Below are 243,793 nucleotides of genomic sequence, written 5' to 3' on the forward strand. Positions count from 1 at the left end.
GCAGAAAGAGCAGAGAAAATGAGAAGGAGCGAGAACAGGAGTTATAGAAAGAAAAAGCAAAGGACAGGATCTAAGCACAGCCAAGACGACTGACAGGAAGTGCATGCAACAGGAAGGCCGGAGGCCGCCACTAACATGATCTCTCACAGCGCAGGAGCAGGTGAGTATTACAATGTGCAAATGTCTGCCTGTAACACTACAGAAAGAAAGTGTCCTGTCACATCACTGTGTGTTATCCCTGTACTGTGACATCACTGTGTGTTAACCTTGTACTTTGACATCTCTGTGTGTATTAGCCCTGTACTGTGACATCACTGTGTGTATTATCTCTTGTGACGACCTGGGCCCTGAACGTCTTGGGGCACACGTCTGGCAGCGGGATCAAAACACACACAAGCACTTTGTCACTTAAAGAATCTCGGTGATTTATTCACATCCTCATAAACCACGCAGTGTAATGGGCCACAGCCACTTTCCCGCAGGACAATGTCTCACTGTCTGTTTAAACTGCTGATTGTTCATACAGTTCATTCTCTGGCATCAGCCAGTAAAGTCCACCTTTGTGGGGTGTTACCTGCCAGTAGGTTTGCAGGCTGTCAGTCTGCCTCCATCCAATCCAGGGAGACTCTCACACTGGGCTCAACATCCCGGCCCTTGTACACGTTCCAATTCCTCAAAGCCTCAGTGGATTCTGCAGCTCCCTGACATTTCAGAGCCCTCACTAGCTCTGTATGCACAGGATCTCCTGCACATGTGCTCCAACCAAGATGGCTCCCACCAGCACACAGAGATCATGTGACAAACGACAGCTCCATTAAATCCCATGAGACACACCTACGTATGGGAGGTATGTGGATGGTCAGTCCCGCCCATCACTTCTGACCATCCCATGAACCCAGCCCTGAATGTGTACAACAATCCTCATGGAACTACAAGTCCCAGAGAAACATTCCAGGTTCAGATCATAGAGGATTTCCCCCTCTGTGACACATACCGGCCATCTACCACATTGCATCCTTACACTCTGTAATGTGACATTACTGTGTGTGTTATCCCTGTACAGTGACATCACTGTCTGTATTATCCCTGCACTAAGACATCACTGTGTGTATTATCCCTGTACTGTAATGTGACGCCCTGGCAAAACCAGGTAGTCACAAATAGGACCCTGCATAACACCTTCCCTCACTAGGAAAAATACAGCCAACCTAGAAACCCTAGTCACCCCCCCTTAGGTAAAGATAAACACACCAGTGGGCGTGACCAGGCAGTTGGGACACGCCCACCCAGGGGTCTAGACAGCCCAGGGTGGGAAAACAAGCAGTAAAGTTTGTAGTTCAGTTTGGAGAGGAGTGTTGGCTGGAGCTAAGTGTAGATCCAGCAGGAAAGTTCAAGTTGAACGGTACCAGGGTAGGAGCCCTGGTGCCACTGGCTAGGAGGCAGACAGTTGTCTCCGTCAGCAGAAGACGGGAAGACGACTCGACAGAACTGAGGTGGACTGGAACAGGGTTGTAGCCCACCGGTACCGACACGGGGAAGCGACCCGGAAACCGTAGCACAAAGGCGGTGCTCGGACCCTGAAGCCAGAACCGGAAACAAGCGGACTGGTTAATTCACCGATTGAGGCCAGAACTAGAGGTTCTGTCCCACCCAAAGTCCCTCATAAAAGACAACAGCCCACCAATAGGGATAAGAGGTCACCGCCAGGGCGCATAGATCCCATGGGCCAGCGTCTGCGGGTATGGCTCCTTAGGCCACATCCAGCTGGGAGGGGACTCCTGAGTTTCACGCTAGGAAGTCCACCTTACACAAAACAGTGCAGAGAAAAGGATAGAGACCACCAGCCGAGTGGGGGACCCGAATGCAATCGGCCGTGGCACCGGCCACCAGCACCTTGGTTTACTAGAGACTTGTGTGGTTTATGAACTGTGAGTACACAAACACTCCCTGTGGTCGCTATACCCTGCACAGAGACACCGGGTCCCGGGGCTACCATCTCTACCCACGGAGGGGTTAACAACTAGCTGCACAACATCTCCCCTGGGTGCCCTACAACAGCAGCGGTGGTGTCCCACTTCCCCACACACCGTGGGTGGCGTCACGAACTTACTACAGCCTAGCCCGTACATTTACATCCCCCCTTTTTATTTGGCGTGTCCGCGAGGCCCCCGGGTCCGGAGACCCTCGAGCCACCACCCCAGAAGGCCCGGACCTGAGCAGCGCCGGCTGCTGGCACGGGGGCGGCACAGTAACATCACTGTGTGTATTATCCCTGTACTGTGACATCACTGTGTGTATAATCCCTGTACTGTGGCATCACTGTGTGTATTATCGCTGTACTGTGACATCGCTGTGTGTATTATAGCTGTACTGTGCAGTGATTTCTTATGGTAGCTAAGGCTATAAAGAGGGTCATATTCGTTACTATTATATAGGAGAGACATCTGAAAATTTATATTGTGTGTGGTGAGGGGCACGAAGGAGGACATCACTACTTTAGGCCATGTTCACATACTGTAGATTTTTTGGGGGATTTGTAGTGTGAACCCACTGGTCTTTGTGCAGTGGCCTTTGCTCAGTAACAGGATGGTGGTTATATTCAGACTCCATGTGGTGATAATATTTGGTCATGGTGTGGCGGCATTATTTTGCAATGTATAGTAGTATTATTGGTCTTGGTATGGTGGGTGTTGTTCAGTAACACTATATAATGTAACTTTTATGCCCCCCCATTGGCTCCCCAGTAACTTGTATGGCCCCACACTAACATATATGCTATTTATTATGTAAATATTTTATTGTATTTTTTTTTTTATTTGCAGGGGGGAGGGGGGGCATTCAGACTTTTGCTATGGGGCTCCATGATTTCTATGTACGCCCCTGCCTGTATTTCAGACAACCAATTTGAATGAGCTTTGTATAAGGCTGGGTTCACACACAACGACAACGACGTCGCTGTTACGTCACCATTTCCTTGGACGTAACAGCGACCTTAGATGATCGCTAGTAAGCTGTCAAACATGTAATTTTAAGCAGCGACGGAGCAGCGATCATAGCGACCTCGATGGTCATTGGGACGTATCACACGTGTCGCTATGCGACGACTCAGACCTTGATAGAAGCGTGGTGTTTACCCCTAGACATGTTTTGCGTTGCCTCTTTTCACGCCCCTCTGTTCCGATTGGTGATCGCTACAGCGCCTTTGCCTTTTTCACGCCCCTCTATTCCGATTGGTGATGACTACAGCAGCACCTGATTGGGTGACCGTGCCAAACAAAGGAAGACGCAGTAGTGCTTTCATTCATTCTATTTCATTTCATTCAGATCCACAAAGAACGATACACTAGCGACACCAGACAGAGAATCTACTACGTGGAACAAAGAATGGAACTTAAAGAATGAAATCACTGTAACGCCTTTGGCAAGGTACCCAATCGGAACGCTGTTGTAACCAGCGCAGCGGGATAGCAGCGATCAAAAAATGACCTGGAATATTCAGGAGCATGCAGCGATTTCGCAGCAGGGGTCTGATCATTGTTATGTGTCAAACACAACAATGTCGCTGTTGAGGTCGTTGCTACGTCACAGAAAATGGCGACTTAGCAGCGATGTCGTTGTCGTCGTCGCTGTGTGTGACACCACCTTAAGTTCTTACTTCCCCTATAGTTATGGTGCAGAAAAATTAGAAGCTTACTGACAATTTTTTTCAAAGAATGCAACTGATTGCTGGGATTTTCAATAGGGGACACTGTGTGATCAGTCTATTGTCAAAGGACTGGTGATTGTCCAGAGTAGAGGAAAGTGTCAGAATATATTTACAAGGTTCTCCAGAAATACAAAAAGTACCGTAAATAACTAAAGAAATGTAATTATACATAGATTTCAAAGTACCTTTGATTAGCAAATTACACTCCTTTTGCCAATAGAATGTAATGTAAATGCTGCATTTCTGTGCTACTTTTTTTGTGTATATTTTTTGCAGGTTTCCATTCCTTAACAGTAACAATTTCCTTTAACAAATATGTTTTTGCTAGATATTTTTCCAGCATTATCCCCTTTATTTGATACCTTTTTGATGCTGATTTGAAGTAGTGTTTTTAATGTGTTTTGGTGCTTTGATTCTGCACTTAAAAACTCAACTGCATTTTTTTTTTATGCTTTTTTTATCAGGCTCCCCAAAAATGCCAATAAAGAATAAAACACACTTGAAAATCCCACAGTTAGGCTATGTGCGCACGCTGCATTTTTTTGACGCTGCGTTTCTGTGCGTTTTTGAAAACGCACAAAAACGCACCTGCGTCGAAAAACGCATCAAAAAACGCATGCGTTTTTACCGCGATTTGGTGCATTTTTGGCTGCGTTTTGCTGCGTTTTTGATCTCTGCGTTTTGCTGCGTTTTTCCAATGCATTGCATGGGCGGAAAACGCGAAAAACGCAGGAAAGAATTGACATGTCCACTTTTTCAAGCTCAAAAACGCAGCTTAAAAAAACAGTTGTATGCGGACAGCAAAAATGAAAACTCATAGACTTTGCTGGGGAAGCAAAGTCATGCAGTTTTGGGGCCAAAAACGCACCCGAAAAACGCGCAAAAACGCCGCGAAAAACGCACTGTGCGCACATAGCCTTAAATAGTGTCTTTAGATGCACAATAGGAATAAATTTTAATGATATCAGATCCACTTTGCTTGGACAGATAATTGCAGAAATTTTTCTGCAGAAAAAAAGCAGCATGTATGCTAAGTGGGAACATGGACTGACAAGGCAGCAAACATTTAAATTGTATAATGATTGCCTCCCTAGACAAAGAACAAATGGTTTCAGCACCAGTGTATTAAAACTTTCTTCATTCTATCCATGTTAAAAAAGTTTGTTGTAATATAAGAGCAAGGTCAAGATGCAGCACACAGAGAAGGAAGACACAGTGGTGACGCAACAAGATTTATTAATTTACAAGCAGAGGAATAGAAAATACAGCAGGGGTTGCTTATCACAAGGGAAAAATTACAGTTTTCTTAGTTCTCAACAACAGCAATCAATAAAGGTCTGGTCTACAAAACTTCAGGGAAGGGATATTCTTTCTATTAATTCGTGGCCCACGTTAACTACCAGGGGAAAGAATATGGACCCGTCAGAGTCTACGTCAGTAGTCCTAAGCTACTAATTTACGTCTCTATTGGATCCAGTCACCGACATGCACAGTTTACTAAGCTCAAACCACTATTATCACAATCCCTGCATTAAGTACCGCACGGCTGGGCAGGAGGTAACAGCCTGTCATATTTGGGTCACCCACGGCTGGCTGCCTTGTCTGGCGATGTCTGAGGCTTGACCGGCGTAGCGGGGGTCTCAGGGGTCTTTCTGGATGATGTGGGGGTCTTGCTGAATGGTGTGGGGATTTTGCTGAACAGTGCTGGGGTCTTGGGAGTCTTGCTGGATGGAGCAGGGGTCTTGAGGGTGCGGGACTTGCGGACTACCTCTTCCAGTATTCTCCGAAGTCGTCTCTCTGCCACTAAAATCTTCTGCAGGTGAGACCTCCTTCTGCCCTTCGGTCTGCATGTCCGCGCACCACTGCTTCTTCGTGCCAGAACTGCTTTTCCGGTTGGCTTCTGGGCTCTTCATACCTCTTCCCTTGTCTGCTGTTGAACTGGTCCTCTCTCTAAAACCTTTCCCTGCAAACCGATCCTACAGTTTTAGATTCCTAGGTTACTAATTATCTTGCACCTGTCTTCGGCAGCAGAGGGCCGTGTTGAACCATTAATCTCATAAGGCTGCATGGATTGCTGTGCCCATATTCCTAAATTCCCCCCCACTTTAGGATCGCCAGTCCTCTGGCGAGGAGGGTTCTTCTGGGATTGACAGTTCTTGAAGAGTGAACTCATGGCGGACATCATCTGGTCGCATTTCTGAACGTGTCGAATCAGCTGTTGCCAGATGAACTCGTCTTGGCCATATCTTGAAGGGGGACACACCAGAATTGTCTCCAGGGGTCGCGGTCTGAGACTCAGCCTTTGTTCCTCCATCTTCTGGTGTTGGGACTGGATGGACCACCCTGGGAAGTTCGACAGGAGGTTTCCACCACCCTTCTTCATTGCCCATGGCCCCTCCAGTCACCAGTGTTGACATTTCTGGTGAGCTATGAGGTCGGGGTTCCTCTGTTTTGGACATGCAGAGGCGGAGCATATTCCGGTGTAGGACGCGTCTGGGGCCTGCCTCTTTCCCTTCAGGTTGTACCTCATACACCGGATTGTCAGGGTGCACTCCCTTCACCACACCATAGGGCACAGCTTCCCAGAGATAGTCCAGTTTACTCTGCGGCCATTTGGCCTGCACTAGCACTCAATCTCCTGGGTGTAAGGGTGCCTCTTGCACCAGTGTCCCGTCAGGATGGCTCAGCTCCTGGAATCTCTGTTTGACAAGCCGCCAGAGAGCCCAGAGATGACATCAATGCTCCCGTACCCACGTGGATGTGTCTGACCAGGGCTAATCTTCCTCTGGGCTGAGTTCCATCTGGGTGATCTCGTGGTCCTCTCGGCCAAACATGAGGGTATACGGAGAATACCCGGTAGTGGCGTGCCCCAATTGTTGTACACCGACGCTAGTTCTGAAACAAACTCTGTCTATTTCCCTTTCTGATCCTCTTCAGAGTTCGTAACATTTGCAGCAGTGTTCTATTGAAGCATTTGCAGGCCTCACATTCTCTTGGGGGTGAAAAAACAATTGAGATAAAGAATCGGGTTTGATGCTGCGCTAAAAACCACAATATCCAAGGTTGTAAAAAAACTTTTTCTTTATTTCCAAAGGTCTACGCGTTTCAAAGGCATGTCCGCCTTCTTCATCAGGACAAGGAAAAATAAAAGAACAGCCCATTCTCTTGGGGGTGATAGGGAGTGGTGCAAGACTTCTCAATGTCGTACAGCCGGTGCAGTTCTTCCATCACCTTTCCCTGGAATCACGCTCCTTGATCAGCGTGGATTCTCTTTGGACATCCATACATGCGGATGAAGTCCCTGCAGATGGCCCAGGTGGCAGACTCGGCCGTCTGATCCCTTGTGGGTGTCATGACCACAAACTTCATGAAGTGGTCCGTCATCACCAAATAGCTGCTGCAGGATGGACCAATAATCAGGTAGTCGACCATTAGTGTCTCCAGGGATTCAGATGTTCTCAACACCTGTGTGGGGGCCTGTTGTTCAGGGGACTTGGCCAATTCACATTGTCAATATGTTCGGCAAACGTGCTCAACTGCCCGACGTAACTGAGGCCAATATACCAGCCGTTGTAGCCACTGGAAAATCTTCTCCACTTCGAAGTGTGCCCCCCTCTTCTGAGCTTCTTTGGCCAGGAACGACACTATTTCTTCTGGGATCCCCACTTGCCAGGTGGTCCCAAACTCCCACGGCAAATGGATCCACCGATAGAGTAGCCCTTTCTTCATAGCAAGACGCTCCCATTGACCAAGGATTGCAGAGCCATGACTGAAAGGCTCTCTTTCCTCCCGGCGGGGTCGTTGATTAAGAGTCACCCATGTATGTATCTTGGCCAGCTCAGAGTCAGCCTGCTGTAAACGCACCCACTCTTCTCTAGGGCGTCCCAAGACTCAGGTATGCTGAGATTCTTCCCCAGCTTCTTGGGCCTTCACCAGTGCCGCTGTGAAGCGCTTAAAGTCGGGTGTCTCCTCTCCCTCCAGCTCTTCATTAATATACCGCATCGATTGCCCCAGGGTCACTCGGGACAACGCATCAGCATGTGTGTTTTCGACTTTCGACCAGTAGGAGATTTTATACTGGAACTTAGATATTTTGGCAACCCAGTGTTGTTCCAGGGCGCCCAGTTTTGCATTTCTAGATGATCGAGGGGGTTGTTGTTAGTGCGCACTTGGACATCTGCTCCTGAAAGGTATTCGGCAAACTTTTCAGTCATCGTCCATACCAGGGGGCCCAATTAATCAGAAGAGAAGAACCAGGCTCTGAAGATTTAGTGGCTGATCGGCCAACCACCTGGGCTGAATTTGAAAGGCGGCGGGTCTATTGCTTGATGGATACCAGGTCCCAAATAACCACTGTCGCGGGCGGGGAGGAGGGTGTCAGCACACTACGCTCACCCCTTCTGCTCGGGTCCGGCGGCTGCTGCTCAGTGGTGGCTCGAGCTGTGGGCCGGATCCCGGGGGTTTCTCGAGCGGCACTCCTCGCCCGTGAGTGAAAGGGGGTTGTTGGGTGTGGGGATGTTTATTGTCCGTGACGCCACCCACGGTTGTGGTGATTTCACCACCGCTGCTCAGTATGGGGATCCCGGGGATGGTGATGCGGAGCAGCCAGGTGTTGTGTTGCCCCTCCGTGGGTAGGGGTTGGTGATCCCGGGGCCCAGAGATGGTGAGGGAGGTGCAGGGCCTGGTGGGCGCAGGGACGCGGGGGCAGCGCTGTGCCTTGCGGCACTGTGGTACTCACTCAGCCTGAGACGTTGACACAGTTTTACGGTAAACCACACGGCTGGAAAGACGGTTCTCACGGACGGCTGCACTTGCTCTCCCAGTAGGTGACGGTGATGTCCCTTTTCCTTGCACCTTTTTTCTGTGTTGGTAGCGATGGATTCCCACCGGTAACCCGCTCCCCGGCTTCAAGCTGGACCGGAGGAGCTCTACTCTTTGTCTGCAGGCGCTGGCCCTGAGAAACTGGTGCCTTGGCGGTGGCGGTGTCTCTCCAACTCTGGTTGGGCTGTTGCCTTCAATCGGGACTTAGTTGTTGGGGGATCTACGTCCCCTTCACTGACGGATTTGGAAAATTATGGCGACTCCTAGCTTTGCCGGGGTCCGAGAGGCCCCTGCCCTGGTGCTGACTGTCCTTCGGAACACTGCTCCAGACCGCCGGGCCACTACCCGTCCGCGGTCCTTCCAGGAACTTCCAAACGGTCCCCCTCCAGACAGTCACCGCCGTTGCTGACCTTGCTGACCCGTCCTGCACACAGCTGGACACTTCAGGCTTCCTCCTCTCTTTCCTTTCTGTCACCACTCTTGCTTTCCTCCTTTACCACTTTACTTCCTTCACTTCTACTTTCACTTCCTTAGCTCATCTTAGCTGTTTATTCAAGCCCTGCCTGGGCTAAAACTGCCTGGTTTCTCCCGCCTCCAGAGCTGTGAACTCCTCGGTGGGCGGAGCCAACCGCCTGGCCCACCCCCTGGTGTGAATCATCAGCCTCTGGAGGAAGGCAACAAGGATTTTTGGTTAGCTTTGGTGTTCCTAACTGGGATGTAGGGTGTGGTGGTGTGATGACCTGTGACCCCTGGCTTGCCCAGGGCGACACACCACCATGCCTGAAGAATTTTTCTGCCGGCACATCGCTCATGTTGCTCGCTCCAGCGCAGCACCCACTCTCCGATTGACCACTGCCAACCATCTCCCCATCTCCGTAGCTGGAGTAGTGTGGATGAAGATAAGGGTGGGTGGAAAAGACCTGGGAAGGAAAAGGATTGTGTTGGAGAAAGACACTTTTTATGTGTATATTTTTTTCAGGTTTCCGTTCCATAACAGTAAATTTCCATTGACAAATACTGTATGTTTTTGCTCGATTTTTTGCAACATTTTCCCCTTTATTTGATAGCTTTTTGATGCTGATTTGAAGTACTGTTTTTTTTAATGTGTTTTAGTGCTTTGATTCTGCACTTAATATCTTAACTGCATTTTTTTTACATGCTTTTTTTTATCAGGCTCCCTATAGATGCCAATAAAGAAAAAAAAAACGCACTAGAAAACCTCACAGTTAAACAGTGTTTTTAGATGCACAGTAGGAATACATTTTAATATCAGATCCACTTTGCTTGGACAGATAATTGCAGAAAATTGTCTGCAGAAAAAAAGCAGCATTTATGCTAAGTGGGAACAATGACTGACAAGGCATCAAGCATTTTAATTTTATAATGATTACCTCCCTAGACAAAAAGCAAATGGTTCCAGCACCAGTGTATTAAAACTTCTCTTTTTTCACTCCATGTTAAAAAAGTTTGTGGTAACAAAAAAAAGTTCATGATGACAATAAAGATGTCAGAAAATTCATATTGACAAAACCATGTCAAAAAGCCATGAATGCAAGCTTACGCGTTTCAGACTTATTTGTCCTCATTCATGCACATGACTTGGCGTTTTGACACTTTGTCACTAAGAATTTTCTAACATGTTTAGTTTCATCATGAACTTTTATTGTTACCACAAACTTTTTTAAAATGCTGGATTCATTTACTCTTTTCTTTTCCTTTCCTTTCTTTTACTTGTGACTGTGGACATCAGTCATAAGCATCAATACACCTGCGGTTAGTCTTGAGATCACTCCGATGATATACAGTATGTTTGGCATAAAGCAACACAGCTCATCACCCTGAACACACCATCCCCACTGTCAAACATGCTGATGGCAGCATCATGGTTTGGGTCTGCTTTTCTTCAGCAGGGACAGGGAAGATGGTTAAAATTGATGGGAAGATGGATGGAGCCAAATACAGGACCATTCTTGAAGAAAACCTGTTGCAGTCTGCAAAAGGAAAAAGAGAGGTATTCAACTCACCCAAATAGTGTCCTCCAGTCTGCGGTGAATGCACGTAGTCCCTCGGACAGGCAGGTCCGTGTTCCAGGAAGGTAGCAAAGAAAAGTAAGTGGGACTCAGCACCAATGCGAATAGATAAAAATCTTCATGCTTTATTTGAAAAAAGTTAAAATTAATAAAGGGTCACAGATCTTTCCAAAAACGCCATGCGGCTTGCCATGCGGCTTGACGCGTTTCGGACACAAAAAGGGGAATTTAAAAGCAGTCCTTAATCATAAGCCATGTAAGATAGAAGGCAAGAAGTATATATAGCACTTTAAAGGTAATGAGACACAAAGGCAAGATGGGAAACAGGAAGGGAGTTCACTCAGAAAATGCAAATTAGTGAGAGGGGTAGTATGTCATTAGACTCTATTAACCCCATACGTTGTATGCAGTAGAATAAGCGCGTGTTCATACATATATGTGCATGCATTTGAGAAACAGAAAAACAATTCATCAGAATGTGAAGAGGGCCCCACAAGAGCAAATTTTTTGTGCGTCCATGCATATATATGTATGTATCGATCCTTTCTTTTGTCTTATTAATTTATATGTGTCAATGTTGTAGTTTATAAAAAAAAACAAATATTAATATATATATATATATATATATATATATATATATATATATATATATATATATATTTCTGCAAGGAATATTGGTATCATAGTAAATGGATGTGCTTCATATGAATGGATTTTGAAGTATATATATGAAGATGTGTGCGCATATATATGTGCACACATGAGTATATATATATTATATGAATGTAGGGCAGGAATAGACTAGATATGTATGTATGCAGATAAGATATTATATAATTTCAGGGCAAATACATGTTTGTGTGTTAAAGATAAATCGACAAACCACGTTCTACCTATGGAGTATATATCGCATTAAATTATATGTACATATATGTACACTATCAGAAACACACAAAACATGTAGTACCCAGGAATCCAACAATAAAAATTGCATTATATATCGAAACATGAATAGTTCATTAATTTATTAAATTCTCCGCTCCTCTGCTACACTTGTTTATCCTTGTTTATTTATTATATGTATATAATTATTTACTTATTTATTTGTATATTTATCCATTTTTATTTTTTATTTTTTATATATTTCTTATCACCTCTACTTTATTTATTCATTCATTATTTCATTATACTGTTATAATGTGTTATTTATTGTTTATTATTTTACAATTATTCCTTTCCCTATACATTTATTCATACTAAATTGTATATATTTAATTTATTTATATGTATTTATTATTTCTTGTTTATTTTCCTATGTATATTTATTGCTCAAAATGTTTATATGGCCATTGGTGCTAAAAAAAAAAAAAAAGGTAGAAAGAAAAAAAAAAGGGGGGACAGAAGAAAAAAAAAAGGGGGGACAGAAGGGGGGACAGAAAAAACATCATATAACATAGCGTAAATCAGAACGATAATTGAGTCCTTTAGGGTGCCGGGTATCCAGCCGCAGTATCCACTTAGCTTCAGTATAGAGAAGTTCACGGAACCAATCACCTCCTCTCATAGGTTTTTTCACTTGCTCAATACCTACAACATTCATAGTAGAAAAGTCTCCATTATGAAGATCAAGAAAATGTCTGGTGAGGCCAGAAACAGATCTTTTATATTTCGGGGGATTCAAAGAGGAGGTTGGAAGGGGAATGTGGGTATGCTCAGATATTCTTTTCCTGAGAGGCCTGGAAGTGCAGCCTATGTAATCTTTCAGACATATAGTACAGGAAGCTTTGTATATGACATATGTGGTAGAGCAGTTTATAAAAGCAGAAATATTGTGGATGATGTCACCCACTGGAAAAGATAATGTTTTCTTCATGAATTTGCAAAGTCCACAACGGGGCAGGGCACACTTATAGGAGCCTTTTGTGCTGAGCCAGGTCTCAGTTCTATTTTGGGAGATAAATAGGCTTGGAGATATCATATTGCCTATGGTCTTAGCCTTTCTGGCCACCACATTGACACCATTGGATAGTATTTGAGCTAACTCCGGATCCTGATGAAGAAGAGGGATATAACGTAGAAAAACTTCTTTTATTCTAGAAAAATCAGCACTATGAGGGGTGGAGAAAACGATGGAACAATTCCGATTATCAGATGCGTTCTTATTAAAAAGTAGTTCACTGCGGGTTTTCTTACCAGCGTTTTTTTCAGCACGGAAAAGGATCTTATTCTTATAGCCTCTGCATCGTAGCCACTTATTGATGGTTTCCAATTCAGAGAAATAAGCAGTATCTGTGGAACAGAGGCGGCGTGCTCTGAGAAATTCACCAAGGGGTAGATTGTTTATAGTATGTTTGGTATGATTACTATTTGCATGCAGAATGGTATTCCCACTTAGCGGTTTCCTGTATAAGGAGGTATTGATGCAACCAGTTTCAGGGTCACCAGTGAGGTATACATCCAAAAATGGAGTAGAATTTTCAGAAAATACCACAGTAAAGCTTAAATTCATGTGGTTTGAATTCAAATAGGAGAGAAAGGTATCAGGTAGGTTGGTTAGGGGTGCGTTTTTCTTGTGTTTCCAGATCATTATGAGATCGTCTATGTATCTCGCATACCAAAAGATTTGGTCCATAAAAGGATTGTCAGGCGTATGTATGTACATGGCTTCCCAAGAAATCATGTATAAATTAGCTAAAACGCAAGAAAAACTAGCACCCATAGGGCAACCATTGACTTGTAAAAAGAATTTCTGATTAAAGCTGAAGAAAAAACCTTTGAGAGGAGGTGATTGGTTCCGTGAACTTCTCTATACTGAAGCTAAGTGGATACTGCGGCTGGATACCCGGCACCCTAAAGGACTCAATTATCGTTCTGATTTACGCTATGTTATATGATGTTTTTTCTGTCCCCCCTTTTTTTTTTTCTTTCTACCTTTTTTTTTTTTTTTTTCTTTCCTTTAGCACCAATGGCCATATAAACATTTTGAGCAATAAATATACATAGGAAAATAAACCAGAAATAATAAATACATATAAATAAATTAAATATATACAAACAATTTAGTATGAATAAATGTATAGGGAAAGGAATAATTGTAAAATAATAAATAACACATTTATAACAGTATAATGAAATAATGAATGAATAAATAAAGTAGAGGTGATAAGAAATATATAAAAAATAAAAAATAAAAATGGATAAATATACAAATAAATAAGTAAACAATTATATACATATAATAAATAAACAAGGATAAACAAGTGTAGCAGAGGAGCGGAGAATTTAATAAATTAATGAACTATTCATGTTTCAATATATAATGCAATTTTTATTGTTGGATTCCTGGGTACTACATGTTTTGTGTGTTCCTGATAGTGTACATATATGTACATTTAATTTAATGCGATATATACTCCATAGGTAGAACGTGGTTTGTCGATTTATCTTTAACACACAAACATGTAATTGCCCTGAAATTATATAATATCTTATTTGCATACATACATATCTAGTCTATTCCTGCCCTACATTCATATAATATATATATACTCATGTGTGCACATATATATGCGCACACATCTTCATATATATACTTCAAAATCCATTCATATGAAGCACATCCATTTACTATGATACCAATATTCCTTGCAGAAATATATATATATATATATATATATATATATATATATATATATATTAATAAAATAAAATAAAATAAAATAAAACATAAATAAAGAAAAACAAGTTGTTTTTTTTTTTTCTTTTTTTATAAACTAGAACATTGACACATATAAATTAATAAGACAAAAGAGAGGATCGATACATACATATATATGCATGGACGCACAAAAAATTTGCTCTTGTGGGGCCCTCTTTACATTCTGATGAATTGTTTTTCTGTTTCTCAAATGCATGCACATATATGTATGAACACGCGCTTATTCTACTGCATACAACGTATGGGGTTAATAGAGTCTAATGACATACTACCCCTCTCACTAATTTGCATTTTCTGAGTGAACTCCCTTCCTGTTTCCCATCTTGCCTTTGTGTCTCATTACCTTTAAAGTGCTATATATACTTCTTGCCTTCTATCTTACATGGCTTATGATTAAGGACTGCTTTTAAATTCCCCTTTTTGTGTCCGAAACGCGTCAAGCCGCATGGCGTTTTTGGAAAGATCTGTGACCCTTTATTAATTTTAACTTTTTTCAAATAAAGCATGAAGATTTTTATCTATTCGCATTGGTGCTGAGTCCCACTTACTTTTCTTTGCTACCAGTCTGCAAAAGACCTGAGACTGGGACGGAGATTTGTCTTTCAACAAGACAATGATCCAATACATAAAGCAAAATCTACATTGGAATGATTCACAAATAAACGTATCCAGATGTTAGAATGGCCAAGTCAAAGTCCAGATCTGAATCCAATCGAGAATCTGTGGAAAGAACTGAAAACTTCAGTTCACAAACGCTCGCCATCCAACCACCCTGAGCTCGAGCTATTTGTAAAGGAAGAATGGGCAAGAATTTCAGTCTCTCGATGTGCAAAACTGATAGAGACATACTCCAAGCGACTTGTGGCTGTAATCGCAGCAAAAGGTGGCTACAAAGTATTAACTTAAAGGGGCCGAATAATATTGCACGCCCCAATTTTCAGTTTATTACTTTTTATAAAAGTTTACAATAAGCAATACATTTTGTTCAACTTCATAATTGTGTCCCACTTCTTTTTAAAGAAATTTTTTTTATCTTTATGTTTGAAGCCTGAAATGTGGGAAAAGGTTTAAAAATTCAATGGGGCTGAATACTTTTGGAAGGCACTGTATCTACATGCTTCATATGGTGAGCTAATGCCCTGTACTTTTCCTTTTTTTACCTCACTAGACAAAACCTTTGGTAGATTAAAACTTTTTAGGAATTTATTTATAACTAGCTGTAGCACCCAGCGTTGCCTGGGATAGTAACGAAGTGTCTCTCTCACTCTCCCACTCTGTCTGTCTCCCTCTCTGTCTCCCTGCCTCTCTCTCTCTGTCTCTGTTTGTGTCTTTGTCTCTGTGTGTCTCTGTCTCTGTGTGTCTGTGTGTGTGTCTCTGTATGTCTGTCTCTCTGTGTCTATGTGTCTGTCTCCGCTCTGTGTGTGTCTCTGTCTGTCAGTCTCTAGCTCTGTGTGTCTCTGTCTCTGTGTGTGTCTCTATCTCTGTCTGTGCAATATTTCGTGATTAGAAATGTGACAGTGCGGATTCCTTTAGCGGACATACATACACACACACCCACACATACACTCAGCTTTATATACTGTATTAGATGACATTTCCTTTAGTTATTTTTTTTATCTATTCCCGAAGAACCAGTTTATGTAGAACATAGACTGGTTGTGCCTCCATAAGTGCTGAATGCGCTAGATTTTTCTTTGGTTCCAAAAAGAAACCAGTTTACAACCATACAGAAATTATTGTGGTCATAAATCAACATTAGAGAATAAACATCTGATCTCAGAATAAATCCATACTCCTTCAGGAAACCACCATGTTTTTTAAATCAGGTTTAAGAGTCTCAGACATACTGCTAATAAACAAAAGTAAGAATTGCAACATCTCAATATGATGTGGGTCCTCATTTATAGTTTAAAATTACTGCTCACATGTTTGCGGGCCATATCCAAGTATTTTCTCTTTGTTTGTTTTGAAAAATTCAATAAAATATTCAGTTATAAAAAAAAAAAGAATTGCAACATCTCAGATATTTTGGTTGGCCTCACACATTAGATGACTCTCGACCGAATGATGCTTTAGCTGACAGCCATCTCGACATACACTATCATATACAGCAGGGGTGGGGAACCTCCGGCCCGCTGGCCGTATGCGGCCTGCAATGACATTTAGGCTATGTGCGCACTAGGCCGTTTTTACCCGCGGATTTACCCGCGGTTTTACTGCGGAAATTTCTTGAGAAATGTTTGTAATCTTCCTGCAGACGTTTTCCAGCAAAACCTATGGGAAAAAAAATAGCTGTGCGCACACTGCGTTTTTTTTCTCAAGAAAATTCTTTGTGAAGATTTTCTTGAGAAAATTTCTTGAGAAAATGAGCATGTCACTTCTTTTCCGCAGGTACCTGCGGAATACCCCCAGTATTTCACTCCATTCACTGTAATGTAATCGCGAAATTCCGGGGGTATACCGCAGGTAGCAAATAATGTGCGGTATACCCCCGGTATAGCCGCGGTAATGCTCATTGCTGCCTGCGGTTTTGCAGGGAGTGATGTCATTATGACAGAAGAAGAAGCGGAGCAGAGTAAATACAGACGTCACACTCCCTGGACGCCGCACAGAAGCACTTCCGTGTGACCTCCAGGTGCCCGTGCAGTCTGTGTCCCGCTCCGGCCCCGCGGCTCCCTGCCCTGCAGTGTGTCAGTGTCTGCCCGAAGTATCAGCAGCTTGTCACGCTGAAGCGCAGGCAGACACTGACACACAGCAGTGCGTGCAGCCGCGGGGATGACGGGCGCTGCTGTCAGGAGGTGAGATGAGATCATTACCTGCTGTGACGATCTCCTGCCTCCTGACATCACCGCTGTCACTGCCGTCTATGCCCGCGGCCCGAGACTGTCACTGGCGGTGACGTCACGGGCTCTCGCGATACTGCTGACAACGCGGCGGGCATAGAAGTCAGTGACAGCGCTGATAGCAGGACTGCAGGAGATCATCACAGCAGGTAATGATCTCATCTAACCTCCTGATGGCAGCGCTCGTCATCCCCTGCAGTGACCTGGGCTGACCTATTGATGTTAGCTCAGGTCACTGCATTACTCTCCCAGCCAATGGGGAACATTCTGTTCTTCACTTACTGGGACAGTGACTATGGTATAGATCGTCATCGGAACCCCTTATTGGATTACGCCGGACCCAGATTTGATTGTTCTTGTCAATAAATTGGTGAAAGAGGGAATGTGGGGAGTGTTTTTTCAAATAAAACTTTTTTTGTTGTCTATTTTTTATTTCTTACTGACTGGGTTGGTGATGTCGGGTATCTGATAGACGCGTGACATCACGAACCCCAGGGCTTGATGCCAGGTGACATTACACATCTGGCATCAACCCCATATATTATCCCGTTTGCCACCGCACCAGGGCAACGGGATGAGTTGGGGCGAAGCGCCAGGATTGGCACATCTAATGGATGCGCCACTTCTGGGGCGGCTGCGGCCTGCTATTTTTAGGCTGGGGAGTGTCCAATAACAGTGGACCTCCCTAGTGTGAGAATATCAGACCCCAGCTGTTCGCTTTACCTTAGCTCGTGATCCAATATGGGGGGGGACCCCACATTTTTTGTTTTAAATTATTTATTTAATGTAAAATAACAGCGTGGGGTGCCCTCTGGTTTGGATTACCAGCCAAGGTGAAGCTGCCAGCTGTAGTCTGCAGGCTGCAGCCGTCTGCTTTACCCTAGCTGGCTACAAAAGATGGGGGGACCTCACGTCATTTTTTTTAAATTATTTATTTATTTTTTGGCTAAATACAAGGCTAGGCACCCTTTAGTGCCACATGAAAGTCACTAAAGGGTGCCAGCTTAGAATATGCAGGGGGGTGGGACATTATATACGGTAGGTCTTTCTCATCTATCTATCTATCTATCTATTCATCTATCCCTCTATCCATTATCTGTCTATCTATCGATTATCTATCTATTATCTATATTATTTATTGCAGTTCAGCATAAAAAAAACGCAGGGACCAACCTGCGGAAAAACCATGGCAAAACCGCGGCAAAAACGCATGCGTTTTTCCCGCGGTTTTGGTGCGGTAATCTTCAACTCCCAGAAGTTTCTCAAGAAATTTTCTTGAGAAAAATCACTTTTCTAGTGCGCACATAGCCTTAATGCGGCCCCCGGGCACATTCCAGGCTACCCCAGCACTCCAGCCGCTGGCCCTTTAAAATCCCAGTGCGTTCTGGGTAGATGCTAGAATGGGCTTTTTCCAGATCCTGATTGCAGCCCGCACTAGAATGTACGGGCTCTTTTCGGAACCTGACTACAGCCCGTACATTCTAGACTGAACCTGGGACTGTGCTTGAGTGCTCAGGGTTTACCTTGTGGGTGGGGTAAACGGTGTGCTGTGCTTCAGTCACAGCAGAGGAGGTGCAGCAGATGCCTCCCTGCTGTACATGCCTCCCTCACTTGTGCTGTGTGACTCACCTCCCCTTGTACTGTGAGTATGCAACCCATCGCTGCCCCCCATCCAGTGCTGTGTACCCCCTAGTACTGTGTGTAGCCCCAAGTGCTGTGTACCCCCTCAGTGCTGTGTACCCCCTAGTACTGTGTTGCCCCAAGTGCTGTGTACCCCCTAGTACTGTGTACCCCCTAGTACTGTGTGTAACCCCTCAGTGCTGTGTAATCTGTGCAGCCTCCTAGTGCTGTCAGTGCTACCACATAGTGCTCTCCTTGCTGCCTCCTAGTGCTGTCACCTAGTGCTCTCCGTGCTGCCTTCTAGTGCTGTCACTGTCAGTGCTCTTTGTGCTGTCACCTAGTGCTCTTTGTGCTGCCACCTAATGCTCTCTGTGCTGCCACCTAGTGCTCTCTGTGCTGCCACCTAGTGCTCTCTGCTGCCACCTAGTGCTCTCTGTGCTGTCACTGTCAGTGCTCTCTGTGCTGCCACCTAGAGCTCTTTGTGCTGCCACATAGAGCTCTTTGTGCTGCCACCTAGAGCTCTTTGTGCTGCCACCTAGAGCTCTTTGTGCTGCCACCTAGTGCTTTTTGTGCTGCCACCTAGTGCTCTTTGTGCTGCCACCTAGTGCTCTTTGTGCTGCCACCTAGAGCTCTTTGTGCTGCCACCTAGTGCTTTTTGTGCTGCCACCTAGTGCTCTTTGTGCTGCCACCTAGTGCTCTTTGTGCTGCCACCTAGTGCTCTTTGTGCTGCCACCTAGTGCTCTTTGTGCTGCCACCTAGTGCTCCCTATGCTGCTACCTAGTGCTCCCTGTGCTGCCACCTAGTGCTCTTTGTGCTGCCACCTAGTGCTCTTTGTGCTGCCACCTAGTGCTCTTTGTGCTGCCACCTAGTGCTCTTTGTGCTGCCACCTAGTGCTCCCTATGCTGCTACCTAGTGCTCCCTGTGCTGCCACTTAGTGCTCTTTGTGCTGCCACCTAGTGCTCTTTGTGCTGCCACCTAGTGCTCCCTTTGCTGCCACCTAGTGCTCCCTGTGCTGCCACCTAGTGCTCCCTGTGCTGCCACCTAGTGCTACCTAGTGCTCCCTGTGCTGCCGCATAGTGCTCCCTGTGCTGCCACCTAGTGCTCCCTGTGCTGCCACCTAGTGCTCTTTGTGCTGCCACCTAGTGCTCTTTGTGCTGCCACCTAGTGCTCTTTGTGCTGCCACCTAGTGCTCCCTGTGCTGCCACCTAGTGCTCCCTGTGCTGCCACCTAGTGCTCTTTGTCCTGCCACCTAGTGCTCTTTGTGCTGCCACCTAGTGCTCCCTGTGCTGCCACCTAGTGCTCCCTGTGCTGCCACCTAGTGCTCCCTGTGCTGCCGCATAGTGCTGTCCATTGTGCCGCATAGTGCTGTCCATTGTGCCGCATAGTGCTCCCTGTGCTGCCGTATAGTGCTCCCTGTGCTGCCGCATAGTGCTGTCTGTTATGCCGCATAGTGCTGTCTGTTGTGCCGCATAGTGCTGTCTGTTGTGCCGCATAGTGCTGTCTGTTGTGCCGCATAGTGTTGTCAGTTGTGCCGCATAGTGCTGTCAGTTGTGCCGCATAGTGCTGTCAGTTGTGCCGCATAGTGCTGTCTGTTGTGCCGCATAGTGCTGTCTGTTGTGCCGCATAGTGCTGTCTGTTGTGCCGCATAGTGCTGTCTGTTGTGCCGCATAGTGCTGTCCGTTGTGCCGCATAGTGCTGTTCGTGCTGCCACCTAGTGCGGTCTGAGCCCGCCACTAGTGCTGTCCATGCTCAGCTTCTCCTGTAATGTATACACCCCTCCTGTGATGTATACACCCCAGCCTCTCCTGTGATGTATATGCCCCAGCCTTTTCTGGGATGTATATGACGTAGCCTCTCTCCTGGGATGTATATCCCTCAGTGTCTCCTGGGATGTATATGCCTCAGTGTCTCCTGGGATGTATATGCCTCAGTGTCTCCTGGGATGTATATGCCTCAGTGTCTCCTGGGATGTATATTCCTCAGCGTCTCCTGGGATGTATAGGCCTCAGCGTCTACTGGGATGTATATGCCTCAGCCACTCCTGGGATGTATATGCCTCAGCGTCTCCTGGGATGTATATGCCTCAGTGTCTCCTGGGATGTATAGGCCTCAGCGTCTCCTGGGATGTATAGGCCTCAGCGTCTCCTGGGATGTATATGACGCAGCCTCTCCTGGGATGTATATGACGCAGCCTCTCCTGGGATGTATATGACGCAGCCTCTCCTGGGATGTATATGCCTCAGTGTCTCTTGGGATGTATATGCCCCAGCCTCTCCTGTAATGTATATGCCCCCAGCCTCTCCAGACCAAGACAAACCTGGAAAAGCAGCTGTGAGAAACAAAATGATCAATATCACCGAACACCACAGCAGCTCCAGCCACCACATTAGGGGTGAATTAATTCTTTGACCAAATATAGCCTGGTCGTTTTCAAGTTGATAATTTGGTGCGGCCCCCGAAGGTTGTTAGAAATTTCCAAATGGCCCCCAGCAGTAAAAAGGTTCCCCATCCCTGATATACAGGAAGGATCACATGGTCAATCGATCCTGTATTCTTTATGAGAAAGCTGCCTTCTGACATGTCAGCCAACAGCTTATCTCAGGAAGAACTAAGTGATTGACAGTCTGAAATCGGACATATGTGACACGCCGTCCAGGGCCGTGGAAGCACTTGGAACCGGGCCGGTTTCATTGCGGGGAGATCACGGCGGCAGGCCCCGACTCCGTGACACTGGCGGTGGTGTTGTACAAAAATGGGGGGTTATTTACAAGGGATAATGAGTTGTGATGCCACCTGTGGTATTCGGCAATGTATAGCTGACGCTGCTGGATGGGACTGCTGGGGCAGATGGTGACGCAGCTAAGATGGTACAGCTCCCCACAAGTGGAGCTGGGCCCCATAAGTGGTCTCTAGCAGATGAAGTGCTTGAGCAGCGTGGGGCTGGTGTTGCAGACAATGATTCAGGACACAGCAGGATGAAGTCATTAGTTCTTTCACTCACAATTGGCAGTTCCAGGTTATCACGACCGACCAGTCAAACACCACCCTTGATGCTATGTCCTGCGGTGACAGGATCCAGCCAATCCCCTTGCAATTCGGAGGCACAGAACCGGTGTCCCTTTCTGTATCCCTTTCCTGGTTGTCTTCCTGCGCTAACTTCGCCCTCCTGTCTTTCGCCTCACACACAGTGCCCCGAGCCGGTGTCCATGGGCTTTGCTCGGGAGGCTCTTCTGCCCTTGTTCCCTAGCCCTCTGTGGTCACCTTTTCGGCAGATTCTTGTATGTCTGCAGCTTCGGCACATAACGATACCTCAGCCTCCGGTTTGCTAGCTGAGTCTGGTTGTTCTCCACTAGTCTAGGGTCCGGTTCCCCTTTGCGGCCTAGTCCCTCCACACCGGTGCGTCGGATGTGGATGCAAGCCCATGGGTAGATCTCTTACTGCCCGTGACTCTGGGACCCCTTTTTCCTTTCTTTCTTCCTCCTTGTCCGGGGACGAGCTTCTCCAGCTCCAGTCCTCAGGACCTCTCTCCTCCTTCCATCCTTCGCCTTCTCTCTCCACGTTTCAACTCCTTCTCCACTCCGTTCTAAGTGTCCACCCACTAACTAACTCCACCTCCAGACTGGCTCCGGGACTGGGCTCTCCCTAAGGAGCAATCTCTCCCTAACCCTGCCCTGAAGTGGTGTAGCTATACTAAGAGAGTGTGTGAGCAATGGCCTGTGTCTTCCTCCTTACCAGGGAATGGGGTACCACACCTCTGGCTGAGGTGCAGTAACTCTGTGGCGACTGGACACTCAGGGGCGCCACATATGCAACCGACATGTCTCATGACCATCAGTCAGCCTGCACCGCTATACACGTTAGTCTGTCAGCTGAACCCAATTGATATCGGTGGGTTCTGCCTACTTTAATCGAATATGTATGGGGACCTTTAGTCATGACATTTTCCTACATTTCAAAGTGGATGATATCTAAATCCTCCATCTTCTGTTACTGTATTAAGTCTCTGTAGAATCCGAAAGAAAATATTGTAAATTTAAAACTTGCAAAGATTGCATTACTATTTTTTTAAGCTTCTGTACATGGACATCAAATAGATGAAGCAATCAGATATTCTAAAGAAGCCTCTACATGCGAATTGAGGGCAATCTGACACTTAAATCAACCTACTGTCAACAGATTTTCATGGCTATTCCATATTTCTTATAAAAATTATTTTTTATGTTTAATCTCTTTTTAATGAATAATTTTACCAACAAACAATATTTCAAAATGAGATCAGGTAAATAATGACAACAAAAAAGAAAACAAGAACAGGACCATTGGCAAGCAGACAGAGTCCACAGTTCAGTAAATGGTCCATCAGATAACATAACATAAGTTTTACAAATACAAAAAGAGATCATCCTATTTCGCAATAGGGAAACATAGCCTAATAATCTGTGCATTTGTGAACCCGAGAGGTTACTCCAAGGATACAGTGGGCCACGAACGAGTTCAGACTTGGTTTAAATGCAAACTCTTCATAACCCGAAAAGGGAAAACGGGAAGTGAAACTAGTGTAGAAAGCAAATATCAATACAAAGGAATGAACAAACACCCAGTGACTGAACCGGGATCAGGGTGCTGGACTAGGGACTGATTCCAATAGGACAGGAACCAACAGTATCAATTTACCTAACTGGGAACTTCTGGAAGCACTAGAAGGTGTAAATCATTGATTGTATTAAAGAGCTGTCCCTGGACACCAATTAATCTTAGCAGAACCTCTAATTCCCAGACATTTCCCCACACATATAAGCAACACAGGAAAGTACCCCGGGATTAAGCACCTGCTAGCAGAGATACACAAACAGTAAGATTCAGTACTGCAGCAGTGACTGCTACTTATTATATAGTAGACCTGGTTCAGCGCCAAAACCACTACTGAGTCAGTGTGCACCCTTGTCTGCAAAAACAAAAAGATATAGGCCAGGCCTGAGCTCAGGACTTACTGTTCCACCATATTTATACAGGAAGGTCTCTGTTACAAAGAGGTATCTGCTCCACTTTCGGCTCCGCAGAAGTTTTCTCAGGGCTCAACAATCACAGGGACAGATCACCTCAGGATTTGGCATCCACAGCAGCTCTCTCTCATTGGCAGCCGTTTATATCCACTCACACACAGTTGAGTGGACTCTGCTTGCACAGCAATCAGCAGGCTCTCCATTGCACCCAGATCTGCTCACACAGCCATTTGCAGGCTGTCTCCAGCACTCCAGGTATTCAGCTCCGACCAGGACACAGGCAGCCACTTCTCTCTACAGTCTCCTTGCTCTGAGTCCTTGTATCTCTCCTCCTCCCAGGCTGTGCAGATCTCCCACTGGTGGCTAGGAGGGGGCATCGCAGGAGGGAGCATTGCAGCTGGCTCACCAGTGGGCGGGACCAGGCGGATGGGAACGCCCATCTAGGGGTCTAGAGGTGGCAAGGAGTGGGAACCAGTTAGTCTAAGTGTAGACAGATTGGAGTTGAGAGTGGAGACTAGCAGACAGAGTCAAACAGTGAGGAGTCTGAAGTGGGGTCAGGGTTGGAGCCCTCGGACCACGGGAGAACCAACTAGGTGGCAGACAGCAGTGTAGGGCCACATGCGACGGAGATCCGGTCGCGAGAGACTTGAAGTGGACCGGGGCAGGGTTGTAGCCCGCCGGTACTGACAACGGGAATCCGGTCCGGAGGCCGTGCACAGGCGGGGTACCTGGACCCTAGGACGAGGCAAGCTTTAGGCCCCTTGTTAATTAACCAGCGGGACAAGGTACCAGGCCTTGTTTCTGAAGAGAGAAGCCCTGATAGAGCAAACCGACAGCCCAACGCGGGGGATAGGGTGTCCGCCAAGAACCCATTAAATTCCACGGGTCAGAGTTTTTGGGCAACGGCTCCCTCTGCGTACAAAGCTGTAGGGGAGCGGATTTCTCCCATTCCAAGCGGGTTTAATCAACACACAGCAAGACACAAGTGCAGAAGGCAGGGTTCCTACCTTGCTAACCCGTGTGCGGGACCAGCACACCTCTCCAACGGCAACCGGCATCCGGCCTTGGGTTACAGTAAAGACTCTGTGTGGATTATTCCTAATCGTGAGTACACCGGTGTCACCCAGTCCAACCTTCCGACAGCGCCCCAGCCCTGCTCCCTACCTACACCCGGGCCCCGGGACTACACCTCCCCCTAACCGTGGAGGGGATACCAACTTGCTGCCCCAACACCATCAGTCCCGAACACTAGCCCCAAGAGGCAGCGGCGGTGCCACCATCCCATCACCGCAACCCACGGGTGGCGTCACAGACAGAAACTAACTCCCCTGTAAATACCCCCCTTTTTCACTGTTACGAGGGCGGACGTTTGCACGAGCCCCGGGTCTGGTCACCACTCGAGCCCAAGACACGATCCCGGATCTGAGTGCCCTCGAGCAGCCCCTTTGCCGCAGCGGAGGTGGCACCTGTCCGCGACAATAGTCACTCATAAAAGATCAGCCTCCTGGTTGAACTGACCCCTAGATTCTGCTCTTATTCATGGGATATACCATAGGTGAACCCCAGACTCCAAAGCTAATCCACTGCTTCGAGGACCTATGATGCTACCAGTCCAACAGTCACATTAACAGAGTTGCTTTATGGTAAGCTATAAAATTTGGTAACCTAGCTCCCCCCGAATTATCGAGTCAGTGCAGAGTATTGAAGCTTATCCTCCGACATGGACCTGCCCAGGCAAAACTCATGACAGCTGAATGAAGACTAGAGAAAACGGCTGCAGGAGGAATTATAGGGACAGTTTGGAATAAGTAAAGAAAACTGGGTAAAACGTCGATTTAAATGGCGTTTATATGCCTGAACCAGGATAGTCTCTGATTGCTGTGCGATTTCAAGTCTTTTATTTTCCTAGTAAGAAGAGGTAGGTAGTTAAGCTGGTAAAATTTAGAAAATAGGTAATAGCAGAGTTCTGCCATTTAAAGGGGAAGTTTTCTTTGATATAAGCCACCTCTAAGTCAGGCAAGGAAATGTTAAGAACCTCTAATTTAGAATAGTTAACTTTAAAGTTACTAAGGTGGTTAAATTTCTTGAATTCTTCGATTAATGAGGGAAAGGAAATATGTGGTTGAGAGATGAACAGGAAGAAGTCATTCGCATAAAGAGCGGCCTTACAATGACCCCTCCTGCAATAATCCCGTGAATGTTAGTATTGTTTCTGATGGCAGAGGCCAGATGTTCCATGATAAGGACGTAGATTAGAGGGGAAAGGGGCATCCATTACATATTAGAAAAGGAGAGGAGAGAATCCCATTGACTCTCACCAAGGGGCCCCTGTAGAGGGAGGAAACTGTCAATAAAATTGATGCCCAGTCTCACTTGGCATAGCAAAGCCACTATAAAATCCCAATCGACTCGATCAAAGGCTTTCTTCACACCAAAGAGAGAAGGCACAAAGGGAGTGCTCTAGCCTTTGCCCAAGCCATAGGATGAATTTTATTTGTATTGTCCCTCGCCTCTCGACCGATGAGAAAGCCAACCTCATCAGTATGTATAATTCCCGGAAGCAGGAGAGCCAGCCTGTTGGCAACAGCTTTAGAAAAGATTTTGATATCTGGATTGATAAGTGAAATAGGTTGATAGTTAGAGACAATCATGTGAAATTTTTCAGGTGTGGGCAGGACGCTGATATGAGCCTCCATAGAGTCAAAAACCTTTGTAAGAAAAGGGACAACTCGATCTCCAAAAACTTTATAGGATTTTGAGGTGAAATCATCAGGGCCCGATCTTTTGCCATTCAGGGAGGCTTTGATAATGGTGGAGATCTCATCTTCAGAGAGAAATTCTCCTCTAAGGCCGCCGCATCCTCATCAGGAAGCCTAGGGGGGGGGGGTGGTCCGGTAAACATATTCATTAACTTTATGTTTAAAGGACTTCGGGGACATTTCATCAAATTGCCCCTTTAGATTATAAAGATCATTATGAAAGGAGCGGAACAAGTCCACAATTTGGATGGGGTCCTCGGCAAGGATACCTTTCTTGTTTTTAATTTTAGGGACGTGACCATTAGCATTTCTAGGGTGCAGAAAGCGGACCAAGGCTCTCCTGCATTTATCGGAGTGCTCTTAAAAGAAGCGGCTTAGTTTAATTTTTTTGCTTTTTGTACCTTTGGTCGAAGAGATCTCTAAGTTCTTTTCTGGCCTTCGTTAAGTCCACATATACAGAGAGAGAAAGGGATTGTTTGTGAGCCACTTCAAGGGTATTAATACGCTGTAAGAGCAAGACAGCATGGGAGGTCCTCTCTTTCTTTAGTCTAGTTTCGTGCTTGATTAGGAGGCCCCTTACTACGCACTTTAGTGCATTCCCATTGTGTCGGAAGAGGGGTCGAGTCATGATCGTGAATTTCAAAGAATTCAGAAATAGAGAACCGAATCTTGTTACATAGATGATCTTTAAGAAGGTTTTAATTAAGATGTCAAAACCAGAGAGCTGTTAGGAGGAGTAAAAATGTACAAATACAGGGGCGTGGTCTGACCAAGACGCATTCCCTATAGAGGCCTTAACCTGCCAAGTCAGAACATGCTGACTGAGGAGAATCATGTCAATACAGCTATAGGAGAAATGCGCAGGGAAGTAGTGGGAGGTATAGAGCATGCCAAACATCTACCAGTTGTAAGTTTGAATATCCCACTTAAGAGTTCTTATCCTCCTACCAGACAGGAAGGGGTGACCCGAAGACGTGTCAATGTCTGGGTCAAAAGTCAGATTAAAGTCCCCTCCAGCCACTAACACTGTAAAGTTGTCCAGGTGAGTCAGGAAAGCAGCACAAACCAGTGAAGGGTCCCTGTTGGGAAGGTACCAATTGGCAATGGTTCACACTGTGGAGTTGATGCATAATTTCAAAAAAAGGAATCCACCCCGGGATCTGTCACAAAGTCCATCACTGAGTGGCAGGGATTTGTGTAGGGCAGTGGAGACACCCCCAGACATGGATTCACGGTTGGGGCTATGGAATCAAGAGGTATACATCCTATCTTTCAGCACAGGGAGATATCCTAACCTCAAATGATTCTCTTGTAGCATAAGACTATGGATTTGTTTTTTGTGCACATCATATAAGACCTTTGATCGTTTTGGGGGTATATATAGTCCTCTTGTATTGTATGATCCAATATTGATCAGGAAGGACAAAAGGGAGAATATGACACTGGGGAAAAGGGGAAAAAAAGGAAGGGAAGAGAAATGGAGGAAGAGAAAGGGGAGTGGGAAGTGATAGGAAGCAAGAGATGAGAAGGAAAAGGAAGGAGGAGGCAAGAACAGGGAGGAAAGAAGAAGGAAGAGATAGGACAGAGTATATACGAAAAGAAGATTAAGATGCAGAAAAGAGAGAGCCAAAAAGCTTGGCCTGCTAAGTGGGGTAAATAAAACAAATGCCTAAAAGAGGCTCATGAACCCCTAAGGGAGTTTTCTATGAGGGAGCTCCTCTTACTGTCCCAGACTAACTTAGTCCTCTGAGTAGTGACAGCCCATATGTCAAGCCCTTGTAGTAAGGTTAGGTGGAAGTATGGGGAAAGAAGCAAACTTAGGGGGGAAGAGAAGATTTGTCTGAAACCAACCCTGGGACACCCAACCCTTGGGCCCATGGGCCATAGCGAACAAGAGAATGCACCTATCCAAGTCCAAGCAAAACAGCGACCAGACCCCACAGGGCAGACAGCCCCCCCCAACCGAGTGAGAACCAAGAAAAACCATGGGCCATCAAAACAATCGTATCCTTATAATAGCTTATAAACACATGGCATTAACGAGTGTACATAAGGCAATCCAGGAAATAGGTAATAGAAGGTCCCTGAAAAGAAAGAAGACAAGTTAAAAAACACAAGGCCAACTGGCAAGGCAAAAATCAGTCAATCACTGCTCAGGGAGGGGTGCTGAGGAAGGAAATGCATGCAGCTTTGAGACCAAAAAAGCAGCTGAAAAATGCAAAAAAAACCGCAGTGTGCGCACAAGGTTTTAGTCTGCTATGCACAGCTGTTGTTTTTGAGACATTTTTTTGAGCCAAATGCAGTAGTGAATCCCAAAGGAGCAAAGTAGAAGCACATTACCTTTACTCCAATAACTAGGATATCACTGGGCAATAAGTATATTTCAACTCCAAACATGACACAATGGCTTTTGCAATGCTAGTTTTTCTTAATTCTCTTAAATGGTTGTTCCACTATTTTCGTATTGATAACCTATCCTCAGGATTGGTCATCAATATCAAATTGGTGCGAGGCTGACATCCGTCATCTCCACCAAATTTTCTGTTCTCAGAGCAGTGAAAGTTTCAGAGCAAAACAACACAGCTCTGTTAGGTAACTGCTGCCAGGTACTTCAGATCCACCCGTATTCAATTGTTTTAAACCATGATAACCTTTTATCTCCTCTTCTTTGTGTGTTTGGCTTTAAAAAGTGCCACAAAAACTGCATTACAGCTTTCCTATATGGATACCTCTCCAATTTTCAAAGTCAGATTATCTCTTTCCTTTTCCAGATTTTATTTTAACTCTATAGGTGTTGGCTACTTTACGTTTACTATTATCAAATTTGTAGAGGACCTGATTTTGTAGCACAATTGTAAAAAGTATTACAGGTTCTCCTGCGCTTGTTAGTGCCGCCTTCCTCCCATACTGTCCAGAACATCTGTCCATAAAATGGCCACTGATGGAGGAGCATGTGACCAGACCAGACCTGTCCATCAGTCTCCACCAATTGAAAATCAGCTTTCCTAAAGTGAATTGATTTTGAAGGATTCTGATGGACAGGTTGGATCATTTGCTCCTTCCTCTGCTGCGGCCATTTGGAGAAACGGAGAGCTGTGCAGCCCTTGGGGGGAAAGAGGAAAACTTATAATACCTATATATTAATGATATCATGCCCCCAACTGATTTGTGTCCTGGAATAGAAAAATATGATTGCTTTGTTTTCAATTCAGCGGTTTCTTTTTTCCCCCACTAGTTTACTGGCTATGAAAACAGGAACTGTTTACGCAAAAATGTTGCAAATTTTTGAGTCAGTGCTGCCATTTTTCCTGAAAAAAGACAAAGATTATCAGAAGGGAAGTATGATGACGAGAATTCGGGTGTAATAAGACACCAAACCACTCGGTGTCGCCAGGCACACTAATAGAGTGGATCTGCTGAGTTAGTACACTAGGTGTCGCTAGAAACACCTAGTTAGGGGCAGTGAAACAAGCTAGGGGTCAAAAAGCCAGGAAATAATGTAAATGACAAAAAGGAGTGAGCAGAGCCGGAGTCAGGGAACAAGCTGAGGTCAGGGAGTCAGGGAATCAAGTCAGTAGGTAAGGAGATGGGAGGGGAACAGTGGAACTAGTAGGCAACGGGGTTAACAGTATTGTAAAGGTCTGCATATTAACAGTATAAGACATCCTCATATTTAGATATATATATATATATATATATTTGTAGAAAAACAGACTATAATCCGACCAGATCGCAAACACTACCACAAAAAGAGAGAAACAAATGCGATAAAAACTGGTCAATGATTCAAATGCAAAAATCTTTATTTAAATTAGGTGAAAGGGAAGTGAGCACAGAAATACATCACCATGGGCACATAACAGTACTCACAAAGGGTATCTAAAGAATAAGTATAGAAACCTGCATCAAGAATACATAAATAACCATGTAAAAATCAAAAGGATTGGGGTTTATCAAAAAAGATATAATAGCTTGATAAAAGATGACCAATAAGCTAGATCTATATAAATATGGCCAGACACCAGCTAGAAAGTAGTCATAGACACATAAGGGCTATCCATTATAAAGTGCATCAAATGTGGCTATATACAGTGCCTACAAGTAGTATTCAACCCCCTGCAGATTTAGCAGGTTTACACATTCGGAATTAACTTTGTATTGTGACATTTGGACTGTAGCTCAGCCTGGAAGTGTGACATGCACTGCAGCAAAAAAGAATGTTATTTCTTTTTTTTATTTTTTTTTTAAATTGTGATAAGTTTATTCAGAGGGTCATTTATTATTCAACCCCTCAAACCACAAGAATTCTGTTTGGTTCCCCTAAAGTATTAAGAAGTATTTCAGGCACAAAGAACAATGAGCTTCACATGTTTGGATTAATTATCTCTTTTTCCAGCCTTTTCTGACTAATTAAGACCCTCCCCAAACTTGTGAACAGCACTCATACTTGGTCAACATGGGAAAGACAAAGGAGCATTCCAGGGCCATCAGAGACAAGATCGTGGAGGGTCACAAGGCTGGCAAGGGGTACAAAACCCTTTCCAAGGAGTTGGGCCTACCTGTCTCCATTGTTGGGAGCATCATCCGGAAGTGGAAGGCTTATGGAACTACTGTTAGCCTTCCACGGCCTGGACAGCCTTTGAAAGTTTCCACCCGTGCCGAGGCTAGGCTTGGCCGAAGAGTCAAGGCTAACCCAAGGACAACAAGGAAGGAGCTCCGGGAAGATCTCATGGCAGTGGGGACATTGGTTTCAGTCAATACCATAAGTAACGTACTCCACTGCAATGGTCTCCGTTCCAGACGAGCCCGTAAGGTACCTTTACTTTCAAAGCGTCATGTTAAGGCTCGTCTACAGTTTGCTCATGATCACTTGGAGGACTCTGAGACAGACTGGTTCAAGGTTCTCTGGTCTGATGAGACCAAGATCGAGATCTTTGGTGCCAACCACACACGTGACGTTTGGAGACTGGATGGCACTGCATACGACCCCAAGAATACCATCCCTACAGTCAAGCATGGTGGTGGCAGCATCATGCTGTGGGGCTGTTTCTCAGCCATGGGGCCTGGCCATCTGGTCCGCATCCATGGGAAGATGGATAGCACGGCCTACCTGGAGATTTTGGCCAAGAACCTCCGCTCCTCCATCAAGGATCGTAAGATGGGTCGTCATTTCATCTTCCAACAAGACAACGACCCAAAGCACACAGCCAAGAAAACCAAGGCCTGGTTCAAGAGGGAAAAAATCAAGGTGTTGCAGTGGCATAGTCAGTCTCCTGACCTTAACCCAATTGAAAACTTGTGGAAGGAGCTCAAGATTAAAGTCCACATGAGACACCCAAAGAACCTAGATAACTTGGAGAAGATCTGCATGGAGGAGTGGGCCAAGATAACTCCAGAGACCTGTGCCGGCCTGATCAGGTCTTATAAAAGACGATTATTAGCTGTAATTGCAAACAAGGGTTATTCCACAAAATATTAAACCTAGGGGTTGAATAATAATTGACCCACACTTTTATGTTGAAAATTTATTAAAATTTAACTGAGCAACATAACTTGTTGGTTTGTAAGATTTATGCATCTGTTAATAAATCCTGCTCTTGTTTGAAGTTTGCAGGCTCTAACTTATTTGCATCTTATCAAACCTGCTAAATCTGCAGGGGGTTGAAGACTACTTGTAGGCACTGTATATGGATGAACTAACTAATAATAATTAGTATGCTGTCTAAGAGCAGTAATGAATATACAAATAACCTTATCACATAGAGGTAATAATTACAAAGATGTACAAATATACTGATTAAACCAATGACCCTATATATATAAGAGTGTGCATAGCTCAGATGTCAAAATAGATAAAACTGACTCTCAGACAGCAGTTGACATCTAAATAGCAAGATCTCCCATTGTCTAAATGTAATTCATGGCTGCATGGTAAAAAAAAAGGGAATAGGATCCAAATATGATATAACTAGTGATCTATACAGCTTAAAAACCCAAGTATAACATGACACAAGGAAAGATTACTTAGTCAATCTGTGACCGTGGAGGAAATGCGCCGGATGCGCATTTCGTCATGAAGCCTCCGTCATATACGGATAAAATGGTTTTCAAGGCAAATGCTTTCTGCTGATTGTAATTTTATAGATGTGAAAATGGGGAAACTACATATTTGGTGTTTATTCATGTATTTATATATTTTTATATTTATATTTTTATATCTATACTTTTATATTTTTATGTGTTAGATAATGACCAAGATGTGTATACACAACAGGTAAAATACAGACTAAAACAAAAAAAACACCCCCCCTTACAAAACCTATTAGCAATAGAGACCCTCCGGGCATGGGCTGTAGGAATTATATGAAACAAGGCGAGGAAAAAGGTGGGGTTACTCAAGTGTTTCTCCTGTTATTAATTAGATTCTAATAATGTCTCATTTAAAGTCGATCTCTGAGGGAGCAACTGTTATGTTATTTTACCTGAAGAAGGCTATCTTTTTTAAAGATTTTTAGCCGAAACGCGTTGTAATATATTTTTTAATAGCCAAATAAAACTTCTGTTATAATATATCTGGAGATCAGCGCCATCTTTTTGGATTTGAAGGATTTTGAAGCATTTTAATTTATTGGTTTCCTGTGATCCTTGGGTGGAGGTGTTTCACAGTGTATCAAATCCTGGTGAGCAGCAGATCAGGATGAGATTGTGGAGGTTGATCCTAAGGGATTTATGAGCTTGGTCCAACTGGCAATAAGGTGAGTGCAATTGATCCACATCTTATAATCAATATTTATGGATTTGAACTAGTACATGTAGAGTGGCACCGCATATGTCCCTTTTTATCTCAAACCCCTCAAGGTTTACCTTCGAAGCTGTCTATATGGGTATGTTGGTCATAGGAAGCTGAATAAAATGATACCTTGATATCTGCGATCCGATGTTTTATTCTAGAGAAATCCACATTTTAACTGTTCCAGGCTTATGAGTTGGACACTGATCTGCATGAGAATCTGTCTCCAAAGCTAATTATAAATAGAAGGAGGTGTTACCGATGTGAAACATGTAACAATTACCAGGAACAGTAGAACTGAACTTTGTCTTCTTACAAACACATTAGCAGCTGCAGCTCTCACAGCTATGCTGTATAAGCAACAATATTACAACACCGGCTGCCTGTGAGATGGAAGCTGAAGTCGAGAAGAACCTGCAGATGTGTCAGTTAGGCTACATGATCAGTACCCATTGAGTTTTTGGTACTTCAACATTTTGGCATGATCTCTGCACCCTAGCCTACTTGCATTTTTTTTCCTGGTGTTTTATATTGCGTTTTTATCTCTTTTTGTGTCTTTTTGGTGTGCCATTGTGACGCCCTGGCAAAGCCAGGTTGTCACAGAAAGAGTTAATCCTCCTTGGTAACCTGATCCCACACCGGTGCAGCAGGACAAACCACAGCCCCCAGTGTAAGAGAAAAACAGAGCAGAGGGGAGGGGCTGGAGCAGAGTGTTTGGAGGGACAGACAGAAGAGGAGTCTGGAGTTGTAGCTCCCAGGCTGATAGTGAAGTGTGCTCCGAAAGGGCCGGGACAGGCTGCAGTGAGGAAGGGGCCAGAGGTAGCCGGAGCAGGGTAGTGGCCCGACGGTACCTAGGGTGACCCGGATCACTGCAGGGGAGTGGATTCCCCGTTCCCGGCTGAGGAGAAAGAGGAAGAGAGTGGAGAGAGAGGCACCTGGCTGCAGGTAAAGAACAGGAGCTGCTGCACCGTGTGTGGGACACTAACAACCCCGTACCGAAGGCCGCGGACACCGGCAATTCCTAGTTTACCAGTGAGGGGAGAAATAACAACCAAGCTGCTCCCTGTCACCGCTCCCGGGATCCCCATAAAGAGCAGCGGTGGTGTTCACAATCACCACAACCGTGGGTGGCGTCACGGACAATCTCCCTTAACAAACCCCCTTTTACTGTGGAGCCTGGGATCACAGACCGGGTCACGCCACCGTGATACCCACAGAAGTGACCTCGTGGCCCGGATCTGAGTACCCCCTGGTCCCCGGGCGACACACCATCCTTTAAATAAAACTGTTTTGTAAATAACGCTGACTCTTGACTGTCATGACAACCCATCGGCACCTCGTCAGGTGGCTGCCGTTGGCGGAGGGGAATGACACGTTTCTGCCTTTATGTGTTAAATCCCACTGTAAGAGATTGACAGTGAGATTTAACTAGTTGACAGGCATGGGTGGATCTTTAATAGCTGTTAGTGACGCACCCCAGGGCTTTGGGGTACTCAGTTCCGGGCTGTATATTACTGTGATATTTCACTGGGTGACCGTTACCCGATTCCGTGACCCTGGGGGTCAATTGAAAGGGGATTTATTACAAGGGAAAAATAAAAATAAAGTGTTTTTTGTGACGCCACTTGTGGTATGTGTCAACATGGGGAAAGCTGTCGCTGCAAAGTCTCTCACTGCTGGGGCGGTTGGTATTAGGCAGCCTAGATGTGATGGCTCTCTGCAAGTAGAGGTAAGCCCCAGGGCAGGATGATTGTAGTAGTAGTATACTGATGCAGAGGTGCAGGAAGAATTCAGACAACACAGGGGCTGCGGTTTAACTTGTGCTTTACTCACTGGTTTGGAGATGCTGCAACCCGGCTGGTGCTGGTCTTTACCAATCCGGTATTCCCTTTGTTCCAGTGCCGGTGTAGTGACCTGTTGGGCTTTACTTCCTTGCACCCGTCTGTAGTTGGTGGGTGCCCATGGCCTGGAGTGTTTTGGGGGTCCTCTCCTGTTGTCACTGTCCTGGCCCGTATGGCAGGCAGCTTGAACCTCTCTTGGGTCGGACCTCTATCCCCGTTCCCAGGTTCCCTCTTTGCTGCTGTGCCACTAACGTCGGTAAAGGTCCTTGATGGTCCCCTCACCGGGCAGGTATTTATCAGGTGACCTTGTAGCATCCTACTGAACTAGGGCCCTGTGCCCCGCCGGTGCTCAGTCCCGTGAGTACTGACATGTACTCTCCCAGCAACTGTACTCCTTTTTCTCAGTTAGTCACTTTACACTTTCCATCTGTGTACTGACTTCTGACTGACTTTCTGTCTGACTTTTCCCTATGTGACAAGATGTCCGTCGTCCGTCCACTCCACTGACTAGCCCCTCCTGCTCTCAGGTTTCTAACTAGTGGATTGGATGAGTCCCAACCAATAGGTGGCCATCCATCAGTTCCATCTCTAGGTTGTCACCCAGTCTGGGAAAAGGGCGTGGATGTGTGTGTTTGTGGTGTTTTACCAGCACTGGTCTTCCAGGAATCCGGGGTTGATGTAGTACCCTGTGGCACCTGACACTCAGGGGTGCCACATTAGCTACATATTGGCTGATCAGATCAGCTGACATGTGCCTGCATTAAAGGGACAGACACAGCCTTGGACGTACTGGTAGGTCCAAGGTCGTGAAGGGGTTAAAATAAGCACTGAAGGCAGAGATGTGTTCTAGGAAATGTCCTCCCCATAGCCTATCATCATTTACATAAAGTGATAAAAGCTGATTTGTCTACCACAAGGCATCTGATATCAGGCAGAGAGGTATGACTTTTTTCGGTAGTCTATAACCTACATGCCCATATTAGTAATCTTGATAGGTCAAAAACAGTGACAGATTCCCTCTAATGAATTGGCCGACGTGAGTTCCTTTAAATGAGTGTGTCGCCCAGGGTTATGGGGTACTCGGTCCCGAGCGGTGTATAACTGGGGGATGTCACTTTGGTGGCTGTTGCCCGGTTCCGTGCCCTGGGTGCTTTTTTAAAAGGGGTATATTTACAAGGGAATTAAATGAAAGTTTATTACATGACGCCACTTGCAGTTTGCGGCTATGTGGATGAAGCCGCCGCTGTACAGTTTTCACTACTGGGGCTGGTGTTAGTGGCAGCCTGGATGTTAGGCCCTCCGCAAGCAGGGCCAGGCCCCAGAGGATAGGTGATGTAGATGGGTGTTAAAAGAAGGTTGGCCACACAAGGGGTTGCAGTGTAAGGCTAAGTTCACACACTGCGTTTTTTTGACACTGCGTTTTTGTGCGTTTTTGGCTATGAAGATTATGCAGGAGCCGTGTGCACGTGGCGTATTAGAGCGCAGCGCTTCGGCTGCTGCCCGAAGTGCGCGTTTTAAGAAGTGACATGTCACTTCTTCCGTGCGCTTTGCCTGCAGGTCCTGCTCTGTCTATGGGAGGAGCTGCAGGCAGAGCGCATGGAATCGGCTTTTTTTTTTTTCACTACGGACATTTTCTGCAGCGATTTGAATCACACGTGTGCTCTTCAGATCGCTGCAGAAATTTCTGCAGTGACTGTACGCAACGTGCGCACATAGCCTAAGGGGTAACGTAGCCGGGTGCTTTGGGACTCTGAAGCAAACCTCACCACGAATGGTCTTTTACATTTCCCATAGCCAGGATAATCTAGAAAACTTGTTTCAGATGCAATGACTGAAGACTCTATTTGAAACGCGCTTGCTAGTTTATCCTGGTTATGGGAGCTGCGATTTCATTATCTTCTTCTTTACTTTTCAATAAATACATGTTTTATAAAAAGATACTCACTGCATTTTTCACTTTCGATATTCCACTTTCGGCACTACAAGTTTTATCGGATCTCATGGATGAGCTGCCTTTCCTATTTTTTTTTTTAATTCCTTTAATTGTTCCAGGGCTTCTGAACTCTGGGTCTCTTTTGCAAATCTTTTTCTGACAGATTACTGAAAAAGATGACATGTGCACATACCCTAAAGGGGATATGTTTTGAAAAAAGATGATCAAAAAGATTCACAGGAACCTGGTTTAGTGGCCATGTTGATATTCCATGGCTGCTGACCAGAGACCTGCTATTCTGATCCTTTCTGTTGGCATCCTCGATGTCTCTTCTGAGTAGTATGCATCCATACATACTTAGAAGAGACCCTGGAGATTACAGCAGGTAGTAGGAGGTTTGCAGGTCTCAGGTCAGTAGTCACGAACTACAGAGTTTGATACATAGCCAAGAAAATGCATACAGCTGGGGACTGCAAAATGCATGGGGACCCCATGCCATTTTTCCAATTATTTATTTTTACACTCCACTTTCAGGACCCAGACAGCTACTGTGAGGGCAACCATTCACAGATGCTGGTAGTCTGGCTGCAACCATTCACAGATGCTGTCACAAAGGATGGATAGGGAGAGCAGTGAATATTCATGAGATTTAATGAGCGGACCTGGAAGCAGTGTGACAGCTGCGCTGAAACACTTTAGGTATAATTGTCCTGCTTTAATCCCCATTTTTCTTTTACAGCCCCCTAGCCCTTACTAACACCGTTTTATAATGCTTAAAAAAGTGGTTCACCCATATTTATTATTGGCCACAACAATATTATGCTGAGAAACAAGGTTTCTCTCAAATACCTTGTCTTACCAATAGTGCCTGTGAGTGGTGCTATTGCAGTCCACTCTTCCTCATTGTCTCACCCCCGTGCTCTGTGACCTCGGGGATCTGGTGATGTCAAATCAATTGCCTGATCACCTGAAATCCTTGAGTCACTGGGCTGTGGGCGGCATTTCACCGCTCATCACAGCCCAGCATCCCTCCTGCATGCATGCTCTGCAGCAGAGGAGTGAGCAGGGAGGTGCTGCGCTGTGATGCTGGGCTCACTCACAAAGACTGGAGCCGACCGCGGTGATGTCAGGTGAGCAGGAAATTGACGTGACTTCACTGGATCGCCGAGATCACGGAACCTGGGGTTCAGGCGGTGGGGAATAGCGGTCCAGGCAGTATTGGCAACATAAGGTAGTTGAGAGAAACCTTGTTTCTCAACATAATATTGTTGTGGCCAATAATGAATATGGGTGAACCACCCCTTTAAGTTTGGGTCCCTTAGACTTAAATGGGGTTCAGTGTCTGGTGTCAAGTTCTGGATCAAGTCCGGTCCAAAACCAGAGTTTTTTTGTTTTCAGGTCCGGGCAGACTTGCCGGACCGAAACATCTCTAGTCTCTAGTCTTGAGGGATCTCCAAAAAATATTTCTTCTTCCCTAACCAGTCATCTTTTTCTCATTAGAAGATGTACATATAAGTTTAATCAACAACATCCGTCATGCTTCCTCTACTTCTTCCTATTATCTCAAAAATAAACAAAGGCACAAGTATAAATTGGTGAAAAGTTAGGGATGTAATACTTTTGCACTATTCTACTACTGTCAAGCTGCCACCAGGGGGAGCCGGAGCTCTGCAGCAGAAGACACTAAACGGAGCAACGAGAGCCAGGAAGTAAATACACAGTGTTCTCGTACACTGCCTCACAGCACAGCTGGGGAGCAGAGCTGCAGGGAGTGTGAGGAATAGTCAAGCGAGCCGGGTCAAGCACAGTACGGGCAGAAGGAGGACCGGAGATAAGAGCAGAAGCAGAGTCAAGGTCAGGCCGAGGTCAGTACCAGAGGAATCAACCGAGTGGGGAGGTAGGAGAGGGGACAGAGGACTGGAGGGACGACCAGGGGACGGAACACAGACAAGGGCACAGGGGCACAGGAACAGACGGATCAGGATATCACTCACAGGACCAGCAATCACCGGCAAAGCAGAGCTAAGCTTATAGCCGGCGCTGGTTCACTGGAAATGTCAGCTTTTTTAGGCATCCAGGCTCCGAAAGTGAGGCCCGGGAGAAGGCTCCGCCCCCTAGCCATGTGGACAGGGGAGGCGAACCATGACAACTACACTAAAGAAGAAGAGAAATTGTCATGCTCACCCAACAATTGAATAAGAAAAGTAAATTATCTTCACACTTATGGAAAAAATTGCTACAATTTTGTAAAATGCCTAATTGGATCTAATAATGCACTGTCCACTACTACACACTACTACATTTGCTGAAATTTGCTGGAAAACTCCTCTTCTAGCTGGAACTATTTATTTTCTGCACTTTTCTATAAACCAAGCCCCTGCCTACAAGCTACCATATATGCTCTGCTGGGAATAAGACATAAGTATTGACTTGTCTTCACTTAGATTGCACAATTGTTGCACATTGCTGTAACACTAAGTTTTCTTAACTGAAACCTTAATCAAGACTTTGACAGGACTTATTTAGTCTCCGTCAGAGTCTGTCAATATGCCCATAACATCTTGTCTAAATAATTTGGAGGGAGTTTAGAAATAGTAACGAAAAGTAACGAAAGGCAAGTTTTTGACTCGTATCATAAGACTTCATTTAGCTTGATAAACATGCCCCATGGTTTTACATTCTCAGGCTATTGCACATTGACTGGGGAAGCCAAACTGTATGGTAAATATATCTTTTCATCAGGATGCGCCATTGTCTCGCCTTCAGCCAGTCTGTGACTATTGAGATAACCCAACGCCTGTAGGTTCCTTGGCTCACAGACTAAGGCTATGTGCGCACGTTGCTTTTTACCTGCTTTTTTGCTGCTTTTTCTTCTGCGCTGTTTAATGCCAAAATGGATGTGTTCTTTTATTCAAGCAAAGTCTATGGGAATTTGGGTTTCTTGTTCACACTATGTTGTTCAAAATGCTGCCTTTTTGTGGCAGAACTTTGGTCAAAAACTCAGCTTTGCAGTGCAAAACCCAAATGGCAAAAACAATTGACATGTTGCTTCTTTGAAAAGCTGAGTTTTTGACCAAAGTTCTGCCACAAAAAGGCAGCATTTTGAACAACATAGTGTGAACAAGAAACCCAAATTCCCATAGACTTTGCTTGAATAGAAGAACACATCCATTTTGGCATTAAACAGTGCAGAAGAAAAAGCAGCAAAAAAGCAGGTAAAAAGCAACGTGCGCACATACCCTAAAGGCCCCGTCACACTAAGCAACATCGCTAGCAAAATCGCTAGCAACATCGCTGCTAACGAACAACTTTTGTGACGTAGCAGCGATGTTGCTAGTGATGTCGCTGTGTGTGACATCTAGCAACAACCTGGCCCCTGCTGTGAGGTCGTTGGTTGTTGCTGAATGTCCTGGGCCATTTTTTAGTTGTTGCTGTCCCGCTGTGAAGCACACATCGCTGTGTGTGACAGCGAGACAGCAACAACTAAATGTGCAGGCAGCAGGAGCTGGCTTCTGCGGAGGCTGGTAACCAATGTAAACATCGGGTAACCAAGAAGCCCTGTCCTTGGTTACCCGATATTTACCTTTGTTACCAGCCTCCGCCGCTCTCACTGTCAGTGCCGGCTCCTGCTCTGTGCACATGTAGCTGCAGGACACATCGGGTTAATTAACCCGATGTGTGCTGTAGCTAGGAGAGCAGGGAGCCAGCGCTAAGCATTGTGCGCTGCTCCCTGCTCTGTGCACATTTAGCTGCAGCACACATCGGGTAATTAACCCGATGTGTGCTGTAACTAGGAGAGCAGGGAGCCAGCGCTCAGTGTGCGCTGCTCCCTGCTCTCTGCACGTGTAGCTGCGTGCGCTGGTAACCAAGGTAAATATCGGGTTGGTTGCCCGATATTTACCTTAGTTACCAAGCGCAGCATCTTCCACGCGGCGCTGGGGGCTGGTCACTGGTTGCTGGTGAGCTCACCAGCAACTTGTGTAGCGACGCTCCAGCGATCCCTGCCAGGTCAGGTTGCTGGTGGGATCGCTGGAGCGCCGCAGTGTGACATCTCACCAGCAACCTCCTAGCAACTTACCAGCGATCCCTATCGTTGTTGGGATCGCTGGTAAGTTGTTTAGTGTGACTGGACCTTTACTGCAAATTTCACACAAAAATTTTTGCAGTTTCAATGTTTTATTGTTTTTCCCTACATATATCTCTTTAGATAATGTTTATTGTAGATTGTCTACATTTTTACTCATTATATCTTTTAATATAGATGCCGTACCCCGGGGATCTGTGCTATTTACTGCGGAAGCCTTGTCTGGCCACATATTTGCACTAGAACATGTAATACGTTGACGAGACTGCTCCACCACAGGGGATGGTGTTCTTCAGAAGATATCTCTCCCTTCTCACCCTAGAAGGAGGACCTTAGAGGAGGACCTCAGCTCTCACACATCCATATTGTCACAGGGAATTATAGTTGTCGTCTTCCCTTACTGGGATCGAGATGGGAATCACTTTTTGAGACTTGAGATGAACAAGGGCTGAAACGTTTCCTAAAAGACCACATGTTGATAATAATGCATATGATTTACCATGTGCAGTACACTGGAGATCAAAATTAGAGAACAACACACAATTTCCTAAATCTTAAAGTCATTGTGTAGTCCTAGGTGATTATGTCCTAACGTGTAAACTAGCAGTATTTTAAGCTTATTTCATAATCTGAATTTTTTCAAAAGCACATAATAAAAATGTAAATGAATAAATGAAAAAGAACACTAAACAAAATTAGATAACACTTTCAAATACCTGCAAGTTATTGGTGTTAATCTGTTACCTGGTGCTAATTTCCTTAATTATCTGACAAACCCTATGTAACTAGCAGCCTAACTTGACAGTTTGCACTAACTTTGCAAACATGGTGTGCCATTCCAAAGTGACTGAAACCCTCTGGCAGCAGGTTGTCTAGATGAAGGCCAAAGGGGTGACCCTATCAGCTATAAGCAAGAGAGGTTAGTTGTTCCAAGTCTGTGATTTTGAGAATATTGCATCTTTACAACATCACAAACTCTTTCAAGTTCCCCAAGAAGGCTGAACGCCCTCGAAAGACAAATGCAAGAGAGGACAGGATAATGCGAAGAATCTCCATGGGTAATCATTTCAATACTGTAGCTGGAATTGCTTGCCAGTGCAGGACTGAACAGGGTAAGGATCTGTCTTGTCACACAGTGTCACAACGTTTAAGAGCATTTGGACTGAAAGAACACTCTGCAGTGACCAAACCTTTCATTAGCAGAAAGAATCAAAAGGCTAGGCTCTGCAGTGACCAAACCTCTCATTAGCAGAAAGAATCAAAAGGCTAGGCTCACCTTTGTTGAGGAGCATGTTGTGTGGACAGAGGAGAAGTGGTTCACAGTTCATTTTAGTGATGAAAGCAAGTTTAATTTATTTCGGTCTGATGGGAAACATTATGTTCGTTGACAAACTGGGGAAAGACTGAGCCCAAAGTGTGTTAAGAAGTGTGTGAAAGTTTGTAGAGGAAATGTCATGGTTTGGGCAATGATTTCTACAGCAGGAGTTGGACCTTGTCCGGCGTAATCCAGGATGCTCCAGTGTCGCTTCCAGCGCTGCTGCATGGAGGTGACCGGAGCTGCAGAATACACCGCCGCTCCTGACAGCTCCACACAGCAACTGAAGACAGCCGCGCGATCGGCTGAGCTGTCACTGAGGTTACCCGCTGTCACTGGATCCAGCGGTGGCCGCGGGTAACCTCAGTGACAGCTCAGCTGATCGCGCGGCTGTCTTCAGTTGCTGTGTGGAGGTGACCGGAGCGGCGGTGTATTCTGCAGCTCCGGTCACCTCCATGCAGCAGCGCTGGAAGCGACGCTGGAGCATCCTGGATTACGCCGGACATGGAGGGCTTTTTGGGGCTGATTAAAGTGGTTAACCAGGGTATATGTTTGTGTTTTTTATTTCTAATAAATGATTTTTTCGGGTGTGTGTGTTTATTTACTGTCACTTACAGATTAATCATGGAAGGTATCTCATAGACGCCTGACATGTTTAATCTAGGATTTATTGGCAGCTATGGGCTGCCAATAACTTCTTATTACCCCGATTTGCCAACGCACGAGGGCAAATCGGGAAGAGCCGGGTACAGCCCCAGAACTGTCGCATCTAATGTATGCGGCAATTCTGGGCGGCTGTTGGCTGATATTGTTAGGCTGGGGGGCTCCCCATAACGTGGAGCTCCCCATCCTGAGAATACCAGCCTTCAGCCGTATGGCTTTATCTGGCTGGTTTTAAAATTGGGGGGGACCGCACGCCGTTTTTTTTTAATTATTTAATTATTTATTTCACTACACAGTATAGACACGCCCACCGGCTGCTGTGATTGGGTGCAGTGTGACACCTGTCACTCAGCGTGGGGGCGTGTCTCACTGTAACCAATCATAGGCGCCGGTGGGCGGGGAAAGCAGGGAATACGAGATTGTTTAATGGGCGGCCGGCTTTTTCAAAATAGTAAAAGCCACCGGAGCAGCGTGAATGCTGTGCAGCGCCGCGCCGGGGATCGGGGATCGGTGAGTATATGAGAGAGGGCTGCTCACTTTAGTTACTCAGGAGTTTAGCGGTCACCTGTGAGTCCTTCACAGGTGACCGCTAATCAGGACGCGGCACAGACAGAGCCGCAGCATGACAATGAAGTCGGGTGAAGTTCACCCGAGTTCATTCTGACAGTGCGGCTCTGTCTGTGGCTGCTGTCATCTGCCATTCAGCTCTGCTACATGGCTGTCTGTGTCTGCTGTCAGCGGCCATGTAGCAGAGCTGAATGGCAGATGACAGTAAAAACGCATCCCTACACATTACACACGCTTGGCAAGTCAATAAATAAAAAAAAAAAAAAGGTGCCCAATGCATACGTCACAGAACACATGATCTAAAGTATCGCACATAAAATTGATCAATTTAACATAGACTACTAACGCTCGTGTGAGAGCAAATGAACGACCTACGTGCGATCTCATAAGATCCCGTATGCAACCTGGGCGTGTCACATCGCAAATGCGATTGTACAACTAATTGCAACGTGTAAAGCTGGCTGAAGTCATTCAAACCAAAGGCCTGTACACTTCCTACTGATTGTTGACTGTTTTACCTCCAGAAAATGTAGTTATAATCTTTCTCTTTGCTACAGTCATTGTTGTTCTCTAATTATGATCATCACGTTTTGGGTAAAATAAAGGTATTATGTTGATAAACTTTGGATCTTTTGTAAAACACTATTCTAGTGGCATGGTGGACTCTTTACAAAAAAACTTCAAATGTTCATCAATGTAGATTACATTATTTCTGAGAAAAGCCAGTGATCATGCATTGTTCTCTAATTTTAATCTCCAGTGTATATGATGCAGGTGTTCCTATATTTCATGACCAGTCCTGTTAATGTTTATTACCAGAGTCTTAAAATATGTTGTAATGACTCATGAACCTACCACAGTCTTTTCCATGCATCATTGCAATGTGTGCTATTACAGTCCTCGGCCACCACTCCCAAACTCTGCTACCGTATTTGTGTCCTTCGGCCACATCTGAGACATACGTCCTATAGACTATTATGACTTCTGCTCTAGGGAAAATGTGTCACCCACATACAACATATTTTAGTGTTGCTCTGTGTAGAAGATATTATTTAACACATTCCTTGTCTATACATAAAAAAATAAACCAATCACAGTTTTGCATGTTTCTTTCCGGAATAACTTACCGTATGTCCTGATGATTGATCAAAATAGGTGGTGTGGTGTGTTTTGGGGGGAGGTATGTTTTGTGCAATGTGTGTGTTGTGCGGTATGTGCGTATATTTATGTATGCCGTGGTGTTTGTGTGTTGGGTGTGTGCGGCGTTGTCTGTGTGTGTGGGTGTCTGTGTATGGCGGTGTTTGTGGTTCCCAGTGTGTGTGTGGTGTGTTGTGTGTGTGTGTTGGGGGGAGGTGTGCACCTCCCATCGTGCTCCATCCCCCATGCTGCGCACCCCCCATCGTGCCCCATCCCCCATGCTGCGCACCCCCCATCATGCTCCATCCCCCATGCTGCCCACCCCCCATCGTGCTCCATCCCCTATGCTGCGCATTCCCCATCGTGCTCCATCCCCGATGCCGCGCACCCTCCATCGTGCTCCATCCCCCATGCTGCGCACTCCCTATCGTGCTCCATCCCCCATGCTGCGCACTCCCCATCGTGCTCCATCCTCCATGCTGCGCACTCCCCATCGTGCTCCATCCTCCATGCTGCGCACTCCCCATCGTGCTCCATCCCCCATGCTGTGCACCCCCCATCGTGCTACATCCCCCATGCTGCGCACCCCATCGTGCTCCATCCCCCATGCTATAATAGTTCACCTATTATACTCAGAGAGGAGTATAATAGGAGGACTATAATAGGAGGAGTAGTCCTGGGGGGAGAGGAGTATAATGCCGTCTCCCTGCACATGTGTACCGGGAGCCGGTGTATGCTGGTAACTATGATACACATCGGGTAACTAAGGGACCTTAGTTACCCGATGTGTATAATGGTTACCAGCGTTCACCGGCTCCGTCAAGATCCCAGCATCGCAAGGTTATGTCTGGCGCTGCTGGGATCGTGACGGAGCCGGTGTACACTGGTAACTATGATACACATCGGGTAATTAAGGGACCTTAGTTACCCGATGTGTATAATGGTTACCAGCGTTCACCGGCTCCGTCACGATCCCAGCATCGCAAGGTTATGTCTGGCGCTGCTGGGATCGTGACGGAGCCGGTGTACACTGGTAACTATGATACACATCGGGTAATTAAGGGACCTTAGTTACCCGATGTGTATAATGGTTACCAGCGTTCACCGGCTCTGTCACGATCCCAGCAGCGCAAGGTTATGTCTGGCGATGTGTGCGGAGGGCCGGGCCGAGTGGCCAATCCATGCGGAGGGCGGGGCCAGGCCGAGGCGAGCGACCAATCCGTGGGGGGGCGGGGCCGAGGCGAGCAGCCAATCCGTGGGGGGGCGGGGCCATGGCGAGCCCAGCGGCCAATCAGCTTTGTGTCACCGTAAGGACACAATTTTGGAGCAAGACAGACAGACAGACAGACAGAATAAGGCAATTATATATATATAGATAATTTACAACTTTATGTGTCTTTGACATATATTGCTTTCTAATTTGGAGGTAGTAGTGGACCCCTTACCTCTCAGGCCCCTCTGTGACTGTACAGACTGCACAAATTGTAGGTCTGTCCCTACCTCATTTGATTGCTTTGCTTCTTGTCAACTGCGCTCTAGATCTACCACTGCTAAGGTAGCAGCACTACATGACTGTATACAGTTACAGATCTGAATGTTCTTTGTATAATGCAGATGCTGTTACATAAAGTGAAGCAGTGGCCACGCTACATAAACTGCACAGAAGTGCTACGTTGACATAGTAGGAAGTCGATTTTATTATGGTACAGTAGATACTATTATACTGTATTAGGCAGGTTATTAAACTTGGGGTTATTCAGTTTTGAAAAACAAAGACTTAAATCTTTTTACACCTAGGACTGTGATGGCAACAATGGGGCATCCATTACGTCTAGAGGAAAAAAGGTTTAATCATAATCACAGACAGATGCAGACTATTTTCTGTATAAGCAGTGAGACTATGGAACTCGTGGCCACATAATGTTGGAATGGTTGATTCACTGCTAAAATTTAAGAGAGGCCTGGATGTTTTTCTTGAAAAATATATTACTGGTTATGTGCACTAGATTCTGTGATGGGATGTTGATCCAGGGAACTAGTCTGATTGCCATATGTGGAGTCGGGAAGGATTTTTTCCCTTAATATGGACCTTACTGCCTGCCCCATAGGGTTTTGGCCTTCTTTTGGATCAACTTTTTAGGCTATAAATTGAACTCAATGGACTTAAGTCTACCTTCAACTTTAAAAACTGTGAAATTATATATATATACATTGCTTGATGATTTTGCATACGACAAGGGTGGAATAAATGCTTTTGGTGCCCAACTCTGGGATTTTAGAACATGTACCTCCTCAATGTCTTCAAGGTCATAAAGTATTTCGACATTAAACATAATTTTTATATACTGTATGTTAGTGTTTACATCATTTATATGCAGTTTGCAATCTGATCCAAGTTTCAGTTTTCTTGTAGTAGAGTCTCTACCAATGATACAGGCTGGATGTGAGGTCTTGGTGTATCTAAGGTGCTCCTGCATTCTTAATTCATCTAATGTGACTCCTATTCTGCATTTATTTCCTCTCCATGTGCTTTCCTCCTTAACGATTGCCTTCCCTCTCTCTGCTGCTATCTCTAACATTGAGAGACGAGATAGGGAGAATGGAAAGAGCCATCAGAACCTGGAGTAGGAATTAGAGTAGTTCACTGATTTGTAACATTGTTGGCAAAAGCCTTGAGCTACATGAATGGCTCAAACATTGCAGGTGCAAAATGCGGGGCACTCCGGGTTTGTCATCTGCATGCCCCCTGACTGCTGTGCCCTGTTAGCAGGGCCGGATTGGCCATAGGGCAAGTCTGGCAAATGCCAGATGTTCCGTTCCCTGTAGTGGACCGCTTGATCTGCGGCCACTCTCTCCTTTGCAGCATGAATGGCAGGCAGCATTTGCCTTGAGCTGCATGATCATGCTGCGCTCGCTGCACAGTTAAAATCAGCAGGAGCAGGAGGAGGGGGTGGTGTGCTCTGTGCCGCCCCCTGCTCCTGCTGATTAGACATTGACAGTAGATCGAGCCTCCATCCAGCCCGCGAGATGTGGGCGTCCTATGCCACTCCCTGCTTCCCTGATCAATGCAGCGCAGTGACCGGGCCTGAAGTACGGCAGCGTCATGATGACAGTGCATTGCTGACGTCATCACATGGAGCGCAGACACACGTCGGGTACCGGTAAGCGCTCCACGGAGCTGAAGATTAAAAGTTTTATCAATGTGGACGAGAGGGGAAGGGAGGGGATCAGGGCACAAGATGGGTGAAAGGGGGCACAGCTTTGCAAAAGAAAGTGGAGGGAGTACTTTATACAGATGGACAATGTGTGTCTGTAAGGGGGGATTTTGTACTACAGCAGTGTGGGGAGAAATATTTTGGAGAGGAACTGTGTGTGTGTGTCTGTGTATGAGGCCTGACTGTGTGTGTGTGTATGAGGCCTGGCTGTGTGTGTGTGTGTGTGTGTATGTATGAGGCCTGGCTGTGTGTGCGTGTGTGTATGTATGAGGCCTGGCTGTGTGTGTGTGTGTGTGTGTGTGTATGAGGCCTTTGTGTGTGTGTGTGTGTGTATGAGGCCTGGTTGTGTGTGTGTGTGTCTGTGTGTGTGAGGCCTGGGTGTGTGTGTGTGTGTGTGTGTGAGAGGCCTGTGTGTGTGTGTGAGAGAAGCAGGGATATTAAGGAGAGGGGCAGCCCGGGGGGTAATATGATGGAGAGGGGCAGCCTGGGGGGGGGAATATGATGGAGATGGGCAGCCTGGGGGGGAATATGATGGAGAGGGGCAGCCTGGGGGGAATATGGCTATGTTCACATTTCCATTGTTTATGATCAGTCACAATCCGCCATTCTGATAAACAACGCAATCCGTTTTGCAGATTCCGCTGTTTCCCATAGACTTATATGAGCGGCGGATTGCGACTCATGCCCTTGCGTTGCATCCGCCACCCGGCTGATCAGTCGTGGAATGACTGACCATCGGGCAGCAGGAATGCAGCATGTAACATTTTTTGAGCAGTGGAATCCTTATGTTTTCACTGCGCATGCTCAGATCTTGTGTTTAATCATTCAAATGACTGTCTCTCTCCCGGCGGCCGGCTTCTGTGAGCGATCAGCTGATCTCCCGGCCGCCGCCTTTTGAGAGCGATCAGCTGGTCTCCCAGCGGCCGGCCAATGAGAGTGATCAGCTGATCGTTCTCTCTCTTGTTTTACAACGAAATCCGCTCTCTCATGACAATGAATTCAATTTCTTGTCACCCGTTGTACAACGCATCAGTCACAAGCGTCAAGCAACACAGGTGACTGATGCAAAACAACGGAAATGTGAACATAGCCTATGATGGAGAGGGGCAGCAGCCTGGGGGGGATATGATGCATAAAGGCAGCGTGGGGGGAATATGATGGAGAGAGGCAGCCTGGCAGGGGGGAATATGATGAAGAGGGGCAGCCTGGGGGTTATATGATGGAGAAGGGCAGCCTGGGGGGGGATATGATGGAGAGGGGCAGCCTGAGGATAATATAATGGAGAGGGGCAGCCTGGGGGGAATATAATGGAGAGAGGCAGCTTGTGGAATATGATGGATAGGGGCCGCATGGGGGGAATATGATGGAGAGAGGCAGCCTGGCGGGGGGGAATATGATGAAGAGAGGCAGCCTGGGGGGAATATAATGGAGAGGGGCAGCCTGTGGGGGAATATGATGGAGAGGGACAGCCTGGGGGTAATATAATGGAGGGGGGCAGCCTGTGGGGGAATATGATGGAGAGGGTCAGCCTGCGGATAATATAATGGAGAGGGGCAGCCTGTGGGGGAATATGATGGAGAGGGACAGCCTAGGGGTAATATAATTGAGAGGGGCAGCCTGGGGGTAATATAATGGAGAAGGGCAGCGTGGGGGGAATATGATGGAGAGGGGCAGCATGGGGGAAATATGATGGAGAGGGGAAGCCTGAGGGGGAATATGATGGACAGGGGCACCCTGGGGGGAATATGATGGAGAGGGGCAGCATGGGGGGAATATGATGGAGAGGGGCAGCCTGTGGGGGAATATGATGGAGAGGGGCAGCATGGGGGAATATGATGGAGAGGGGCAGCCTGTGGGGGAATATGATAGAGAGGGACAGCCTGGGGGAAATATAACGGAGAGGGGCAGCCTGTGGGTAATATAATGGAGAGGGGCAGCATGGGGGGAATATTATGGAGAGGGGCAGCCTGTGGGGGAATATGATGGAGAGGTTCAGTTTGTGGAGGGGATATTTTGTGAAGGAAGCACTGCAATTATTTTTTCAGGAGTGCAGAATAGGAGACATTTATGGGGCAGTATAATGATACTTTTATTTTTAAGAGCGCCATGTTGGGAAGTGTTGCGGAAGGTGGAGAAGAGGGAAATCTGGACACATGAGCACTGTGTGCGACATCTCATCATGGCGTCTTTACTTCATGGAGACACAAGGCACGGGAACAACTCTGATTTGAGATTACATCACCTATAAGGTACCCGCATGTAAATCATTTTGATACTGCCTGAATCTCATCAGTACTGTGGTTCCTCTATGCTCTGCAGTCATATGATGCCTGATAACAACTCCCAACTCACAGCATCTCCTTACCATTTTTAGGACAACCTGGGAGTTGGTTTGTACAATACAATTGTAAATGGGGCTAAGGTTGGTTATTTATTCGTGTACTGATGGTAATTATGGCTCTGCATTCATGTGCTGCCGGTGGTTCTAGTGCTACATTTATGTGCTGACGGTGGTTCTGGCGCTGAATACATGTGCTGATATTGGTTCTGGCTTTGCATTCATGTGCTAACGGTGGTTGCGGCGTTGCATTCATGTGCTGACCTTGGTTCTAGCTTTGTATTCATGTGCTGAAGGTGGTTCTGGCTGTACATTCATGTGCTGAGCTTGGTTCTAATGTTGCATTCATGTGCTGATGGTTCTTGCACTGCATTTATGTACTGATGGTGGTTCTTGAGCTGCATTCATGTACTGACGCTGTTTCTGGTGCTGCATTTATGTACAGATGGTGATTCTGGTGCTGCACTTATGTAATGACAGTGGATCTGATCTTGTACACATTTAATAATCCAAAACAAGCTTCATGGCTTCAAGTTAAAATGTAAAAAAAAAATCTTCAAAACTTTGTTTTGAGATTATGAGGAGAATTTGGCGTGATACCTATCCAAAAACAGTGTAAATTAGCGTATGTTCATTTTGATTTTTTGAGCAGAAACTGAGAATAATCTCACCAAATCCTCATTAACTCCCTACAAACTTTATTCCAGGGATGCATTAATGAACTCATGGTGGTTCTAGTGATGTATTCATGTAAGTACCCCTAACATGATACTAACTGCTCACATCCTCTTGATGTCTGATGCTTCCTTTTTGTTATAAAAATTATAAACTGCTGTTGTGTCTGCTGTCTATAATTGATTGGTTGATTGGTTGCAGCGCCGTCATTTTGACGTGACATCAGTGTTGCAGTTTTCAAACAAACAATCCAGGGAATGGGTTTCCAAAACCAGAAAACCACTTTCAGGGCATTTTTTCAGTTCTTTGACCATCTGGTTTTTTTTTCAGTGTTTTCTATTGTTTTGTCACATTTTTTACTGCGCTTCTAAGAAAAAGCAATGGTAAAACGCAACAAAAAAGATGTCCGGGCATCTTCCGAGCCTTCCTATTGACCTGCATAGTAAAGCACAGAGCGTCTTCCAAGTGGCAAACACCAGAAGAATGGAGCAGTCACTGCTTTTAATCACTTGGTGGTTTTAGAAACCTGAACTGGTTAAAAGATGCTGGAAATCCTGAACCTGTGCACAGCAAGTAGATGCAGATGGTCATTCCAGGATTTTTCATAGTGGTTTCCATGGTGGGATCTGCCCCCCAAAAATGTCATTGCACCTTCCCTAAGTGGTATGTGTCCAAAATTATCACCAGTGAAAACTACAGCTTCCTTCCATTCCCCCTTTCCAAAACTTGCAAAGTTATGGGTCTCAGAAACTGGTGGAAAAAAATCTGATTTTGTATCCCTGCCCATCAGCAATATGAAGAAGCCACAGCACTATGGAGGGCAGCATTCTCTTCATTATCTATGAGCTCTGTAGGAAAAATAGCAGCAAATAAAGCAATAAATAGGACTGTAAGCTGGCCACAGCTGTGACTACATGTTATATGGTTACATGTTACATGTTACACAATCTACAAGTGCACAAAGATATCACACATTCCCCATGCGACAAGTGGACCTGTGTACCCCCAAATGCCAGGGTTGAATGTGAGTCCCAGTTCGGCCCTGCCTGTTAGAATATTAAGTGGTTAATATCCGTCCCATGTAATATCCCCATTTTCTTATTCCCTATGATGCTTTTTTCTCCTCCTACTTTGTACTCCTTAAATTTCTCTGTTTTTTTCCGGTTCTGGCTTCTCCTCCTTTGTGAGGCCTGGAGGTCATCTCCCACCCTCCCTCTCTTCTCTTCTTTAATTATTTATTTTTGTGCCTTACCAAGTCACAGCATTTTTTTAGGCAAAACACGACGTTCGGGCATCGGGAGTCCGGTCGGAGCACATTGCTTCATTGTCAATGGTTTTCCAGGACAGTTGCCTGATGTTGAGAGCTGTGACCTAACCTATCCACAAAAAATGATAGTGTTATTATTTCTACGTCTCCAGTAAAAGTTATAGTTAAAGTTACTTTGATTCGGGTTGTTGGGTTGCAGCAGTCTTGTAACCATCTATTAAAAAAGTTGCAACACGTGTTGATAAGTATAGGGGGCTTTACACGCAACGACATCGCTAATGAGATGTCATCGGGGTCACGGAATTCGTGACACAAACATCCGGCCTCGTTAGTGACATCGTTGTGTGTGAATCGTACGAACGACCGCTAACGATCAAAATCACTCACCTAATCGTTGATCGTTGACACGTCGTTCTAATCCCAAATATTGTAGCTGTTGCAGGACGCAGGTTGTTTGTCGTTCCTGAAGCAGCACACATCGCTGCGTGTGACACCCCAGGAACGAGGAGCAACACCTTACCTGCGTCCTCCGGCAACGAGGTGGGCGTTACTTTCTTTCGGCTGCTCTCCACCCCTCCGCTTCTATTGGACGGCTGCCGTGTGACGTCGCTGTGACTCCGCACGAATACCCCCTTAGAAAGGAGGGGGAAGCCGGCCACAGCGACGTCGCTAGGCAGGTAAGTCTGCGTGACGGGGCCTAGCAATATTATGCACCACGGGCAGCGATTTGCCCGTGACGCACAACTGACGGGGGCGCTGTCGCTGCGTGTAAAGCAGCCTTATGTGTAAGGCATTTTTCACACATCAATATTTTCGCATCAGTGTTTCATCGGTATATGAATGCCAAAACCAGGAGTGTCTCCAAAACACAAATCAGTCGTCAATCTTTTAATTATAGTTTCTTAAGATCCACTTCTGGTTTTGGTATTCAAACACTGAAGAAGCACTGATGGAAAAATACTGACATTTGAAGGCGGGCTAAAAAACGTACAAGTGGACTAATTGCAAATGGACACTGGAGAAAATTTGCAGCTGGATATTGGCGAGCACTGTAAAAGATCTGGATAGCAGAGTACAAGTGATGGGCGATCCCGCACTGTAAAGATCGGGGATCGTACCGATCACACAGTGATCGTGTACACGATCTCGATCAAGAGCTTTCCTGGAAAGCTCGTGTTACAGATCGGGTCATGTTCGGGTCAAGGGGCTGTAAGAAAAAAAGCACATTATTAAAAAACATTATGATTACTTACAGGTCCGGCGACGCGTCTTGCAGACTCTGTTTCCGGGCCACTTCTTTTTCCGCGCTCAATCACTGTGCCCCCGGTAAGCACCACTGCCTAAAGGACCTTGCATGATGTCTTAGCCATGTGACCAGTCTGGTGTGGATGTTGTACAGTCATTGGCTTACAGACTGGTCACATGACTATGACATCATCAAAGGTCCTGTTAATTGAACTTTGACTGCCACTGTGCAAGTGTCGCATTGCATTACGGCGCACAATCTCCAGACAGGAGTGGGTCAGCTGCATGTATTTCGATGCAGCTGAGGCGCTCCTGTAATGAAAGCATCAGGCTGTGTGGGGTGATGCAATGCGAGACGCAAGTGGAATCATACCCTCACTGTCAGCCTGCTTCTCCCTCTGTACAGAGCGATATAGCATAGCTGACAATGCTCTCTGCTTCTCTCTCTTAGAGCTGCTTGTGTAGCGCCCCTGAACCCATCAGGCCACTACAAGGTACTGCATCCTGTCAAAGATGCAAGGCCTATCTCCAGGGTCCTGGAAGACAAGTGCCGGTAACAACAAAACATATACATTTCCCCAGTTTCCCTCTCCCAATCATGGGTGACTTACTAGTTTGGGACCCAATGGATGGCCACCCAGGAGTGGAGCCGATCCAGTCCACTAGAAGACAACCAGGTGGGAGGGAGAAGACAAGTTGGAGAGTCCGTACTGACAACTGAAGGAGACGGATGGGTCGTGTAGCAGTGGCCTAGCTGTTGAAGGAGAGTGGTTGCCAGGGAGGGTACAACCAGGTACCCCTGGAACCATAGCACCGACGGGGCACAGGGCCCTAGGGCAGGCGAACACTTAAGGCTACCTAACAAATACCTGCACAGTGAGGGGATCATCGAGGACCTCACTGACCCAAGAATCCGGGGGCACCAGCAGTAACAAGAGAAACGGGGACCGGGACAGATCACCGACCCTACAGGGTTCACACTGCCCGCCGTACGGAACCGAGACTGAGCAACTCAGCAGGGTACCCCCAGATGCTCCAAGCCACGGGGTTCCACCAACTAGTGACAGGTGCAGGGGAGAGAAGCCACCAGGTCATCAATCCGGCACTGGGACTAAGGGGACCAAAGGTGAATACCAGCCATCCCCCGGGGACCAGTTACCCACTACCAGCTACTGTGAGTAAAGAAAACCAGTTATACAGCAACCCCTTGTGTGGCCTCCCTTACTTTCCATGCCTAACTCCATCATTCATCCCCCTGGGGCCTGACCCTACTTGCAGAGGGCCCAACATCTAGGCTGCACTCACCATCAGCCCTAGAGGCCAGAGACTGTGACGCCCCTGGGCTATCGGGTCGTCACAGGGTATTGCACAATCTCTCCTCCCGAGCAGTATCCACCTCCTTCTTGGTTTTGGGTCCCTAACCATATAGTGCTGCCTACATCAGCTAATCAAATCCTAGATACACCCTGCACCACACCCACAGAACACACCAGTGGACGCCTTGAGTGGAATAGAGTCGCCCACCTGGGGGGTTGGAGAAGGGGAGTTGAGGAGTGTCAAAAAGAGAGTAGTCTGAGTAGTGAAAGTGAGAAGAGGTCAGGAGCAGGGCTCCTGGGAAACGATCTAGGTGGCAGATAGTGGTCTGGGCCTAGAGGAGTCGGACCCCCCGGTCGCAGGGGATCGTGGCAAGGGGCACGGATCTGTCAAGGAGGACAGCCGGCGGCCTTGCACCATCACCGGTCCGGGACTGAGGCACGACGGGTTACGTGGACCCTAGGTCGGGGAGTAGCTTCCGGCAACCCGACAATTTACCCGAGGAGAACGGAGCCTTCAAGATTCGTTCCCCACCCACTCCAGAATTGGGGCATTAGCGCAATGAGGGGGATAGGACTTTCCAAATCCAAAATGGTCCAGAAAATTCCAAGCGTGAGCCCTGAGAGCAAGCTCCCACACTTAGCCATAGTGGGGAGTGGGACCTGGCAAGTTTCACACTACCGGGACCACCAAAGAAGTAAACTTAGTGCCAGGAGGCGGGTCACGGATCACCAGGCAGCACCATTGGGGACGTGAACCGAACTAGCTCCCCTCAGCGGCAGCGGTGTCCAGAGACTTGGTTAACCAGTTGTCGGTGTCTGCTTAATGGACTGAGTGAGTACCAAAGGGACCCCCTGCACCCAACGGCATTCCCCTACCATCACCGAGTCCCGGGGTATTCCCCCCTACCCGTGGAGGGGTCCAACACCTGGCTGCCCCATTCCATCACCCCCAGGTACTCGCAACTGCAGCGGTGGTACTCCTAATTACCACATACCATGGGTGAGGTCACGAACTCTATAAAATCCCTTGGAAATAACCCCCTTAATTTTGAGTGGCCGCACAACCCCCGGATCCGAAGACCCTTGAGCCACTAAGAACCCGGATCCGAGCAGCTCGGCTGCTGGCATGGGGGCCGCACAACTGTGCAGCGACGGTTCTATCTCCGTAAAGCAACCCACAAGTGGTGTCACGACATAAACTTTTATTACAATTACCCTGTAAATATTCCTCTTTTAAAGCGACCCCCAGGGTCACGGAACCGGGCATTGGCCAGTACACCCCCGTGACACAGCATCCCCATATATGTACGGCCCGGGACCGAGTACCCCATAGGCCTGGAGCGGGTCACATGTCTTTACAGAGTGATGATGCAGAGCTGACATGACTCTCCCTGTGGACTACGTCGGACTAAGGAGTTTTTTATAATAAGGATGCAGGACGCGTCACGGGACCTGTTAGTATAATGACAATGTTTATTATTAACTATATTCTTTATTTTACATCCCCCTGCCCCATCCCATAACTGTATAGCCTGAGTTTGGTGATCGGACGCAAGTTTACGTTATCTCGAACCCGATCCTTATCATTACAAAACGATCGGGTGAGGCTCCCGATCCTGACCATGGGGGGATCGCCTATTACTACAGAGTACGGGTCAAACTAATGAAGCTGAAAGGAAATCTAGCTGATACGCGTCAGAGAAAGATAAGTGGCAAATTTCTATTAATTGGGATGTGCGATGAGTCCTGATCAACTGACTGAATAGAACGGTTCAAATTACTAAATTAGAAAAAAATTTTATTTTTACCTATACTGAATTCCTTCACCTAACCCTCCAGAATAACTGAACAAATAGAAAATATAATGCTGAAATAAATGGACAACAAATAATAATAATAGGGTCCCTATTATCGGATTTTAACTATCCAGATATTTAAAGGGACATAGAGTCTTCTGGTTATTCTAAAAGCTGTAAGTTCCTATCCACAATTCAGGACAAGTGATGGGCGGATCTGAACTGTAAAAGTCCAGATCTGTGCGGTTTCAAAAGTATCCGGATGCTGGACCCGGACCTGGTGTTCTCAGGGAACTCCAGCTAATGATCTAGATCCGGCAACTCGAGAATTAAAAAAAAAATAAAAAATAAAAATAAAGCAAGCGCACTATAGTTACTGAGTCTACGGTGTGGCTGTAACTGCTTCCGAGCCGCTCAATGTTCTTCTGGGGCAGCTTATTAGCCTGATATTCACTGCTTCAACTGCCCACCAGCATTCCTGGCGTCTGTGATTTTTTGCAGTCAGACGCGCTCCCAGCATGTGTCTCAGCATCTGACTGCTTGCGATCATAGAATCTGTATGCAAGTCTATATCCTGGTATAAAAATAAATAAAATGACGTAGAGTTTCCCCATATTATGATGCCCAGCACAGATAAAGCATGTGGCTACAGGCTGCAGCCCACAGCCGTGAGCTTGTCTTGGCTGTGTATTAAACTAAGAGTAACGACATGCGGCTTTTTTAATTATTTAAATAAATAGTTTCAAAAAATGGAGTGCAGTCCCCCCCAATTTTGATATCCAGCCATGATAAAGCAAAACAGCTGGGGGCTGGTATTCTCAGGCTTGGGAGACCCATGGTTATTTGTCTCTCAGCCTAAAAATAGCAGCTTGCACAGCCGCCCAGGATTGTCGCATGCATTAGATGTGACAATCTCGGCGCTTTTCCAGCTCTTTCCGATGGCCCTGGGGCAGTTGCAATCGGTTTAATAAGGGGTTAATAACAGCCCACAGCTACCACTAAGCCCTAGATTTGTAATGGGAGGTGACTTTGAAACCCCCCATTACTAATCTGTAAGTTAAAATAAATAAACACAAACACCGAAAAATCCTTTTTTGAAATAAAATACAAAAAACCCTCTTTATTTATTTTTAAACTACATTATAGATTTGCAGACAGGGTCTCTGTTTGCAAACAGTCACATGCTATCACACAAGCTGGTGGCGCATCTCTGCAACCATTCACAGACGCCAGGACTGTCAGTGGGTGGGGAAAGCAATGAATTTGCATGAAGGTAAGAAGAGTGAGCTGCCCGGAAGCAGTTACAGCTGCACCGGAGACTCAGTAAGTATAGCGCGCTTTCGCTAATCCTACTATCCCTTCTACCACCAATTTTAAGTACTGGATTCTGGTTCCCATAGACTTATATGGGGACCGGTGTCTTGCTAGATATCAAGAATCAATTTCAGGCCGTAACTTTTTTTTTTAAGTCCGGTTAGTCTCGTCGATCCCGAATATCTGTTGATTTCGCTCATCACTACTCAGGACAAATTCTTCTCATGCAGCATCGCTCTGATCAGCAGAAGAGATCGACTTGTGCAGAAATAAAGTCTCCAAAGAGGACTAGTAAAATCAGTAAAAAAAAATGTAAAAAAAAATGTATTAAAAAATAAAAATAATAATAGTTCAAGTAGTTTTTTTTTCAAGGGACAAATTTTTTGCCCCCTTGAAAAAACAATTAAAAAGAAAAAAACATACTTGGCATCGTTCATAAATGCCCGATCTATCAAAATAAAAAAACAAATAATCTGATTGGTATACAGCATAGCATGACAAAAATGCCAAACGCCAAAATTACGTTTTTTTTTGCTTGCCGCAACATTGCATTAAAATGCAATAACAGGCAACCAAAACAGCGTCTAAACAAAAATGGTATAATTAAGAACACAAAAAATAACCCGTCACTAAGCCCCAGATCATGAAAAATGAAATTGCTACGGGTCTCAGAAAATGGCAACAATTTTTTGGTGGGACGAACTTCTGATTTTTTTCACCACTTAGATAAAAGTAAAAAGTATACATGTTTGGTATCTACGAACTTGTACTGATGTGAGATATCATACTGACATGTCAGATTTACAATATAATGAATAAAACAAAAACCATTGTGGAACTTCACTTTTTTCACACTTTCTCCACATTTTTAAAATGGTGTCATTCAAAAGTACAACTAGTCCCAAAAAGAAAAAAAAAGCCTTCATACGGCTATATTGATGGAAAACTAAAGTTATGCTCTTGGAAGAAGGGGAGGAAAAAACAAAAATGAAAACCAGAAAATCGCCCAGGGTGAAGGGCTTAATCGTCAAGGATTTGAGAAGAATCAAATGTGGAGCGAACAGAAACCCATTATCATACAGTGCTGTAATATTTTAGAACTGCAATCTCCCTGGAGAGCCCAGAAATTCAAGATGCTCAGTGCTCAGAGGCATGACCAAGGTAAGGAAGACTGAAACCGACCACCACTAAACAAGACACAGAAGGTGAAACATCAAGACTGGACAAAGAGTGAACACTGGGCCAGAGATGCAATTCAATAGAGATCTTTGGAATTGGACAGAGGACAGGGAGCAGTGGTGGTGGCCAGAGAGATGAGCAGTGAGGTAAATGTGATGCCCCAGGACTAGTCAGGGCATCACAGGGTACTGCACGCTCTTTATCCTTAGTGCAGGACTCAACCCCTCTTGGTTCTTGGTTCCTAACTTACAGTACTGCCTCCATCAGCAACCAAAAATCCCATTCACACCTCACACCACACCCTGTCAGACACACCAGTGGGCTGCTGAGCTGGAATAAGGCCGTCCACCTGGGGGTCAGGCAGACTGGTGGGAGGGGTTAGAGTAGTTGGCTCCAGGGGAGCACAGTGAGAGGAGGTAGAGAGTCGGCTCCAGGGGAGCAAAGGGAGAAGAAGGGTAGGAGAAGCTCTCCAAGGGAGAGGAAACTGGGAGATAGAGCTCCCAGGGTAGCTGAGCAAAAGGTTGGGTTACAGACGGTGGTCTGGGCCCGGAGGAGTCAGAGACCCAGTCGCGGGATATTGGGTCTGGGTGTCTGGACTTAGTCTTGGAGGACGGTCAGCAGCTCGAGTTTAATAGCCGGTCCAGGACCGACAACACGGCGGGGTACTGGACCCTAGGTCGGGGAGTAGCTTCAAGCAACCCGGCAATTAACCTGTGGAGGATAGTGACTTTATGGACTGTCCCCATGAAGCTCAGAGATCAGGGGCACTAGCACAACGAGGGGGATAGGGCTTTCCAACCCAAGCAGCCCACAGAAATCCCAAATGTGAGCCCTTGAGAGCACAGCTCCATTACCAAAAGTAGGGAGTGGGGCCCGGACAGCTTATGCTTACAGGCCACTTGGAAACTTCTAAACTTGTGCACGGAGGCAGGCTCTGGACCATCAGGCAGTACTGTAGGGGACGGATACCCTGACGGGCTCCCCCAAGAGGGCAGCGGCACCCAGAGACTTGGTTTACCTTGTTGTCAGAGTCTGCTTTTCATCACCGACGCTGTTTGAGTGAGTACTGGGTCATCCCCCTGTTTCCAGCAAGCCTGCGCTCCCCTGCACCCCACCATCGAGAGTCCCGGGGCCTTCCCTACCCGTGGAGGGAAACGTCATCTGGCTGCCCCCATCCCATCTCCCCCGGGTACTCCCATTGGCAGTGGCGGTAGTCCCCGTTACCGCACATCACGGGTGGCGTCACGTACTATATCTATTCCCCTGTAAATAATCCCCCCTTTTTACATTTGAGAGTGGCCCCTAGCCCCTGAGACCCTCGAACCATGAGTAATCACCTCTGGATCCGAGAGGTTCAACCGCTGCAGGGGCGGCACATATACATTTTTTTTCTTTTTAACCTTTTGCCGGCTCAATACTATTTAGCAACATGGCAGATTTGCACTTGGTTGCCATTTTGCTGAATTTGCAGTGTGAATTACAATAGATCCACTTTTTAAAGAATGCAGCTTTTTATAAAATTCTAGTGGATTTCACTTTGAATAAATTCGCCCATCTAAATTCTTTACAGTTAGAGCAGGCAGATTGTGGAATACCGGACCACAAGAAGTGGTAATGACAGGTACTATAATAGTATTCAAAAAGGACCAGTATGCTTTTCTTACAACAAATGGCATTGTGTGTTATTAATAACCTAATAACCTGGGGATAAAGAATGTATAACGGTGGAGAAAGGTTGAACTTGATGGACCTGTGTCTTTTTTCAACCTACCTAACTATGTAATCTGGACACAGAGATCAATATATCATGATGGGAGATCAAGGACACAATAAATCACTGAGGCACTTACGCTTTAAGGCCCCCTTCACACGTCCGTGATACACGTGCGTGTTTGGTCCGTTTCCGTATATACCGGAGACACGGCCAAACGTGAACCAATGTTAATCTATGATTGTGGTCACACGTGCGTTATTTCATTATGTCCGTGTGTGCGTGTCCGTGATCCGTATGTGTTTGCGTTTTGCACGGATGCATGTTCGTTATCTGCACGGAGCACGCACACGTGGACACAATGAAAGTCTATGGATATGTGCACACACGTTAGTAAACACGTATGGATCTACCTATAGTCCGTGTCCGTTTGGTGTTTTTATTTCTAGTGATGTCGGCTATTCTTTCTATTTCTGTGTATGTCGGTCAATCTCCCTGAGTCCGTCGGTTGGTCTCTCTGTCGGTCTCTCTGTCCCTCTCTCACAGTCTGTCGGTCAGTTTCCCCCCCTCTCTCATACTTACCGTTCCCCGATCCCCGGCGCGGCGCTGCACGGCATTCACACTGCTGCGGCGGCTTTTACTATTTTGAAAAAGCCGGCCGCTCATTAAACAATCTCCTATTCCCTGCTTTCCCCGCCCACAGGCGCCTATGATTGGTTACAGTGAGACACGCCCCCACACGGAGTGACAGGTGCCTCACTGCACCCAATCACAGCAGCTGGTGGGCGTGTCTATACTGTGCAGTAAAATAAATAAATAAATAATTAAAAAAAAACGGCGTGTGCGGTCCCCCCCAATTTTAATGCCAGCCAGATAAAGCCATACGGCTGAAGGCTGGTATTCTCAGGATGGGGAGCTCCACGTTATGGGGAGCCCCCCACCCTAACAATATCAGTCAGCAGCCGCCCAGAATTGCCGCATACATTATATGCGACAGTTCTGGGGCTGTACCCGGCTCTTCCCGATTTGCCCTGGTGCTTTGGCAAATCGGGGTAATAAGGAGTTAATGGCAGCCCATAGCTGCCACTAAATCCTAGATTAATCATGTCAGGCGTCTCACCGAGATTCCTTTCATGATTAATCTGTAAATTACAGTAAATAAACACACACACACACGAAAAAAATCCTTTATTAGAAATAAAAAACACACACATATACCCTGGTTCAACAATTTAATCAGCCCGAAAAAGCCCTCCATGTCCGGCGTCATCCAGGATGGTCCAGCGTCGCTTACAGCTCTGCTGCATGAAGGTGACCGGAGCTGCAGAAGACACCGCCGCTCCGGTCACCTCCACGCGGCAAATGAAGACAGCCGCGCGATCAGCTGAGCTGTCACTGAGGTTACCCGCTGTCACTGGATCCAGTGACAGCGGGTAACCTCAGTGACAGCTCAGCTGATCGCACGGCTGTCTTCATTTGCCGCGTGGAGGTGACTGGAGCGGCGGTGTCTTCTGCAGCTCCGGTCACCTCTATGCAGCAGAGCTGGATGCGACGCTGGACCATCCTGGATGACGCCGGACATGGAGGGCTTTTTCGGGCTGATTAAATTGTTGAACCGGGGTATATGTGTGTGTTTTTTATTTCTAATAAAGGATTTTTTCGGGTGTGTGTGTTTATTTACTGTAATTTACAGATTAATCATGAAAGGAATCTCGGGGAGACGCCTGACATGATTAATCTCGGACTTATTGGCAGCTATGGGCTGCCATTAACTCCTTATTACCCCGATTTGCCAAAGAATCAGGGCAAATCGGGAAGAGCCGGGTACAGCCCCAGAACTGTCGCATATAATGTATGCGGCAATTCTAGGCGGCTGCTGACTGATATTGTTAGGGTGGGGGGCTCCCCATAACGTGGAGCTCCCCATCCTGAGAATACCAGCCTTCAGCCGTATGGCTTTATCTGGCTGGCATTAAAATTGGGGGGGACCGCACGCCATTTTTTTTTAATTATTTATTTATTTATTTTACTGCACAGTATAGACACGCCCACCGGCTGCTGTGATTGGGTGCAGTGAGGCACCTGTCACTCAGCGTGGGGGCGTGTCTCACTGCAACCAATCATAGGCGCCTGTGGGCGGGGAAAGCAGGGAATAGGAGATTGTTTAATGAGCGGCCGGCTTTTTCAAAATAGTAAAAGCCGCCACAGCAGGGTGAATGCCGTGCAGTGCCGCGCCGGGGATTGGGGATCGGTGAGTATGAGAGAGGGGGGGAAACTTCAGTCACTCAGGGGATTAGCGGTCACCGGTGAATCCTTCATAGGTGACCGCTAATCAGTACTCTACACAGACAGAGCCGCGGTATGACAATGAAGTCGGGTGAAGTTCACCCGAGTTCATTCTCATCACGCAACTCTGTCTGCTGTCAGCCGACATTTATAAACGACATTGTGCATCACACACACGGACATTACACACGGACATTACACGTGTAATGGGGTGCCAGGGGCGCCTCTGGGCTTGTAGTCGTGGCCCCTTCTGTCAGGCTTACCCCTGGCTCCGCCGTGACTATCGGGACGGGAGATGTCTTGGTGGGGCAGAGTGTGGTGGTGCAGATGTCGTCCGACGTATAAACACTCTCCAGGCATGGTTCGATGCAAATAAAAGACATTCTTTATTTCACAACTCTTTCCAAAAACCGGTAGTTACAGATGACTTCACGTTCTTTTCTTAGCTGGGGAAAGCCTGCCCTGACGTCTCCTCCAGTGGGGATGTGCCCGGCTACTCTACTTCACCTGGCTCCCACTTATGGCTACCCACAGCCCGGACCCACACCGGGACTGCTTCGCACTATGAGGTTCCGCCCGCTCCTTTTCTCTCCGGCTTCCCTGTTCTTCCAGCTCCCTTCTTTCTTGCTTTCTTTCTGCCCACTCAGCTCCACACTCTGCCCCTGGCTGTTTCTTCTCTCCCGTCCCGGACACAACTGCCTTCAGCACACACTTCCTTTCCCCCTAAGCTGCCGGCTCCTCCTCCCTCCTGTACAGTTTCTATGGGGACAGCATTAACCACTTCAGAGAAAACCTGTGCTTCCTTGTAAGGGGTCTGCCCACCCCTTACATAACTCCCCTCTTTAAGCCTAAGCCTCCCGGCAAGGCACAAATCTAAAATCACATTTTAAAACTAAACAAAGTCATTTTAATGAAACTGCGAACATGTTCACCTGAGGGCACCCGCAAGGGCAGACCAGTCCAGCGCCCGGAGTTCCTCCTGGAAGCTCCCGGTCTTAGTCGTGCCCGGAGGCCATCGGCAGGCACTCCCGGTCTTAGTGGAGTTTCTGCCCGGAGGCTTTTGCAGCACTCCCGGTCTTAGACGTTAGCTGGCAGGAACACAACTCGGCAAAAATCTTCTTAACGACGCGGAGGGAGCCCCTGGCTCAGTCCAGCATCAGGCTCTCTTCCGGGCTCAGCAACTTGAACGGTTACAAACAACACACCTTCTTCCGGCTCAAAACAACGCCGGTGTTGAACAAAAACAGGCCCGCCATCTTCCGGTCTTGAAAAGTCACTCCGGATGATATGCACGTTGCCATTCGGCTCGTTGGGCCTGCACGTACTCCGACAGGGACTGTCCGGGCAACCGGCGCAGCCTCCGGAAGGGCTCGTAGTTGGCGGGTTGCTCCAATGTCTCGGGTGAGAGAGTTCAGCTAGCACCGGTCTTTGCTGCGACCGCCGCCGGTATTGGCATTCCTCCCACTCGATTTCCTGTTGCCATTGTGCGGCCTCTTGTGTAGTGGGCCGCTCCGGTCCTCCTGGCACAGCCGGTAGGTTAAGGGTGGGTCCTTCCGCAGCCGCAGTCTGCTTCGGGCGTCCTCTGCCCAGGCTAGTCGCTACTAGTGCGGCTACCGCAGCTTGCTGTCTTCCTGGAGTCTCCATCTTGCTCGGAGTCAGCGTTTCTGGTAATGGCGTCGGGGTCAGTGGAGATGCTGGAGGAAGTGGAGGCGGGCTTACTTTTCCCGCTCTTGGGTATACTCCACCCCCAGTCTCACACATCAGGTCGACCCCTACGCGGCGGTTCTTCTTTTTCTCTGGAACACCGCCCACTTCACATATCTTCCTTCGTGCCCTGGGACCGGCACCTCCCCTCTTTGGGCGGAGTACTCCGAACTTCTTTTTCGGCACCGGCCAGCCCCAGGCTCTTCTTTTGGCGCCAATTCTGCGCGCGCTTTCTGTGTCTTCACAGACAACGGCCATCTTGCCGCCATCTTGTGCCCGGTCCAACGCCTTAGGCACTTCTTCCTCTTCCCACCATGGGATCGGGACTCTTTTCCAATAATCTAGATCCAGTGTCCTCGGCATCACTTGATCTCCTTCTTCTTGGAGCGGGACCCCTTGCATATGATCCGGATCCTGCCGACTACGCCACATCTAACGGGGTGCCAGGGGCGCCTCTGGGCTTGTAGTCGTTGCCCCTTCTGTCAGGCTTACCCCTGGCTCCGCCGTGACTATCGGGACGGGAGATGTCTTGGTGGGGCAGAGTGTGGTGGTGCAGATGTTGTCCGACGTATAAACACTCTCCAGGCATGGTTCGATGCAAATAAAAGACATTCTTTATTTCACAACTCTTTCCAAAAACCGGCAGTTACAGATGACTTCACGTTCTTTTCTTAGCTGGGGAAAGCCTGCCCTGACGTCTCCTCCAGTGGGGATGTGCCCGGCTACTCTACTTCACCTGGCTCCCACTTATGGCTACCCACAGCCCGGACCCACACCGGGACTGCTTCGCACTATGAGGTTCCGCCCGCTCCTTTTCTCTCCGGCTTCCCTGTTCTTCCAGCTCCCTTCTTTCTTTCTTTCTTTCTGCCCACTCAGCTCCACACTCTGCCCCTGGCTGTTTCTTCTCTCCCGTCCCGGACACAACTGCCTTCAGCACACACTTCCTTTCCCCCTAAGCTGCCGGCTCCTCCTCCCTCCTGTACAGTTTCTATGGGGACAGCATTAACCACTTCAGAGAAAACCTGTGCTTCCTTGTAAGGGGTCTGCCCACCCCTTACACACGTACACATACACGTTAATTCCACACGCACACACGGACGTTCTACACACAAACACGGCTAGCATACGCAATTCACACAGGTGCCACACGGACCATAAAAAGGGACACAAAAACGGGACACGGACCCGAAAAACGGCCCGTAACACACGTGCGTGTTTTTCACGGACGTGTGAAGGGGGCCTCAGGCTGTGTTGGATTCTGTGGTTACTTTTTTACTACTTACTTTCTTATGGTACATGGTTCCCTTGTAATTGGTTACTACGATCCCATTGCCTGTTAGTATTTTCGGATATACTGATTAAAACCTAAAGAGGTTGTCCCCTACTTTTACATTGATGGGCTATGCTTAGGATAAGTCGTTAATGTTCAAATCGGCCAGGATCCGACACCCTGTAACCCCGCTGATCAACTGTTCTCCATGCCGGCAGCTCAGTTCCGGAGCTGCTCCATCTTCTGATAGTGGCCGTGGCCGGGTACTGCACATCTGGCTCCTATTGATCTGAATAGGATTCAGATGTGCAGTAGCCAGCTGCGGCCACTATCAGTTGACAGGGCAGCTCTGAAACTCAGCATTTCCATCTGCCTACTGCCACTGGCACATAGAACAGCTGATTGGCGGGGGTGCAGGGTGTCGGACCCAGCTGATCAGACATTGATGACCTATCTTAAGGATAGACCATCAATGTAAAAGTAGTGGACAACTCCTTTAAGTATTAATAGCTAATTTTTCACTTTGTGATAGTAGTTTGTATGATGGTCCCAGAGTTTGATATGCCCTGGTGTTTTGGGTACGGTGCAGTTAGCCGAGCCGCTGCGATGCAGAGAAGTTCTTTTTGGCTGCTCAGTTAAAAGCACAATCCACCCCCAGTCCATAATGATGGATTTGCTGAACATATAAGTCAGTTTGTTGGGTCATGAAAGTCAAACATAACTGGAAAGTTAAAAGGAAGTTATCTGCCATAGGTTATAGTATTGTTGACTTTAGCTCGCAGTACCTTTAGTCACTTTCATTTTGCAATCTCTAGATGTCAGGCAATCTTCACTTCACCTTCATCATCCAGGCCCAGCTCTAGCGTTCCCTACATTATATTCATTATACAATGTTACAGAATAGCATATCTTTCTTTTTATTTTACGACAGGTGCAATTAGAAGATAGTGTAGGTATGTGCACACCACCAATGTGTTTTCTTAGTGCCCTACAAGCACAGATGATGGAAGAGCGAAAAATATGAATGAGATAAGCAATTTGTTCCTCTTAAACTTCCTAATTATGAGACAATTTTTATCAAATATCGATTACATGTTCTATCTTCTCTCCGGAGTAAATACTTGTATTCTCCATGAAATAGTAATCCTGGAGCATTTTCTCTCACTTTTCTGTGTCTCTGTTAATAATATGATTATGTTATTATTTATTCTCTGTTAAAAGTCTATGAATAAATGTATATGGGACATCGATATGTTCCCGTGTCAGAAGGGTGTGTCCGTGTATATACTGACATTGCACCATTGCTAGCGTCAGCTGGGTAGAGATGCACTATATCAGGGGTGGGGAACCTCCGGCCCGCGGGCTGTATGCGGCCCGCGATGACATTTAATGCGGCCCCCCGGGTACATTCCAGGCTACCCCAGTGCTCGAGCGGCACTTGCGCTTTTGCCAGCCGCCGGCCCTTTAAAATCCCAGTGCGTTATGGGTAGATGCTAGAATGTACGGGCTATTTACAGATCCTTATTGCAGCCCGTACTAGAATGTACGGGCTCTTTTCGGGACCTGACTACAGCCCATACATTCTAGACTGAACCCGGGACTGTGCTCGCATGCTGAGGGTTTACCTTGAGGGCGGGGTAAACAGCGCGCTGTGCTCCAGTCACAGCAGAAGAGGTGCAGCAGATGCCTTCCTGCTGTACATGCCTCCCGGACTTGTGCTATGTGACTCCTCCTCCTCCCCTTGTACTGTGAGTATGCAACCATACCTCCCAACCGTCCCGGATTCTGCGGGACTTTCACGATTTCTCAGGGCTGTCCCGCACTCCCGCGGCACACAGCTGATGTCCTGGCTCCTCCCCTCAGTGAAGTGAATAAATTAAATTAAATTAGGCTCTGGATTTTCGGGGCAGCCGGGACTCGAACTCGTGGAACTGTGAGTTAATTGTTTCAAAGGCAGCAGCTCTAACCACTGAGCTACTGCCTGTAATGAAAGCAATAGGAAGATTTTGTTATCTTGACCTCTATACTGCAGACACCAGAAGCAGATTATTCAGCTGCAAAGATGGATGGAGGGATGGATGAATGGAGGGATACAGGGATGGATGGATGATAGAGGGATGAACGGAGGGATAGAGGGAGGGATGGATGGATGATAGAGGGATGAATGGAGGGATAGAGGGAGGGATAGAGGGAGGGATGGATGGATGGATGATAGAGGGATGAATGGAGGGATGAATGGAGGAATAGAGGGATGAAAGGAGGGATAGAGGGAGGGATGGATGGATGATAGAGGGATGAATGGAGGGATAGAGGGATGAAAGGAGGGATAGAGGGAGGGATGGATGGATGATAGAGGGATGAATAGAGGGATGAATGGAGGGATAGAAGGAGGGATGAATGGAGGGATAGAGGGATGAAAGGAGGGATAGAGGGATGGATGGATGGATGATAGAGGGATGAATGGAGGGAGGGATAGAGGGAGGGATGGATGCATGGATGATAGAGGGATGAATGGAGGGATAGAGGGATGGATGGATGATAGAGGGATGAATGGAGGGATAGAGGGAAGGATGGATGATAGAGGGATGAATGGAGGGATAGAGGGATGGATGATAGAGGGATGAATGGAGGGATAGAAGGAGGGATGAATGGAGGGATAGAGGGATGAAAGGAGGGATAGAGGGATGGATGGATGATAGAGGGATGAATGGAGGGATGAATGGAGGGATAGAGGGAGGGATGGATGCATGGATGATAGAGGGATGAATGGAGGGATAGAGGGATGGATGGATGATAGAGGAATGAATGGAGGTATAGAGGGAGGGATAGAGGGAGGGATGGATGGATGATAGAGGGATGAATGGAGGGATAGAGGGAGGGATGAATGGAGGGATAGAGGGATGGATGGATGATAGAGGGATGAATGGAGGGATGAATGGAGGGATAGAGGGAGGGATAGAGGGATGAATGGAGGGATGAATGGAGAGATAGAGGGAGGGATAGAGGGAGGGATGGATGATAGTGGGATGTATGGATGATAGAGGGATGGATGATAGAGGGATGGATGATAGAGGGATGGATGGATGATAGAGGGATGGATGATAGAGGGATATATAGATACACGACAGATAATAGATAGATAGAGATAGAATCATAGATAGATAGAATCATAGATAGATAGAATCATAGATAGATAGATAGAGAGATAGAATCATAGATAGATAGATAGAGGGATAGAGATAGATAGATAGAGGGATAGAGATAGATAGATAGATAGATAGATAGATAGATAGATAGATAGATAAATACTGTATCTCAATGTTGGTGAAAGAGTCAGATTCATTTGTTCCTATAAAACTACTATAAAGAAATGAGGAAAAAAATACAAATACAATTTTTTTTTTTATCTTCACCACCTTGGATTCAAACCAGCAACGTTCAAAACTAGTGTCCAGCAACCTCCTGGCTTTCCTAGCTGCTCTAGCTGTTGAGCCACTAGGATTGATGATGTCAGAGGGAGGATTTCACATAAATGAGCCTACAATGCAGCCTCTTACACAGCAGATTACACAGGACACAGCTACATTGTACAAAGCAGCAACTCTATGTCTTGTATTCTAGAGGGAGAGGAAAAGAGGATTTTTTTTCTTCTAATAAAGTTACTAAAAATAATTAAAAAAAATAGAATAATGTAATTTTATTGCACTTTTTTATAAAATAATAAACATCACAAATCAGCAAATAACATGGACATATTTAATGTCCCTGTAATCGTAATGACCTGAACAACACAGCGATCAGATTATTTATGGGGATTGGTAAATGGCGGGAAAAAAAGGTGCAATTTATTATTTTTCTTTATTAAAACTCATAAAAAATGTAATAAAAATGGATCACTGAGGCCGTGTTCACACATAGCGTAAATGCTGCATTTTTTCTGCAGGTATCCGCGCCACGAGTGCAATAACAATGTTCTCTGATTATAGCGTGTTTGCGGTACTTTTTATACATTGTCCCCCTTATTTGATACATGTTTGTTGCTGATGTGAATCCTGAAGCTTATAAAGAAAGAAACACCAAACCGCACAGTTCAGCGGCGTCTTTCCATGCACCAGGGGCGGAGATTTCAGGACGTCTCATCCACTTTGCTTGGACAATTAGTCCATATTCACATGTAGTGTAAATGCTGCATATTTTTCTGCTGTTTTTTTGCACATTTATTTTGCTGTGTTTAATTGTCCAAGTAAAGTGTATGTGGTTCCATGAAAAGACGCTCCTGAATTCTGCGGTTTTCGGGGGGGGGGGGGGGCGGGTTCTCTGGAGGTTTCTATGTGGAGCTTAAAAAATGCAGGAAAAAGCTTCTCTGTACAATAAAAACACTTAAAATCGCATTAAATAATGGCGAAAAGGCAGAAAAAATGCAGCAAAAATGGAAAAAACAGAGAAGATTGTTATTGTGTAGTTTGGTGCAGACAGAAACAAAAAGAAACAGAATTTATGCAACGTGTGAACACAGATTGATAGGCACAAATAAGCAACATGTCATATAGTGACACAGAAATATAAAAAAATTCTGACTGCTATGAATATGAATGAACAGTCCACGGCATCTGCTGAATGACCCTTACTGCCAAATGGGTGTGGCTAGGGGTGTGGCTAGGGGCGTGGTCAAAATTTGCCGCGGCGCGCTATGCGCGCCTCATACTTTATCCCTCTTCCTTTTCTTGAAAAGTTGGGAGGTATGATGCAACCCATCGCTGCCCCCCCATCCAGTGCTGTGTACCCCCTAGTACTGTGTGTAGCCCCAAGTGCTGTGTACCCCCCAGTACTGTGTGTAAACCCTCAGTGCTGTGTAATCTGTGCAGCCTCCTAGTGCTGTCAGTGCTGCCACATCGTGCTCTCCATGCTGCCTTTTAGTGCTGTCACTGTCAGTGTTCTTTGTGCTGCCACCTAGTGTTCTTTGTGCTGCCACCTAGTGTTCTTTGTGCTGCCACCTAGTGCTCTTTGTGCTGCCACCTAGTGCTCTCTGTGCTGCCACCTAGTGCTCTCTGTGCTGTCACCTAGTGCTCTCTGTGCTGTCACTGCTCTCTGTGCTGTCACCTAGTGCTCTTTGTGCTGCCACCTAGTGCTCTTTGTGCTGCCACCTAGTGCTCTTTGTGCTGCCACCTAGTGCTCTTTGTGCTGCCACCTAGTGCTCCCTGTGCTGCCACCTAGTGCTCCCTGTGCTGCCACCTAGTGCTCTCTGTGCTGCCACCTAGTGCTCTCTGTGCTGCCAACTAGCGCTCTCTGTGCTGCCGCCTAGCGCTTTCTGTGCTGCCACCTAGCGCTTTCTGTGCTGCCACCTAGCGCTTTCTGTGCTGCCGCCTAGCGCTTTCTGTGCTGCCGCCTAGTGCTGTCCGTTGTGCCGCCTAGTACTGTCCGTTGTGCCGCCTAGTGCTGTCCTTTATGCCGCCTAGTGCTGTTCGTGCTGCCACCTAGTTCTGTCCGTGCTGCCACCTAGTGCTCTCTGTGCTGCCACCTAGTGCTCTGTGCTGCCGCCTAGCGCTCTCTGTGCTGCCGCCTAGCGCTGTCCGTTGTGCCGCCTAGCGCTGTCCGTTGTGCCGCCTAGCGCTGTCCGTTGTGCCGCCTAGCGCTGTCCGTTGTGCCGCCTAGCGCTGTCCGTTGTGCCGCCGCCTAGTGCTGTCTGTGCCCGCCACTAGTGCTGTCCATGCTTAGCATCTCCTGTGATGTATACACCCCTCCTGTGATCTATACGCTCCTCCTGTGATGTATACGCCCCAGCCTGTCCTGGGATGTATATGCCTCAGTGTCTCCTGTGATGTATATGCGCCCCAGTGTCTTCTGTGATGTAAATGCGCCCCAGCTTCTCCTGGGATGTGTATGCCCCCAGCCTCTCCTGGGATGTGTATGCCCCCAGCCTCTCCTGGGATGTGTATGCCCCCAGCCTCTCCAGACCAAGACAAACCTGGAAAAGCAGTTGTGAGAAACAAAATGATCAATATCACCGAACATCACAGCCGCTCCAGCCACCACATTAGGAGTGAGTTAATTAATTGTTTGACCAAATATAGCCTGGTCGTTTTCAAGTTGATAATTTGGTGCGGCCCCGAAGGTTGGTAGAAAATTCCAAATGGCCCAGTAAAAAGGTTCCCCACCCCTGCACTATATGGACTGGTAGAGCCCAGGTATAAATCTTTTCATACATTTTCAGAATTGACTGTGGGACCTCAGAGTTATGCTACATGCAATTATTACATTAACCTCAGTCACAAATTTGCCTGTTTCTATATAATAATATATTGGGTAGCGAGTGTGCTGCCCTGGCAAAACCAGGGTGTCACAGAGGTCTGCATCCATCTTTCTGGTGCAGATCTCACTGTCCCTTGGGGAGTTTCCCACACCAATACACATCAGCCAATCAGGCCCCACTCGCCCCCTCCTCAAAAAAACGGGAGGGGGAGAGAGGAGCTTCGGGAGAGCAGAGTGTAGTTTCAGTCAGTCTGCAGGAGGAGAGAAGTCTGGATGCAGTTCCAGTGGGGAGCTAGGGAGAATGGCAGTAAGGGCCTCAGGAATAGGCCAGCCGCTTGTGGGGACCTGAAGTGGACCGGGAGAGGGTAGTTGCCCCCCCGGTGCCAGCTGTCGGGACCCTGTCCGGACCTGTGCACGGAGCAGACACAGACACAGACCTCAGGCAGGAGAACACCACCTGAATTACACACACGGGTGTGGGACCCATCCTCACAGCATCTGTGGGCACCAGTTACCAGCCATTTGGTTTACAAAAGACTCTGAGTATTTCTTCCATCTGCGTTCCTGACCCTCCACATCAATCCAGCTTCATCCAGCACCACGATAACTGAACTGTGAGTGTACTATTCCCTGCAATCCCTGCCACCACCACAACTCCCAATTGGGCCCCGGGACTACACCTCCCTTACCCGTGGAGGGGATTCCACCTTGCTGCCGCACACCACCTGTCCCGGGCACGGTCCCCAGAGGCAGCGGTGGTGCCACCATCTCATCACCACAACCCACGGACAATTCCCCTGTACATAATCCCCTTTTTGCTGTGGAGCCTGGGATCACAGACCGGGTCACGCCACCATACACCTACAAAAGTGACCCCTTGGCCCGGATCTGAGTACCCCCTATCCCTGGGCGACACACTTGTCATAAGAATGATGAGATCATTCCTTTATCTGTACATAGCAAATTAGGTCGTTATATAGGAGGGGGGGCTCCCACTCTTGCAGAGTAGCCCACCTGGGAAATAATCAGGTCCCCGGTGGACCAGTCCAAGCCTCCTTATATAGGGGGTGGGTAATCTACTCTTGCACAGTGGCCCACCTGGGAAATCACCAGTTCCCCTGTGGACCAGTCCAAGCCTCCTTATATAGGAGGGAAGTCGCCCACTTTTGCACAGTGGCTACCTGGGAAATCACCAGTTTCCCTCTAGACCAGTCCAAGCCTCCTTATATAGGAGGGGAGTTGCCCACTCTTGCACAGTGGCTTACCTGGGAAATCACCAGTTCACCTGTTGACCAGTCCAAGCCTCCTTATATAGGAGGGAAGTTGCCCACTCTTGCACTGTGGCCTACCTGGGAAATCACCAGTTCACCTATGGACCAGTTCAAACCTGGGAAATAGCATTCCTACGAATATTCACTCACTGATTTCTACTGGCGTAATTGCTTCTTTATATATAACTATTTTGCCAGCAGCAATGTTAGTGAGTATGTTGTTAGTATAACTAGCTATTTCTTATTTACTTAGGTAGAGAGTGTACACATTACAATGCAAATCAACAGAGAAACGGACAGGCTGCCGACAGACAAAGCAAACACTGCGGAGGAGGAAGCAACAATTCCACTGCTTGCTGAATACTTTTGTCAGCTCTAGTTCTACTTTCTTTTTTCTATTTTCTCCTATTATCTCTGTTATTGAGTGGGTTATTGTTATTAATTGTGCTGCTTGTTCTATCACATATGGATATTTTATCATTGGTAGATAGAATCAGTTTTGCAGAATTAAAGTGGTATTTTAGTATATTAAGAAGTGGTATTTGGAATTTATTAAAAAAATGGGCTAAAGACAGGAAATCGTGTAAAATAATATATAACTCACATATTCTCTAGCATCAGTGGTTCCGGCCAGTATTGCAGTGATCAGGACAGTGATTTATGTCCTGATCAGGTCATTAAGGGTAAAGACCAGGATGCTGGACTATCCTTGAGAAAAGAAGGCATCATTTTCTGAAACGTACGTCGGATTATTTCAGCCGAGCATGATCACTTATGTCCATGAAGGAGGACACTGTAGAGAAATCAGTGGATCTGTCACACATCCAGGACCATTGAACTACTTAGCGAACCACCTGCTGTTCAACAACTCAACTGACGGAACCATAAGTATACTGGTAGCCGTACAGTACAATGGGTCTATTGGCTGGAGCGTTGCCATGTGAAGTAGGATATCGGCGGACACAGGGATCCTGGATCATAAGTTAAGTGATTCCCTGTATGCCGATTTAAGCAATTCCTTAGAGTTTCTCCAGGCACGCAAGTACATTAGCCAGCTTGCCAAAAGCATGGCTACTAGGAACATCTAATATTAACACTAACTATTCAATAGAAGATTGCATCAAGGCAGTGGAGGGTGGTTTGCCCACAGTGAAGTGTACCAATAGTGGGGTGGACGCACTTTTGGTATCCTGTGTATCAGGACTAATTTTCACTCTCTAAAGAACAAAGCTGGATGTTATTGGATACGGACAGGGATATATTCCTGAAACCCTGTGGCTCACATCGAAGACTAACATACAAGTGATTGATTTAATAGCATTATAACCATAATACAATGAATGATACTGTATGTAAAATATGATTTTCAATATATGTAGTTGTTGGTTTAAAGGGAACCTGTCAGCAGAAATTTCGACTTAAACCTAACAGATTCCCCCTCTGCAGCTCCTGGGCTGCATTCTAGCAAGGTCCCTGTTAGTATTGTGGCCACTTTCTGACCCAAAAAAAGAGTTTATATCGAGGTACCTTTTTGGCTTCTGATTCTCTAAATGTGTCACGGGGGCGGGCAGCCTGATGGCCGTTATTCTGCCCCCTGTTCCTGTATGCCGCCCCCATCGCCGATTTCTATACTTCTGGACGCCGCCCACTGCTCCAGCCATCCCCGCGCATGCCCAGTGCTCATCTCTCGTGGATGAGCACTGTGCCCAGTGTCACCGGTGGTGACGTGCGCGCAGGGTTTAGATTATGGGCGGTGCTGTGATGTTAATTACCAAGCAACCGCCCATAATCGCGGGACCGCGCATTCCCCCTCGGCCTGCTTTCTGCGCAAGCGCGCTGCAGCTGAACTCACGTCACCTCCTTCCCATCTTGCCCTGAGGCAGGAAATAGATGGGAGGAGCGCGGAGCAGTGACTACACCGATCAGGAGGAGTTCAGCTGCAGCGCGCTTGCGCAGAAAGAAGCAGGCCGAGGGGGAATGCGCGGTCCCGCGATTATGGGCGGTTGCTTGGTAATTAACATCACAGCACCGCCCATAATCTAAACCCTGCGCGCACGTCACCACCGGTGACACTGGGCACAGTGCTCATCCACGAGAGATGAGCACTGGGCATGCGCGGGGATGGCTGGAGCAGTGGGCGGCGTCCAGAAGTATAGAAATCGGCGATGGGGGCGGCATACAGGAACAGGGGGCAGTATAACGGCCATCAGGCAGCCCGCCCCCGTGACACATTTAGAGAATCAGAAGCCAAAAAGGTACCTCGATATAAACTCTTTTTTTTGGGTCAGAAAGGGGCCACAATACTAACAGGAACCTTGCTAGAATGCAGCCCAGGAGCTGCAGAGGGGGAATCTGTTAGGTTTAAGTCGAAATTTCTGCTGACAGGTTCCCTTTAAACATGTAGTGTCACATGTAATTTTAATACCTAGTTTGGGCGAGGGTTCACTATTTTAAATTTTTCATTAACATTAGAAAATATATTTTCCTATACTATAATAGAGAATTCTCGGTTAATAAGATGGGATAACTCTTCAGGATCTTTATCTTTTCACCATAGCTGAGAATGGTTACAAAGAGTGTCTCTCGTTCTAGAGGTCCTGTTCTGTTGTGAGAGTGTGGAGCTGACACCTGCAGTGTTTCCTCCCATCCACCAAAGGGGTCTCTGCGCAGGCTGGACAAAAGACTCTATGTGGTCAGGTACAGGCAGGGCTGTATTTACCATTAGGCACCCGTAGTCCCGTGCCTGGGGCGCCACGTTGTGGGGGGGGCGGCACTTTCTGGCTGCAAAAAAAATATTTTTTTTTTTTTACACATCTTCTCCCTCTCCGGACAGTCTATTAAATCCGCTGTGTTTTCGGAGGGGGAGGGGAAGGGGGCCGTGGGGGGGCGGGGGTGAGAGACGCACTTCTATTTATCTGTATCTGCGTCTTTAAGACGCGAATACAGATAAACTGTGGGCGCCGCTGGGCACAGAGAAGTGATTGACCCTGGAAGTGCCTGCACTTCCGGGGTCAGAGGCGCGCCAATCAGCTCCGTGCTCTGGCATCCAATGCTGCAGATGCCGCGGAGGACAGAACACTCACCGGAGCCAGCAGCAGCAGGAGGATGTCGTACACCGTAGGAGGAGCGGCAGCAGCAAGAGGAGGCGGGAGGCACAAGAGCAGGTAACCGCTGGCAGAGTTCCAGTGCTGTGAAGTGAGGATTCTGGGGGAGGGGCAGGCAGGCTACAATGTGAGTATAGTGGACGAGGGACAGGCAGAGGCTGCAATGTGAGTATAGTGGACGAGGGACAGGCAGAGGCAGAGGCTGCAATGTGAGGATAGTAGACGAGGGGCAGGCAGAGGCTGCAATGTGAGGATAGTGGACGAGGGACAGGCAGAGGCTGCAATATGAGGATAGTGGACGAGGGGCAGGCAGAGGCTGAGACTGGGGGGAAGCTGGAGAGGGGCAGAGGCTGAGACTGGGGGGAGGCTGGAGGGAGGCAGAGACTGAGACTGGAGGGAGGCTGGAGGGAGGCAGAGGCTGAGACTGGGGGGAGGCTGGAGGGAGGCAGAGGCTGAGACTGGGGGGAGGCTGGAGGGAGGCAGAGGCTGAGACTGGGGGGAGGCTGGAGGTAGGCAGAGGCTGAGACTGGGGGGAGGCTGGAGGGAGGCAGAGGCTGAGACTGGGGGGGAGGCTGGAGGGAGGCAGAGGCTGAGACTGGGGGAGGCTGGAGGGAGGCAGAGGCTGAGACTGGGGGGAGGCTGGAGGGAGGCAGAGGCTGAGACTAAGGGGAGGCTGGGGGGAGGCAGAGGCTGAGACTGGGGGGAGGCTGGGGGGAGGCAGAGGCTGATGCTGGTGGAGGCTGGGGGTAGAGAGGCTGATGCTGGCGGAGGCTGGGGGGAGAGCGGCTGATGCTGGCGGAGGCTGGGGGGAGAGAGGCTGATGCTGGATGAGGCTGGGGGAAGAGAGGCTGATGCTGGCGGAGGCTGGCTGGAGAGAGGCTGGTGCTGGAGGAGGCTGGGTGGAGAGAGGCTGATGCTGGCGGAGGATGGGGGGTGAGGCTGATGCTGGCGGAGACTGGGGAGTGAGCTGATGCTGGCGGAGACTGGGGAGTGAGGCTGATGCTGGGGGAGGCTAGGGGGAGAGAGGCTGAAGCTGGGGGAGAGAGGCTGATGCTGAGGGAAGAGAGGCTGAGGCTGGGGGAGGCTGGTGGGAGAGAGGCTGATGCTGGGGGAGAGGCTGCTGCTGGAGGCGGGGGGAGAGGCTGCTGCTGGGGGAGTGGGAGATAGGGGCTAATGCTAGAGACAAGGGACAAGGGTTGAGGGTTAGTGCAATGACAAAATCGATTGGGTGGGGGGAGTGTAAGGACTCAGAATTAGAGGGTGGCAGTATTGGGAGCTCATTATGGAGAAGGGGCAGGATGTGTGGTATCAGTATGGAGTGGAGCAATGTAGGGGAGTCAATATCAAGAGTGGGGTAGTGTGTGGGGGGGGGTGCCTCAGCATAAGCTCTAGTGTGGTGGTCTTGGCATGAGTGGGGCAAAATGGAGGTGTCATTATGGAAAAGAGGAAGGCAGCATTAGGAGCTCATGGAGAGGGGCAGCATGCATGAGACACTGAGGAGGGGGCAGCATGCATGGGACACTGTGAGGAGGGGGCAGCATGCATGGGACACTGTGAGGAGGGAGCAGCATGCATGGGACACTGTGAGGAGGGGGCAGCATGCATGGGACACTGAGGAGGGGGCAGCATGCATGGGACACTGTGAAGAGGGGGCAGCATGCATGGGACACTGTGAGGAGGGAGCAGCATGCATGGTACACTGTGAGGAGGGGGCAGCATGCATGGGACACTGTGAGGAGGGGGCAGCATGCATGGGACACTGAGGAGGGGGCAGCATGCATGGGACACTGAGGAGGGAGCAGCATGCATGGGACACTGTGAGGAGGGAGCAGCATGCATGGGACACTGTGAGGTGGCGGCAGCATGCATGGGACACTGTGAGGAGGGGGCAGCATGCATGGGACACTATAAGGAGGGGGCAGCATGCATTGGACACTGTGAGGAGGGGGCAGCATGCATGGGACACTGTGAGGAGGGGTCAGCATGCATGGGAAACTGAGGTGGCGGCAGCATGCATGGGACACTGTGAGGAGGGGGCAGCATGCATGGGACACTGTGAGGAGGGGGCAGCATGCATTGTACACTGTGAGGAGGGGGCAGCATGCATGGGACACTGTGAGGAGGGAGCAGCATGCATGGGACACTGTGAGGAGGGGGCAGCATGCATGGGACACTGAGGAGGGGGCAGCATGCATGGGACACTGTGAAGAGGGGGCAGCATGCATGGGACACTGTGAGGAGGGAGCAGCATGCATGGGACACTGTGAGGAGGGGGCAGCATGCATGGGACACTGTGAGGAGGGGGCAGCATGCATGGGACACTGAGGAGGGGGCAGCATGCATGGGACACTGAGGAGGGAGCAGCATGCATGGGACACTGTGAGGAGGGAGCAGCATGCATGGGACACTGTGAGGTGGCGGCAGCATGCATGGGACACTGTGAGGAGGGGGCAGCATGCATGGGACACTATAAGGAGGGGGCAGCATGCATTGGACACTGTGAGGAGGGGGCAGCATGCATGGGACACTGTGAGGAGGGGTCAGCATGCATGGGAAACTGAGGTGGCCGCAGCATGCATGAGACACTGTGAGGAGGGGGCAGCATGCATGGGACACTGTGAGGAGGGGGCAGCATGCATTGTACACTGTGAGGAGGGGCCAGCATGCATGGGACACTGTGAGGAGGGGGCAGCATGCATGGGACACTGTGAGGAGGGGGCAGCATGCATGGGACACTGTGAGGAGGGGGCAGCATGCATGGGACACTGTGAGGAGGGGGCAGCATGCATGGGACACTGTGAGGAGGGGGCAGCATGCATGGGACACTGTGAGGAAGGGGCAGCATGCATGGGACACTGTGAGGAGGGGGCAGCATGCATGGGACACTGTGAGGAGGGGGCAGCATGCATGGGACACTGTGAGGAGGGAGCAGCGTGCATGGGACATTGTGAGGAGGTGGCAGCATGCATGGGACACTGTGAGGAGGGGGCAGCATGCATGGGACATTGTGAGGAGGGAGCAGCATGCATGGGACACTGAGGAGGGGGCAGCATGCATGGGACACTGTGAGGAGGGGCAGCATGCATGGGACATTGTGAGGAGAGAGCAGCATGCATGGGACATTGTGAGGAGGGGGCAGCATGCATGGGACACTGTGAGGAGAGAGCAGCATGCATGGGACACTGTGAGGAGGGGGCAGCATGCATGGGACATTGTGAGGAGGGGGCAGCATGCATGGGACATTGTGAGGAGGGGCAGCATGCATGGGACATTGTGAGGAGGGGGCAGCATGATGTGAGGACAATGTGCAGATCATATTTCGAGGAAGGTGGGGTTTATATAATTTATAAGGGAGGGTAGTGTGTAGTTTATTAGGGGCAGTGTGACAGTCACAGTATATAAGTGGGGACAGTGTGGTGGGAATATTTTATACTCATGCTATGTTTTGATGTGCCTGTGGTGATCCCCATTGGGGGGGGTTAGTGCCCTTCATTTCTCATTGATACTTTTTAAAGTGTTTTACAGAGTAGATCTGCCTTAAACAGATGTCGTGTGCGAAAACTCAGTTTTACGTTGTCACTAAGGGGCGCAACCACTTAAAGTGCCTAGGGCAGCATGAAGGCAAAATACAGCCCTGGGTACAGGATAGTATGTTAGTGTGCGGATCAGGCCTGCAAAGTGCAGACGTGTGGTGAACTGATCTTGGCCCGTTTATCGAGAGTACTGGATCTGATAGAGACTGTCTGCTGAGCATGTGAGAGGTGTTAATGCCACATTATGAAAGCAGGCATTTGCTTCTGTACTGAGAACTGAATTCCAGAAGTCATCCTCAGGTATTGTCAGCATGAAACCCCTTGCTGAAAACATTCCTGTGGTGACCTTTTCCTGATGGTTGTCGGCCATCAAAGATACAGATACTCCTTTTGAATCCACTGAAAATACAAATACTCTCTTTGAATCCACCAAAGATGCAGATACTCTGTTTGGATCTACTGGTATCCCCTTCAGCCCTATATTCCTCTACTGGATGAGAGGAACCGTAAGTCCTGAGCTCAGGCCCTGTGCAGATTTTTTCAGTGGTAAGTATGCACACATCCGTTAGCTTTTAGTGCCAAACTAGTTGCTGAAGCCATTTAGACAGGAATTAACTTGTTTACATGTAAAACTGCAGTTGCTGTTAAAGCCTGCCACCCTGGTAGCTTGTTGCGCTCGCGTTGTGGGATACAGTCATCCTCTGGATTGCTCAAAACAAAGAACCCATTAATAAATAATAACAACTTACCTAAATTTATAGAGTACACCGGTCTGATCAAATACTGGTAGAAACAGTCAGAATGATATTGAATCCTTTGCAATATTGTAGTATAAAAACCCACCCTAAACAGGGTCACCTTTAACATGGTAAAAATCACTCAATCTACAGTATTTGGTCTGTTCATATTTGCTGTGCTAAAAAAAATACTATTTTACCCAAAATGTTAAGGTAATGCATTTCACAATATTTTTTTTCATACAATAATCTGCATTAAACAAAATAAGAAATTCTGCAATTTTCACAATGACTACGGCTGGGACTATTTTAGAATCACACTTCTTGTTATTTACAATATGACGTTTCAGAAATCTCATTATCGTCACAGGCAGGGGTACAAAGACAGGTAACACCTCTATACACAGCTGATAACACAGAATTCACCAATCACAATAGGTGATGTCACAGCTGACCCTGCTCCCCCTCCTATTGATGACATTTGAACACGCTTATTAGGTGCCTTTTTGTAAAAGATAGGGTCTGGGTCATTCTGTTGCTTATGTAAATGTGAATTTCCCAAAAGATCAAGAAGTAGGAGTTTAGAATAACTCCAGTTATTTTTTCTTGATATAAAAAAAAATGTCACCATACCTAAAATGTCACCATACCTATAAATTAAATGCTTAAAAAAATGCCAAAATCATTAAAAAATACATTTGTCATTTAGACCTGATTTAAATAGTAGGTCATTTTCTGATGATACATTCCTTTTAAAGAAAGCAAGAAAGAAGGCAGCCTGGTGCTGATCCATCTTGTAGAACTACAAATTCCACATCAATCATCTACTTACAGACCCACCACCCTCTTATTGGTGGTAATCAGTTGCATAGTGCTAGTCAATATATCCACCTAGGTTATCAGAAATTAGAAAGGCATGCCACTCAACAATACATTTAGAAAAAATGTATTTTATTCCATTATTGACATAAGAACACAAAGAGCCTACAGCCTTTTTGTGTAATACAATGCCTCGTCAGGGCCTCGCAAGGTATATTATGCGAAACAGCCGTAGGCTCTAGTACCATAGTCTTGTACCGCTGATCGTTTGCAAGATTGTTTTTCCATGTGTCTTGGTGAGTGCCAAAGCTTCTCTTTAACAAAACGTTTCTCCAAAATTCTCCAAGTTGTTATATACCAATTCCACAAAGTACATTCTAAATAGACCAAAAACCTATATGGTACGTCTATTGTCTTCACCCTTTACATATCTAGTAGCCATTGTGCAACTACACTCATCACATACAGTATATCACAAAAGTGAATACACCCGTCACATTTTTGTAAATATTTTATTAGATCTTCTCATGGGACAACACTGAAGATATGACACTTTGATACAATGTACAGTAGTCAGTGTACAGCTTGTATAACAGTGTAAATTTGGTGTGTCCTTCATAAAATAACAACACACAGCCAGTAACGTTTAAAAGGCTGACAATAAAAATGAGTTCACCCCTAAGTGAAAATGGCCAAATTGTGCCCAAAGTGTCAATATATTGTGTGGCCACCATTATTTTCAAGCACTGCCTTATCTCTCTAGAACGTCACAGGAGACACTGGAATCCTCTTCCATCCTCCATGACGACATCATGGAGCCAGTGGATGTTAAAGACCTTGCGTGCCTCCACTTTTTGATTGAGGAGGCCCCACAGATGCTCTATAGGGTTTAGGTTTAGCACCTTTGCCGTTAGTTTCTTTAGCAAGACTGTCTTCATTTTGAAGGTGTTTGGGGTCATTAACATATTTTATCCAGTTTTTGAAGAGAGGGTATCATATTCTGCTTTAGTATGTCACAGTAAATGCTGGCACTCATAGTTCCTTAAATGAACTGTAGCTCCCCACAGCCAGCAGCACTCATGCATTCCCAAACCATGACTCTCCTGCCACCACTTTGCTTGACTGTAGGAAGATACTCTTGTCTTTGCACTCCCCACCTGATTGCCGCCAAACATGCTTGCATGTGAACCAAATATGTTTATATTAGTTGCAGTATTCTATGTCCTAAGTCTATTTGTGTTCTGCAAACTGTTTGTGGCTTTCTCGTGCATCATCTGTAGAAGAGGTTTCCTTCTGGGACGACAGCCTTACAGACTAATTTGTGCTATGTATAGTTTGACCACCCCACCAATTAAACCTCTGTAGCAATCATAGATCTATAGAAAAGACAACCTATGGATATGACACTGAGCACGCAAATGAAACTCCTTTGGTCAACCATGGAGAAGCCTGTTCTGAGTGGACCCTGTCTTCTAAATCGGTGTATGGTCTTGGCCACCATACTGCAGCTCAGTATCAGGGTGTTGGCAATCTCCTTATAACCTAGGCCCGTTAGGTAGAGCAACATGAGGTGCCATATTGAACTTTCGGTGACCAGTAAGAGAGTGTGTGAGTGATAACACCAAATGTAACACACTTGCTCCCCATTCACACCTAAGATCTTAAAACACTAATGAGTCACATAACACCGGGGAGGGAAAATGGCTAATTGGGCACAATTTAGCCATGTTCACTTAGGGGTGTACTCACGTTTGTTGACAGCAGCTTAGACATTAATGGCTGTGTGTTGAGTTATTTTTAGAGCACACCAAATTTAAACTGTTATACAAGCTGTACACTGAACACTTTATATTGTATCAAAGTATTATATCTTCAGTGTTATCCCATGAAAAGATATAATAAAATGGTTACAAAAATGTGAGGGGTGTACTCACTTTTATTATATATTGTTAAAGATGGGCGGACTCGCAGATAACCGGGACAGGCGAGTCCCTGCTAAATTTAAAAAAAAAACCAAAAAAAACCCAGATGGAATCTGGTACCCATATAAGTTTATGAGAACCAGAATCCGGAGATTAAAAATGTTGGTAGAAGGGATAGGGGGGTAGGAACGTGCACGGTGTACTCAGCGAAGATCTGTCATGGCAGCAAGCTGCTTCCAGTCACGCATTCCCTTCCGAAGCTGGCAATTAACCCTCATTGAATATTTACTGCTTTCCCCACCCACCGGTGCATGTAATTGGTTGCAGTTAGACACGCCCCCACCCTGATTGGCAGAGTGTCATCTGGCTGCCACCAATTACAGGTACGAGGACGGCCGGTGGGCAGAAAAAGCAGTGCAAATGTCTGCGGGTCAGTATCGTGGTATAAAAATAAATGAATAAATAAAACAATCAGCATACGATCCCCTTGTATTCTGATGCCAGCACAGATAAAGCCCAAGGCTGCAGCCCCCAGCTGTCGGGCTTTATCATGGCTGTTTTTCAAAATAAGGCCGGAGTCACACACTTGCACGATTCTCTCATCACATCACCCGACATGGCCTGACGCTCTCCAGACACGAGTGTGCAGCTGCATAAAAATACATGCAGCCAACCCGCTCCTGTCAGGAGAGTGTGTGCGGCCGTGCCCCGTGATACAATGTGAGACTTGTGCAAATCCCTCGTAAGTGTGACTCTGGCCTAAGAGGAACCGCATGCGGCTTTTTTTTTTCCATTATAATTATACCCAACCAAGATAAAGCCCAACAGCTGGGGCTGATATTCTCAGGCTGGGGGGGTCCAACCTAAAAATATCAGCCTCCAGACGCCCGTAATTGTCGCATCCATTAGATGTGACAATCCCGGCACTTTACCCCGCTCTTCCCGATTGCCCTGGTGCAGTGGAAATTGTTGTAATGAGGAGTTAATGGCAGCTCACAGCAGCCACTAAGTCCTGGATTAGTAATGGCAGCATCTATGACACCCCATCACTAATCTGTAAATGAAAGTAAATAAACACAGACACCGAAAAATTTTTTTATTTGGAATAAAATTGAAAAACCACCCTTTGCACCACTTTGCACACCCCTGCAGGTCAAACGTAAGCCACACGAGGTCCCATGACGATTCCAGCTCTGCTACATCTCTGTCACAGCGAGTGGCCATAGAGCATGACGGCTCGCTGTGTGCTCCACGGAGAGAATGAATGAGCTGCGATGAGCGATGACTGATTGCAGTCAGACGCGGTCACACAGGCTGGGGGCACATCTGATTGCAACCAATCACAGAGGCCAGGCCGGCCGATAGGCGGGGAAAGCAGTGCAGAGTGCATATGGATGAGCAATGATGTGCGGCCCAGGGAGGCCGCAGGAGCAACGTACAGCCGCGCGGGAGCAGTGTACAGCTGTGATGGAGCCTTGGTAGGTATGAAGTGCTCTCTTCATTCCTATTTTCTTCATTTTTCATTTATTTTTTTTTTTGAATTCTCGAGTGCCGGATCCGGATCAAACACCCGTAATCCCGGGCCCGGCCTGGCACCTGGGAAAGTTTGAAACCGCGCGGATCCGGACTTTTACAGTCTGGGTCCACCCATATCTATTTCCTGTAAATCTCATGGTTTAAGAATGTGCAAAAAAAAAAAAAATCAAAGAGAATGTAAGCATTTATTTAGGTGGTGAAAAATGACTGTAGCCTTAAGTATTATTAAATGATGGGTTATAGGTGAGTATCAGTCATTGCTCAAATTTTTACACCCATTACAGAAACTTTACATAATGGGCTGCAGGGAGAATTAAGATTGTATGTGGCAAATGGGAGGGAGATAGTCATGAGTGGTGGAAGAGGGAGTGCCTGCACCGCTGGAACAGCAGCAACACAAGAGTTTATTAAAAGCTTTTTTATTTTAATGGGGGCAAACATGGGGAACAAGAAGAGCTTGTCCAAGTAGTGGACAACCCCTTGAATAGGAAAACATTGCAGTCATAGCATCGCATTATATTATAACTCTGGCCAGGAACAGATGCAGACAGATGATGGTCTCTGTGCAAGAACAATATATGGACCTTTGTAGTCCAATAATATGTCTGTGACAGAAGCTGCTTACTCTTTTGGAGGTGGTGGTTGACCCCTTACCCCTTGGGCCCTCGTGCGGCTGCACAGGTTGCACCAACGCTATGTCAGCCCCAGCCGCTGGGGAGTCACCTTACCAAATGGACTAGCTTCATTTATGTAGACTAGCACAACTGGAGAATTAGACATAAACCGCACATCCAAAAATCATACTTTGATCTAATGCCTCTAGGCAAAAATTTAAATACCTGAACATGAGGTTCTTGGTTTAACATTCTGATCAGATTGTATGAAGCCCACTGCCATGTCATGGTGAACCTCTGAGTGGGTCCCTAACTTATGTGAAGCCTTAAACAATGTGGCGCTGCGTGCCGACCACTGCTGCAGTGACAGAGCACCAGCAGGGCAGGTGACCCGGTGCCTCACCCATGCTGCAAGGCAGAGTCCTCATGACTCCAGGCCACACCGTCCCACTGGCAGAAAACCACCACAACAATGGCTGCCACACAGCACTAATATCATGTGAAAGGAGCTAGCCACTCACCTTCCACAAGCTCCCAGTATGTCAACTGAGAGCAAAAAAGGCAGAACCCCTCCTTGCAGTCTCCTGCTAATTAAAAACGCCTGTGCCAAATGGGAGGAGTGCTGGTTCAAGTAAAAAAACAGAGGGGGATAGAATGCAAAATAGCACAAGTGGAGAATTAGACATGAGCCGCACATCGAAAAATCATACTTTGATCTAATGTCGATAAAAACTTAAATTCCTGAACAGAGTTCTGGGTCTGTAGTGTTGTAGTGGTTTTTTTGTGTGGCCTGGCGTCATGTAGCTCTGCCTTGTAGCATGGGTGTTGTGAGGCACCAGGCCACCGCTGGTGCACTCTCGCTGCGGTGGTGGTCATCATGCATTGTGTGAGGCGTCATATAAGTTAGGGTCCCACTCAGTGACGTGGCAGTGGGCTTCTTTCTAATTCTCCAGTTGTGCTATTAATGTAGACTATGCTGAAGATTATTATTGACATCAGCACAGGACCAGACGACCACTTTCCTCTGTGTTATTGGTGGAAGAGAATCAATACTCAGAAAGTCATGGCAGCGTTTAGCAACAAGTCATTTTCCAAAAGATGTCTAATTTATACAACATACCTAGTTGTCAGGTTATATAACAATCTTTGCTCGCAGGCCGACTAATGCGACTTTCTCTATACAGTAACGACTGCTTGTAAACATAGTTACGATACCTCTTTTTACAGCTGGAGGGGGACTACTCGCTGCAGAGTGAGATAGCGACAGGCCGATACAATGCACCGCCGCTGGGTGCAGTTTTTGCTCAGCTGTACTGTCTTTCGGTGACATAGGCATAAAGTACTACAGCAGCAATAACACAAGTCATACTGTTAAACCAAAGGTCAAGGAAGCAGGTTTGACCCTTTCATTCTCCCCCTGCCTTTCTTATACCATTGGAATGAGAGAACACTATGAAGGTTTCTCAACTTTGTTGAACTTGGATGAAAAGTGTGCATAGATTTCATCTATTTAGACACCTCATATCCATTAAGGGGTAAAATGAAAGATGCAAGATTACTCAATTAATTAAACAATATTTTATTGTTATGTAATAAAATTACAAAATACAAAACAGGATTAAAAATTAAGCAAGAGGTCTGAGAACTGGGGGACTCCCAATCCAGGTGGGTAATTACAGCTAATATATTTTCAAGGATTTCATAACATGACTAGTTATACTGTCGTTATATTCTTTTGTAGAACATACAACAATTATTCAACAATTAGCATATATATTATATAGTGATAAGCAATATATATATATATATATATATATATATATATATATACACTGTGTGCAGAATTATTAGGCAAGTTGTATTTTAGAGGATTTTTTTCATTATTGATCAACAACTATGTTCTCAATCAACCCAAAAGACTCATAAATATCAAAGCTTAATATTTTTGGAAGTTGGAGTGTTTTTTTTTTAGATGTGGCTATCTTAGGAGGATATCTGTTTGTGCAGGTAACTATTACTGTGCAGAATTATTAGGCAACTTAATGAAAACCTAATATATTCCCATCTCACTTGTTTATTTTCATCAGGTAAATCAATATAACTGCACAAAATTTAGAAGTAAACATTTCTGACATGCAAAATAAAACCCCAAAAATTAGTGACCAATATAGCCACCTTTCTTTATGATGACACTCAACAGCCTACCATCCATAGATTCTGTCAGTTGCTGGATCTGTTTACGATCAACATTGCCTGCAGCAGCCACCACAGCCTCCCAGACACTGTTCCGAGAAGTGTACTGTTTTCCCTCCCAGTAGATCTTACATTTTATGAGCGACCACATGTTCTCTATGGGGTTCAGATCAGGTGAACAAGGGGGCCATGTCATTATTTTTTCATCTTTTAGACCTTTACTGGCCAGCCACGCTGTGGAGTAGTTGGATGCATGTGATGGAGCATTGTCCTGCCTGAAAATCATGCTTTTCTTAAACGATACCGACTTCTTCCTGTACCACTGCTTTAAGAAGTTGTCTGCCAAAAACTGGCAGTAGGTCTGGGAGTTGAGCTACTTTCCATCCTCAACCCGAAAAGGTCCCACAAGTTCATCTTTGATGATACCAGCCCATACGAGTAGCCAACTTCAACCTTGCTGGTGTCTGAGTCAGAGTGGAGCTCTCTGCCCTTTACTGATCCAGCCTCTGGCCCATCCATCTAGCCCATCAAGAGTCACTCTCATTTCATCAGTCCAAAAAGCCTTTTATCTTATGTTTTTTGTTCAAAGGTGGTCATTTTTAACCTTCCTTACCTTGGCCATGTCCCTTAGTATGGCACACCTTGTGCTTTTTGATACTCCAGTAACGTTGCAGCTCTGAAATATGGCCAAACTGGTGGCAAATGGCATCTTGGCAGCTTCACGCTGGATTTTCCTCAATTCATGGGCAGTTATTTTACGCCTTTTTTGCCCAACACGCTTCTTGTGACCTTGTTGGCTATTTGCCATGAAAGGCTTGATTGTTCGGGGATAACGCTTCAAAAGTTTGGCAATTTCAAGACTGCTGCATCCCACTGCAAGACATCTCACAATTTTGGACTTTTCAGAGCCCATCAAATCTCTCTTCTGACCCATTTTGCCAAAGGAAAGGAAGTTGCCTAATAATTAAGCACACCTTATTTAGGGTGTTGATGTCATAACACCACACCCCTCCTCATTACAGAGATGCACATCACCTGATTTACTTAATTGGTAGTTGGCTGTCAAGCCTATACAGCTTGGAGTAGGACAACATGTATAAAAATTATCATGTGATCAAAATACTCATTTGCCTAATAATTCTGCACACAGTGTATATAGTTAATGGAAACCACTAAATGGATTGTAGTTTAGTTTAATACTAGGTAGCAGAAAGCTAATACTAAACAACGATAATAGTCACCTAATAGAGACTAAAGGCTGCTTTATATGCTGCGATCTTGGTAGCGAGATCGCTAACGTGCGTACCCGTCCCCATCATTTGTACGTCACGGGCAAATCGCTGCCCGTGGCGCATAAAATCGCGCAAACCCGTCACACTACTTACCTGACTAGCGACGTCGCTATGACCGGCGAACCGCCTCCTTTCTAAGCGGGGCGGTTCGTTTAGCGTCACAGCAACGTCACTAAGCGGCCAACCAATCAAAGCGGAGGGGCAGAGTTGAGCGGGCCGAACATCCTGCCCACCTCCTTCCTTCCTCATTGCGGGGGGCCGCAGGTACGGTGAGGTTCCTCGTTCCTGCTGTGTCACACGTAGCGATGTGTGCTGCCGCAGGAACGATGAACAACATCGTACCTGCAGCAGCAATGATAATTGGGAATAGGGGGGCATGTCACCGATTAGCGATTTTGCACGTTTTTGCGACGATTCAGAATCGCTCATAGATGTCAAACGCAACGACATCGCTAACGCGGCCGGAAATTCCGCGGCCTTAATAGTGTATCTCATAGATTTCATCTATTGTAAAATCATACGGATAAAGCCAAAGATTTTTAGTGACATAATTGTTGTGCAGTCAAATGCAATGTGTTGTTCAATGTTATATTAACTTTTTCAAGCTGGGAGACATTTTCAATGGGATAAAGTTTAGAAACAGTCTCAAAAATCCCTCGACCTTCCCCCCTGCCTCATTCATTCTTTTCTTTACACCTTGGACATTCAAGAGAAGAAGTTTGATGAAATGATGGTTAACTCCATAACTTTCTAGTGCCCCCTGTAGGAGATACCTACTTTAAAAGTCAAGGTTTGGCCCATTATTGTTCATGATTTAGAATATTAAGCCAAACCAGAGTGTACTCCAAAGACAAGGCAACCCATCGTAGGGCGGACATACTATTAATGCAACCTGTGCAGCTGCACAAAGGCCCAAGAGCCAAGGAGGCCCACTTCTGACTGCAAAAGGGCAAGCAACTTCTGTCTCAGATGCATCATTGGATTGCAAAGGACCTATATACCCTTCTTCCACAGGGACCCTGCATTACTACAATGAGGGGGAATTTAAGAGCAGAGATGGTTGAGTATACATAGTACCCATCCATTGCGATTCAGAGGTAGTGACAAGAAAGAGGCCTCTGTCCCCTGTCTTAGTGATCATGAAGGTCCCGACAATGAAAGCTTAACCATCTAATTTATTTGTAATTTATTAACTGTGATAGCTGCTGATGCTGCGATAGCTGTGACCGTATTGTTTATAAAGGCTATAATTAATGATATGGTGCTCGTAATGACAGTCGGATGTGAGCGACTCGTGGACAGATTATAATGGAAGTCAATGGGAAACAATGGGAAGATCTGGAAAAATGCTTGAGTTCCCCATTGACTTTCATTATACTTAGCAAATGAGTCGAGCCCCTCCGAGCATCAGACTGCTCGTTATGTGTATCAAGAACCCAAGCATGGTAGTGCTTGCTCATCATTAGATATAATGTTGAGTACTTTCCAAGACCAGCTCCACCATTATCCAGAGGTTGTGTCTGGAATTGCAGCTTCCCTCCATTAGACAGTTGTGGGCTGATTGTAGAAGGAAATTGTTTTCCTAATCCTGGACAACCCCATTAAACAATTGCTGTTCAATCAATTGCCTATTCTCCTGACTTTTTAGGCGGACATCATTGTAAAGAGCTGATTTCACAGTTTCTCTTGAAACTCCAGTAATTAGCGCGTTCCCATCCACTAAGCAAATTCGGAGCAAGTTTTGAAAAGTAACAAAAGAAGTCGACCTGCGTAACAAGTTTTGGCAAGGCAGGAAGGAGTTAAAGGGCCATTATAAAGCATGGGAGCTGTCCTCATACCACAGGGAAGGTGTGTCATGTCTGATTGTCACTGAGGATCAGGTTAAGCCACAGCTTGTGCTGCTTGTCTGAGGGGGATTCTGCAGAACTTGGGCAGAGGGAATTACAGGGGTGGGACAGGAGGGTGCAGAATCTGGTTGGACTGGTCTCAATAAGGAGTTCTGGGCGTTCAGGAACTCACAGTGATCACAACTGCAGGCTACAAGAAACATATCTGACTTCTTTACAGGGAGAAACGTTAAAATGAAGACTCTGTATCCGCTGCTTATCCTGCTGCTGGTAGTGGTGAGTACATGAATGCCCCTGTGTATGTGGAGCACCCAGTCCATTGGGTTTGGTTATACCTCCAGTGGTGTCCAACTTGTGGTTCTCCAGTTCTGGTCAAATGACATCTCTTATCATGTCCCAATAGCTCTACAGCTATAGTAGTGTCTCCACAGCTGGTGAGCTACAAGTTGTAACGCATAGAGTATTTCAGGCAATCCGGTGATCAGTGCCATACGAGAGCGTTTGATGGATTGATTATTTCAGCGGCTTTGTGACATTGCAATAAAGTAAAGCAGCATGATCTGACATTATAATAGAGCACGTACAGATAGGATAAGGCGGCCTTCACACGGTATTTTTCTGCAGTTTTTTTGCAGAATTTTTTCCTATCTGGAAAACAAAATTCTGTAGCCAAAAATCAGCTGGATGCCTATAGGGAATTATGAAAGCATTTATTGTTGTGTTTGTGCGTTGCTTCCTTTTTTGGCGTGCCTCTTGCGTTGACTATATGGTATGCTCTATGCTTGGCATTGTTTTCCCCTTAACTTCTCAACAGTAAAACAATGGACTTAAAAAAAAACATGGACTTAAAAAAAAACAACGCATGTCAAACTGTATGAATTAAGAAAGACTATGAAAAATATAATATGATTGTGAATGAAAAAATTTGTGAAATACTTTCTGATATTATCACTATTAAGCCAAAGTGTGAGCTCCGTGAAACATGGTCTGAGGACGGTGATGCTGCCGGGCTTTGGGCCGAAATTCTGCAGTCTCATATGAGGATGTTGATTTCGAGTAAGGAGACCTGTGGCTGCTCCGGATTCAGGGTCAGGAGACCTGTGGCTGCTCTGGATTCAGGGTCAGTAGACCTGTGGCTGCTCTGGATTCAGGGTCAGGAGACCTGTGGCTGCTCTGGATTCAGGGTCAGTACAGTAGACCTGTGGCTGCTCTGGATTCAGGGTCAGTAGACCTGTGGCTGCTCCGGATTTAGGGTCAGGAGACCTGCGGCTACTCCGGATTCAGGGTCAGGAGACCTGTGGCTGCTCTGGATTCAGGGTCAGTACAGTAGACCTGTGGCTGCTCTGGATTCAGGGTCAGTAGACCTGTGGCTGCTCCGGATTTAGGGTCAGGAGACCTGTGGTTGCTCCGGATTCAGGGTCAGGAGACCCGTGGCTGCTCGGGATTCAGAGTCAGGAGACCTGTGGCTGCATTCAGACTGTGCTTCATGGACATCTCAATTCCACCATTAGTCCAGTTCTGATAACTACCGTATTTACAGATCTATGAAATATAAAGTCAGCTCAATGATTTTGTAGACCTTGGAAATAGTATGGGATCCTTGCACGGAAAAAGGTAGAGCAACCAAAATCCATGAAAAATAAAAAAATCCTGCTAGGAACCGGATATCCCAAAGTTAAAATATAATATTTATTTTTTATCCATAAAACACAAGGACAAACAATGCCTGGCAAAACCCCAAAAAACAGTCAGGGGTACAGACTACACGTTTCAACTAAGAAGCCTTCATCATGAGACCATAATTATATTCTGTAGACATGTATCACTTAGTATCATAATGATATATCAATTTTTTTTGACTCCTTAAAAAATATTGTCTGTGACTTTTTGGTAAGCTGTCAAGAGAAAATTAAAAGTCAAGCTGGCAACCCTGGTTGTGAGATTTCGCTTCTTGCACCAACCTACTGCTGCTGCATCGTTTACTAACCGTTGACCGAATGGCAACACAATTAGAGCGGTTACCGCTTAGTAAACATTACATCAGCCTTGAATTGTTAGTATAAAAAGTAAGAGAGTGACCACAGAGGGTTGTGGGATCCCGCTCTATGTCAACATCCCACAACCTGGAGATCAGACCCGACTTCTGCCAGAAATTTAGGCTCTTTCGGTGGGACATTAGGGAGCGTTCTGCACACTGTTGTCAATAACATATACAAAAAAATCACCAGTGTATAGGGTTACACACTTTTTTTAAAATAAAAATGGTCGCACCAGACAGGTGCTAGGTTGTCTTTTAATGTCCGTTCCACAATGCTAGTGCGGTGATACTGCTGGAAATATTAAAAAAATCTGGTTGGAAAACCTGTTGTAGAACATACAACAATTATTCAACAATTAGCATATATATTATATAGTGATAAGCAATATATATATATATATATATATATATATATATACACTGTGTGCAGAATTATTAGGCAAGTTGTATTTTAGAGGATTTTTTTCATTATTGATCAACAACTATGTTCTCAATCAACCCAAAAGACTCATAAATATCAAAGCTTAATATTTTTGGAAGTTGGAGTGTTTTTTTTTTAGATGTGGCTATCTTAGGAGGATATCTGTTTGTGCAGGTAACTATTACTGTGCAGAATTATTAGGCAACTTAATGAAAACCTAATATATTCCCATCTCACTTGTTTATTTTCATCAGGTAAATCAATATAACTGCACAAAATTTAGAAGTAAACATTTCTGACATGCAAAATAAAACCCCAAAAATTAGTGACCAATATAGCCACCTTTCTTTATGATGACACTCAACAGCCTACCATCCATAGATTCTGTCAGTTGCTGGATCTGTTTACGATCAACATTGCCTGCAGCAGCCACCACAGCCTCCCAGACACTGTTCCGAGAAGTGTACTGTTTTCCCTCCCAGTAGATCTTACATTTTATGAGCGACCACATGTTCTCTATGGGGTTCAGATCAGGTGAACAAGGGGGCCATGTCATTATTTTTTCATCTTTTAGACCTTTACTGGCCAGCCACGCTGTGGAGTAGTTGGATGCATGTGATGGAGCATTGTCCTGCCTGAAAATCATGCTTTTCTTAAACGATACCGACTTCTTCCTGTACCACTGCTTTAAGAAGTTGTCTGCCAAAAACTGGCAGTAGGTCTGGGAGTTGAGCTACTTTCCATCCTCAACCCGAAAAGGTCCCACAAGTTCATCTTTGATGATACCAGCCCATACGAGTAGCCAACTTCAACCTTGCTGGTGTCTGAGTCAGAGTGGAGCTCTCTGCCCTTTACTGATCCAGCCTCTGGCCCATCCATCTAGCCCATCAAGAGTCACTCTCATTTCATCAGTCCAAAAAGCCTTTTATCTTATGTTTTTTGTTCAAAGGTGGTCATTTTTAACCTTCCTTACCTTGGCCATGTCCCTTAGTATGGCACACCTTGTGCTTTTTGATACTCCAGTAACGTTGCAGCTCTGAAATATGGCCAAACTGGTGGCAAATGGCATCTTGGCAGCTTCACGCTGGATTTTCCTCAATTCATGGGCAGTTATTTTACGCCTTTTTTGCCCAACACGCTTCTTGTGACCTTGTTGGCTATTTGCCATGAAAGGCTTGATTGTTCGGGGATAACGCTTCAAAAGTTTGGCAATTTCAAGACTGCTGCATCCCACTGCAAGACATCTCACAATTTTGGACTTTTCAGAGCCCATCAAATCTCTCTTCTGACCCATTTTGCCAAAGGAAAGGAAGTTGCCTAATAATTAAGCACACCTTATTTAGGGTGTTGATGTCATAACACCACACCCCTCCTCATTACAGAGATGCACATCACCTGATTTACTTAATTGGTAGTTGGCTGTCAAGCCTATACAGCTTGGAGTAGGACAACATGTATAAAAATTATCATGTGATCAAAATACTCATTTGCCTAATAATTCTGCACACAGTGTATATAGTTAATGGAAACCACTAAATGGATTGTAGTTTAGTTTAATACTAGGTAGCAGAAAGCTAATACTAAACAACGATAATAGTCACCTAATAGAGACTAAAGGCTGCTTTATATGCTGCGATCTTGGTAGCGAGATCGCTAACGTGCGTACCCGTCCCCATCATTTGTACGTCACGGGCAAATCGCTGCCCGTGGCGCATAAAATCGCGCAAACCCGTCACACTACTTACCTGACTAGCGACGTCGCTATGACCGGCGAACCGCCTCCTTTCTAAGCGGGGCGGTTCGTTTAGCGTCACAGCAACGTCACTAAGCGGCCAACCAATCAAAGCGGAGGGGCAGAGTTGAGCGGGCCGAACATCCTGCCCACCTCCTTCCTTCCTCATTGCGGGGGGCCGCAGGTACGGTGAGGTTCCTCGTTCCTGCTGTGTCACACGTAGCGATGTGTGCTGCCGCAGGAACGATGAACAACATCGTACCTGCAGCAGCAATGATAATTGGGAATAGGGGGGCATGTCACCGATTAGCGATTTTGCACGTTTTTGCGACGATTCAGAATCGCTCATAGATGTCAAACGCAACGACATCGCTAACGCGGCCGGAAATTCCGCGGCCTTAATAGTGTATCTCATAGATTTCATCTATTGTAAAATCATACGGATAAAGCCAAAGATTTTTAGTGACATAATTGTTGTGCAGTCAAATGCAATGTGTTGTTCAATGTTATATTAACTTTTTCAAGCTGGGAGACATTTTCAATGGGATAAAGTTTAGAAACAGTCTCAAAAATCCCTCGACCTTCCCCCCTGCCTCATTCATTCTTTTCTTTACACCTTGGACATTCAAGAGAAGAAGTTTGATGAAATGATGGTTAACTCCATAACTTTCTAGTGCCCCCTGTAGGAGATACCTACTTTAAAAGTCAAGGTTTGGCCCATTATTGTTCATGATTTAGAATATTAAGCCAAACCAGAGTGTACTCCAAAGACAAGGCAACCCATCGTAGGGCGGACATACTATTAATGCAACCTGTGCAGCTGCACAAAGGCCCAAGAGCCAAGGAGGCCCACTTCTGACTGCAAAAGGGCAAGCAACTTCTGTCTCAGATGCATCATTGGATTGCAAAGGACCTATATACCCTTCTTCCACAGGGACCCTGCATTACTACAATGAGGGGGAATTTAAGAGCAGAGATGGTTGAGTATACATAGTACCCATCCATTGCGATTCAGAGGTAGTGACAAGAAAGAGGCCTCTGTCCCCTGTCTTAGTGATCATGAAGGTCCCGACAATGAAAGCTTAACCATCTAATTTATTTGTAATTTATTAACTGTGATAGCTGCTGATGCTGCGATAGCTGTGACCGTATTGTTTATAAAGGCTATAATTAATGATATGGTGCTCGTAATGACAGTCGGATGTGAGCGACTCGTGGACAGATTATAATGGAAGTCAATGGGAAACAATGGGAAGATCTGGAAAAATGCTTGAGTTCCCCATTGACTTTCATTATACTTAGCAAATGAGTCGAGCCCCTCCGAGCATCAGACTGCTCGTTATGTGTATCAAGAACCCAAGCATGGTAGTGCTTGCTCATCATTAGATATAATGTTGAGTACTTTCCAAGACCAGCTCCACCATTATCCAGAGGTTGTGTCTGGAATTGCAGCTTCCCTCCATTAGACAGTTGTGGGCTGATTGTAGAAGGAAATTGTTTTCCTAATCCTGGACAACCCCATTAAACAATTGCTGTTCAATCAATTGCCTATTCTCCTGACTTTTTAGGCGGACATCATTGTAAAGAGCTGATTTCACAGTTTCTCTTGAAACTCCAGTAATTAGCGCGTTCCCATCCACTAAGCAAATTCGGAGCAAGTTTTGAAAAGTAACAAAAGAAGTCGACCTGCGTAACAAGTTTTGGCAAGGCAGGAAGGAGTTAAAGGGCCATTATAAAGCATGGGAGCTGTCCTCATACCACAGGGAAGGTGTGTCATGTCTGATTGTCACTGAGGATCAGGTTAAGCCACAGCTTGTGCTGCTTGTCTGAGGGGGATTCTGCAGAACTTGGGCAGAGGGAATTACAGGGGTGGGACAGGAGGGTGCAGAATCTGGTTGGACTGGTCTCAATAAGGAGTTCTGGGCGTTCAGGAACTCACAGTGATCACAACTGCAGGCTACAAGAAACATATCTGACTTCTTTACAGGGAGAAACGTTAAAATGAAGACTCTGTATCCGCTGCTTATCCTGCTGCTGGTAGTGGTGAGTACATGAATGCCCCTGTGTATGTGGAGCACCCAGTCCATTGGGTTTGGTTATACCTCCAGTGGTGTCCAACTTGTGGTTCTCCAGTTCTGGTCAAATGACATCTCTTATCATGTCCCAATAGCTCTACAGCTATAGTAGTGTCTCCACAGCTGGTGAGCTACAAGTTGTAACGCATAGAGTATTTCAGGCAATCCGGTGATCAGTGCCATACGAGAGCGTTTGATGGATTGATTATTTCAGCGGCTTTGTGACATTGCAATAAAGTAAAGCAGCATGATCTGACATTATAATAGAGCACGTACAGATAGGATAAGGCGGCCTTCACACGGTATTTTTCTGCAGTTTTTTTGCAGAATTTTTTCCTATCTGGAAAACAATATTCTGTAGCCAAAAATCAGCTGGATGCCTATAGGGAATTATGAAAGCATTTATTGTTGTGTTTGTGCGTTGCTTCCTTTTTTGGCGTGCCTCTTGCGTTGACTATATGGTATGCTCTATGCTTGGCATTGTTTTCCCCTTAACTTCTCAACAGTAAAACAATGGACTTAAAAAAAAACATGGACTTAAAAAAAAACAACGCATGTCAAACTGTATGAATTAAGAAAGACTATGAAAAATATAATATGATTGTGAATGAAAAAATTTGTGAAATACTTTCTGATATTATCACTATTAAGCCAAAGTGTGAGCTCCGTGAAACATGGTCTGAGGACGGTGATGCTGCCGGGCTTTGGGCCGAAATTCTGCAGTCTCATATGAGGATGTTGATTTTGAGTAAGGAGACCTGTGGCTGCTCCGGATTCAGGGTCAGGAGACCTGTGGCTGCTCTGGATTCAGGGTCAGTAGACCTGTGGCTGCTCTGGATTCAGGGTCAGGAGACCTGTGGCTGCTCTGGATTCAGGGTCAGTACAGTAGACCTGTGGCTGCTCTGGATTCAGGGTCAGTAGACCTGTGGCTGCTCCGGATTTAGGGTCAGGAGACCTGCGGCTACTCCGGATTCAGGGTCAGGAGACCTGTGGCTGCTCTGGATTCAGGGTCAGTACAGTAGACCTGTGGCTGCTCTGGATTCAGGGTCAGTAGACCTGTGGCTGCTCCGGATTTAGGGTCAGGAGACCTGTGGTTGCTCCGGATTCAGGGTCAGGAGACCCGTGGCTGCTCGGGATTCAGAGTCAGGAGACCTGTGGCTGCATTCAGACTGTGCTTCATGGACATCTCAATTCCACCATTAGTCCAGTTCTGATAACTACCGTATTTACAGATCTATGAAATATAAATCCAGAGTCAGCTCAATGATTTTGTAGACCTTGGGAATAGTATGGGATCCTTGCACGGAAAAAGGTAGAGCAACCAAAATCCATGAAAAATACAAAAATCCTGCTAGGAACCGGATATCCCAAAGTTAAAATATAATATTTATTTTTTATCCATAAAACACAAGGACAAACAATGCCTGGCAAAACCCCAAAAAACAGTCAGGGGTACAGACTACACGTTTCAACTAAGAAGCCTTCATCATGAGACCATAATTATATTCTGTAGACATGTATCACTTAGTATCATAATGATATATCAATTTTTTTTGACTCCTTAAAAAATATTGTCTGTGACTTTTTGGTAAGCTGTCAAGAGAAAATTAAAAGTCAAGCTGGCAACCCTGGTTGTGAGATTTCGCTTCTTGCACCAACCTACTGCTGCTGCATCGTTTACTAACCGTTGACCGAATGGCAACACAATTAGAGCGGTTACCGCTTAGTAAACATTACATCAGCCTTGAATTGTTAGTATAAAAAGTAAGAGAGTGACCACAGAGGGTTGTGGGATCCCGCTGTATGTCAACATCCCACAACCTGGAGATCAGACCCGACTTCTGCCAGAAATTTAGGCTCTTTCGGTGGGACATTAGGGAGCGTTCTGCACACTGTTGTCAATAACATATACAAAAAAATCACCAGTGTATAGGGTTACACACTTTTTTTAAAATAAAAATGGTCGCACCAGACAGGTGCTAGGTTGTCTTTTAATGTCCGTTCCACAATGCTAGTGCGGTGATACTGCTGGAAATATTAAAAAAATCTGGTTGGAAAACCTGCTGCCATTCCAGCCTGTGTGATTATACCCTTAAAGTTTTATTGCTGTTCCTGAACTTAAAACTGTAAAAATTCCAAAATTCTGTGCATACCATGTACACGACTGGACCAGCATGCTAGTGATTGTATGGCCTTCTCTGCAATGTCATTATAGTAAGGTCCTAGTGACCTTTCCCTTACAATGAGCGAGGTCCTTAATTGGTATTGGCAGGAGTGACAGGTCAACTAAATGCCTAAAGCGAGACTATTGTAATGCGAACTGGTGGCTGTGCGCAGCACAGGGTCTGCAAGAACCAGAATGAGTAGCTCTACAATACAATTGTCTGTTGATGTCATGGAGGGGAGACCCTTGTTTGTGACCCCCTTGTTTGAGCCAAAGCAGAATGTAATATACAGAGGATTTTCTTGTATTACAAAGTCTTTCATTCATTTCAATGGAGCAACAAATACTATTTTCCCCAGTATTTGCTACTGTCTGGAAGTGATAATAGTAATCTGTTTTTTAGGCCAGGGTAAAGGGCTTTCTGCACCTTTAAACACTGATTGGTGGGGTTCAACCCATTTCCAAGAATCCCCTATAAATAAGTGGTCATCTCAATTGAGATGAATGGGAACTATGGTCCCCATATATATTAGATAGCAGCCGGCCAACAGCTATTTCTCATGACTCTCCCATACACAGGATGCTCAGCTCGGCCAAGCACTCTTGTGTTCTCTATTGGACTCCTCTGGCGATGGCTCAACCCCATGCTGAACAAAAGGATTCGCTGTTAAAATTCCAATGGCCGTATCCTGAAACCATCTGATGGCAGAGAGTTGGCAGGCCCCCATAAACATTCAATGGTTGACTGATCCTGGTGGGTTTAGTCTAAAATATTATAGGGACCTTTACAGAAATTAACAAGTTTAGGCATAATGTTATCCTATAGACATTTCATTATAATCACAAGCCCCCTATAAGCTAAGAATAAAGGCTCGTCTTGTCAGGGCATGCTGGGAATTGTAGTTTCATAACAGCTGCAGAGCCTGTAGACCACTACTGAAATGAAATATTATCAATGCCATTGTAGGTAATCATCTGACAAGGACCTTTCACGCACTGTCTATGTGCAACTTAATTAATAATGTTTAAATTCAGGGCAAGATTATTTTGTCATCACTATACAATATTAAAATGCTAATATTCTCTAAGATGTGCAGACTGACAAGTTTTCCTGCATTCGGCTTTACAGCTCCCTTATCAGTAGGCTTGCCCCTTATTATTGAAGGTGTCTTAGGTAGATAAAGGCCAAGACTTCGTCCTCCACAGCAGACTTCTAGAATACAGTAACATGCTTAGAGAACTTTGTACTCTGACTTTATGATTAACCATAGTGGATCTCACACTTTATTCTTCTATTCACAATGTATGCTTTCGACATGAAACGTGCACAGGAAAGATGAGGAAAAAGGACTTGCGTTGCTCCAATCTTGCATCCAGTCTGGTCAACCGTGGTAGGCAAACCAGGGCAACCATCAACTCTGTGTCCTGCACTGTTGGCTTGGCATCCTGAATGTGTTTTGCGCTTACTAGGTCTTGCGAAGCCATGATGTCATATGAGGCTTCCCGATGTCATGAAGTAGCAGGGCCTAGTTAGTGTAAAAGGTGCCCAAGATACTAGGCGAAGGATGCAGTGATGGCTGCCCAGCTGAGGACAGAATTGGATGCTGGTCAAAAGCAGCGCAAAACCTTATCCTCAAATCTAGAAAAACAGGAAAAACGTCATTAGTGAAGTGACCCTTTAAAGATCACTCTGACAAGAATAGTCTCTTTACACGGCTCGGAGAAAGTTAAAAACTTTCCATGCATCAGTGATATCTACATCAGCTACATTTTCTGTATTGTTGAATAACACATTACCCGTATGAAGATCCACCACGTGGTTAGATCTTGTGATAACTTCTGATCTTACCATAACCTGAAAACTTGTTTGACATCTTATATATTTATCTTGTGCAGCTCTGAAGCTGATTCTTTCATGATCCTACATGTATGAAAAGGCAGTTACCTATAGACTATTATGAGGCCTATGTTCCATTTTGCAGATTATTTTTAATGTACTATTTTTATTTTTTTTCACACAATAGGGACAATTAATTTTGAATTGACCATTTATTCCCCCAATGTCATATGCAACCAACTTATATTTTTAACATGTTGGATTACATTAATGCTCAGAAACACATATGATGAAAGTTAGCCTAATAGTATGATTTTGGTAGATCGGCCAACAGTCCAGTGTGTATGGGAGCCTCCAAACAGACAGATGTTGGCGAAGAGAAGGGTTCGGCCTGTTGAATTTGCAACAGCTGATCCTTTGGTGCAGAGATAAGCTGCTGTCAGATAAATCAAAGAAACATCAGCAGTGCTCGGCCGGGCTGAGTGATCCTGTATGGAGGAGTAAGGAGAGGTAGCTGACGGCCAAAATATTGTTCAGCTGACAGCTATCTAATGTGTATGTCCAGCCTTAGGCTCTGTTCACATCTGCTGGTTATGTTTACTGTAAAAGCAGTGAGACTATGGAACGATGCATTATGAGAGCAGTGAGATTGTGAAAGGCTCTGCTCTAAGCAGTGAGACTAGGAAAGGCTCTGCTCTAGGAGCAGTGAGAACTGTGAAATGTTCTGGTGCCGGAGCAGTGAGACTGTGAAACGCTGTGCTGTAGCAGCAGTGAGACTGAAACGCTCTGCTGTAGCAGCAGTGAGACTGAAACGCTCTGCTGTAGGAGCAGTGAGACTGTGAAACGCTCTGCTGTAGGAGCAGTGAGACTGTGAAATGTTCTGCTGTAGGAGCAGTGAGACTTAAACACTACTGTAGGAGCAGTGAGACTGTGACATCCTCTGGTGTAGCAGCAATGAGGCTGGGAAACAATGCTGTAGCAGTATGTCGCCCTGGGCAAGCCAGGGGACACAGGTCATCACACCACCACAACCTACATCCCAGTCAGGAACACCAAAGCTAACCAAAAATCCTTGTTGCCTTCCTCCAGAGGCTGATGATTCACACCAGGGGGTGGTCCAGGCGGTTGGCTCTGCCCACCGAGGAGTTCACAGCTCTGGAGGCGGGAGAAACCAGGCAGTCAGCTCAGGGAGGAGCAGGAGTGAGGAGCTAAGTGGAGTAAACAAGTAGTGAAAGTAGAAAGAAGTAAAGTGGTAAAGGAGGAAAGCAAGAGTGGTGACAGAAAGAAAGCCTGAAGTAGTCCAGCTGTGTGCAGGACAGGTCAGCAAGGTCAGCAACGGCGGTGACTGTCTGGAGGGGGACCATTTGGAAGTTCCTGGAAGGACCGCGGACGGGTAGTGGCCCGGCGGTCTGGAGCAGTGTACCGAAGGACAGTCAGCACCAGGGCAGGGGACTCTCGGACCCCGGCAAGGCTAGGAGTCGCCATAATTTGCCAAATCCGTCAGTGAAGGGGACGTAGATCCCCCAACAACCAAGTCCCGATTGAAGGCAACAGCCCAACCAGAGTAGGAGAGACACCGCCACCGCCAAGGCACCAGTTTCTCAGGGCCAGCGCCTGTGGGCAAAGAGTAGAGCTCCTCCGGTCCAGCTTGAAGCCGGGGAGCGGGTTACCAGTGGGAATCCATCGCTACCAACACAGAAACAAAGGTGCAAGGAAAAGGGACATCACCGTCACCTACTGGGAGAGCAAGTGCAGCCGTCCGTGGGAACCGTCTTTCCAGCCGTGTGGTTTACCGTAAAACTGTCTCAACGTCTCAGGCTGAGTGAGTACCACAGTGCCGCAAGGCACAGCGCTGCCCCCCCGCGTCCCTGCGCCCACCAGGCCCTGCACCTCCCTCACCATCACCGGGCCCTGGGATCACCAACCCCTACCCACGGAGGGGCAACACAACACCTGGCTGCTCCGTATCATCATCCCCGGGATCCCCATATTGAGCAGCGGTGGTGAAATCACCACAACCGTGGGTGGCGTCACGGACAATAAACTATTCCCACACCCAACAACCCCCTTTCACTCACGGGCGAGGAGCGCCGCTCGAGAACCCCCGGTATCCGGCCCACAACCCGAGCCACCACTGAGCAGCAGCCGCCGGACCCGAGCAGAAGGGGTGAGCGAAGTGTGCTGACACCCTCCTCCCCGCCCGCGACAACTTGGCGTCACAAACAGGATCTTACCGCTCTGCCGTTTGGTAGAGGTGCGCCTTGTTACCGCCGGAGATATCCGGCAGGAAAACTTCAGAAGCCGCCATCTTTGGCGCGAAAAGTTCCCACTCGAGCGTCTTCTCGAGTAGCAGAGGTGCGAAGGCCGAAACCCCGCCCCGAGAGAGGAGGGGCCGGAAAGAGCTAAGGGGGACGCGATGGCGGCTGGACGCATGTAGCTGCAGCTATAAAAGCAGTGACGCCAGGACTCTGCAGCGATATTGGGTTCCTGGAAGACCTCGTTATCAAGATGCAAAACCCTGCTCACAACGAGGAAGCCCCCGTGCCTGGCACGGCGACGTGGTTGAGGGACCGGACTGTCCCGCTGAGTAATCGTCTGCAGGCCCATATGCAACTCCTCCTGGAGGAGTGGGAGACCGACATGGCGGATGTGGTGGCTGCTATGTGGAGACGCGAGGCAGAAGAGGAATTGGAGGAGCGGGTAAGCGACCCACGCCCCTGTATTCCTGAGGGATCGGCCGTTAAAGCTGAGGGGCCCGACCGGCTCCCGCTCACCCTACCTCTCTCCCTGCTACCCGTAATAGCTGCTGCCGCCCCACCATTAGGCCCGCTACCCGCCCAACCGGTAGCGATACCCTGCCCAGCCGCTCCGGCGGACCAGCCGGCTGCAGACGACCGGGATGTCCCTGAAGTATGCCAGGGGGAACCGCTAGAACCGCGGCCCCTTAACAGCATGGTGCCAGAAGTCCCAGTGGAGACTGTGCCAGACTCTGAGCCCGAGACCGTGGCCTGGATGAAGGCCCGGGTGATGCAATTCCACCAGCGTCAGCAGGATCAGATCTTCCGGATGATGGAGCAGTGGACCAACGAGGTGGAGGAGCTGCTTGCAACTGCCCCGATGTACGGAGGGGAAATGGATGTAGCAGAGTCGACTGGTGACCCACGTCCCTATGTCCTACCAGGACCGGCCGCTGCGGCTGAGGGGCCCGGCCTAGTCTCGGCCTATGCATCACCCTTGCCGTTACTTATGGGGCGCCTTAATGTAAGCTCGCCTAATCTGCTGCTTTGTGCTACCGCCGAAGGGGCTGAAATGCTGGATGTTGGAGGCCAGGAGGCTGCGACAGCTGGCGGCAACCCGCCTGACGCAGAAGCACGAGATGACGACTCCGGCCCTAGTCCCGGGTCTGCTGCTGAGTTTGAAGAGGCAAGTGAGCGTTCCCGCTATGTAGGAGACCCCGTGGTTGTCCATACCCCGCGTGCCAGTGGAAATGGGTACCGGGTGCCCCTGTCACCGCAGGCATGTCAGTGCATGTTTGATGTGCCGGTGGCAGAGGACGGGTCCGCCTCAGCAGAAAAGTACGAGTAGGGCAGTGGATGCCCACTGCAGCAGTCCCCGTTGGGACCACCATTTTGTTTGAAGTTGAAAAGTTTAAAAAAGTTCTGCTAATGATGAAAATGATACCGAGTACCTCACCTGATTATCTGTGTGATTTGCAACCGGCCGGAGCCGGCACCGTTGTCCCTGTGGGGACCGTTTGAAAAGTTTTGCATGGAGGACTTTCCATGGACAAGCCCGTGAACTTGCAGGGCAACCACAAACGTTAAGTGGCTTGTAAATAAGTTGTTTGCCGTTACCGTTTTCCGCAATGCCGCCTCCGGAGAGGCAGGTTGGAGGGAGGGCCCTCAGCAGAGCAGGCTGGGGCCCAGCCACCAAAGGAACTGGTGGCTACCCTCTGGAGGGGAAGGACAGATCCCGCTCGGGTAACTTGTGCTGGACTGTGGGTCAAGGGGTGCTGCCTGGGCTTTAGGGGCAGCATCAGGGCCAGGTTGCTTGGGTGGGAGAGAGCGGAAACCGTAACCGTAAACCGTTTGCAACGTTTAAGAAATGTGCCTCCTGTTATGGGAAGATTCATTAAAAATGTAAATATGTTATTTTACCATGTTATCTTTTACAGAAAAATAAAACCGGTGTTGAACGGACAGCCCGCGGACGGTCTGCATTTTGCTAAGGGGGAATGTGTCGCCCTGGGCAAGCCAGGGGACACAGGTCATCACACCACCACACCCTACATCCCAGTCAGGAACACCAAAGCTAACCAAAAATCCTTGTTGCCTTCCTCCAGAGGCTGATGATTCACACCAGGGGGTGGGCCAGGCGGTTGGCTCCGCCCACCGAGGAGTTCACAGCTCTGGAGGCGGGAGAAACCAGGCAGTCAGCTCAGGGAGGAGCAGGAGTGAGGAGCTAAGTGGAGGAGTAAACAAGTAGTGAAAGTAGAAAGAAGTAAAGTGGTAAAGGAGGAAAGCAAGAGTGGTGACAGAAAGAAAGCCTGAAGTAGTCCAGCTGTGTGCAGGACAGGTCAGCAAGGTCAGCAACGGCGGTGACTGTCTGGAGGGGGACCGTTTGGAAGTTCCTGGAAGGACCGCGGACGGGTAGTGGCCCGGCGGTCTGGAGCAGTGTACCGAAGGACAGTCAGCACCAGGGCAGAGGCCTCTCGGACCCCGGCAAGGCTAGGAGTCGCCATAATTTGCCAAATCCGTCAGTGAAGGGGACGTAGATCCCCCAACAACCAAGTCCCGATTGAAGGCAACAGCCCAACCAGAGTAGGAGAGACACCGCCACCGCCAAGGCACCAGTTTCTCAGGGCCAGCACCTGCGGGCAAAGAGTAGAGCTCCTCCGGTCCAGCTTGAAGCCGGGGAGCGGGTTACCAGTGGGAATCCATCGCTACCAACACAGAAACAAAGGTGCAAGGAAAAGGGACATCACCGTCACCTACTGGGAGAGCAAGTGCAGCCGTCCGTGGGAACCGTCTTTCCAGCCGTGTGGTTTACCGTAAAACTGTGTCAACGTCTCAGGCTGAGTGAGTACCACAGTGCCGCAAGGCACAGCGCTGCCCCCCGCGTCCCTGCGCCCACCAGGCCCTGCACCTCCCTCACCATCACCGGGCCCCGGGATCACCAACCCCTACCCACGGAGGGGCAACAAAACACCTGGCTGCTCCGTATCATCATCCCCGGGATCCCCATATTGAGCAGCGGTGGTGAAATCACCACAACCGTGGGTGGCGTCACGGACAATAAACTATTCCCACACCCAACAACCCCCTTTCACTCACGGGCGAGGAGCGCCGCTCGAGAACCCCCGGGATCCGGCCCACAGCCCGAGCCACCACTGAGCAGCAGCCGCCGGACCCGAGCAGAAGGGGTGAGCGAAGTGTGCTGACACCCTCCTCCCCGCCCGCGACAGCAGCAGTGAGACTGAATTGTAGAAGCAGTAAAGGGTACTTTACATGCTGCGATATCGGTACCGATATCGCTAGCGAGCGTACCCGCCCCAGTCGGTTGTGCGACACGGGCAACTCGCTGCCCGTGGCGCACAACATCGCTAATACCCGTCACACGGACTTTCCTTCCCTGCGACGTCGTTCTGGCCGGCGATCCGCCTCCTTTCTAAGGAGGCGGTTTGTGCGGCGTCACAGCGACGTCACACGGCAGCCGTCCAATAGAAGCGGAGGGGTGGAGATGAGCGGGCGGAACATGCCACCCACCTCCTTCCTTCCTTCTTTTCCGGTGGACGCAGGTAAGGAGATGTTCGTCGTTCCTGTGGTGTCACACATAGCGATGTGTGCTGCCGCAGGAACGACGAACAACATCGTACCTGCAGCAGCAACGATATTAAGGAAATGATCTACGTGTCAACGAGCAACGATTTTTCACGTTTTTGCGCTCGTTGATCGTCGCTCATTGGTGTCACACGCTGCGATGTTGCTAACGGCGCCGGATGTGCGTCACTAACGACGTGACCCCCACGATATATCGTTAGCGATGTCGCAGCGTGTAAAGCACCCTTTAGACTGTGATATGCTCTGCTGTAGGAGCAGTGAGACTGTGACTCTGGCAGAGGATGTTTTTTATGGTAAATTAGTAGAGAGTGTAGAATGGGCCTGGATTCTTTAGTATAATAATATTACAATTTCTGTTTAGGAGATTTCTGAATTTCTGACTATCTGGATCTCTACTGATCACTGTATTTGGAATCAGGTAGAAATGTTTCCCCTAAGATAAGAAGGATTGGCTTCTGTTTCCCCTAACAGGCGTCCATGTTGCTTTTTCCACTCATGTCTATTGGAGTTATAGAGACACCGAGCTGAGCTTCTCAGGGATTTATTATATCTATGGTGGAAAAACATCTCGTGATAATATTCCCAAAATCCTAGAAGAGGCTGCTAAATTTGGGGCAGATGGGAACGCTGGGCCTTATAACGTTTCAGTAGAGCTGCGAATGTCTGTAAGAATCAGTAAAAAGCTCAGTTTTGGTCAGTTTTAATTAGTTCTTAACGTCAGATTTTATACATGTTGTAAAATAGTGTGAAGTGGAATGAGACGTCTAAAGTTGGAGAAGACAAGGAAATGGTAAACGATAAGTCAATTTGATATTTTTTCTTTACATTTTTCATTTATGATAATGTTCGGTGGTATTGACTCATCGGCGAATGATACAGATCCATAGACAAGAGGTCAGGTGCCTCATGGATATCCATGGGATGTGGGACTCACTTAGAAGCCACACTTTGTAAGGCCTCTTTCACACGTCCGTGCCTCCGGTACGTGTATGGACAGTTTTCTCACGTACCGGAGACACGGGCACACTTTGACATATATTTTCCTATAGTTTCGGGCACACGTAAGTATTTTTGCATGGAACGTGTGTCCGTTCCATACTAATGTGTGCCCATGTGCTCCACACGCCGACATGTCCGTTTTTCTCTAGCATCACGTGTGTCACACGGAATGCAAACGTGGCACACATAAAACACACGGAGCACATAGATGTGTTCCGTGTGACACGCACTGGAGAAAAGACGTGTCTATTAAAAAAAAAAAAACAACCTTTACTCACCTTCTCCAGCCCTCCAGTCTCTGCCGCTGCTCTCACTTGCTGCCGACCGCCACTCATTATGCTCATTTAATATTCACTTCACTGCTGCCGGAAGCAGCAGCACCGGGGAGTCGGCAGGACCGGAGACCGAAGATCAGCACCACGGACAGCGACGCCAGGGACAGGTGAGTAGAAAGTTCCCGTTCTCCGTGTGTTATCACAGATAACACACAGAGAACACACGTGTGCCATACACACAGCTCACCGAGGGCAATATGCATCTTTGACACGTCCGTGAAAGAGGCCTAACATTGGTTCTTATTGAGCCTTTTCTGTGACAGATCCATAGAGACCGACAGAAAAACAAACTTCAATAAGCTTCTTTAAAAAAATTGGGGCACACAGTAAAGGGCCATTTACACGCTGCGACATCGCTAATGATATATCGTCGGGGTCACCGTGTTTGTGACGCACATCCGGCGTCGTTAGAGACATCACAGCGTGTGACAGGATGGAGCGACCTTAAACGATCGCAAAAGAGGCAAAAATCGTTTGTCTGAGAGAGGTCGTTTATTTATGAAAAATTGTTATCTGGTCAGTAGCGTGTTCCTGCGGCAGCACACATCTCCTATGTGTGACACCGCAGGAGCGACGAACATCTCCTTACCGCCGTCCACCGGTAATGAGGAAGGAAGGAGGTGGGCGGCATGTTCCGGCCGCTCATCTCCGCCCCTCCTCTGCTATTGGACGGCTGCCGTGTGACGTCGCTGTGATGCCGCACGAACCGCCCCCTTAGAAAGGAGGCGGTTCGCCGGCAACAGCGACGTCGCAGGGAAGGTAAGTCCATGTGACGGGTGTTTGCGATGTTGTGCGCCACGGGCAGCAATTTGCCCGTGACACACAACCGACTGGGGCGGGTACGCTCGCTAGCGATATCGGTACCGATATTGCAGCGTGTAAAGTACCCTTAAGTCCCCATAGTAGTCTATGAGGGCCATAATATGGCCCTGTACATTTCACAGGATATACTGATCCGTAAAGCACTTTTTTACAAGGATCTTTTTACAAGGACCTTTCAGTCTACTATATTTAATTTTTGGCTTTATCCCTTGAAGATTGGTTTCATCATTTAGGACAGATATAGGTCATCGATTAGACAATACCAGTGAGACTAATGATTTGCACAGGTCCAAAACTTGTTGACTTTCCCACCTATGACCGTCCACCTTTGCAAGCAGTTTTGATAATGCACTATTTCAACTAAACATTGATGGAAAACTAAGACCCTGAAAATATCCTACATGTAAAAAATACTATTTTGTGTATACAGGTGCTCTCCTGAATTGTCTCCATGGTTACAGACCCCACCGATGACCTGCTGTAATTTCGTCCTTTAGTTGTGTTACGCCACTCTGTTTCTGTCTATTATACAGGTATAAGATATAGTGTATGGGGAAGAGCGACCGCAGGACATGACTTTACAGCTTTTGGTTGTGGAGTGTAACCATGGAAACACATAGGTGTTCATAGGAGCTGCATACTCAGAAGAGTGGAAGATTTGCAATCAAAATTAGTCAAATACTTCTTTTTGTGCAGATGGTGTCTGGAATCGTATTAAAGTCTCAACCCCAGAGCTGTCATCACTACAGTTTATCAGTTCACACATAACAAACAATAAAGCGAATACAAAGCCCTTAACCTGTGGAAATAATTACTCCAAGCAACATTGTAATTTATGGGAGCTTTATAGAGCAGTGCCGGATTATATGAGGTTGTCACAGCAGAGTTGTAAACTCTCGCCATAAGCTTAGCTTAGAAGAATGTTTCCATGCGTTATCGGGAGACACAGCTTTGGGGAATGGATACTTTGGTCCCATCTTTGTCCTGAGTACATCAAAAGGGATACCCCTATGAAGGTGTAACAGAGTATATAGGGTTATGACAGAAAGCAAATATTTACCATGGATATACCGTATATTTATTTAAAATTATTATTATTATTATTATTATTTATTATTATAGCGCCATTTATTCCATGGCGCTTTACAAGTGAAAGAGGGTATACGTACAACAATCATTAACAGTACAAGACAGACTGGTATAGGAGGAGAGAGGACCCTGCCCGCGAGGGCTCACAGTCTACAGGGAATGGGTGATGGTACAATAGGTGAGGACAGAGCTGGTTGCGCAGTGGTCTACTGGGCTGAGGGCTATTGTAGGTTGTAGGCTTGTTGGAAGAGGTGGGTCTTGAGGTTCCTCTTGAAGCTTTCCACGGTAGTGGAGAGTCTGATGTGCTGAGGTAGAGCGTTCCAGAGTATGGGGGATGCACGGGAGAAATCTTGTACACGATTGTGGGAAGAGGAAATAAGAGAGGAGCAGAGAAGGAGATCTTGTGAGGATCTAAGGTTGCGTGCAGGTAGGTACTGGGAGACTAGGTCACAGATGTAGGGAGGAGACAGGTTGTGCATGGCTTTGTATGTCATGGTTAATGTTTTGAACTGGAGTCGTTGGGCGATGGGAAGCCAGTGAAGGGATTGGCAGAGTGGCGAGGCTGGGGAGTAGCGAGGGGAGAGGTGGATTAAGCGGGCTGCAGAGTTTAGGATAGATTGGAGGGGTGCAAGAGTGTTGGAAGGGAGGCCAGAGAGCAGGAGGTTGCAGTAGTCGAGGCGGGAGATGATGAGGGCATGCACTAATGTTTTTGAAGATTCTTGGTTAAGAAAAGCACGGATCCGGGAGATATTTTTGAGTTGTAATCGGCATGAGTTGAAGAGGGCTTGGATGTGTGGCTTGAAGGATAGAGCAGAGTCGAGGGTTACTCCAAGGCAACGAGCTTGTGAGACTGGGGTGAGTGAGCAACCATCAAGTTTGATGGAAAGGCTTGTTGGAGGAGGTGAGTGAGGAGGAGGAAAGACAATAAACTCTGTTTTGTCCATGTTAAGTGTAAAATGTATGTAAATGTATGTAAATGTATGTAAAATGAGATTTGTCAAAAACATTTGGTGCCACAAACATCCTGCAGGTCAGTGTTTGGCCAAATGGACTCCACTAACATTCTTCATTTTAATGAAATGTGGGGATCACATGCCTGTTAGGCCTTTTACGTATAGACATATTATGGCAATGTTTTGTATGATGATAGGTCTCCTATAAAAGAAGCTGGAGTTTTTACAATACCTCTGGAGGACTATTTCAGAAAAAGGTGTTATTTTCTTTTTTTTTATGGGATTATTTATCAAAATTGCAGCATGTTCCATATAGTAAAGTGTAATCTTCATATCTACAGCACCACAGAACCTGTACACAGGCTCCATACCAGCATCCTCCAAACTGTCTAGGGTCCAGGGCATATTCTGCTGTAAACTGTATCTTCATCATTAGGACACACATACAATTAATGGTGGTGTAGTGAGCACAAGAGTCTTCGATCCATCATACTGCTGTGGCACCTGTGAGGGCACCCCTGTACTGTGTGAGGGGCACTGTGTGGGCAGCATAATGTGTCTGTTGAGCATCTTTGGGGTGTCATACAGTGTGGGGACATCATAAGTATTGGAGGCCATTAAAGGTGTATGAAACTGTGTGGAAATTCTATGGGGCTTCACTAGAATCACATATTATGGGGGGCGCAAAATAGGCTAGGCAGTGTTAATGGTTTGACTTAACTGCATTTGCCACAGTGTGAGCCACAATTACTATGCTTAGTCTTTGTCTTCCAAAGGTGGGAGTTATATGTACCAAGGCTTTGTGCACGTCCACGCAAGGCACAGGCACGTGGCCCTGCCATTACTATAAGCCCCAGTGAGTCATGTCATAATGCAGTGGATAGGGCTTATATATGGACAACTTTGGAAAACTTAACATGCAAAAACGTGTCTCATAGATGAGAGAAGACACACCTTAGAAGGGAGTACAATCCAGACCAAACCTTTTAGCAAATAACATGCCCACGACATAGATGTTTATTAATTCAATGTTTAAGAAAGGGGAGGAATAGACTAAGACACAATTTTTAACATGGCTTATACTGTTTGTTAGCAGTGGATACGGCCACACAGTTTCCTTGGCTGACCCTTGTTTGTGAGTCAACAGATTTCTATCTGGCGATGATTCAGAGCAGACTCACTTCAAAGGAAAATTATACCAGATAGGTAACATTGAAAGGATTTTCTCCGATATTACACTGACAATCAGTACAGGACATGTGGTCAGTGTCACTCAGGGGACCACTGACCTACGCGCCCCTGATTGTGGTTTTGTAGGCACAGGACAATAGAAAAGCAACTGGTCTAGATGAGGCACATTGTGTCCTGTCTAGTAAAATACTTCAAGAAACATATAGTTGTCAACCTGTCTAGCCATAAGTTTTTGAAAACCTTACCTTTGTGTTGGCAACATAAGACATTGTCAGAATGCAGAGATAAATGGTTGTCAGAGAAGCTGAACTGGTTCATCGGGGAAAAATAAGATGAGGTGAGGAGGACACAACTAATTATTTGATCACCAGACACTTAGGAGTCTGCAAGGATCAAAGGGTCAGGCCATGCATAATGCAGGATAACGTGCCTCCTATAATTTCCATGGAGATCCTATCGTTATATAGAAAGAGGAATGTCATTAAAAATCACACTTACCCTAAGGCTCATATGGCTCAGGCATATTTGTAAATGACCTAAAAATCCTTTCTTACGTCTTAGACATTTCCGTATTTTACCCTCAGTCACAATCCGTTTTGTGACTAATGCGACTGATCCGTCACAGATAGTGGTAAAAATGATGCGACGGATCCTGTAAAAAAATGGATATATTGTACTACTTTTTTATATGACCCCATTGGGGGAGGAGGGGGAGAGAGAGAGAGAGAGAGAAGTTTTTAACCATGAAGGAATTTACACATCTGAGCATGCTCAGTTGCTAAAAGATGGATCCGTCACTGAAATCCGTCATTTGATGGATTCCGACAGATTCCGCGCCCGTAGGCTTCCATTATACCAAACGACAGACGCCGACGGATCCATTGCTGTCCGTTTTTTTCGACGAACACAAAAAACGTTACATTCTGCATTGCTTCCACCTGACGGTCAGTCATTCCATGACCGATCTGTCACGAGACGGATGCAACGCAGGGCCATCAGTCGCAATCCGTCATTAATACAACTCTAAAAAAACTGAAGCCTGCAAAATATTTTGCAGGATACTGTATTTTCTCAAGGCGACGGATTGTGACTGAAGGTAAAAGACGGAAATGTGAAAGCAGCCTTATTGTACTGGACTTGTAATTATGCCCTGCACCCAAAGCTTCAATGTAAAGTGTGAAGGTGGACTAAACAAGAACCCGAGCCATAACATAACATAAAACTTTATTTTTCAGATTTTATGTCTAATGGTTCATGGGTCAGAGGGCGGAAAATACTTATCGTTGCCTTGCTCTTACCTATAAATTTTGGCTTTTTTTGTATGGCAGAAAACCGGCTATCCCCATTTAGTGGAAGAATACAGGGGACAGCTTTTAATACTCTTTTCAGTAGGATAGAGGGATAAAGTAGCAACGCAAACAGCAGTCTGTAGTAATTATTTTGCTTACTGTGTTCTTTACAAAGATAGCAAAGTATTTCATGAATTTTTGCCTTGGGTGATACTACAGTGTTTTTGACAGAAGACTTCTTAAAGGGAACCTTCTGATCTTGGTAAGTTCAAACTGCCTTTACAGTAGTTCTATTATTCAAATCCCACCATGGACAATATCTGCAAGAAGTTTGTGTTCTCCCCATGTTTGTGTGGGTTTCCTCCGGGTTTTCTGGTTTCCTCCCATACTTCAAAGACACTGATAGGGAAATTACATTGTGAGCCCCAATGGGGGCAGTGATGATGAGGTGTAATTAATACGAGTAAAATAAATTAATGACTTATAAATTATAAATAAATTTTGACTAATAATAAATAATAATGAATAAACTAATAAATAAATTATGACTTACAGGCTTTGTGTAACCATGCATGTGGTTATTCATAGTTTAACTTGTCATCAAAGAGTTAAATCTCTCCTGTTGTGTGCATCTATGCAACTGTGTGCCTGCCCAGTGAGAGTCTTTGTACGTCTATGAGATATTATGTGCATGCCCGGTCTACTCCTTTGTATTCGTAAAAGACAGGGCAATTTCAGTAGCCAAGATCAATATTTAGAGGCTTGAATTCTAGGTCATCCCTTGGGTTTATGAGGGGGTGACCTTTTATGTTTGTTGGAGTTCCCTCACTTACATTTATAGTTCATTTAAAAATTACTTTGGGAAAAATCAAAAACTAGTTTGCCCGTCTTGTGGGCTCAGCCTGACATTTTATTTTGCATGTACGCATGGGAGCCATGTGACATATATCCTGAATGCAGCCATGTGCGTGAGGGCTTACGAAGGAGAAATCTGAATACTAAGTGACTGTAAGTTTTTGAATCAGATAGCAATTTTGGTTTTCACAAAGTTTGCTCTTTTAGTGTTTGTAGATCTTTTAATCAGGAAAAGGGAGTTCTGTGTCATGCCAAAGGCTATCTGAAACCATTGCTATATGAGGGCTATGGAGAGGCTCACTTACAATTTTACCTAATAACTCTGCCATGAAAAAGAATGGGAACTAAACGTTCTCTAAAAGCAACTTTTGTCAACGATCCAGGAGCAATTTGGTGATAAAAATGCTTTGTTCAGCATGGTGGAGACTGTTACAAGGCAAAAATGATAACTAGGTGGCTCACTGAACAAAACATTGATATTTTGAGTCTATAGCAAAAAAACTCCCCAAGTCTAAATCCCATTAAGAACCTATTTTCAATCTTAAAACAGCAATTGGACAAACAAAAACACAGATATCGTGATAAACTCCAAGCCCAGAGTAGCCAACAATGAGTTGGTATTAGTTTTGAACGAGCACTACCATGCTCGGGTGCTCGCTACTTGATCAGACGCTTGGATGGGCTCCACCTGAGTACCGATTATAATGGAAGTTAATGGAAAACTTGAGCATTTTTCCAGAAAAATGCTCGAGTTTCCCATTGACTTACATTATATTCGGTAGTTGAGTCAAGCCGGTCCAAGCGTCCAATCTGCTCGAGCACCCAAGCATGGTAGTGATCTCTCATTACTAGTTATCATCTCTCAGAATTTGGCCCAGAAGCTGATATCCAGCATGCTGGAGTGAATTACAGGAGTCTTCAAAAATGAGAGTCCACCCTGTAAATATTGAGCCTTTACATATGCTTGATGTAGTAGTAATAAAAGTTGAAAAACCAGATCTGGGTGACGACCAGTTCTTACTGGAAGACCCCCTTAGTTATTCAAATAGGAGGATCCTGCTCTCAAGAGCTTACAATATAAGAGGAAACTGAGGGAAAAATGCTTAAATTATTAAACTATGGTCTAGATTATTCCTGTAGCATATTTGTTCCTCTACCTACACGATCTTCAGCTGACAAACTACTTTACATATTGAGGAATAGATCTAAGGAGTAGAAATATGGTGAAATTGGGATATGACTTGCTCCAAATTGGCAAAATAAAAATAAGTTGTATGTTAAAGTGACTCATACAGAAACTAATAACCAGGTCCCAGCAGTCCCAAATTTGCTACATATATACCTCATACAGTGAGCACATACTTTGGTTCCTCCACACATGGTAGAACATCAGGGGCTTAATGCCTGCGGCATCCAGGTGATTGATGATGTTTTAACATGATCACTTGACATTTTTTAGGAATGTTAAACATGTAGGCTTCTTTTCAATTTGCCATATTGTAAGAATAATGATAAGAGAAAGAACAGTGGGCAGCTATGCCCTCACAGTAACGGCACTCATGGCTGAGGGGGTTGTCCACCAACGAACAGCTCTTACCGGATACGGCAGCAGCAGGATGTGAATAGTGTACGGAGCAGAGCACCCAGTATACGGTCTAGTGGCTGCTGCAGGGGAGGGGGCACAGATCTGCTGCTATTCTCTCTGACATCTTGGCACTTCTATGACTGGTTTTCAAAAATATAAAAGTCGAATGAGTCAAGATATAACATTGCAAATAAATATATATAAACTCAATTTGTGGGTTCTCGGTCATTACACTCCTCTCCACTTTAAAAAAAAACAAACAATAAAAAGTGATCAAAACATTGTTTGCATCCCAAAATAACACCAATTAAAACATCTGTTCATCACACAGAAAACAAACCCTCTCACATCTCCATTAACAGAACAATAAAAAGCTACAGGTCTCAGAAAATTGCGACATATACTGCACTTTTCTTATATAATTCTTTTTCTTTTTTTTTTTTTACACTACCTAAAGAGGTATTCCCATGAACAATGTTAATTTTAAAGTTCATTTTAAACAATTGATCTTGGAACAATAATAAGTTCCTCAATTGGATGTGTTTAAAAAAAATGTTCCTGTGCTGAGATAATCTTATATATGTGCCCCTGCTGTGTACTGTGTAATGGCCGTGTCTGACTGTACAGGAACATAGTCTGATTATACCACATCTCCTGGGCAGGGGAGGACGCAAAAGAGTATACAGAAATTACAGAACGGGCTCATAGCTGATTTTTTTTGTGAGGTCAAACATTTCCCTGACTGTTTTTAAAAAATGTTTTAACTCAAAGAAAGAATTATTTGCAATTATGTGCTATAATGTCTGTATACTTTTGTCCTTCCTCTCCTGTTCAGGAGCTGTGGTATGATCAGACTATGTCCCTGTACGGTCAGACATGGCCGTTACACAGCACACAGCAGGAGCACATACAGTATATGAGATTATCAGCAAAGGAACTTTTTTTTTTTTAAAATACATCCAATTGGGGAAATTATTATTATTCCAAGATCTATTGATTAAAATCAACTTTGTTTATGAGGAAATCCCTTTAAATGAAGAAATATACAAGTTTATTATCAGCATAATAATATTCATATAAAGTGTTATCAGTTTGCTCTTACCATGTAATGAGCCTCGATATAAAAAAAAAATGGTTGAAATAAGTCATTTTTTAACATTTCACACCAATTGGAATTGTTTTCCGTGTCATCAGAAAATGATTTTATGTTTAACACAAGCACGTATTCAACTATTTCTTTAAAATTATTATTTTTTTACATATATTTTCTATATGACTATATTAAAATAAATACTAAAATTATGCCATTCCTACTCTGGCCACTAAGTAAAATATCAGACTTCAGTTTTTTGCTTTATAAAGAACAGAATCTCAGGTAAGATGGATGTTCCTGTAAAACTCCACACACAAAAGAAGTTTAAAAAGAAATCTACCCCCTCTACCCAAAAATAATTATTTTTGAAAAATACTTTTTTTTTTAATGAGGAAAAGCCCTAGCAAATATATATATATATATATATATACATATATATATATATATATATATATATATATATATATGTATATATATATATATATATATGTACAGTATATATATATATGTATATATATATATATATATATATATACACACACACACAGTATATATATACATATATATATATATATATAGATGTGTATATAGATAGATAGATAGATATACACACACACACACCAAAATGTACCTGTTTGGTGATATTATTTTAGACAATTAAAAGGCAAAGATTGAGATTTAATGTCAAATCCAGAGATTCCTGCACGCCATCAGCAACTTGATCACAGCATCTAAACAGTTTGAGAATCGCCAAGTGAAATGGAACCAGTCAACCTCCAGTCAAACATTTCCGTTAATCCTTTGACTCACTCCTACTTAGTTTGTGAAGTGAGTTCAGTAATAGTCTGTGAACAAATATAAATAATATTAATTATACAGTTCATTATAGTCTTTAGTGCCACATTAATTCAAAATACCGATGGAGCCTAGTGATGGTATAGGGCTGGTCCCTCTCACTCGACAGTGACAAAGTCAGTTTCCTAAAATTACTAGTACAACTACCACATCGGACTCTTTCACAAAGCAGTGGCTGACATATCACTGGTGCAACCTAACCCAAGAGGTAAGGGGGCCACTTTGAACTTGAAAGCAGGTGCAATTTTGCATTTTTATGGGTTCTTGGGCTTCAAAGGGCCCATATATTTTTCTTACACAGGGGTCCTTTTCGGTCTGTGTCCGCCAGTGCCACAAATTGTCTGTATCTCAGATAATTCACATTTGTTTATGAGGTACTCAATATTCCTACTATACAAAAAAATATAAGAAAATATGTGGTATCACTGCTTTCAATTACTGCAATCTAAAATTGTTGAACCCATGCAAACACTATAAAGCAAAATCCAACATCCAACCTTTAAAATTGCCGTTGTTGCTTTCTCCCCAAATTTTTGTCAAAACCTCATCTGTAATCCAAAATGGTATAAGTAAAAGGTTTAAACAACGAGTCAAGAGATTACTGATGTCCATCTTTAACTCTTTTCCTTCCGCAAAGTACGGTATGTATTCTTCAGGCTCATGCAGAAAACAATCTTCTGTTCTTACCTACCGACTGTATTTGGGCTTTTTTTCCTGGTGGTTGAAAAAAGTGCTATAGTGCAGGCTTTTATTAAAAATACTCACAAAGTCAGCATAAAAAAAGTGTTTTCTACATTAAAATCCAGTGGTGCAATGATCATATAGTCTAGTCATGGGTTTCGCTGTCACCAGCTTCTTCTAGGAGCATTCTGACACTTAAAGACATACTATTTTGGCTGTGTTCAAATCATTGCAGATTCTGTAATTTTTTACACAAAAAATGGTGCAGCATTAAACTCTATATTTGCCAATGAAGCGGCAGACACCATAAAAGAAACCCAATGGATTTCATTATAGTCTTTGCTGGCATCATATGATGGATCCGAATAGTGCATGAATTTTGTTTTTTGCTCCTGTAACTGAACCGAATTGCGAACTCAGATGTGAACAGAGCTTTATATATTTAGGAAACTTGCTGCAAACTATCATATAAATTTGTACAGTTGCTAAGCTCACAGGGGATTGCCTACACTGGATATCTGGGTATACTCTTCTCTGAAAATCTGCATCCAGATCGTACTGTAGTACATCTGAATATAGTTATCATACACTCTGCTACAAGTAGCGGAACAAATGATTTGTGAATTTAAGGGTCTGATGTGGATTTTTATTATCTTTTGCAATTGAAAGTTTTATATCTTTGTTATTTTTTGCCATTGTCTTGGTATTTTTTACACTGAGGTATCATTTTACTGTTGCGATTGTCAGCACATACCTGGCTAGGCTGAGGTTTATGTTTCTGGTGTCCCAGGCCTCAGGCTATAATGCTATCGGGCAGCTTAGTTGAAGCTAAAAATTCAGGGGTTACACACTCAACAAATATAAAAAATACTAAATCTGTAGATTGCCAACGGGGGGGTTTGGGAGAACAACTCCCAGCATGCGCCTATCAGGACAAGTTGGGAGTTAGAATTTTGCAACAGCTGGAGAGTCAAAGGTCGGAGACTTCACGACTTGATAACTGCAAAATTGTCAGTTAACATGGCCAACGCTTACGTTTCTAGAGATTCACAAATGAATATTCTGGCTAAAGAGGAACAATAGAAGTGAGATGGGAATATGGAAGCCTTAAATGATTCAACAGAGGCGTCATTGAACACCTTTCCCTGGTTACAAGTATATGATTCCCTGCCTAGAGCAATGAAGTGATATAGAGGTTGTGTGTGCACTACATCCACAATCGTACAGCTATATCCACATTTTATTAAAAAAAATGGCCAGAGTGACTTTTCCCACCTCATGCCTGAAGACAGACTTAGTGAAACACAAAGGGGCCGATTCATCAAAGGTCAGAAAAGGGTAAGGCCACACAGTGTTTTTTTTGACGCTGCATTTTTTTACGTTTTTGGTCACAGAAAACGCAAAAAAAGCACCCGCTGCAAAAACGCACCAGTAAAAACGCATGCGTTTTTACCGAGTTTTGGTGCGTTTTGGCTGCATTTTTCCAATGCATTGCATGGGTGAAAAATGCAGTAAAACGCAGGAAAGAATTGACATGTCCATTTTTTTTAGCTCAAAAACGCAGCTAAAAAAAAATGTTGTGTGCGGACAGCAAAAATGAAAAGTCATAGACTTTGCTGGGGAAGCAAAGCCATGTAGGTTTAGGCCAAAAAACGCACTCGAAACGCCGTGAAAAACGCTCAGAGAGCACATAGCCTAAAAGCTTTGAAAAATCGCAACCGTATTACTCAACGGAGGAAATTTTGTGACTTTTGTCGTTTTCATGCTAGTTTAAATAAAATCCGCCAAAAGGGCAGAATTGAGGAGGAGGGTGGGGTAAGGGCGTGGCCATGCCCGCCATCCAAATTCATAACGTGGCAGCATTTTGTACGCCAGAAATGCTGCTCCAGTCTTGGAGGCACATGCCACTCAGATGAGGCATTAAATTAATTGTGTCACGCATCTCTTAATGAATGTTCTACACCAGCAAGACGTAGCGTGACCATGCATTTCGCCAGTCTTGATAAATAAGCCCTAAAGTTCATTAAGAAGTTGACAAATATTTTATTGTAACTAAATAATTGTAGAGAAAATCGGCTTTTGGCCGGTTGTACAACTTGTCATGGGTCTCTTGTCCTGAACTTGACAGTATCATGTATGTTCATGAGGTTGTTGAGATCAAGTAAAGAGACCTGGAGCAGTTGGAACATCATGGTCTCCACTCAGACCTTGTGTGAAACTGGCCCTTGGATCACTGAGCTATAAGAATTATTACAAAAATGACAAGTCTTGTAGAAATATTGGAAAGAATGAAGTCTGCCATGTCTCTTTAACCAATAAGTAGAAAATTTTGAGTTTCGGATGATTTATCTATATTAGGCTGGTTTCACACTACGTTTATTTAACATCCGTCCATAACGTTTTTTTAGCGGAAAAACGGATCCAGTGCAAATGCGCTTTCACTTCAATGCATTTGCAATGGACTCGCGTCCACCTGCGTTCGCATGCGTTTGCGTGCGTTAGACACAGGATCCGTACTTTTGCGTTATTTTAACATGTTTCAAAAACGCTACTTGTAGCGTTTTTTACCTTTGTCAAAATAACGCATCTCACAGGATCCTTCACATTGCGCCGCGAGCTGCAATGCATTTCAATGAGCGCTGGATCCTGCCTAGCAGAATGCGTTGAGTTGCGTTGTAACAGGATCCTGCTTTTGTACTGAGCATGCCCAGAAAGTACTGAGCATGCCCAGAACCAGTCTCACGTGATCTGTCTCTCTCTCCTCCTCCCTCCCTCACCCTCTCTATCTCTGTCTTTCCCCCTTCCTCTCCTCCCTCTCTCTCCCACCTGAGAGCTGCGGACACTCGTAACCAAGGTAAATATCGGGTAACCACTTCTCTTAGTTACCCGATGTTTACGTTGGTTACGTGTGCAGGCAGCCCTGCTCCTAGCAGCTGCAGACACTCGTAACCAAGATAAATATCGGGTATCCAAGCCCAATGTTTACCTTGGTTACGAGCGTCTGCAGCTGTCAGAAGCCGGCTCCCAGTCTGGCACGTTTAGTTCGCCTCACTCCCGATCACATGACTCCAATGCCCGCCCCTAAACATCCAGTGACAGGATCCTGCAAAATAACAGATGCGTTAGCATGCGTTTTTTGCTGTAAAAGCAGGATCCGCTTTTGCAGCAAAAAAACGTTCCTGACGCATATTAAAAAAACGTAGTGTGAAAGCAGCCTTACATACGATTTAATGGAGGAAGATAAGTTTTACAGCATGCTGCCGCACTGATAGACTAGAAGCCTAATTTACACTCTATGATCTGCGGCCGAAAACAACCACCAAGCGGTTAGACGTTTGCCAATCAGTGATGGTTTAATAGCCTGTTTAGATAGGCTGACTGTGCTTACGATGAGCACAGAACAATCAGTTATAGATCGTTCTGTGTCTGTAGGCTGTGGTCATTCTCGGCAGCACATGTCCTGTTTACACGAGATGATGTGCTGCTGAGAACGATGATTTTTTTAAACCAGCCAAAAGGTAATTTCACTCCACAAATCAGTGTTTTGCTCTCTTATGGGGTAATAGTTCAGCCTGTGTACAATGCACTATTATCTTGAAACATTTTAATCAGGGACACAGTATGACATTAAAATATAACTTTTAATTAGATTATTTTAAAATGATACCTTCCTCCAGAAAAACAATCCTTGTATAATGTGATAAAGTGCTCAGAGTGTACCAGTGCTCAATAAAACTGGTTTGGTCTCAAAGTACTGTACATTATTTGTGATGAGGCCATTCAGAAATGAGAGATGAGATCCTGGGCAAAGATAAAAGACCCTATCATCCCTGTCATGCCCTGTGCTTTGTCTCCAGTCCTCACAAGGACAGTGCCACGTTGCCGTAAGTAAACAAGTATTTAAAAAGTCAGGTCTGGGGGTGGCCATGTGACAACAACACATGCGTAATGCACAGTAGTCTTTCAGTTTTTTGGGGGGACTTTTACATTGAAAAAAACCATATTCTCTGTATTATTTAGAGTTTCCACTAACTAGAAGATCCATTACACGTATACAAATATCTCCACTGAGGAGTCCTACCTTAAATGGTGGATGAAACGAGTTTGGGAGGTTATACAATAGGGACGTCAATTAGTGGGACAGACCGCACTTGCTACTGTTCTTGTGAGGATGGGAGACAAAGTACAGGGCACTACAGAAATGATAGGGTCTCTTATCTTTGCTCAGGATCTTGTCTCTCATTTCTAAATAGCCTCATTCCAAAGAATGTACTGTAATGCGGTCACTACTTACCGAAGTACAAGCAGAAGAGTAGTCAGGAAAGCCGAGGTATGGTAACAGAAGGACACGTAAGGATACAGGGAGTACACAGAGGCATAGTCAGGTCACAATCCAGGGGTCAGAATTCCAGGAAGGCACGTATAGATTCAGAGAGTAAACTGAGACGTGGTCAGGTAACGGTCCGAGGTCTAAAGCCAAGAGGTCATGACAGGAACAGGGAGTGGGCAGAGTGGAGTCAAACAACAGTCTGGGGTCAAAAAACAAAGATCAGAACACTAGCAGAAACACAGGCCAACAGCACAACAACAGAACCAGAATGTACAACTGGCGAGGTTGTGTGGGAACATGCTCAGTAAAGAAGCAGATCAATTACCAGAAAGATGGAACACCTGAGCAATCAATCAACCTGCCAGTTTAGGCTGCTTTCACACATCCGTTTTTTCCTGTGCGGCACAATCCAGCCCTTTGCAGAAAAAACACAACCCTTTTTTTTTGCCGCCGGTTGCGTTTTTTTTGCATAGACTTACATTAGTGCCGTATTGTGCTGCATGGGCTTGCGTTCAGTCCGTTTTTTGCCGCATGTGGCAGATTTAGCCGATGCGGCGGCCGGATGGAACGTTGCCTGGCACGTTTTTTTGTCCGGCAACGTTTTTTTGTCTAACCGATGCGGCGCGATTTGCAATGCATGCCTATGGACGCCTCATGCGGCGTCCTGCGGCAAACACCGCATCCAGCCGCCGCGTGCGTTTTTTTCCACTGCGCATGCTCAGTAGCCTGCCGCATGCGGCAAAAACCGGACGGGCCGCATGTCAAAAACTTATGCAAAGGATGCGGTATTGTCGCCACATCCTTTGCATAGGTTTTAGAGCCGGATTGGCCGGCTCTGCTAAAACCGGAGGGGTGAAGCAGCCTTAGTAGCCCAGAGAAACACAGCAGAGCATCTCCTAGTGTGCAAGATGCTCTGAACAGAGGAATCGTGACACGTAGAGTGCGGTGAGACCAAACCATTTTTATTGAGCACTAGTACACTTTGAGCGCTTTATCACTTTATACAAGGATTGTTTGTTGAGGAAGGTATCTCATTTTTAAATAATCTAGTTAAACGTTATATTTTAATGTCATACAGCGTCCCTGCTTAAAATGTGATTACGGATTAGATACTAATATCTGGCTTTATACTATTATCTTGAAAACAGCTTTCCTAGCAATACTCCTTCCTGATAACTGTACAATGTAAATTCACCTTAATCCCAGAATCTCTTCAGAAATGTGGAGGGAGTTAAACGTGCGGGAAACATGATGCCTCCTGTGAAACATAGGACAGGATATTTTATGTATTCTTTTTAATTACTTTTTAGCTTTTTTATTTCATATGACAGAGAATAAGAATATTGCAAGTTTTTGAGTCTTTGATGTTAGTTTTTCCCAAGGGCTTTAACTGTCTAAAAGACTGCAAGGAAATCTCCTCCTATAAACCATAGTAAAACTGGACTAGAAAAATATCACTAAGCCAAGGCCATAAAATTCAGAGATAATATTAGATAAAGAGCCATCATACGAACAGCTAAAAAGGATATAAGGCCCGGGTAGGGGGTTTATTAGAAAGCTAAAGCATAAAAACTTAAAGGAGTTGTCTAACAATGACTGCCAGAGAATCAGGGGGGTTGAGAGATCAGAGTATAATCCGGTGCACCTTATATTATGCCATATTTTGGTACATTTACATTTCACGGCTCGATTTTAGATTTTGTCTAATCTAGCAATATTCTTGTTCACCTGGATTGACTTCTTGCATGATTAGTATTTAGGATCTTTTTTTTGTTAAGTGTTTTTCCTTTAAACATGGGCGTAATTTCCATTTGTCTGCTGGTTTTGTCTTTATATCTCTTGCAGGAAAGTTTACAAGTGTTTACTGACTTTTATGCACCTGTTTTGATTTACAGATAAAGTGATAAACTTTATGGTGTATAATTAAGGTTGATTATATTTTCATGAGAAGGTGAATGTAGCTTTTCGCCCTTCAAAATTCTGCGAATAGGACTGGATTTTCTTCCATGTTCAGTTGTAGTCTACAAGTTTGTGCTGGAATCTGTTTAATTTCGCCTATCCATATGTAAATATTGGCATGTACATTACCTTATGCTTAGAAACAGTGATTATGTGGCAGTGAGTTATAGCTTCACACTTGTTGACATGGGCAGCGTTCCACAGCTACTGCTCTTCTTATTAAATGTAGACAGTGCACATAATTTGTCTTTATGCCTTATCTCAGGTCATATTTCTTCGGCAACCCTCTCAACACTGCATGCCGCACATAGACGTGAAGTTCCTGGACCACAGTCTTTCTGCATAGCAAAGGGATCTTGTGGTCTATTCAGGCAGTGAGACCCGGTGTGACTCTTACCTCTGTCTCCCATATAGCTATAAAAAACATTGACAGAATGAAAAGTAAAACTGCATTGAGAGAACCAGTTTTCGCCATTAGAAGGGATTCCAATGAAACCTTTTGTAATATTATTCTTGCCTTGGTGACAAAATGATGACTTTGTTACAATTGAGTGAATTGGATTGAGTTGAATTCGATTTGCATTCAATTTTACCAAAAATTTGGTTTCTCCTGAACCCAATTTTTTGTGATTTTAGTGATTCGTAGGAGACTGGAAAAAGGAGTAAAAAAGCCCCAACCCTCGCCCTCAATCTCATCTGACCCATAACCCCGGCTATGGGTTTCCGTACATCTTTCTCTGCTACTACACACTTTGTCCATTTTGACTCTTCCACTATTCTGACGTCTTCTTCTTCACTCGATGCCAGGTTTGGCACCAAGTAGGTCTTTGACATCATGATGCGCCTTGCCTGACCTTGTACATGTCATCAAGTCGCACTGTGACATCAAAATGTGTGCTGGAAAAAGGCAAAAAAAACCCCTAACCCTCGCCTCAATTTTATCTGACCCATATACCCGGCTATGGGTTTCCGTACAGCTTTCTCTGCTACCACACACTTTGTCCATTTTGACTCTTCCAGTATTCTGACGTCTTCTTCTTCACTCAATGCCAGGTTTGGCACCAAGTAGGTATTTGACATCATGATGCGCCTTGCCTGACCTTGTACATGTCATCAAGTCGCACTGTGACACCAAAATGTGCGCTGCAGGTCAAGGGAGTGTAAGGTGAGTAATTTTTTCCTTCACCCCCCCCTTTTGAACTTTAAATGAATCTCAAAAGATTGGATTTAGAAAATTCAAATTTCGGCTAAAATTCCATGCTAATTCAACTTTAATGAAAGATTCTCTCATCTTTAAAGTAAAGTCATAATTATGTACCCAGAATTGTTCACCCTCATAATGGACTATTTTGTGGTAGCACTAAAGAAACATTCGGATGTTTAGGGAATCAAATATAAAGGATCAAATTCTGAACCTAAGATATTTAAATACTTTTCTTTTGATATTTAAGGAATCCAAAAGATACAGACACTTTTTTTTATCATTTTAAGGTGAATTATAGAAAAGAAATGGAGGCGCAGTCCCTAAAATATTTAAGTGTTGTTCACAATTTACTGATCTCTGCTCTCTGAATTATTCCCCCGTTTGACAGCAGACAATTTAAGGTCTATCAAATTACTATAAGACAGATCTGTCTTGAATACCATAAAAATATTACCACGGTTCCTATATCCCAAACTGAGTCTGTTCACGTTCTGCTCTATTTTTTCCATAACTTGGATAAGGAGCTTAACAGATATGTCTGGGGTGTGCACAAGCCTTGGGTTTGTATACAGACTCTTTCTAGCCCTAAGACTTTGGGTGGAGCGGGACTTTGAGATTTTCACAAATATCAGACAGCGAGCGATGTGCAGACAGTCAACAAAACAAAATCTCCCGTAGACTTGACCTCTCTGCCCTTGGTGGACAGGCATAAATATACTCTCTAGGGGTGTTATCCATGCTAGCATCACTCCTCCTGCTGCTATTTCTACTTGCATAACCCCAATGATACCACTCTTTTAGCAATCATGACTTTGACTCGTCTCTAAAAGCTAATTAGTTCCTAGTTTGGTTCTTTATGGATCAGATACACCTTACTCAGATAATTTTGGCGGTTCAACCTTCCATGTTTTTCCGCACCTCAAAGTGGTTGCCTTGGGAAGGGTCTCCCCTGATTCGCCTATTTACATTTACACTTTTATGGGGACTCTGAACAGGAACTCTACACTGGAGGTTTGCAGCTCCCTCACTTCATTTGAATTCCTTTTATTGAATTTACCCACCCGTCCTTCTACTGTCTAAAATTGAGTCTTTTTTCTGTTCTTAATTAAGCCCACTAGAATAGAGGATTTGAAGGAAGAATTGGGGACTGCAGTTACTCTAGGGGAATAACATATAACTTTTCCTTTGGTACATAAGATAAAGCTGAAGAAAATGCTAAATATTAATACAATGGTATAGGTGCTCTGTTATTGTCCATAGAATTTTCCCTCTGATCCCCGATGTGTTCTGGTGCTGCCAATCTACTATGGGATCAATGGACTACATATGGTGGTATGGCAGAGCGATAAAACATTGTTTAAAAAATTGATCTTTGAAACCTATTCCCAAATTACAGTGAGTGAATGGAAACCTACACCAAAGATTGGGTTCCTTTCGATTGTTTCTATATTTATCTCTTGTGTTAAAAAAGCAGTAGTGGGACACTTGCTATCTGCAGCTATGTCAACCACATCTCCTAGACTGCTCAGACACCAAAACCCGAACAAATGTCTCACGTAATAACCACACGACATGTGAATAACTTCAACCATACTTTACTGGAGAGGTAGGTAAACAACGGCACTCTCATCTTTTTTGTGGATGGGGTCAGCCACGGCTCACAGCATCAAGCCTCCGGCCTGGTAAAACCTTTAGCAACAAAGTGGTGTGCTCCAAACGGTGCACCCGGTGCACAGACATCTTCGTGATTAGCCTGTAAACCGCGTGACTTGGTAAGGCAATATTTTGCAGTAAACAATTTAAATACAGAGGGAGGGTGGGAGATGAGCTCCGGGTCTCACGAGGAGGAGAGGCCGGAACAGGAAAGGCAGGAGAATTTAAGGAGCCTGAAGTGGGAGGGGGGAAAGGCGCATCATACAGGGGAGGAAACCGTGGGGTCATAACATGGGATGGAATTGACCGTTTGGTAACTCACACGGGGCACAGCAGTCAGGGGGCATGCAGGTGAGAAACCTGCAGTGCCCCGCTCCATTGTAGAATACGTAAATGAGGTTTCATGTAGAAAACGTCATGGCAGGTGATTATTTTCAGTTAGACTCTCTAATACTCCTGGTTCCCATGATTAGCACAAATCTGGATTAAATAATAAATCTTACTTGAAGTATATCCTCAGAGCGCAGAGATAGTGGTGTTAATTACAGCAATGTGTCAAAACTATTCATGCCCTCTTCTCTTTCATATGTGCCGCCCCTGCAGCGGTCGAACCGCTCGTATCCGGAGGTGGTGATTACTTGTGACTCGAGGGTCACTGGACCCAGGGGCTAGAGGCCACACTCAAATGAAGAAGGGCGTATTTACAGGGGAAATTTATATAGTTTGTGACGCCACCCGTGGTGTACGGTAATTGGGAGTACCGCCGCTGCCGTTGGGAGTACCTGGGGTGATGGAATGGGGCAGCTAGATGTTGTCACCCTCCACGGGTAGGGGAAGGCCCCGGGACTCTGGATGGTAGGGACAGTGCAGGGGGAGCGCAGGCTCGCTGGTTGCAGGGGTTAATCAGGTACTCACTCAGCAGTAAAACAGACGCTGACAACAGGGTAAACCAAGTCTCTGACTGCCGCTGTCTCCTGAGTGGAGCTCGTCTGGGTCCCATCCCCTGCAGCACTGCCTGGTGGTCCGTGACCTGCCTCCTGGCACAGAATTTAGAGTGTCCTTTGTGGCCCGTCAGCTTGGAGCTTTCTGGGCCCTGCTCCCCACTATGGCTAAGTGAAGGAGCCTGCTCTCAAGATCTCACGCTTGGGATTTCAGTGGGCTGCTTGTTTGGAAAGCCCTATCCCCCTTGTTGTGCTAATGCCCCCGATCTCTGAGGTTCGTGAGAACAGTCCATAGAGGTCCTGTTCTCCGCAGGTTAATTGCCGGGTCGCCTGAAGCTTCTCCCCGACCTAGGGTCCGTGTACCCTGTCGTGCCTTCGGACCCGGACCGGTGATTAGGCCCAGGCTGCTGACCGTTCTCCAAGACAGGTCCCAGGCACCTAGCCTCAAGCCCCTGCGACCAGGGGTCCGACTCCTCTAGGTCCAGACCACCGTCTGCGACCTAGTCTGCTTCTCCCTTGAGAGCTACAACTCCCAGCTTCCTCAGAGCTCCTTACGGCTCGAGGGCTACCACTCAACTCTGGGGAACTGCTACTCCCAACTCCTCAGTCACCGGGAGCTACTTCTGTTCTCCCTGTCAGCTGTGCTCTGCACTTCTTCCCTCGCTGACTTCCCCCCCTCCCACCTCCCTGCCTGACCCCTAGGTGGACTGCCCTATTCCAGCTTTAGCAGCCTACTGGTGTGCCTGACAGGTGTGGTGCGAGGTGTAACTACGATTTATGAATGCTGGTTGAGGCAGTACTGCAGGTTAGGTTCCCAAAACCATGGGGGGGTTGAGCCCTGCACGGGGAGAGAAAGATTGTGCAGAACCCTGTGACGACCTGACTAGTCCAGGGCGTCACACATGCACTTTATTTTCTAAATTTATAGGGAATCTGTCACTAGTTTTTTCCTGAGAACAACCTAATGTACACTGATTTCAGTGATGTGTCATTTACTGAGCTGCGTGCTGCAGTTTTGATAAAATCACTATTTTATCTGCTGCAGATCTAGCATTTCTCTGAATGCTGATCTCTAATTCCACCTACACCACTGATATGCAGAAAACTGCCAATCAGTGGTGGGGACGAGGTTATAGAAAGCTGATGAATATGGAGAACTACCTAGCAACAGTTTTGCTAGTCCACTAGTGCTAATCTCCTGGTGATAAAATATCGATTTCATTGAAACAGCAAGCAGCCCAGTAAATGACACATTGCCAGAATCCAGGCTCTCTGTCTCTTCATTATTCTGCATTCAGATTAGGTGGCAAATTCCCTGTGGAGGGCAGTATCTTTATGAACTTTCCCCAAGAGCTCAGAGATCGAAGGCATCAACACAACGAGGGGGATAGGGATTTCCAGCTTATGCCGCCCACTGAAATCCCAAGTGTCAGCCATCGAGAGCACAGCTTCCCTACTTAACAGTGGGGAGCGGGACCCCGACAGCTTCATGCCGAGGGGTCACTGAGAACATCTAAAATACAGTGCATGGCGGCATGGTACAGATTATCAGCAATACCAAAGGCAGCAGACTCCCGGACGAGCTCCCCTGAAGTGGCAGCGGCACCCAGAGACTTGGTTTACCTTTGTGTTAGAGTCTGCTTTGTGGTCGCATGACTACCATCACAGTCTGAGTGAGTACGCTGTCCTCCCCTGCTTCCAATCTGCACCAGGCTACCCTACACCTCCATTCATCCAGAGTCCCGGGGCCTCCCCTACCCGTGGAGGGAACGACATTTGGCTGCCCCACTCCATCTCCTCTGGGTACTCCCATCGGCAGTGGCGGTACTCCCCTTACTGCGAACCACGGGTGGCGTCAAGAACTCTTATCCCCTGTAAATACCCCCTTTTCATTGAAAGTGGCTGCGAACGCCTGGGTCCAGAGACCCTCGAGCCACAGCAACCCCCAGATCCGAGCGGTTCGACTGCTGCAGGGGCGGCACATGAGCCTTCCCACCGACCTTAGCTAGAGTTTCTAAGTTTTATTGTCAATATATAGAGGTAGACTTTGTACTGGGTTCAAATACTTCCAAGGTAACCTGTGATCATTTTTGGATAGTATTTAGAATTAGGCGGGCTTTGCACGTTGCGAAATCGCAAGCCGATGCTGCGATGTCGCACGCGATAGTCCCCGCCACCGTCGCAGGTACGATATCTTGTGATAGCTGGCGTAGTGAAAATTATCGCTACGCCAGCTTCACATGCACTCACCTGCCCTGCAACCGTCGCTCTGGCCGGCGATCCGCCTCCTTCCTAAGGGGGCGGGTCGTGCGGCGACATAGCGACGTCACACGGGGCAGGCGGCCAATAGCAGCGGAGGGGCGGAGATGAGCAGGATGTAAACATCCCGCCCACCTCCTTCCTTCCGCATAGCCACCGGCGGCAGGTAAGCTGATGTTCCTCGCTCCTGCGGCTTTACACACAGCGATGTGTCGCAGCCGCAGGAGGGAGGAACAACATCGTACCTGTCACGGCAGCATAATTATGAAAAAGTCAGAGCCTGCAACGATGATACGATAACGACACTTTTGCGCTCGTTAATCTTATCATCTAGCATTACACACTACGATCTCGAAAGTGACGCCGGAAGTGCGTCACTTTCGAGTTGACCCCACCGACATCGCACGTGCGATGTTGCAACGTGCAAAGCCGCCCTTGAAGTTCTTTGTGTAAGCTGCAACTCTAGATATTGGCAAAAACGACTGCAGAATAACAGTCTCTGTAGATGAACATTAAACTTTGTGTCTATGAGAAGCATATTTATTTTCCCCAATGTACCTATAATAAAAAATAAAAAACCTTGGAATTAGTTCTGGTTGAAAAAATTCTGTTTTTGTATACAGTTTCTATGGAGACCGATGTGTCTCCAAACACGGTGTGATCGGATGCTACCATCCTGTGTTGGCACCTGTTCACATGAATGATGTTGGGAGAGTTGACTTGACTGTATTTGTCCTGGACATTGACCCTTTAAAGACAATGGGCCACTTTAAATGGTGGTCCATGCAAAGAACACAGCTTGCGCTTGGGTTCATTTCCATTAAAAGTCATTGTGTCTGTTAAAATAGCGGAACAAATTTGGACATAAGACTGATTCAGCGCAGTTAGAAATTTGTTTGTTTTCCACTGTTAAAATACAAGCAAGTTTTAGATCATCAGTGTGAATACAGCCTTATTCTCTCTTTATTTTTGTTAATTCTTATGTCTCAATAAAACATCTTGGAGATATCTTTTATAATTACTTTTATCTACCTGTGGTACAGTTAAGCTAAAAGATTGTAGGACCCTCATCCAGGACCAGAGCGCTGCATACCTGCGGCATCCCTAGCGCCCGTTCTGATTATAGTGCTAGTGATACACATGATGACACGGGGAGGGGGATGCTATAGACAATAGGACTGGTGACCACAAATTACTAATGTGGTTGCTGGATCAGAGTTCGGAGAATCTTTTTTCTCAACTATTGTCTGAGGAAAAGAGGGTAGAAGGTAGTGGATTAACAGATAAATGGAACATCTGACTACACAAGGTTTGTTTGTAGTCTGTAACCATGGAGATGCAAAAGTCTACAAGACAATACTCATTAATGTTGAAATGGCTTGATTTTTTTCCATTGCAATTTTTTTTAAGTTTTCTTACTTTATGCCATGTGTAAGTCATATTTGATACATTATCTCTTGAAAGAAAAGTGAGGTATGCACACGGAAGAGCATTACCACAGTTAAACAATGAAATGAGACACCAACAGCCATGAAATGTACAACAATCCTTTAGCTTGTTAGTCATTCAGAAAAATGCAGATTACTGCTAATCTGAATTTCCTTCTTACCCCGAATACATGCATAAACATGTCTTTCCAAAGAAACCAGCCATTGTGACATGCTTGACCCATAGCTACATTGTTTTTCCAGGAAAAAGGTGGGTCTTATTATGAGGATTACATTTAATTATGTATGTGTATGCGTGTGACTTGCACTTGTAAAACCATCCACTTTTAGATGCTGGAGGCGAGTATAACTTGCCATATGAAGTACCATCCATTAAACTGGAAAGACCATTGGGCTTAGTAGAGTTATATGACATTGATTGTTATTGAAAGACAAAGATTAAGTCTTCAAACAAGGTGGAGATAATGATCGATTTATGTCGACTTTTAGGTACACAACACCCATCTGTACGGTTAATCCTGTGATGTGATGGGACATTCAAGAAACAATTTGCCTCAGGGTTGTATATAACATGGTGTAATGTTTTCTATAGTTCTTTATAGGGCTGAAGGCGGCATCATCCCCAGCCATAATTATAGGTTTTCTACCTGTTAACCATGATTTATGAACAGGGATAGGTCTTGACATGTTTACGTCTGGTGCACAGAAAGAGAGAAAAAAACGTGGCGGGGCCCCATGGGGCCCTCAAAGAAAATGCCATTTTCTTGAGTCCTGAACTACAGTGGCTGATGAGGTTAAAATAGAACTCTTTGGCCACAATATTCAAACGTATGTGTGTAGAAAAAAGGGCACAGAATTTCAGGAAAAGAACATCTCAACAACCATTAAGCATGGTGGTGGATCAATCATGCTTTGGGGTTGTGTTGCAGCCAATAGCACGAGGAACACTTCACAGGTAGAGGGAAGAACGGACTCAATGACATTTCAACAAATTCTTGATGCAAACATAACATCATGTGTAAATAAACTGAAAAGAGCTCCTACAAATGGATAATGATCCTAAACACGTAAAGATCCACAATACACGACCTCAAAAGGCACAAGCTGAAGGTTATAAAATGGTCTTTACAGTCCCCTGATCTCAATATTATTGAAAATCTGTGATTAGACCTCAAAAAAGCAGTGCATGCAAGACAAGCCAGGAATCTCACAGAACTGGAAGACTTTTCCCCAGGAAGAATAGATGAAAACAAGAAACAAGCATTGAAAGACTCTTGGCTGACTACAAAAATTATTTACAAGCTGTGATACTTGCTAAAAGGGGTGCTACTAGGTACTAACCATGCAGAGTGCTGAAAATTTTGCATCAGCCCATTTTTCTTTTTGTTAGGCTGCTGTCACACTTCCGTCTTTTTCCCTCAGTCACAATCCGTCGCTTTGAGAAAAAACTGACTCCTGCAAAATATTTTGCAGGATTCAGTTTTTTTTCATAGACTTGTATTAATGACGGATTGCAACTGGTGGCCTTGCGTTGCATCCGTTTTGCGATGGATCAGTCGTAGATTGACTGACCGTCGGGCGGAAGCCACGCAGAATGTAACGTTTTTCCTGTGCTGCGAAAAAACTGACAGCAACGGATGCGTCGGCGTCTGTCGTGTGTTATAATGGAAGCCTATGGGCGACGGAATCTGTCGGTATCCGTCAAATGATGGGTTCCGGCGACGGATCCATCTTTTAGCAACCGAGCATGCTCAGATGTGTAAATTCGTCTCTTTCTCTCTCTCTCTCTCTCTCTCTCTCTCTCTATCTCTCTCTCTCTCTCTCTCTCTCTATCTCTTTTTGCCAAAAATACAAAGGAAGTGTGTTTTCTTTAACCTTATTCCTTTTAGAGATCAGTTCAACTTGCTTAATTCTTCACAATAATATTAATTTTGACCAGGAGTGCCCAAACATTTACATATCACTGTATAAAGTCATGATCACCCAAAGTGATTGTGTCAATGAGAAAGGGTCAGACCCTTTCTTTTGACTAGTTCATTGCACAAATGTCCTGACTTGAGGAAGGCGACAGTGCACCGAAACGTTTTGTCTTTGTAATCTGCCACCTTTATAGTCGGTATGGAATTCCTGTGTACTTTATGCATTTTTAATTCTGCAATAAAAGTTACTTTTTATTATCTCTAAATGATACCCAGCTGGACTACACTTTATTTTTCTTTTCCCTGGACATTTTTTATAAATATCCCTTAATGTAGTTACAGGTATCTATAGTGCTGCTGATAAACATTAGCTATTTGTTACCAATAATTTATAACCTAGAGGGAGACCAAGCAGCTTCTATGGGGCCCCTGGAAAGAAGAGGTATTTTGACTGCATGCCTCATCTTAAAAGGAACCTGACAACTGACACATGATGCTGTAACGTCCTGGAGGTGGATTCACTGGACCATGCACCGGACTCCCCCAGAGAGGCAACCAAGAGCTAACCCCTATACAGGGACTGTCTGGTCACCCCACCAGAGGGCCTAAATGCACGGCAGCCGGAACACAGGACGAAGGGGTACGGGTCCTTCAGAGATCGGCACGGGAGATGACTAATAGTCCAATGGGAACCGGAGGCAGGACAGATGACGGGAACCGGGTACAGGTGCAGAGTAGTCACAGCCGACGGGGTCTGGATCCAGCGGGACGAGCAGACTGGAGCTTCCAGGTGAAGTCCAGGTGACGGGTTCAGGCTGACGGGAGATGGTGGGATCCTCAACAAACAGTCACCGGGACACCTCCTGGGTAATCGGCACTCTGGGACCAGGTCAGGACGGCAGACGGGCTCTCCGGGAGAGACAGGGTTAATCTGGGTACAAGACACAGAGGGACCTGAACACCTAGCTATGGGAACACTTTGAACAGGCACCGCCCACAGGGAAAGGGAAGTCTTATATACCCAGTACCTGTAATTAGCCATATCCTGTTCCCAGGACGCTGGCCCTTTAAAAAGAGGTCAGTGAGCGCACGCGCCCTAAAGCGCATGCGCAGGCCCGAGTGCCGGAGACCAGAGCAGGAAGCGGTGGGGAAGGTGAAGGAGATGCAGGGGAGCCAGAGGGAGTGTCCAGGGTCGCAGGGGAACGCCGGGACCGGCTGACGGAGGGCACAGAGGAAGTACAGGAGGGGGAGTGAGAGGGATCGCCGCGAGCAGGAGAACCGGAGACCGGAGTGGTGAGTGACAGGCGGCGACGGGACCCGGGGAGCGTGACAGATGCCCAAACCATGAAGAGCAAGTTAACGGACACTGGCTCAATCATTTCCACGAATGCAGCTGTATTTCAAAGAAAGAATACATTTGAAAGACTATGCTGCTCAAACGACTAGTTCAGTAAGTTGGTCCTCGGCAGCGTCTTACCTCCACGTAGACTGAGAGGATTTTCACTATACACACACAATGGAGAGAGTTCTGTCACTCATGGAAGTTGGGTGACGAGAAGACGCTGGGGATCGGCCAAGGTCTAGTCACCAAAGCAGCATGGTCCTCAGACTGTTTTGAGATGTATTTTTTCTCTGAAACATCTGTGATTCATAGTTCAACTTACCTGGCTGCAATGATAAAGCCATTGTCTGATACATGCTGGTTGGAGCAGATGTATCAGCTGTCAGGTTCCCTTTAGTGGGTGGTAAGTGTCTGTCAGGGAATAGCTTTTCCATAGGCCTAATAATTGTTAGCAAACAAAGATGTAGGAATTTGCCGAACAATTCTGGAAAAAAGATGATGGCAAGTCGTCCTGACCCAGGTGATTAGAGATGTGGTGGTGATGTTAACCAGCAAAGGACAAAGGACAGGCTGGATGTCCCTGAATTTTCCCAGAAAGTATAGACTGTTGACACACCATGGCCATATAATGCCCACCTACTGATGCCACCACGTAGTTTTTCTTAATTCTTGTGCCCATAGAAAAGTATAGGCTAGAAGTGTGTTAGGTTATTGTACATAGCTACCATTTGCTTACCATTTTGTGTCGCCTACAGATCGTATATAGATCAACTTGTGCATGCATTTGTCATTGTAGTAATGACAATATTTGTGGGATGCTTTGCTGCTTCCAACACTGAGCTTGATGCCGTGGCTCTGGTCATTGGTTATTTAATATTGGAAATATGTACACATCCTGTAAATACACAAGACATAGGCATCCTAAGGCAATGTAAACAAGATATTTTGGAGCAGAAACTGAATGAAAACTTTCCAAATCCTCCTCAAAATCTGAAATCAACTACAAAACTTTGAATTTCAGTTCCAAAAAACTCAGCAAAAATTTTGTGTGCACACGTCAGAAAGCCATGGAACCCATAGGGTGGAGGGGCGACATGACTAGAGGGAAGGGAAGGAGTGATGGGGTTAATGGAAACAGGAATGGTTTGTTTATAAGGCAGAGTAAAGGGATTGGTGGGTAGGAGGAGTTCCCTGGAGGAAGAGGTGGGACAGTTGAGGGGTGTAAGTAAAGGACTTTGACTTACCCCCTCTCTCTTGACTTCCGGATATGGAACGATCTGACTGGAGAGGTTCCTATAAGGTGTCAGGACGTCACCTTCTATTTCTCCATGGAGGAGTGGGAGTATTTAGAAGGACACAAAGATCTGTACAAGGACGTCATGATGGAGGTTCCCCAGCCCCTCACATCACCAGACTTCCGGATATGGAACGATCCGGACGTGCGACAGGATGGCTGCTACCCGGGAGCAGCGGATTCATCATGGCAGTGCACGGGCCCCTGGCAGCGCGGTCCCACGTCTTGGCTGCTGGGGGTTAACCCGTTGGCACTTTCCCCTCGCTCCCCTGTCAGCTGCGGGCGGCGTCCCCCCTCCCTCATATCTCAGGTACTTGCCGTGTGCGGGGGGAGCGAGGAGGAGATGCGAGAGCCCCTTCGGGGACCCTCCGCGGTAGGACGTGGGCAGGGCAGTACTCAGCTGCTGCTCCGGCCGCGGGAGGAATCTCCGTCCGGGCCGCGGCAGCCGGGAGGGGGGCGTGGCTTGGCTGCGGCCTACTTCCGGTCCGAGCCGCGGCCTGCATTGCTGGATGCGGCGGCTCCCGGACGGGGAGAGCGCCCGGCGGTGACAGAGGCCAGCTTTACCCCTCGCGGAAGGCGGGGGGGCTGCCGCGGAGCTGCAGCCAGTGGTGGGTCCGGCACCAGGGCAGGCGGGCCTGGGGCGACGGGTGCCCAGGAAGCGTCGGTGAGTGGGGGTGACGGCAGGGGCCCTGCAGTTCCTGCTTGGTCACCCAGATCAGGTTGCAGCTCCCGGCCGCGGCGGTCTCCCCCAGGAGGGGGAGGGCCCAGCGGACAGAGGCTTTCATGGGGCCCAGGAGGGCTGGATGCGGCGGCTCCTGGCCAGGAGAGCGCCCGGCGAGGACGGAGGCCAGCGTTACCCCCCCCCCCCGCGGGTGGAGGGGGGGCGGGGGCGGGGGGCTGCAGCCAGCAAGGGGTCCGGCACCAGGGCAGGCGAGCATGGTGCGACGGATGCCCGGGAGGCGTCGGTACGTGGGGGTGACGGCGGGGGCCCTGCGGTCCCCGCCTGGTCACCCAGAGCAGGCGTGCAGCTCCCGGCAGCGGCGGTCTCCCCCAAGGGGGGGGAGGGCCCGGCGGACGGATGCCTTCTGGGCCCAGGAGGGCAGGAGGCTGGCGGCTCTGGATGGGAGTCTGCTGGCAGCGGGTCGGGCCACAGGTACCCCCTGTCCTTGCAGGTAGCAAGGGGGGGTCAGGCCAGAAGATAAGGCCCGCGGTGGCAGCCCGTAGGACGGGACGGTTTCCGGGGTTGTCGCCGCGGGACAGAAGATGGAGCTTGGAGGATGGTGCCCACGCGGCGTACCAGGAGGACGGCCGTGGTGGTGGCAGCGCTTCGGCGGCGTCTGCATTACATGAGCCAGAGGCGGTCGGCTCCAGCGAGGAGGAGGAGGAAGCAGCGACGGATGAATCAGACGTCCGGATGGCGTGATTTTTATTCCAGGATATGCCGGGTCGCGGTCGGGTGAGACGGCCGTGGATTTGGCAGGGCTGGGGGGGGGCGGCTGCGGACACGGCAGCGCCGAGTGGGTTGGTGTTTTGACCAGGTATGGGGTTTACTGAAGTGGTGTATACGGTTGTGGAGAGTGCGCATGCACCGCCGGCGGCATGGACGGGATCGGTGGTTAGTAGGCGCAGGTGCGGCAGGCAGAGTGAGGGCGCATGAGGCGGCAGGGGAGCATTTTCGGGCAGAGGCGGCAAGGGCTGTGACAGAGTGAGTGGTGAGGAACGAAGAGGGGGATGAGGTGGTGCGTCTGGCTGACAGTGGCCAAGTGTGAGAGGTATGGGTGCTTCAAAGGCCCGCTGGGGGGGCTCACTTGCTGGAGGATGTGAGGGATAAGATTTGAATGGGGAACGTGTAGCAATAGTTTCGCTGCTCCCCCGGGAACAGTTTCACCTGGATTAGGTTAAGCCAAGTGATTCCAGGAAGGATAAGTAGAGGGAGGGGAGCGCCGGTGGAGGCTCACCCTCGTACATTTGCAACGTGGCTGCGGGCATTTGCGTTTTTTGGCAAGGGTATCGGGGGAAGGAATTGGGTAATTGGTTCGGTTATATGGATCCATTTGGGGTGGCTTGTTAGGTCATATGGCGGTTTAGTCTGGCTTCAGTACGCCGAGTAATTTCAGCAAGGGAAGGTGTTGCGTGCCAGTATGCGGTAGGATCATACGGGCACATCCTTATGGCTGCAGTGGATGGCGGCTCCTAGTCAGGCCCCCCCCCCCTTTTTGGGGGGTAGTTGGCTGTTCGGGGCTTGGAACCCCGGCGACACGGACGATGAGGGTTTTTTGGGGGGAATAGAAGGATGGGTGGTGCAGATTTGGCGCGGACGGTTGTCTTAAGCATAAGTGTTGGGTTGTGGTAAGGAACATAGTAATTCTGCGTCATTCTATTTATATTGGTGGATCTTTGCCTCCTTATTGGAAGTTTGCGCTGGGCTAGGGGACACCTGGTGGTTGTCAGTGGAAAGAGGGGTCAGGAAGTGGTGTTGGGCAGGATGGGTGGGCCATTCGGGGCCCTCCTTGTCACGATTGGGTTTCTCTGTTGGGGGGTAGTGCCGGAAATGAGCCGTATATAGATGTATATATTTCGGCTTGTTCAAAACGTATCTTATCTGGAGGAGTCATCGGTGTATGCCTGCTTGGCTCCAGAATTGTCGGCGGTTTATTATGTGTCGTTTGACAGAGGGTGGGATTTGGTAAAGGCGGTGAGCCGGGGAGCATTGATGGCAAAGGCGAATTTGGAGGCGGCATTTAGTTTGTTGCTGGTCCACCCTGCTAGCTAGCAGGTCTGGTGCTGCGGTGGGGAGGGGAGTTATTATTATGTTGATCGGTGGGTGCTAATGGGTTGTTGTCCCATTTTATGTTCCTTTGGAGGCGGTTATTTCTTGGTGGAGTGGTTTGTGCGTGGTGTGTCCCAGCTTACACCTCTTATTCATTATAGGTTGATTCTCTTTACATCGGGTTGGCGGGTTGATGATTCGTTGAGGTTGATTGTTTTATTATAGATGGTGGTGGATACTCTTTTGGGCCTGTTGGCGCAGGCGAAGACTGAGGGTCCAACGCCAGTGATACGGTTTGTGGGGATAAAGTTTGATGTTATGGTCAGAGGGGTAGGATTCGTGGGTAATGGTGTGGTCCTATGGGCTGCGATAGAGGCAGTTAGGTCAGCTAAGACGGTGCGGTTTCAGGCGGTGCAGTCTTTGCAGGGGCGGTCGAACCACGGGTGCAGAGTTACGCCGCTGGGGTGCGTGTCTGCTGGACGGCTGGCGATGGCTGCGCCAAGGGTGCAGCCATCGGATCCTTTGTGTGTGGTCACGAGGGAGATCAATGATGATCTGATGGTGTAGGAGGTTTTTTCTTACGGCGATTTAGTGGCCGCGGATTGTGGCTGGGTAAGGTGCTACCTGATGGAACGTAGCTGCGGTACTCGGAGGCAGCGGGTCCAGTTGTTTTCTGGTTGGGCATTGTGGGGTAGCGCTTCCAATCGGTGGTAGTGGTCGGGTGGTGGAGGTTGGCAGTTTTTTCCAAGAGGAAGGTGTGCTGTCATTCTGGCTATCAGTTGGTGGAGAATTCGATTAATAGTTGGTTTGCTAATCCTGGGGCCAAGGGTGGCGTACTTGCGACAGTTGGTTTCTCAATTGGATGTGTTTTTAAAAAAAAAAAAAAAAAAAAAAAATGTTATGCGTGGCGCAACCAGTACTGGGGTTCGCCAAGGGAATAGCAGCTGCTGTGTTTCCTTCCAGTTCTGCAGGTCTCGGGAGTTGAGGCGGGTAGCAGACGAGGTGGGCACGGTGTGTCCGGAGGGCTTGTGGAGTCTGGTGTGGCTGTGTTGGGGAGCGGCTCGGTGCCCAGTGACTGAGGTTATTTGGGGCTGATATTCAGAAGTATGGGTGGCGTGGATAACGTTTGGGACAATGTGTGAGGAAGGCCCGGTGGAGTATTTGATGGTGGCGTTGGCAGTGGTGAGTAACGGTTTTCAGGCTGCTAGGCCGGCGTCCGCAGTGGAGCAGAGGGTGGCGGCTGTGGCTGTCTTGTTAAGGATTAGATGTGGAGAGATGTTTTCGCAGGATCTTAGGGCGCGGCAGGCCTTGAAGGGTTTGGTCGTAAGGGTGTGAGGGAGCGGGATACAAGGGTCCGTCTCCGTTGTTTTGTGGCAGCGTTTGGTGAGTGGTTTGTGGCGGCTATGTTCATCTGAGCACGAGCGGGTTTTTGTTTCCCTTGTCCAAAACGGTTTGTGTTAGCCTTTTGGGGGGCTTTGAGATTGTGGGGTTGGTCAGCCCATCTACGGTCAAGAGCGGAGGTTGGATGTTGGAGGATGTGTCCGAGGTGGTGCAGTGGGTTGAGCGCCGGCTTTGTCGCTCACCGAATTAGATTAGGCGGGTGGTGAAGGTTGGTGTTGTTATACGCGGTCCCGGGTGCGGAATTATGTTGTGAGGGCGCCCAGGCTCATTATTGTGTCGCGTTTGTTAAGGTACCATTTTGTGGCAGTGCTGCAGACTTGATTGCAGGTGGCGGGGGTGGGCGCCCGGAATACTATGGGTCGTATTCCTTCTGGATTGGGCTGCCACGGAGGCCCCTCGGTGGGCTCAGAAAAGGGGTTGTGAGAAGTATTGGGAGGTGGGAGTCCTCTTGTTTCGGTGTTACGTTTGGCCTCAGTTGTTATCGGGTTAAGGCAATGGGGGCATTTGAGTCTTTTGGGAGTGGAATGGGTTGGCGTAACAGGTTGGTGTTATCTGTGGGTTTATAACCCCTGGGTTTTTGTGGTGAGGGTGTGCCTCATTTGGATATTTGGGCATTCGTTGGTTCTCGGGGCCTCGACGGTCTGAGGCTCGCCTGAATGTTGCCAGTTGGGGCTGGACGGGTCGATGGTACTGGTCCAGTAAATTGGAGGCAGCGATTTGGTATCTCGAGAAGTTATTTATGAATGTTTTAAAAAAAAAATAAATAAATAAATAGTTGGTTGTTGCATTGTGTAAGACATACCTGAGCTTAATCGTGGGGTAGTTTTGATAGTGTGACCAGGTTGGAATGGCGTGTGGCTCGTGCGATAGGCAGTATCAATCGAGCCTTATTGGGGGGGCGGCGCCAAAAGTTGGTGGCGCTGAACTGGTGGTTTTGGGGATGCGATGGGGGTGCATCTTCACGTGCTTGGTGCTGTTTTGTGGACGCTGGGATTGCGTGGAGGTGTGGTACAAGCTTTTGGTGTGTGGCGGGTCCAGGCCACGTAAGGAGTCACGTGCCCTGTCCTGTGGCGGGGGGTAGGTCTGGTCCAGAGGCGGTTGAAGGCAATGGTAACTGGACAGAGAGACACCATCTTGGTATGGTGGCTCCAGGTTCCGGGATGTTGCAGGCACGGGGTTCTGCAAAGTTGGGGGGTTAATCCGTAGGTGATTAATACCTCATCTCTGGGTCGGTGTGTTGCGGCCAGGGATACTGGGGTGAGAAGTGGTTCCTGGACTGGGCCTACTCAGGGTTGTATATTTACTGTATTGGTTACTGTGTTACCTATTGTTATTTGTTGGGGTCGCCCGTTGGACGGCGCCCCCTTGTGTTAGTATGTAAATAATAGGTAATAAAGGCTGCTGTGGCCAATTTTAAACCAAGTCACATGCAGTTCGTGTATTATTTACAGATGGTATTGGTGGGTAACACACATACAGCACGACTGGAGAATCCTTCCTCAATGGTCAAGAAAGCCATGGAACCCATAGGGTGGAGGGGCGACATGACTAGAGGGAAGGGAAGGAGTGATGGGGTTAATGGAAACAGGAATGGTTTGTTTATAAGGCAGAGTAAAGGGATTGGTGGGTAGGAGGAGTTCCCTGGAGGAAGAGGTGGGACAGTTGAGGGGTGTAAGTAAAGGACTTTGACTTACCCCCTCTCTCTTGACTTCCGGATATGGAACGATCCCCGCCCACCCTCCCTTGTGTTTAATGCCGAGGGGAATTTGGTCTGGGTTGTTTCTTTGTCACAGCAGCGGGGGGTAGGTCTGGTCCAGAGGCGGTTGAAGGCAATGGTAACTGGACAGAGAGACACCATCTTGGTATGGTGGCTCCAGGTTCCGGGATGTTGCAGGCACGGGGTTCTGCAAAGTTGGGGGGTTAATCCGTAGGTGATTAATACCTCATCTCTGGGTCGGTGTGTTGCGGCCAGGGATACTGGGGTGAGAAGTGGTTCCTGGACTGGGCCTACTCAGGGTTGTATATTTACTGTATTGGTTACTGTGTTACCTATTGTTATTTGTTGGGGTCGCCCGTTGGACGGCGCCCCCTTGTGTTAGTATGTAAATAATAGGTAATAAAGGCTGCTGTGGCCAATTTTAAACCAAGTCACATGCAGTTCGTGTATTATTTACAGATGGTATTGGTGGGTAACACACATACAGCACGACTGGAGAATCCTTCCTCAATGGTCATGACCTTGTACTATTCCTTCTATGGGAACCCACATATTCACTGGAAGGATTGTTATGGCAGGCACTGACCCGGAGAGGGAATGTCTTTGTTGCTGATGTTATTGTAACTGTTCTTTGTGGTTAATAAAGGAGGAGAAAGCTTTGAGATAGTACATGAGACATATTCAGAATGAGCTGGGAACTTTCCCTGAACTGGAGAGAGATAACAGGGAGAAGACCACAGATAAAGGAAGGAGCTGATCTGCTTCCTTAGCTCTGCGTTCATCTAAAGCCACAGACGTAACATTAGTTTTGTTTTATTAAGTGGTTGATATTGAGACTGGAAACCATTGTGTTCATGGGCTAGTCATGTTTTAAAATATTGAATGACTGTGTGACATGTTAAATATTTGGTATTCTAAAGCTCACTATACATGCTCCTTCGTATGGGAGCGTCGGGTGAGATAGATGCCACCAAACGATCGGCCAAACCATCCTTCAGCCAACAGCCATCTAAAGTGTATGGGGAGCTTTGATTTTTATCCGCAGATCCATATTTCATATTTGGAGAAAGCCAGGTTTATTTAGACAGCAGTTGCTTGACAAGTCGGGAATAAGATCAATGGCTCAATAGATGAGTTTTCCACAAACTGCCATAAGCTAACAGGAAATGAAATTTCAGCTTTGTGTCATTGAGGTGTGACTGATCTTGTCCTGAACATAGTAGGATAAAGAGGGTGTGACCATGACCGGGCCCGTGCTGCAGGGGGGGCCCGCCAATGCCAGCGCTTACTTCAGCTGGATGTGACTATATGTCAATGTATATGAAATCTGCAGTTGATTACAGTGTAACGTGGCGCGGGGGATAGCCTTTGGCAAGGTACTTATCTCACACGCCCCAGCACATTACATGACGGTGGGAGTCCAGGATAGGTGTTTTTATTTGTTGTGCTCTTTACCTGGGTGATGTGCCTCCACAGACTGCCGAATGCCATGGGATATGGCAAGCCAGGACCAGATGGTTCACAGAAAATTAAGAGAGACCAATGTCCAAAAGTATTGTTGATAGCAGTTTTGCACAAAAAAATAGTAGGCACAGTTCTTTGTTCTATACAGTGCACTGCCTATAAGCAGGTACCAGCACTTCTCGTCAGTTACATGATATGCCAGTTCAATCAATTTATTCTATTGGTTTTGTACCAACAGTCCTGAAAGCTCCCGTCTTCCCTTGTGAGGTCTCCTCTGTAGAGGTTGTGTCGGTACGACTCCTCACTGTTGCATAAAAAGTCCATTGGTCTGTGAGGCACCCTCATTCCTCATAGAGGAATTTGTGTCCCATTATGGCAATCATTATACACTTTGAGTATTCACTAATTGGGTACATCTCATTAACGTCTTTCTCTGTCTATTCCTCTGCACTCACGTTTTTCATTTCACGTTGATCTCTCTTCACCTCATTCACTCTGCTTACCTGGCCCATGTTCCGGTCTATCGGACTTTCTGGTCAATCAGTCTCTGCAATCTTTCACGTTTTTTTTCCCAGTTCCTTGGTCCTTAGATCTTACTATCTACTGCAGTCTCTTCTTTACAACACACACCTATTTAACGTCAGTCTGCTAACTTTTGGTCCTTAGGTCCATTACTCATGAACTCCAGGTCTAAATAACTATAAACTCCTGTAATCTCCTGGGAAGACCCTCTTGTGTTCCTATATAAACTGCTGCCTGACAGCTTCAATATTAACCCCACTCTGTGCCGGGCTACGTACAACTCAATCAACAGACATATTAGAAACTGTTCACAACTCCACAGCAGAAAAGTCAACAATGATCCTAAGGCCACGTCTCACTAAGCGACATCGCTAGCGACAAGGCTGCTGAGTCACGGTTTTTGTGACGCAACAGCGATCTCGTTATGTGTGACATCCAGCAACGACCTGGCCCATGCTGTGAGGTCGCCGGTCTTTGCTGAATGTCCTGGACCATTTTCTTCAAAGGCGATGTCCTGCTGGGCAGGACGCATCGCTATGTTTGATACTGTGTGACAGGGTCCCAATGACAGCAGAGATCGTTATACAGGTCCCTGCTGCGACCTGTATCGTTACTGAGTCGTTGGTAAGGTCTGACTGTGTGACATCTCACCAGAGACCTCCCAGTGACTTACCAGTGATCCTTTTCAGGTCGCATCATTTTCGGGATCGCTGGTAAGTCGCTAAATGTGAAGGGGGCTTTAGCTGTCTTGTGCTGTTACCTATAAGTAACAACTCCAAAGTCAGTGACTGGCTGCAGTGGTCACATAGATATATGGCACATGATCGCTGCAGGAAGTAAACATTTTTTAAATCATGGACAACCCCATTAATGTATTTGTTCACATGTAAATAAATATATGCAAAACAAACTTTTATTTTAGACTCTTTGTTTTAATCATTCATCTAATTTGATTCTCTCTCTCATTACCAGGCAATCACTTCCCTTGGAGAGCGGCCAAAGAGAGTGGTCCAGAAACGCGTGAAGCGGGTATGTGAATAAGTCGCATAGTAAATAAGTAACATACATTGCTGGGTGTGCTTGGGAGGGTAACCACATAAACAACCGCACCCAGATTAACCCTTGAGGCTGAAGCTGTATGGCGACATATCACACAGCAGCAATTTTTTGAGAAGTCTAAAGTAACTTGCATTGACGTCTATGACAAGTGAGCTGCAAGCGACTTGTGACCAACGACAGAAAATCCGATACATTTGGAAACATTTGAAAATCTGTGACTTTGTCGGGGTAGGCCACATGTTGACATGCGACAAACCCACACAAACACGGGGAGTACATACAAAATTCTATGAGTGTGCTTACTTGCATGTCTTTTGGGTCCTTGTGTGTAGGGTACCACACTCAGGTATCACATTAACCAGTTGTAGCCTGCGTGCTAATGCATACGATTAATTTTCCAAATGGACCTAAAAATTTGAGCATGACAGTCTGCTCTGGCAGCTCCTGCTATTCACAAGGTGCCATTCACATCCAAGATTTGCAATTGTGATTGGTCCGACAAGTTCAGGCAAGCACTGCAGTTATCGGATCAGTCATATTTGTAAACTGCAAGGATAAATTTCCACATTGTAAGGGCTACATAAGGCCATATCTATTCCTAAATGCTATGTGTCCAACGCATATTCTCATATACCAATCTCTATGTCCTATGTCTTCATACTTCTGATCTTTACACATATGAATGGCAAAGATTTCAGTCTTATAACTTTTTGTAATAAATATGAATATATAGTTTTAATTGGTTTTACAAGTTTTAGGTGTGTTTTTATGCAATATATCTGGATGATCTTAGTACCTTGGACACATGCAGAAAATGGGCAGGGACCTGTAAGTAAGGGCTCCACCTAGTGGTTATTTCCGGGCTATTCTATAGTGGATCCCAGAGCTGGCATTACGACTAATCACTGTGGCCATCTTAGTTATGAACAGGGAAATTCATACTTTTTCTTTCTATACAGCATGTAGATACCGCAGACAGCCTTCGTCCACTCAGACGCTCCAAGAGAAGATGGGTCCTGACAACCATAGTGCTAGAAGAGAACGACCCAGGACCGTTCCCGAAATATGCTGGAGATGTAAGAATAAGACTGAGCTGCGCTCACGTTCTCATGTAACACAACAATGTACAGATGTCGCCCACATTAACTTGATGGTTTCCCTGATGTATGGTGACAAATATTATTTTGCCGCTTCACACATCATGATGCTGACGTTGATAAGTTAAAGTGTTTTTTTCTCATTGGTTACTGCTAAAATTCAAATAATAAACTAAGGTGTTACTAACCCTCTCCGTGTCCAGCGCTGCCTCTCAGCTGCTGCTCTATTATTCGCTGCAGCGGTGACGTTACAACTCCAGTACACATGACTGCTGCAGCCAATGCGTGGGCACTGCAGTCTTGTGCCATTTATATGGGTAAAGCCTCTGAGCCCAGTGATTGGCTGCAGTGGTTATGTGCGTTGTACTCATGAGGTCATGGCTACAGCTTGTCATGAATAATGGGACAGCGGCAGAGAGGCAGTGGTGTTCTGTTCTGGTTGAGGCAATGTGACTGTGGCCAAATACGGAGTCACTAGTCCAAAGTTTTACTATAAGGAGCCATTCACTTGAATAAAGCCAACGGAATCACTGTGGGCACAGTCTGGCCTCCCTCCCGGCTGAATAATTTTCTTTTCAACATGCACAAAATGTGCATCCACTCAAGTGAATATCTCTGTCGAGACTCTGTCAGGCTTCCTGTCAGAACACTGTTTTTTGGAAACTCCTATGGAGCTTAGTGCATGTGTAATATGGTCAGGGACAGTAGTCATGGGGGAGGACTTGTTTCTTTCACCCCGCCACGCTACATGAAATTGTTGGTCCTGGGTGTGTGCAGATGTACTGGGTGAATTGGCTGTCACTCCCATCCTGCTTACAGCAGGACAAGTTGGGACCCTTCATTTTCCAGAGAAATAAGCCTGATGATGTTAAGAAAACAGTCTCTTTCTTACTAGTCTATGAAACTAAAAGGTTGAACACTTGCAATCTTCATCTGGAAAACATGTCAGAGACACATACAATTGAAACTAGAAGTTTACATACACTATTTAAAAAGACTCATCTGCATGTTTTTCTCACTATCTGACATGAAATCAGAAGAAACCTTTCCCGTTTTAGGTCAATTAGGAACCAAAATTATTTATATTTGCCAAATGCCAGAATAATGAGAGATAGGGAATACATGCATACACTAAAGGCCGCTTTACACGCAACGACATCGCTAACGAGATGTCGTTGGGGTCACGGAATTTGTGACGCACATTGGGCCTCGTTAGCGACATCGTTGCATGTGAAACGCACGAACGACCGTTAACAATCAAAATTACTTACCTAATCGTTGATCGTTGACGCGTCATTCCTTTCCCGATTATCGTTGCTGTTGCAGGACGCAGGTTGTTTGTCGTTCCTGCGGCAGCACACATCGCTACGTGTGACACCGCAGGAATGAGGAACATCACCTTACTTGCGGCCGCCTGCAATGAGGAAGGAAGGAGGTAGGCGGGCCGTTCGGGTCGCTCCTCTGCTTCTATTGGGCGGCCGCTTAGTGACGCCGCTGTGACGCCGAACAAACCGCCCCCTTAGAAAGGAGGCAGTTCTCCGGCAACAGCGACGTCACTAGGCAGGTAAGTATGTGTGACGGGGACTAACGATATTGTGCGCCACAGGCAGCGATTTGCCCGTGATGCACAAACGACGGGGGCAGGTGCGATCGGCAGCGACATCGCTAGCGATGTTGCTCTGTGTAAAGTGGCCTTAAGAATACTATGCCTTTAAACAACATGGTATAGTCCTTATGATGATGTCATGTCTTTGGAAGCGTCTACTGGCAGCATTAGAGTTAATTAGAGACACACCTGTAGATGTATTTTAATGCACACCTGGAACACACTGCTTCTTTGTGCAGCATCATGGGAAAGTCAAAAGAAATCAGCCAAAATCCCCGGAAGAGAATTGTGGACTTGCTCAAGTCTGGTTCATCCTTGGGTGCAATTTCCAGATACCTGAAAGTGCCTCGTTAAACTGTACAAAAAATTATATGCAACAAGATGGGAATGTCCAGCCATCATACCGCTCAGGAAGGAGACAGGTTCTGTGTACCAGAGATGAATGTGGTTTAGGCAGACATGTGCATATCATCCCAAGAACAAAAGCAAAAGACCTTGTGAAGATGCTGGAGGTAGCTGGTAAAATTGTGTCATTATCCACAGTGACTGTAGTAACAAGTACTGTATCAACATGGGCTGAAAGACTAGTCTGCCAGGAAGAAGCCATTACTCCAAAAGAAACATAAAAAAGCCAGAATAATGTTCGCAAATGCACACAGGAAGAAAGACCTTCATTCTAAGATTGAACTTTTTGACCATAATGACCATCATTGCGTTTGGAGGAAAAAGGGAGAAGCTGTGAAGCCTAAGAACACCATCCCAACTGTGAAACACGGGGGTGGCAGCATCATGGAAAGAAGATTATGTGGCAATACTGAAGCAACATGTCAAGAAATCAGACAAGAACTTAAAGCTTGGGCAGAAATGGGTCTCCAAATGGACAATGACTCAAAGCATACTGCCAAACTGGTTACAAAATGACTTAAGGATAACAAAGCCAATATTTTGGAGTGGCCATCACAAAATCCTGATCTCAATCCTATTGAAAATTTATGGGCAAAGCTGAAAAGGCAGGTGCAAGCAAGGCGATCTACGAACATGGCTCAGTTAAGCGGGCTTTACACGCTACGACATCGCTCAAGTGATCTCGTTGGGGTCACGGAAATTGTGACGCACATCCGGTCGCTTTAGCGATGCCGTTGCGTGTGACACCTATGAGCGATTTTGCATCGTCGCAAAAACGTGCAAAATCGCTCATCTGTGACATGGGGGTCCATTCTCAAATATCGTTACTGCAGCAGTAACGAAGTTGTTCCTCGTTCCTGCGGCAGCACACATCGCTCCGTGTGACACCGCAGGAACGAGGAAGCTCTCCTTACCTGCCTCCGGCCACAATGCGGAAGGAAGGAGGTGGGCGGGATGTTCGTCCCGCTCATCTCTGCCCCTCCGCTTCTATTGGGAGGCGGTTCAGTGACGCTGCTGTGACGTCGCTGTGACGCTGAACGAACCGCCCTCTTAGAAAGGAGGCGGTTCGCCAGTCACAGCGACGTCGCAGGGAAGGTAAGTCCGTGTGACGAGTCCGGGCGATGTTGTGCGACACGGACAGAGATTTGCCTGTGTCGCATAACCGATGGGGGCGGGTACGCACGCTGGCGATATCGGTACCGATATCGCAGTGTGTAAAGCGGCCTTAACACCAAGTTAGTTCTGTCAGGAGGAATGGGACCAAATTCCTACCAACTATTGTGAGAAGATTGTGGAAGGATATCCAAAACATTTGACCCAAGTCATACAGTTTAAGAACAATGGTACCAAATATTAACGACATGTATGTAAACATTTAACTTTGCAGAAAGTAATAAAAATGCCTTAAAACATTCTTTGTACAGATGAATGAGGCACCTTCAGGTATCTGGAAACTGCACTCAAGGATGAACTAGACATGTGCAAGTCCACAATTCTCTTCCTAAGATCTTGGCAGATTTTTCTTTTAACTTTCCCATGAAACTACACAAAGAAGTAGTGTATTTCAGGTGTGCATTTTAATACATCCACACGTTTGTCTCTGTCACGTCTCCACCAGAGTCTGCTCCTGCAACTTCTGCTTCGATCACCAGGCGCCGCCATAGTTCCGCCCTGGGCAATGCTGGTGATAAGGGAGGAGTCAGCGCCAGTAACTCTGGTGAGCGCAGGCTCCACCCATCCAGTAAGCTGGGTTTCCCTGGGATCTGCAGTACCAATGGTTGACTGTGGTGGCATGTGTCTTCTAGATGAAGTTACCACCTTTCAGCTACAGCCAATGGGAAGGCACCACACCCTTCTTATTCCCCCTCCTGTGTGCTTGTCACTGCAAGATATAGACTCTAGTTATCATGCTTGTCTCTGGTTCTTGCTCTGTTCTGTATATTGATCCCGGTGTTTTGACCCCTGCCTGCTCTCTTACTACTCTCCTGCCTGCCGTTTTTGTACCTCATTGCCATCTCTGGTTTTGACCTCAGCCTGTTTTCCTGAATACGCTCTTGTCTGCCGATTTTGTCCCTTTTCTGTATCTCATGGTTTAACCCTGTCTGACGACTACTCTTCTTGGGATTGCAGCCTTCCACAAGTAGCGATCTCCGAGGCCCTGTAGTAATTCCAAATCCCTGTATAGGGGGTTTTGAGGTTCTCAAGATCCTGTTTAGTGAGCGGCTTGCCTCAAGCCTGTCCGTGACAGCCATCCTGTGGTTTCAGGCAGATGTTACAGTCCCTAATTAACTCAGATGTTGCTAATAAACCGATCAGAAGCTTCCATGGACATGACATCATCATATGGGGTGTCCCATATTGTTTAAAGGCATAGTACTCAGTGTACGTAAACTTTTGACTTTGCAGAAAGTAATAAAAATGCCTTAAAACATTCGCTCTCTCATTATCCTGGCATTTGGCAAATATAAATAATATTGGTAATCCTAATTGACCTAAAATGGGAAAGGTTTATTCTGATTTCATGTCAGATAGTGAGAAAACATGCAGTTTTTTCTCTTTAGGTAGTGTATGTAAACGTCTGGTTTCAACTGTATGTCATAGTTACAGGCGATGGCATATTGCATAGGTAAAATGTTACACGGTTAGAGGAGGGTTTAATGAGAACCTCCATATTCGTGGTGTAGGGTCACACGAGTCAATGTGTTTCTCTGTGTCTACTATACCCAAACTACATGCTATAATGTCTATCAGCACCATTACCCTTTTTGACGTGTCCTCAGCCGGGCTGATCCTTTTCCTCTACCGTGTCCCCAAATCCTGGCCAACATGGATTTGCAGTTCCAAGTCTCTTGCTGACAGGTACTTCAACTTGCCTGCTATGTACAGTTCAGTCGACACTATTAGCCTACAGTATGTGCGCGTGTTGAGTATTTGGTGCAGAAATTTTCTGCATCAAATCTGCATCTTCTGGCAGAAAAACGCACCAATAATGTAGTGCGTTTTTGGTGTCTTTTTTGCATGTGTTTTTTCCATGCGTTTTTCATAATGAAGTCAATGGGCAGAGGGGCTGAAAAACAGGAAACAAGCAAAAACGCACTAAGGGGTACTTTGCACACTACGACATCGCAAGCCTATGGTAGCTAAGCCGAGCGCGATAGTCCCTGCCCCCGTCGCAGCTGCGATATCTTGTGATAGCTGCCGTAGCGAACATTATCGCTACGGTAGCTTCACATGCACTTACCTACCCTGCGACGTCGCTCTGGCTGGCGACCCGCCTCCTTCCTAAGGGGGCGGGTCGTGCAACATCACAGCAACGTCACATGGCAGGCGGCCAATAGAAGCGGAAGGGCGGAGATGAGCGGGACGTAAACATCCCGCCCACCTCCTTCCTTCCTCATTGCAGCTGGGACGCAGGTAAGGCGATGTTCCTCGCTCCTGCGGCTTCACACACAGCGATGTGTGCTGCCGCAGGAACGAGGAACAACATCATAACATCGGTCCTTCCGAAATTATGGAAATGACCGACGCTACACCGATCATACGATTTCGACGCTTTTGCCCTCGTTAATCGTAGTAAAAAGGATTCACATACTCCGATGTTGACAGCGACGCCGGATCTGCGTCACTTTCGATTTGACCCCACCGACATCGCACCTGCGATGTCGTAGTGTGCAAAGTACCCCTAAGACTTGACATGCTACAGATTATTTTCTGCACCAAATCTGCAAGAAAAAAAATTAAGCAACGTGTGCACAGCACTTTAGAATTCTCATTGTATTTGCTGGCATAAGGATAGGCATGCAGTTTTTTGACAAATCTGCATAAAAAAGTGTAAAAAATGCAGTGTGTGCACATGGCCTTACTGTTCCAAACTGAAGGTTACTTCCTTCTCCAACTCTGACATCACTGTACTTCTGAGAGTCCTTTCCCTTTCAATCACTTTCCATAACCCCCTACTAACAGGAACTAGCTTCCTAAACATGCTCAGTAACCCCTCCCTCTCCATGGCTGGTAGGGGTTAACCCTGTCACCTTTGAACACAGGATTCTGCAGCCCATAGGAGAATAAAACACATTAAAGACAGGCAATACAGCAGGCACATAGCATCACGTAATCTACAGTCTACAGAGAGAGTGCTGGACATCCCCACACCCGTACACATGGCACAGAGCACTGTATAAGGGTAAGCCTAGCCTTACTTGATCATAATTTTTTGGCAATCACTGAACCCATCTGCAATTATTTTATGTTTTCAGCTCTTTAATGACAGATCGGACAATTTCAGCATTCAGTATCTTATCAGCGGACCTGGAGTGGATAAACCCCCAGAAGAGGGCCTGTTCCAGGTCAATCATCACACCGGTCGGGTCTATGTGAACAGACCTATTGACAGAGAGAAGACAGCTCTATTTGTTGTGAGTATGGGAAATCCTGTCTCCTATGTGTCACACAATATACCAGCCCCAGGCGTTGTGCCATCATACAGCATCAGGTCACCAAGCAAACAATGAGGCATTCACCTCCCAGCACAGACATAGTTTGTGTGTAATGGTAGAACAGCCTCTTTATAGGTATAGTCATATATTCAGCAATCCAGCATGTGGATGTTACAGGTGTTTTCCCATACCCTGTCAAGTGCTGCATCTTAAAGTGATAATTGAGGCCTGCTCACCGGGTAAAAAAGTGGCCAGTTTTTGATCTTTTTTTCCTACTGCTCCTGAGAGTATTTTGTGTTATGTTTTTCTGTAAACCCACCATACGGTTCCAGAGACATGGAACTTTTTACTGAGTGTTGATTTGTATGGTCTTTTCCAAGGTGACGTGGCTAACAGGGTTCCCCGGGGGCATGACTGTAGGCTGCTCTGCATTATTACCCTGCAAGACACACCCCCTCATAAAGACTATAAAAAGTAGCACTAAATAAAAAGGTCAAAATCTGATGGTGGATTTACAAAAAAACGGAATATACAGGGGAACAGTGAGGGAAAAAAGGGCAAAAACTGTCCACCTTTGACCTATTGACATGTTCTCTATTAAGTGGGAGAAAGGTTATCCTTATGTGGCAAGCAGCCCCAAAAAAAGTGGATTCTGACAGTTCATTTTTACCACCGATTTGCCGAAGCATTGCGTGTACCAAACTATTATTACTTGCCACCTGCTAGTGCCCACAGATTATATATGAGCGCTGCGACCCTGCGACCATTAAATACGAGGCACTGCGACCACTATATACGAGGCACTGCGACTATAATATACGAGGCACTGCGATTATAATATACGAGGCACTGCGACCACTATATATGGGGCACTGCGACCATTATATACGGGGAACTGCGACCATTATATACGGGGCACTGCGACCATTATATATGAGACACTGCGACCATTATATACAAGACATTGTGATCATTATACAGGTGCATCTCAATAAATGAGAATATCATCAAAAAGTTAATTTATTTCAGTAATTCACAACAAAAAGGGAAACATATATTATATAGAGTCATTACACACAGAGTGATCTATTTCAAGTGGTTACTTCTGGTAATGTTGATGATTATGGCTTACAGCCAATGAAGACCCCAAAGTCATTATCTCAGAAAATTAAAATATTTTATAATAGCAACTGAAAAAATGTTGGCCTACTGAAAAGTCTGTACAGTAAGTGCAATCAATACTTGTTCGGGGCTCCTTTTGTATGAATTACTGCATCAATGCGGCGTGGTATGGAGACGATCAGCCTGTGGTACTGCTGAGGTGTTATGGAAGCCCAGGTTGTTTGATAGCAGCCTTCAGCTCGTCTGTATTGTTGGTTCTGGTGTCTTTCATCTTTCTCTTGACAATACCTCATAGATTCTCTATGAGGTTTAGGTCAGGCGAGTTTGCTGGCCAATCAAGCATAGTGTTACCGTGTTAATTAAACCAGGTATTGGTATTTTTGTCAGTCCTGCTGTAAAATGAAATTTCCATCTGCAAAAAGCTTGTCGGCTGAGGGAAGCATGAAGTGCTCTAAAATTTCCTGATAGATGGCTGCGCTGACTTTGGTCTTGCTAAAACACAGTGGACCTACACCAGTAGATGACATGGCTCTCCAAACCATCAATGATTGTGGAAACTTCACACTAGACCTCAAGCAGCTTGGATTGTGGCCTCTCCAGACTCTGGGACCTTGATTTCCAAATTAAATGCACAATTTACTTTCATCTGAAAACAACACCTTGGACCACTGAGCAACAGTCCAGTTCTTTTTGCCCTTGGCCCAGGTAAGATGCTTCTGGCGTTGTTTATTGATCATGAGTGGCTTGACACAAGGAATGCGACATTTGTAGCCCATGTCCTGGATACGTCTGTGTGAGGTGGCTCTTGAAGCAATGACTCCAGCAGTATTATGCATGGTCTTTTCTTAATCCTTTCAAGGCTGCAGTTATCCCAGTTAGTTGTACACCTTTTTCTAATACACTTTTTCCATCCACTCAACTTTCCATTAATCTGCATGGATACAGCACTCTGTGAACAGCCAGCTTCTTTAGCAATGACCTTTTGTGGCTTACCCTCCTCATAGAGTGTGTCAATGACTGCCTTCTGGACATCTGCCAAGTCAGCAGTCTTCCAAATGATTGTGTAGCCTACTGAACCAGACTAAGGGACCTTTTTAAACGCTTAGGAAGCCTTTGCAGGTATTTTGTGGTAATCATTCTAATTTTCTGAGATAATGGCTTTTGGGTTTTCATTGGCTGTAATCATCAACATTAACAGAAATAAACACTTGAAATAGATCACTCTGTAATGACTCTATATAATATATGCAATGATTCTAATTTATTGAGATGCACCTGTATATGAGGCACTGTGATCATTATATACGAGGCACTGCAACCATTATATACGAGGCACTGTGACCATTATATACGAGGCACTGTGACCATTATATACGAGGCACTGTGACCATTATATACGAGGCAATGTGACCATTATATACGAGGTATTGTGAACAGGCTGTTTGGCATTACGAATTACAAATTCTGAGATTTTTATTTTTTCATACATAGATTCAATTTGATGTTGCAAACAAAGCAACAGGAGAAATCGTGGACAAGTCACTTATCTTTAATGTAGAAGTAAAGGATCTAAATGACAATGCTCCGATATTTCTTAACAGCACGTACGATGTACTGGTAAAAGAAACTGCAAATCTGGGTAAGTCAGAGCCGTGTCTCCGTGGGCTTCTATCCATGCACGTACATCCTAGACCTCGGATCCAGCTACACGGTTTAACCTTCACACGTAATTTACACTGTATGAACCTGATTATTTGTGCCTTTATGTTAGCTTTTGCTGATTTTAGTATGTTTTTTGATTTGCAACAATTTGTTTTTAATTTGTGTCTTAAGTCTATTTTCTACTTCTTCACCTGTGTTTTTTTTGTTCACCAATGTAGGTGTCTTTTATTTTCCCCAAATGCTTGCAGATGTTGTTAATCAATTGCAAAAAGTTGCTACATTTTTATGCAAATATACTCCAGTCCACCAAGAGTGATTTTATGTATGCCTTAAGATTTTGTGCACATCTTGCAACATATTAGCAGTACATGCATCTTTTTCCTCTAAGGCCACATGCACACATTGAGTACTTGGTGAGATTTTCACCTCAGTATTTGTAAAGCCACGTGCACACAATGAGTATTTGGTGATTTTTTTTACCTTTGTATTTGTAAGGCCACGTGCACACATTGAGTATTTAGTAAGTTTTTCTTTAACTCAGTATTTGTAAAGCCAAGTGCACACGTTGAGTATTTGGTGAGTTTTTTACGTCAGTATTTGTAAGGCCACGTGCACATATTGAGTATTTAGTAAGTTTTATTTTTTTTACCTCAGTCTTTGTAAAGCCACATGCACACGTTGAGAACGTGGTGAGGTTTTTACCTCAGTATTTGTAAGGCCACGTACACACATTGAGTATTTGGTGAGTTTTTTACCTCAGGATATGTAAGGCCACGTGCACACGTTCAATATTTGGTGAGTTTTTTACCTCAGTATTTGTAAGACACAACCAGGAGTGGGTATAAAATACAGAAGTGGTGACGTGTTTCTATTATATTCTTACTGATTGTTCCACTCCTGGTTTTGTCCCATTGTTTTTAATGGGTCTACGTATGTCAGTGTCCCCGGTACGTGTGAAAACAGACCTCACAGGTACTGGGAACACGGACGTGTGAAAAAGGCCTTTGGTTGAGTTTACATGTTCTGTAATCATCCGTTAGAATGGATCCTGCAGAGATCCGTCAACATAATAATGTCTGCTGAATCCGTTTTTTTAACACGTGGAGTCTATGGAGAACGGATCCATTAATGGATTGCTAATTAGCTTCCATTTTAACTGGATCCCGTAAGAAAAAGGGATCTGTTACTAATGCAAGAAAATAGATGGCTAAATAGCAATAAGTTACCCAATCTGTTCTCCTTAGACTCCAATGTTAAAAAAACGGATTCGGCAGACATTATTTATGTTAACAACGCAAAAAAAGTTGTGTTTGCAGAACTTTTTTCGTAACAGATCTCTGCAGGATCCATTCTAATGAAAGGTTACAGAACATGAAAACAAAGCCTAATACTGCCATACTGTATTATGTCTATGAATCATGCCCCTTCCAAGTTAAGACCGAACTGACAGCTTCAACTTGCTCTTTGAAGAGATCCATTCATATCTATACACAAGCGGTCAAACCTGCATCATTAAATGGGATGTCCATGTGACGACGTGGACGCCATCAGTGCCTAGCATGGCTTAAATTTCTTAAAATTCAGCTATACATCATGATAGTTTGTTTATAAATGGGGGATACGGCCCCCATTGTTTCTACAAGACTCTAAAGCTGGGTTTACACACTGCAACATCTCAAACGACATCGCTGTAACGTCACCGGTTTTGTGACGCAATAGCGATGTTGTTTGCGATGTTGCAGTGTGTGAAACCTATCAGCGACCCGGCCCCTGCTGTGAAGTTGTAATCGTTACAAATCGTTCAGGACCATTCCTAGGTCCTTTGTTTCCCGCTGTGCAGCATGCATCGCTGGAAAGTTTCAGTGTGTGAAAGACTTTGCAGCGACTTTGTTAGCAACTTCCCTTTCAAAAGGCTGCTTATCAACGTCCCCAACAACCAGCTAGGTCGCTCTGCAGGTCCGGATCGCCGTTGCGTTGTTGGACAGGTTTGCCTGTTTGACTGCTCACCAGCGACTCACCAGAGACTTAGGGAGGTCGCTGTTACGTCACAAAACCGGTGACGTTACAGCGATGTCCTTTGCGATGTTGCAGTGTGTAAACCCAGCTTTAGGAGTCTAGTGTAAGGCTAAGAACGCACTTTGCGTTCTCCTACTTGCAGTTCTAAACGCACGTTTTGGGCTTAATTGATTACATTTTTCAGAACTTTAGCGCTGAAAACGAATGCATATTTACCGCGTTTTAGATGCGTTTTCAGCGCTTTTTACATGCTTTTTCACCTGCGTTTTGACAGATGCGTTTTGAACATCAAGACACTGCTAAATAAAGTTTAAACAATCAAACAGAATGAAAAAAGAGAAAAAAACGGGACAAATCTATATTAATGGAAAAAATAATGAAAATAGATATATTTCATAAAATTATAGCGGTAATATACATTTTATCACTAAAATAGCAATAAATGCATATTTTTCTTAAATGAAATTGTCGGATTATGTATGTGTGTAAAGGGACATATGAAATCATTATTTTTGATGTCCAAAACGCATGTTTTCTGCGCTGAAAAAGCAGATAAAACGCAGGAATTTGAAGGAATCTTGTTTTTTGCCATTTCTCATTGACTTCAATGTTAGCAAAACTGACCTAAAATGGCAAAAACAATTGACATGCTCCTTCTTTGAACGCATGGTTTTTGCCACGAAATATGCAAATTAAACGCAGCGTTTTGAAACGCAAAGCGTGGTCTGAAAAATCATTATTTTCCATTGAATTTGCTGGAAAATCAAAGCGGATGCATTTTGGCAGAAAAAAGGTGCTTCTCAAAACAGACCAAAAAAGCAGTGGAAATGCAGGTGGAAACGCAAAGTGCGTTCTTAGCCTTAAAGTTCTTGTTGACTCATGTAATTGCCTTGGCCAGTGAAGGTCAGATACCCAGACACATCAATTATGCAAACCTCCTATTGTATTACTATGTGTATTGCTAGATGTGATGTAACTTAGCTGTCTCTCCCTCGTCTCTGTCAGAGACCATTACTACTAGGGATATTTTGTATATGTCTTGAAATCTAGCCAATAAAAGCCCAGTCTTATCCACCAATCGTGAAGACCCCAATGGTCTAAATGAAGAGCTCAGGAGTATAAGAAGGATTACTGTCCATTGCCCGGGTAGACTTTTGCTACATGATACCAATCTAGGATTTGCGGATCCGATTGGCAAGCCATAATCGAACCTGGATTATAATACTACATGGACTTCAGCATCGAATGCAAGGATTCGGCTGAGATATCAAGGACTAGCTAAGGAACGAATCCAGCTTGGGACAATCCAGTCACCTGACTACAGGATTTGCGGTCCTCAGTTAGCTTCCTAAATCTGGCATTATTCCATTCTCGGTGGTGTCCGCCAAAAGCGGGGTGCTGCTGGTTTGAAGTAAGTAGCCCTGGAAGCTCTGAGGCACGGACATTCTAAATCCCTGGTGAGCCAGCAGAAGGGTGAGAAACTGTTGCTGGTTACATTCTGTGGTTTTGCTGGTTATGTGCCATATGCCGTTAATTATTTGGGGATCCAATAAAGTCTTAATATTGTGATTATCTCATCCTGTGTTGTCTGAGTAGTGTTCTGCCCACGGTTAAGGAGGTCGGGCATTCAGTTGGGATGAGCCCTGGGCTATGCTGTCATTCTAAAGGCAGCCGGATCAGCGGACGAGAGCACCCACTGACCTCCATGTCTCCACAGTCCCATTTGAGATAATTTTTTTTTAGCTTTATTAAAATTTTCCACTTTTTGGCATTTACAAGCTTTTTGTATTCCTGCACTTTCAACCTTGATGTGGTCTGTAGTCATAAATCAGCTGAGAATAGGTAATAAAAAGAGTTAGAAACTCTCCCATCAAGATGAGCTCACTGATATATTCTTAGTTATTTCATTCTGAAGTCAGCAACAGACTGTACAACAGAGAGACTGTAAAAGGAAAACTGTAAAATTTGCAAATGAGAGCACAAATGCACTTGTGATATTCTTGTCTGATACTGGCCTTTAAAGAATTGGGGGTATCCCATTGATTACCAGGGAGAACTGAAATGAGGATGGTGGTGTGCAGCTCAGTGAGAGCTGAAATGGTTGACAGGTGCCCTGCCCATGTATTATTGTAGGACTTGGGCTCTGAAATTTATCAGTTTTGTTTATCGTTTTTGCAGATAGTCCAGTCTTAACAGTGACGGCCACCGATCATGACAAGGAGGACACCCTAAATTCCAAAGTTAACTATTACTTGGTTAATCAGATACCCGACCTTCCTAATGTGAAGTTCAGTGTTGATGCCACCACTGGATTAATTCGTGGGAAAGGCTGCCTGAATTATGAGGTTTGTTACCATATAGTCTCCTATGAACCCTCCGCGCCCTTCTTACCTTACACACCTAAGATCTACTCTTTTTAATGGGATTTCCCCAAAAATCAGCACTTCCCTGCACAGCAGCTCCCCTCGCCACTGGCTGCATAGGGAACTTCAATATCTCCAATTCATTTCCTACAAAAATATGATCTGAGTAATCCGTTGTTCACTTTCATTGTCAACTGACTTTTCTGATATTTGTCACTCAGGCTGCAAATATCATCAGGCTGATTGTAGGCGCTCGGGACAGTGGAACTGAACCCTTGGCAAGCACAACCACCGTCATTCTCCGTTTAGAGGATGGGAATACTAACATGCCTGTCTTCCTCAGCAACAATGTGAGTATTATCCATGTTTATATTATTTGACAGATGACATGATCTTATTTGTACATTTTCTTTTTTCCCAATTAAAATCGGTCCATAAATTTGTGCTGATTAATTCCATAATAAATCTTTATAAGGGTTTGGGATCTGTGCTATACAACCCTCTTGTCACACAATCATAAGGGTAAATCAATTTTTGTATGCTGGACACTATATTTATAACCTGTAAAGAGTCAGGTGGGAGAGTCTGCTGTGTGGAGGATTCATGGTGTCCATCCCCACCCCACCAGCTTTCTTGGACATCCCCTCTCTCTTCCAAACCTGGCCCTTGCACCACTGTTTTGTCCTACCTGACCCTTCACAGAGCAGTAAGCTTGGACTCATTACACTGCGGAACATCAAATACCATGTGAGCTATTAGATACCTTGCAAGGGCCTGTGAACGTCTCACAATTACTAAGCAGTTTACTCTTGTTTTTGAGAGAAACTTTGCTATTAAATTTTTTTTTTGTTTTCTTAGGGCTCAACCAGACGTCCATGCACATCGATCCAATCTCAGGGGGCAATACACAAACCTTCCTCGGGTCTCCCTACCAGAGAGTGACAGTTTAATAGATTTTTATGAGGCTGTCACAGATAGGTCTGGAGCCCCATAGCCAGTCCATGCATTGTGGTGCGAGGTCGGAGCGATGTGCACGGATGTCTTATTCTCAAATTTAAATAAAGTGTGCGCGATTTCCAAGAAGACATAGCTTTACTGAAAACTATTGAGTTGAATTGCATATATAATTTTTGACTATTAGGCCTAAATTATTAAGAGCCAGTAGTGCAAATAACTTAGACTATCTTCTTTATTTAGTAACTAAAATGAGACAGTTGCACACTGCAGTGCTAAGACATGTGGAACAATGAATCTAGGAATATATGAATTACTCCTATGAAAAAACATGTAAAAATTGAGATACTTAGCACACAAAATTGGCCAGTTTTATTGTGAGCCCAACAGCCAACTGCAAGGTGACCATTTTTGTTGGGTCCCTATCAAACTAATGCCTCTCTTTGGATTACAAAAACCTACAAATTTATGAGCGGACAGGAACATGCAAATGGGGAATTAAAATTGCCTGAGGCTGAAGAGCAGGAGTGCTCAATCAGAAGGCATAAGCCTGTCATCTAAGAAAAAGACTGATGGCACATCCACTGCACCTGTTCACATTAGAAAGGTAGGTTGTGCCATCAGTCTTTTTCTTATCTTTTTTTTAGACTGGCGTAGGATATGCCACACTTAGGCGGGCTTTGCACGCTGCGACATCGGTAACAATGTGTTACCGATGCTGCAGCGATAGTCCCGCCCCCGTCGCACGTGCAATATCTAGTGAAAGCTGCCGTAGCGATTATTATCGCTACGGCAGTTTCACACGCACATACCTGCCGTGCGACGTCCCTCTGGCCGGCGACCCGCCTCCTTCCTAAGGGGGCGGGTCGTGCGGCGTCACAGCGACGTCACACGGCAGGCGGCCAATTGAAGTGGAGGGGCGGAGATGAGCAGGATGTAAACATCCCGCCCACCTCCGTCCATCTCATTGCAGCCGGCGGCAGGTAAGGAGATGTTCCTCGCTCCTGCGGCTTCATACACAGCGATGTGTGCTGCCGCAGGAGCGAGGAACAACATCGCACCTGTCGCTGCCCCGGTATTATGGAAATGTCGGAGGCTGCAGCGATGATACGATAACGACGCTTTTGCGCTCGTTCATCGTATCATCTAGGATTTACACACTACGACATCGCAAGTGACGCCGGATGTGCGTCACTTTCGATTTGACCCCACCGACATCGCACCTGCGATGTCGTAGTGTGCAAAGCCGCCCTTAGGCTGTGTTCACATGGCCATACGAAAACCTGGGCCAGCTACGATCACAATTTGCAGACTGGCTTTGTGTGCTAAAAATATGTCCATCTCGACTTGGCCTTAGTTTAAATATATAGGCCTATTTTTGCTAAGGACAGAAGACATTGGCTCACATTTAGTGCTAAGTAATGATATGCGCACACGCTGCAAATTTGGTCCAGAAATTTTCTGCATGAAATCTGTACCTTCCGGCAGAAAAATGCACCTAAAAACACATAGGTTTTGGAACGTTTTTGGTGCGTCTTTGTGCCATGCCTTTTTGTTAAAGAAGTCAATGGGTGGAAGGGCTCTACAAAACAGAGAAAAAATGCACCTTCAATAAACATGCTGCAGTTTTTTTCTGCAATAAAATCTCCACCAAGTCTGCAAGGAAAAAAAAGCAATGTGGGCACCACACTTAAGAAATCTCAAAGATTTTGCTGGCTTCAGGATAGGCATGCAGATTTTGGGCAGATTTGTCAAAAAAACGCTTGAAAAAAATGCACTGTGTGCACATAGCTTAAGACGTCAGTTTATCCCATACGAGTTCTATATGTGTTTTTAATGAATGGCACTCATGCCTACGATCTTTTGGATTGTAAACATGTCCGTGATTTTTTGAGGTCCTAACGGTCCATCCAAAAGCTTGGAAACATGTCAGATATTGTTCTGAGTCGGATAAAATGTGGCAATGAAAAGTCTATGAGCCCATGAAAAAATACTTTTCAGAGACCAATAGATAGGAGAAGGTGGAGGATCATTTTTTTATTTCTTACATATGGTGAAAAAAAAGATAAAAAAAGATAAAAATCGGACCAAAGTTGTTAAGATTCATATGACGCTCTAATGAAATTCTATTAAAAAACACTGTTGAAACTGAAAAAAACCTGACTTCTGATTGAGCTCTAATGCGGGTGACTCGCCCACCCCAGGGCTGTGGGACACCCGGTGCCGGGCCGGACTAGTCCGGTGGTAGTCAGTGGTGGCTGGGCCCGGCTCCGTGGCCCTGGTGGGTGTCAGTAAAATATGTGGCTTGGTGAATAAAGTTTGTGTTCGTGATGCCACCTGTGGTATGCGGCTATTAAGTCGCCGCTGCTGTGTGAGGCCTCCGGGGTGGTGTTATGGCAGCAATGGTGGTACTGCTCCCCACAGGTGGAGCATTGCCCGGGGCACAGTTGGTGCTCGTGGAAGTCTATGAGGTGGTGTGGCTAACACGGTGCAGGGCCGACAGGCGATGAAAGAACCAGGCATAAACAACAGTCTCTTTACCTTTTCCTCTTTACTTTGGGAACAGTCCAGTCCTGGGAGACCGTTACAGGTGGTGATGGGGATCCGGTCGGCCTGGAAGTATTTGGGGTGATCTCTCTGGCCAGCTGAGTATGAGGCCTACTCCTGTACTTTGCTTTGTTACGATAGGACCCTGCTTCTCTGAATCCAGCAATGGCCCTCTGTGCTGCTGGGACTGTTGGTGCGTCCCTTTCCCTCGGTAGCAGGCTGCGCAGGCTCCCTTTCTGGTGCTTCTCTGCTGTAATCCACACCGGCCTTGATGCTGCAGCTGTACTTTTGGGATGTTTTTGGGCCAGGTGCTTGCAGCTCTCCTGCCCTTCGGATTCGGCTACCAGGGAGTATTTTAAGCCCTGGTGGCCACAGACTCCGATGTCCGAGTCTCTCTGCTGCCTCTCAGCTACTCCTGCTTCTCTGGGCCAAGCTGCTCCAGCTCTAGGCCCCAGATTCACAGGACAGCTCACTCTGCGTCTGTTCACTCCTACTGCTCTCTACAGACTGAACACTACTTCCTCTCTCAGACCAGGCTTAAGGGGATGCTCCCTGGAATCCCAGGTTCAGAGCTCCCCCTGCTGGCCGGAGGGAGAACTGCGTTGGGTGTTAAACTTGCTGGCCAATGGATCTCCCAATTACCTCCAGGCTCAGCATTAACCCTTTGGGAGGGCAATGCTGTTGTGGTGACCAGGTCCTGGGGCGCCACACTGCCCCTTAGTTAAATTCAGTACTCCCGGACTGTGGAAACAAACATAACATGTTACAACATTTCATCCCATTATGGGAGGCGCATTACTTAAACGTTACAAACTTAAATACTACTATAAGAGTCCAGTGTGGCTCCCCACCGGGTGTCCATTACACTGCTCCATGGGGGACCCACCGCGATCACACCCCCAACGTAGGCTCTGGGCGTGCGTCAGAGCATTGATGACCCCACTCTATGCACGCCGGACGGGTTTTTCTTCAGGGGTGTTGAGCACACTGGTGCTAACTATGAACAATGTAGGTGTTGGCCACCCATAGTCCAGTGGCCCAATTGTCCATTTACTTAATCACCTAAGACAAAAAGCATTTTATACACAACATTACAGACATTTCACATAACTATTTACATTCTGTTAGGTATTTTACTTTCTATATTCTATACCTTGGAGGGGGCTGTCCCCGAGTACTACGTTGGGACCGGCGTAGCTCTGGGGTTTGTCCCTGACTACTTAGAGTGTCTGCCCCCCCCGGGTGATTGGTAGGCCTAACCCTGACAGGGATACATGTCGGTTGCCTACGGGATCTCAGATTCGCCAAGGGTACGGCAGGTTCACCACTGGCAGGGGGTTGAACCTCCTGTTCCACTGCTGGCGTGTCACCTCGTGTTGGAGCGGCCGGTTCTTTAGGTGGATCTGGAACCTCTTCTGTTTCTGGCTCGACCAACTGCGGGAACGTCAAGACTGGTACCACTATGGCATTGTTTATTCGGGTCCAAGTTTTGGGGAATTTTCCAAGGATTGTTTGGATCATCTCTTCCTCTTTTTCTTGACTTTGGGGACTTTCTTGTACTTCTTCTACTTCTTTTTGGGTTCTGCACCGTTCAGGGCACGCTTTCAGGCGGTCTCGAGAAATTGCTTGATAGGTCTTGCCTTCATCCTTGCTTATGAGGCATACCTTACTATTGTCAAAGTTGGAGGGGATAATGGTGTAGGGCTCGTTTTCCCACTGATCATCCAATTTATGCGTCCTCCGCTTCTTCTTGAGGACTTGTTCTCCAGGTGCTAAGGGAGTTGCTGGGGCTGTTTGATTGTAATGCTGCTCTTGTCTCGTTCTTGCTTGAGACAGGCTCCTCTCTACGCATTCCTGGACCTTACGGTACCGCTGCTGCCGCTCTGTATCCCAATCCGCTATTTCCTGAACCGCCTCAGGTGACACAGTCCCCATCTCAAAGTCTACAGGTAACTTGCCAGGTCTGGCTGGCATCAGGTAAGCAGGGCTGCAGTTGGTCGAATTTACCGGGATATGGTTGTACAAGTCTACCAGATCTGGTAACTTTTCTGGCCATTGGTTTCTTTCTTCCAAAGGTAGAGTCTTGAGCATATCAATAACCACATGGTTCATCTTCTCGCACAATCCATTGGTTTGGGGGTGGTACGGTGTGGTTCTGATTTTCTTACAACCGTACATGTTACAGAACTCTTGGAACACTTCTGCCTCGAATGCAGGACCTTGATTAGTCAGTACCCTTTCAGGGTAACCGTGAGGTCGACAAAAGTAGGCCTGAAACGCTCTCGCTGCTGTTCTGGCTGTCTGGTCCTTCACGGGCACTACTACCAGGAAACGCGAGTAATGGTCCACAATGGTGAGGGCGTACACATAGCCTGACCGGCTTGGTGTTAACTTCACGTGGTCCAGGGCCACCAACTCCAGGGGCTGCTTCGTGACAATTGGCTGTAGGGGAGACCTCTGGCTGGCATGATCTTTCCGCCTCAGATTACACGGACCACAGTCTCGGCACCACTTCTCGACTGTCTTTCTCATGTGCACCCAGTAGAACCGATCACGGAGTAGGGTCTCCAACTTCTTCCACCCGAAGTGTCCTGCGTTATCATGATAAGCTGCTAGGACCATTGGAGCATCCCTCTGTGGGACCACTATCTGCCAGACAAGTTCATTCGTTCGCCAGTTGACATATCTCTTGCAGAGCTTGCCTTGGTAGGTGAACAGTCGTCCCCTCTCCTTCCACAACTGCTGGGCTTCTTCTGGAGCATCTGGGCCAAGATGAGTCTCAGCTTGTGCTAGCTTTTCTTTGACCAATCGCACAGCCGGGTCACCTTTCTGTGTCTCTTCCCAATTATGGTGGAGTAATGGGTTGACCGAGACCTCGTGCTGGCTCGAGCGCTTCACTCCCACAGCATGCTCACACTGGGAAACACCCTGATGATGGAAAGCCGGTAACTCTATCTCTTCGAGTTCATCCAGGTCTTCTCCAGATTCGGGTAAGTGAGGCATTCTGGACAGCGCATCAGCATTGTTATTCTTCTTGCCAGCCCGATACTTGATGGTAAAGTCAAAGTTAGACAGCCGGGCCATCCATCGCTGTTCCAACGCACTTAACTTGGCTGTTGCCAGGTGTGTCAACGGATTGTTGTCCGTGAAGATGGTGAACTTGGCCGACGCCAGATAGTGCTTGAAGCGTTCAGTCACTGCCCAAACAATAGCGAGGAACTCCAGCTTGAAGGAACTGTAGTTTTCTGGATTCCTTTCTGTAGGCCGAAGCTCCCTACTGGCGTACGCTATCACCCTCTCTCTGCCTCCCTGCACCTGGGACAGAACTGCTCCCAGTCCCACGTTGCTGGCATCTGTATACAGTACAAACGGCTGGCTGTAGTCAGGGTAGGCCAGAATTTCTTCTCCCGTGAGAGCCCCTTTCAGCCGGACAAAGGATGTTTCTAGTTGGCTGCTCCATTCAAATGGAGGGCTCTGCTTCTTAGCCTGCTTTGGCTGGCCCACCAGGAGATCTTGAAGGGGCGCTGCTATCTTGGTGAAACCATCAATGAACCTTCGGTAGTAGCCCACCAGCCCAAGGAACTGCCGGACCTCCTTTACCGTGGTGGGTCTTGGCCAGTCCTTGATTACGGTGACTTTCTCCGGATCAGGTGCCACACCTTCTGCGCTGACCACATGACCCAGGTACTGTACCTTTGGCTTCAAGAGGTGACATTTGGACGGCTTTATCTTCAGGCCATATTTCGACAAGGACTCAAACACTTCTGCTAAGTGCCTCAGGTGGTCTTCATAAGTCCTGGAGTAGACTATGACGTCATCCAGGTACAATAGCACGGTTTCAAAGTTGTGGTGGCCCAAGCAGCACTCCATCAACCTTTGGAATGTCCCTGGGGCGTTGCAGAGCCCGAATGGCATACAGTTGAACTCACAGAGGCCCATTGGTGTCGTGAATGCAGTCTTCTCCTTGTCCGCCTCTGCCACGGGAACCTGCCAATACCCACTGGTGAGATCCAAGGTGGAGAAATAGTTAGCTGACTTTAAGGCTGTTAGTGACTCCTCTATTCTGGGCAGTGGATAAGCATCTTTATGTGTAATGCGGTTAATTTGCCTGTAATCTACACACATTCTCATTGTACCATCTTTTTTCTTTACGAGCACTAGTGGAGCTGCCCAGGGGCTACAACTATCTCTGATAACCCCAGCCTCCTGCATTTCCCGTAACATTTCTTTGGCACGCTGATACTGTGCGGGGGGTACAGGGCGGTATCTCTCTTTAATGGGATGATGATCACCCGTGGGGATTTGATGTTTAACCCCTTTCACCTGCCCAAAATCTAGGGGGTGTTTGCTGAAGACCCGTTCGTACTCCTGTACCACCCGGTAAACCCCATGCTTTTGGTGTGAGGGGGTGGAGTCGGTGCCCACATGTAATTTTTGGCACCAGTCTTCCAGCTGCCCCTTGGAGCCATTGTCTTCCGCCTGGTCGGACGGGATCAAGGGTTCCACTGCTTTGATGGTATTGTTGCTGACAGTGTACAGTTTTGCTACAGTGGCGTACCGGGGCAATTTGGCTTCCTCCTCCCCACAATTCAGGACACGGACGGGCACTCTCCCCTTGCGGACGTCTGCTACCCCTCTGGCTATCAGGACTCCAGGCCTACTGTCTGAATACACCGGTTCTACCAAGGCATGGTTGTCCTGACCCTTGAGGCCTATTGCTGCCCGACACCATATCAACATTTCACTTCTTGGGGGTATTGCAATGGGGAGGGGGTCACTTACCCTCACACTGCCAATTTCTCCTCCGGCCAGCTCTACCTGCTGCCTCCTCATCAGGGCTCTGATCTCCCTCTGTAGGGCACGCTGCTGCCCGGAGCTGGCAGTTTCAGACGCCTGTTGCAACAAAATTATCACTTCGGCAATACAATTTTCTATCACATTTGTACCAATGGTTAGCAGTGGGTCAGATTCTTTGCGATCAATATCTACAATTATCATCCCCTGACATGGCAATTCTACCCGCCCCACTTTAATGGTTATTTCTTTGTACCCAATTTGAGGCAAGGGCTGACCATTACTGGCCACAATTGTTAAATCATCATCTGGGCCATGGTCAATGTCTGAATCATCCCAATATCTTTTGTACAGTTTATAGGGGATGGTTGTTACCTGGGACCCCGTATCCAGGAGAGCATTCAAAGGGATCCCATCCAGCACAATAGGAAGGACCGGTCGTCCTCCCACATACTTGCTGCGGCTGGGGGTTGAGCCGGGCTTCCTTACACCTGGGGGTCGGCTCCTGGCCCCAGGCTCGGCCCATTTAAAGGACAGTGTCGTGCAATGTGGCCCGCCTGGCTGCAGCGGCGGCAGATCGGTTGTCCCGTTGAATCATACCGGTCTGTGTCTCTGCCTCGGGTCGGCGGAATCCTCCTCTGTCGCATCCATGGGACGTCATCTGGGCTGGAGGCCAACTCGATTCTTGCAGGTGATGGGGTCACTTGTAGAGACTGCACGGTCTTGGCAAGGGCAGCTACAGTTTTGGTCAGCTCCCGGACCTGCTGTCTGAGCTCTGCAGTGGGATCCTTTTCCAGGGACTGCGCCTCGGCCCCTGCAGCAGCTGGTGTTGCAGGCACCACCCCGGGGTACGTGATAGCAAGAGGCCGGAGGGATACTGGGTCATTCGGTGTAGATTCTCTCAGTACCCGGATGGCCTGGTCCTTAAACTTTGCAAAGTCCAGAGCAGGGTTCTGCAGGACCATGATACGCAGCTGGGTCCTGTGGGCATCTGACAGGAGCCCTTCTATGAACTGCTCAGTTAAGAGTTTGTGTTCTTCACGTACACTCTCTGGGTCCACCTGTTTAACTGCTTTCAGGGCCTCCTGCAAGTTTAAGGCATAGTCCCTTATGCTGTCTGTGGCCCGTTGTTTGCACCCAAAGAATCTCATCTTTATTTCTGCTGCGGTGCGGGTGTCAAAAGTACTCTTTAGCTTGGCCAGTATCTGGGTTACTGTCCCTTTATCTGTATCAGGCCAGGACTTCACTTCACGCTGGGCTGCGCCGGCTAGCTGCCCCATTAATATGCCCACCTTCTGGCTCTCAGTCAGTGGATACACCCGGAACAAGCTGTGCAGGCTTTCTCTGAAGTCGCTCAAGGTATGGGACTCCCCGGCGTACTGCGGCAGCCATTCTGCTCCCGGGATGTACGGCATTGTGATCGGCATTACCGGCGCTACAGCGGGGGCTGGGGCGGCGGCGACTGGGATTGCTTCGGCCGGTGCTGCGGCGCCTCGGGCTATGGCAGCCACCTGCTCTTCCTCCGAGTCAGACATCTTCCTCCCCCTTAGTGAACCTTACCAGGCTCCGTTCACTTTTCAAACTCCCTTCTGGGTCGCGCGGGGTTAACAGCGCTCTGCTCTGATGGCGCGCTCCCTTCGTGCTCTTTGTCAGGCACGCCCCCCTTCTTCCTGCGCTCAGTGAGGCTAATGGCGGCGGCAGTTTTCAAATAGTGACAGTCTTTCAGGCACAGTTTCTGCAGGCGCACAGTACCCGGTGGGACCGGGCACGAAATCTTGTTCGTGACGCCAAAGTTGACTCGCCCACCCCAGGGCTGTGGGACACCCGGTGCCGGGCCGGACTAGTCCGGTGGTAGTCAGTGGTGGCTGGGCCCGGCTCCGTGGCCCTGGTGGGTGTCAGTAAAATATGTGGCTTGGTGAATAAAGTTTGTGTTCGTGACGCCACCTGTGGTATGCGGCTATTAAGTCGCCGCTGCTGTGTGAGGCCTCCGGGGTGGTGTTATGGCAGCAATGGTGGTACTGCTCCCCACAGGTGGAGCATTGCCCGGGGCACAGTTGGTGCTCGTGGAAGTCTATGAGGTGGTGTGGCTAACACGGTGCAGGGCCGACAGGCGATGAAAGAACCAGGCATAAACAACAGTCTCTTTACCTTTTCCTCTTTACTTTGGGAACAGTCCAGTCCTGGGAGACCGTTACAGGTGGTGATGGGGATCCGGTCGGCCTGGAAGTATTTGGGGTGATCTCTCTGGCCAGCTGAGTATGAGGCCTACTCCTGTACTTTGCTTTGTTACGATAGGACCCTGCTTCTCTGCATCCAGCAATGGCCCTCTGTGCTGCTGGGACTGTTGGTGCGTCCCTTTCCCTCGGTAGCAGGCTGCGCAGGCTCCCTTTCTGGTGCTTCTCTGCTGTAATCCACACCGGCCTTGATGCTGCAGCTGTACTTTTGGGATGTTTTTGGGCCAGGTGCTTGCAGCTCTCCTGCCCTTCGGATTCGGCTACCAGGGAGTATTTTAAGCCCTGGTGGCCACAGACTCCGATGTCCGAGTCTCTCTGCTGCCTCTCAGCTACTCCTGCTTCTCTGGGCCAAGCTGCTCCAGCTCTAGGCCCCAGATTCACAGGACAGCTCACTCTGCGTCTGTTCACTCCTACTGCTCTCTACAGACTGAACACTACTTCCTCTCTCAGACCAGGCTTAAGGGGATGCTCCCTGGAATCCCAGGTTCAGAGCTCCCCCTGCTGGCCGGAGGGAGAACTGCGTTGGGTGTTAAACTTGCTGGCCAATGGATCTCCCAATTACCTCCAGGCTCAGCATTAACCCTTTGGGAGGGCAATGCTGTTGTGGCGACCAGGTCCTGGGGCGCCACACGGGCTTCACACAAGCCGATCTATCGTGCGATCGCAATTAGTTGCCCGTGGCGCACAAAGTCGTTAAACCCCTGTCACGCGCACTTACCTGCTGAGCGACATCGCTGTGGGCGGCGAACATCCACTTCCTGAAGAGGGTGGGACGTTCAGCGTCACAGCAACGTCACACAGCGGCCAGCCAATAAAAGCGGAAGGGCGGAGATGAGCGGGACGTAAACATCCCGCCCACCTCCTTCCTTCAGCATTGCCGGCGGGATGCAGGTAAGCTGTGTTCATCGTTCCCGGGGTGTCACACGGAGCGATGTGTGCTACCCCGGGTACGATGAACAACCGGCACAAAGAAGAATAAACGACTTTTTAAAAATGAGCGACGTGTCAACGATATACGATTTGTAACCGATTTGCGAACATTCAGAGTCGCTCGGAGGTGTCACACGCAACGACGTCACAAACGATGCCGGATGTGCGTCACGAAAACCGTGACCCCGACGACATATCGCACGATATATCGTATCGTGTGACGCCCGCATTAGGCTACGTTCAGATGGCTATATTTTTGGTCCATATTCTCTGTGGACTGCTGATATGACAATACCTCGAAAACTACATCCCTTGTTCCCACCACCACGAAATAAGACGCATACAACTTGCTCTCTTTATTGGACGTGGTCGGCCACAGCTTTAATAACTTTTCTTTATCTTTACCGCTTTAACTTTTCATAATAATGAAACCATCAATTTTAACCATTGAACTCTGACACAGTGTGCCCCTTCGGCTCCCGGAGGATATGTCCATTCTTGGTCCCATATTTTCACTTTAACTTTCCATAATTTAACCGCCGGCTGTGACTTGAACATCAATACTGAAACAAGAAAAATATATTAGTACACAAATAGGGGTATCACACAGAAAAAGGAGGGCAAGAATCTCCGACAGCCTATGCCAGAAAAGAGGCCGCTCTGCCTTGGAGGTTGCCCTATAAGCCTAAGGGGTAGTGCATTTTTTTTTCCCTAAAAGGGGATTATCAGGGGCTGTAAATACATTGAAACAGGGGATGTGTGGGTTTTAACAACAATAACAAGCCAAAGGAGGAGCCTGCAAGAGGCTTACACTAAACTACCCATGTTAACCCCTCCCACACTCAATTTGCCAAGGGAGAGTTAAGCACAAAAAACACCACCTCAGCCAGCAGTCCGGGGCCCCTTCCCTAGATGGTTTGCGTCTCCCCAAACAGCACACCAATTCAATGCGGACAACCACACAGAGCCAGTTATGTCTGCAATTTATAGCCATGACTTTCCCAAGTTTTGGTACGGTGTGAACCCATGATTTTTATTGACAGACCATAATGGGAATGTGTACTATGTGGTTGTTCAGAGTCATGTATGAAACTCTACGATTCAAATGTATGGGTCAGTAAAAAATTCCGACAGCTTTCGGATGCCATCCATGTGCTGTCCAACTTTCATGTTTGTTTGATAGAAGAAACTGGAGAAAACTTCTCTTATACATAATAAAATGATGAAAATCTGAGGGTAAAAATGGGACACCCTGACCAAGCACTGATAAAAATTCTGATGCAAAACACTGATAGGAATCGATCAGTAATTTTTCTTGTGCACAAAAATAAGTCCTTAGTAAGACCATTTGGTATCCTTTTGAAGTCTCAAGAGATTCCTCAGGGAATAGAGAACGCCACTGGTTGTATTGTAAATTTAACCCCATTTTAATCCAATTTTCAGGCTCTTTTCTTGTTAAATTTGACTAAAATTACATCTCCTTGTAGACCATGGCCATTTTTTTATTTTTATCTCTTGCCAAGTAGGTACGTCATATTACAAATATTTCCCAACACATCAATTATGACATTTTAAACAACAGTTGAAAAAAAAATGTTTTATTTAAAGAAATTGATCTAACATAAATACTTGGCCTCTGAAAATAAATATTAAAGCTTCGGTCTGCATATGTATCCCATCTTCCTTTTTAGTATGAGGTCACTGTTAATGAGGGGATAGTCAAGAATGATGTCTTCCGGATAAAAGTAGAAGACAAGGATGCGCCAAAGACACCAGCTTGGAGAGCAAAGTACAAGATCTTATCTGGAAATGAGAAAGATAATTACGATCTTACGACAGATCCGGACACCAATGAAGGAATTCTCAATATTATATCGGTAAGGATCTGCAAGATCTATTTCTATTATGTAAAGACCGCCACGTACCTTAGATTATAATCGGCAAAACCCAACAATTTGTGTAAGCAGCCTGTCATTTATTGTGTATAGGGACCTCCTAACTGATCCCGGTGGATGATGTCAGGATGGAGAAGGATTCGGCAACTTTATTTTTATGTTCAGTCTATTTTTATTGAAAAAAAAAAAAAAAATACAATAATGCAGAGTAACGTAGCATAAATTATATAGCATATCTGACAATCAAGTAAGACATATTCAAATTTCAGTATTGTTACATCAGAACATGAGCACATAGGCCCTAACCTAAAAATAACTACACAAAAATCCAGGTTGGAAATAGTGATTGTAAAAGAGTGATGTAATAGGATTAATTGACTTATCAGTGAACAATCTACCTCTGAGAGAGTACCAGACTGGAAGTGTCTCTTTAGGCCCCTTTACACACTGAGACTTTCTAGCGATCCCACCAGCGATCCCAGCCTGGCCGGGATCGCTACAAAGTCTCTGGTGAGCTGTTAAACAGGCAGACCTGGCCAACGACGCAACAGCGATCCGGACCTACAGAACGACCTAGCTAGTCATTGGGGACGTTGTAAAGCAGCTTTTTGAAAGGGAAGTCGCTGTAAAGTCCCCTTTACACACTGAGACTTTGCTGCACAGCGGGAAACAAAGGACCAAAGAATGGTCCTGAACGATTTGTAGCGATCAGCAACTTCACAGCAGGGGCCAGGTTGCTGATGTGTTTCACACACTGCAATGTCGCTGGGGAGGTCGCTATAACGTCACAAAACCGGTGACGTTACAGCGATGTCGTTTGCGATGTTGCAGTGTATAAAGCCACCTTAAGGTTAAAAAAGATAGGCCATCTATCAAAGGGTCATGTACCTTTAGAAAACCATAAATATGGTTCATGTTTCAGGAGAATCGGCAAACCCTCCTGTTTCAGATTAATCCATTGCTTGGTCTCTGGATTCTCTGTATTCTAGAATAACAGCATGAGATTAACTTTTGAAGCCAGGAAGACTTTCTCCACCCAAAGATTTAGGCCGAGTTAAAGTTTGCATGCTTATCTTAGGTCTCATCTTACTGGAGACAAACTTAACAAAAGCAGATCGTAACTTGCGGAAAAAAACTGTAGGGAGTGCAGATGGGGACAGTTTGATAGATATATAGGAATCAAGGCAGAATGTCCATTTTGATAGTGTTCATCCTTCCGAACCAAGACATTTTCAACTTACTATAAGTTGTGAGTAGTGATGGGTGTCGCGGGCAGAGGGGACGCGCTCGCCAAGCTCGGGTCCGGGGCTTCTGCTGCTGCTACTCGGTGACTCGAGCGGTGGACCGGACCCGGGGACTCGAGCAGTTATCCTCACCCGTGAGTGAAATGGGGATGGTATGTTTTTAGGGAGATTGTTCGTGACGCCACCCACGGGTCGTGGTGATAATGGCACTACCGCTGCTGGTAACGGGGATCCCGGGAGAGATGGTAGGGTGCAGCTGAGATGTTGTCCCCTCCGTGGGCAGGGGTTGGTGATCCTGTGATCCTGGGGCCCGATGGTGTAACGAGGAGGCTGGATGGCTGGGGTGCAGGGACTGCGCGGCGCGGTGCCGGACGGCACTGGTGTACTCACTCAGACAATCACTGACAGAGTCGTAGGTAAACCAAAACGGCCGGATGGTCGGGTCCCGCAGCCGGCTGCAGTGCTGTTGTTGTGATCTCCTCGGACGGCTGATGGTGGCTGTCTTTCCCTGCACCTTTGAGAATGTTCTTGACTCCTGTGGTTGCCCACCGGTAGTCCGCTCCCCGGCGTATAGGTGCCGTAGGAGCCCGTTTTGCCCGCAGGCGCTGGCCCTTGGATCTCTAGCCTGTGGCGGTGACTGTATATCCTCTCTGGGTGGACGGTTGCCTTCAATCGGGACTTAGTAGTTGGGAAACCCCTGGGGTTCCTGTCACATTCGGATTTGACTATTGACGGCGGCTCCAAGCCTGGTCGGGGTCCGATGGCCCTGCCTGTGTGCTTAGCTTCACTCCGTTCCCCGGTCCGGTACCGGCGGGCCGACGCCCGACCCCGGTCCTTACGGCTCTGCGGAGTTCCCCCAACTCCTGCAGACAGCACCACCGTCTGCCAACCTTGCTGTCAGTGTCTGGGCTCCAACCCAGACACCTCAAGTGTTCACTCCTCTCACTTTCACCTCCAAGACTGAACTCAAACGTTTCCCGCCTCCAGGTCTGTGAACTCCTCGGTGGGTGGGGCCAACCGCCTGGCTCCGCCCCACCTGGTGTGGACATCAGACTCTGGACGGAGGCAACAAGGGTTTTTGATTGACTGTTGTAACTGCCTAGGGTGGGGATGTGTGTGTTGGTATGTATGTGACTACCTGGCTAGTCCAGGGCGTCACATGGGCAGACCAGGACTGCAAAGGTCTGGACCCACGCGGGTTCAAAGGTATCCGAGTGCCAGGCTCGGCCCCAGAATTCTTAGGGAGTTCCGGGTGGAGTGCCATGGTAACCTCCAGCTGTGCCCACAACTTACCTGAGTGACATCGCCGCTGATCAGTCTCTGCCTGAACTCCGCAGCGGGTGGTCATGTTCCATGATCACGCTCTGTGACTTCAGATGTAGAAGAGCTGGAAGTGTTGTGGGACCTCGTGTGGATTATGTTGGACCTGAACAGGTGTTTTGGGGTTAATAAAGTAGTGAAAGAAGATACTTTTTTTGTTTCTTTATTTCAAATAAAAAAATGTTTTTTTCAGTTTCTGTTTATTTCTTTTTACTTACCGATGTAATGGGGGGTCTCATAGATGCCTCCCACTACTAATCTAGGGCTTAGTGGCAGCTGTGAGCTGACATTAAGACCATATTTCCTGATTACCACTGCACCAGGGCAATTGTGAAGAGCCAGGTAAAGTACTGGAATTGTCACATCTAATGAATGTGACAATTTTGGGCAGCTGCAGGCTGGTATTTTTAGGTTGGAGGGGCTCAATAAGCATGGCTCTCCCCAGTCTGAGAATACCATCCCCTAGCTGTCGGGCTTTATCATGGCTGGGTATCAAAATTGAAGGGAACCGTACACCATTTTTTTTTAATTATTTATTTAAATAATTAAAAAGAAAAAAAAGTTGCAGGCACTTACTCTTATTTTGATACACAGCCAAGATAAGCACACTGCTGGGGGCTGCAGCCTGGAGCCATAGACTTTATTTGTGCTGGGTATCATAATATAAGGGACCATACACCAAATATTTTATTTATCTATTTTTATACCATGATAGACGCGCACTGTGTCTGTGATTGGAAGCAGTCAGCTGACAGGCTGCCACTCATTCTGAGAGCGTATCTGACTGCGACCAATCACAGACGCCGGTGGGAAAGCAGTGCATATGCAATGAAGCTGAGTGGCCCCGGAAGTGAATGAGCGCCCAGGAAGCCATTACAGCCGTGCCGGAGCTTCGGTAAGTATAGTGCACTTGCTTTATTATTATTTCTTTATTTTTCCTTTATTTTTTTGCATTACCTGAGTGCCAAATCTGGATCAATACTCGAAATTCCCTTCTACCATCATTTTTAATTGCCAGATTCTAGTCCCCGTAGACGTATAATGGGACTGGTGTCCAGCCAGATATCCGGGATCAATCCCGGGCTGGAACCGAGTTTATTTTGAACCCAGTTAGACACACCATTCCAGGTTATCTGCGAGTCCGACCATCGCTAGTTGTGAGATCTTTAACGTATGGTTTAATAGAGACTGATAATTGAGTTCGACTCGTCTAGAGGGATCAAATGGAATGAACACTCCCAAATATTTCATGCCTTCTGCCCTTAAAGGGATAGTTATCCATTACCTGTTGGACAACTTCTTGCAGGAGTGAGATGTTTAAGGCCTCTGTCTTAGAATAATTTACTTACATTTGGCTTTCTAAGCAATTTCAATCAAACTTCTTTCTTAGATCAGGAAGAGAGATCTGATGTTTGGAGATGAAAAGAAGAGCTGCAAAAAGAGCAGTTTTATAGGCCTCAGATCCTAATTTAACCCCATTAATTTGATGTAATTTCTTATGGCATTGTCTAAGTGTTCTATTACTATTACATATAGAAGAGGACAAAGTGGACAGCCTTGTTTAGTTAAATTACCAATCCTGAAAGGCAGGGCCAGTGAGCCATTACCGGTAGTGCGAACCCGAGCTTTGGGATCTTTATACAAAGCTAAAATCATCTGTAAAAAGCGAGGACCTATTCCCAATGCAACACCTCTTACATAAACCCCCCCAGTGGAAAGGCTTTTTCTGCATCAACAGATAGAAGGCCAAGTGGAGTAGAAGCTGACAGCCGTAGAAATGATAAGCGTCGTCTTAATAGTGTTGTCCTTTGCTTTAGTCCCTTTAACAAAGCTCACCCAGTCTGAATTAATAAGAGGCAACAGTGGAGCAAGTCTATCCACCAGTAACTTTGAATATAATTTAATATCTACAGTACATTCGGCAACAAGATCGTCCTGTATTTAGCTGCAACAGGAGGGTCTTTTCCTGGCTTAGGTAGAACACTAATGTGTGCTTCCAAGGATTGAGGGGCAAAACAAGTGTTTTCGTCTAAAGAGTTAAATGTTCTAGCCATTAATGGAGTTAATTGTTCTTTAAAAAAATTATAAAATGTAGGAATAAAGCCATTAGGACCAGAACATTTACCAGAAAATGTACACTGAATTACAGAGCCCACCACTTCGTCCAAAATAACATCCTCCAGCGCAACAGATACATTACTATCCAAAGAAGGCAAGGAAATTTCCGGAACATATTTTTTAATCCTGGTAGAGAGATCTGGAGGAGGAAGGTCTTTGATAATATATAGTTTCTTATAGTAGGAACGAAATATATCAATAATTTCTTCCGGTTTATGAGTGTTTCTACCATTATGCCTCTTGACGCATGGGACTTATATTGCAGAATATCTAGGGTGAAGCAATCTTGAGAGTGGCGTCCCATATTTATCTGATGTCTCATAATAAAATTTTTGACCCTTTCTCTATGGCTAATGAATTTCTGATCTAAAATAGCCCTGAAATATTTTTTTTTTGTTAAATTGACTAAAATAGTAAGGGAAAATGTTTGCTTATGTGATATTTCTAGTGAGTGAATCTGACGTAAAAATTCATCAACCTCCAGAGCCCTCTCCCTCTTATGTCTGGGACCATGCTTGATTAAGATGCCTCTTAGGACACATTTTAGGTTTTTCCACTGTAAAGGGAACTGAGGTTTAGTCAGCGGAATGCACCTCCATAAAGGAATCAATAGAATAGAATAAATAGAATCCTTCAGATCTGATGTGCAAAGATCATCTTTAGACCTCTTTCACATGTCCGTGTTTTGGTACGTGTGATGTCTGTTTTCACATGGATCGGAGACACGGACACATGTAGAACCATTAAAATCAATGGGTCTGCGCACAGCTCTGTGTTTTCACACGGACGTGCTTGACACTGCGACGTGTCCATTTTTCTCCGGCAGTACTAATCTTACACGGACCACACAACGATGTGATCCATGTGACATCAGTAAGACACGTACTGGAGAAAACATGTGTCTTTGAAATAATATTATTTTATTATTATACTCATTATTATACTTACCTGTCTCCAGCACTGCTGTCTTTAGTGCTGCTTTCACATGCTTCTGGGCCCTCTCATTATACTCATGCATATTCACTCCACCGAGGACCTGGCAGCAGAAGCAATGGTAAATATAGAAGTTCATGCTGTCTGTGTGCTATCTGGATGTCACATGGAACAGCACATGGAAAAAACACACATGAACACATGCACACACATATGCACCTACACCACGGACGATGCAAAATGTGTGTGTGAGGGGAGAGTGCTTCAGAGGGTCCCTTGTTAAGACCGGCCCAACTGGAGGATGCAGGAGACTTTACAGAGTGAACTGGAGAGACAGAGGAACAACACAGTAGCTGGAGGTAGAGCTCAATAGCTCCCTCAGTACCAGCGCAGTTAGGCTACAGAACCCTAAAGTGGCGTAGCCTTCAGGTTGCGCCACCAGAATCTGCCGGACAGGGAGATTTCACATCCCTCTGGTCACCACAGGTCCCGGGGCACAGCAGCACATAGAATCAGGAGTCGTGATCATGGTCAGGCCCAACAAAGGATTCGCGCTGCCTGCGGACGGGACGGGAACTAAAGCCAAGAACACTGCGGTCCCCAAGTAACTTCACGTCATGGGGATCCACACTAAAGCGCACAGAAAGTAAGGTCTCTCAGTTCACAACACCGGTGGTGGCCTCTGAACTACCAGGGAATGGCTGGGGCCCATCACGGCGGAAACCGGCACTCTGAGGGTGACAACAGTACTGGGAGTAAAAATAACTTTGACCGCAGCCCCCTGTGTCATCCCGTTATTGCCGTCGCCATCGCCCCACGTTTCGGGGCCAATGGCCACTACCACCATCATCATCCTCCCTGGAGCTTAGCTTCACCTGCGGGAAGCTGAACTATCCTAGCTGCGACACCATCCGCCACAGAGGACAGCGACCACAGGAGTGGCTAATCCCTGGCCACATACCGCAAGTGGCATCACGAGACAACTACTACAACTCCCAACATCCTCATCATCACCCATACTCATCCCATCCTCCATTATCCTTTTTGTGGACACCTCAGGGTTACGAAACCGGGCCAGGGGCACCCATGACAACCCAATGACCTTCCACCGGCCCGGTGATGAGTATTCCCAAGATCCCGTGGGGTGCTCCATTTTGGCGTCACAAACAGGATTCCGTTCCCGAAACAACGGGTACTGTGCACCTCATGGACTGTATGTCTATTGACTGTGTGAAATGTTTATTGGGAACAGGATTTCATGACCGTGGCCGCGGGTACTGTGTGCCTAACGGACAGGACTGTACACTGGCATCCATTGATAAAAAGGACTAGTTCCATGTGTACCCAAAAGGACTGGGGGCGCCCGCCCTTCGTGGGTGGGATTGCAGCGTGGTGCGAAACGCCGTGCCCGCACCCTAAAACTACTAAGGAAAGATGAAACTCACCAAAAGATCTGGGAGCACCGCCTCCCCAGGAGGCAGGAAAAGAAGTGATGGTGGCACGGACGGATCGGGTGTGAGCCATGGTGAGCGACGACCGAAGGAACCTGAGTCACTGGGTAGAAGCGATGTGCTCCCCAGGCTGCCCGAAAGCAACTCCGGTGACGTGGCCCGCACTGAGACCGGCTGCCATCAATGTCCTTAACCCTGGATGCCTGGAGTGTCCTTGGCTGCGGAATTGTGCACCTGGAGTGCAACAGAGAGGCATGTAAATATAACGTATTTGAGAAGATGTATATAGTTAACAGATCTGATAGCACTTATAGAAAGTACTGAATGTTTTTTTGTTTCCTCTGCTTGATAAAATGGACTACTGGGTTATGCGTGGCCAGGACTGCCTTTGCAAATGATTAGCACGTATTTAAGGGACCATGGACTCTGTTGAATATTGCTACTAGTATGATGTTTTTTTGCCAAAGGTTTTACTTATTCCACTATAATGTTTGAAATGCTGCCTTTGTATGCTGTTCTGCTATTTTTCCTTTACTGCTTTTATGTGATTTATGTGAAAAGTGTACAGAGTTTTTATAGAACTGCTAAGAGTTATTATTTTATTATGTTTGCAACGTTTGAAGTGATCCTGCCTCCCATAAACGGAAGAGTGTTTATGTTTTTCTGCATAACAAAATTTTAACATTTATGTTTTGTTGCAGCCCGGGAGTGCTGCGATTCACTGTGGGGGAATGTGGTGCCCCTGAGGCTCAGTCACCACAGGGTATTGCATCTGACTTAAGGTGCAATACTCATCCCGGGTAAGGAAGAGGATAACCACTAGTTTTCACTTACACAACACAGCCAGGAAGTGAGTCAGCAGTTACACAACACATAGTTTAGCAGCCAGTCACTGGAACTGGGCTAAAGGTGGTCACCATAACAACGGGACTTCCCCAGCACCAGTGAGTCCTCAGGAAAGTGGGGGCAGCATGAAGGGAGTGAGGAACACGCAGACTTTTACCTCAGAATAGTCTGGAACACAGAACAATACGGTCGCAGGGGAGAGTGCTTCAGAGTTCCCCTGTTAGGACTGGCCCGATTGGAAGGAAGCAGGAGACTTTACCGGGTGAGCTGGAGAGACAGAGGAGCAACATGGTAGCTGGAGGTAGAGCTCAATAGCTCCCTCAGTACCAGCACAGTTAGGGTGCAGAACCCTAAGGTGGCGTACACTTCAGGTTGCGCCACCAGAATCTGCCGGACAGGGGGATTTCATGTCACTCTGGCCACCACAAGTCCCAGGGCACAGCAGCACATAGAACCAGAAGTCGTGATTACCGTCAGGCCTAACACAGGATTCGCGCTGCCTGTGGACGGGAACTAAAGCCAAGAACACAGAGGTCCCCAAGTAACTTCAAGTCATGGTGATCCACACTAAAGTGCACAGAAAGGAAGGTCTCTCAGTTCACAACACCGGTGGTGGCCTCTGAACTACCCGGGAATGGCTGGGGCCCATCACTGTGAAAACCGGCACTCCAAGGCTGCCGACAGTACTGTGAGTAAAAAGAACTTTGACAGCAGCCCCCTGTGTTGTCCCGTTATTGCCATCACTCCGCGCTTTGGCACCAACGGCCACTACCAGCAGTATCATCCTCCCTGGGGCCTAGCTTCACCTGCAGGAAGCTGAACCATCCTAGCTGCGACACCATCCGCCCCAGAGGACAGCTAATGCAGTGGTGGCTAATCCCTGGCCGCATACCGCAAGTTGCGTCACGAGACAACTACTACAACTCCCAACATCCTCATCATCACCCATCCTCATCCCATCCGCCATTCTCCTTTTTGTGGACACCTCGGGGTCATGAAACCGGGCAAGGGCCACCTGTAATATCCCCCTGACCCTCCACCGGTGTGTTCGAATTACGTAGCAAAAACCTGCTGATAGATTCCCTTTAATATTTTTCATTTCTTTTGAATCCACTCCTGGCTTTAACTCGAAAAATTGCATGTTTGGTTCAAGCCATTTAGTATCCTCACATACGGCAGATATGTCTCAGAAACTTCTTCTCCAATCTGCTACATTTCAATATTCCTCTATAGCGCAACACTCCACTGTACTAATATTTAATGAGTGATTACCGCTTGAACTTTCACAACTTTTTATCTTCTTTTCAGCCTCTGGATTTTGAAGCAACTGCCTCGAAAACTATTGTTGTATCTGTAGAGAACGAAGAACCTTTTTACGCATGTAAAAATGGCAAACTCAAGGTCGAGAAAAATGTAGTCCGGAGCAATGCAACCATTAACGTTAATGTAATAGACTCAAACGATCCTCCCATTTTCTTTCCTGCAAGTAAAACAATCAGAGAAAAAGAAGGTGTGAAGCCGGGCACTGTCCTGGGAACGCTTAATGCAACCGATCCTGATAAAGTACCAAATAAAATCAGGTATCCACAATCTGCCACGTATTCTGATATCTGCTGCTGCCAAGTTATAACATTCAGTTCTGTCCAGTTTTATGATCTACTATCTGTAGTACCTAGCATTGTCCGAGATAGTAACTAAATGTCTCTCTGTCTCACTCCCACTCTCCCTCTCTGTCTCTCTCTCTCTCTCTCTGTTTCTCTGTCTATCTCTCTCCCTATGTGCCTGCCTCTCTATCTCTATCTGTCTGTCAATCTCAGTCTCTTTCTGTCTCTTTCTCTCTATTCTCTGTCTGTGTCTCTTTCTTTCTCTCAGTCTCTCTCTCTATCCGTCTCGCTCTGTCTATCGCTGTGTCTGTTTCTCTATCTCTACATATGTCTCTCTTTCTCTAACTCTGTCTGTCTCTCTCTTTCTCTCAGTCTCTCTCTCTCTGTCTCACCCTGTCTCTCGTTCTGTCTGTTTCTCTATCTCTACATCTGTCTCTCTCTCTGTATCTCTGTCTGTCTGTCTGTCTCTGTCTGTCGCTCTCTCGCTATCCGTCTCACCACTGGAATCATATTACCTCACACATAAGTTTCTTATACTTACAATGTCCTTTGTTGCTTATAGCAACCAATCACAGCTCCTATTAATAACCTGTAGCTCCCAGCTTCATTGACTTTTTAATGTAAACACATTTTTTGGCGAATAACTAAAACATGGGGTTAAATTGTCCCCTCAAAACATAGTCTATGATGTTCCCTGAGTCAAATGAGCTGTCAGTGCAAAATTTTGTGATTGTAAATGCGATGGTGCGGATTCCTTTAGCGGTCAGACATACACACACACACACACACACACACACACATACATACATACATACATACATACATACATACATACATACATAGCATGCCAGGTCTCTAAGGGGTTAAGAATTATTAAGATCAATAGAGCTCCAGGATGGTTTAAAAAAAGACTTAACGAATAGTCCAGCAAAGTGGTGGATAATGGAATTAGCAAAAGATATGTTGATGGCACAGATAACCAGCGAAGCGATCGTGGCTATAGTCTACTCTCCAACTAGATGACTACTATGGTTCAATTAATGCAGTGATCTATTTTGATTGACAGGTATAAAATCGCTGAGGATCCTGCTGGGTGGGTGACCATAGATGAAAATACCGGAGTCCTTACGACAACTCAAGTGCTGGACAGAGAATCTCCCTACGTTAACCAGACATTGTACAAAGTGGTTGTATATGCTGTAGATGATGGTAAGGATGCCCCCTATTGTGGGGTCTGGGCAATATCATTTTTACTGGTTTTTATAAATAATCATTAATATAAATACGGCAAAGCTTTGCATTGCTTTGTTTTCCCATTGATTACTCTGCTGGCAGCGTGGAGGGTTGTCTGATGTGCCTCAATTCTGAATGGGTCTGGGTAACATTATCAGCACCATTACCATTGACCACCCCTTGAAGCTAGTGTTCCCACTTTTAAAGCTTTCACTCATCAGCTATTTGTTCTAATATCTCTCTACATACTCAATGCGCACTCGATTTGACTGAGCGCACATGTGTTTTGAAAGAGGAGAAGAAATAGCATCTCTAGTGGTGTCTTATTTTTTCTAAACTCAGCATGTCCTAACCTTCTTTATGCTGGTGTCATGTGTTGGGGAGAGTTGGAACCGCCTTCACACATAAAGGGTTGTTGGCCGAACCTTTTGTAATTGGCAGGTTTGTCTGGCCTTTCTTCTGTGTGACTGTTACTGTGTTACTGTAGTTCAGGCAGCGCCTTTCACCTCAGATACTCAAGCATTGAATTGGCCAATCTGTAATGTAGTTAGCCAGACAACATTTATGGCAATGTAGACAGAAAAACGGCAGCCAATGAGGAGAGAAAAGAAGGGTCTGTGTGTTCGTTTTTTCCTACAGAGCCACCCTTTTCCATGATTTAGTATTTCAACTCTGCAGCATTCACTTGGGTGCTGCAAGACCAGACCCTGCCCATGGGCAAGAAAGTCGCCATATCTGGAAAATAACTTCTTACATGTAATGTTTTTGGTTTTGATCACCCCAATTAATTTATTTTGATCTTTAATGTAGGTGACCCTCCAGCAACTGGGACTGGCACTGTTCTCCTCTACGTGTCTGACGTCAATGACAACACCCCACAGTTGGTTGAACCTTTCTTCCAGAGATGCGAGAAGGAGAACAAGATGCCGATTATTATCGAGGCTACAGACAAAGATATGGATCCATATGCTGGACCCTTCAAGTTTGAAGTAGCACCAGATCATTCTAGAAGTGTAAAGGAAGTCTGGGATATCAAGCAGAACTCTGGTATGTCCGGTCCTGAGCTTTGAGTGTGTACAGTGCTAGATTCATTGGGGTTTATGGCAAAGGTACCCAACCTTTCTGACCTTGAGAGCCATATTCAGCTCTAGGAGAAGGTCACGAGCCACATCCAACTCAGAGAGAGGGTCATGAGCCATATCCAGCTCTGAGAGAGGGTGACAAGCCATATTCAGCTATTCAGTTCTGAGAGAGGGTCACGAGTCACATTCACATCCACATAGGGACACCCAGAAAGTCCATTACCAGTACAATGACATTGAAAGCTTTTCCATAGAATTCACACCTAGGCAGTACACCAAGATCCAGGGGTACCAACCTTACCCCCATTCAGATCTGCTCTTCTGTGTGGGGTTACTCACAGATGTCACCATCTGGAGATCTGCTCTTCATAGCGGGTTGCTAGACCTGGTGCTAATGTACCACGCTGGGATACAGCAGCGAGCCACACATCATGGGGCTGCAAGCCTCATGTGGTTCCCGAGCCACAGATTGGGGACCCCTGGTTTATAGCCTAGTAAGTAAAATAGCTCTCCTCAAAAAAGAAGACAGCTATAGTGTCGCCTATAAGTGATTCTAGGGACAGACAGTTTTCTGAGCAAACAGTGTTTTCTGATTTAATCTCTTATGGTCTTTTTTGTTACAGACAAATCTGTTGAAATCCTAATGCGGCAAAGCCTCCCCAAGGGAAACTACAGCATCCCCCTGGAAATTTATGATAGACAGGGATCTTACAGCGAACAAGTCCTGAATATACGGGTGTGCAGCTGTCCAGATGGAGGGGGCTGTGAGAAGCTGGATCCGGCCTCACATAACATGGGCGGTGGGGCTATTGCGGCCATTATTGGTGCTCTGTTCTTGTTCCTGTGTAAGTATATAATCGGATCAGTTATGTGATTTGTATCTTCTTCCGCAATATTCACAATCTAATCACACACTCACATTAGGGACATTTTAATAGAAGCCATTAAGGGCTCGTTCAGATGATTTTAAACCATATGAAAATTAAATCAAAAGAGGAAATATTGCAAACAGACCAAAAAAAACCTCCAAAACAGATAATTTATTAAGTATTAATTAAAAATGCTTAATGGCAAAAAACCATATAGAGCAATATAGCTACAACGGTCAACACACACAAGAAACACAAAACAAAAATTGTCGTGTCAAGGTGGGCACACGGGATAAAATGGTCTAAATAGTATGGGAGAGCCGGGTGTATCTTAGAATTAGCCCATAATGGCTGTATATTAATGCCAAATAGCAGATTCCGTAGGGGTCGGGCTAACCGTCCCTATTATTATCCCTACCTGACCGTGGAAGTAAACACACCCTAATTTTCGGGGCGCCCCCGCTCAGCGTCGGCTTACCCTAGTCTATCCCTGTAACCTGGCAATTTGCCAGAATTAGATAACCAGTCCATAACCCAGACAAAGTACAACACAGTGCTAAAGTGCAAAAGTATAAGTAAAAAAAAAATTAAAAAGTCAATGCTCGTTAGCGTACTCAAAATACAGCAAGCCTAGTGATGTATTCATACTACAACTAATCTGCAACGGAGCTATGACAAGTGTCCAGACCTAGTAACACCTGGTAAATCTATAAGCAGTATATAATAAAGGTCCTTGCTTTGTCAATTTACATCATAAGGCTGACATGATAAGCAATAACAAATTTGCAGGCCTATAGAAAATACGTCCTAGTCAGAGGGGTACACTTATCTGGCTGGGGACATGCAGATTCCCGACGCGTTTCTCCCCGTATTTTTTGGGGTCCTTCAGGGGATGCTAGTAACTGTGGAATAATCCACATATATCCAGGCCATCTTAATGATGCTGATGTTCTATATAAGGCACAGCGGTAATTCGTGCCGTAATCCCCAGGCATAAAACTCCTAGGCAATGCTAGGAAAAATGCCTCAGATACAGCTCATCTGGTCCCCGGATAAGGCCCGCAAACCGAACACCGGACATCGAGTTTGCTCATCTCTAATTATATGTTTGTTTTTTTCTTGTAACAGTGGCATTATGTTTGCTTATGTGTTTCCTCTGCGGCGCTGGTGGAAAGAATCTTCGTAAAATCCCTGGAAATGATGAAGGCAATCAAACCTTGATCCATTATAATGAGGAGGGGGGAAGTGTACTATCTCAGGTAAGATACACAAGCATGACACCAGGAAGTGCTGTGCAAGTGTCTAGTCTAATGCAGGCCCCAAATGTATGGAAAAGAAGCCACAAAGCATATCATGAGACAATTGTGATCAGATATTGTATAGTCACCACTAGGTGGCACTCTATTACATTTTTATATCACCACCAGGTGGCATATAGCCAACATGATGCAGGTCATGGTTGCCTTATAGATTTATAAACCAAGTGTAATAAAAACATTACTTTTACCTGGCATTGGAGGAGTATATGCGGAATTCTCAAATATTCAGGATCGAATGGTCAAATGTATATGTTACAGGCAATGTATAAAAACCCGGCATGCAATAGAATAGCTAGGCAATGTATGCAATCCCTGTAGTTTTCAGGCAAGGTATGAAATATCTGTGTTGTTCTATACTTTTCCTAGGCATTACATAAAATGTCTAGCTATTATAAAGAATGACAAGAACTGCTCAGGCAAAGTATGATATAATGCCCAGATTGGAAAAGTCTTTAGTAACAAACAGTCAAAAAACTAATGAAAGAAGTAACAAACAGTCAAAAAACTAATGAAAGAAGAAATCCTAAATGAACAACAGGATATCTTAACTGGGAAAAACAGAAGTGTCATTCCTGACTATTAGTCTTTAGTAACAGTCAAAAACATGAAAGAAGAAATGTAAAATGAACAACAGGATATCTTTGCTGGGAAAAAAAAAGAAAGCAGAAATGTCATTTCTGACTATTTGTTGCAGCACGGGAGGCTAGAATGGCATTTTGAATTGCACTTCATTTTTTTTTATGCAAAGGCATTTTGATAGTTTGGCACTTAGTGTTGCACATACACCTCAAAAATCTTTGACCACTTCCTGTAGACTGAGCAGTAGCAGCAGATCGAAGAGGTGTTTTGTGGTCAGGAACATCTTGAACCTTGATACTTGATACAAATACTGAATTGTGATCTTGCATAGAGTTGGTTCAAAATTCCTCGCACCGTTCCGAGTCGGTAAAATACGTCTTCTGTCACATCCATAACAACTGCTAGCAGATTTCGCGGATCACCGCATCCCTTGTCTACGTCAGGGATAGGAACCTGCACAATGTCCCCCAAAGATGCAGGAGGAATTTTTTTGTCAGTGTCCATTTTCATTTTCTGCTTTGTCCACCTTCTTTTGGACGGCCCACCCCTGTAGTATTCTACACTCCGCCTGTTTGTCATTTAGGTATTCTATAGAATGACTAGGAAATGTATGAACATCTGATGTATTTCATACTTTGACGACCCATTTCCGGCATTGTATACATTGCCTAGGTATTCTATAGAATGCCTGTGTGACGCCCTGGACTAGTCAGGTCGTCTCAGGTAGTCCCATGCATACACACACACCCCTCCCCTTAGTAAGGTGACAGCAGCCAAACTACAAAACCCTTGTCACCTCCCTCCGGGTTTGATGTTCACACCAGGGGGCGGAGCCAGGCGGTTGGCTCTCCCACCGAGAAGTTCACAGGCCCGGAGGCGGGAAAACAGGTAGTTAGAGTTGAGCTTTGACAGAGGAGTGAAGTGAGTCAAGTTCAAGGGCAGACCTGGGTTGGAGCCCAGTCACCTCTGGCAAGGAGGCAGACGGTGGTGGCCGTCTGCAGGAGCTGGGATTACAGCCGGTGGAGCCGTAGGGACCGGGGACGGGCGGTGGCCCGCCGGTACCGAATCGGAGAACCGATTGGAAACCGGAGCACCAGGAGGGGTACTCAGATCCAGTACGAGGCCCAGAAACAACCGGGCTGAGTCAAATCAACTGATTGAGGACTGGACTTTAGGACCTTTCCCACCTAAGACCCGACTGAAGACAACAGCCCAACCATAGGGGTAAAGCCACCGCCCAGGCATAGAGACCCAAGGGGCCAGCGTCTGCGGGCAAACAGGGCTCTCCCGACACATAACAAGCCGGGGAGCGGACTACTGTTGCTCAGGCATAGGAGTCGTGATTCTACACAAACTAGGTGCAGGAGAAAGGCGGAAACCACCAACTTGTTAAGGGGAAAACTGCAGCCGGCTGCGGGCACCATTCACCATCTTGTTTGGTTTACCAGAGACTCCAGCATATTTTCTTATAGTGAGTACAACAGTGCCTTCGGGCCGCGCACCGCGCCGCACCGCACCGACACCCCAGCATGCATCCATCCCCTCGCCTCAGCACCTCCCTCGGGCCCCCGGGACCACCATCCCCCTACCCACGGAGGGTGTCTACACCAAGCTGCACAACACCGTCCCCGGGAGCCTAGTCAACGGCAATGGTGGTGTCCATCCATTCACCACAACCCGTGGGTAGCATCACGAACTTAAATCCCTTACAAACCACCGCGGCTCTGGACGTGGATCTCCCCACCAAAGTCCCTACGTGTAGCGACAACCCCCTTTCAGAGCGACGTGACCCCCAGGTCCGTGGAGAGCTCGAGCCACCCACCAACGAGTACGGATCCGAGCGGCTCGGCAGCCGGCCGAGCCCCGGGGCGGTACACCTGTTTTTACACATTGCCGGTAACATCTAATATATAAAGATCAGTGTATGTGTGTATGTATGTGTGTTTGTGTGTATGTGCGTTAAAGGAATCTGCACCGTCGCATTTACAATCATGAAATTTTGCACAGACGCCCCATGTAACCCAGGGAACGTCACAGACTATGTTTTGACGGGAAAAATTAACCCCGCACTTTACAGTTACTCTCAAAAATCCTGCCTCCATTAATCTGAATGGAGCTGGGTGATACGGGCTATTAATAGCAACTGTCAGTGGTTGCTATAGGAACAAAATAAACTGTTAGTATAAGAAGCTTATGTGTGAGTGAGAGACAGAAAAAGACAGACAGACAGAGACACAGACAGAGACAGACAGGGAAAGAGACAGAGAGACAGAGACAGCCGGGCAAAGAGACAGCCCTGGAAAGAGACAGACCGGGAAAGAGACAGACTGGGAAAGAGACAGACTGGGGAAAGAGACAGACGGGGAAAGAGACAGCCCTGGAAGGAGAGAGAGATGGGGAACGAGAGAGACAGACAGACCCAGAGAAAGAAAGAGACACAGAGATAGACACAGAGATAGAGAGACAGACAGACTGATACAGAGACAGACAGAGAAACTGATACAGACAGAGACAGACACACAGAGACAGACAGACAGAGACAGACAGAACTCGAAGAGAGATAGTTACTATCCCGGGCAACACCCGAGTACTACAGCTAGTATATAATAAATGAGATGTATCAAGCTAAATGCACCAGAACTTTCATCCAACTTGATCCTAAGAATTTTTCATTTTGTGATATAACTGTATTGGCATTAATATGTAGCAGACCTCCCTCAATACTGCATTGTTCTACATCTGCTCCTATCCCCAAATGTCGCAGAACATCAGGCCCATTGTAATTCTATTGCTTTAAAACATTTTCAGACATTGTTAGTATAAATAGAGATGTGTCTTATTAATAATGCTATATTCTTCCTATACCACCAGGCATCCCCGGCTGTTCTGATGAGTAATGGAAATGGAAATCTTGATCTTGGCATAAAGGTAATATATCACCAATTTTGTTAACATTCAGTGTTTTGACCACACGTTTCGGCTGTATGGACACACAAAGTCCTGCACAATTCTTTACCATATACTGTATCTTCATATTTATCAGATCACAAGGAGCGTGCCATGAAGTTTAATTACTGCTGAATATAAACTCTGCATGAGATCGTGACATACATAGGTGCAGGAAAGTCCCATACTCCTTTATGGGAGGACTATTTTGAACATGAGACCTTAGTGCATCGTTAACAGTAGTTTGTTGAAATCATCACCTTTTGTACTTATTACATTGTGTTCACACCTGTCAGTTCTTCATACACCGAAGCTATGATTTTGCATTTACTCTGAACAAGCAAAGCATGGGTGATGGATATCTTAAAGGGGTTGTGTCAACTTGTTAAATTGTAAAAACAAGCAACTTTTCAACTTACATTTTCTAAAAAATTCTCTTTGTTCTCAAGAACGGAGGGATGTTTCATTCCATTATTTAGTGCCACTCACTGGCCACTTCTGCAGTTTATGTGTGCCGCCCCCTGTGCCAGGAGCCGGGCTGCTCGGATCTGTATCGGCGGTGGCTCGAGGGGTCTCCGGACCCGGGGGTCGTGCGGCCACTCAAATGAAGGGGGGTATTTACAGGGGATTGTGTTAAAGTTCGTGACGCCACCCGTGGTATGTGGTAATTTGGAGTACCACCACTGCAGTTGGGAGTACCCGGGGTGATGGAATGGTGCCGCCAGGTGTTAGGACCCTCCATGGGTAGGGGGAATTCCTCGGGTCTCGATGATGGTGGTTGGGGAGTGCCGTGGGGAGCGAAGGGGTCACTTTCGTACTCACTCAGTCCATTAAGCTGACACCGACAACTGGATAAACCAAAGTTCTGGATACCGCTGCCGCTGAAGAGAGCTAGTTCGGGTCCTGTCCCCAATGGTGCTGCCTGGTGATCCGTGACCTGCCTCCTGGCACTATGTTTACTTCTCTGTTGGTCCCGGTAGTATGGAACTTGCCGGGTCCCGCTCCCCACTATGGCTAAGTGTGGGAGCTTGCTCTCAGGGTTCATGCTTGGGATTTTCTGGACCGTTTTAGTGGAAAGTCCGATCTGCCTTGTTGCGCTAGTACCCCGATTTTGGAGCGGGTGGAGAGCGGATCTTGAAGGCTCCGTTCTCGTTGGGTAAATTGTCAGGTTGCCTGAAGCTACTCCCTGACCTAGGGTCCACATACCCCGTCGTGCCCTGGTCCCAGCCCGGTGATGGTGCAAGGCCGCCGGCTCTCCTCGACAGTTCCGTGCCCCTTGCCACGATCCCCTGCGACCGGGGATCCAGCTCCTCTAGGCCCAGACCACCGTCTGCCACCTAGATAGCTTCCTAGGAGCCCTGCTCCTGACCTCCTCTCTCCTTCACTTCCAACACACTTTTCCCTTCTCCTGACACTCCTGATGTAGGCAACACCATGTAGTTGGGGACCCATAACCAAGAAGGAGTTGGATATTGCACGGGAGGGCAGATTGTGCAATACCCTGTGACGACTGACGACCTGGTAGTCCAGGGGCATCACATATGAGAAGTGGCTGGTCTCCTAGGCAAGGAACGTACACTTGCAAAGTGTTTGTCATATAGCCACCCTGCGTTTCTACAATGCTGCAGGAGCAAAGCTTCCCCTGCTTGCTTAGAGCGCACAGTTCATACCTACATGGCAACGTGTCACTGATCCTTATCGTCAGTGCTCAGGAGCGCACTGTTCCTTGGCAAGCAAGAAGCTGGAAGCCTGAGGAAAGGTGCACTGCTGAAGAAAGATCATCATCATTATCATCATCTTTCTTCAGCAGTGCACCTTTCCTCAGGCTTCCAGCTTCTTGCTTGCCAAGGAACAGTGCGCTCCTGAGCACTGACGATAAGGATCAGTGACACGTTGCCATGTAGGTATGAATGAGACAATCACCTCAGGTGAGGATGAGATGAGACAACCACCTCAGGTGAGGCAGGAGGTGGCTTAACCTTAATTGAGTACTGATCAAAAACTGCCAAATCTATGAGCCGGTAAACATTATCAATATAAATGACAACCAGACATCTGCTTCAGTATTATGGTCTCTAATTGCAGGATAAAGATGCAGTCGGACGAACACTTTCGAGCACACTTCAAAGGGCTCAGTATCCATCTTGGGAAACGGTTAGTGTCTAACTTCTTGGTATTTTACTAGTTCACAAGTCATAGATCGCTATTACAACAAATGTCACGCTTTCTTCATCAGAATGGAGTTGGGCGATCCCCCGTAGGACGGGCACCGCATCAGTCCTGGGAAACAGTGAGTGTCTAGTTTCTTGGTATCTTACTACTTTACAAGTCATCGACCACTATTAGAACAAATGTCACCTTTGCTTCATCAGGATGGAGTTGGGCGATCCCCCGTTGGACGGGCACCGCATCAGTCTTGGGAAGCGGTGAGTGTGACCTGGCATAGTAAATAGCTGCCTTGTGGACTGCGCTGTGCCTCCAAATAATATTTTCATGTGCTTCTATATAATCATGTTCTCTTGTACAACACTCAACTTGTTGGTGCAGCATTGTGTGCTTTACAGCGGCTGATCCTGCTTTTATGGGAGGATTCCTCCCAATCCGTACATGTTATTTTAATTGTCTTGCCCAGATTTAGAATTTTGAATTTCTCCCTGTTAAATACCATTCCATGTGATGTATCACTCATTAGGCTGCTTGCTGTACATCTTATAAAATCGTTATTTTATTAGCAGGAGATTATCACTTGAGGACCAGTAAACCTCCTGGCAGGTAGCACATACTCATGAGTTCTGTATAACCCTGCCCCACCACTGATTGGCAGCTTACCTACAGTTAGGTCCAGAAATATTTGGACAGTGACACAATTTTCGCGAGTTGGGCTCTGCATGCCACCACATTGGATTTGAAATGAAACCTCTACAACAGAATTCAAGTGCAGATTGTAACGTTTAATTTGAAGGTTTGAACAAAAATATCTGATAGAAATTGTAGGAATTGTACACATTTCTTTACAAACACTCCACATTTTAGGAGGTCAAAAGTAATTGGACAAATAAACCAAACCCAAACAAAATATTTTTATTTTCAATATTTTGTTGCGAATCCTTTGGAGGCAATCACTGCCTTAAGTCTGGAACCCATGGACATCACCAAACGCTGGGTTTCCTCCATCTTAATGCTTTGCCAGGCCTTTACAGCCGCAGCCTTCAGGTCTTGCTTGTTTGTGGGTCTTTCCGTCTTAAGTCTGGATTTGAGCAAGTGAAATGCATGCTCAATTGGGTTAAGATCTGGTGATTGACTTGTCCATTGCAGAATGTTCCACTTTTTTGCACTCATGAACTCCTGGGTAGCTTTGGCTGTATGCTTGGGGTCATTGTCCATCTGTACTATGAAGCGCCGTCCGATCAACTTTGCGGCATTTGGCTGAATCTGGGCTGAAAGTATATCCCGGTACACTTCAGAATTCATCTGGCTACTCTTGTCTGCTGTTATGTCATCAATAAACACAAGTGACCCAGTGCCATTGAAAGCCATGCATGCCCATGCCATCACGTTGCCTCCACCATGTTTTACAGAGGATGTGGTGTGCCTTGGATCATGTGCCGTTCCCTTTCTTCTCCAAACTTTTTTCTTCCCATCATTCTGGTACAGGTTGATCTTGGTCTCATCTGTCCATAGAATACTTTTCCAGAACTGAGCTGGTTTCATGAGGTGTTTTTTCAGCAAATTTAACTCTGGCCTGTCTATTTTTGGAATTGATGAATGGTTTGCATCTAGATGTGAACCCTTTGTATTTACTTTCATGGAGTCTTCTCTTTACTGTTGACTTAGAGACAGATACACCTACTTCACTGAGAGTGTTCTGGACTTCAGTTAATGTTGTGAACGGGTTCTTCTTCACCAAAGAAAGTATGCGGCGATCATCCACCACTGTTGTCATCCGTGGACGCCCAGGCCTTTTTGAGTTCCCAAGCTCACCAGTCAATTCCTTTTTTCTCAGACTGTACCCGACTGTTGATTTTGCTACTCCAAGCATGTCTGCTATCTCTCTGATGGATTTTTTCTTTTTTTTCAGCCTCAGGATGTTCTGCTTCACTTCAATTGAGAGTTCCTTAGACCGCATGTTGTCTGGTCACAGCAACAGCTTCCAAATGCAAAACCACACACCTGTAATCAACCCCAGACCTTTTAACTACTTCATTGATTACAAATTAACGAGGGAGACGCCTTCAGAGTTAATTGCAGCCCTTAGAGTCCCTTGTCCAATTACTTTTGGTCCCTTGAAAAAGAGGAGGCTATGCATTACAGAGCTATGATTCCTAAACCCTTTCTCCGATTTGGATGTGAAAACTCTCATATTGCAGCTGGGAGTGTGCACTTTCAGCCCATATTATATATATAATTGTATTTCTGAACATGTTTTTGTAAACAGCTAAAATAACAAAACTTGTGTCACTGTCCAAATATTTCTGGACCTAACTGTATATACAGACACTTCCCTGCCCTCTTGTATTCCTCCTTCTAATGAAGGTTCTTACAATGTAGATGTGGCCCTTCACCGATTATTTACCCCTTGCTGAAATCCATGTCATGTTTAATACTGTAGAAAATAAGAAAGTCTTATAGAGCTCTCATATACTTTTTTATATTACCTACATAACTAAGTAATAAGTAAGTTTTCTTTTTAAATGTGTAGCCTAGAGCTGCGCTCACTGTTCTGCTGATTACTATTACTACTACTACTATTACGATTAGTTATAGATGTTCTCCAGTCATGTAAGGTCTGACAACCAACATCCCGCCAATCTGGTATTCACCTAACAGGATTATAAATCATCAATATCATATGACCAGAGAGCCTCATGAAGCAAGGGTACATGCAGATATCCATGCATATTGGTCCAATCTTGGACTTCACTGCATGGACTGGCCGCAGCTCTTTCGACCCAAGCGTTATAGAAATATATGAACTTGTCATGCTCGGGAGAGCCGCTGCCAAAATGGGATCTATTTGAGTGGTTGTCTGTGTGAGCCCTTAAAGAAATGAATTATATATTGGAAAACATATATTTTTTTTATCACCAGGATGGTGCTGGACTTCTACGATCTGCCTCTAAGCGCACAAGGCAAAATCAGACCTGGGCACAGGTAAGCCTCTAGTAACGACTGGCTAATATTAATAGGCAAATTACGGTCTATATTTTTGTAGAAAATTGGATCATGAGCAATTCTCACTTATAGACTGTTTAACCATAGGCAAAGGCAAGCATACAACAGTTCAAGGAAGGAGTGGTATTAAAGTCTTAAAGAGACTCTGTTAGTAGATGCTATCTACATTGACATTGACTCCAACAATCATAAAATCATAGAACTGTTAGAGTTGGACGGGAACCTCCAGGGTCATCTAGTCCAACCCCCTACTCAATTGCAGGATTCCCTAAACCATCTTAGACAGATGTCTTCCATTGAAGAAGAACCTCTCGTGGCAGCCTGTTCCACTCAATGATCACTCTCACTGTGAAAATGTTTTTACTAATATCTAATCTATGTCTCCTCACAATCAGTTTCATTCCATTGCTTCTAGTTTTTCCATGTGCAAAGTAGAATAAGGATGATCCCTCTATAGTGTGACATCCCTCCAGATATTTGTAGACAGCTATTAATATCTCCTCTCAGTCTTCTTTTTAGCAAGCTAAACATTCGCCAAATCCTGTAACTGTACCTCATAGGACATAGTTTGGTTTGCTTTCTTTGAACTTGCTCCAGTTTGTCAATGTCTTTTTTAAAATGTGGTGCCCAAAATTGGACATTGTATTCTAGATGAGATTTGGCCAAAGAGGAGTAGAGGGGGATAATTACTTTGCTGGATCTTGACTCCATGCTTCTCTTAATACATCCTACAACTGTGTTTGCCTTTTTTTCTGCTGCATCACACTGTTGACTCATGTGTAGTCTTTGGTCTATTAGTATTTTTATGTCTTGTTCCCACATGCTGTTGCTTATTTCTATTCCTCCCAATCTGTAGATGTTATTTTCATTTCTCTTGCCGAAATGTAGAATTTTGCATTTCTCCCTGTTAAATACCATTCTATGTGATGTATCATTTACTAGGTTACTTACTGTATGTTTTATAAAATCATTATTCTATCAGCAAGAGATTATCACTGGAGGACTATTAAACCTCCAGACTGGTAGCTCTCCATATTCATGAGCTCTGTATAACCCTGCCCCACCACTGATTGGCAGCTTTCTGCCTATGTGCACTGTACACAGAAAGCTGCCAATTCATTGGTGTGGGTGGGGGTTATACAGAGCTCAGTATCGTAGCTCAGTATCGCCCGTGAGTGAAAAGGGGTGGTTTGGGTTTTGGGGATATTGTCCGTGACGCCACCCACGGTTGTGGTGATTTTTGGTAACACCACCGCTGCTCTGTATGGGGATCCCGGGAGCGGTGACAGGGAGCAGCTGAGTTGTTAGTTCTCCCTTCCGTGGGTAGGGGTTGGTTGTCCCGGGGCCCAGTGATGGGGTGGAGGATGGGTGATGGCAGGCCGGGTGCGGGGCCTGGTGAGGTGCAGGGTCGCGGGGGCAGCGCTGTGCCGCACGGCACGGTGGTACTCACTCAGCCTGAGACGATGACACAGTTCTTGGTAAAACACACGGCTGGAAAGACGGTTCCCACGGACGGCTGCTGTTGCTTTTCCCTGGTAGTTAACGGTGACTGTCTCTTTCCCTGCACCTAGTACTTCTGTTGGTTCCAATGGGTTCCCACCGGTAACCCGCTCCCCGGCTTGGATATGGGCCGGAGGAGCCCCTCTTTGTCCGCAGGCGCTGGCCCTGAGAAACTGGTGCCTTGGCGGTGGCGGTGTCTCTCTCATACGGTTGGACTGTTGCCTTCAATCGGGACTTAGTTGTTTGGAAACCCGGAGGTCCCCTTCACTGACGGATTTGGCAAATTCACGGCAACTCCAAGCCTTGCCGGGATCCGAAAGGCCCCTGCCAATGGTGCTGGCTTCTCCTTGTGTACCGGTCCGGTACCGCCGGGCCACCGCCCGTCCACGGTCCTTACGGCAACTCCGATAGGCCACTCCTGCAGACGGTCACCGCCGTCTGCTAACCTTGCTGTCTCTGTCCGGGGCACACACCCAGACGCTCTCAGATAGTTGCTCCACTACCACTTTACTCCTCACACTCTCTCGTCCAAAACGAATCTGGTCTCTTTTCCCGCCTCCAGGACTGTGATCTCCTCGGTGGGCGGGGCCAACTGCCTGGCCCACCCCCTGGTGTGAACATCAGCCCCTGGAGGAAGGCAACAAGGATTTTTGGGTCTAGCTTTGATGTGCCTAACCGGGGTGTAGGGTGTGGTGATGTCATTACCTGTGACCCCTGGCTTGTCCAGGGCGTCACATTCCCCCTTAGCAAAATGCAGACCGTCCGCGGGCTGCCCGTCCAACACCGGTTTTATTTTTCTTTTTTTTAACTGTAAAAATATAAAAATGTAAAACGGTGACAGACATACAATTAAAATAACATCTTCCCACATCGGGAGGTACTCTTACTTAAACGGTTTCAACGGTTTCAAACGGTTACGGCTTCCGCTCTCTCCCACCCAAGCAACCTGGCCCTGATGCTGCCCCTAGCAAACAGGCAGCACCCCTTGACCCCAGTCCTGCACAAATTGCCCGAGCAGGTTCTGTCCTTTTCAGGGGACCCACGTCCATGGGGAACCCCTGAAAACCCTAGAGGATTGCCACCGGTTCCTGTGGTGGCTGGGCCCCAGCCTGCTCCACTGCGGGCCCTTCCTCCAATCTGCCTCTTCGGAGGCGGCAACGGTGGAAGCTGCAACAACACATTATTTACAGGCCACAAGTTTGTGGTTGCCTTGCAAGTTCTCAGGCATGATCATAGACGTTTCTATGTGAATTTGTAAAGGGGGTCCCAACGGGGACCAGTTTCCGGCTACGACCGGTTGTAATCAGCAGTAGACAATCAGGTGACTTTTCACGGTTTCATTTCTCTTATCATTTTTCCATTCTTTAAAACTTTTAAACTTTAAAACACACACACTCTTCCCCCCCTTTTAAAGAACAGTTTCCCTGTACCTAAGTGGGGGTCTACCTAGGTTGGGACGAGTGGACCTCCGGGGTCCGGTGTCAGTGGTGACAGGCAGCGGGGGAGAGGGAACAATCAGTTCCTCTTCCCTGTCATCGTGTGGGGCAGGCGGAGGCATAGGGGAGCTGGGTACAGGTTCATCCCTGGGCACTGGCACTGGCTCACGGTTGACTGCCTCCATCACTTCTTCATCCACGGGTTGTGGGAACAGTATCACTGGAAGAATCACAGCGCCGTTCTGTGTAGGCCAGTCCGCTGGGAAGTCACCCATCACAGTGTGGATTACCTCTTTTGCCTTCTCTGCCGGTTTAGGAATCGGAACTTCAGTCGCTGCCCTCAATGCTGGTGGGCACCTCTTTAGATGGTCTCGGGAAACCGTGGCCAACGTGCCCCCTTGGTCTCGGCTGATCTGGTAGGTCTTCCCATCTTCCCATCCTGTGGGCTGTATGACATATGGGGTTTGCTCCCATTGATCATCCAGCTTGTGGGTCCTCCTCTTCCGCTTCAACACTACCTCTCCGGGCTGGAAAGGGCCAGCAGACTCCTTCTGGTTGAAGCGCCGCTCCTGTTGTTCCCAACTCCGACTCAAGTTCTTCTCCACATATTCCTGAATCTGTCGGTACTGAACCCTCCGCTGGGTGTCCCATTCAGCTGTTGAAGGGAGTGTTTCTGGGGCTTCCAATCCCATTTCCAGGTCCACCGGCAGTCGGCCGGGACGAGCCCTCATCAGATATGCTGGGGTGCACTTCGTTGAGCTGGACGGGATATTGTTGTACATATCGACCAAGTCAGGTAGCTTCTCCGGCCACAGGTTCCGCTCTTCTAGCGGCAACATCTTGAGGAGGCCAAGGACCAAATGGTTCATCTTCTCACACATGCCATTGGTTTGGGCATGGTAAGGCGTGGTCCGGATCTTCTTGCAGCCGTACAGCTGACAAAACTCATGGAACACCTCCGCTTCAAAGGCTGGGCCTTGGTCAGTAAGCACCTTCTCAGGGTATCCATGTGGTCGACAGAAGTAAGCTTGGAACGCTCTAGCGGCGGTACGGCCGGTTAGGTCTTTGACCAGGACAACCACCATGAACCTTGAATAGTGATCTACTATGGTGAGAGCGTAGGTGTACCCACTTCGGCTGGGGGTGAGCTTCACATGGTTCAGGGCGACCAGCTCCAGCGGTTGATGTGTAACGATCGGGTGTAGGGGCGCCTTCTGGCTGGCCTCGTCCTTCCTTCTCAGCGTGCACGGGCCGCACTCTCGGCACCAGGCCTCCACAGACTCCCGCATCCCGCTCCAATAGAACCGCTCCCTCAACAGCATTTCCAATTTCTTCCATCCAAAGTGTCCGGCACCATCATGGTACGCTTGTAGAATGGTGGGCACATTAGCTTGGGGGATCACCAACTGGCGGATTTTCTCATGAGTCTTTGGGTTAATCAGCTCACGGTACAACTTCCCTTGGTGTAGATACAGCCGGGTCCGTTCTTTCCACAGGCGTTGGGCTTCAGCTGGGGCGGCAGGGTCTATTCCAGCAGCGCCCTGCTCCACCAGGGTCTTGACTAGGCGGACAGCGGGCGCCTGGTTTTGAGCTTCCTGCCACTCCTGACTGGGCAGCGGGTCCAGGGTCACCCGTTGTTGGTGGACACGTACCTTCTCAGTTGGTGGCTGGTGAAATGCAGGCAACTCGATCTCTTCGAGGTCGTCATCCTCGCACCCTTCTTCTGACAAGTGGGGCATCCGAGAGAGTGCATCAGCATTAACGTTGACACGACCGGCCCTGTATTTGATTGTGAAGTCGTAGTTGGCTAGTCTGGCCACCCACCGCTGTTCCAACGCACCCAACTTGGCCGTGTCCAGGTGAGTCAGTGGATTGTTATCCGTGAAAGCGGTGAATTTTGCTGTGGCCAAGTAATGGCGGAACCGCTCGGTGATAGCCCACACCAGCGCCAGGAGCTCAAGCTTGAAAGAGCTGTAATTTTCAGGGTTCCTTTCAGTCGGTCGGAGCCTCCGGCTAGCATAGGCAATCACTTTTTCCTTCACTTCTTGGACCTCGGACAAGACTGCCCCCAAGCCCACATTGCTGGCATCGGTGTAGAGGATGAACGGGTGGCTGTAATCAGGATATGCTAGGATCTCCTCCCCGGGCAAGGACGCTTTCAGCTGGTGGAAGGATTCCTCATGCCTCTCTTCCCACACCAGTGGAGCCCCGAGGGGTCTACCACCTTTGGTCTGTCCCACGAGGAGGTCTTGCATGGGGGCAGCCATCTTCGTGTACCCTTTGATGAAGCGACGGTAGTACCCCACCAGCCCCAGAAACTGCCTTACTTCCCTCACTGTGGTTGGTCTCGGCCAATCTTGGATGGCAGTGATCTTCTCAGGGTCGGGGGCGACACCTTCTGCACCCACCACATGCCCCAGGTACTGCACTCTGGGTTTCTGCAGATGACACTTGGAGGGCTTCAACTTCATCCCATATTTGGCAAGGGACGCGAACACCTCGGCCAGGTGCTCCAGGTGGGCTTCATATGTCTGGGAGTACACAATCACATCATCCAGGTATAACAGGACGGTCTCGAAATTTAGATGTCCCAGACAGCATTCCCTCAGCCGTTGGAAGGTTCCAAGGGCGTTGCACAGCCCAAACGGCATTCTATTAAATTCACAGAGCCCCATCGGGGTGGTGAAGGCAGTTTTCTCCCGGTCCTCGGGTGCCACGGCCACTTGCCAGTACCCGCTGGTGAGGTCGAGGGTAGAGAAGTAGTTCGCGGTTCTCAGCGCGGCCAAGGACTCTTCAATACGGGGCAGTGGGTAAGCATCCTTATGCGTTATCTGGTTAATCTTCCGGTAATCCACACACATCCGCATGGTGCCGTCCTTCTTCTTAACCAGTACCAACGGGGCGGCCCAAGGACTACAGCTGTCCCTGATAACCCCTGCCTCCTTCAGGTTCCTCAACATGTCTTTGGCACATTGGTAGTGTGCAGGGGCAATAGGCCTGTACCTCTCTTTGATAGGGGGGTGCTCACCGGTGGGGATATGGTGTTGGACCCCTTTGATCTGCCCAAAGTCTAGGGGGTGTTTGCTAAAAACTCGTTCATACTCCCGTACCACCCGGTATACCCCTTCTTTGTGATGTGCAGGGGTATCGTCAGTGCCTACATGTAACTGTCGGTGCCACTCCTCTGACTCCCCTTTGGGCGGGTGAGTGCTGGCAGTCGGTGGGGAGGTTGGGGAAACTGTCTCGCGGATGGCGTGGGGATCCAGAGTGAGCAACTTAGCAAGTGTAGCATACCGGGGGAGCCTGACTTCTTCCTCCCCACAGTTCAGCACCCTCACAGGCACTCTCCCCTTCTTTCCATCTACCACCCCTCGGGCGGCCATTACCGTGGGCCAGTGCTCGGAGGGCATGGGCTCTATCATGGCGGGGTAGTCACGCCCCTGGGGCCCTACTGCTGCCCTACACCAAATCATCATCTCACTCCTGGGGGGCACAATCAACGGGGCAACATCCATCACTCTCGCCCCACCAATCTCTCCCCCTGTCGAGTTCACATGTTGGCGGTACATCAAGGCTCGGATCTCACGCTGCACAGCTCTCTATCGGCTCCCCGCCACCGTGGCGGCCAGCTGCTGCAGTAGGGTCAACACATCGCTCATACAGTGCTCCTTCACATTGGTTCCTAGCACTATCTTAGGGTTATGGTCACTGGGTTCATTCATTATCACAATCATACCCTGGTGGTGCAGTTCAGCTCGCCCCACGGTCATGGCCACTTGTTTGTATCCCACTTGGGTCAATGGGAGTCCATTAGCAGCGATCAGTGTTATACTAGTATCTGGGGAAGCCAGCTCGTCTGTCCCCCAATACCGTTGGTACAATGTGTATGGTATGGTGGTTACCTGTGATCCAGTGTCCAAGAGAGCCATCACCGGTATGCCGTCCACAGCCACGGGGATGATGGGCCGGGCCCCGATATACCGGTCCCGCCAGTCTGGGAGGCCATGGGGTTCTACTCCTGAGGATTGGCCCGTGGCCCCAGGGGTTGCTTTTTTTAACGGGCACTGTCGGAAGTAATGGCCAGGCTTGCTGCACCTGTAACAGGTTGGGGGTCTGTTTCGCGAATCATTAGCCCTTCTCCGCTGCATCCAGGGAACATCCTCAGGGCTGTCGGCGAGCTGTATCTTTGCTGGAGGCTGGGATCTGGTCAGAGGCTGGAGTGCGGCGAGAATCTTGGCCAGGTCTCCATCCATGCGGCGGACCTGGGCAGCCAGTTCTTCCATCGTACTGCTTGGAGCTGTAGGTACTGGAGACGCTGGTAGGGCAGGGGCCACCACGACGGGGGCCGTCTCAACTGGCCATGGGGCTGGCTCCAAGACTTCCGAAGCTGGGGGTTGCAGAGCTTTAATGGCCCGTTCCTTTAAAACAGCAAAGTCCACATCAGGGTGTTCTAGGGCCCACAGCCGGAGTTGTTTGCGATCCTCGGAGGACCTCATCCCCTGCACAAATTGCTCTACTAACATTTTGTTGCTGTCCGCCTCATTGAAGGTGTCTACCCGCTTCAGTGTGCGGAGGGCGGTTTGCAGACGTAAAGCATAGTCCCGAATACTGTCCACAGGTCGTTGCCAACATTGGTAAAACTGCATCCTCAGCTCGGCTTCGGTACGGGTCTCAAAGGCAGTCTGTAGTCTCTTAAAGATGGTGGCTACAGAGGACCGGTCCCCCTCGGCCCAGGTCTCCGCCTCCTGCTCAGCCGCGCCGGTTAGCTGCCCCAGCACTACCGCTGCACGTTGCTTATCAGTCAGGGGGTACAATTCTAGGAGCGGGCTAAGCTTTTTCCGGAAGACCTGCAACGCATCAGGTTTCCCGTCGTACTGCGGCAGCCAGGTAGCTCCGGGCACATAGGGCAACGAGAACGGCATCACCTGAGCGAGAACTGGGGCCGCGGCACCCCCCGCCAGCGCGGCCGGGACCTGGGCAGGCCCATTCCCATCCACGGGTGCCACTGCGGCTGCGACCGCCGCTCCTCCAGCAGCTCTGTCGGGCGCAGACATCTTGTTTCCGTCCCCCTTAGCCTCTTTCCGGCTCCTCCTCTATCGGGACGGGGTTTTGGCCTTCGCGCCTCCACTACTCGAGGAGACGCTCGAGCGGGAACTTTCCGCGCCAAAGATGGCAGCTTCTGAAATTTTCTGGCCGGACACCTTCGGCGGTAACAAGGCGCACCTCTACCAAATGGCAGAGCGGTAAGATCCTGTTCACAGCGCCAAGTTGTCGTGGGCGGAGGAGGGGACGCTGCGCTCTCCCACTGCTCGGGTCCGGCTGCCGCTGCTCTGCGGCCACTGCTGCTCGGTGGCTCGAGCGATGTCCCGGATCCCGGGGACTCGAGCGGCGCTCCTCGCCCGTGAGTGAAAAGGGGTGGTTTGGGTTTTGGGGATATTGTCCGTGACGCCACCCACGGTTGTGGTGATTTTTGGTAACACCACCGCTGCTCTGTATGGGGATCCCGGGAGCGGTGACAGGGAGCAGCTGAGTTGTTAGTTCTCCCTTCCGTGGGTAGGGGTTGGTTGTCCCGGGGCCCAGTGATGGGGTGGAGGATGGGTGATGGCAGGCCGGGTGCGGGGCCTGGTGAGGTGCAGGGTCGCGGGGGCAGCGCTGTGCCGCACGGCACGGTGGTACTCACTCAGCCTGAGACGATGACACAGTTCTTGGTAAAACACACGGCTGGAAAGACGGTTCCCACGGACGGCTGCTGTTGCTTTTCCCCGGTAGTTAACGGTGACTGTCTCTTTCCCTGCACCTAGTACTTCTGTTGGTTCCAATGGGTTCCCACCGGTAACCCGCTCCCCGGCTTGGATATGGGCCGGAGGAGCCCCTCTTTGCCCGCAGGCGCTGGCCCTGAGAAACTGGTGCCTTGGCGGTGGTGGTGTCTCTCTCATACGGTTGGACTGTTGCCTTCAATCGGGACTTAGTTGTTTGGAAGCCCGGAGGTCCCCTTCACTGACAGATTTGGCAAATTTACGGCGACTCCAAGCCTTGCCGGGATCCGAAAGGCCCCTGCCAATGGTGCTGGCTTCTCCTTGTGTACCGGTCCGGTACCGCCGGGCCACCGCCCGTCCACGGTCCTTACGGCAACTCCGATAGGCCACTCCTGCAGACGGTCACCGCCGTCTGCTAACCTTGCTGTCTCTGTCCGGGGCACACACCCGGACGCTCTCAGATAGTTGCTCCACTACCACTTTACTCCTCACACTCTCTCGTCCAAAACGAATCTGGTCTCTTTTCCCGCCTCCAGGACTGTGATCTCCTCGGTGGGCGGGGCCAACCGCCTGGCCCACCTCCTGGTGTGAACATCAGCCCCTGGAGGAAGGCAACAAGGATTTTTGGGTCTAGCTTTGATGTGCCTAACCGGGGTGTAGGGTGTGGTGATGTCATTACCTGTGACCCCTGGCTTGTCCAGGGCGTCACATTACCATCTATGATAAACTCAGAGACTCATTTTGACTTTCAAGAAAATCTGTTGACAGGAGTGTCTCCACAATCTGTACAAAAAGATTGATGAATCTGTACAAAAAGACTGATGGCACTCCCGACACTGCAATGTGAACAGGTGCCTAACTGAATATGACATAAAATTACAAAAAAAGAGACAGTTTACATTCTGAAATTCTAAAGCATGAAACCAAAAATGTAAGAATATAGACCTGCATTACAGCTAAAGGAAATCGAAGAAAAAAATGAGATATTTAGGATACAAAAAACTTGCTTTAGCATTTCAGAGTCCAAACTGTCCCCAATCTGTAGGCACATAAAACAGAGACAGAATCCCTAATTCCAGTACTGGCCCACTTACTAGACTCTTTGCTGTAGTTTTGATAATACACTTTTTTAATCTGCTGCAGCTTTGCTTATCTTCCCAGTGGGAGCTCTACTAGTCCCGCTGCACCACTGATTGACTGCTTTCTGCCTACATTGAGCATAGATAGAAAGCTGCCAATCAGTGGTGGGGAGTGGGGAAAGCCATAACTCATGAATATCAAGATCACCACTGAGAAGAGCTGCAGCAGATAGAGCAATATTTTATTAAAAAAAAACTACAGCAAGAAGCCTAATAAGTGACATAGCACTGGAGTTAATGGTTCTGCCCCTAAGTTATGCTGGTCTCAGATTCTTTGTAAGTAATTATTCAGTCTGGTTTGATGTAGATTGTAGAGGTTACAAGAAGACCCCTCCGTAGGTTCAGTCCCTGATATGATAATGGACCTATACAGGATTAAGGAGTTTATGATGCAGTTGAAGCATAGGAGTTAATGTCCTATATAACTTTATAGTCTTCTACCATCATCTCCTTGGATGTTGCCTTATTTACCTTTCCCAATCTGAAGACAACATAAAATAGGCGCTGAGAACCTGATTCCAGTGCTGTATCGCTTACTACGCTCTTTACTGTAGTTTTGATACACTTTTATCTGCTGCAGACCTGCTAGTCCTCTCAGTGATGAGCTCTGATAGTCCTGCCTTGACCATTGATTGACAGCTTTCAGTCTACACTGTACATTGACAGAAACCTGCCAATTAATGGTGTGGGGGTGGGTGGAAATAGCCAGAGCTCACCAATATTGAGAATTACATAACAGGGGGTCATCTCTTAGAAGACTAGCAGAGCTGCAGCAGATAAAACTGTGGTTTATCAAAACTACAGCAAGAAGCCCAGTAAGTGATACCGTGCTGGAACGATGGTGTTTGGTCCTAATTTATGCTTCTCTCAGATGGCTCAGCCTTATCCTGGTGACATATTCCTCTAATTATTTATTGATAGTCTGGTTTGATTTGAGGTATTCCTGCATTTACCCTTTATCTTCTATTGTAGGGAAACCAGACCATGCAGAGCCAAAGTGGCACGTGGCATCAGGTAAAGTCGATAATTGCCTTTATACTTTATACATTCCCTATGCATTGTAGATGATAACAGCAGCCACATCAAGTACCAGACAATAGACAATGCCTCCTAGATGCACAATGTCTGCGCATTGGCTTGAATGTCCTTAGAGATGAATAGTTCTGGTATCCAGTATATGCAATTCTGCCAAAAGTACAAATAAGTTGGTATTAATTGGCAAAAGCATGCAATTAGATGATTGCTTCCATTTTCTGATCGCATGTTTTGTTTCTTAAGGGTGATTTACACGCTGCGACATTGCTAGCAATAGCACCCGCCCATGCCATGACGCTGTTTCGTCATGGGGTGATCGCTGCCGTAGTCAACAATACCACTACGGCATCGTCACACGCACATACCTGCTTAGCGACGTTGCTGGAGACACCGAGCAATCTCTCCTTTTAAGGGGGCGGTTCGTGCGGCGTCACAGCAGCGTCACTAAGCGGCTGCCCAATAGCAGAGGAGGGGCGGAGATGAGCGGCCGGAACATGCCACTCACCTCCTTCCTTCCTCATTGCCGGTGGATGCAGGTAAGGAGATGTTCGCCGTTCCTGCGGTGTCACACATAGCGATGTGTGCTGCCGCAGGAACGACGAACAACCAGCGGCATGCAACAGCAACGATATTATGAAAAGGAGCGACGTGTCAACGATCAATGATTTTTGACATTTTTGAGATTGTTGATCGTCGCTCCTTGGTGTCACACGCTGCGATGTCGCTAACGGCGTCGGACATGCGTCACTAACGACGTGACCCCGTCGATATATCGTTAGCGACATCGCAGCGTGTCAAGCACCCTTAAGACATTTTGGCTTTGTAAAATCATAGCCCATAAAATACGGGCACAATTGTAATGTATTATGAACCCTGCCCAATACATCACACATACAGAAGGGTAATAGAGGGATGATCTGCATAACCTTACATAAAACATGCACATATTCCTTTTTGGTATGTGTGATGGATTTGATAAAATGCAACTATCCTCTGTTACAACAAGCCAATGGTGAGCTTTACTTTATGGCATTGTAATGCAATTCCATTTCTCACCAGTAGATGTCCTCATAGTAGAATAAATTAGCATTACCAGTACCTAATGCCTCTAAGTGCCTTGTACTATATCATTGAACTATAAGCAGTGGAAGGTAATCCCTTCTCTATTTACCTCCTATGTCCTGATTGCTTATAAAATCCTAGTACATTTGTTACTAATGTATTCTTCACATTTGTTGTTTAAATTCTAGAATGGCAAATACGTAAGGAGTGGATCCATTAAGAACAGATACGACAATATGTTTGTAGAGAAAATTGGAGAAATGCTTACTCAGGTGAGCAAATGTCTGTTTTATCCTGAACGGGGAAATGTTGTGGGTGACTTAAGCCCGCTTTACACGCTGCAATATATCTTACAATGTGTCGGCGGGGTCACGTCGTAAGTGACGCACATCTGGCATTATAAGTTACATTGCAGTGTGTGACAGGTACGTGCGATTGCGATTGAACGGTAAAACGTTCATCGCATGCACATCGTTCATTTCTCTAGAATTGAACGTCAGATTGTTCATCGTACCCGGGGTAGCACACATCGCAGTGTGTGACACCCCGGGAATGATGAACAGATCTTACCTGCATCCTGCGGCTCCCGGCCCACAATGTGGAAGGAAGGAGGTGGGCGGCATGTTTACGTCCTGCTCAGCTCCGCCCCTCCGCTTCTATTGGCCGGCTGCCGCGTGACGTCGATGTGACGCCGAACATCCCTCCCACTCCAGGAAGTGGACGTTCGCCGCCCACATCGAGGTCGTACAGGTCGTAAGGTCGTAAGGTAAGTACGTGTGACGGGGGTTACTCGTTAGTGCGGCACGTTCAACAAATTGAACGTGCTGCACATACGATGGGGGCGTTGCAAATCGCATACAATATCGTATGCGAAATTGCAATGTGTAAAGCAGGCTTAAGTTATACATGGATGTTCTGGGTCCATCAAAGCAAGAGCAACGTAAAGGAGTCTCTCTCCATAGATCGTTATGACATATTGCTGATATGCCGTGGCATTATGATGGGCGAGGGTCTGACCACAAGATACAAAGAAAAAAAGAACAAAGGTCCGCTTTTGATTCTCTTTCTGTACAGCCATTTCAGAGTAGCCCACTCTGAAGGGAACTGCTCTAAGCAGCGGACAACCCTTTACTAATGGCCACCAGATACAACATAAATGTAAAAAATCCCCTCTGTACTCACCTCCAGTGTATAACAGTATAATAGAAACACGTGCACTATTTATGAATTTTTCTTCCACGCCTAATTTGGCTTACAAATACTGATGTAAAATACTGACCAAATGCTGAACGTGTGAGCGTGGCCCAAGGATAGACATCACACAGCTTCACTCCTTGCCGATTGTTGTAACACTGCGCAGGACTTTGGTGCTCATCATCAGCCGGGGGTATATGGATCAGAAAGGCTACAAGTTGTTAAAAGTTAATCTGCTATAATAAGCAGTTTAGTGCGTCTCTGAATATTACAGCTGCAGGAACCAGATTTGATGGCTCCTGACAGTAACTTTTTCGGCTACGCGGCATTTTTCCTAGCTCAGCACATAATTACACCTTCCACAGCTCGGAGATTGTTCACTGGTAACGGAGCCAATTTATGTCCGGCTTATATAAACTTACCACCCTTCCAGCAATGAATGCGTTTATATCACTACACCTATGGGTGCGCCAACCATCATCCTCAATAACAATGGGCAAAGCTAATAACATGGCAAATTAGCAGACACATTAAGTGTTAAGTACGACTATCATGAGTCATGAATACTGGATCACGTCCAATTTAGGGGAATGCACACCTTGCACAGCTGGTGACTGTAATAAAACCCATCAAAGGATTTGTCATGCTATTATAACCGGACACACGCACAGCTTTCAGAGCACGGCACATGCGTGTCGCGGCGTGCCGTGACCTGCCATCGCTTGTCAGTTCCAGCCCAGGTGCTTGATTGGAGAGGGCAGCTTTGCAGCACGAAATATACGGTAAGCTAAAATTTGATGATGTTCAGGATTTCTCCTAATCTTGGTATCAAGATATAGACTTTTTTAGCTCATTTGATTTTTAGTAAGCTAGAGAACAGATGTGATCATAGACGGGTAATATGCAGATGAAGATTTCTTCCCTATATTTTTTGCAGATCTACTTTTTTTTAATTTTGGTAGCACTATCAGTAATAATAAAGATTCTTATAAAAGATAGATGTCACTTGTTAGGGCACAGGCACATGGGACATTTCTATTGCACAGGGTGAAAAGTGTGGCTGAAAAGAGTTGTCGACCTTTAAGGACAATTTTTTTTTCGAATGCATGTATTTTTGGGCTAAACACAAGTTTTGTTATTTAGTTTCATTAATTTTTTTTGCACCATTTGCCTTTTATAGTCTTTGTGTTACACTGTCTATTGCTGGCCGCAGAATGAGTCAGGGTAGTGGACAATATCTTAAAGCAGTTACCGTTTTTGCCAAAAATACTTAAGGATACTGCCATAAAGAGCACTTTTCTGCCAGTTTCATGTTGTTTTCTGCCTCTCTGCTTAAAGGCGTTTTCCACTAATTTTTCACCCCCTTGCCATATGTCATAGTTCTTCTAAACAATACCTTTTGTAATATACTTGTATTGGACGTATAGCTTCTATGAGCACATCTCAGCAGGGATCACACGGCACTTGATTGTTATCCAGACTTCCTTTTATGGTACAGAAATCAAGCTGAAAGGAGGTTGTCACTGGGTTCCCGATGGTGGGTGCAGACATTTTGGTGTGAATCGCAACTAATTTGCCTCACTGTCTCACCAAGCTAAACTGACAGTTTCATTCAGTAGTAACAGGAGGGGTCAACACCTAATGAAGTGCTGCAATCTGCATTTAAAAAACAAAGGGTTTAGGTAATCTAATCACTGATGTAGCCTGCTAAAAAGTGCTGAAATTTGCAGAACAAACACAGGGTAGGGCCGTACTGGCAATTGCCAGATGAGCTGGCATCTACCCTGGGCTGCTCTGACTCTTGGAATCTCCCAATATCTTCAGCAGCACAGGATTGAGAAGGGAGAAAAAAAGAAATGCGTTAGGGTAGTGAATAACTTCTTTAACTTCCTGTGCTCCGGCACCAGCTCTGCTGTCACAGCCATCACTTCCTCCTCAGAATCCACTGCTCCATTCTCTCATCATTTCCCATCATTAATTGTGGTGGTTTGCCAGCCAGCAGTGAGCACATCCCTGTAACTCCACCTAAACCAATATCACTGCACTCACAGCGTCACACACAGCCTCAGCACAATCTCCTGTGCAGGACACTGTTACAGGGAATAGCGGTAATGCATAAAGCACCAGAATTGACAATAAAGGTTATCCATTAGACCCCTCACTTACTAATGTATGGATGGTGGGAGATAATCATCTATTCATAATATATAGGGAACACAGCAAGGTGTATGTACATTACATAGGGTGTAGAGCAGTGTGCGTATATATAATAATCCACCTCATAGGTGTGGCATATCAAGATGCTGATTAGACAGCATGATAATTGCACAGGTGTGCCTTAAGCTGGCTGCAATTGGCATGCTGACTGCAGGAACATCCACCAGAGCTGTTGCCCGTGAATGTTCATTTCTCTACCATAAGCCGTCTCTAAAGGTGTTTCAGAAAATTTGGCAGTACATCAAACTGGCCTCACAACCGCAGACCACACCAGCCCAGGACCTCCACATCCAGCATCTTCACCTTCAAGGTCATCTGAGACCAGCCAACTGGACAGCTACTGCAACAATTGGTTTGCATAACCAAAGAATTTCTGCACAAACTGTCAGTAACCATTTCGGAAGCTCATGCATGCTCGTCAGCCTCATCGCTATCTCCACTTGACTGTAGTTCTTCATTGTAACTGAGTTGAGTTGGAAAATGCTCACATTGTATGGCATCTGGCATGTTAGAGAGGTGTTCTCTTCATGGATGAATCCCAGTTTTCACTGTACAGGACAGATAACAGACAGCATGTATGACGTCATGTGGGTGAGTGGTTTGCTGATGTCAACGTTGTGAATAGAGTGGCCCATGGTGGTGGAGGGGTTATGGTATGGGCAGGCGTATGTTATTGTCAGCGAACAAAGATGCATTTTATTAATGCCATTTTGAATGCACAGAAATACCATGACAAGAACCTGAAACCCATTGTTGTACCATTTATCCATGGCCATCATGCCTTGTTGCAGGATGATAATGCACGGCACCATGTTGCAGGGATCTGTACACAATTCCTGAAAGCTGAAAACATCCCAATTCTTGCATGGCCAGAATACTCACCGGACAGCCACCCATTGAGCATGCCTGGGATGCTTTGGTTCAGCGTATCATAGTATCATAGTTTTTAAGGTTGAAGGGAGACTCTAAGTCCATCTAGTTCAACCCGTAGCCTAACATGTTGATCCAGAAGAAGGCAAAAAAACCCCAATGTGGCAAACAAGTTCCAATGGGGAAAAAAATTCCTTCCTGACTCCACATCCGGCAATCAGACTAGTTCCCTGGATCAATACCCTGTCATAAAATCTAATATACATAACTGGTAATATTACATTTTTCAAGAAAGGCGTCCAGGCTCTGCTTAAATGTTAGTAGTGAATCACTCATTACAACATCATGCGGCAGAGAGTTCCATAGTCTCACTGCTCGTACAGTAAAGAATCCTCGTCTGTGATTATGATTAAACCTTCTTTCCTCAAGACGTAGCGGATGCCCCCGTGTACCAGTCGCAGGCCTAGGTGTAAAAAGATCTTTGGAAAGGTCTCTGTACTGTCCCCTCATATATTTATACATTGTGATTAGATCCCCCCTAAGCCTTTGTTTTTCCAAATTAAATAACCCCAAGTTTAATAACCTGTCTTGGTATTACAGCCCACCCATTCCTCTAATAATCTTGGTGGCTCTTCTCTGCACCCTCTCCAGTTCAGCTATGTCCTTCTTATATATCGGTGACCAGAATTGTACACAGTATTCTAAGTGCGGTCGCACTAGTGACTTGTACAGAGGAAGAACTATATTTTTTTCATGAACACTTATACCTCTTTTAATACATCCCATTATTTTATTAGCCCTGGCAGCAGTTGCCTGACACTGTCCACTAAAGTGAAGTTTACCATCCACCCATACACCCAAGTCTTTTTCTGTGTCTGTTTTACCCAGTGTTCTACAATTAAGTACATAATCATAAATGTTATTTCCTCTACCCAAGTGCATGACCTTACATTTATCTACATTAAACTTCAATTGCCACTTCTCAGCCCAATCCTCCAATTTACATAAATCTCCCTGTAATATAAAATTATCCTCCTCTGTATTGATTACCCTGCAGAGTTTAGTATCATCTGCAAATATTGAAATTCTACTCCGCATGCCCCTAACAAGGTCATTTATAAATATGTTGAAAAGAAGCGGGCCCAATACTGACCCCTGTGGTACCCCACTATGAACTGAGACCCAGTCCGAGTACGTACCATTAATAACCACCCTTTGTTTCCTATCACTGAGCCAGTTTTTAACCCAGTTACATATATTTTCCCCTATCCCCATTATTCTCATTTTATGTACCAACCTTTTGTGTGGCACCATATCAAAAGCTTTTGAAAAGTTCATATACACAACATCCACTGCATTTCCCTGGTCCAGGCTTGAACTTACCTCTTCATAGAAGCTGATCAAATTAGTTTGACAGGATCGATCCCTCATAAACCCATGTTGATACTCTGTCATAAGGTTATTTTTCTTGAGATACTCCAGTATAGCATCTCTCAAGAAACCCTCAAGGATTTTATCAACCGTAGAGGTTAAACTTACCGGCCTATAATTTCCCGGATCAGTTTTTGTCCCCTTTTTGAATATTGGCACCACATTTGCTATGCGCCAGTCCTGCGGTACCGACCCTGTTATTAAGGAATCTGAGAAGATTAAAAATAATGGTCTATCGATCACAGAACTCAATTCCTGTAGTACTCTGGGGTGTATGCCATCCGGGCCCGGAGATTTGTCAACCTTAGTGATTTGGAGGCGGCGGCGTACTTCCTGCTGGGTTAAGCAGGTAATATTCAAGGGTGAATTTATGGTATCACTGGTCATGTCATCTGTCATGGCATTTTCTTGTATAAAAACCGTAGAAAAAAAGTCATTCAGCAGGTTGGCTTTACCCTCATCACCTTCCACCATTTCACCAAGACTATTTTTAAGGGGGTAGTTAAAGAATATTTTAGGATTATTTTTACTTCCTCTCGCAATGAATCTCTCTGTCTCAAACTTAGCTAACTTAATTTGCTTTTTACATATTTTATTTAATTTTCTATAATTATATAATGCCTCATCACTACCTACCCTCTTTAATTCTTTTAAGGCTTTCTGTTTTTCTTTTATTGCTTCCCTTACAGCTCTATTTAGCCATAGGGGTTTCCTCCTATTTCTAGCATGTTTGTTCCCATAGGGTATATTTTCTGCACAAGCCCTATTCAGGATGCTCATAAAAGTCTCCCATTTGCTTTGTGTACTTTTATTACTTAGTACATCATCCCAGTTTATTGCACTAAGATCATCTCTCAACCGTTTAAAATTTGCTTTCCTGAAGTTTAGTGTCCTTGTAGCCCCTCTACTATACATCTTACTAAAGAATACATGAAAACTTATTATTTTGTGATCACTATTCCCCAAGTAACCCCCAACTTGTATATTTGATATGCGGTCTGGCCTATTGGTTAGTACAAGGTCTAGTAGTGCTCCCCCTCTTGTGGGGTCCTGTACCATTTGTGAAAGGTAATTATCTTTCATTGTTATCAAAAATCTATTTCCTTTGCTGGAACTGCAAGTTTCTGTTCCCCAATTTATATCAGGATAGTTAAAGTCCCCCATAATAATTACCTCTCCGAGACTCGTTGCTTTATCAATTTGCTTTATGAGGAGATTCTCTACCTCTTCCATAATATTCGGCGTCTTATAACACACCCCTATCAGTATTTTATTATTCATTCTCCCCCCCCTTATCTCCACCCATAGGGACTCTACATTCTCAGTACCCTCACATATGTTGTCACGCAGGATGGGTTTTAAGGATGATTTTACATATAGACACACACCTCCCCCTCGCTTATTTGTACGGTCATTCCTGAATAGGCTATAACCCTGTAAATTAACAGCCCAGTCATAGCTCTCTTCCAGCCATGTCTCTGATATCCCCACTATATCATAATTTTCTTCCAACAATATTAATTCTAATTCCTCCACCTTATTTGTGAGGCTTCGGGCATTAGTGTACATGCACGTTACGTATGACTCTGTACCTATATTCCTGCTTACTGTATTGACTGTCCTAACCCTTCCCCCCGTACCACCCCCAATTTCATTACTTGTGCCCTGGTCACTATCTGCACTACATTCCCCTTCTATAAAGTGAATACCCTCGCCCCCCATTCCTAGTTTAAACACTCCTCCAACCTTCTAGCCATTTTCTGCCCCAGCAGAGCTGCACCCTCCCCATTAAGATGCAGCCCATCCCTAGCATAGAATCTGTAGCCAACTGAAAAGTCAGCCCAATTCTCCAGGAACCCAAAACCCTCTTTCCTACACCAATTCCTGAGCCACCTGTTAACCTCCCTGATCTCTCTTTGCCTCTCTGGTGTGGCTCGTGGCACAGGTAGTATTTCCGAAAATACCACCTTTGAGGTCCATGCTTTAAGCTTACAACCTAATTCCCTGAAATCATCTTTAAGGACCTTCCACCTACCTCTAACTTTGTCATTTGTGCCAATGTGTACAATGACCGCTGGGTCCTCCCCAGCCCTTCCCAGTAATCTGTCAACCCGATCAGCGATGTGCCGAACTCGAGCGCCAGGAAGACAACACACTGTTCGGCGATCCCTGTCTTTGTGACAGATTGCCCTATCTGTCCCCCTAATAATTGAGTCCCCCACTACCAGTACCTGTCTTGCCTGCCCTGCACTCCTATTCCCCCCCTTACTGGAGCAGACACTCCTCTGGCATTCAGAGGTCATGCCTTGCTGCAGCAATGCTACCCCTGTAATGAAATCCCCCTCATCTGCCAAGTTTGCAAACCTATTGGGGTGTGTCAGTTCAGGACTAGCCTTCCTAGCACTTTTCCCTTTACCCCCCTTTGTAACTGTCACCCAGCTACCTACCTCACCGTCCTGCCGCTCCCTACTACGATCCTCCCCCACATCTGACCCAGCAAGCTGCTGCTCAGTGAGCAGCAGACTCCTTTCCATATTGCTAATGCATCTCAGAGTTGCCAGCTGCTCATTTAGATCCAGTATCTGGGCTTCCAAACGTGCAACTTGCGCACATCTCGAACAACAGTATGCACCCTCGAACGGCTTTTCAAGGACAGCATACATGAGACAAGATGTACACTGGATCGCATTAGCAATAGTGGAGCACATTTTCTAATGGGGATAGCACTAAACAAATGTTAAGTAATTAAACAACTAAATACAAACAATTCTACTCACACTTACTTTTGCTCACACTTTGCTCACTCACGCTCACAATGAAGAAGACAGGCTAAAATTCGCGCGCCAAAACCCGGTTCTCCTTGAGCTCGCGGTGACTCTTCACTTATCCCAGAAGGCACTGGGAATATGCAAATTATCCTCGCAAGACTCCTTCCCTGGCTTTCAGAAGTCTTCCTTCCGGCTGTAACGGCCAAAACCCGGTTCTCCTTGAGCTCGCGGTGACTCTTCACTTATCCCAGAAGGCACTGGGAATATGCAAATTATCCTCGCAAGACTCCTTCCCTGGCTTTCAGAAGTCTTCCTTCCGGCTGTAACGGCCAAAACCCGGTTCTCCTTGAGCTCGCGGTGACTCTTCACTTATCCCAGAAGGCACTGGGAATATGCAAATTATCCTCGCAAGACTCCTTCCCTGGCGTATAAGACAGCATGTTCAAATTCCTGCCAACATCCAGCAACTTCCCACAGCCATTCTCATTGAAGAAGAGTGGACAAACATTCCACAGGCCACAATCAACAACCTGATCATCTCTATGCGATGGAAATGTATTGCACGGCATAAAGAAAATGCTGATCACACCAGATACTGACTGGTTTTCTGACCCCTCCCAGACCACCCCAATACTATAAAAATGCATATTTTAGAGCGGTCTTTTATTGCGGCAAGCCTAAAGCCCCTGTCACATTTAACAACTTACCAGCAATCCCGAAAACGATACGACCTGATAAGGATCTCTGGTAAGTCACTGAGAGGTCGGTGGTAAGATGTCACACAGTCAGACCTTACCAATGACGCAGTAACGATCAGCGACCTGTATAACGATCTCGGTGGGCGTTGGGACATCTCCTTTGAACAAAATGGTCAGGAACATTCAGCAACGACTAGCGATCTCACAGCAGGGGCCTGATCGCTGGTAGGTGTCACACATAATGAGATCGCTGGCGGGATAATTGCTGCATCACAGAAACTAGTAGGATATACCACAGATATTTACCAAACTTGATATCCCAATAAATTAACCATACCTCATCAAATCATGAGTCTTTATTGATGACAGATTAAAAACATAAATCACAAAAGACAAAAATAAAAAAAATAAAAACACTGGGCATGGAGAGCAGGTCATACTCCAATTTTCCATAAAGTTATATTCAAATATAAATAAGGGGGTTATAACTACTTTAAATTGGTGGTAATCAATATAACAGTTTGATAATATTACCATATAAGTTAAAATTATGCAAATTATGCACCCAAATCCATTCTGTAATTTAAATAGCATTTTATGCATAGCATCATCAGTAAAGCCACCCCATTGCTAACATCACATAGACAAACCTGATGTCATGGTATACAGAGTATGACACTGCTCCCTCGCCACACACTCCAACGTGCGTTTCACAACTGCTTCCTCAGGTCACTCACTGACCTGCTCTCCATGACCAGTGTTTTTAATATTTTTTTTATTTTTGTCTTTTGTGATTCATGTTCTTAATCTGTCATCAATAAAGACTCATGATTTGATGAGGTATGGTGCATTTATTGGGAAATCAAGTTTGGTAAAGTGGGAAATTCTCAGCCTGATATCATGTGACCAGAGCAGCTCAGGTTACAGTAGTTTTTGGAATAACAAGCTATTTAGTAAAGAGCATTTCACATGAAAGGGACTTGTAAAGTAGTGTCCAACCCCTTTAATTAAGAATCTGTCTGTGAGCTCGCCATGACAGTTCAAGCTGATTGTTTTCCTGTACATTCAACTTTGATGTGGTCTTTGATCATAAAAGAACATGTAAAAAAGCGAAATGGTGCAAAAATTCATAAGGGTGCATCCCTCCCAACACATTCTCAACTCTGCCAGCAGGTTAATTCACCTGTTACCTTTGTGTTCTCCACTCTGCGAAACCTTTCACTGGCTCCCCGATAACCCAAGAACTCATTTAAATTAGTTTTCCTCTACATTAATATTGATCTCTTATCCTTAGGATAGGTGATCAATGCCAGATTGGTGGGGGTGCACCACCTGTCCTCCCTGTTAATTAACTGTTCCCGATTGCGAGAGCTGTTTTATTTAATCAATTGCGGATCATTTGAATAGGGGCAGATGTGCAGTTCCCAGCCACAGCCACTATGCAGTAGTGGAGCAGAAAAGCAAATCTCTGTTAAATGATCACATACAGCTGCTGTTGGCACCAGGATAAGAACACCTGATCGGTGGTGTGCCAGATGTTGCACCGCACCTATCTGATATTGATGGCCTATCCTAAGGACAGCCCATCAACATAAAAGTACTGGATAACCACTTTTAACAATGACCTTCAAGGCTGTCATAATCTGTGTCCTACATACAGTACATCTCGAACCTAATCTCCCAATACCTCCAGTCCTCACATGTAATCTCAGCTCAGCACAAGATCTACTATTATGCTCTATTTTTGTCAGCTCCTCACACAACTGCCTTCAAGTTTGTTTTCCAATGCACGGCCATGACGCATCTATAAGGGTTGCAGGTTACAATGCTAAAACTCCCCCCCGTTCCATATTTACTTAAATAAAGACGATAACCACGACTTTATTGCACGAATGGCCACAGCTTTATTTAACCGTATATATGTATACCAAACTCGTGGCTCAACATGCCACCCATTGTTAAACATAACCTTATACATATATACCCTTATAACCAAACCACCGATAGATCCGTCCGAGTGGCCAACCATCATTCTTAACCCCCCGATCGTAACCTCCAACCGGCCCAGAGGACCACCTCGGCCGTGACCAACCGGCCCGAGGTGAGGGGTAATAACGTTGCATCGTTAATTACCGCTACCCAGAACCTGCAGGACCTCCGCCCACAAGTTCCAATCCAATCCGAAGCCACTCCCCTTGAGCGACTTCGTACCAACAAACCCACTGTCAGTACTCCCAACCTCTCTGACGGACCTATCACCCCGCTGTGACAACAAAACAAAACTGTCCTTTTTTTTTTTTTAAAGAACCATCACCCTTTTCTTTATTTAGGGCGAGCGGGTGGGACACCAAAATACCAACGACAAAAGGGAGGTAACCTGGGCACATCCCCTTTTATACCTCCTACAACACCCCCACCCCTTCCCTGCTCTCCTCCAATCCCCCTTGCAGTTCTTTCTACCAATCCTATGGCCCCATATACCACCCCATCCTAACCAACCCACTTAACCCCTTACTACCCTGCACCCTCCCGATCGTCATGGGGCCTGTTCACCCCTATGGGGCTCTCTGCCCATCTTGACGCATCTATAAGGGATAAGCAGGTTACAATGCTAAAAGTCCCCCCCGTTCCATATTTACTTAAATAAAGACGATAACCACGACTTTATTGCACAAATGGCCACAGCTTTATTTAACCGTATATATGTATACCAACCTCGTGGCTCAACATGCCACCCATTGTTAAACATAACCTTATACATATATACCCTTATAACCAAATAGATCCGTCCGAGAGTCCAACCATCATTCTTAACTCCCCGGCCGTAACGTCCAACTGGCCCAGAGGACCACCTCGGCCGTGACCAACCGACCCGAGGTGAGGGGTAATAACATTCCATCGTTAATTACCCCTACCCAGAACCTTCAGGACCTCCGCCCACAAGTTCCAATTCAATCCGAAGCCACTCCCCTTGAGCGACTTCGTACCAACAAACCGACTGTCGGTACTCCCAACCTCTCTGACGGACCTATCACCCCGCCACAGACCGGCCAAGTGACACCTTACTTGGCCCGGGCCCTCCACACCCCCAGCGCTTTCTCCAGACCATCCCTCAAACCCAACATCCACAAATCTAACCCCACGTCCGTGAGATGGACCCCATCTCGCCTTAAATACTGCTCGGTGGACTCCTCCAGTTCTCTATGTCGCACCACCAAACCACCGTTTCACGCCACAAACTTGCCAATTGCCCGGTTCAATTTGCTCCGGGCCCTGTTAATACGGTCCACTGACCTCCCAAAACGCCACTGCGTCCGGGCTATGATATCCGACCATACAATTACAATGCCCGGAAACGCCCTCCACAAATGTAACAGATCCAGCTTTATATCTCTTTTCACTTCTCTCGCCGACCTCACTCCCAAATCATTCCCTCCCACATGTAAAATCAACAAATCCGGGTCGCGATCAATGCGGCTATAATAAGCCACCTCAGGGCGCACTCTACCCCAGGTCATGCCCCGAATTCCAAGCCACTTTACTCGGGCTTCCATCACCGCCACTCCGAGCTGCCGACCGTCGAGACGAACATCCGCCCGCAACGCTCCCCAATACACATAGGAGTGCCCGAGGATCCACACAACACATAGACCTACAAAATATAAAGACCACAAATAAAAAACAGAAACAAGAAAATATTGCACACCAGAATCAAAACGCAGACAAGGAATCCCCACTTACGAAACCATCACCTGACCAGGTGAGGTCGAATGTACAAACAAAACCTGGAAGATTCCCACCTCCCAATCCGTCGGATCCAATCCTCACTCAAACCCCCCCTAGCGGCTTCCGTTGCTGCCCCAATCCGGAAGGAGTGAGATCCGTACTCACTTGGCTCCTCCCCCACCCGTGCTAAAGCCGTCTTCAGCACTGCAATGAATTGGAAACGCGATAAAGCAGATCCGTCCATATGCCTAAGGAAAACGCCGGGGTAACCACCTCGCACCCTTAAAAACTCTGAAACCTGTACCACCGGGCATAACTGGTGCCCCGGCAATTCAAACAACACTACTAAGCGCCCCCGGCCCCTCTGATCCGTCTTTGAAAAACGGAGCCGACATTCCACCCTGTCCTACCCCAGCATTACATCCTCCATCAACAAACCACCTATCGCTTGCTTAGTCGGGCTGACCAATTCACCAATGCGAAAGGCCCCAAAAAACGCCAATACAAAAGCTACCGAAAACAACACCTGCTCATAAGGGGACGAACACAACTCACCCAAACACCCCACCAAACGAACCAACAATGGCAACGACACCGGCCGCCTCGTGTCACGCGACTGCGCCCCCTTTTGAAAACCCTTCATCGCTTGCCGTACCAGAAAATCCTTAGTTGCATCACGAACCCCTTGCATATTAAACAAGAAGGCCAACGCCGCCAACTTGTAACCAATCACCGAAACAGACCGACCTGCTGAAAAATCCCCACTAATCAACGTCAGGACCCCCAACACTCGACCCGTGTAACCAGGCTCCATGAAGACCCCACTTTCCAACTCTTCCCATTCCTTCCAAACCGACTGATATCGGCACCAAGTAGCCTCGGCCACCGATCTCCTAATTCCTTCAAATGCTACACCGATGCCAGGTACCACAGCCATTCCGGGCAGAGTTCTCCATCCGCGTCCGCTCCCGGCACCAGCCTCCTGAACCTGCAAAACTGAAACAGAGATAGCGCGTCAGCCACCTCGTTTTGAACCCCGGGCACGTGCCGAGCCACCAAGAAAATGTTTAACTCCAAGGAACGCAACACCAGATGCCTTAAATATCCCACTACCGGTGGAGACTTTGCCGACAGTTCATTGATGGAATGCACCACCGCCATGTTGTCACAATGCATGCAAACCCTTTTTCCTGCAAATGCGGGACCCCACAACTCCACCGCAACAATAATGGGAAACAGTTCCAGCAGCGCCAAGTTCTTTACCAAACCTTTTTCCACCCAAAGCCATGGCCACTTTCCCACGCACCAGCGCGTCTGAAAAATTGCTCCAAAACCCGTCGCACCAGCCGCGTCCGTAAACAATTCCAGCTGGCTATTGGACAATGCCTCGCTCATCCAAATGGTCCGCCCGTTATACCGGTCCAAAAACCCCTCCCAGACCAACAAATCCCCCTTGATCACCTTGGTCACTCTGAAAAAATGATTTCAGAGCTTTCACCCCCGCGGTTGCGCTCGCCAGTCTCCTGTTAAATATCCGCCCCATCGGCATAATGCGACAAGCGAAATTCAATTTCCCGAGCACTGACTGCAAATCCCGCAACCGCACCTTCTTAGCCCGGGACAAAAAACGCACCGACACCTTCAGATCCAGAAGCTTCCCCTCCGGCAACCGGCATTCCATTGCCATTGTATCAACTTCGATGCCTAAGAAACACAGAGCCATCACCGGCCCTTCCGTTTTTTCTTTCGCCAACGGAATACCCAGGCTCCGCGCAATCCGCTCTAACGTGAATAACAACAAGGAGCAAACCGAAGAGCCCGCCGGACCATTGCAAAAGAAATCATCCAAATAGTGAATCACTGAATGGACTCCTGCCACATCCCTGACTACCCATTCCACAAAAGAACTGAATGCCTCAAAATAAGCACACGAAATGGAACAGCCCATCGGCAGGCAGCGATCCACATAGTAATCACCATCCCACATACACCCTAAGAGATGAAGGCTCTCTGGATGCACCGGGAGTAAACGAAAAGCTGCTTCCACATCCGCCTTTGCCATCAGGGCCCCCCGCCCTGCAACCCTTACCAACTCCAAGGCCTTGTCGAACGATACATAACAGACCGCCGACAACTCGGGTGATATCCCATCATTCACTGACAACCCTGCTGGATAAGATAAATGATGAATGAGCCGAAATTTGTTCGGCTCCTTCTTAGGTACCACCCCAAGGGGGGAAATCCTTAAGTTGGAGAATGGCGGGTCCTGGAATGGGCCCGCCATCCTCCCCAACTCCACCTCCTTTTGCAGCTTTTCCTTCACCACCTCCGGATGTTCTTTTGCGGATCTCAAATTTCCCGGGCGAAACACCGGCGCCTCAGATTCAAACGGAATCCGAAAACCCTCGATAAAACCACTCGCCAACATCTCTGCCGCCCGAACATCCGGATATCTATTTAAATAGGGAAGCATCGCCTCTACCCTCACTGGCGTCCTCCTTTTTTCCAGACCCCTCCCCTGCCTTTCCTTTACCTTTTTTGAAGCACCTGGCCAAGGAGTGGGAACCTCCACATCCGGAACACTCGTGTTTGAACCGACATGAGGCCCCGAACTTACACTGTCCCTCATTATATTGCCAACAAGCCCCTTTTTTCTGCCCAGCCGGGGACCCGCCGCTCACACCCGGGCTCCCGGCACCCCCTCGAAAGGGCGGAGCCGGAGCCGTCATTAATCGCATCCACAAGGAAATATCCTTGTGATCCCACCGGACACCCAGCCGCAGAGCCTTCCGTTGCCGGAACTGCTCGTCATATTTTAACCACCCTAAACCTCCGTACACTCTATACGCCTCCCCTATCGCGTCCATATATCCAAATAGGGCGGAACAATGCTCTGGCTCCTTTTCCCCGATCACGCTGGCTAAGATCGCAAAGGCCTGTAGCCAGTTAGTAAAAGTTCTCGGGATCAACCTATACCTTCGTTTTTCTTCGTCCTCCTTCTCCTTTTTTGAATCACTGGGCTTCACTTTGTCCAAATTAAACTTCTCCAAGGGAAGCAGGGAAAAAATTTCCATATACTCCCCTTTCCATATCTTTTCCCTCACCTCCTTTTTTAAATGTACCCCTAACGGACTTTCAAAACACACATAAATTTCACTCCGCGCCCTATCGTCCAACAGCACAACCTCATCCTCCTTTTCTTTCTCTTTTTCCGCATCCTTACTCGCGCCCACTTCAGCCGCCCCGCCGGCCGCCTGTTCCGCACCTACCGCCGAGGTAGTTTCTTGCGTCGCACCCTCGCACAGCGGCGCCCCTGTCGGCACCGCCCCCGAGGGGCCCACCCACGCCCCCACCGGAGACCCAGGCCCACTCCGACTTAACTGCTCCACAGACAATCCCTGCAACACCCCCAAAAGCTGCCCCCAAAACTCCGGGCCCGGTAAACCCGACTGTCCGACCGCACTCGCCCCCTGCGTAATGCTCCCCGTGGAGGAACCCCCGCCCGCACTACTAACAGCATTAAACATATCTGTAGTCCTCTCACCAGGCTGCCGTTGAACCGAAACCGGGACAGCCGTAGCACAAACTTCCTGCTGTCGCTCCGTCCGACCCGCCGCCGCCATCAATCCTTCTTTCTTGCCGGAGTCTGAAGTGCTGCCGAAGCCCTCAGGGGGGACCAGCGAGGGGACAGCCTGCACCTGGCGGCCGTCAACCCCCACAGTCACCGTACCCCGCTCCTCCGGGCGTCTCCTTCTGGACCTCTTCCTTTTGGCGCGATGTGGCGCCTTGCCGCCGTCCATCCTCGCCGTTCCCATGCCTGACTGCTGCGCCGCCGCTCCATCCTCTGTTCTCAGTGGGCTCCCTCCCTGCCGACTGCAGGAAGGCCGTCCTGTTCCTGACGCGCGCTGGGAACACCCCCCGGCCCGATCCTCGGGGGGGACCGTAATCATGGACCGCATCCGAGCCTGCGGGCCCCCGTACCTCTCCTCCGATCCAGCCTCTGGCTACCACTCCGATCCGCACTTGCCACCCGTCCTGTGTTCCTCCCCTGCTGCCTGCAGGGAGTCTCCTCCGCTAGTCCAGGAAGCCGGGCTCCACCCCCGGCCCGAACTTCACCGGGGGCTGCTGCTACCGCTGCTCTGGTCTGGGGCCGTGCAGGCCGCGGACTGGAAGTAGGCCTCGCCCACCTCCGACCCGCGGGATCTCCGGCGAGGATTCCTCCCGGCGGCCGGCAGCTCCACAGGGTAAGATGCAGGGCTCTGCTGCCCTGGAGGGTCCCCGAAGGGGCTCCTGGATCTCAGTCTTCTCCTCCCACTGGGGGAGTAGCGCTCCGGCGGCCACACCCGCCGAGCACGTAGCATAGGCCCGGGCGCAGGAGCAGCAGGCATAACCGCTCCAGCACCACAGACCGCCGCCAGCTGCTCCCGCAGCGCGTCCACTCCAAGGACCTCAGAGGCCCCGTGCACCATCTCCAGCAAAGCAGTCAGGTCAGCCATAGCAGCTAGGCAGCACGCACGTCCTGGAGACACCAAAATACCAAAGACAAAAGGGAGGTAACCTGGGCACATCCCCTTTTATACCTCCTACAACACCCCCACCCCTTCCCTGCTCTCCTCCAATCCCCCATGCAGTTCTTTCTACCAATCCTATGGCCTCATATACCACCTCATCTCATATACCTCATATACCACCCCAACCCACTTATACCCCTTACACCCCAACACCTCATATACCACCCCAACCCACTTAACCCCTTACTACCCTGCACCCTCCTGATTGTCATGGGGCCTGTTCACCCCTATGGGGCTCTCTGCCCATCTTAACCTGGAGCTTGATATCTTACCACATCAGATTGTCCTCCATGACTGAAGTCCTCATGTTAAAAACTCATCTCTTCAGAAAACCCATGATCCTGCTGCCACCTCATTACCATATGAGCCGCTTTCAACTCCCTTGACATACAGGACCAAACTTTTCATCAAACCGCAGTCTTGATTTTCTGATACTGTGATAACCATCTACGGAAGTGTTTTCCAACTAAGGTTCCCTATTATCAGCTTATAGGTTGAACGTGATGGACTTGTGTCTTCTTCCAACCTTAAAATGATTAAAACAGACCCTGTGATTTATGGAGAACCCCTAATAGGCTGCAAAAAGACATCAAGTACATCATCTGTCATTTTAAATCGGGGCCCATTTCGGGAAAACTGTTTGGACGCAACATACACCATAATGTGTCTCACCTCATAGAATCCCATGTACAGGCCCCGTTAAACGCAACGACATCGCTAACGAGATGTCGTTGGGGTCACGGAATTCATGACGCACATCCGGCCTCGTTAGCGACGTCGTTGCGTGTGACACGTATGAGCGACCGCTAACGATGCAAAATACTTACCAAATCATTGATTGTTGACACGTCGTCCATTTCCAAAATATCGTTGCTGATTTTGGATGCAGGTTGTTCGTCGTTCCTGAGGCAGCACACAACGCTGTGTGTGACACCCCAGGAACGACGAACAATACCGTACCTGCGTCCTCCGGCAACGAGGTGGGCATGACTTTCATGCAGCTGCTCTCCGCCCCTCCGCTTCTATTGGACACCTGCCGCGTGACGCTGCAGAAACCGCCCTCTTAGAAAAGAGGCAGTTTGCTGGCCACAGCGATGTTGCTAGGAAGGTAAGTATTTGTGACGGGTACTAGCGATATTGTGCGCCACGGGCAGCGATTTGCCCGTGACGCACAAATGATGGGGGCGGGTGCTTTCACGAGTGACATCGCTAGCGATGTCGCTGCGTATAAAGCGCCCTTTACCCTCATGTTAGAAGTTTAAAGCTACACATTCCTTTCACTGGTGGACACAGACAGAAAAGGACCCCTGTGCAAGAATAATAAATGGGCCCTTTGGAGTCTAAGGGTGGCTTTACATGCTGCGATATCTGGCCCGATATCGCTAGCATGCGACCCACCCCCATCGTTTGTGCGAAACGGGCATATCGCTGCCCGTCGCGCACAAAATCTGGCACCCCCGTCACACATACTTACCTGCATAGCGACGTCGCTGTGACTGGCGTACCGCCTCCTTTCTAAGGGGGCGGTTTGTTCGGCGTCACAGCGACGTCACTAAGCGGCCGCCCAATGAAAGCGGAGGGGCGGAGATGAGCGGGACGTAACATCCCGCCCACCTCCTTCCTTCCACATTGTGGCCGGAGGCAGGTAAGGAGATGTTCCTCGTTCCTGCGGCGTCACATGTAGCGATGTGCACTGCCGCAGGAACGAGGAACAACTTCGCCCCTGCGACAGCAGCGATAACTGGCAGCGGACCCCCATGTCAACGAGGAGCGATTTTGGATGTTTTTGCAACGATCCAAAATCGCTCCTAGGAGTCACACGCTACGACATCGCTACAACGGCCGGATGTGCGTCACAAAATCCGTGACCCCAACGAGATCGCTGTAGGGAAATCGTAGCGTGTAAAGCCCGCTTAACAGCTCATGATAATGCACAATTACATCTGTTTTGGAGATAGAAATAGCCCCTGAACCTCTTGGATCTCTTGCACCAATGATATGTCCTCCCCTCTTCCCTTTAATCACCTTTTAGGCGTAGTCTACTGGCTCTACTTGTTGCCCCATTTTATAGAAGTGTTATCTCTTGTTCTTTTCTTTTGGAGCACACTGCTCTCCAGCATCACAGCTTCATGATTGTTGGGGGGATACAGTGCGCTCCTAAAGACTGACAGTCTGGGCCAGCAACTTTAGAGGAGTACAGGGTGAATGAGGCTGGTCAGATCCAGCGATTCTGCCAACTTTAGAGCAGTCTTTACAAGCTGTATATCAAAAAGTTTGCAAGCATGCATGTCTTGCCTACAGACAGGCCACCTCCGTAAAGCAGTAAACCAAAGAATTAAAAATCTCTCATTTTTCAAGAATGGAGACAGTTTTTAATAAGAGGTAAATTGCAAAGTTGCTTGATCTTACAAACACTTTGCAATTTTATCCATTTTAATAAAATGAAACAACCCTTTTTAAGGGTTCATATTTAACAATCCCTACTTGCAAGAAGGATCTCTGCTATGTTCTTCTTCTAGTCACGATGACTATGCGAAATCAGGGAAACGGGGTTCCTAAGCTGACCCTCAAGCTTAGGGTCAGCTTAGTAAGCTATCCCTAACCTCAGGGATACTCCTGATGGTGGAGATGCCTGAGTTTCCGTCCTGTCCCTGCTCCTGACCAGTCCTGATCGGATTGCCCCTCCCCCTGCCCCCAAGACAGGGAAGGGACAGGAGTATTTTGAAAACCATAGATAAAGACAGACAAGGGAAAACCAAAACCCTGTCAAAGCATGCACACACAAAGGTAAAGACAATAAGAGATTTAGGAGGAAAATCAAGAGCAAAAAGTACAAAACAGGGGTAAAATCCACAACTACTCCAAGCAATAGGCTCAACTAAAGCACAACTTTCACCAGAGAGTCTGGGAAACAGACCACTCCACACAGACCAATATAGAATAAACTATAGCTGGCATGGATAGAAGAATTCAACCAGCGTAAATATCACATCTGCTCCCCTGCTAAGTCTCCCCACAACATGAGATTAAAGAAGCAAGTAGATTAGCAGAGATTAACCCTTGCTAGCCTGCCTATGAATTAGCACACAACAGGTCAATGCCCGAGTCTGCCTGTGTTGATCCCAGAACCCAGAAAAACCATTGGGCGGAGTGTCAGAATCTGCAATCTGAACAGTGACCAATGCCGCCATGACAGTCAGCGAAGTTTGTGCAAAACTCTGTGGGACAGTTCTCCAGTGATAAGCTGCAATCTGTGGAGGAACCTGAGAGTAAGGGGCACTTTGCACACTACGACATCGCAGGTGCGATGTCGGAGGGGTCATGTCGAAAGTGACGCACTTCCGGCATCGCACTCGAAATCGTAGTGTGTAAATCCTAGATGATACGATTAACGAGCGCAAAATCGTCGTAATGGTATCATCGGTGCAGCGTCTGGGAATTCCATAATTACGAGACTGCGACAGGTATGTGTCGCGGGCGGGGAGGAGGGTGTCAGCACACTACGCTCACCCCTTCTGCTCGGGTCCGGCGGCTGCTGCTCAGTGGTGGCTCGAGCTGTGGGCCGGATCCCGGGGGTTCTCGAGCGGCGCTCCTCGCCCGTGAGTGAAAGGGGGTTGTTGGGTGTGGGAATAGTTTATTGTCCGTGACGCCACCCACGGTTGTGGTGATTTCACCACCGCTGCTCAATATGGGGATCCCGGGGATGGTGATGCGGAGCAGCCAGGTGTTGTGTTGCCCCTCCGTGGGTAGGGGTTGGTGATCCCGGGGCCCGGTGATGGTGAGGGAGGTGCAGGGCCTGGTGGGCGCAGGGACGTGGGGGCAGCGCTGTGCCTTGCGGCACTGTGGTACTCACTCAGCCTGAGACGTTGACACAGTTTTACGGTAAACCACACGGCTGGAAAGACGGTTCCCATGGACGGCTGCACTTGCTCTCCCAGTAGGTGACGGTGAGGTCCCTTTTCCTTGCACCTTTGTTTCTGTGTTGGTAGCGATGGATTCCCACTGGTAACCCGCTCCCCGGCTTCAAGCTGGACCGGAGGAGCTCTACTCTTTGCCCGCAGGCGCTGGCCCTGAGAGACTGGTGCCTTGGCGGTGGCGGTGTCTCTCCTACTCTGGTTGGGCTGTTGCCTTCAATCGGGACTTGGTTGTTGGGGGATCTACGTCCCCTTCACTGACGGATTTGGCAAATTATGGCGACTCCTAGCCTTGCCAGGGTCCGAGAGGCCCCTGCCCTGGTGCTGACTGTCCTTCGGAACACTGCTCCAGACCGCCGGGCCACTACCCGTCCGCGGTCCTTCCAGGAACTTCCAAACGGTCCCCCTCCAGACAGTCACCGCCGTTGCTGACCTTGCTGACCTGTCCTGCACACAGCTGGACTACTTCAGGCTTTCTTTCTGTCACCACTCTTGCTTTCCTCCTTTACCACTTTACTTCTTTCTACTTTCACTTCCTTAACTCCTCTTAGCTGTTTACTCAAGCCCTGCCTGGGTTACTCTCCTGTTAACTCCTTCATGTCCCTCACTGGACTGCCTGGTTTCTCCCGCCTCCAGAGCTGTGTCCTCCTCGGTGGGTGGAGCCAACCGCCTGGCCCACCCCCTGGTGTGAATCATCAGCCTCTGGAGGAAGGCAACAAGGATTTTTGGTTAGCTTTGGTGTTCCTAACTGTGATGTAGGGTGTGGCGGTGTGATGACCTGTGTCCCCTGGCTTGCCCAGGGTGACACATATGATGTTGTTCCTCGTTCCTGCGGCAGCACACATCGCTGTGTGTGAAGCCGCAGGAGCGAGGAACATCTCCTACCTGCGTCCTGCAGCTCACGCCGGCTATGCGGAAGGACAGAGGTGGGCGGGATGTTTACGTCCCGCTCATCTTCGCCCCCCCGCTTCTATTGGCCGCCTACCGTGTGACGTCGCTATGACGCCGCACGACCCGCCCCCTTAATAAGGAGGCAGGTCGCCGGCCAGATCGACGTCGCAAGGCAGGTGAGTCCATGTGAAGCTGCCGTAGCGATAATGTTCGCTACGGTTGGTATCACAAGATATCGCTGCTGCGACAGGGGCGGGGACTATGGTGCTCGGCATCGCAAGCATCGGCTTGCGATGTCGTTGTGTGCAAAGTGCCCCTTAGTGTTCCTCCACAGCACCCATACAAATAAGTGGGTTGTTTGTGAATGATCGGACAAGTGTTACACAGGAATAACTTTCTGGCCAACAGATGTGAATCTCGAACAAGAGACCCCTCACCCCTCCATTACATCAAAATTTACTAATAGAGCAAATTAAAAAGATGTTTCTCCGCTGAGTAACTCCTTTAATAATATTTACCTCTTTTGCTTTCCAGAGACTTCAGGGCATCAATGGCGATGATGAAATAAGCTCCTACAAGCCGCGCACATATGCCTATGAGGGGGAATTAGAGCGGATTGAATCAATGGACTCCATTACCTTCCCAGACAACATCAATGACTTCAAATTCTTGAATGATTTCGACCCCAAGTTTTCCAAACTGGAAGAGATCTGCAAGAAGTAACGCTGTGCCGTGTGGACCGTGGACTGTATCCACTCTGCCTGCTATTGCACTGAGCAATCCTGGGGAATATATCTGAAAAGGATCTCACAAAGGCTAATTTAGCGAGAGGTTGAGGGGAATGAATTATTTCTTTGCTGCAGACGCTTTATTATACGCTGTGTATTGTACTGTTTCCTTTTTAGCACAGAAACTGACAAGGGGGATGAATGGGGAGATGAGGCAGTCCCAGTCCACTAAGTGATCGACCGCTGAGATTGACTGCTGAGAACATCTCTGGACAGGCTGCTGGGATGATTGCATAGGCAGGAGCTATGGAAATACAATGCTCCGGCTCATTTCTGGACAAGATAGACTGATTGCTTAAATAGTGTAGATGACGGGAAGATGGCTGATGAGGAGCACCTAGAGCGAACAGCCAGACAAGACAGCTGCTGAAATACCTTGCATCTATTTCAAGAACTTGTAAGAGAGACAAGCAGGAGTGTGCTTAATGGGGCTCTCCTGCCAGAAGCATTTATGACCTGTTCCCTAGATTGCTGGTGGTTTGACCACTGCGACCCCTTCCGAACTCCCAGCTACAAGACACCGTTTTAACGCCGCATCTGCTGCACTATTCAAAGTCTATGGCACTGATGGAAACAGCAGCTTATAGCAATCTGCAATTTTTTCCAGCATTAGTAACTTGAAATGGACAACAGGAGCCAATCTAATATTTACCTCCTGTCCATTAAAAAAGTAATAAATGCTTCCGAATGGAATACCCTTATAATGAGGACTTGTCACTTGTTTAAAAAACTGAGCTAAATACCTGATAAAAATCCTTGAGCTGTCCTGATTTTGCCGCTCTTTTCCGTTTTGCACTGCATCACTCCATTGCAGAGATATTCACATTTGTTTCTTCTGTAGAGCAGTATGTGAAATCTCTGTTTGTAGGTCAACTGGGCGTTTCTTCACAGTCTTCTCTGGGGGTGTGCGCTTTCACTCTTCTCTCCCAGACACTGCCAATTCCAGCTTAGCAGCGGCAAAAATCTGATAGCTCGTCAGATGTTCAAGCAGTCTGTTTGGCAGCGTCTGGAAGGTAGGGGTGAAAGCACACGCCTCCGGAGAAGACAATGAAGAAATTCCCAGTTGTCCTACAAGCAGAGATTTCAAATACTGTGCTCTAGTCAAAACAAATTTGAATATCTCTGCAATGGAGCGACGCAGCTCAACACGGAAAATATCTCCATTGCAGAGATATTCACATTTGTTTCTTCTGTAGAGCAGTATGTGAAATCTCTGTTTGTAGGTCAACTGGGCGTTTCTTCACAGTCTTCTCTGGGGGTGTGCGCTTTCACTCTTCTCTCCCAGACACTGCCAATTCCAGCTTAGCAGCGGCAAAAATCTGATAGCTCGTCAGATGTTCAAGCAGTCTGTTTGGCAGCGTCTGGAAGGTAGGGGTGAAAGCACACGCCTCCGGAGAAGACAATGAAGAAATTCCCAGTTGTCCTACAAGCAGAGATTTCAAATACTGTGCTCTAGTCAAAACAAATTTGAATATCTCTGCAATGGAGCGACGCAGCACAACACGGAAAATATCTCCATTGCAGAGATATTCACATTTGTTTCTTCTGTAGAGCAGTATGTGAAATCTCTGTTTGTAGGTCAACTGGGCGTTTCTTCACAGTCTTCTCTGGGGGTGTGCGCTTTCACTCTTCTCTCCCAGACACTGCCAATTCCAGCTTAGCAGCGGCAAAAATCTGATAGCTCGTCAGATGTTCAAGCAGTCTGTTTGGCAGCGTCTGGAAGGTAGGGGTGAAAGCACACGCCTCCGGAGAAGACAATGAAGAAATTCCCAGTTGTCCTACAAGCAGAGATTTCAAATACTGTGCTCTAATCAAAACAAATTTGAATATCTCTGCAATGGAGCGACGCAGCACAACACGGAAAACCTCTCCATTGCAGAGATATTCACATTTGTTTCTTCTGGAGGGCAGTATGTGAAATCTCTGTTTGTAGGTCAACTGGGCGTTTCTTCATAGTCTTCTCTGGGGCATGCGCTTTCACCCCTCCCTTCCAGACGCTGTCAGACAGACTGCTTGATCATCTGACGAGCTATCAGGTCAACTGAGTGTTTCTTTACAGTCTTCTCTAAGGGCGTGAGCTTTCACTCCAACCTCCCAGACGCTGTCAATCCCAGCTTAGCAATGGCAAAAATCTGACAGCTTGTCAGAAGATCAGGTAATCTGTTTGGCAGTGTCTGGAAGGGAGGGGTGAAAGTGCACGACACATAGAAGACTATAAAGAAATGCCCAGTTGTCTTACAAGCAGAGATTTCACATACTGTGCTCTAGACTAAACAAATGGAATGCAGTGGAGCAACGCAGCACAGCATGGAAAAGAGCATCAGAATGCCAATTTTTTCAGCAAGTGACAGGTCCTGTATAACTCAGGGAGAGATGAAGAGGTCACAAGCCAGGGATGAGGCTCTATGTCTGAAATCTAAGTAGTAGAATGGATATATACTGTATATATATATATATATAGATATATATATATATATATATATGCTGTATATATATATATATGCTGTGTATGTGTGGATATATATATATATATATATATATATATATATATATATACACACAGTATATATATACATATATATTTATATATATATATGCTGTATATATATATATATGCTGTGTATGTGTGTATATATATATACATATATATATATATATACACACAGTATATATACATATATATATATATATATATATGTGTTTTAATGGAGCCAGCATAGCTGTAGAAAAACTTATGTGGTCACAATCTGTCGGCTTTCATGTCATGTTTCAGTGAATACTGGCTTTCCACTGGAATAGCAATTCTGGAGCATGTTTTCTTGTGCGCTCTGCTTTTCCTTTTGTATTCCTCCCTTAAATTCATGGATAGATTGACAACAGTGTTAGTTTTCCCCCTTGTCAATAGCGTGTATACATACACAGTTTTGAAATTGTCAGCAGAGATTGGATGGTGCAGAATATATAGGCCCAGACACTATAGACACGCAAAATGGTAACATTCGTCAATTTAATCATAATTTCCAGGAGGAATTATAGAGGATCAGCACAATACAGATATCTTAGAAAAAATGTTGCAGCATTTGCATACTATGGGGAATGTGCGTATTCACTAACACAGACAGGTCAGGAGTGATTATGGATCTTCTATAAGAATATAAGATCAAGAGAGTAGCATGGAGAGATGGGCATAGCATTGCCCTGGGCATTGGTGCCAGAGGGCCTTGTAGGTTTATGACAGCTGAAGAAGCACAATTTGGAGATCACTGCTATAACTCATTCCTTAAAAATAGAAGTACAAATGTCTTCTCCAAAAATACTGAGAGCATCTGATTCTTACAGCCGGGTGGGATCTGCTTCACATACTCTGCAGTTTACCCAATAGAAATTGTACAGAAGAATTGGGATATTAGACATATACGGGGACGCCCTTCTCCAAGCGTCCCTCCATTTTGCTAGGTTTTTAAATAGCTTTGCTGTATATAGTGTATTTCTGTGGCAAAGAGGATGAACAGAACCGTCCAAAATAAGAACAGAACTGTATCTATCTCCTCGTCACATACTGGAGCTATGGAGTGATCAATAATAGTAGATAGAAGATCCGTAGTATTAACGCAAAGCCTTAAAAGGAATCTATCATTGTATTTTTGCTACATAATCTTAGACCAGTAAAATGTAGGGACAGAGATCCTGATTCCAGCTATGTGTCACGTCCTGGGCTGCTTGCTGTAGTTTTGATAAAATCCCAGTTTTTTTCAGCAGTAGATTTTCACAAGAGGAGTACTAAGTCCTCCATATTCATGTGCTCTGTATAACCCCTCCCCACCACTGATTAGCAGCTTGATAAGGGTGCAGTTGTACAGAGCTAATCACTAAAAGGACTAGTAAAACTGTGAATTTTCTATTTTTATTTTTCTTTTCTTTCAAATCTATAGCAGTAAGCCCAGTATACATTGCTGGAATCTAATTTATGCTGTTCTCAGGTAGGGCAGCCAAAACCTGATAACAGATTCCTTTTAAATGGAATCTGTCTTTAGAATCAACCCTCCTCAGCCGTCTATAGAGGAATGTAGGTGATAGGAAGCTGAAAAAAATGATACCTTGATATTTGTGATCCGATGTCTTATTCCAGAGACAGTCATGTTTTTCTTATATGTAAATAAGCTGTTAAGATCTACGTGATTGACATAGATCTCCCGGAGAGTCTGCCACCAGAGATGATTATTAATTAAAGGGGTGTTACCAGTGGGAGACATGTAATGACTCATACTTTGCTCTCATGTCAGTAAATCCGGAGAAGACAGGGGTGTATCCATGCTGTTGTGAAGAAGTGATTCAAACTGGTATATCCTTATTGGTGATTTATTAAGGTCTACATGTTTCGTTTTCTGGTCCTGAAGAAGGAGTTCTACTCTGTAACATGTAGACCTTAATAAATCACCAATAAAGATATACCAGTTTTAATCACTTTTTCTCGACAGAGCGCCTATACCCCTTTCTTCTCCTGGATTTCCTGTTATGTTTGGAGCAAGTACAGTTATGGATGCATATCAGTGGTTGTGACTCTCACAACCTCTCAAGGTGAGCACCAAGTTTGCCTTGCTCTCATGCTGATACTCAGCTCCACAGTGAGACCGCTTCTTTTGTACTAACATATTTACACTACATGTGTCCTCTGTCCTCTCATAGTGCTTCATCTTCCATCTGAAAGACAGTCAGTGTTGGCAGGGGGAGGGGGGCAGAGCTAAGATCACTCCAAATGTTACATAGTCACATAGGTTGAAAAAAAACTTAGGTCTATTTAGTTCAACCTTCCTCCCCCAACTCTACGTTTTGTCACTAAGTCACTGATAACCAACAATGTTATGTGTTTGCAGTGAGACAACATTTATCTCTGCTGTACTGTGTTTGGTATAATCAGGCACAACTCTGCAGCAGAGAGGCCAGGACTGTGAGAGGACAACTGCTGCTGCAAATGTTTGTAATAAGGCACAGTTCACTTCTGCTGTACTGTGTTTGGTATAATCAGGCACAACTCTGCAGCAGAGAGGCCAGGACTGTGAGAGGACAACTGCTGCTGCAAATGTTTTTAATAAGGCACAGTTCACTTCTGCTGTACTGTGTTTGGTATAATCACGCACAACTCTGCAGCAGAGATGCCAGGACTGTGAAAGGACAGCTGCACATGTTTGTAATAAGGCACAGTTCACTTCTGCTGTACTGTGTTTGGTATAATCAGGCACAACTCTGCAGCAGAGAGGCCAGGACTGTGAGAGGACAACTGCTGCTGCAAATGTTTGTAATAAGGCACAGTTCACTTCTGCTGTACTGTGTTTGGTATAATCAGGCACAACTCTGCAGCAGAGAGGCCAGGATTGTGAGAGGACAACTGCTGCTGCAAATGTTTGTAATAAGGCACAGTTCACTTCTGCTGTACTGTGTTTGGTATAATCACGCACAACTCTGCAGCAGAGATGCCAGGACTGTGAAAGGACAGCTGCACATGTTTGTAATAAGGCACAGTTCACTTCTGCTGTTCCGTGTGGATTCAGATTCTCAAGGAGATCTGTGTTCAGCCCATAAATCTTAACAGCTCATTTGCATATTAAGAAAAACGTGGATTTCTCTGGAATAAGACATCCGATCGCAGATATCAAGAGATATCATATTATTCACCTTCCAATGACCTTCATGCCCATATAGATAGCTTAGGAGGGTTGATCCTCCTGACAGATTCCCTTTAAAATGAATCCCCACATTTAAACATTAGATTTTATATACAGCTTTGATTAATTTCTTAAGTTATAGGAGCTGTCCAGTCATATGATATTTATGACATCCTTAAAATAGGTAATCAGTCTCATAGTGGTGGGGGTCCGACGACCGGCACCACCACCGATCAGCTATTATTACTTTTGGCAGCAGCCAGATGAGAACAAGAGAATAGGAGCTGATCTTCAGTACCAAGTAGCATCCACTACACATTAAAAGGACCTGCGCAGTGCAGTTCAGCTCACTGTGTACATCCGGCCGCTGTTGGTGTTTATATCAGCTGATCGAAGGGGGTGCTTTGTGTCGGACCTCCACCAATATGATAATTATGACCTAATCGCATCGAAAGATCTTTAATACCTGGTATATGGCAACCCCTTTAAAGGGAACCTGTCACCACTTTTTTGGACTATAAGCTGCGGCCACCACCACGGGGCTCTTATATACAGCATTCTAACATGCTGTATATAAGAGCCCGGGTCGGGAGTATAACATAAAAAACACTTTATAATACTTAGCTAACGGTCGTGTGGTGGGCCTAATGGGCGTCTCCGTTCTCCGGTGCGGACGCCTCCCCTTTCGGCCATCTTCATCCACTTTCTGAAGCCTGTGTGCATGACGTCATACATACTCGCAGGTCCAGCCAGGCGCACTATAATACTTTGATCTGCCCTCAGGACAGATCAAAGTGCGCCTGCTCAGGACCTGATTGCCGAATGAACGTCGGACCCGTCATGCACCGCGGCTAGAGAAGGAGATCAAAAATGGCCAAAAGAGGCGGCACCAGGAACCGGACAACGGAGACGCCCATAAGGCCCACCGCCCGACCGTTAGGTAAGTATTATAAAGTGTTTTTTATGTTATACCCCCGGCCTGGGCTCTTATATACAGCATGTTAGAATGCTGTATATAAGAGCCCGGTGGTGGTGGCCGCAGCTTATAGGCCGGAAAAGTGGTGACAGGTTCCCTTTAAAGGATAACATTTTGGCTGCCATTAGAGGAAGCACACAGAGGGTTATTATATACGACCTCATTCACATCTGCATTTCAGATTCCTTCAAAGAAGCCAGAAAAATACATCATGCTGGTCTTTCCTTTTCTAGTAAAATGACAGAAGAAACAATGGATCCCAATATAGTCAATGTGGTCCATCAGGAGCCGTTGGTGACCATAATATCCTATACTGAGTAACCCAGGCTCCTTTGCTCCCTCTAGTGGTGAATGCAGGCAACAGAATTGTGTCGTTTGACTTTGTCTATGCAGGGAATCTAGTGCTCTGTATCAGCACAGAAGAGGGTAGAGGTCCAGCTACTATAGAGATATGTTTTAAAATTACTTCAGAATTTTAGACTTATTTATATCACACCACAAAATATCATATAACTTATTGACTGATAAGTGAGTTTCTTTTTTTGTGTTTAAAAATAAACTTAATCATTGTATAAAATAACGCGCCAAAACTACTTTCCACGTCTTACGTCAAACTTTTTCTTCAGTCTGTACTTGCTGTCAATGAATAAGCTGGCTCTGAATTACATCCACAGACTTAAAGGGAACCGATCGGGTCCCCTGACTATTCCCAACCACTAATTTAGCAGTATACATGGGGATTTCTTCACTCTGATCATGTCTTTCATGTTGTACACTCAGTCTGTAGAGCCTGAAAAATGAACCTGGAGACACTTTCTACATGATTTTGTGCTGCTGAACTGCTGCGTATACAGCACAGGTTGCCCGGGTGTGGATGTAAGCAGAGAATGGTTCTATTCACTGATAGCAAGCTGCATTTGTTTTGTTTATTTTTTACAATGAGGAATTAAAACAGCTTATTAGAAAGTTTCAGAATTTTCAATGATACAAATATTATTAAGCTTTACTTACATAAAACTAGGAGCATCCAGCTTTACAAAATTGATGACTTCTCTTTAGGATAGGTCTTCCGTATCAGTTTGCTGGTGGTCCAACTCTTGGCACTCCTGCCGATCTGCTGATCAAAGTAAATGAGGCTGAGATACTGAGCACCAGTACTAAAGGTTTAAGCCTGGTAAATATCAAGGTTAACATTTCAAAAACCTGATCATTGGGGGTGTTGAGATTCAGACCCCACATAAGTACCAATATCACCAATCCTGCCAAACCTTAAGGGGGCTTTACACGCAACGACATCGCTAACGAGATGTCGTTGGGGGTCACAGAATTCGTGACACACATCCGGCCTCATTAGCGACGTCGTTGCGTGTGAAACGCACGAACAACCGCTAACGATCAAAATTACTCACCTAATCGTTGATCGTTGACACGTCGTTCTAATCCCAAATATCGTTGCTGTTGCAGGACGCAGGTTGTTTGTCGTTCTTGCGGCAGCACACATCGCTATGTGTGACACCCCAGGAACGAGGAACAACACCGTATCTGCGGCCGCCGGCAAAGAGGAAGGAAGGAGGTGGCCGGGATGTTCCGGCCGCTCATCTCCTCCCCTCCGCTGCTCTTGGGCGGCCGCTTAGTGACGCCACTGTGACGCCGAACGAACCTCCCCCTTAAAGGAGAGATTGTTCGGCGGCCACAGCGACATCGGTGAACAGTAATTGCGTATGACGCTGTCATAGCAATATTGTTCGCTACGGCAGCGATCACCCCGTGATGCGCCACCAACATGGGCCGGTGCTATCGCTCGCGACATCGCTAGTGATGTTGTAGCGTGTAAAGCCCGCTTTAACCAAAAGTGGCTGGTTTGAATGTGTTTCTGACACCTGGATCCCCACTGACCAGCTGTTATCATCCTCAGTGTCCAGATATGCACAATGTACAGACCTGGAACTCTGCAGCTTCATAGGCTGTGTACTGGCTCCTTACGGGTACTGATGATCAGTTCCTATTGAAGAGAATAGGATCCAATCTGCAATACCCGGCAGCAGCCACTACACAGTGTATGAAGATGCTGTGTTCTGCCATGTATAATAACAGCTGAGAGGCTAGGGAACCAGGTGTTGGATGCTCACTGATCTGATATTGATTACTTATCCTAGCGATAGGTCATCATCATTATTAAATTAGTGAACACCCCCATTAAGGATAGTCCTTCAGTTTTGTAGAGCTGGACAAATGTGCCCTAAACGTGCCAAACTCTTGTAACATTGAAGAACTTTTAGAAAAGTTCTCGGCTCTCCCTGCCCAATAAGTAGCACCAAAGAAGGCTTGTGACTTACGGATCACTGACTGTACATTTTTATACCTTTACTATATTTTATACTGCTGTGTATAAATTAAATCTGATATTTTGCTTTTTGTAAACATTGTGTGCGGTTTCATATTTTGGTTCTTGCTTTTATAAAAAAAAAATAAATAAAAATAAAACCTCAATACAATGTGGGGATCATCACCCCAAAACTTATGTCTGTGTGATAACGTGTACGTATATAGGTAAAAAATGGAAGTCTCCTACCTGAAATGATAAAAAAGGGCACTCCACAGAGTAAAAATGTTTGGTAAAATAAATGACAACAAGCAATATAGCGCTCACCTGAGCGAAAGAGCGGGCATCATTTTTGGAATGGCGGACGACAACGATCTGACAACGGTGTACAAGGCTGCTCCACCAGGTGATATCACCAAAAAATAGCTGTAGTGCGGAGGCTGTCAATCCAGAAGCATCAGATGGAGATAAGAGAACGATATTGTACCAGAAAGTCCCAAAAACCAACGCGTTTTTGAGTCAAGCTGAAATCTTCTCACTAAGAAAAATCACTTCTAGTTATTTTAATTACCATCAATTCTCTGTACACAAAGAAGACCATGGAAGCAGAGATAGGGGAGCTGTTTGTTGGGTTATCCGTGCTTTTCATAGTCAATAATCCCTCAAGAAAATTGAGGCAGTATTTATATCAAAGACATGTGTAGAAAGCTGGAGGGAAAAGAGCCCAATAACAAGGAATAAATATTATAGGGGAATGTGCTCACCTTATTGGGTTGTGTATCACACAACCAGAAGTAAAACCTGTAACCGAAAAAGCCAAAGATCACTCGGGAACACTGTAAATGTGGAACCGTTAGTTCACTTCTTCATCAGGAAATCCACCAGTATGACTGTCCTGATGGATTTCCTGATGAAGAAGTGGGGTTACACTTCAAAACGCGTTGAATTAAACCACCTCATATTTTACTTCTCCTGGATGTGTGTGGTATCTCCAGCAGGGCAGTAACGGTTCCACATTTACAATGTTCCCGAGTGATCTTTGGCTATATCAAAGACAGGGATAGCTGAGGTTGCGCTACAGTTTGAGAACCCCCACAAAAAGCGAGCCGTATCCCAGTTTTCTGAATTGCCATTAGACCCGAAGGTGGGGTTAGAATTCCCTATTAAAGTAGGGATCCCAATTTTGACATCTCATATTTATATTAGAACCTAACCCTATTAAAAATAGAATCATTGTGATGTAATTGAAATTCGGAAACGGAGTTATGGCCAGCTTTTTCTCTGAACTCCAGTAAATGTAGAGCCCGTTTTAGCTATATTTGCCTGTGATATATCCATTGTTCAGGCAGAGTGTCCTGAACAGATGGACACAATGGTCACAGAAATAACTTGAGTCTGACAAAAGTAATAAATAAATAATCTATGAAAATGAACAAATGAAAGTCAGACATTGCTGCTTTTCAACCTTTCTTCAACAGTTTTTTTTTTTTTTAAATAAAACTTATGAAATAGGCCTAGATAGAAATGATGGTACCCTTACCTTAATATTTTGTTGCATAACCTTTTGAGGCAATCACTGCAATCAAACAATTCCTGTAACTGTCAATGAGACTTCTGCACCTCCCGATAGGTATTTTGGCCAACTCCTCAAGAGCAAACTGCTCCAGTTGTCTCGTGTATGACGGTTGCCTTTTCCAGATGGCATATTTCAGCTCTTTCCAAAGATGCTCAATAGGATTTAAGTCAGGGCTCAAAAGAAGGCCACTTCAGAATAGTCCAATGTTTTCCTCTTAGCCATTCTTGGGTGTTTTTAGCTGTGTGTTTTGAGTCATTATCCTGTTGCAAAACCCATGACCTACAACTGAGACCAAGCTTTTTGACACTGGGCAGCATATTTCTCTCTAGAATCCCTTGATAGTCTTGAGATTCTATTGTACCCTGCAGATTCAAGACACCCTGTGCCAGGTGCAGCAAAGCAGCCCCAGCACATAAGAGAGCCTCCTCCATGTTTCACAGGAGGGACAGTGTTCTTTTCTTGATCTGCTTCATTTTTCCGTCTGTAAACATTGAGCTGATGTGCCTTGCCAAAAAGTTCAATTTGTCTCATCTGTCCGTAAGACATTCTCCCAGAACCTTTGTGGCTTGTCAACACGTAGTTTGGCAAATTCCAGTCTGGCTTTTTTAGGATTTTTTTTCAATAATGGTGTCCTCCTTGGTCGTCTCTCATGAAGTCCACTTTGGCTGAAACAACGTCAGATGGTGCAATCTGACACTGATGTTCCTTGAGCTTGAAGTTCACCGTTAATCTCTTTAGAAGTTTTTCTGGGCTCTTTTGTTACCATTCGTATTATCCGTTTCCTTGATTTGTCATCACTTTTCCTCCTGCGGCCACATCCATGGAGGTTGGCTACAGTCCCATGGATCTTAAATTTCTGAATAATATGTGCAACTGTAGTCACAGGAACATCAAGCTGCTTGGAGATAGTCTTATAACCTTTACCTTTAAAATGCTTGTCTATAATTTTCTTTCTAATCACCTGAGACAACTCTTTCCTTTGCCTCCTCTGGTCCATGCTGAGTGTGGTACACACCATGTCACCAAAACAGCACATTGAGTATCTGTAGTCCTATAGACAGGCACACTGACTGATTACAAGAT

At 46.6% G+C, this 243,793-nt stretch overlaps 1 protein-coding gene across 1 annotated transcript; it reads left to right on the forward strand.

The window, feature by feature from the left end:
- The first annotated feature begins 97,230 nt into the window (after positions 1–97,230).
- CDH26 (cadherin 26) lies at positions 97,231–241,332 on the forward strand. Its single transcript, XM_075350387.1, has 21 exons — positions 97,231–97,497; positions 146,313–146,369; positions 147,359–147,475; positions 153,764–153,922; positions 156,557–156,704; positions 160,922–161,088; positions 161,328–161,456; positions 174,257–174,442; positions 183,681–183,952; positions 185,043–185,185; positions 186,020–186,256; positions 186,915–187,136; positions 188,289–188,419; positions 191,930–191,986; positions 194,090–194,158; positions 194,241–194,294; positions 194,377–194,430; positions 197,093–197,155; positions 207,980–208,021; positions 209,293–209,376; positions 231,919–241,332. The coding sequence occupies exons 1-21, from the start codon at positions 97,456–97,458 to the stop codon at positions 232,105–232,107; spliced, it is 2,622 nt and encodes an 873-aa protein (XP_075206502.1). The 5' UTR covers positions 97,231–97,455; the 3' UTR covers positions 232,108–241,332.
- Positions 241,333–243,793: the final 2,461 nt, after the last annotated feature.

The sequence above is a fragment of the Anomaloglossus baeobatrachus genome, chromosome 5 (genome assembly GCF_048569485.1).
Source record: "Anomaloglossus baeobatrachus isolate aAnoBae1 chromosome 5, aAnoBae1.hap1, whole genome shotgun sequence".
Classification (NCBI taxonomy): Eukaryota; Metazoa; Chordata; class Amphibia; order Anura; family Aromobatidae; genus Anomaloglossus; species Anomaloglossus baeobatrachus.

What these genes read in the sequence shown, in the direction of transcription:
- CDH26 (XM_075350387.1), top strand. Translation starts at nt 97,456, where the DNA reads ATGAAGACTCTGTATCCGCTGCTTATCCTGCTGCTGGTAGTG. An exon ending in AAAGTACCAAATAAAATCAG is followed by an intron (nt 183,953 to 185,042) that starts GTATCCACAATC and finishes TTTGATTGACAG; the next exon opens with GTATAAAATCGCTGAGGATC. An exon ending in ATCTTGATCTTGGCATAAAG is followed by an intron (nt 191,987 to 194,089) that starts GTAATATATCAC and finishes CTCTAATTGCAG; the next exon opens with GATAAAGATGCAGTCGGACG.